Genomic DNA, 288,358 nt, shown 5'->3' on the forward strand with positions numbered 1-288,358 from the left:
GAAGGACAACTGTTGGTAAATGTGTGTGTGATGCTCCAACGTGTCTAATTTTACATTTGTGGTCTTTTGCAAGATATACATCTGAGGAAGTAACATATTGGTTGGTTTATCTAGGAATGAACACACTCAAAATTTTAACAGTAAACCAAACCATGACACAGTGTACCTCTCACGCAGCATCTGCCTTGGGAGACGCTAAACATCTCAGTGATGCTTTCCCACTTGAACCTCTTAATAAAATGTGGTGCTCCTTCTTTGGGTCTTCTCTGTTTCCTCCGTCAGTCTTATCTGTTACAATTTCCAGACAGACGAGCAGTATTCAAATTGGGTGAATGAGGTTTTTCAAAGCTGTCTCCTTTGTGACTGGACTACACTTCCTGAGAATTCTCCAATGAATCTGTCTGGCATCTGCCTTACCTGCACTTAACAACTTTAAATTCCTCTGTACACATTCTCTTAGATATTTTATGGATTGTTATGCAATCATGTAATCATCGTATAGTGGCTCTCTTCATCTATTATAGATAATACATTGCATTTTATTGAGGCTCAACTGCTAGTTCCTACATAAAATGTTAATCCTCTACAACTTCCAGTATTTTTTTATTATAGTTTGCAACTTTTGGAAAATATACAAAATCAATATATTCTACACACACACACACACACACACACACACACACACACACACACACACACACACACAGCTTTCTTTCTCCCATTTTTAAATTTGTTTGCTCATTCAGAAAACTTCTACACATGCCAGCTTAAGGTATATGACAGGGGTACTTTGTGTACCCCACATGATTTCTCATACCACTCCTCTTCCCCCATACCACTCCTCTTCCTTCCTCTTATAGTTGGCTCTAAATGAAACCATGTATGTAAACTGATGGCACAAAATACAATGCAGTAATTGTAAGCCTAACATTACAGTGAATGGGAGAAAAATCTTGTCTAAAGTCTCTCCTTCAGATATTTCACTTTCGGTCATCCAATGTCTATTTCCAGTTTTCTAATGAGTTGCGTATTTTAGCTGTAATAAAATTCTGAAAGTGGGTGGTGCTTCAAAGAATTAAGTTATTCTTACGCTCCCCCCATATGTTGGGTAAGAGGACAATTTTCCTGCAAAGTCCTGACAAGTGCAGAGGGTGGGTATGTGGGTCACTGGGAGCTCCAACATTATGTGGGTGATGGGGCTCCTCATGGAAACAGAAATAGTAGGCAGATCAGGAAAGGAAGTCAGTGGGCACTCAATATGTTTGCCAAGAGGCCTCATCCAAGATGTGGAGGTGGCTCTGCCAGCAACTATTGAACGCACTGGGTGCAACTGGCTGCAAATCAAAGCTCATGTCTACACAAATGATCCTTGCCAATTGGGTTCTGAGGCCATACTCAGTTTCTTTAGGTGTTGGCTGAACTGGTGAAGGGAGTTGGCATTGCACGAGAACAAGGTCAGTTCATTGTCTGCAGCATTGTACTCAGGATTGGTTGTGTCCCTCAAGTTGGGAACAGAGTGGAAAGTCTAAACATAGGCTCAGATGACACTGGATGAAAATTTTGTGACCTTCACTATCAGGTGGAGAACTATAGGCCCCTCTCAATATATCAGATGGGCATTACATGAACAAAGTAGATACTCAGGCAGCAGAATACACTGCACAAATGGGGATTTTTTAGGTTGCAGCAGAGCTTTAACTGTGACAGCACCACACCAGTACACTGTAACAGTACCTATGATGAAGAAAACATATTAAAATAACATTTTAAGATGTCAGAAAAAAGGATATGTTACAGTACTGGAAAAAATCAAACACTGGGTTACAAGAACCTGTCCTTGGGGTCTGTGCCAAAATCAAAGATTGATCAAAGAAGATTCATCCTCACAGATTAGCAATAGAACAAATTAATATGGTATTAGTAAACTGCAGGAAAATCTATGATAAGGTCCCAAGTTAGTAGTGATCGTTAAAGGAACAAAAATTTGGTTGAAAATAGAAGTGAATACCAATGCTATCTTAATTTCAATTTGGTATACACATTGATAGAGGGGGGGGGGGGGGGGGGGGGGGAGAGGAAAGACTACCTGTATTGTGTTCGGCTTATGGCTCTGGTAGATCATACTGCATATGCAGTAGCAGTTGGCACCACAATGACACAATGAACTGTTCAAAATCGCTTACTTCAAGGACAGCTCTGAGCCAGATGCTCTGTAACATACATTCCGCTGACCCCAATCCACTGCCACTTGCGACTTCAGTGGTGTCAAGTGAGAGCTCATTGGAGGGCAGAGCTTAGGTCTGTTGTGCTTTTTGATGAAAGCTGGTTCTGCCTCAGTGGCAGTGATGGCTGTGTGTTGAGGGCTAGCAACCAACCAGTCTGTGTGCTAGACACACTGGACCTACACATGGAGATATGGTCTGTGGTGCAATTTCATATGACGGCAGCTTTCTCATGGTTATCCCATGTATCCTGACTGCACATTTGTGTATCAATGTGACGATTTGACCTCTTATGCTGCCATTCATGAGGAGCATTCCAGGGGGTGTTTTCCAAATGGATAACACTCACCCATATACCACTATTGAAACCCCAATATGCTCTGCAGAGTCCCAGTGTGTTGCCTTGGCCTGTTCAATCACCAGACCTGTCTCCAATCAAGCATATACGGGACATCATTGGACAACAACTTTAGCATCATCCACAAGCAGCATTAGCAGTCCCTATATTGACTGACCAAGTGCAACAGGCACGGAACTCCATCCCACAGCCGGTCGGGGTAGCCGAGCGGTTCTAGGCGCTTCAGTCTGGAACCGCGCGACTGCTACGGTCGCAGGTTCGAATCCTGCCTTGGGCATGGATGTGTGTGATGTCCTTAGGTTAGTTAGGATTAAGTAGTTCTAAGTTCTAGGGGACTGATGACCTCAGCTGTTAAGTCCCATAGTGCTCAGAGCCATTTGAACCATCCCACAAACTGACATCCAGCACCTTTATAACACAATTCATGCACTTGTACATGCTCATGCTTGCATTCAACATTTTGGCAGTTGCACCAGGTTTTCTGAACTACACAAATGGGAGTTATCCTAGCACCACATCCTTCGCTCCCATGCCCTCTACCCAACAGTTTCCCCTTGCTCTGTCCTGTCACCCACAGTATGCCTCAATACCAAATGTTCCATTGGTCATTATATATAGAAACATTCCACGCGGGAAAAATATATTTAAAAACAAAGATGATGTGACTTACCACACGAAAGCGCTGGCAGGTCGTTAGAAACACAAACAAACACATACATACACACAAAATTCTAGCTTTCGCAACCAATGGTTGCTTCATCAGGAAAAAGGGATGGAGAGGGAAAGACGAAAGGATGTGGGTTTTAAGGGAAAGGGTAAGGAGTCATTCCAATTCCGGGAGCGGGAAGACTTACCTTAGGGGGAAAAAAAGGACAGGTATACACTCGCAGACACACACACACACACACATATCCACCCGCACATACACAGACAAAAGCAGACATTTGCTTTACAGACGAATATGTCTGCTTGTGTCTGTATGTGTGTGTGTGTGTGTGTGTGTGTGTGTGTGTGTGTGTGTGTGTGTGTGCGCGCGCGCGAGAGAGTGTATACCTGTCCTTTTTTCCCCCTAAGGTAAGTCTTTCCGCTCCCGGGATTGGAATGACTCCTTACCCTCTCCCTTAAAACCCACTTCCTTTCGTCTTTCCCTCTCCTTCCCTCTTTCCTGATGAGGCAACAGTTTGTTGCGAAAGCTTGAATTTTGTGTGTATGTTTGTGTGTCTATCGACCTGCCAGCGCCTTCGTTCGGTAAGTCACCTCATCTTTGTTTTTTATATATATATATATATATATATATATATATATATATATATATATATAATAGAGGGAAATATTCCACGTGGGAAAAATATATCTAAAAAGAAAGATGATGAAACTTACCAAACAAAAGCGCTGGCAGGTCGATAGACACACAAACAAACACAAACATACACACAAAATTCTAGCTTTCGCAACCAATGGTTGCCTCGTCAGGAAAGAGGGAAGGAGAAGGAAAGACAAAAGGATATGGGTTTTAAGGGAGAGGGTAAGGAGTCATTCCAATCCCGGGAGCGGAAAGACTTACCTTAGGGGGAAAAAAGGACAGGTATACACTCGCACACACACACATATCCATCCACACATACACAGACACAAGCAGACATTTGTAATGTCTGCTTGTGTCTGTGTATGTGTGGATGGATATGTGTGTGTGTGCGAGTGTATACCTGTCCTTTTTTCCCCCTAAGGTAAGTCTTTCCGCTCCCGGGATTGGAATGACTCCTTACCCTCTCCCTTAAAACCCATATCCTTTTGTCTTTCCTTCTCCTTCCCTCTTTCCTGACGAGGCAACCATTGGTTGCGAAAGCTAGAATTTTGTGTGTATGTTTGTGTTTGTTTGTGTGTCTATCGACCTGCCAGCGCTTTTTTATATATATATATATATATATATAGAGAGAGAGAGAGAGAGAGAGAGAGAGAGAGAGAGTTTTACTTATTTTTGTCGCCCTATTCTCAACCCTACCCTGCCAGTAGCGATCCAATGTTATCACTCTGTCATCAGTCAGCTTACAACACCGAAGACTTCTAGCTGTGACACTAATATGATTTTTGATTGTTTTCCAAGTCACCACCTTCCTACCGTCTACCACATGCAGGAAGGCTAGCCAAGTGGTAACACCTACCCCCCCACACCTGACGCCAGTTTTTTTGAGAGATCTGTATCAAGTTTGATTGCAATTATGTTCTACAAGTCACCCCCTTCAAATTGAAATTTGTTGGTGTGAAATGTTATCAGAATTGTCACCAATCAGCCTAAAAACACTGAACACTATAGATTATGGACTTTCTAGACAGTAAGTCATATGTATAACAATTCGGTGAAATTGACAGACATTGCAGTCTATATTTTTTCACCCTTTTTTCTACATGCCAACAAGTGAGATGTGAGAAGATACAAGCATTTTTCAGCTGAAAGTGGATAATATGCACAAAAATAAATATATTTTTCCCCTTTACACAGAAGTCCCCATATACACAATGTTCACTTTGACAAGGTTATCTTAGTAAATATGGTACTATTATAATAAGCATTAGATATGCAATATATCTCCAGTCCACATATAAGTTTGATGTAAAAATCTCAACATCTGGAATGTTGCCACATTAACACTATACAACCATCTTTTGTAATCACTGCAATTCAGTTTCCTGCGCAATGTCTCGAGTAACAAAGAAGTCCTTATTATAACTATCTGTTGCCTTCTACAGCAAGTTCCTTTGTAATATATTTTTCTACTACATTTACGATTGCTTTGGCTGAAGTTATGCAGCCGTCAAATGTTGATTTAGTAAAGCCATCCCCACCAGCTATGAGCAGTGGCTCTTGAATTAATGTGATACAACCAGGACTTCCTTCATACACTGCAGTTGCTTGTGAATATCTCCATTTTTGGCATTTCACGGAAACTGGTTTGGGCCAAGTTGGAAATAAAATGTTTATATGTTTCTCAATGTCTCTCTGCACATCTGCAACATCTCGTTCAATATTTTCTTCTCCGAATTTCACTGTGGTGTGAAAAACAACTGCAGACGTAGCTGAGCTATTGCGTTTTTTGTTGTCTATTGCAATATATCGTAATAATTCATCATCAACGACATATTTGGCAGACCAGGGGACATCAAATTCAAGTGTTTTGTCATAGAAATAAGCTACTGCATACCGGGAACTGTACTTCACAGCAGAGAGTGCTTCTCTCTTTTCCCTGTCATCGGAGAGAACACTCTCTACACAACCAGACAGCTGTAAAATTTGAGGGACTGGCATTGTCAGAACGACAACATCAAATGTATCTTTATAACCATCTTTCGTTTCAACATCAAGCTTGTTGCCGTTTTGTGTAATAGATGTGACTAGTCTGTTAAACTGCACTTCGTCTGCTGTCAAGAATTCTTTCACCAATGAATTCATTCCTCTTGGTGCCACATAATGAACTGTATTTTTTGGAAAAGTGTGCATCCCTTCTATCAAACTCTGCAAAGGGTGCAACAGTCCTTTCGTGAAACACGTACTGTATACAACTTTACTAGCTTCAATATTTTCGGGCACCGTGGTTACATACTGCGCTCCCAGATCCGCTGTGCAGGAGTCCATGGTTGGGCTTCTACTTGTACTCATTCGGCCGCCCATACCTCTCGCTTTATCCCAAACGATCACTCGACAACTGCTCCTACATCTTTCTCGTAAATAATTACAAGTAATTGCACTTGTTATTCCGGAACCGACGATTAGTACCTTTAAAGCCATTTGTTTAACACTGTCGACACACGAACCCACAAAACAGCTTTGTTACACATACGACCTTCGCTTTGTGCTTCACACATTACAAACACAGACTATTTGAACTAAATTCCAGAGTGACAACATTATACATTACGTAAAAGAAAACAAAACAAAGTCAAATTTAAAGCGCAAAAGAGACCAGGTTCTCTAAACATGCAAAATTCGCATTATGCTCCCCGCATAAAATAACAATACAACAAAATTAGTAGTGAAGTACACAAAAACGGAAGAAGAACGTAGATCATGTACTACGATGGCACAATAACTATCATTCTTACTATTATATGGACGTTACTACGCGAGAATCGTCTGACTGACACTGGCATATCCGGCTGAGTTAGTGTTTTGTTCGAGGCGTCTCGCGGAACTGTCAGCAGGTGTACGTAGAAAGAAACAGTAAACATAAATATACACAGTTTTTCAGTCGCTAGGAGCCAAATTGAACCACTAAATAATATGAGTAGCACACTGCAGCAAATGTTCACGACTTTATAAACTTGTAAATAACGTTCTAGCAACTAGTTGTATACTGTCAAATTTCGAAACGTCAAGCATTTTTTGTGACTGCAGCCTGAAGAATATTTAATGACTCTTGGAAATTATTACAGTTTAGATGAATTCCTACCAGGTTATAAAAACAAATAAATCCAAAGCCATCTTGAACTGGGTTTGCATCTTTTAGTATCAAAATTATTCTATGGGCTCATCCACCTTTGGGTAATAAACTGCTAGGTTGTCATAAGATCAGATAAAGTTTTTGGGACGTAAAAAGGATAAAACGGGTTTTATTAATGTACACCTGGCGTTGAATGACAGAATTACGTATATATTTAACAAAATATACAGTTTCTTCGTAGACTGAACTTTCTTCCTTTTTTTCAGTACGTTTTAGTATCAGATGACATTCATCAGCGAAAGTAGCTTTGGATTGATCCCTGATCCAGCAATAAGTTGCGAACGCTGTGGTAGCGCACGTTCATTTAGGCGACTTGTTTACTTGATTGTATTTTAGCACTTTCTTAACTTAAGTCTTGATGAAAATTTTGTACCTAATTTGAAAACTACCCTTAGTAAGATTGTTGGGTTTAACTGGACCAATTTTTTCTTCCCTTGAAATTATACTTAAATATTTTTTAAAAAATCTTACTCACGAAACTGGAGGGAAACAGATATGAAAACTACAGGCACTTTCATTTTTGCAGTATCTGACACAGATTTTAGAGGAATGGAAAATAACTTCAACCTTACTTTTGGACCACGTAATCCTGTTGACTGGGTTATCAGGACCCCTCTGTTAAATAAATGAATTACAGGACTCTATATATAAAAATTCATTGCAACAACTTTAGTAATAACGCTAAGCATACCATTATGATTAAATGATTTAATGAAAAATTCAGGGAAATAACAAGACTACTGCAAAATGAATCCAATGACATCTATCTATAACCAAATCATGTTTTCATAGCAACCCTAGTGCCATTTATTGGACTGGATAATTTGGCAGTTATTGCACTTGAAGCAACAAATGAATTATTTTGTTATGTAGCTTCAAATTTTGTAGTGGAAACAACTGTGTAAAAAAAAATTTACTTCCCAGGCATCATTGTACAACTTAATGACATGAGCAACATAATAGTGAGTACTCGCGGCAGTTTTCCCTTCTTCTTTGACCAGATGAATTCTCCTTCTTCACTATTTCAATTTTTTTTACCCGTGTACAGATCACCATCATAGGAATCAATGTACTGGACATGGTCAGCATCTTCAGAGTTGCTGCTGCTCTCTTCCAATATTTGGCATTTGACTGAAGGCTTCACTTCACTGAATGCATGCTTTTTTGGCAACTGATTTGATCTTCTGCTTTCTGCTGCTGTGTCTTACTGTTGTACTGGTAAGGACAGCTGATTTTCCTTTCTTTCTACCTGTTGTCTTCCTTACACCACTCACAGAATATGACCAAACTTATACAGAATGTGTAATTTCTGTTTGATGATCTTTTCTGATGTCTCCGTATTGTCATCTGCAGGTTTCCTTTTATCTTCTAGCAGTGATTCATCTGCTGTGTGCTGCTGAAATATATCTAAAAACAAAGATGATGTAACTTACCAAACGAAAGCGTTGGTATGTTGTCAACACACACACACACACACACACACACACACGCACACACACACACACACACACACACACACACAAAAAAAAATTCAAGCTTTCGGAACCCACAGTTGCTTCATCAAGAAAGAGGGAAAGACGAAAGGACGTGGGTTTTAAGGGAGAGGGTAAGGAGTCATTCCAATCCCGGGAGCGGTCCGCGCGCGAGTGTATACCTGTCCTTTTTTTCCCCCTAAGGTAAGTCTTTCCACTCCCGGGATTGGAATGACTCCTTACCCTCTCCCTTAAAACCCACATCCTTTCGTCTCTCCCTCTCCTCCCCTCTTTCCTGATGAAGCAACCGTGACTTGCAAAAGCTTGAATTTTGTGTAAATCCTTTCTAATATATGTACAGATTTCTAGTATACAGGGTGGTCCATTGATCATGACTGGGCCAAATATCTCATGAAATAAGTGTCAAATGAAAAAACTACAAAGAATGAAACTTGTCTAGCTTGAAGGGGGAAACCATATGGCGGTATGGGTGGCCCGCTAGATGGCACTGCCATAGGTCAAACGGATATCAACTGCGTTTTTTTTAAAAATAGGAACCCCCATTTTTTATTACCTATTCGTGTAGTAAGTAAAGAAATATGAATGCTTTAGTTGGACCACTTTTTTCGCTTTGTGATAGATTGCACTGTAATAGTCACAAACATATGGCTCACAATTTTAGACGAACAGTTGGTAACAGGTAGGTTTTTTAAATGAAAATACAGAACGTAGGTATGCTTGAACATTTTATCTCGGTTGTTCCAATGTGATACATGTACCTTTGTGAACTTATCATTTCTGAGAACACATGCTGTTACAACATGATTACCTGTAAATACCACATTAATACAATCAATGCTCAAAATAATGTCCGTCAACCAAAATGCATTTGGCAATACGTGTAACGATGTTCCTCTCAACAGCAAGTAGTTCGCCTTCCATAATGTTCGCACATGCATTGACAATGTGCTGACACATGTTGTCAGGCGTTGTCGATGGATCACAATAGCAAATATCCTTCAACTTTCCCCACAGAAAGAAATCTGGGGATGTCAGATCTGGTGAACGTGCAGCCCATGGTATGGTGCTTCAACGACCAATCCGCCTGTTATGAAATATGCTATTCAATACTGTTTCAACCGCACACGAGCTATGTGCCGGACATCCATCATGTTGGAAGTACATCGCCATTCTGTCATGCATTGAAACATCTTGTAGTAACATTGGTGGAACATTACGTAGGAAATCAGCATACATTGCACCATTTAGATTTCCATCGATAAAATGGGGGCCAGTTATCCTTCCTCCCATAATGCTACACCATACATTAACCCGCTGAGGTCGCTGATGTTCCACTTGTCACAGCCATCATGGATTTTCCATTGCCCAATAGTGCGTATTATGCTGGTTTACGTTACCGCTGTTGGTGAATGATGCTTCATCTACATTTAAGTGCTTGGCAGAGGGTTCATCGAACCACAATCAGACTATCTCTCTACCATTCCACTTCCGAACAGCGCGTGGGAAAAATGAACACTTAAACCTTTCTGTTCAAGCTCTGATTCCTCTTATTTTATTTTGATCATCATTCTTACCTATGTAGGTTGGGCTCAACAAAATATTTTCGCATTCAGAAGAGAAAGTTGGTGACTGAAATTTCGTAAATAGATCTTGCCGCAATGAAAAACGTCTTTGCTTTAATGACTTCCATCCCAACTCGCGTATCATATCTGCCACACTCTCTCCCCTATTACGTGATAATACAAAATGAGCAGCCCTTTTTTGCACCCTTTCGATGTCCTTCGTCAATCCCACCTGGTAAAGATCCCACACCGCGCAGCAATATTCTAACAGAGGATGAACGAGTGTAGTGTAAGCTGTCTCTTTAGTGGACTTGTTGCATCTTCTAAGTGTCCTGCCAATGAAATGCAACCTTTGGCTCGCCTTCCCCACAATATTATCTATGTGATCTTTCCAACTGAAGTTGTTTGTAATTTTAACACCCAGGTACTTAGTTGAATTGACAGCCTTGAGAATTGTACTATTTATCAAGTAATCGAATTCCAACGGATTTCTTTTGGAACTCATGTGGATCACCTCACACTTTTCGTTATTTAGCGTCAACTGCCACCTGCCACACCATACAGCAATCTTTTCTAAATCGCTTTGCAACTGATACTGGTCTTCGGATGACCTTACTAGACGGTAAATTACAGCATCATCTGCGAACAACCTAAGATTTAGAATGCGTGCAAAAAATCTGTCATCGTCCCGTAATTTCTCTTGTGGCCAGTGACAGAACTGAACATGACGTTCAAAGTCGTCGCCATGCAATTCCTGGTGCATAGAAATATGGTATGGGTGCAATCGATGCTGATGTAGCATTCTCAACACCGACATTTTTGAGATTCCTGATTCCCGCGCAGTTTGTCTGCTACTGATGTGCAGATTAGCCGCAACAGCTGCTAAAACACCTAATTGGGCATTATCATTTGTTGCAGGCCATGGTTGACGTTTCACATGTGTCTGAACACTTCCTGTTTCCTTAAATAATGTAACTATCCAGCGAACGGTTCGGATACTTGAATGATGTCATCCAGGATACTGAGCAGCGTACATAGCACACACCCATAGGGCATTTTCATCAGAATAGCCATACATCAACACGATATCGACCTTTTCTGCAATTGGTAAATGGTCCATTTTAACACGGGTAATGTATCATGAAGCAAATACCATCCGCACTGGCGGAATGTTACGTGATACCATGTACTTATACATTTGTGACTATTACAGCGCCAACTGTCACAAAGCGAAAAAAGTGGTCCAACTGAAACATTCATATTTCTTTACATACTACACGAAAATAAAAAATGGGCGTTCCTATTTAAAAAAGCACAGTTGATATCCGTTTGACCTATGGCAGCGCCATCTAGCGGACCAACCATAGCGCTATCTGGTTTCCCCCTTCCAACTAGATGAGTTTCGTTCTTTGTAGTTTTTTCGTTTGATGCTTATTTCGTGAGATATTTAGCCCGGTCGCTATTAATGGACCACCCTTGAATACAAGGAAGAGGGAGAACTGATGACTTTTGAAAGAGGGGTTGGCAAGAATCTGTTTGTCGAGCATGTTGCATTGCTGTTATAGTTCTTTCCTGAGTTAAGAAGATGACTGAACTAGCTGGTGTATTACCCAGAATATAATTCTGTACAGTAGGATGCTGTGGAATTGTGCAAAGTAGGCAGTTCGGACAGTGCTTTGACAGAGAGTAAATGCAGACTGTAACATATTTTATTTAGTGTTCCATTAATTTTGATTATATGTGTGTGCCGTTTGAAGTTATTTTGAAGCCATATGCCTAAAAACTTTGTTTCCGGAGAAGATGAAGTTTTGTTGGAGTTTATTGTCACACTGATGCAGGCAGCATGCATCACCTTTTAAACGGAAATTTAGGAATGTTGTTTTCTTGGTGTTTATCATAAGTTTATTCCCCTCAAACCATCTATTTAGCCGTTCTGTAGTCTTATTAACAGCTGATTGAAGCTGACTTGGGGTATTTCCTGTAATTAGGATGCTTGTGTCATCTGCAAAAAAAGTGTTTCTTTGTAACTCAATGTTCAGGTTTAGATCATTTATATACAAGAGAAAGAGGATTGGCCCAAGAATGGATCCCTGACTTCTGCATCTGAGAAGCTTGTACTGGTGTTTTCCTTTAGTTCATGTTTTTTTGTATTTTTTGTTTCCTGTTCGTCAAGTTCGAAGTGAACCATTTTAATGCAGTGCCTCTAATGCCATATACTTGGAGCTTCTTCAACAGTATGTTGGGATCCAGTATGTCAAAGGCTTTATTTAAGTCTAAAAAAAGCCAATGGCTTTTTTTTATCTATTGCTTGCAGGGCATTTTCTATAAAATCATAGATTGCACTGGTTGTTGATTTATTTTTCCTGAATCCATGCTAAGAATCATTGAGAATTTTGTTTTTCTCTCAGAATTTCATTAACCTATTATACATTTTTTTTGTATGATTTTACTAAAGCCTGATAATAATGAAACTGGTCTGTAGTTTTCTATATTTGTTTTGTCTCCTTTCTTATAGATAGGGACCACTTTAGCAATTTTTAAACTGTCTGGAAATGTCCCTCTCGGTAAAGATGAATTTACTATATCTGCAAGAGGAAGTGAAATGGTTTTAATACATTGCTTTATGATAATCAGGAATACCATCAATCCCTGATGACATTTTCCTATGAGCTGATGCGGTGCTGATGATTTCATCTGGGGTTGTTCCGTCAATGTAGATTGAAGAGGAACATGAGTGCACTTTGTTTTTCTGTTTCTTTCTGTTTTGTCACTGACTAGTAAATTATTTGTGATCTCTTGCAAAGTAACATTTAAAAAGATTTGCAATGTGTTGGGCATCAGTTATACTCTTGTTCTCTTGGTTAAGAGTGATATTTCCCATTTTATGGGATACTTTATTTGCTTCCTTCTTTGTGACTTTCCTTACTGCTTGGCTTTTGTTGGCCGATTCTGTTATGAACTTATCATTGCCATTTTCTTCTTCTTCTTCTTCTTCTTCTCTCTCCATTCCCCCCCCCCCCCTTTTTCCGTATCAGTTTTCTGCAGTTTTGAATATATTCATGTATGTAACTGTTTAGAAGAGGGGATATGGTATTGTTTTTACTGTATTTGAGTAATTCTCTTTTCATCGCACTTGATATTTTGATCCCTGTTGTTATCCCTAACTTTGCTCTTTTAGTTGTGCTTCTTAGTTCTTGTGTTTTGAGAGGGAATGCTATTTCAAAATAATCAATGAAGATGCTAGAGAATTTCTCAAACTTTTTGTTGGTTTCATCTATTTGCAAAACTTCCTCCCACCTTTCTCCTGATAACAGAGAGTTAAATGTTTCCATAGTGTATGCATTAAACTGTCTTGCTGTTATAGTTCTTTTATAGTTCTGGTTGGGCAGTAAGTGGCTTTGGATGGTGACAACTTGAGCTTTGTGATCACTAAGGCTTGTACTTATACATTTTGCGGTTCAAATTATATTCACAAATATCTGATCCAAGGTAGTAGCAGTAGTTTTTGTGATTCTTGTTGGGATTGTTATAGTCTGTTTTAAGTTGAAAGTCTGTGAGGTTGAGCAATAGTTCTTTTCTTTTGCTGGTTCCAAGAAAATCAGTGTTGAAGTTCCCACAATGCACTATTGATTTTTTGTCTAGATGAAGCCTGTGTAGTACATATTCAAGTGTATTTAGAAATGTGTATAATTTCCATTTGCGGAGTGATAAATACATTACAACTGTATTTGTCTCACTGACTTCAATGAGTCTGTTACATAAAATGACAAATAAATTTGGTTGGTAAATATGTTAAAGCACCACTTATGCTAGAATCTTTCAAGATGGTGTGAACAGTAAAAGCCAAAGGACATGCTATCCCTACAAGGTTGTAATGTTTTATGTGGTAATTCTGGGGACACTGGCAGGTGTTCCTGCAACGTTATTCATTATATTCACTCGTGAGCAACTTACAGGGGTTAACTGAGCTGCTCCACCTAACCACATACTTTATGGTCCAGTTAACTGCACCTTCATTTTATCAGAAATCTTCAAAATAGGGAGTATCATAAAGCAATAAACACCGAATTTAATTAAAACAAAATTGTGTAATATTAGTAATTAAAATTGTAGGAGAATTTGTTTGATGTGAGAAAACATTGCTCTTACCAGAGGAATTCAAATTTTTATATATATCAGCAAATTTAGCTAATATACAGCCATATACAGTCAAGTAGTACATCCAACTTAATGGAACAACTTTATGGTACTGAAAAATAATTTTACCTCTTGAATTGTTAATTAATGTGATGGTCCAGTTAACCTCGCAGTTCAGTTAGCCCCAAACTCCAGAATAAAATACTGAACATTGAAACTTCAACCTTCTTAATAAGTTATACTGGATTGAAAAGTCTGTGGTGTAATGTTCTATTATTGTTGTTTGTTGTGAAAGAATTATTCTGAAACTTCACTAAGTTCAGTTTGCTTACTGTCTGTGTTAATATTATATGTGTGTCCTGTATAAGAAGTAAGTGCATGATATTTCAGTTTATCCAGTCTTGCAAATTCTGTTGTAACTGTCTTCTTTCTGTTCAGTGTACATTTAACAGGTTTATTTTTAAATGCCACGTCATTTTATCGGTCAATGGCCCATTCATATCCTGTAAGGGATTTTACAGACTACCATAAAACGGTGTGAATTGGATCATAGGGGTGAATAGGATCAATTCTGACGGGAAAACTTTAAAACAATAGAAAGTACACAGGATCGCAATAAAATATGGAAACCTGTGCATCAATCGGCAGTATTGCCCTTGAGGAACACATTCCCGAACATTTTGTGTTTCAATAGTGGCTACCCTGGCTTCTAGAGCACTGTAAACATGTGGGTCAGGATTCCCATGTTTATGTATTTTCTGAAAACTTGGTATACAGTGGTGTGTGGTCAGGAGTTGTGTATCATCAAAATCAGTGCTCCTACCGGGAATTGTGTTCCAAATTCAGGTCCTCCTTTGTTTTTAGTGAGTATTAAATATATTTTTAGATTTAATATTATTTTGCTCGAACAAACACACTTTTTTAAAAAAATGGGGTGAATAGGATCGGTATAAAATAACACTATTAACGGACTTACATTTGGTTATGGAATACTACCTGCTTGTGTTTTGAATGTTCATTCTACTTAATTTCCAGACTGATTAAAATCCCCAGAAATTACATTCCTGATCCTCGTGGGAAATCCTACACAAAGAGAAGCAAGGATGAATTAGCCCAAGCCAGTGCTGCTGTTAAAGGAGGGAGCAGCATTAGGCAAGCTGCCAGAAATTTCAGCATTCCATACACAGTTCTCCATCAACAGTTGAAGAATAATAATGTGCACCCCCAAGGGGGACAAACTGTACTCTCCACAAATGAAGATGCATTGATTGTGGACAGGCTTGCTACTTGTGCCGAGTGGGGCTATCCCTTTGACCAGTTGACTCTGCAGGTGTTTGTCAAAGGACTTCACTGTTAGCTTTTTGAAGAGGCATGAAGAAAAATTGAGTCTAAGTCTGCCAGAACATAAAAAGAGCACGTGCTTCTGTGTCGAGAGTTGTCCTGCGGGAACATTTTGATGATTTAGAGAAAAAAATTAAAGATGTTCCCCCAAGTAACATTGTGAATTTCGATGAAACAAACTTAGCAGATGATCCAGGACGTACGAAAGTGATTATGAAAAGAGGATCAAAATAGCCTGAGAGAGTCATGAATATCTCCAAAGCAGCAACGTCAATTATGTTTGCTGCTGCACCAAATGGAAAACTGCTGCCTTTGTATGTTGTTTCCCACTCAAAGCACTTGTATGCTTCATGGATGGATGGTGCTCCCAAAGACACCAGATTTAATAGAAGTGAAAGTGGGTGGTTTGATGCTCAGTGTTTTGATGACTGCCTTATTATAGGAAGTTAGAAGGCCCCAAAATTTTAGTTGGCGACAACCTTTCCACTCATCTTTCAGTGGCTTCAGTCGAGGCTTGTGAAGAGAATGGTGTAAGAATGATTTTTCTTTCCAAAAACTCTACGCATCTCACTCAGCCTCTTGATGTAGCATTTTTTCGTCCACTGAAGACCAGCTGGTGAAGCATTATCCAAAAATGGAAGTTGGGTTCTGGTTGTAAGGAGACCACCATTCCAAAGGATATGTTCCCCAGATTACTAAACCAGCTTGTGAGGGCTCTGGAAGTAAATGCCGAAAGAAACATCCAGGCTAGTTTCGAGAAATGTGGGATTCTGCTGTTCAATCCCGAGAGAGTAATCAGCAGAGTTCCTGGTGTTGAAGATGATGGTGAAGGACCCGCAAATCCACAGGATGTTGATGGAGCCCTCATTGAATTGCTCCAAGAATTTTGATGGAGCGATGAAAGGCCTGTGAGAATGGCAAGCCAGGGTTCCAGTGCAGGCTGGAAAAAGTGTGTCACTACATGATTTCCCTGATGATGAAAAGAGTGACACCTCGGACAAAAGTGACAATGTTTCTGGAGATAACGGCTCACCAACTCTCTCCGCCAATGAACGTGATAACCCAGGCGAGGGCACAAGTGCAATCAGTGGATCTGAAGTCTTTTCGCCTTAGGAACTTCAGCCTGATGACTTTGTCATTGTTACATTTGATACAAAAAAGGGACACTGGAGGTTCATAGGCACTGTAACTGCGTCAGCAATGACTGTTAAGTGCTTTTGAAAAAGGTTGGGAGAAAGGACACTGTCTTTGTTTTCCCGGACATGGATGATATATGTGAGGTGACCCCAATACAAGTGGAGAGAAAGATAAAAGTCACTAACATTCAAAGGGGTCAACACACCTTTTTTGTGGATCCCATGTTTTTAGAATAAGTTGTAGCATTATTTTAAGTTTTCTACGTAAAATGTATTTCTTTTTTTCAATAAAATAATTGTAATTGTATGTACACTTCTTTTTCTATTTTGCAATCATCTTTTACTTAATGGAATAATTTGGGGAAATATTATGACTGATCCTATTTACCCCGACCTTCAGAACAATAGGATCAAAGCGTTTCAAAAATTATTAACATTCGTCATAAACAATAAGTAGAAAGTCATATATTGGATTCAAAACTACAGATGAAGACACATAAAATGACTTTTGTTTCATCGCTTTATATTATATTTAGTGCTCAAGTCCAAAATTTGATAAATGTTACTACAGCAGTTACACAATTAGTGTGACATGATGCTACTTTTTCAAAGTTGTTGGCAAATCAAGAAACAACAACTCTGTCATGGTCCAATATTTGAGTATTGAGACAATTTATGCTCATGAGTTGAAGTGGGGAATTTAATGTATTTTTACTTGTATCACTAACAACATTGCACTATTATTTTTACAGTTTGAATAGAAACATGTACTAACACTAACGACAAGGAAAATTGACAGAAAACTGGAAGAACTTGAGTTCAGTTCTCCATCCGGTCATCTAGATTCAGTCATGCATTCACTCACCCACCATCAGTTAAAGTTAAAACCAGTTCAATATGAATATGCGTATGAACCAGAAAATATATTCTCAGCCCAAAATATTGTGATAAATTATGTTTCAGGTAACTTCTATAAGTGGTGTAAGGTGAATGCTGAAACAGCCCATTTGAAAACAATGTGGGCAAGTTCTTTTCTATTCTTTTTCCCAGTTTGGTCACGTGCTCAGTGTCTAATGACATTGCTATTGAAATGACATAAAGTCCTAATATTCATTTCTCTGCAATAACACCGACTTTTCTGAAAAAGAAACTGATGAATGATAGGTTGTTATTTTCTATCTTTCTCCATCTCAAGATTGTCGCTGAACAGATGAATTAAGAGATGTATATCAGTATGCTTTTTTCTATTTGATTTATTTATAAATCAGTAGAAGTCAGTAGAAAGGGTAAAGCATACTAAGTTTTTAATGACAGATGAGAATCTTAATCGGAAAACTCATATTTGGGATCTTCTAAAGTGACTAGGTTCAGCAACATTTGCAGTCAGAATAGAAATTAGTAAGCTAACATACTTTGCATACTTTCACTCTCTGATGTCTTATGGAGTAATATTTTGGGGTAACTCAACATTTAGACAAAGAGTATTCACTGCTCAAAAGAAAGTGGTTAGAATAATGTGTGGGATTCATAGTCGCACATCTTGTAGGCATCTTTTTAAAAGATTGGGAATTCTTACAACAGTCTCACAGTACATTTACTCACTAATGAAATTTGTTCTCAACAACATGGACAAGTTTAAAAACAACAGTGACATTCATGATTATAATACTAGAGAAAAGAAAGACTTACACTATCCTTTACTCAACTTAACTTTGGCACAGAAAGGGGTAAAATATGCTGCTACAAAAATCTTCGACAAATTACCAGATGAAATAAAATGTCTGACAGACAGCAGTAATAGCATCAAAAACAAATTGAAACCATATCTCCTTGATAACTCCTTCTATACCGTAGATGAATTCTTGAATAGGAATAAATAAATCTATAAATATAGCATGTACATTTTGTGCCACTTAAAGGGAATGGGGTAAATAATAGAAATATTAATCTTTAACTCTGTATTGTAAAAAAAATCTTGTTTCATATGTGCATTTTTTGTGCACTTGACACGTTCCACATCATAACGGCTACCGTACTGTGCGGTTGAACAATGGAACACGCAACCAACTAACTAACTAGGGCATCTGAGTTACCATCATCAACATCAACAACATTAACAATAGTACCATACACAACATTACACTCCATATGAACCCATCCCAGTCACTTCAGTAAACAATCACACTAACATGCAAATTGGTGAAATACCATTAACTAGTAATAAGAACTGAACGACACCACACATGTAATATGAATTTTAGGTATTTTGTACAATATTAATAACAGTGAAACAATAAGAGAGATTAATGAGACTGTACTTCTAATTTATTCCCATCCTGGATAATATTTTTACTTGCATACCCTTGAAAAATCTGCTTCATTCACTTTCTGGGCTGCTGCCACTTGTGAAATAGCACAGCCTATGTTGTGCACATATTTTTGGAATAGTACAACAAGAAGTCATTTACAAAGATAAGTAATATAGCAAAATAATCTAAAATGATGGATAACAAAGCCTGACTGGCATTATCTTAAGTCGTTGTCTATATTGATATATTCATGTACACTTAAATCTATGGCAGTAAATTTCACGTAGAAGCAGGCAATAGTATGCAAACAACCGCGAGAGAAACTGAAGAATGTTATTGTGGAATATTTAGTACACACTGTGCTTTTTCTCAGTAAGTTAACTATGAAAAGGATAGATTGTTACTCACCATATAGAGAAGATGTTGAATCGGAGATAGGTTCAACAAAAAGACTGGTAAACATGTGAACTTTTGACCAAAAGCCTTTTTCTAAAGTAGACCACACACACACATTCACGCAGACACAACTCACACACACATGACCACTGTCGCTGGCCACTGAGGCTGGAATTTTTATTTATTTACTTTGCATTGTACCCAATGTGTTTTGAAAAATAATTTATGCCTATTGCTAAATGCATTATTATTATATGGTGATATCTCGCTTGAGCTGTTTGTATGTGTGAGCTGCTGGATCATTCTTGCCTCTCCATATCACTTAAGGCAATTACAGAGATAGTTTCATATAGAAAGTCGCAGCTGGCCTGCTGCCACATCTTTTCCAATCCATTTAACCTTTATACCGAAGTTAATCAAAAAGATCTGTCATTCCTTTCTTGCATTCATCACTATGTCTTGTTTGTCCATGTCCTCTCATATTTACAATGTAATACTGATTCTCTGTATGTTCTCTTCAGTCTCTGTTATCACTTTTGTTCTTACTTATTTTTCCCTTCCATATAGCCTTTCTGTCATTTGCTGCAATTCTCTAGTATTCATAAATTATTTGCTTTTTGAATGTCACCTGCAGCTCTCCATTCTGTATTTTGATTAGTTTTGTAACTAGCACAGATAACTGTTTTTGCCTCTTCTATTGTCACTTAATTATTGTATCTTTTTTTGTCATTTGAATCACTCAGTTTACCTTTAATTTGGAGACTATGATCTTCAGTATATTGTTTGTATGTGGTCAGTTTGAAATGAAATCTTTTTAACAAGACTGACTCAAGCAAAAAATTTAAAATGTAGTAGTAAAAGCTTTAGTGCTTCAACGATTAATGACCATTCCAATTTTGGGAATATTTTCCAAGCACTGCTATGTGCTACTGTCATCCACCACTTGGTAAATCAAGCGGCATATCAGTTGTTCCATATGTTCAATTCAGGAAAAGTGACTCAAATGCCAATAACTCTGTTGTGTCTATGTGATTCAAATGTCTGTTTCTGGAAGTACTGTTGGAACTAGGAACTGGTTGTAAGTGGGAGAAGAGAGTAATACAATTTCTTCAGATGGAAAAACAATGAAATGTTGAACTTAATAATTGAACTCCATTTTGGAATGTGTTGTTGTTGTTGTTGTTGTTAGCACACTTGCATTAAATTGTGCGTTTTTTTCTGGTTTATTCATTCAGTCAGGCATTTGTGGTAGACACAAAGCGAGGACTGAAAAGCTGACAGTCATAAAAAGAGAGAAAGGGGACGTCATAGAATGAGGGAAAAATGACTGTCTGTACACCTCCACATGAGCCCTAACTTCTCATGTTTTATCTTTGTGGTTCTTGCGTGCAGTGTTTGTTGGAGGCAACAGAATCGTTCTGCAGTCAGTTTCAAATGCTGATTCTCTAAATTTTATCAATTGTGTTGCTTGAAAAGAATGTTGCCTTCCCTCAAGAGTTTCCCATTTGAGTTCACGCAGCATCTCCATAACACTTGTGAGTTGTTTGAAACTGCCAATGACAAATCAATCACCCCGCCTTTGAATTGCTTCGATATCTTTCTTTAATCCAGCCTGGTATGGATCCCAAACAGTTGATCAGCACTCAAGAATAGGCCCAACTAGCATCCTATATGCAGTCTCCTTTACAGACAAGCCACACTTTCATAGAATTCTCCCAATAAAATGAAGTCGACCATTTGCCTTTCCTACCACAATCCTCACATGCTCGTTTCATTTCATATCTCTTTGCAACATTACACTCAGATATTTAAACAATGTGACTGTGTCAAGCAGGGCACTACTAATTACGGGTTTGCCTTTCCTCCTCATCTGCATTAACTTACATTTTTCTAAATTTATAGGTAGCTGCCTTTCATCACACCAACTAGAAATTTTGTGTAAGTCGTCGTGTATCTTTCTACAGTCCTACAGACATCTTACCGTACACCACAGCACCATCAGCAAACAACTGTAGATTGCTGCCCACCCTGTCTGTCAAATCATTTATGTACATAGAGAATAACAGTGGCGCTATCACTCTTCTCTGGGGCACTCCTGATGATACCCCTGTCTCTGGTGAACACTCACCATCGAGCAAAACATACCGGGTTCTATAACTTCAGTAGTCTTTGAGCCTCTCACATATCTGTGAACCTATTCCATATGTTCGTACCATCTTTAAAAGCCTGCAATGGGGCACCGTGTCCAACACTTTCCAGAAATCTAGAAATATTGAATCCGCCTGTTGCCCATCATCCTTAGTTTGCACTATACCATAAGAAAATAGGGTAAGCTGAATTTCACATGAGCTATGCTTTCTAAAACTGTGCTGATCCATGGACATAAGCCTCTCAGTCTCAAGAAAAATTATTGTATTCAAACTCAGAATATGTTCAAGGATTCTGCAGCAAACTGATGTTAGTGATATTGGTCTGTAATTTTGTGGATCTGTTCTTTTGCTGTTATTATACACAGGAGTCAAGTGCGCTTCTTTCCAGTTGCTTGGGACTTTGCACTGGGTGAGAGATTCATGATAAATGCAAGCCAAGTTAAGGGCCAATGCAGCAGAGTACTCTTTGAAAAACCATACTGGGATTCCATCAGGACCTGGTGATGTATTTGTATCCAACTTCTTCAGTTGTTTCTATATGTCATCGATATGGGAATTTGTTCGATGGTCAAATGACAGTATGTTTCTATAATTCTCCTGTGTCAACAACTTCTTGAACGTGAAATTTGTTTTGCCATCTTCAGCTGCCACCCCATACTGGTCAACAAGCGACTGGATGGAAGCGTTATACCCATTTAGCAATTTTACATAGGACAAGAATTTTCTTGGGTTCTCTGTCAGATCTTTTGCTAAGGTATGACATTGGTAGTTGTTGTATGCTTTGCACACAGATCTTCTCACAGATGCATGGATCACTACTAACCTTTGGTTGCCATCATTTGTGTGTTCTCTTTTGAACTGACAGTGCAACAGCCTCTGCTTCCTCAGCAGTTTCAAAATCTTGTTATTAAACCACGATGGGTATTTTCTGTCCTTAATCCACTTGCTAGGCACATTATCCTTCAGACCACAATTTACAGTCTGCTTAAACTTTGCCCATAATTCCTCTACGTCCATCTTAGTGGAACTGAGAAATGTCACTTCACTCTCTAAGTGAGATACTAACAACTGCTTACCTGCTCTTCTTGCCAGAAACACTCTCCTAGCCTTCTTAATTGATTTATTAACTTTCATAATCATAGTTACTATAATGATATCATGATTGCGAGTCCCCATTTCTATACTGACATTGTCGATAAGGTCTGGCCTATTTTGTAGCTACGAGGTCTAAGATATTTCCATTGTGTGTGGGCTGCCAAACTAGCTGCTCAAGATGATTTTCAGAAAAAGTATTCAAAAATACTTCGCATGACTGTTTGTCTGTACCCCCTGCAATGAATCCATAGAGGAAAATCTGCATAGTTCAGAGGATCTGATTCTGGAAACAAGTGTCCAAATGGTTGGGTTACTGAAGCCACTGTTGTAGTCATTGATATTACAGTGTCCAGCAACTGTATGTTTAGGTAAGCAGTTAGCACATTCGTGTGGTAAACAGCTAGGTAGTTGCCATCACTGAAGTGTCAAGACAACATGTACTTCCACCTTTTATGCAATGACACAAACTCAGCACAATAGGCTGTAGGGTGGTAGGACTGAACCAAAGTAACACATCAGGCAATCACCATCGACAGTTGCACTGAACATTAAATTTGGTACCTGTAAACAAGAGAACTTGACAAATAAAACCATCACACTACCACACATCTTGAAAATTACCATTCAGGTGAAAATAAATTACTTCAGTTTTAAACGTTCATAAAAATGTGGCACTTATGGCCTATTACACATTTACTGAAATGTATTAAATTTTATATACTCTAAATTGTAATCAAGCTGAAGAACAATTTACTAAAATTTAATTAATGTGCTCTTTCATTATGACAGTGATTGTTATTACCAAAATAATTCAGAGTTCAGGCAACAATCAGATACCATGGCACACAACAGGTTACTTAAATGGTAGGTGTCACACAATTTAGCATATAAAATATAAAATTTCGTGTGAGCAAACAAGCTCGTGAGATTCAACAACTACACTAAGAAAACTGACACCCGGCCACTCAGCTGTTTCCAATACAAGCTCGACATGGACCCCCAGACGGGAACAACAACGGTCATGAATGGGCATGAGAAAATCCCAGAACTAGTGGGTATCTACAACAGACTGTCATGTGCCTTAAATAACTAGAAACACAATAACTCATTGCAACACATCATCCATAAAATTAATACATGAAATTAATTACAATATCGATCTTCTGTCATTGAAGGAATTCAGGTACCACCATCAATAGAATCCGTTTCAGGCTATTAAACACACAATAACAACTGGTCTCTCAATAACTGGTATGAATTTAGAAATCTATTGATTTCAAAATTATACACGTGTTTCTCAGACACACTACGAGTTCAAACAGAAATGTAACTGTGTGTATATATATGACATTAAATCTTTGACGAGGGCTGTTATATATATATCAATTGGCCATCTTAACTCCATGGTGTGATATTGTAACGTGTAGTTATTTTGTGTAAAGTGCTGGTGGGTAGAGCTATTTTGTGATCCCACGCAAGTGGATAATGTATCTTAACGTCTTCTCAAGCCCATGGTGGTAAACAGACATTCTACATAGCTATTAATTTTGCCCTGTAATACTGCGAATGTTAGGTGTGGATCATCTCAAATTAATTAGAAATTGTGCTGTGACATAACAAGAATGCACAAATTGATATAAATGAGAGTTTGGGATTTTTTCTAAAATGACAACACAACCTCTCCCTTTTCATTCTACATTTAATTTATCACTGCTTTCAGGGTTCAAGAGATACGTAACAAGCAAGTTCAATTACTTTCAACTCTCAACAAAATAATTAACATTTAGACATTGAATATGTTATTATTAAATCTTTATCTCTATATATGAGAATGTTATAACTAGCAAAGCAATTAAATCTTTATCAGTGACATTTACATCTATGTTGTCGTAGCTGTTCAATGGACTAAGCTGGTGGAGAATGAAATTTGATCTTTTAAACTAATCAAACTTTCATGTACTCAGTGGAGGGTATGTTAGTTTTCAACTCTTGAAATTCTTTATTCAAAGCGTACGCAGGTTGGAGTGATCAGACTCTCGACTCAACATTTAATGTCGCCTAATGCGTGTTGGAACTGTGGTGGAATTGTCTCCATGCTGGATCTGGAACGCTAATTCCCTACTCTGGCCTTGACAGAATCACTCAGTCTCAACTTTCCTGCATTTCATAGAACATTAAATTTTCCCTAGTCAAAATAATGGCTATTGCACACTTGCTAAGGGATCGAGCGACATGCACAGTGCTTTGCCCACAAAAATTCCCACAGTAATATGAACTACGGCTTTGCATCTGTCGCCATGTTATGTGAAGCGTACCACCCTGACTTCACAGACGTAAAGGTCTTAATGTCTTTGCTATTTCTCCACACATAGGTGTCGTCCGCCGCGAGACGAGAGAGCTCTGTTAATTTAGTTCTCAAAAATGCTTTTGTATGATGTGACTCTCCCCGCCATGTCTCTTCTACATCACACAGTATGACTTCAGCCAACCGCTTCCTCGTTATATGTGTATTTTTATTTTTCTTGCCGGGTTGCCGCTAGCCTTGTTAATGCTGTCTAGCCACTTACCCATGGTCTTGGCTGAGTTTATTTAAAAGGTGTTGTATTGTTCTCACCTTATTTCTTTCTGCACTGCAGTTGGGCCTTCTTTTGTTAATGTTAATAGGAATTTCCCAATGCCATTAGCCACGTGCAGAGTCCGCCTCCAAACTGTGTTCACTTTATCTCATTTACACATGCCCCTGTCATTGTAAGGGTAGATATTGTTTTGTTATTCAGTACATGAGATTATTACAATTGCTTCCTGTTAATAATATAGAGTTATTTTCTGGGGATTTTATTCTTATCGTAATTATGAAGCTCGTGTAAGGTCCTAAAACTGCGGACGCCTCACAATATAAATACAATAACCAGGCGGTACCTAAACAAGAACCAGCAAACTGCTTTCAATGGTGGTTAAACCTTGACAGTAAGGACCTACAACAGAATGTTTCAGCACTCCAGCCCCTCATAAATATTAATAATCACACCACATACACCTTAAAACACTACGTATTAAACCAATTAAAATCAACACATTGAAGGCCAGACTCAGTAGAAGTAGCGACGGGCGCCCAAGAAAATACAGCCAACCACACTCAACCCAGTAGTGGATTCCTTCCAGAATTTACAAGACAAGCAAGGCCCTTACCCTCTTGCTCGTTTGACGAAGCCAGCCGCCACAGATCCCGATGCCAGGAGAAATGAAGCAAGCAGAAAAAACACCAATGGCTTTGCAGTAACACCTCATTCCACACCAGCGATATTTGTCACGGCAGCGTCACCCGGGTAAACAGCCCCTTTTAGACATGCCCTGCTTGCTGGCTGTCACCAGACCTTCGCTGTTGGCCATAGTTTCCAAAACTCCGTTACTGCTTGGTGTCCCAAAGCAAAATCACTCCCTCTTCCTCAGCTTTTCCTCTCTCTCCTGATAGGCCTGGTAGGTGGCGCCAACGCACGCTCTGCGCACACCGCCAGAAAGATTACCCCCAACAGCAGCAGGAATATCGCCGATCAAGCCACACGGCTCATCCTCCCCCTCTGAAAACGGAACCATCCCCCCCTCCCCCTCCCTTGACCTGAGAGATGTGGACCCGTGAGGTTTTCCCCATCCAATTCTTCTGAACCAGCAAAGTGACTGGGTTCAAGACACGTAACACCTGACAGGGTCCCACAAAATGTGGTGATAACTTGCTCAAGATTTTGTCTTTGCTTTGTCCCCCTACTGAAAAATTACGAATAAAAACTGTCACCCCTGACTGGACCTTAAATGGGCGGTGCCCGTCATTGTAGTGCTGAGCTAATTTCTGGTGTGCAAGCTCGATGTTTTTCCTGGCATGTTTCCAATTCTGCTGAATGAGCTCACTGGTCACCACCTTGGCGAGTAAATCATTGCTGGACCACTAATTGGCGAGTGGGGAGTTCACAGGATAACTAAGCATCAGAGAGAGAGGGGCAACCTGACTCACTTCATGGCGGGGGGAGCTGAAGGCTCTTCTGTGGGTTGCAGGGGTTACGACCCCTGGGGAGGTGGGTGGGTGTTATACTGTCTTGGTCGTATGCCGCCGTGTAATGCGGGTGACCTTGAGTGGGACTTAGCCTCTGGACGAGGCAGCCGGGCAACACGGGCCTAGTATTACTAGGCCCGTGTTGCTGGAAAATCAAGATTGCGCAACACTGATAAGGCATGCTGGCGCTGGGCGCGCTAGTGGGGGCAGGAAATACATCCTGTTCTGAGGCAGCTGCAGGCTCATTCGACTCGAGGCAGCCGCATGAAGCACACAGCCATGCCGTACCGCCGTAGAAGATAGGGATCGTCTCGTCCCATCTTCTCTGCGACTTCTGGTGGAATGCTGTGAGAGCAGTCTTAAGATTGCGATTCACTTTCTCCGCAAATGAAGGTTGCGGGTACTAGGGAATAGTAGTGACATGATATATAGCACTTTCGAAACAAAATCTCTTAAACTGGCACGACAAAAAGCAGGGGTGTTATCACTAACAGGTGACCTTAGTGGACCAAATATCGAAAAAGTGTTAGTCAGATAGTGGATAGTTCAACCTGCTGTTATTCCACTGCTAGGGATGAGCCATACAAAGTGTGTGACTGCATCCCCCCCTACCAATATTGCCATTCCACATTCTCAGTAATGGTCCAATATAATCAATGAACATCTTGTCCAGTGATGCATACTCCCTGGTAGATTGCAGTAACCCTCTCCTCGCATTAGAGTTGGGCTCGGACTCCTTACAAATGTGGTATTGTTCTACTAATCTACGAATGTCATTATACAATGTCACTCAGGTTAGATGCTCCCGAATCTTAGCAATAGTCTTGGCGACTCCCAAATGGCCTCCCACCACAGAATTATTGAAATAATGAGAAATTCCTGGGGCTAGTTCACTCGGAAGACAAATCTTAACTCTTCCGCATCACTCTTAGTTTGTTAGCATACGATACAGGTACCAGTCAGCTAAACATCTTGTCTTGTAGCTTTCCAAACACAGACATTTCCTGCCCTAGTAAAACATAGATAATTATGTGAAACTAGCTTCTGTGCAGGTACAGGTGAAATTTCTTTGCAGCAAGTTACACAAAAATTTTATAATTTTATTTTTGTGCAGTCCATGAATATATGGAAGTGTCAGCTATCTACCCACATGAATAGGAAATGCCAAACTAAGACCAACAACAAAATTTAATCTACAGTTGTTGAAAATCAATAACGTCAACACAATGGTACTTCAGAACCCATGTCACATCCCCCCCCTCCTGGTACCACAGTACCCATGCCCCCCCCCCCCCCCCCAAATATCGCTGTTGTTGTTGTGGTCTTCAGTCCTGAGACTGGTTTGATGCAGCTTTCCATGCTACTCTATCCTGTGCAAGCTTCTTCATCTCCCAGTCCCTACTGCAACCTACATCCTTCTGAATCTGTTTAGTGTATTCATCTCTTGGTCTCCCTCTATGATTTTTACCCTCCACGCTGCCCTCCAATGCTCAATTTGTGATCCCTTGATGCCTCAGAACATGTCCTATCAACCGATCCCTTCTTCTAGTTAAGTTGTGCCACAAACTCCTCTTCTCCCCAATTCTATTCAGTACCTCCTCATTAGTTATGTGATCTACCCATCTAATCTTCAGCATTCTTCTGTAGCACCTCATTTCGAAAGCTTCTATTCTCTTCCTGTCCAAACTATTTATCATCCATGTTTCACTTCCATACATGGCTACACTCCATTCAAATACTTTCAGAAACAACTTCCTGACACTTAAATCTATACTCGATGTTAACAAATTTCTCTTCTTCAGAAACGATTTCCTTGCCATTGCCAGTCTACATTTTATATCCTCTCTACTTCGACCATCATCAGTTATTTTACTCCCTAAATAGCAAAACTCCTTTACTACTTTAAGTGTCTCATTTCCTAATCTAATTCCATCAGCATCACCCGACTTAATTTTACTACATTCCATTATCCTCATTTTGCTTTTGTTGATGTTCATGTTATATCCTCCTTTCAAGACATTGTCCATTCCATTCAACTGCTCTTCCAAGTCCTTTGCTGTCTCTGACAGCATTACAATGTCTTCGGCGAACCTCAAAGTTCTTATTTCTTCTCCATGGATTTTAATACCTACTCCGAATTTTTCGTTTGTTTCCTTCACTGCTTGCTCAATATACAGATTGATTTGAAAGAGAGTATTCCAGTCAACATTGTTAAAAGCTTTCTCTAAGTCTACAAATGCTAGAAATGTAGGTTTGCCTTCCCTTAATCTAGCTTCTAAGATAAGTCGTAGGGTCAGTATTGCCTCACGTGTTTCGATATTTCTGTGGAATCCAAACTGATCTTCCCCGAGGTCGGCTTCTACTAGTTTTTCCATTCGTCTGTAATGATTTCGCATTAGTGTTTTGCATCTGTGACTTATTAAACTGATAGTTCGGTAATTTTCACATCTGTCAACACCTGCTTTCTGTGGGATTGGAATTACTATGTTCTTCTAGATGTCTGAAGGTATTTCACCTGTCTCATACATCTTGCTCACCGGATGGTAGAGTTTTCTCAGGACTGGCTCTCCTAAGGCTGTCAGTAGTTCTAATGGTGTGTTGTCTACTCCCGGGGCCTTGTTTCGACTCAGGTCTTTCAGTCCTCTGTCAAACTCTTCACGCAGTATCGTATCTCCCATTTCATCTTCATCTACATCCTCTTCCCTTTCCATAATATTGTCCTCTAGTACATCGCCCTTTTATAGACCCTCTAAATACTCCTTCCACCTTTCTGCTTTCCTTTCTTTGCTTAGAACTGGATTTTCATCTGAGCTCTTGACAATCATGCAAGTGATTCTCTTTTCTCCAAAGGTCTCTTCAATTTTCCTATCGGCAGTATCTATCTTATCCCTAGTGAGATAAGTCTCTATATCCTTACATTTGTCCTCTAGCCATCCCTGCTTAACCATTTTGCACTTCCTGTCAATCTCATTTTTGAGACGTTTGTATTCCTTTTTGCCTGCTTCATTTACTGCGTTTTTATATTTTCTCCTTTCAAAATATAAAATCAATATTTCTTCTGTAACCCATGGATTTCTACTAGCCCTTGTCTTTTTACCTACTTGATCCTCTGCTGCCTTCACTACTTCATCCCTCAAAGTTACCCACTCTTCTTGTACTGTATTTCTTTCCCCCATGCCTGTCAATTGTTCCCTTATGTTCTGCCTGAAATTCTGTACAACCTTTGGTTTAGTCAGTTTATCCAGGTCCCTTATTCTTAAATTCCCACCTTTTTGCAGTTTCTCCAGTTTTAATCTACAGTTCATAACCAATAGATTGTGGTCAGAGTCCACATCTGCCCCTGGAAATGTCTTAAATTTAAAACCTGGTTCCAAAATCTCTGTCTTACCATTATATAATCTATCTGATACCTTCTAGTAACTCCAGGATTCTTCCATGTATATAACCTTCTTTTATGATTCTTAAACCACGTGTTAGCTATGATTAACTTGTGCTCTGTGCAAAATTCTACCAGGTGGCTTCCTCTTTCATTTCTTATTCCTAATCCATATTCACCTACTATGTTTCCTTCTCTCCCTTTTCCTAGTCTCGAATTCGAGTCACCCATGACTATTAAGTTTTTGTCTTCCTTCACTATCTGAATAATTTCTTTTATTTCATCATACATTTCTTCAATTTCTTTGTCATCTGCAGAGCTAGTAGGCATATAAATTTGTACTACTGTAGTAGGCATGGGCTTCGTGTCTATCTTGGCCACAATGATGCATTCACTATGCAGTTTGTAGTAGCTTACCCGTACTCCTATTTTTTATTCATTATTAAACCGACTCCTGCATTACCCCTATTTGATTTTGTATTTATAACCCTGTATTCACCTGAGCAAAAGTCTTGTTCCTCCTGCCACCGCACTTCACTAATTCCCACTATAATTAATGTTAAACTATCCATTTCCCTTTTTAAATTTTCTAACCTACCTGCCCGATTAAGGGATCTGACATTCCACACCCCGATCTGTAGAATGCCAGTTTTCTTTCTCCTGATAACGACATCCTCTTGAGTAGTCCCCGCCCGGAGATCTGAATGGGGGACTATGTTACCTCTGGAATATTTTACCCAAGAGGACGCCATCATCATTTAACCATACAGTAAAGCAGCATGCCCACGGGAAGAATTACGGCTGTAGTTTCCTCTTGCATTCAGCCCTTTGAAGTACCAGCACAGCAAGGCTGTTTCGGTTAATGTTACAAGGCCAGATCAATCAGTCATTGCCCCTGCAACAACTGAAAAGGCTGCTGCCCCTCTTCAGGAACCATATGTTTGTCTGGCCTCTCAACAGATACCCCTCTGTTGTGGTTGCACCTACGTTACGGCTATCTGTATTGCTGAGGCACGCGAGCCTCCCCGCCAACAGCAAGGTCCGTAGTTTAAGGGGGGGGTCTTAACATTTATATCTTATATATCTTACTCCCTCCCAGCAGTTGCTTCACTTCTCTGACCTTCTGCCCCCCCCCCCCCCTCCCCCAATTGTGCAGGGTAGCTGAGCAGTCTGAGGCGCCTTGCCACAGTTAGCATGGTTCCCCCCACTTGGAGGTTCGTGTCTTCCCTTGGGCTTGGGTATGTATGTTGTCCTTAGTGTAAGTTAGATTAAGTAGTGTGTAAGCCTAGGGACCAATGACCTCAGCAGTTTGGTCCCATAGAAACTTACCACAAATTTCCAATCCCCCCACCACATTCAATCTGTGTTGCTGCAGCCAGGGACCAATATGTATGGAGGTCTCCCTTTATCCTCACAGCCAGTGGGTCCTTTTCAACCTGAGGTCTGTGTGACCTGTCCTTCCTTTTCAACCATTCTCAACCTCTCTCTCCTTCATCCCTGGGGAACAAACATAAAAATTCCAAAGGCTAGATACAGATTTTTCTACTTTTGTCAAGTACTTGGTATTTCACTTTCTGAAGACCAGTGCTGGTTAACCATTTTGTCTCATAATTAGGGTACATGGAGAACATGAAATACAAGAAACAACCCTCTTGGATGTAGAGAATTTCAGTCTCCTTAAACGCAATATGTGAGTTGTTTTCAAGAGTTAATATCAAATTGATACAAAATTAATAAACATAAGAGAAGATGAAAATTAAAAAACATTGAACTATTTAAGTACATTTAAGGAGATACAATTTTTTTAAAAAATCTAGTGACACAATTAAACAACATCCATCACTATTTCCCATTATGTTCAAGAGATGTATTTTCAGTACAACTTTGCTTTACATTTTTTGGTACAACCCTCTCTTTTCTAATATGATGACCTCTGCTGCCTTCAAAGCATTTTCCATTCTTCCCTGAAATAGACACTGATGGTATAATTTTGTAAGCTGTGACATGGCTCTGTCTCTCAATGCCTGCAGAGTCTCAGCTGGAGCCTTCCCTTCTATAGTGTCAGAATGACTGTAGCTACTTCTTCTTCAGCAAAAGGCATCATTACAGAGGCATCATTGAGTGGCATATTCATTTCTTATCGTAGCTGCATCTGTTATTATGTCTCATTTATGCAATTGTCATCTGGACAAGTCCTATTGTAATTCTGTTGAATCCTCCCAAATCCTTCTCATGGTGGATAAGGCATTCCTTATCTTCTCTGTCAACAGGTTATGCAGTTTTTCCCAGACATTGTTTGTAAGATGTCCTCTCACAAGCTATTCACATCTTTCTTCCTTTATATGCATCAGTAGTTCTTTGCTCATCAGCACATGTTGGTTTCTAGTCAAACTTTTTCTTGTCTTGTTTCACTTACAAGTTTGCATAGCTTGTTATTCCACAATGCCTTGGTGCTATGTCCTGCGACCACACCTACTTGCAATACAGGTTGCTTGGCTATAGTACCACCCCTGGTTACACAACGTGGGCCGGCTTCACAAAAAACATGTTGGCCAACAGGTATTCACTGGTATGTTTACAACTTGGCCAGCAGCGAAATCCACGGGAATGTGCAGCACCCGCATCACCATCCCCAGTACTTGCATTACCGCAGTCAGCACTTTGTTCACAGCACAACTTTAGCTATGCAGATAACGTGTTTGCCAAACACAGAGTTGGTGTCCACCTGCTGGGCTTGTATATAAGTGACTGCCCAGCACCAGAGCAGCCAGTTCCAGCTGCAGCACTCTTCCCAGAGGATCAAAACTGCAGCACCAACAATCAGAAATTCAGCAGTTGCTGGAAGCCATAGCTCTCTGCAGACCATGGCCTCATCAGACTCAGTGATTCAGGAGCGTATACCACTCATTGAACTAAGATTAATGGATAGCTGTTAATGTCAGTGACTAACATCCTACAGGACTTAGAAAAATTCTGTGACACTCATCCTACAAGTTAACTGGGTTACCAGTGACTAACTTCCCTTTGAAAACTATTCAAGTTCTTTTATTTTTGTATCATTCAGCATTGCCTGGACTTTGTCAGGGTTCAGTTAATTTATAAATTACCTCATTGCTGGTCTTGAGCTCCAAAAAGTCTACAGACCTCTGACTTGCTGATAATTCTTCTTATATCTGTAGAAGAATTCAACTTCTACAAAAACCAGGACTCACCACCTCTGTGATGTTGCTACCATCCAGCACAAACAATGGGCATTCTCAAAACCTTGATCCACTGTGCCCATACTATCTCTGACGCCGACAGTCTTCAAGCAGAACTGGAAAACCTGCAAAAAGTATTTTTGAAGAATGGCTTTTCACCTAGGCAAGTGAACAGAGTGATGAAGACTTACAAACAACGGAACAAGGAAGAGGCCTTCAGGTCGACCGTTTATCTACCATTTATTGGGAATATTTCTTCACAGATAGGCAGAATATTGAGAAAGTATCAAGTGAGAGTCATCTTTCGCCCTCCTTCCAAAATTTCATCACTGGTGGGATTAGTTAAAGACGACCTGGGCCTGCATAAACCAGGTGTTTACAAAATTCCATGTGAATGCAGCAAATCATATATAGGGCAAACAACACGAACTGTGCAGGAACGCATTGTGGAACACCAGTGGCATACTCGCCTTCTCCAACCCACCAAGTCCACAATTGCCGAACATTGTATTTCCAGAGACCATTCCATGAATTACAATGACACAAAAATTTTGGCCCATACATCAAACTTTTTGGAGCTCGATTATCAATGAATCTGTGGAAATAAGATTGTCTGACAACAAGACTCTCATCAATCGAGATAACGGTTATCAGCTAAACTCTGCTTGGAATCCTGTTATAGAGAAACTTCGTAGTTGACGTAGTTATCTGCATAAAGATGGAAATCGACCTGATACCGATACGCCAGGCTTTCACAGTGGAGAGCGCGAGGCACAGTGCACAGAGCCGTTATGAATGCGCATGCTGAGCAGTGCATGCGCAATGTCACCTCAGTACGGCTTTAAATAACGGAGCTCAGCGCGTACTCGCCAGTACTACTACAGTGGCACTCACCTGAAGATGGCCAGAAGACTCTGCGCCGAAATATCGTGGCAGGATGTTACTGATATCCGGCAGTTCTCCCATGTTTTTATGGAACTCACCACCTCTGTTTTATAGGGGGGCTTTTTTATGCCTTGAATTACAAAATGTGATTAGAGGTTAACCATCTGGGTACATTTCATTTTTAACAAACTCCAAACTTCTGAATAAAAACAAGAATATTAGTGCACCAGTATTTACATTATTATTATAATCTTCTGGTCGTGGTATGCCTTGACCCCACAGTCGGAGCAGAAGATTCTTTGCTACCTCCGATTACTTTGCATGTCATGATGCAGAGTACAGCTTTAATGTTCTTGGGACATGCTGTGCTCATGCGGAATACCTCAGACAAAAAAATAAACATATGAAACAAGACTTGCTCCTTAATAAATCCTCTTACATAATAATTAATCTTTTCAAGTTCTGGACAATTTTTCTGGATAAAATAACATACAAAACTTCTGCTAATAAAGCTTGTTCATTTATATTCAAAATTAGTATGAGATTTCATCCTCAAGTAATAACATGATCTATTTCCAAAAACTTTAGCTAAAAAAATAATAAAAAAATATTTCTGGGAAATCTTGTACCTTCACAACTTGAGTCATCCAATGGACAATTATTATTGATTTCTTTCTTGTGTTCTGCTAGAATAAAGCGCTTATGGTGCTGTACTGTCTGGGAATCACTAATCACGTGTGTGCAGTTCTGCTTTGATCATCTCACTCAGGGCTTCCAGGAGTTAACTGCCTGAGAGGAATTGACATTCTTTGCACTTTGGATTGTTGTTTTGATTTTTATACCATCTCATACTCTTCTTGTTGATAATCAGTCTATACTGTCTGGGACTGTATCTGTCAGACATCGATAGAAAGTTCTTCTCCAACTGTCTGTGACATTATCGTGCTGCAAGCATCCTGATTGGCTAAGGGTATGCCAATATTTGAGAATGTATCAGCTATATTTTAATTTGTAGGAACATTTTGAGGCCTGTGGTTGACATGTAAGCGTAAACCCTGGATTAAATCTCAATATTTAAAGTTTTCTATTGATCTTTAACAGCTGCTATCCCAAGAAAACAGTAGGGTATTATAAAACTTGTATCGATTATGAATAAGGTAATATAATAATGTATTACACTAATAACACATCATAAGAGCCCTGGATTACAAAAAGAATCTCAATATCTCGTACAAGGAAAAGGAAATTGTTTGAAATGGCTGGGCAAAACGGAGTAGCAGTACTGATTTCATATATCAAGAAATACTGTGCTGTGTTAAAGAAAGTTAGTAAAACAACAAAAGTCTCTGTTTACTGTCTGAAATCAATAAATAATTTAGTAAAATGAAATTAAGGTTGGAAATTGTAAAAATATCATAACTTCAGTTGAGGAATGTGAAGACAATGTCATTAAACAAAACAGACAACGTTATTAAACAAAACAGACAAGTAATAAGTGATAGCAGCCAGTTAGCCAATGTACTTCCTTGAAGTAACTCAGAAGATTGGCAGAAACAGTTCAGGGGATAAAGCAACAGAATATACACAAGACGCATTGCCTCATATATACAAGCAAATTACAATTACTCAATGCTCCACAAAATAAATTAACACTTATTAACTGCCTCAAAACCTGACACTCTCATGATGTTAATAATACCTCAAATAAAGAACTAAAATCCTGCTCTTCACATATTCACTATATTTTCAATCACATATGTAGCACATCACTGTTACGAAGGATATTTCCAGGTAGACTGGAACATGCTCTTGTCAAATCCCTTTACAAAAAAAGGCAGTAAGACACATCTCAATAATACCTGTCTAGTCCCACTGCTTACCTCCTCCTGAAGAGTTACTGAAAAAAATGTGTATGCAGCTATGGTAACCCTCCTCAAACTTGTATCGTATTGTATTATATTAAGCCAAGGACCTAGAAATGATGGAGGGACTTTGTCCCAACGTAGCCCTCAGTGGTTCACAACCCCACAACAGCAGGCTACAGCAGTCCACACATCCCACCCCACCAACACCCCACACCAAACCCAGGATAATTGTGTGGTTCAGTCCCCATAGCTCTCTTTGTTGACAATGCAGTATTATAATTGAGCCTGATAGAGTATTTTCGGTACTTGAAAATGTAAATATTTTCTTGAAAATATCATAGGGAGAGGTTACAATTTCGATCCATGAAAGATGCAACTAACTTCTAGCTAGCAGATCTAATCCTCTGTCATCTGTTTATGTGCTGAAATAAAGCAATGATTCTGCATTCAGATGATGTTGTTATTATGGTAGTGGTGGTGAGGTCTTCAGTCTGAAGGTGTTTGACGCAGCTCCTAATGCCAAACTGTTTTGTGCCCTACATCCGTTCAAATCTGCTTACTGTGTTCATGCAGAGGTCTCCTTCTACAATGTGTGCTTCCCACTATTCCATAATGCCTGAGGATGTGCCCTATCAACTGAACCCTTCTTTTAGTCAAGTTGTATTGTAAATTTCTTTCTTCCCCCAATTATTCTGTTGCACCACATTTCAATAGCTTCTGTTCATTGCCCGTCTGTGCAACATATCATCCATATTTCACATCTATTCGAGTTACACTCCACAAAAATACCATTAACCAACTACCTTCAGAAAAGACCGCCTGACTCTTAAGTTTGTAATGTAAATTGAAGATGGAGGGGGAAGAAAGGAAAGGAAAGGAAAGGGAAGCAACTCATTATTTTAGCTGCATGGAGACTTTATGTGGAGTCAGTGGTGCAAATTAAAAGTCCGTGCTGGACTGGGATTCGAACTTGGGGTCTCCTGCTTATTAGGCCATTAAGTGAACCACTATGCCATCCAGACATAGTGTCTATCACAACTGCACGAGCTATCTCGTTATGCCCCTCATCCGACACACATTCCCACCTAGTGCCTTCTATCTTTAGTCCCCATCCATGTGCTCCGTGCTCACTATTTTGAGATTCCCGCTGGAGGTCGAACATGATTGTGTCTTTGTACTGAAGGTGCTGGATTCATAGCCCATTGACGTGAATCAGTTATATGAATGCAGTGTATTTGTTATTTTGGACATGCATTCATGTAATTGATTTGCCTCAAAGTGCTATAAATCCCCCAACTTCAGTACAAATGCACAATCATACTAGACCTGCAGGAATCTCAGAGTAGGGAGCATGGAGCACATGGAGGGGAACTGTGGATAGATGGTGTTAGGTGAGAATGTGGGTCAGCTGGTAGGGGTACCGGGGTAGCTCATGCAGTTACAATAAACAGTGTGTCTGAGTGGCACAGTGGTTGACGCAACTGCCAAGTAAGCAGGAGATCTCAGGTTCGAATCTCAGTCTGGCATGCATTTTCACTTGTCACCGCTGATTCTGCGTAAAGTCCTGATGCAGCTGATATCATTAGTTCCGTCCTTTTCCTTTCCTTTCTCCCTGCCTGAACCTTCAATTTACATAAAGTGTATCACAACTGCACTTTCCATGTGGCATCTTCTTTAGGAAATGTCTGAAAGAAGAGACGCCACAAGTTTGTATAACTTAAATTTATTTTCGAGGTTAAAAAAGTCCTCTTTTTCTGAAATACTTTTCTTGCTATTACTGTTTTTTCATTTCCTGATTAATTCGCTCAGCATCACTTCATTTAATTTGGCTACATTCCATTAGTCTTGTTTTACTTTGTTAATGTTCATCTTGTAACCACTTTTCAAGACACTATCTATTCCACTCAACTGCTGATTCAAGTCCTTTGGCACCTCCGACAGAATGACAGTGTCATCAGCAAACTTAAATGGTTTTATGCCTTCTCCCTGAATTTTAATTCCGCTTCCGAATTTCTCATTCTTTTCCCTTACCATTTGCTGTATGTACAAAATGTATAACATTAGGCATAGGCTAAAACCCAGTCTTAATCTTGTCTCAACTACAGCTTCCATTTCATGTCCTCTGACTCTTATGACTGCAGTCTGGTTCCTGTACAAGTTGTAAATGTTGTGACAAGTCTGAGCAGACTTCACAACCTGAGACAAGGTGGACAAGTTGCTGCCTGTGTACTCTTGCTGTTGGAACGGAATATCACTGAGGTGGCTCGGTGTAAGGCTTCAGAGGCTTCAGTCTGCTGCAATGGAGAATTTAATTACCACATGCTGTGGCCGATGCTGTGGTGACTCAACCCCTATGTGATGAAAGGCAGGGGTTGGTCTTAACAAAGATGGGCGGATGAAATAGAAATACTTTCCACTCCAAGCTAGCAGCATTCTTGTCTTAGACTACTACCAACACCAGGACATACTCCATGCCACCCAACTGTCAGATGTGGACCAGTCAGCTTTCCCTGTGTGTAGCCACTTCATCTACTAACTCCTAGTCTATGTGTCACTGCTAGATCTGATGGACCCACCAAGAGGGAACCATATACAGTGTAAATTCATCCAGTCTCTTGGTGTCTACAAAGGGTCCTGGGTTCAAAACTTGCACTACTGCACAGTGGGCACCCAAACCACAGCCAGAGTTGCCACCCATGTGGGGCACTCATGCTCTGCTACCACAGAAATGCCGATGCCAGACTTGCATGCATAAGGCCACTGATGCTGCATCCTTTGCCAAGGATGGTTGCCAAGCCAGCTGTCACACACTATTACAGTCAAAGATGCCAAATTATGCCTTAGTGAAAATCCAGGCTGGAGTATGACAATATTATGAAGAGGATAGTAGCTACTCACCATATAGAGGAGACACTGAGTTGCAGATAGGCACAACAAAAGGACTGTCAGAAACTAAGCTTTTGGCCAACAAGGACTTCATCAGAAATAGACAACACACACACACACACACACACACACACACACACACACACACACACACACACGCGGAAATGTAGTTCTCCCGCACATGTCCACATTCTGGGCTAATTGCAAACAACTGAAGAGGGGGACTGTCACAAGTCATAAAGTACCAGTGGTTACAAGTGACAGACCAGCAGTCTTTTTTAGAGTAGGGAGAGCAGAAACAAAAGATGTCCAGAGACAGACTGAAAATGACATTCACATTGATAAAACAGGCAGCCAGAAAGCAAATTTTAATGTACAAAATCCATGCAGATAGCCTCTGATTGAAACTAGAGATACCCATAATTGACAGGAAAATTAGGTTCATCCAGTTTTAATTCAGGCAGTGCACAAAATCAGTTATCCTTATTGCATCAGAATATCTGAGGACTAAGGGGTAAGTTTAATGAGTTTCTTATTTGTGTTGAAGAATTAGAGTTGAACAAATCAGTTGAACCTTGTGTGACCACTGGTATAGATATGTTAATGTTACAGGTTTCAAGTTAGCTTCTTACCTCCGTAGAGAAAATATGGAGAAAGGAGGAGTTGCCACATTTGTCAGAAACTGTTTTGATTTCAAGAATATTGACATTAATAAATTTTTCTCAGAGCAGCACTTAGAAGCTTGTGCAACAGAAGTAGGTACAAACAGATCACCTTCAAGAAATTTTAACCTCCTCATAAAAGAACTGGAAGCTCTGTTGTCCCATCTCATGGTAAAAAAACCATGAAATAGTGGTTGCTGTTGATTTTAATGTGGATTTATTGCAAAGTTCTGTCAGTGATCAATTATTTCAGTCAGTAAGATTATCATCCAATTTAGTTCCTACTGTGAACTTTGCAACTAGGATATGTAAATGCTCTGAGACTGCTATCGGCAATATCTTTGTAGACAGATCTAGGGGAAAAACATAATATCACAAAACCAATAGTAAATGGACTATCTGATCATGCATGACATGCAGCATCTTGTGTTAAATCTTGAAACTAGTCAGGATAAACAAATCTATTAAATCTGAGTGCAGGATGGTAATAAATAAGTCAAAAATTGAGAAATTCAGGAAATTGCTCAAAGATATGAAGTGGATAGATGTTTACAATACCTCTGACTCAAATGGAAAATACAAAGCATTCATTAATAAAGTTACCTCCACTTCTTAAAATTGTTTTCCCTTAAAGGTAACTCAAATCACACAGAAGTCAAAAAATAAATAGTAGATTACACAAGAAATAAAGATATCACATGGGAAAAAAGGAGACTGTATCTACTATCTAGGAGCAGCTCTGATCTTAGCACTGTAATGCATTACAAAAAATACTGCAAAATATTGAAGCAAGTAACCCAGAAATTGAAGCAGCTTTATTATGAGAAAAAGATAATTACATCAGGCAATAAAATAAAGACTGTTTGGTATCTAGTGAAGACAGAGACAAGTGGGGCTAAAAAGGAAGAGGAATAGATAACTCCAAAAATATATGAGACTTTGGTAACAAGTGCATGTAGTGTTGCAAACCTCTTAAACAAGTACTTCATTTCTATTACTGACAGTTTGGGGTTATCAGATTCGATTAGCAGTACAATGGAGTATCTGAGACCAGTCTTTAAAAATAACTTCAGTAAAATGGAAATGACTCTCATGTCTTCCAAAGAAGTAGCATCCATCATAAAATCTTTAAAATCTAAATATTCTAATGGGTATGATAACATATCAACGAAGTTAATCAAAGAGTGCTCATGCGAGTTGAGTTCTGTCTTAAGTTATTTGTGTAATCAACCTCTTATCAGTGGAACATTTCCAGACTGGCTTTCTCAAAAATATCTGAAGAGGTTGTGTTCAAGTGTCTCCTTAAGCATCTGACTGCAAATAATATATTGTCCAAGTCACAGTTTGGATTTCTTAAGGGTTTAAGTAAGCTATTTACATTTACAGTGAGAATTTACTTAATTCATTACATAATAAATTAGAGGCTACTGCATTTTCTGTGACCTGTCAAAAGCCTTTGACTTTGTGAACCACACCATTCTATTAAGTAAATTCGAATATTATGGTGTCACCGGCAATGCTGCAAAATGGTTTGAGTCTTATCTATCTAATGGAAACAAAGGGTGTCATTCCAAAATACCTGTGCAGTAAGCAGTCAGTCTTCATCTGATTGGGAATTAATTAATGTGGTGTTCCTCAAGGTTCCATCTTGGGTCCAGTGCTTTTGCTTTTGTACGTTAATGACTTCTTGTCTGTTACATTGCCAGATGCTAAATTTGTTTTGTTTGCAGATGATACAAACATTGCAATATGTAGCAAGTTAAGAACAGATTTAGAAATGGCTGCTAATCAAATTTTCACTGACATTCTTAAATGGTTTAAAGCTAATTCACTGTCCTTAAACTTTTAAAAGACACACTATATGCTGTTCACAACCTGTAAGAGATTTCCTTTTGGCATGTGTATAACATATGAAGACATGCAGATCAAAGAGGTTGACAGTGTTAAATTTCTGGGATTACAACTCGATAATAAATTCCGTTGGGAAGGGCATACCACAGAATTTCTTAAGCACCTAAACAAGTCTGTATTTGCAGTGAGAATGATGTCTGATGTAGGAGATATAAATATAAAAAAACTTGCATACTTTTCTTACTTTCATTCTATCATAGTCTAGGGTAACTTGTCAAACTGAGCAAAAGTTTTTGGGGTGCAAAAGTATGTGATATGAATCATTTGTGGTGTAAATTGAAGAACATCATGTATAAACCTGTTCAAGGAACTTTGTATTCTAACCACTGCTTCTCAGTATATTTATTCCTTAATGAACTTTGTTGCAAGTAATATATCTCTATTTCCAACCAACAGCATAATACATAGTATCAATACTAGGAATAAGAACAATCTACAAAAAGACCTAAAATCATTTACCTTGGTCCAAAAAGGGGTCCAATATTCATGAACACACATTTTCAATAAATTGCCAGCAACCATTAAAAACTTGGTTTCAGATAAAAAACAGTTTAAACGGAGTTTGAAAGACTTTTTGCTAGACAACACCTTCTACTCTATAGATAAATATCTTAACAGGGACCAGCATAAATAAAAATGAGAATCATCTCATTTTTTGGGTCTGTGGAATGAAAACTGAACCTAACCTAATCTAAAAGTCTCTGGCTGGTGAGGCTGGCCTCAGCAGCCAGAGACTGTGGTCATGTATGTGGGAGTTGCGTTTGCGTGAATGTGTGTGTGTTTGTTGTCTATTTCCAATGAAGACCTTGTTGCCTGAAAGCTTACTGCCTGACAGTCTTTTGTTGTTCCTATCTGCAACTCAGCATCTCCGCTATATGGCAAGTAGCAACTATCCTTCTCATAGTATTGTTATGCTTTACGGAGGCAGACAGTGATGCTGGGATTGACGCATACCTTTTAGTTGTCACCTTCACTACTGCGCAAGCATGTTGTTGTTGTTGTTGTTATTGTTGTTGTGGTCTTCAGTCCTGAGACTGGTTTGATGCAGCTTTCCATGCTACTCTATCCTGTGCAAGCTTCTTAATCTCCCAGTACCTACTGCAACCTACATCCTTCTAAATCTGTTTAGTGTATTCATCTCTTGGTCTCCCTCTACAATTTTTACCCTCCACGCTGCCCTCCAATGCTAAATTTGTGATCCCTTGATGCCTCAGGACATGTCCTACCAACCGATCCCTTCTGCTAGTTAAGTTGTGCCACAAACTTCTCTTCTCCCCAATACTATTCAATACCTCCTCATTAGTTATATGATTTACCCATCTAATCTTCAGCATTCTTCTGTAGAACCACATTTCGAAAGCTTCTATTTTCTTCTTGTCCAAACTAGTTATCGTCCATGTTTCACTTCCATACATGGCTACGCTCCAAACAAATACTTTCAGAAACGACTTCCTGACACTTAAATCTATACTCGATGTTAACAAATTTCTCTTCTTCAGAAACACTTTCCTTGCCATTGCCAGTCTACATTTTATATCCTCTGTACTTCGACCATCATCAGTTATTTTGCTCCCCAAATAACAGAACTCCTTTACTACTTTAAGTGTCTCATTTCCTAATCTAATTCCCTCAGCATCACACGACTTAATTTGACTACATTCCATTATACTCATTTTGCTTTTGTTGATGTTCATCTTATACCCTCCTTTCATGACACTGTCCATTGCGTTAAACTGCTCTTCCAAGTCCTTTGCTGTCTCTGACAGAATTACAATGTCATCGGCAAACCTCAAAGTTTTTATTTCTTCTCCATGGATTTTAATACCTACTCCAAATTTTTCTTTTATTTCCTTCACTGCTTGCTCAATATACAGATTGAATAACATCGGGGAGAGGCTACAACCCTGTCTCACTCCCTTCCCAACCACTGCTCCCCTTTCGTGCCCCTGGACTCTTATAACTGCCATTTGGTTTCTGTACAAATTGTAAATAGCCTTTTGCTCCCTGTATTTTCCCCCTGTCACCTTCAGAATTTGAAAGAGAGTATTCCAGTCAACATTGTCAAAAGCTTTCTCTAAGTCTACAAATGCTAGAAATGTAGGTTAGCCTTTTCTTAATCTAGCTTCTAAGATAAGTCGTAGGGTCAGTATTGCCTCACGTGTTCCAATATTTCTACGGAATCCAAGCTGATCTTCTCCGAGGTTGGCTTCTACCAGTTTTTCCATTCGTCTGTAAAGAATTCACGTTAGTATTTTGCAGCTGTGACTTATTAAACTGATAGTTCTGTAATTTTCACATCTGTCAACACCTGCTTTCTTTGGGATTGGAATTATTATATTCTTCTTGAAGTCTGAGGGTATTTCGCCGATCTCATACATCTTGCTCACCAGATGGTAGAGTTTTGTCAGGACTAGCTCTCCCAAGGCTGTCAGTAGTTCCAATGGAATGTTGTCTACTCATGGTGCCTTGTTTCGACTTAGGTCTTTCAGTGTTCTGTCAAACTCTTCACGCAGTTTCGTATCTCCCATTTCATCCTCATCTACATCCTCTTCCATTTCCATAATGTTGTCCTCAAGTACATTGCCCTTGTATAGACACTCTGTATACACCTTCCACCTTTCTGCTTTCCCTTCTTTGCTTAGAACTGGGTTTCCATCTGAGCTCTTGATATTCATACAAGTGGCTCTCTTTTCTCCCAAGGTCTCTTTAATTTTCCTGTAGGCAGTATCTATCTTACCCCTAGTGAGATATGCCTCTACATCCTTACATTTGCCCTCTAGCCATCCCTGCTTAACCATTTTGCACTTCCTGTCGATCTCATTTTTGAGACATTTGTATTCCTTTTTGCCTGCTTCATTTTCTCCTTTCATCAATTAAATTCAATATTTCTTCTGTTACCCAAGGATTTCTACTAGACCTTGTCTTTTTACCTACTTGATCCTCTGCTGCCTTCACTACTTCATCCCTCAAAGCTACCCATTCTTCTTCTACTGTATTTCTTTCCCCCATTCCTGTCAATTGTTCCCTTATGCTCTCCCTGAAACTCTGTACAACCTCTGGTTTAGTCAGTTTACCCAGACCCCATCTCCTTAATTTCCCACCTTTTTGCAGTTTCTTCAGTTTTATTCTACAGTTCATAACCAATAGATTGTGGTCAGAGTCCACATCTGCCCCTGGAATTGTCTTACAATTTAAAACCTGGTTCCTAAATCTCTGTCTTACCATTATATAATCTATCTGATACCTTCTAGTATCTCCAGGATTCTTCCATGTATACAACCTCCTTTTATGATTCTTGAACCAAGTGTTAGCTATGATTAAGTTATGCTCCATGCAAAATTCTACCAGACGGCTTCCTCTTTCATTTCTTACCCCCAATCCATGTTCACCTACTATGTTTCCTTCTCTCCCTTTTCCTACTCTCGAATTCCAGTCACCCATGATTATTAAATTTTCATCTCCCTTCACTACCTGAATAATGTCTTTTATTTCATCATACATCTCATCAATTTCTTCATCATCTGCAGAGCTAGTTGGCATATAAACTTGTACTACTGAAGTAGGCATGGGCTTCATGTCTATCTTGGCCACAATAATGTGTTGACTATGCTGTTTGTAGTAGCTTACCCGCACTCCTATTTTTTTATTCATTATTAAACCTACTCCTGCATTACCCCTATTTGATTTTGTATTTATAACCCTGTATTCACCTAACCAAAAGTCTTGTTCCTCCTACCACCGAACTTCACTAATTCCCACTATATCTAACTGTAACCTATCCATTTCCCTTTTTAAGTTTTCTAATCTACCTTCCCGATTAAGGGATCTGATATTCCACACTCCGATCCGTAGAACGCCAGTTTTCTTTCTCCTGATAACGACGTCCTCTTGATTAGTCCCCACCTGGAGATCCAAATGGGGGACTATTTTACCTCCGGAATATTTTACCCAAGAGGACGCCATCATCATTTAACCATACAGTAAAGCTGCATTCCCACTATATCTAACTTTAACCTATCCATTTCCCTTTTTAAATTTTCTAACCTACCTGCCCGATTAAGGGATCTGACATTCCACACTCCAATCCTAGAATGCCAGTTTTCTTTCTCCTGTTAACGACATCCTCATGAGTAGTCCCCACCCAGAGATCCGAATGGGGGACTACTTTACCTCCAGAATATTTTACCCAAGAGGACGCCATCATCATTTAACCATACAGTAAAGCTGCATGCCCTCGGGAAAAATTATGGCTGTAGTTTCCCCTTGCTTTCAGCCGTTCGCAGTACCAGCACAGCAAGGCTGTTTTGGTTAGTGTTACAAGGCCAGATCAGTCAATCATCCAGACTGCTGCCCCTGCAACTACTGAAAAGGCTGCTGCCCCTCTTCAGGAACCACACGTTTGTCTGGCCTCTCAACAGATACCCCTGTGTTGTGGTTGCACCTACGGTACAGCCATCTGTATCGCTGAGGCACGCAAGCCTCCCCACCAACGGCAAGGTCCATGGTTCATGGGGGGAGTACAGTTCATAGCACACTTTTTATACAGGATTTGAGTACAGTTCATAGCTGCCTCAAATCCTGTAAACAAAGTTAATGTTCATATAGTTGTGCAAAAACAGTCACCAAAAACACTGTCAAATAATCATCTCAAATAAAAACTTAATGTTTACTCACACTTACAAAATTATTCCAGGTCCAACGATAAGTTACAGTACAAGAGCTCATGCAGCTTCTCAGCCACACAGACACTTGCAGACAAATTTAACAGTGACCAACCAGCACCCAAAGATCACAGACAAAAGACCCCGTTTGCCTACCTTTTAATACTGTACTACCTGTAATTTCACACACTACTGAATCCAAGTTAGACACTTAAATAATGTTGACCATTCCTATCTAAAGCTTGTTACACATACATATAAGATGCTGGAAAACAGAGAAATTATTGTGGTTTTTGTGACCTTTTTTAGATTAGATTAGATTAGATTAATACTAGTTCCATGGATCATGAATACGATATTCTGTAATGATGTGGAACGAGTCAAATTTTCCAATGCATGACATAATTAAGTTAATTTAACAACATAATTAAGTTAATATAACAATTTTTTTTAGTTTTTTTATATTTTTTTTTTCTTTTTTTCTTATTTTATATCTAAAAATTCCTCTATGGAGTAGAAGGAGTTTTCATTCAGAAATTCTTTTAATTTCTCCTTAAATACTTGTTGGTTATCTGTCAGACTTTTGATCTTTATACACGTGCATGATTTGAAAAGCAGCTTTTTATATGTTTATTGACATCATCAGTTTTTATTTTGCACTTCATATGATTGAATAGTTCCAGTGGTTCAGCTGTTAATAATTTAAAACCTACCTTTATTAAAACAATTCTAACTTTCTTAATATTTATCATTGAATTATGCTTGCAGCTGCTATAAGCTGGTTCCATCGCCACAACTTTTGCAGTGTACTTGTTTTTTCTGCTCACATTTTTGTATCATCTTTAATGAATTTTTGTTGAAAATATAATATTCATCATTCATTTCATGCACCATAGCTGCCATTATACTATCTCCATCTTTCAGCCAAATATTCAAACTCAGAAGAAACCTCACATCTACCTCTACATACATACTCTGTAAACCACCCCATATGATGCATGACAGAGAGCACCTTGTACCACTTCTGGTCATTTCCTTTCCTGGTCCACTCACAAATGGAGCAAGGGAAAAGTGATTGTCTATATGCCTACCTCAATCCATAATTTCTCTTGTCCTTTCTTTGTAGTCCTTACACGAATAATGCATGTGTGGTGGTAGAATTGTTTTGCAATCAGCTGCAAATGCCAGTTCTCTAAATTTCCTCAATAATATTTTGTGAAAGTAATGTTGTCTTTCCTCCAGTTATTCCCATCTGAGTTCAAGATGCATCTCCGCAATATTTGTGTGCTGATGAAACATACTGGTAACAAATCTAGTAGCGTGCCTCTGAGTTACTTCAACATATTCCTTTAGTCTGTCTTGGTGGGGATCCCAGCACTGCAGCAGTACTCAGGAATTGGTCACAGTAGTATTTTATACACAGTCTCCTTTATAGATGAACTGTACTTTCTCCCAATAAACTGAAGTAGACCATTTGCCTTCCCTACTACCATGTTTATGTGCTCCTTCCATTTCATATTGTCATGTAGAGGAAGGTGTAATTAGATGAATGACGAATGCTAACTTTACTTAACGAAGGTTTATTCAGCACTTGCACATACAAGAGCACGGAGCGAACTGCCTTCTGCCAGAACACATACAGTATATATGCAGCTACAGAACATTCCAGTACAATGATTCTTGACATTTTTGGGTACTTGTAGAATGTATTTGAACTGAATATAGAAATTAAAACTGTATAGTCCAGGTGACTTTTGAACTCACGACCCTCCATGCAACAGTTCATAACCATGACACCATGGTCCTACTCAGCTTCTTCTGCAACATTGCTCACACCATAAAAGAACAGCGTCTCGGTGTTACGTCCTCCTACTCCGGGAACGAGTCATCGCCCCTGCATACTCCGACTCCCGATGACTGATTCTCGCCCTGGCAGTGACCTTCTTAGAACTTCTTTTGCCACTACACTCTTTGTCACCTTTCCGCTTGTTGCCGGTCACTGGAGCTTCGAATTTACCCTGGGTTGAAGGACCCTTGTAGGGCTTCATTCAAAGGATGTGGATCGTATCTCTGATCTTTCATCATCTTGAGTTGGGTTCGAAATCTTCAACTTCATAAGTAACATCAGACAACTGTCTTACAGCCTTATAAGATCCAAAGTAGTGCCTGAGACGTATCTTCTGAACAGGAGTGAAGGTCCAGATGAGGTCACTAGGCTGGTAGACAACAGGGCAGTGGCTCATGACATACCTTCAGCGACCATTTTCTCGAGCCTATAGCATGCAGAGTCGAGCTAACTGCTGAGCTTCCTCAGCTCTAGTTAACACCTGGCCAATGTAGTCATTGTCCATGTCATCAGGATGTAACGGAAACACAGTGTCCATTGCCGTAGTCGTCTCATGCCCATGCACCAAGAAAAAGGGCATAAATCCTGTGGTGTCTTGTTTGGCTGCTCAACATTGACGAACATTGATAGCATGTAGGCCAAGGTCTTATTAAGGCGTTCAGTAAGCCCTTTAGTTTGTGGATGGTAGGCAGTCGTCATGTGATGAGTAATGTTGCACTGACAGTTATCTCTTTCACAAGATTCAATTGAAAAACTTTCCCTTGATCAGTAATTAATGACCTAGGGGCACTGTGTTTTAATACAAGGTCTTCCCCAATGAATTTGGCTACCTTGGATAGTTTGGCTGTTATCACAACTTTTGTAATGGCATAGCGTGTCAGATAATCAGTGCAAACAATAACCCATCTATTGCCACTAGCAGATGTTGGGAATCGTCCGAGGAGGTCAATCCCAATCTCGCTGGAAAGTCGTTTTGGCTGGTGGAATTGGTATGAGTCAGCCAGGTGGTTTCTGAGGAACTTCCTTTCCTTCTCTGACACTCTCGACAGTGCGACACATAGTGACAGACATTCCCAAATAAACCTGACCAGAAAAATCTCTTGCGGATTCTATCATATGTCTTAATAAATCCTAAATGTCTGGTCTCAGATGTGTCATGGAATTCCTGTAGAACAGCTAAGTGCATGTGTTTAGGAACCACTGGTAGCCACCTCTTTCCCAACAGATCAAAGATATTCTTGCAAAGTCATCCATTAATTACGTTAAATTGTCCTTTCACATCCTCTGACCGATTTAAGCAGGCATAATTTGAGATATCTTGGCGTCCTTCTTCTGCTCAGCAGAGAGACCCTGGAGTGCAGTGAGACAATCACTATCTTCTTCAAAGTCTTTATGGTCTTGCACAGGGTTTCTTGAGAGACAGTCGGCACCTTGGTGTTTTCTTCCACTTTTGTACACTATGGTAATGTCATACTCTTGAAGACGTAGTGCCCACCTGGTGAGTCGTCCTGTTGGATCCTTAAGACCTGTCAGCCAACAAAATGAATGATGGTCTGTAACAACTGTGAATGGCCTTCCATAGAGATACTGTCATAATTTGCGCATGACCCAGATCACAGCAAGACATTCTCTTTCTGTAGTTGAGTAGTTTTTCTCGGTTTTTGTAAGTATCCTAGAAACATCGGAAATTTGCATCAGAACAGCACTGATCCCATACCCACTGGCATCTGTGTGTAGTTCTGTAGGTGCTCTCTCATCATACAGACAAAGCACAGGGTCAGTCATCAGAGCTTTTCACAGCACATCAAAAGATTCTTGTTGAGCACCACCCCAGATAAATTTTGCATCAGCTTTTAACAGCTGTTGGAGTGGTCTGGCTTTGATACAAAAGTCTTTGATAAAATGACGGTAATAATAACATAATCTGAGGAAGCTTCTCACATCTATAATACTTTTAGGAATAGGAAATTCCATTAAGATTTTCTGGGTGTAGCCACACACCTTCATTTGACACAATGTGCCCAAGTATTTTGATTTCTTTTGCTCCAAAGAGACACTTTCTTGGATTAAGTTTCAGTCCGCCTTGTTGGAGACACTTAAGAACGGCCCTCAGTCTTTTTATATGTTCATCAAATGTCTCCGAGAACACTATAATGGCATCTAAATAACAAAGACACATCCTCCACTTCAGGGGACGTAGAAGATTATCCATCATCCATTCAAAAGTTGCTGGTGCATTGCACAAACCAAACGGCATTACCTTAAACTCATACAGGCTCTAGGGGGTGGTGAATGCAGTTTTCTCGTGATCAGCCTCATCTACTTCGATTTGCCAGTATCCCAAGTACATATCCATCATTGAGAAAAACTTTGCCCCCTTCAAACAATCTAGTGTATTGTCAATTTGTGGAAGAGGGTAAATGTCCTTTTAGGTATCTTATTAAGCTTTCTGCAATCAACACAGAAGTGCCAACTGCCATCCTTCTTCCTGACGAGGACCACTGGTGATGACCATGGGCTCTGTGAAGGCTGAATGATGTCATTCATCATTTTCTCTACCTTGTCGCGAATTATTCGGCATTCCATTGCTGACATACAGTATGCTCTCTGGCTTATTGGTTGATGGTCTCTAGTGCTAATCCGGTGCTTCACCATTGATTTGTCTAATTTGCTCTTCTCCTGTGAATTGAAACATTCAGAGTACTCTTGAAGAAAGGCAAGTAGCTTCTTCTGTTGTTCCTTAGTGAGATCTGGTGATAGTCAAGCTAGAAGATCTTGTCTCGTAGTGGTAGCGCTAATTTCGCCCACAGACTCGGCATGGGAGGTTTCTATGATGCTCAGCTGTTCTTCAATTAATGGCTCAGTGTTTGTTATGCACATATGTCTTGGAAGGATCTGTGGTTCTTGGTGACAGTTAACAATCCACAATTCACCAAATCCATTCTTAAACGAGACAACAGAGGCTGTGATGACCAAGTTGTTCTTCAGTGGTATGCTTCTCTTACATTCCACTACAAGATCCATGGGTTGATGCATGGCATGACATGTTACAGTTACCTTTTTAGCACTGACTGCAGGAATGATCACTTCAACCAGCACACATTGTCTCCACAGTCTCCAGATGCGCATCTTCCTGTCCACAGTATCTCATCTCATCTAGCATAATCTTCGAGTGACCACAATCTATAATTGCCTGAGAAGCTTTCAAAAAGTCCCATCCGAGAATGACATCATGAGTACACTCTTGAAAGATGATGAATTCTAAGTGCTGTGTATGGCCACTTATACCCACACGAATGGTACATCCTCCTGTAGGTTTTACATATTTCCCATTAGCCACCTTCAGCAGAGATGTTTTGCTATTGACAAATACAGTTTTCTGCAACTGGTGACGGTACCTCTCAAAATGACTGAATATGATGCTCCAGAGTCCACAAGAGCTTCTTGTCATGACTGTGTCAAGCAGCACACTGTGAACACTGTAAGTGAATATTACAGTACTGCTTTCCCTACTCACATGTATTTACCTAATTTTTTCTACATTTAGAGCAAGTTACCATTCATCAGACCAACTGGAAATTTTGTCTAAGTTATCTTGTATCCTTCTACAGTCACTCAACGATGGTCCCTTCCCATACACCACAGCATCATCCATAGTTCGCAGCATATTACATGAGAAAAGGGCAAGCTGAGTTTTGCACAAGCAGTGCTTTCTAAATCTGTCCTGATTTGAAGACAGAAGCTTTTCTGTCTCAAGGAGATTTCTTATACTCGAACTTAGAGTATGCTGAAGAATTCTGTAGCAAACCAATGGTAAATATATTTTTGTACTTCTTATGTACTGGAGTCACCTACACTTTTTTCCAATCACTTGAGACTTTGCACTGTGCAAGAGTGTCGTGATAAATGCAAGCTATGTAAGGGGCCAATGCCATAGAGTGTTCATTGTAAAACTGAATTGGGATTCCATCTGGACCTGACGACTTATTTGTTTTCAACTCTTTCAGTTCCTTCTCTACACCAGGGATGCCTATTACTACATCCTCCGTATGGGAGTCTGTGTGACAGTAGTTCTGTATGACTGTATTGGGTGAATATTTTCTTAAATGTGAAATTCAAAACTTCAGCTTTCACCAGACTGGTTGACGAGTGACTGGATAGAAACCTTTGACCCACTTAGTGATTTTACGTAGGACCAGAATGTTCTCAAATTCTTACCAAGATCTTTTGGCAAGCTATGGTGGTGAAAGTTGTGTGCTTCACACACTGACCTTTTTATAGGATATGACCAAAAACTGTTCCAGTGGACTATGAACTGTTAACTACCAGTAAAAAGATTATTCAGAAGGGTCTCCTGCTGATATGAATCAAAACAAGAAAGAGTTCATTCACTTGCATTCATTTGCACATAAATTTTGTCTCTAATTAAGTTGCTGCTGTGCAGATTTGCATGAAAATTAAAATAAAGAAAAAGTCGTTAAAGACCACCAAATCACATAAAAATTTTGGGACCCACCCCAGCCACTGATGTACTGAGATACTAGGGAAAGCATAACATGCAACTAACACACATTGAAAAAAATCACACTTTAGAACTGAAGGCTGAAGCTGTGATACACTTCAGTTGTATGAGGTCTGTTCAAAAAATTCTGGAACATTCATAATTTCTCACCAAAGGTGTACTGGAGTAGAATGTGGCTGGCATCCCTACACATGCCTGTGTTTAATTTTTAACTACCAGAAATGTCGTTGTATGTCTGCTACTTATTGTTCAATGCTGTGTTGAGTAGCATGTTGTGTCACACAGTTAGCAAATTTCAAGATGGCAGAGTTAGAGGAGCAATGTGTCTGCATCAAACGCAAGGAAACTTTTACAGAGACACACTAAATGATGCAGGAAGCCTACGGTGATGAGTGTTTAAGCCATACTTGGTGTTACGAATGGTTCGCACAGTTTAAAAATTGCCTGACAGAAGTTAAAAGTGACCCTCATTCAGGATGTTCTTCAATGTATGCTGATGATACTCATGTTAGGAATGTCAACAGAATTGTGCATGCCAATCGAAGACTGACTGTCCGAGAGATTGCAGAAGAATGTTACATTTCAATTGGATCATGTAATTAAATCCTGACACAGTATCTTGAAATGCATCATGTTGGCACCAAGTTCATCATCCTATGGCCCATGAGTCAAGACTAGAAAGACTTTCGCCTCACAATCTGTGAAGATTTTGTGGATTGCACAAATGAGAACAAGATGTTCCTTAAGGGAATCATAACTGGTGATGAGATGTGGGTGCAAGGCTATGATGTTGAGACTGAGGTACCCTCTCTGTGAGAAAATGTGGGAAGGAAATGGGCTGGAATGAGGCAAGACACTTCATGGTTCTTGCATCACAATAATGCACCTGCACATTCATCCCTCTTGGTGCATGACTATTGCACAAAAAATTAAATCACTGTGCTGCCCCATCCTCTATACTCTCCAGACCTGGCCCCCGCAGACTTTTTTTTTTTTTTTTTTATTATTTCCGTAGTTGAAAACTTGATTGAAAGGATGAAGATTTGCAACAACAGATGAGGTAAAAGAAAATTAGCAGAAAATTAGCAGGTGGCACTATGCACGATCTAGAAAGAGGTGTACCAAGACTTCTTCTGGAAGTGAAAACAGCTTTGGGAGCAGTGTATCAATCGTGGAGGAGTGTATTTCAAAGGCGACCATGCACAATAAGTAAAAGGTAAACATAGAAAAATTTTGTGGACAAAGTCCTGGAATTTTTTGAACAGACCTCATATGTAGTTTTCACCTCAGATTAAGGTGCAGCTCTGGACAGCAACAATTTAATAGGGCATCATCGCATGGGTGACCTGTTCACTCAACTTTCACCTTCTGTCTTCTTTCTATGGTTCCATATACAATTTCCTTGAGGCTTTATTCAGTCCACAGTTCCTCTTGTGTAATTTAATACAGCTATTGATGTATTTAGAATATAGTTCTAGTTCAGGCAAATTTTTATTGTTCAAGTAATATTTGGTTTTACAACTAGATCGTACAGCAGTTAATATTGAATGATTTCATCTGATCAAGAAGTTTTATTGTTAAACATATGTAAACAAACAGCCTGTGATTTTCTCTTAATACAAGAGACCTACAGATGTCCAAATGATTGAAGACCAAAAATAAATGGAATGAATCTCATCACTGAAAGACCAAATACAGTGTATGTTAGTGCAGTGATAGCACATCGTGGCCTAAACATCAGGTTACGAAAGATAATGACATAGAGGTCCTGATTATTGATATCCAGTCATGTGTATTGAGATCTGTATATAAAACACCTAAAACTAACTTCAGCTTAAAGAAACAATCTAACTTCCACTCATAGTCAACTGAACGAGTAATTGATGCCTTTAACTGGCACTGTACATCATAGGGCTACAGAGAAACCAATAAAAATGGAGGAAAATTGGAAGACTGGATTGAATAGATGGGATTGGTGTTATTCCATGACCCAAAGATGCCACTATCCTTCAACAGTGCCAGATCTGGGCTATAATCCAGATAAATTTTTTGTCAGTAAACATCTTGCCAGTAAGTAAAGTATAATGTTGGTTAGCCAATCCCATGAACACAGCATCGATCTATTATTTGTTCTGTTGAAGCAGTTGTGAAACCAGAGGTTGTCCATCTCAAAAGATAATTTAACTGTAATAAAACACAATGGGAGCAATTCACACAAGAATGTGACATAGAAGTCATTAACTCAACCCATCTCTGAAGACATATGGCGGATTTGTTAAATCTGTTCGAGTCATCTCTCACAGTTTGAGAGATATGAACAGCTATTTTACAATGACCCATTTTCTGACAAAAAAATCCAAACAGGTCGAGTCCTCCTGCATACCATATCAACTTCCAGAAGTAAAACAAAATTTGGTGATGTAATATCAAATCTAGATATGAAACAGAACAGCTGGAAAGCATGGAAATTATTGAAGACCCTTAACAATGACCCAGCCACTTGTGATATCTTGAAGATAACTCCTGACCAAAAAGCCCATCAGTTGCTTCTGAGTGGTAAGATAAAAGGAAGATCTGAAAACTCCAAACTCCCTGAGATATGCTGATGAGAAAGATTACCTTGGTACTACTTTCACTTTAAACAAACTGGTTATAGTATTCAAGTCTATGAAGAACAATAAAGCTGCAGGACTATTCGAACTAGGAACAGAACAAATTAAAATGTTTGGACCTGTTGTAGAATAGTGGGTGTTAAATTTTATGAACACCTGTGTTTCAAAACTGTGAATTCCCGAGATTTGGTGCAGAGCCAAAGTATTAGCACTTATAAAGCATGGGAGAAAGCCAATAGAACCAAAAACTTTGGTCCAGTTTTACATCTCTAGACTGAAAAGGCTGATTCTAAATGGGATATCAGAGCATGTTGACAAAAGCCTCATAAAAGAGCAGTCAGGCTTTCACTGAGGAAAGTCTTGTTGTGGGCAGATCCTTAATGGTTATGAAAGAGGTCAAGTCACAGAGATGACATTTATTGACCTCACAGCAGCTTATGATACAGTAAACCATAAAAAGTTGTTAGAAAAGTGTATTCAGTCACAAAGGACTATTGCTTAACACAGTTCACCCAATGTTTGCTGCAAAATTGGAGATGCTTTGTCACATTGCAAAATAATAAAAATCTATGGAGGATTCAGAAAAGTGGTCTATCTCTGGGAAGTGTGTTGTCTCTGCTGTTGTAGGATATCTACACTAACGACCAACCAATCAGCCTTGGAACTAGAGCATTTATTTATGCTGACAATACAGCAATTGCTGCCCAGGGCAAAACCTTTGGGCTAGTATTGTGATGCCAACCATCTGAAGCTAAATCATGGAAAGATACAAGTTTGTGCATTCTGTTTATAAAATAGGGAAGCTAAAAGAAAATTGAACATCACTTGGAGAGGAGAACAACTACTGACTTGCGACACTCCCAAATTCCTTGGAGTGAAGATGGACCACTCCCTTATATTCGGAGCATGCTATGAAGAAGTGAAGCTCAAAGTATCTGAATGGAACATCATCCATAACCATACAGGAATCACCTGGGAAGCTCAACCAAAAGTGCTTTCAACAACTGCCCAGGCTCTATGATTCTCCACAGTGGAATATTGCACTCCAGGCTAGCGAAGTCTGTACATGCCAGACAAATTGACACAGATGTGAATGTATGCTTTCCTGACGTATACAGCTGGCGAAGAGTTCTCGGGCTTCCACCTGGCTGGAAGCCCGAGAACTCTTTGCCAAATTGACACAGCTTTACAGGGCTATTACAAATGATTGAAGCGATTTCATAAATTTACTGTAGCTCCATTCATTGACATATGGTCATGACACACTACAGATACGTAGAAAAACTCATAAAGTTTTGTTCGGCTGAAGCTGCACTTCAGGTTTCTGCCGCCAGAGCACTCGAGAGCGCAGTGAGACAAAATGGCGACAGGAGCCGAGAAAGCGTATGTCGTGCTTGAAATGCACTCACATCAGTCAGTCATAACAGTGCAACGACACTTCAGGACGAAGTTCAACAAAGATCCACCAACTGCTAACTCCATTTGGTAATGGTATGCGCAGTTTAAAGCTTCTGGATGCCTCTGTAAGGGGAAATCAATGGGTCGGCCTGCAGTGAGCGAAGAAACGGTTGAACGCGTGCGGGCAAGTTTCACGCATAGCCCGCGGAAGTCGACGAATAAAGCAAGCAGGGAGCTAAACATACCACAGCCGATGGTTTGGAAAATCTTACGGAAAAGGCTAAAGCAGAAGCCTTACCGTTTACAATTGCTACAAGCCCTGACACCCGATGACAAAGTCAAACGCTTTGAATTTTCGGCGCCGTTGCAACAGCTCATGGAAGAGGATGCATTCAGTGCGAAACTTGTTTTCAGTGATGAAGCAACATTTTTTCTTGATGGGGAAGTGAACAGACACAATGTGCGAATCTGGGCGGTAGAGAATCCTCACGCGTTCGCGCAGAAAATTCGCAATTCACCAAAAGTTAACGTGTTTTGTGCAATCTCACGGTTTAAAGTTCACGCCCCCTTTTTCTTCTGCGAAAAAAACGTTACAGGACACATGTATCTGGACATGCTGGAAAATTGGCTCATGCCACAACTGGAGACCGACAACGCCGACTTCATCTTTCAACAGGATGGTGCTCCACCGCACTTCCATCACGATGTTCAGCATTTGTTAAACAGGAGATTGGAAAACCGATGGATCGGTCATGGTGGAGATCATGATCAGCAATTCATGTCATGGCCTCCATGCTCTCCCGACTTAACCCCATGCGATTTCTTTCTGTGGGGTTATGTGAAAGATTCAGTGTTTAAACCTCCTCTACCAAGAAACGTGCCAGAACTGCAAGCTCGCATCAACGATGCTTTCGAACTCATTGATGGGGACATACTGCACTGAGTGTGGGAGGAACTTGATTATCGGCTTGATGTCTGCCGAATCACTAAAGGGGCACATATCAAACATTTGTGAATGCCTAAAAAAACTTTTTGAGTTTTTGTATGTGTGTGCAAAGCATTGTGAAAATATCTCAAATAATAAAGTTATTGTAGAGCTGTGAAATCGCTTCAATCATTTGTAATAACCCTGTACTTGAGACTGAACACATTGTGACAGGCTGTCTATGACAAATTCCTGTCAGTAAACTGTACCAAACTATGGGTATAGCACCACCGGGAGTTCAGAGGAAAGCTACTGCAAAAGTGGAGAAGAAGAAACAGCAGCAAACTGTTCCCAGACATGTCTCAATGATCAACACTCAGATCAAGAAAGAGCTTCATGCAGAAAACTACAGCACTTACCTCATCCCCTGGAACCCACTGAAGGGAACTTTGGTGAGATTGTTTCCCTGAGGCATACCAATCGAATGTCTGATAAGAACCAGCCAGAGGCTCACAGCTGCCTTATGGGACATGAAAGATCCGAACAGGCTCAGAACTGAGGTTCATGGTGCAAAGTCAACTTCAGGAAATGGAGCACCAGTGGTTGTGATGAAATTTGCCGATGTGGTGACATGCAGGACCAACAACATTCGATAGTCTGCAGGAAATGGCCAGATTCATGTTCTATTGGTGATCTTGCTGCAGCTACACTATGTGATCAAAAGTATCCGGACGCCTGGATGAAAATGACTTGCAAGTTCGTTGCGCCCTCCATCGGTAATGCTAGAATTCAATATGGTGTTGGCCCACCATTAGCCTTGATTGCAGCTTCCACTCTCACAGGCATATGTTCAATCAGGTGCTGGAAGGTTTCTTGGGGAATGGCAGCCCATTCTTCACAGAGTGCTGCACTGAGGAGAGGTATCGATGTCGGCCAGTGAAGCCTAGCATGAAGTCAGTGTTCCAAAATATCCCAAAGGTGTTCTATAGGATTCAGGCCAGGAATCTGTGCAGGCCAGTCGATTACAGGGATGTTATTGTCATGTAATCACTCCGACACAGGCCTTGCATTATGAACAGGTGCTAGATCATGTTGAAAGATGCAGTCACCATCCCCAAATTGCTCTCATCACCACCTCCAAATTTTACTGTTGACACTACACACGCTGGCAGATGATGTTCATCGGGCATTCGCCATACCCACACCCTGCCATTGGATCGCCACATTGTGTACCGTGATTCATCACTCCACACAGCATTTTTCCACTGTTCAGTCATCCAACGTTTATGCTTCATACACCAAGTCAGGCGTCATTTGGCATTTACCGGCGTGATGTGTGGCTTATGAGCAGCCGCTCGACCATGAAATCCAAGTTTTCTCACCTCCCGCCTAACTGTCATAGTACTTTCAGTGGATCGTGATGCAGTTTGGAATTCGTGTGTGATGGTCTGTATAGATGTCTGCCTATTAAACATTACGATGCTCTTCAACTGTCGGCTGACTCTGCCATTCAACAGAAGAGGTCGACCTGTACACTACTGTGCTGTGTGTGTCCCTTCACATTTCCACTTCACTATCACATCAGAAACATCGCAACAGAAACATTGCATAAATGTTTAGGAGAGTGGAAATCTCGCGTACAGATGTGACACAAGTGACACCCAATCGCCTGACCACGTTCAAAGTCTGTGAGCTCCGCAGAGTACCCCATTCTGCTCTCTCACTATGTCTAGTGACTACTGAAATTGCTGATATGGAGGACCTGGCAGTAGGTGGCAGCATAATGCACCTAATATGAAAAACATATGGTTTTGGGGATGTCCAGATACTTTTGATCACATAACATAACAAAACAACAGTCAAAACTGCTGACTGGGCTCTCCATGGAATATGAGGAGAATTATCTTGCTGTTAGTTTGTTTTTCTCTATCTTCCTATCTGTATTTTATAAATTCTTGTTTTGCATATAAACTGTTGTATTTTTATTGTTATTGGTTTCTGTCTTTATTTTACTGAATTATCTCTGAAATTGATACTTTTCATATAGTTAATCTCTCTATGTTATGAATGCTCTAACAAAATTGTAATAATTTCAAATCCTGGACACATAAAGTAAATAAATGTGGCAGTTTGACTAAATTGGCAGTACTGTTTTCGAACAGAAGGTGGTCTTGTCCTTCTCCTGGTGAAGAAAGTAAGCAGTAACTTTCCATCCAGCCAATATCTCTCGACCTGTATGTTCTGGAAAAAGGCTCCAGAGTGTTAAATATTTACCTTGGAGTGTGGCCATCATGGCCCTCCTTTCACTCAGCTTACTTTGCTGTACTGCACTATGACACCCAGACTGTTAACACATTGCATAAATGGTGTACACAATACTGTTTCTCATCATGGAAAAAGATTACAAACGTCGTCATACATTTATAATTGTATCAAAAAGAAACTGAGAAAATTGAAGGGGATTTCATCAGTGAGAAAGAATAATACATCTTAATCCATCTGTCAGTTTCCTACTACCTTCTATCCTTCTCTCATTATTTTTGTCTCCCCTTGTTCTTATAACATGAGGGTCTCTCACAACCTAAAGTCTGAGTGACTGCTCTTCCCTTCTAACCACCCCTTTCATTCCTAAGGAAAGTACATGGAAGTTCGAAAAGCTAGGTAAAGTTTTTACTTCTTTGAAGTATTTCTGTTGGGAGTGCTTGAAATTTCACTTCCTGGAGACAATAAGATTTGGCCAGCAAATCATTCTCCTTGTAGTGTTACAGTTTTATGGTAAATAATCTCATTAGAAGTTAAATGAATCCTAAAAATTCAAAAAATCTTCCATAAAAACTCCAGCGTGGATGATAGGGTATGGAGCATAGAGTCATATGTTTCATTTTTACTGTTAGAACAGTATCTGAAGTAAGTGATAGTTTGACCTGAAAAGTAGTTTACTTTCATTATTTTCATTCACTTATGACGTGTGGTATTATATTTTGGTGTGACTCTTCCCATTCTCACAGGGTATTTTTGGCTCAGAAATAGGTAGTTCAAGCAGTAAGTGGTGTAAGTTCATGAACTTCTTGTAGACCCCTGTTCATTAGTCTGGGTATTCTTACACTGGCCTCTCAGTATATATGTTGTTTCTTCTTAACAAAGTCAGCTTATTCCCAAGAATTAGCAGCTTTCACTCAGTTAATCTGAGGCAGAAATCCAATCTGCATTTGGATCGCACTTCCTTGACTCTTGTGCAGAAAGGTCTGCAGTATTCTGCTGCATCCATTTTCAATAAACTACCACAAGAATGCAGAAATTTTAGCAATAATCGATGCACTTTCAAATCCAAACTGAAGAGCTTTCTCAGGGGTCACTCCTCCTATTCTATCGAGGAATTCCTTGAAAAATTAAGCTGATTCAAGGGTTATATTGTTGATTGCATTTACAAAAACTTATAGCTTGATGTCTTTTTAGGATTCATAAACATTTTATGTTATCTGTTATTACTTTTGTGTTGTAGTTTCGTGTACTGACACATTCCATGACCATGAAAATTTGCTTCTCAGTTTGGCCCTGTGGAACTAGACCTGTAAAATAAAAATAAAAAATAGGTTTGGCTCAAGATCTGTGCAACATGTGCAGTTATTAATTTTACATAATATTCATACTCCTCACTTTTTGTGAAGGTAAATACTTTAGCTGTGTGACCCAGATGGTAATTACATGATACTACATGGCAATATAAACTAACACTGTTGTCTTCAGATAAAAAATTGATACATACTAAGCCATTTGATTACCATATTTATGTGTTGACACTATTTTAACATATTATCCTGTTTGACCTCAAGGAATATTCCACACTATGTTTCTCTTATTGTATGACTATTAATGTCTATCTCTCCTACAAGGTTATTTGTGCTTGTTTGAAAATGTGAAATATGAATTGTTAGATTGCCTTTTGGGGTGAACCATTTGTAGGCGTATTCAGCTATCGTCTAATCTGTGTTGGAACCTTGAGCAGTATGCTTCTGCTGTCAGTCAAAATTACAGTTTATGAACAGTCCTTTAAAGTTACTTATGTAAGGCAAGAACAAGAGAGGACCAAGTACTGATTCCTATGGGATCTCATATTTTAAGGTTCCCTATTCTTATGAAGCAGTTTGCCAATGTAACCTTATGTTTTCTATTCCAAAGTTAATACTCCATCTTTGCCAGGGGGGTGTTGTAGTAACAATATAATACAAGAGATTGGTCCAAGTAACGCAAATATGGCTTTATTCATGAAGCACTTAACAATAACAAAAAACAGACTCTCACGGATCCCTATGTAATAAGATTCAGTACACTGATGTGAACGGCACACTGGTAGGACATACAAGAAGACCCAGTTAATGCTGCTCCGCACATATAAATGTGTGACTCACCGGCAGACAGCACTGTGGAGTCCTTGCCATGTGAACACCTCCCACAGGCAGCTGGCCTGCACTAATACCATTGGTGACCAGTTAAAACATGAACTTGGCACACTCACATTCAACACACTAGACACAGGGTATAACACCCCTCTCACTCATGCAAAATGGCCAGCCATATGACGGAGGAGATGCTGGCGACCCAATGAGAGACACATCTATCGGATGCGGAGCAGCGGCAGATGGTGCTGATGTAGAGCGCAGAACGATGTGCCAGATAGATACCTGCGCACAGGGGTGGAAAGCATGGGGACATAAGCAGGCCCAAGGGTGGTAGGCCCACATGGTGCCCGACAACAGCATTGAAAAGGAGGGTGCCATCACCTTCACGTTGTCATCATCAGTAGGCTTGTCCCACTGCAGAGGTGGTGGGACTGGACCCACTGTCAACAATAGCTGATGCAGTTGTGGAAGGGGGCCTGTGGAGGCGACCTGAATGGAACAGCAGGCTGCGGCAATGGACCCAGGACTGGCGGCCAGCTCTGGAAAGCTGGAACCCCAGGCCCCTGCATGTGGAGGAGCCAGCCAATGGGATGGGGGCACCTCCACAGCAAGCGACAACAGGCTTTAGGCAGAGGGTGGTGGGGTGGGCTGCGGCAATGGGGGCTGCACTTGCCAACCGGCATCTTCCAGTGGCAAGCAGGGGCCCAACTGATAAAAGTGGAGCCCATTGGCCATAAGATATCACACAGGCGGTGTCCCCAGAAATGAACAACAGTGGCTGTAATCCACTTTTGCCAGCAATCAAACCATCGCATCCCAAAGGCGATCCCAGCATGAAGCAGGCAGATGCAGCCAACTGTGGCAGTTGCAACACTGGCCACAGAAGTTGGAGGAGCTGCATGGATGCCAGCTGTGGAGCAACTCAGAACCCACAACAAACTTTTTCATTTGAGACTTGAACATACGCACTGGTTATCCACCTCACCATGTGACTGAGAGTGGAATGGCAGAGCCATAATGTGATCAATGCCGTGATTGGAACAAAAGAATTGAAAGACATGAGAAATGAACTGGGGCCTTTATTGGAAACTAGAAAAAAACTTTCAAAAGCTTATGAATTGTAACCTCAGACGATGTTGATGCACACCGGAGAATGTTAGAAAACAGGGAAAATGCAGCCGCAACCAAGAGCCAATAGGAATTCACGGGGCTGGCATGGAGTGGGCCTGGGGTCCAGAGACACCTTGGGAGACGCCTATTGTTGGGCACACTGCTCACAAGATGCAGTAAAAAGGACGATTTCGCCATCCATGGCCAAAAACATTCTCATAGCTAACAGTTTAGTGCACAAAACTCCCTAATGGCCTTGATGGAGAAGATGTAGAACCTTGCACTGTAACACGGCAATAATGACTACACTGGGAGGGAGGTCTTCTGTAGACAACAGCAAAACACTTCAAAAAACAGAGAGGTGATACCATAAGGAAAAATAGTTGTGCAGGACGTCCAAAGCCTGACCTGGCTGTTTATCTTCCCAGCCCTGTTGAACAAACTGAACCACCTGGTGGAGAACTGGGTCATTGGCAACATCATCTGCTACATGTGAGCTCATAAGTGAGAAACCCTCGACCGCAGTCTGCATTTCACTATTAAGGTGGAAGCAAAGCAATTCTTCAAGATCAAAGCTGAGATCAGGACACACAGGAAGGTGGGACAAGGTGTCTGCATTGGCATGTTTAGATGTTAGTCGAAAATGGATTTCGTAATTGTATCAAGAGAAGAACAGTGCCCAACATTGGAAGACCTGTGCTGCCATGTCAGGCAAGGAAGTGTGAGGGATAAACAAAGAAACCAAAGGTTTATCATCAGTAATGAGATGAAACTTGGAGCCATTCAAAAAAACATGAAATTTCGTGAGAACATAGACAATTGCAAGAGCCTCTTTTTGTACCTGAGAGTAATGCTGCTGGGCCAGAGTGAGAGATTTAGAGGTGAAGACAACAGGTCATTCATCAGCATATTGGTGCAGTAGGACTACGCTGAGGCCATACTGTGAGGTGTCAGTTGCCTAAAATGTGTGCTGGTCCAGGGATAACATAACTAAATTAGGGGCCAAGATGAGTTTGGAATTCAACATTTGAAAAGCACGTTCACAATCCATGCTCCAGCAAGAAGGTACATTCTAGTGTAACAGGGCATGCAATGGGTGGGCCAAATTGGCTGCCCTGGCAGGAATTTATGGTAGTAGGCTATCTTTCCGAGGAAGGCCTAAAGTTCCTTTGTGGATGAGAGGCAAGGCACAGACATAACAGCAGAGGTGTGGTCCAGAAGAGGGCGAATCCCATCCCAAAAGACCTTGAACCCCAAATAAACAACAGAAGATTGAAAAAAACTGAGATTTTATGAGGTTACACCATAACCCTGTGGACTGTAGGACAGAAAACAAAGTGCGCAAATTTTGCAAGTGATCTGCTCTGAAGGAGCCTGTGACATCATCATCCAGATCATTAATGCAACCTGCAACAGGCATAGTCAGTTGCTGTAAAAATTGTTGGAAAATAGAAAGGGTGCTAGCCACACGAAAAGGAAGGCGCAAATATTTATAGAGACCAAAAGGAACATTCAAAACCAGAACTCATTGAGGCTTTGTCTACAGGAACCTGCAGATATGCTTCGGACAAATCAATTTTAGAAAAATACTGGCCACCTGATATTTTTGCCAACTGTTCCTCCTAGCTCTGGGAGAGGGTACAATCAACTGTGTGTTGACAGTAGTACTAAAGTCACCACAGAGCGAAGTTTCCTCCCTGGTTTCCGAACTACAATTACCGGAGATGACTATTTGCTGGCATAACAGGTTACACCATTCTTTGAGATTGAAGTCTGTACGATTCTGCTTTCATTTGATCCTTTAGAGCGAGAGGAATAGGACGCGTGTGACGAAAATGAAGCTGAGCCTTGGACTTCAAAGAAATATGAGCAGAAAAATTCATAGCACACCCTACACCTTCCGAAAACAGTCCAGAAACTCCTCATACAGTGTTACCAAGTGAGAATACGATACCTGTTTGGACACAAGGTGAATTGCATCAGTGATAGAAAATCCAAATTCCTGAAATGTGTTCGCCCTGAACAAGTTCTCAACACTGATGTTACCAACCACCAAAAACGTAATGGAGCAAACCACGGACTTGTAAGAGGCAGGTCCCATAAATTGTCCCAACAGTGCAATGATCTGCTTGTTATAACTGACCAGCATCTGTGTGACAGGTGTCAGCAGCAGCAATCCTAAACTCACAAAGATTTGAGATTTCAGTAATTCAATGCAGCGGCTGTGTTTACCTGTAGCCGCATCATTTGTCAAAAAACACTCAACTCATGAAACAACTTGGAAGAAGTCACAAGTATTGCAGTCACACAGTTTAAGCCCAAGCCCATATCCTGAGCGACTTTTGGTGAATGACGCATGGAGGTGATATGACTTTTCTTCTGGCAAACGTTACAAGTAGCTCAGCACTGACAGCATGCTCGACAAAACAGGAAGGATAAGATGGAAACAGAGAACGTTGACACTGACACTGGCACTGTGGCCGTTGCGGCTGCTTGGCCTGGCCTTGGTCAGCTTGGCATGGTCCCTCATGGTTACCGCCACCATTGCCACTTCCTTGTGCAAGCTATCTGTTGTCCCAGTGGGCACATGTGACACTACTGCCAAGTCACCCCATGCTTCAATTTGGTCACCCGCTGCCCGAGAAACTTCAAAATATTGTGCTATTTGCAAAACTCCTGCCAATGAGGGATTCTCACAGAGTAAAGCCTTCTGGCGCACTTCCTTGTCCAGAGCTAAACAGATAATTGTGTTGCAAACCATAGTGCCTGCATCAGAGTCATTATGGGCATCAGTAATGAAGTCACACTTACGGCTAAAGCTGTGAAGTTCAGCTGCCCAGGCCCTGTATGACTGGTTTAGTTCCTTGCGGCATCACTAGAGTTCAACTCGCACTGCTATGACATGCAATTGTTTGCGATAGTAGTGGGACAATAAACTGCATATGTAATCAAAAGTAAGAGCTGCCTGTTCTTGTAAAGGGACAAGCTGACAGTAAATGATATACCTTAGGTGGAATCCATGAGAAGAAGAAGGCTTTGCACAAATTCGAGTCTGTAACACCAAAAGCCAAAAAATGCTGTCTGAGTATTTTTTCATTAGCATCCAAATCCTCAACTGAATCATAAAGTGGAGGGAACATGGTTGCATGGACTGGTGGTACAGCACCCTGTTGGTTAATGGAAGCTGACAGAGTGGTCACAACCAAAGTAAGCTGATCAGTGAGGGCCTTTAGCACAGTGCCTACTTTGAATAGACCTGATGAAACGTTGCACGAAGATTGCACATGCGGAAACCGTTCCAAACTTGTTGACAATTGTGTAGTAACTGTGTAATACATGAGACCAGTCCAAGTAACACAAATATGGCTTTATTCAAGAAGCACTCAACAATAACGGAAAACAGACACTGGTGGATCCCCACATAACAAGGCACACAGTACAGTGATGTGAACAACACACTGGAAAACCATACAAGAAGACCCAGTTAGTGCTGCTCTGCACATATATAATTGTGTCACCAAACTGATTTTATTAGTTTCTTGTTTGGTAAAGATCCTAATTGTTTCTAATCTTCCCTACAGTGTCTAATTTCTTGTATAGAATGCATACAGTTCACTTTAAAAACATATTTATTATTTTTATTTTGTAATTCTCTAAGCTTTCACAGTGAGGTGTTGTCATGTCAATTAATCAGGTTTCTGCCAGTTATTTGTGCCTCTTTCCTGCACAATATTTTATTTATTTTTTTAGAGTAAATTATGGAGTTTTATGATACTTGTGTTAATAGAATTACAGCTCTTAATCACATCATAAAGTGACAGGGTGGGTGCGTGCATGTGAGGGGGGGGGGGGGGGGGGAGACAGTGGCTTGCATTGCTGTTTAGTTTCTAGATGTGTGTAGGTAGCTCATTCCTGCACATCTCAAACATCAATTAAACGTTGTGGTGAATCATCCTAAGAGACAAACAATATACAGGCACAGAAGTATCACAATCTGTTTACAGTAGCTTCATTCTATGCTTTAGGATGCACAAAAAGTCCTGGTTGTGCATGTAAACAATTTTTTAGCAACAAATAAGGAGAAAGAGAGATACTGCCCTGAGACAATCAGCATGATATTACCTTAATACAGTGAATGCCACATGCAGAGACATTTTTATGAACCAGTGCCTATTTTTATTTATATTTATACAGCTAAACATCTAATTTTGCTTTTATTTCTTTCAGATGGGCCATGTACTGTACCATCATGACAAATTGCACGCTAACATAGTGCTCCAGAATGTGGCCCTATTTCAACATTCAAAGGAGTTATGTGACATCACACTCATTGTAGAGAATGAGGAGATAAGAGCTCATAAAATTGTTTTAGCAGCTTCATCTCTATATTTTAGGTAAAATTGATGTCTGTTAACATGGTAAAGCATTAAATTATCAGTAATTATCACTACAATTGCCTTCTTATGTTGGAAGATTCATTGCTCTTGATCCTTACCCCAATCAGCATAATTTCCTATCATAAAAAGTACCAGTTTTCGTTTAAAATAATTTGTTGTTGCCCACCTGATCTTCCTATGTCCTTTGCTTACCATTTGTATGTGGAATATAATTAATCCAGAAAACCTGCTCAATTTAGTTTTTACGATTGTAGATTGCTAGGTAGGTCTATCTCAATGTTCAAGTTTCAAGACACGTATGTTTGGTTTTGAGTTAATTTGAGTTTTAGCAATTTTCTTCTTTTTCCTATATCTCACCTTACAGAATGCCCTGTCCTTCATTATAGACTGCCAGTGGTAATAATAAAATAATGTTGGTTGTAAAGTAAACAAGAAAATATAAAGTAATGTCTCCAGTATACAAAGTAATGAACATAAATATCAGAACACTAATGCATGAGAAATAACTGCCTCTATTTTATGGCACACAGATAACTTATTCCATGATAAATGTCATTATGGGCACTAAGCTAGCAACATCATTTAAATAACAGCTGTTTATTATAATGGAGGAACAAATACAAATTTTTAAAGTATTAGCTTTCCTGAGGTCAGTAACATGTTGGTCCACCTCTTATCCTTATGTAAGCAGTTATTCGGTTTGGCGGTTTGGCACTGAGTGATAGAAATGTTGGATGTCCTGCTGAGGGATACTCTACCAAATTCTGTCCAGCTGGTGCATTTGATAATCAAAATCCGAAGCTGGTGGGAGGGCTCTGCCCATAATGATCCAACCATTCTCAACTGGAGAGATTTTTTTTTAGTCATCAGTCTTCTGACTGCTTGGATGTGGTCCACCCACCATGAATTCCTCTCCTTTGCCAATCGCTTCATCTCTGTGTAGCACTTGCAACCTACATCCTCAATTACAATTATTTGCTGGATGTATTCCAATCTCTGTCTTCCTCTACAGTTTTTTCCCTCTACAGCTACCTCTACTACCATGGAAGTCACTCCCTGATGTCTTAACAGATGTCCTGTCATCCTGTGCCTTCGCCTTGTCAGTGTTTTCCACATACTCCTTTCCTCTCCAATTCTGCACAGAACCTCCTCATGCCTTACCTTATCAGTTCACCTAACTTTCAACATTTGTGTGTAGCACCACATCTGAAATGCTTCAATTCTCTTCTGTTCCGGTTTTTCCACAGTCCATGTTTCACTAAAATACAATTCTGTGCTCCAAACATACATTCTCAGAAATTTCTTCCTCAAATTAAATCCTATGTTTCATACTAGCAGACTTCTCTTGGTCATGAATGCCCTTTTTGCCAGTGCGAGTCTGCTTTTGATGTCCTCCTTGCTCTGTCCATCATTAGTTGCTTTGCTGCCAAGGTAGCAGAATTCTTTAACTTCATCTACTTTGTGACCATCAATCCTGATGTTAAGTTCCTCACTGTTCTCATTTCTGCTGCTTCTCTTTACTTTCATCTTTCTTCGATTTACTTAGTCCATATTCTGTACCCATTAGACTGTCCATTCCATTCAGCAGACCCTGTAATTCTTCTTCACTTTCACTCAGGATAGCAATGTCATCAGCAAATCAAATCATTGATATTCCTTCACCTTGATTTTTAAACCCATTCCTGAACATTTCTTTTATTTCCATCATTGCTTCTTCAGTCAACTTGAACAATAGGGATGAAATGCTGCATCACTGTCTTACCCTGTTTTTAATCTGTGCACTTCATTCTTGGTCGTTCACTCTTATTATTCCCTCTTCGCTCCTGTACATATTGTATATTATCTCTGTCTCCCTATAGCTTACCCATATTTTTCTCAGAATTTTGAACATCTTGCACCATTTTACATTGTCAAACACTTTTTCCATGTCGACAAATCCTACGAATGTGTCTTAATTTTTCTTTAGTCTTGCTTCCATTATCAACTGCAACATCAGAATTACCTTTCCTAAAGCTAAACTGATTGTCATCTAACACATCCACAATTTTCTTTTCCATTCTTCTGTTTATTATTCCTATCAGCAACTTGGATGCATGAACTGTTAAGCTGATAATGCGATAATTCTCACACTGATCAGCTCTTGCATTCTTCGGAATTATGTGGATGGCATTTTTCCAAAAGTCAGATGGTGCATCACCCGTCTCATACATTTTACACACCAACGTGAATAGCCATTTTGTTGACACTTCCCCCAATGATTTTCGAAATTCTGATGGAATGTTATCTATCCCATCTGCCTTATTTGATCTTAAGTCCTCCAAAGCTCTTTTAAATTCTGATTCTAATACTGGATCTCCCATCTCTTCTAAATCAACTCCTGTTCCTTCTTCTATCACATCAGACAAATCTTCCCCCTCATAGAGGCCTTCAGTGTAGTCTTTCCATCTAGCCACTCTCTCCTCTGCATTTAACAGTTGAATTCCCATTGCACTCTTAATGTTACCACCCTTGCTTTTAATTTCACAGAAGGTTGTTTTGATTTTCCGATATGCTGAGTCAGTCTGTCTGACAATCATTTATTTTTTGATTTCTTCACATTTTTCATGCAGCCATTTCATCTTAACTTCCATGCACTTCCTATTTATTTCATTGCTCAGTGACTTGTATTTCTGTATTCCTGAATTTTCCTGAGCATTTTTGTGCTTCCTTCTTTCATCAATCAGCTGAATCTTACCACAAATTTACATTTTCTTACACATGAGTTATTCCTTGTTACCGGCCGGGGTGGCCGGGCAGTTCTAGGCGCTACAGTCTGGAACCGCGCGACTGCTATGGTCGCAGGTTCGAATCCTGCCTTGGACGTGGATGTGTGTGATGTCCTTAGGTTAGTTAGGTACATAATTCCGAAGACTGCAAGAGCTGATCAGTGCGAGAATTATCGCATTATCAGCTTAACAGTTCATGCATCCAAGTTGCTGATAGGAATAATATACAGAAGAATGGAAAAGAAAATTGTGTTCTAAGTTCTAGGGGACTGATGACCTTAGAAGTTAAGTCCCATAGTGCTCAGAGCCATTTGAACCATTTTTATTCCTTGTTGCTATATCTATAGCTTAGAGAACTCGAATTGTATCTTGCCATTCCTTAGTACTTTCATATCCCACTTCTTTGCGTATTGATTCTTCCTGATTAATCTCTTAAATTTCAGCCTACTCTTCATCACTACCACTTTGTGATCTGAGTCTGTATCTGCTCCTGGGTATGCCTTATGCTCCAGTACCTGGATTTTGGAATCTCTGTCTGACCATGATGTAATCTAACTGAAATTTTCCTGTATCACCCAGCCTTTTCCAAGTATACCTCCTCTCATTGTAGTTCTTGAACATAGTATTCGCTATTACTAGCTGAAATTTATTACAGAACTCAATATGTCTTTCTCCTCTCTCATTCCTTGTCTCAAGCCCATATTCTTGTGCAACCTTTTTTTCTGCTCCTTTCCCTACAAATGCATTCCAGATGCCGATGACTTAGATTTTCATCTCCCTTTACATATGGTATTACTCTTTCAGTATCTTCATATAGTAGAATGAGATTTTTACTCTTTAGTGGAGTGTGTGCTGATATGAAACTTCCTTCCAGATTAAAACTGTGTGCCAGACCAAGACTCAAACTCGGGACCTCTGCCTTTTGCGAGCAAGTGCTCTACCATCTGAGCTACCTAAGCATGACTCACGATCTGTCCTCACAGCTTCAATTCCGCCAGTACCTCGTCTCCTACCTTCCAGACTTCACAGAAGTTCTTGTGCGAACCTTGCAGAACTAGCACTCCTGGAAGCACTTCATATACTTCCTCTACTTCTTTATCTTCAGCTTGTGATGTCGACATGTATGCCTGAACTATTGTTGTCAGTTAATAATTTTTTCATAATGCGGGACCACAGACATAATATATTTCTTTAAAGTCAGTACTGCCATAAGAACTTTTTTTTTTACAGTGTTACATTTACACTTACACTATCATGATTTCAGCTTCAAAGTGCCATTATCAAGTGTTTTAAGTGTTATAAATTGCCTGGGATGGCATACTGTCATATTAAAATACACTACTGGACACATTGTGTAAGAGTCAATATTTCTGACAGAGCCTACTGCTTTGTTTCATTACTGTGGACACCATCTTGACTTGAGATGGTGTACACGGTAATGAAACAAAGCAGTAGCTCTGCCAGAATATCGACTCTTAGACAATGTGTCTAATAGTGTATTTTAATACGAGAGTATGCCATCCCAGGCAATTTATAACACTTAAAAACACTTGATAATAGTGGTTTGAAACTGAAGTCATGATTGTGTAAGTGTAAATGTAACACTGTAAATAAACAACAGTCAATGGTGGTACAGACTTTAAAGAAATTGTTGTCAGTGTTGGTTTGCTGTCGTTTCTGATAAGAACAACCCTATCACTGAATTGTTCACACTCTCTGCCCTACCTTCCTATTCATAACAAATCCTACTCCCATTATACCATTTTCTGCTGCTGTTGATATTACCCTATACTCATCTGACGAGAAATCCTTGTCTGCTTTCCATTTCACTTCACTGACCCCTACTACATCTAGATTGAAGCTTTGCATTTCACTTCTCGGATTTTCTAGTTTCCTTACCATGTTCAAGCTTTTGACAATTCATGCCACGACTTGTAAAACATCATCCTTTCATTGCTTATCCAGCCTTTCTCTCATGGTCCCCTCCCAGAGATCCAAATGGAGGACTATTCCGGAATCTTTTACATATGGAGAGATCATCATGACACTTTTCCAAATACAGTCCACATGTCCTGTGGACACAGATTATGTGTCCTAATGCAGTGGTTTCCACTGCCTTCTGCATCCTCATGCCATTGATCATTGCTGATCCTTTCGCCTTTAGGGGCAGTTTCTCTCCCCAAGGACAAGAGTGTGCCCTGGACCTCTGTCCGCTCTTCCACCATTTTTGACAAGACCATTGGCAGGATGAGGGTGACGTCTTATGCCGGAAGCCTTTAGCTGCCAATGCTGATTATTAATCAAAATGTAAGCAGTGGCAGGTTTTGAACTCAGGGCCCAGGATGTTTTGATTACTAATCAAATATACTACCACCCCCCCCCCCCCCTTTTTTTATAGAAAAGGGTAAAGGAAGGGGTACAATACTTTATTATATTTTATCTGTTGAATAAATCATCCAATTTTTCAGAAACTTGAACGATTTGTTTGGCTGTGCATGTACATCATATTTACTGATTTCTGTCTCATTTGGATAATTCCTTCGTGATACATTGTACTTCTTCTTCTTCTTCTTCTTCTTCTCCTCTCTCTCTCTCTCTCTCTCTCTCTCTCTCTCTCTCTCTCTCTCTCTCTCTCTCTCTAATTTTTTTAAATAATACACTCCTGGAAATTGAAATAAGAACACCGTGAATTCATTGTCCCAGGAAGGGGAAACTTTATTGACACATTCCTGGGGTCAGATACATCACATGTTCACACTGACAGAACCACAGGCACATAGACACAGGCAACAGAGCATGCACAATGTCGGCACTAGTACAGTGTATATCCACCTTTCGCAGCAATGCAGGCTGCTATTCTCCCATGGAGACGATCGTAGAGATGCTGGATGTAGTCCTGTGGAACGGCTTGCCATGCCATTTCCACCTGGCGCCTCAGTTGGACCAGCGTTCGTGCTGGACGTGCAGACTGCGTGAGACGACGCTTCATCCAGTCCCAAACATGCTCAATGGGGGACAGATCCGGAGATCCTGCTGGCCAAGGTAGTTGACTTACACCTTCTAGAGCACGTTGGGTGGCACGGGATACATGCGGACGTGCATTGTCCTGTTGGAACAGCAAGTTCCCTTGCCGGTCTAGGAATGGTAGAACGATGGGTTCGATGACGGTTTGGATGTACCGTGCACTATTCAGTGTCCCCTCGACGATCACCAGTGGTGTACGGCCAGTGTAGGAGATCGCTCCCCACACCATGATGCCGGGTGTTGGCCCTGTGTGCCTCGGTCGTATGCAGTCCTGATCGTGGCGCTCACCTGCACGGCGCCAAACACGCATACGACCATCATTGGCACCAAGGCAGAAGCGACTCTCATCGCTGAAGACGACACGTCTCCATTCGTCCCTCCATTCACGCCTGTCGTGACACCACTGGAGGCGGGCTGCACGATGTTGGGGCGTGAGCGAAAGACGGCCTAACGGTGTGCGGGACCGTAGCCCAGCTTCATGGAGACGGTTGCGAATGGTCCTCGCCAATACCCCAGGAGCAACAGTGTCCCTAATTTGCTGGGAAGTGGCGGTGCGGTCCCCTACGGCACTGCGTAGGATCCTACGGTCTTGGCGTGCATCCGTGCGTCGCTGCGGTCCGGTCCCAGGTCGACGGGCACGTGCACCTTCCGCCGACCACTGGCGACAACATCGATGTACTGTGGAGACCTCACGCCCCACATGTTGAGCAATTTGGCGGTACGTCCACCCGGCCTCCCGCATGCCCACTATACGCCCTCGCTCAAAGTCCGTCAACTGCGCATACGGTTCACGTCCACGCTGTCGCGGCATGCTACCAGTGTTAAAGACTGCGATGGAGCTCCGTATGCCACGGCAAACTGGCTGACACTGACGGTGGCGGTGCACAAATGTTGCGCAGCTAGCGCCATTCGACGGCCAACACCGCGTTTCCTGGTGTGTCCGCTGTGCCGTGCGTGTGATCATTGCTTGTACAGCCCTCTCGCAGTGTCCGGAGCAAGTATGGTGGGTCTGACACACCGGTGTCAATGTGTTCTTTTTTCCATTTCCAGGAGTGTAGTTTCAAATTAATGTGTAGCTAGTCTTTTTCCATATTACTGAAGACTGTCCTTCATGATGGTATGAACTGAATAAATGAATAAAATATACTTTATCCACAATTACCTATTAACTGTAAACCAAATCTAGACAGGACATCACATCTGTGGGGAAATGTCAGTGATTGAAAGCAAATTGCAGCACGGTCTGTAGTACAAAAGATGCGTAGGATGAAAATCATGAGTTCATAAAATGGTAGGATTCATTACCATTTGCATGTGAGCCAAACCATCGGCCTTAAGAGTACTACCTGGTGATGGTACTGGGGAAAAGGTGTGAAGCATTCCAAGCACTAACAAGACCCTATGCACAAAAAGGTAACATATTCTTGCCTGAGAGAGCTGCATTTTGCACTCTCCAGAGCAATTCCTGAATGCTGTTTTTCCTTGCAGACAAACATACTGGCACTGTTTTGCTCCTGAGAGACATCTCCATATTGAGGATGCACAGCTTACTTGAGGACACAACATATATTAAGACTGACAAGGACCCCACTACCCTGGTTATAAGAAAACTGCTTCACTTCTGAACTCCAGCTCACTACCCAAGGAGTTTCCAAAAGATTGAAAGCACACAGATTTGTGTGTCCCAGATCATACTGTCTTCCAAATCCCCACACATTGTAAAGCAACAAATAAATGGTTGTGAACATATCCATAATTACCAGATTTTTATTAGTAGGTTAAAATTTTTGTAATTCACAACTCTGATTTACTAGCCACCTTTGATGTCATCTCTCTGTTTACTGAAGTACCTCTTGCTGAGTCTTTGTCATTGATTAGCAGCAAGCTTCAGTAAGACGTAATAGAATTACTTGAGTATGTGGTTACCTTCCTTACTTTTTTTTATAGACAATAGTTGGAGCAGATTGATGTTTTCACCATGGGTAGCCCTCTCTCATTCACAGCCAGTAAATTATTTATGGAGGGTTTTGAAGAAAAAGTACTCAGTCATTACGTTGAATAGATTGATGGTGTTGTCAAGGGTAATGATTTCTCACCCATGTTAGGTAATTTATTTATAGAAGATTTTGAAGAAAAAGTTCCCAATTTGGCAGTTTTAAAACCGAGAGTTTTCTAGTGATACATTGATGACATATTCACAGTTTCGCCTCACAGTGAAGAAGAATTGGATTAGTTTCTTGAGTATTTTAAATCCATTCATGAAAATATCAAGTTTACCACGGAGTGGGAGATGAATGGCTGAGTACTATTTTTGGATGTATTAGTTCGATGTAAGGAGGATTGTTTTTTTGGGTATGCTATGTACTGTAAGCCCATCCATAGGGATTTATACTTGCAGGCATTCATTTGCTACCATATTTTACAAACTGTGAGTGTACTTAAAATGTTAGTTCTTAAGGCCCATGCAGTATCTGGCACGGACAGCCTGCAGGATGAACTTGTACACATGGAAGAGGTTCTCAGTAAAAATGGATGTCAAAACATCGTATTAAGATAATTTTGCAAGTGAAAACACCAGAGCAACAAAAGGAAGGGGAAGATGAAACAGAAGTGAAGTCCATGGCCTTTTTCTGTATGTAGGAAATGTATCTTAAAATATTCCCAGAATAGTGAAGAAGCACAAAGTGTGTGTGATCTTTCACAGACAAACCAAGATGGCATCCCTTCTGGAATTTGTAAAAGATGAACTGCTTTTACAGAAAGCAGGTGTCTATGAAATTTCCTGTCAGTGTCATAAAAGTTACATAGGACAAACAGCATGCACTGTACAACAAGTGCATTAAACACCAGTAACATCCCTATGTAGTAGCAGATCTGCAGTAACTGAATTTGCAGTTCCACTGACCATTCCATGGATTTCAGAAGAATGAGGATATTGGCCAGAGCCTCATCCTACTGGAATTCTGTGGTCAAGGAAGCTGTGGAAATGCAATCTGTTATTCATGCACATTTTACTTCACAGTATATCACCAGCTTATCTTGAAGGTGGTTGTATGGTTAACAGGCAAAATATTGAGAGAAGAGATATTACACTCTCGGATGCACGCCTGAAGGATGATAGAATATGAGACAGGTATACTAACATTGACCAATGGGATACAAAAGGTTACAAAAACATGCAGCAATGTCTATATGGACAAGTTGATGGCCATATCACACCTACAGTAGCGTCTAAAAATATTTAATATTGGAAGGAAATTTGCAGAGAAGCAGTAGTTTTATTTCAGTTCAATACTGTAGCCATCAAGCTTTAGAAACTGTTTTATATCAGTGTAGTATTTAAATAGATAGACCCCATGTTGTTTTCAGTGCAAAGATTTGTTTTTTGCTGCTTTCTATAGTGGTCTACCTGCTTAGTATAGTCAAATCTTGCCCCCACCCCCCTCCAAATTCTGCTCTCTCTCCATTGACAAATTAATGATTGATGCCTCAGGATGAACTCTATCAACTGATCTCTGTTTTTAGTCAATTTGTGCCATAAATTTATTTTTTCCTCAGTTTGACTTAGTAACTCCTCATTACTTATCTGGTTACCTGTTTAAACTTCACCATTCTCTTGTCACACAACATATCAAAAGCTTCTATTCTCTTCTGGTCTGAACTGCTTATCATCCATGTCTCACTTCCATTCAACACTATACTCCAGAAAAATACCTTTAGAAAAGACTTTCTAATATTTCATTGCATATTGGATGTTAACGAATTCCTCTTTTTCAGAAATGCAAATGCTTGCCAGTCTACATTTCATACCTCTCTACTTTGAACTTTTTTTTCTGCCCAGATAGCGTAACTCATGTACTCCTTTAAGTATCTCATTTGCTAATCTAATTCCCTTAACATCACCTGATTTCATGTGTTACATTCCCTTACCCTCATTTTACTTTTGTTGATGTATAACCTCAGTTCAAGATGCCTTCAATTCCTTTGCCATCTTCTATAATTGTTTAGAAATCTTATGGTGTTGGACTTGGAAGGTGAGATCTCATTGTTTCCAAATAATTCTAGGGAGCCTGTTGAGAGACAATTCATAGAACTCTGTAGGTACTGAAAGTGCACTACCGCAACAGACAGGTTTAAAATTCAGTAACTGCGTTTGTTGTTAACAAGTGTCCTTAACAGAAGGGAAAAAATAATATATTGAAAAGATATTTTTCTGCAGTCAGATTTACTATGCAGCATCTTTAGGTCTTACAAATATTATTTCTGTTTCGTTCTGTTTCGAATTCAGTGCACCATGAAGTTCATTTAGGAAGCTGTTTCCAGATTACATTTCATTTTAAACCAATTGGCTTTTACTTCTCCACTTTACATTTTTTTCACATGCACAAAACAGTATTTTGTCCCTGTTCCGGTTATTCCGTTGTTTTGATTAACGTTGGAGTACACTTCAACGCAAATCAACGGTTGGTAGTTTAGAGCAATAAGATGTTATTAGAGCTTTTAAAACACCATTCAGATCCAGTTTCCTGACCCAGAGGTTTTCATTATCTATTTCATTTTAAAATAGCAGAGTAGTTAATACATGGGACTCACATTTAGAAGAAGTTTGATTCACTTTCCCATCTGCTCAACCTGCTGTATGTTTTGTGGTTTTCATAGGTCGTTTAAGGCAAGTAGAGGCACTGATCTGTATACAGAAAGCAGTTGATCCTTCCTCCATTCTCCAAATGAAGTATCTGACCTGATGTTGATGCTGTTAGACTCAACTTTATTTTCATTTTATTTGTATTTTCCCCACTCATGTTATTTTCTACAACTATTTTTACTTTATTTTATTTGGAAGAGAGGGAAAGGTGAGGATGGAGGGAGGAGAGAGAGAGAAAGAAAATTGGAGAGGACTGCAGTCTCAATAAGTGTTTTTGTTTTTATTTTAGGACTATGTTTTGTGGAAGTTTAATGGAAAGCCACCAAGAAAAGATAGTTCTCCATGACATTGAACTACCTACCTTTAAGGAAATCATACATTTTATGTACACAGGTCAAATAAAGGTTTGTATGATTAACATATAATTATTCTTTTGAGGACTCTTATGTTTTACTGGTATTTTGTTCTTAAATCTGATTTGATCAGACTGTAAGACAATTAAATCATATTGCCTTCTTAGTGACATTCTCTCGGCAAAAGAATATGTTTCCTGCAACTTTGATTTATTTATACTTTATATTATGGTAATATGTGAGGCACAGTTTCACATCATCTGATTTGTTTTATCTCACTTACTTAGTCTGGCATATTGTGATAATTCAAAAAATGAAGTAAGAAGAACTTTTGTAGATAATCTTGATTGTTTAGGCATATCCTGTACAGGGCTGTAGGCTATACCTTTCACAAACAGTGCCACAATAATGTCGGTGCAGATTTCCATCTCTCAAGACAATGGATCAGCACTTGAGTAGTAGTAAATTCACAGCTGATACCTGGTTTGAACATGTTGGCATCTCATGTTTGCAAGACTTGTCCCACATTAGTTACATGCTTGCTTGCCTGGCTGCTGAGGATGCGTATGAGGGTGTTACTTATTCTTTTCAGTAGGAGACAACTATTTCACTTCCGCATGTGCCCCCTACTAATCGAAGAATTTCTCCATCACTTTGTCAATTGTGCCTGCAGTCTTCAAATCATGTTTGATATCTGGCTATCTGATATCTTGATTTCTTCTCCTATTGGCCAGAATACCTCCAACATTTTCATCTCAGTTCCATTAACACCTTATCAACATCCTTCATCATATTTGATGTGACATTATTTTCATTTGGTCCACTTTCTTTTAAATTCTTCATTCAACTCTTTAACTTTGTGAGGATCTTTTGATGCAAGCACTCCTATCATTACTCTGAACTTTGCCTTCATAGACTATTTCCTCACAGCCACTCCCTTTGCCCCAGAAAGTTACTAAGACACTTGGACTTGTCAAGCATTTGTCCACCAGTGGCAATATATTCCTCTTTATGGACCTACACTGCTTATAGTCTGTTTTTTCTCTATTAATTCATTCAATCACTAATCCCGTTCTGTAAATCATGTTACGAATGAGAGTCTTTAGAGATGTGGAAAGAATCAAGCCATACATTAGCAGACGAAAGTAACCACTACTGCCTACTTTTGTAAAGTATACTACCAACAATTTATGACAGTGTTGATAACACTTATACCAATAGTTATGGGAATTACTTGTATAAGTTTACTTAAAAAAATATTAGTCATCCATTTAAATGAGCACATTGGTCACTTCTGGAGTGCTGTCGAACTGTTGTCATGCAGTCCTATGACCCCCCACTGCTAATATACAGGTGTTGGACAAAAACGTGAAGACTCCTTGAGAAATGGATGCTTGCACAATAATGCATGTTTCAATGTGTGAATGACCACACCATGAATGAAAAGACCATTACTCAAACTGGCTCTTAAAACTGCATGGCTTTTATGGGCCAAAGAACACAGAAACTGGACAATAACTGACTAGAGGTGTGTAGCGTGGTTTGACATTTTGCCTCTCTTCAGATGGTGCAAGGCATCAAGTACATCAACAGCCCAGTGAGGCATGTAACCCAGCAGCTGTATGGAATGTGTAGTTCAGGATGGAGATGGTTCTGTGACATTATGGATGTTGTGACTCGCCGATCATTCAAAGTGCCGCCGTGCAATTACGCGCATCCTCTACGTGTGGCACTGTCTGCCAGCCATGCAGCAGCTGTGCCACCTAAGCGGCCAGCCAAGCAGCGGCCGCTAGACTGGGACTCAGTGCTCATTCAAATGCTAACGTGTACACATGTCTTGCTTGTCAACTTACTCTGTGACTTATATGTGTTGTGTCGTTCTGAAATATATGTGTTAAACTTGACGTTATAAGAATTGGCGACGAGGTAGTGGATTTTTCCTTTTCACCGTTGACCCACAGGGTTCCATGGCTACTGTCGAGCAACTATTGCAAAATCTCCTTGAACAGCAAACGCTTCTAACAGCGGCGATTCGTGATTTCGTCGCGGCGTCAAATGCGGGGCGTTTCTCGTCGTTGGCTATACCTCCTTACGACGAGACGGCGGAAGACTGGTCTGATTATGAAAAACATCTTCGACAGCACTTCTTGGCATTTCACGTCACGGACGAACAACCATGTAAGTCTCTGTTCCTTTCCTGGATTTCACCTCAAATGTATCGGTTGTTGTCGCAATTGGCTCCTTTGAAGGATCCTGCGTCTTTGTCCTTTGCTGAAATGTGCTCACTTCTGTCTGTCTATTTTCAAAAGCAAATGCATGTGGTAGCCTCTCGTGTTGCCTTTTATCGTTGTCAAAAACAGCCACATCAATCCTATCGCGCTTGGGCTGCTGAAATTCACGGCCTCAGTCGAAAGTGTCAATTTGTTACTGACGTTCACAAAGAATCCTATGCTGATTCCATGGTACGGGATGCTATTATCCAGTCGGCGCCCGACATAGAAGTTCAGCAACGTGCCCTTCAGTTGGTGAATCCGACTCTAGATGAAGTTCTCTCCATTGCACAGTATTTTGAAATTTCTCACGCCACTGTGGCGCAAATAGAGGCGTGGGGTGACGTCGGGGAAATACAACCTCTGTGCGCTGTTGACGACGCGTGCGGCGCATCCCCGCCGGCCGACGTGGCCGCAGTGCGCTCCCACGCGCAGCCTCGGCCTAGCCGTAAACAACCCGCTAAGAAACTGCAGCAAAACCCCCGGCAACTTCCTTCATGTCCGCGGTGTTTTACGAAACATTCATGCAAGGATTGTTCCCAGCGTTGGGCTGTGTGTCACAATTGCAAAAAGAAAGGTCATGTGTCTTCCATTTGCAAATCCAACCACATACATGATGTTCATGAACATGACGCTGATTCGGATTCTGTGTTGTCTGTCAATTGCACTTCTTCCCTTTCAGGGAAGTTATTCCTCACTGTCCAAATCCTTGGTTGAGATGTTCGCATGCAAGTGGATACCGGTTCTGCTGCCACTATAATTAATTCTCAGACGTATCTTCAGTTGGGTTCTCCACTACTGTCACCTGTCACTCGGCAATTATGGACGTACAATAAACAGAAGATTTCTTTCTTGGGACAGTTTAATGCTGAGGTATCTTACAAATCCGGCATTCGCACTGTTCCCATATTTGTGGTCGACCAGAGCAACACAGAAAATCTTTTCGGTTTTGATGCCTTTCGCGTTTTTGGGTTCTCCATAGATGACTCTGTCAATATTGTCTCTGATGCTATTCCTTATGCTCAACTGGATTCCTTGTCGATGACATTTTTGTCCCTTTTTTCTCCTGGGTTAGGCCGTGCAAATGACTTTGAAGCTCAAACCCACTGCTTGACCTAAGTTTTTTCGGGCTCGACCCATTCCTGTGGCCCTTCGTGATCGGGTAAAACGGGAGTTGGATCGTCTCACTACTTCAGGGGTCTTGCTTCCTGTCACTTCCAGTGAGTGGTCCTCTCCTGTCGTTTTCGTTGCTAAGCCAAATGGTGATATTCGTCTTTGTGGCGATTTCAAAGCCACTGTAAATGCTCAATGCCTCATTGACACTTACCCTATGCCCCGTCCTGGAGAATTGTTCACTAAACTTGCTGGAGGCCAGTATTTTTCTAAAATTGACCTGTCAGGAGCTTATCATCAACTTCCTCTCGATGCTGCTTCCTGGCCTTTTCTGGTCCTTAACACGCCTTTTGGCCTCGATCAATACCAACGCTTGCCATTCGGGGTTGCTAGCGCCCCTGCTCTCTTTCAGCGATTCTTGGAACAATTATTGCTCCCTGTCCCTGGGTGTATCAATTACATGGATGACATTGTTGTCACTGGCTCCACCACTGAAGAACATCTTCAAAATCTCTGCACAGTTTTTCATGTCTTACAGACTGCCGGTCTTAAGTGTAATCTTGAGAAATCACAATTTTTTCAGGCATCTGTCACGTACTTGGGGTTTCAACTCTCTCGGGATGGTATTCGTCCGCTTCAGCAAACTGTTGCTGCGATCGATGCCCTTCCTCACCCTACATCTGTTAAGGAACTGCAGGCCTTCTTGGGGAAAATAGCATACTATCACAAGTTTTTACCGTCTGCGGCTTCGGTGGCTCAGCCGTTGCATCGCCTGTTGCATAAAAACGTGCCTTTTCACTGGTCCACGTCATGCGAAGCGGCTTTCCAGAAATTGAAGACTATGCTGAAACAGGCCCTGTGCCTGGCTACTTATCGACCTGGCCAACATCTTGTTCTTGCCACAAACGCCTTTCAATATGGGGTCGGTGCAGTCCTTGCGCACCGTTTTTCTGACGGTTCGGAACAACCCATTGCTTATGCCTCCAAAACGCTCACGGATGCCCAACAAAAGTATTCTCAAATTGAGAAAGAAGCTTTGGCCATTATTTATGCTCTTCATAAGTTTGGTGTTTTTCTCTATGGCTCAAAATTTCATCATGTTACGGATCACAAACCTCTTGTTTCCTTGTTTCATCCATCAACGTCACTTCCCGACGAGGCTGCAACCACCTCCAGCATTGGGCTCTTTACTTGTCTTGTTTCAATTATGAGATTCATTTCCGGCCAACGGCTCAACATGCAAATGCTAATGCTCTGTCTCGCCTTCCCATGGGTCCTGATCAAGCATTTGATAGGGACGAACTTTTGTGTTTCCACCTGGATGTTGCCGAGCAGCGGGTTGTGGACGGGTTCCCCATCACTGGGGACAGGCTGGTGGCTGCTACGGGTTCTGACCCTACCCTCTCCTGGGTTTTACGTTGTCTTCAGAAGGGTTGGCCAGATCGCCCGTCCACTAAGACTTCTGATCCATTGCGCAACTACTACGCTTTGCGCTACCGCCTTACGGCTAGGGATGGTGTTATCCTCCTCTCCACTGACAATGCTTCGCCGCGTGTTGTGGTACCTGCGTTTTTGCGTGCTTCGGTCTTGCGCCTCCTTCACCAAGGGCACTGGGGTGTGTCTCGCACAAAATCTCTGGTGCGCCGTCATGTGTACTGGCCTGGCATCCTGGCATCAACTCTGAAATCGCATACATGGTCGCTGCCTGCGGCCCTTGTGCGTCACAGGCCGCTGCCCCGAAGTTATCTTTGTCACCGTGGCCTTTGCCTGAGAAGCCCTGGGAGCGCATTCATGCTGACTTTGCGGGACCCTTTTTAGGTATTTATTGGCTCCTTGTAATTGACGCCTACTCTAACTTTCCTTTCATTGTTCGTTGCACGTCGCCTACCACCGCAGCAACCACCAGTGCTCTCGCCTGCATTTTTTCTTTGGAAGGCCTTCCCTCTACTCTTGTTACTAATAATGGTCTGCAATTTGCCTCTTCCAAATTTGCGGATTTTTGTGCTCGTCACGGCGTTATGCATGTCACAGCCCCGCCGTTCCATCCACTATCCAACGGTGAGGCTGAATGACTGGTCCGCACATTTAAGGTTCAGATGCGGAAACTTCTGACTTCTGCTGCAGACGACGCCCTTCTCCAGTTTCTGGCGTCTTACTGTTTCACCCCCATGGGCGACCACAGCCCGGCTGACCTCTTACATGGCCGACAGCCCCGCACGCTACTTCATCTTCTGTGGCCTTCCACCTCACGGCCGCGTGTGCCTTCACTTGGCTGGTTCACCGGTGACGACCTCGTCTGGGTACAGGGATATGGCAGGCGGCCAAAATGGAGCCCGGGCCGCATCTTAAGACACTGTGGCAGACGCCTGTATGAAATCCTGATGGACACAGGTGTTGCAGTGCATCATTCGGACCAGCTTTGGCCTCGTGTGCCAGCAACGCCTGTTCCGAATGCCGCTACACCACCTTTGGCTCTATCTGACGCTCGGGATCTTGGCATCTCTCAATACTCACAACACAGCCCTCTCAACGTCATCGCGATGCCAGCACAAGAACGGATGCCACCAGGAGACGTGCCTATGCAGGAACCGGATGACCATCCTCTGTCAGAGCAAATCTACTTGCCTCCTCCTCCAATGGATGTCGACACATCGCCCATGTCTCCTGTCATATCAACTGGACTTGCCGCAACGGGCAGATTGGTGCATGGGCCCCCAGCAGATTCGACCCCTACGTCTCCTGTCATCTCACCCGTTATCATTGGGGACACTTCCATCCGTACGGGAAGCCTCCTCCTCGAGACTTTATGGCAAGTCAAACAACGCCTATGGACGTTAGCCATCTCCAGGACACCTCCATCAAGACCAGTGCAACAATTTCAAAGGGGGGAAAAGTGTTGTGACTCGCCGATCATTCAAAGTGCCGCCGCGCAATTACGCACGTCCTCTACGTGCGGCGCTGTCTGCCAGGCATGCAGCAGCTGCGCCACCTAAGCGGCCAGCCGAGCAGCGGCCGCTAGACTGGGACTCAGTGCTCATTCGAATGCTAACGTGTACACATGTCTTGCTTGTCAACTTAGTCTGTGATTTATATGTGTTGTGTCGTTCTGAAATATATGTGTTAAACTTGACATTATAACAATGGAGGTGTCTTCATACCATAACTTGACCACCCATTCAGGCTACTGTGAACATGAACCAGGATGTTTATTTCAGCATTCTCTGTGACCAGTTGCTCTTTCTTCTACATCGTCATGATGAATATACTGAGAGGATTCTTGTCCTCCAAGATTATAACAGCAATCTTCACAGAACTGCAGACATATATTCCTTGTTTGATGAACACTCAGGCCCCTATTGCATCTTAACTATCCCACTAATTCACAAAACCTTAATTCTGTAGAAAACAAGTGATACTTTTTTGGAGCATAGTAAAACATATCAATAAACATCTGCACAGTTTAGAAGCCCATCTGCATCTGGCATACCAGAAGAAACTTGTGAACTCATGTGCTTGCTTAATTGATGCCATTATCTTCACTAGAGGTGATGTTCAAACAATCCTTCACACATAATTACATTATGATGAACTGTTCTATTCCCCATGATTGTTACTTATTTATATACTTGCCACAGAAGATGTAATTACATTAAACTGGCACATGATATTGAAACAGATACTATCAAGTGCAAGAACCCCTCATGACTTGACCTCAATGTGGCTTTCTCAGATTAACCACAAATCCGTAGAGAGTGACATAGGAGTTATACAGCTAAATTGAGCTTGCCTGTTAACCTACAAAGAAAAGATAACCTGTTCTCGGATAAACTTTGCAAATCGATGTGCAAGGCATCCTCCTACCTGCTCTGTGTAGTCTTCCCGTTCATGTTGACACTCACAGCAGATAAAATAGCACCTCTCAGAAACTTCTGGTATGAAAAAAATTCTACTTGTGTGGCTTTAGTTGTACATACATGTAGCAGATCTGTGTTAAATAATAGTTAGAGGTGCCATTATGGTGTGTTTACTAATAAACACTGTAAAATAATAGACAATTTCTCAGTGTGATACACATAACTCCATAAACTACTGAAAATTGAGAGTATAACTGACATGGAATTCTTACAAGAAATACTTGCTAACACTGACTGACTGACTTGGCACCCAACAAGAATCACTAGCAAACTTTGCATGACTTTGGAATGATTTGTACTGTGTCGGTAGTGTCTCCACCATAATTCATTTCTTATTCCAATTAATTTACTGATAATTTGATAATAGTAAAGAAGCTCTAATGATTCTTAGACTTCCCCTAGCATTTATTACATTAAAAGTGAGTGCATGTAATTAATATTTGATACAAAAAAAGTAGCATTTTCATTCCTGAATATTGGACTGTCCCTGGCTTCTACAAATGCAAATAACCAGGGCCCAAAATATGAGGAAACTCACAAGGGGACATCAGGTATGTCGTTACTCATATTGAAACTGTTCAATAATGAAAGGTCTGTGTAAGTGGTAAGGCTTTCATCAACCTGAAAGTTGGTTTGGAACCTACAGTTCTTTTCTAGGGGATGGTTCTATTGGAGGTGGTATGCCATTGCCTTCATCCAACTTTTGACCTGTCTTACCCAGCCACTACAGTTTGACATGGTCTGCGAACCACAGTGCAACTCAACATTTTTTGCATTAACAAATATGGCAGAGGCAAAAGAAGTGATAAGTGACAGATAAAAATTCTGTAACTGACTGAAGATTGAACTGGGGGCCTCAGTACCCACAGTCTGGTACATAACCACTGAGAAATAGTGTCATCTATGTACTGACCTTTCCTTATTTTTATTTAAAATTGTATATGGTGTACATATTTTGCAGTCAGCATCATATGACAAAAGGGGGAAATCTAATGATTAAAACAAATTTAATTAAGTATTTATAAAACACACAGCAGCAGATAACAATCAAAAATCAGTGGTAATATAATGTTATAGTAACTGATAACAGATTCCTATAAAACAACAGGTACATTTCTTTTAATTATTAAGGGGGAAAAGTAAATAACAGTACATATATATTAACTTTTTCTGAAGTGATGTTGCAGTGTTATCTTTTGGTTTTATGATTGCTTCCAAAAGGTGAATGATGCACATTGTTAGCAGTTATCATCTGACAGACAGTGTGTAATATGTTACAGAAGTTCTACACAGGAATAGAAGTCACTTATATGTGCAAGTTACAGTTTTTCCAAAATTCTGTGATTATTTTAAAAGTTGTTGCACTTTCTGATGCAAGGATTATGGTGTATTAGTAGGAAATTGATGTTTCTGTTTGCTTAGTCTCTTACAATAAGTTACTTGTTGATTATGATACCATGTATATGGAAAGAATACATGATTTAGATCACAGTCAGATGTGAGTCAAGGAAACAAGTTGTCACATGAAAAAGTTGGGGAGCATCTAACACCTATCTAGCAGAGGTGACTGAGCATTATACTACATCGCTATATTCAGTTTCCATTTGAAATCATTTCAATTTTGTAATTTTGGGAGTCTGTGGGTGTACTTAAGAAATATTGTTATATATTTACATATTTTTTGTGAGGAGTGTGTATATCATGTGTAAATAAATACGTTGGTAATTGTGTGTAGAAGGTTACAGTTTTTCATCAGAATTTATGTATTTTTCAGATTTCTGAGGAAAATATTTATTCTGTGATCAGTATGGCAGATTTCCTACAGATTCCAGCTTTAAGCCACCCCTGCTGCCAGTATCTACAGACAAGTCTCTGTGTAGACAACTGCCTATCAGTGTACCAGACTGCTATAGGTAGTGGTTACAATGATCTTGCCCATGAAGCTTTGCGCTGCATACTTCGTAATTTCTCATCGGTCTGTGAACAGCCTGAATTCTTGGATGTAACTATTGAACTGTTGCCAGATATTCTTTATTCAGATTACATAAACATTGATGATGAAAGTAGGCTACTTGAGGTTAGTAATTTAATTCATGGCTTCAGTATTTGTACAATTTTCCTATATGTTTAATACACGGAAATTATAGAAACTCATGTTACTGCATGATGTGAGCAGTAAAAGCTTTCCTGTTTTTGTGATAATGTTTTCTATACAGAATTTTTGTATTTCTATAATTTCTTTAAATTTCATAAAATTGTGTTTTCCAATTATACAAATGTAAAATTGATTTGCATGTTCAAGTAACTGACATTGACAACTAATAACCTTCATTGTTTTAAATTTATGGGAATTCATTTATTTTAAATAGTGGAATTCTTGATAGGAAATCTTTACAATCTGAATCTATCCCCAAAATATCTTGTTCCATATTCACCATTATAAAGGAATTTGAGGCACTTTCCTTTGTTCCCTGTTCAGTTATATATTTGGCTCGTATAAAAAGCATTCTTATATATTATTACTAGAGTGTTAGTTGATTTTATTGTGGTGTTAATTACTTAACCATAAAATATATATTTATAGACACAGGCCTTTTAACACTTTCATACGCTGTGGTAAAAAGTCTTATCTCCTGCACCTGATCTTTTGGATCTGGTACATATCTTTTGATAACAGAATGACACGCTGTGCACGGAGCAGTTATATGGGCCAAGGAGATCAAACAGAAAATGTGTTCAGTCCTCTTATATGCATAGTTTAACAGTAGACTTGTATTTAAAGGAACTAGGATTCAAATATCCTTCCTGTTATACTGATTAAGGTTTTCTGTGTTTTCTCTAAATCAATTAAGGTGCATCTCCACACAATGTCTTTTCCAGTGAGAGCTTGTGACCTATTCCTAATTACATTTATGTTAACAGTGTGTTAAACATTAATCTTTTGTTTTTCCATATAGCCTTAAATCATGTAAATGGAGTGTCAGGACACTTTTGACAACATGAATTTAAAGTGCCTGAAGATTTTAGTCATCCTCACTGTACATCACATGCTCTGTCACTGGCTTGTATCGGACTAACAAGTTGATGACTAGAAACAACATGGGAAATGATGTAAAAGGGTCTTGTAGATGCTATGACTAGTGAATTATGGACTCAAAGACACATTGCAGTTAATGTCTCCTAAATATGTAAAGTGCACTAGAGTTGATATTGTCTAGTAAAGATTTTATTGCCTGTTTTGGGCGGGTTCATAAACAGGGGCAGTATTGTCATTTTATTAATCTGACAAAAGATTTAATTGTTTCTTTGTGTTGGCATTACTCATGTGTGATGTAACTTAGATGAATTTCTGTTGGTTTCTTTGTGGTGTTGTACTTTTCTCTCTCTGTCAAGCAGTATGTTGTTGTTTCAAATATGTCCTTTCCTGGTAGTTTATTCCCAGATTTTCTCTCTGAGAAGACCCTGTTCTAATTTGTCAAAACTTTGAATCTCCCTTATTTCATTTCACTGATAATGTCTGTTTTGTTCAGTGCTGCTGCCTCCTCATTGACATGCAGTCTTTTATAGTGTTCACAAGACTGCTATATATTATCTGTGTCCTTGTCCCATTCCTGTTTATAGCTTAGACTAGGGCGTCTGAACCACAATGTAATGGCTCCTCCACATTTCCTGCTTGTCATCTTTCATAAACTGTTATTTTTCATTCAGTTTTCTGTTGGTATACATTCTCTGAGTTAAGATCTAAGAAATTACTGAGCGAGATGGTACTGTGGTAAGACACTTGGCCCACATTCAAGAGGACAGTGGTTCAGACTGCAACCTGAGCATTTAGATTTATGTTTTCATGGTTTCCCTAAACTGCTTAAGGCAAATGCTGGATAGTTCCAGTGCAGAAATCACAGCTGCTTTTCTTTTCTAAACTTCCTCTAATCAAAGCTTGCATCTGTCTCTAATGACCCTAAATCTTCCTTCCTTCCAAGAAGTTGAGATACAGCTTCCAACAAAAATTCCAATGACAGTGATGATACAATGTTGTAACTTACTACCGTCATGCTATTTTTAGTTTTGTAAGTATATGAATGATTAAAAACTTTGAAAATTATGTTGTTTTGTTAATTATTAAATTTTACATAAACATTGTTATTTCTATGCAGATATTTATTCGTTGGATAAAAGTTGATCTAGAGAAGCGTGCACGACACATTCCTTTGATTCCAAAAATGATTTGTTTGGATGCAGTACCAATGGAAAAGCTTATCTCAGTAAAAATTGATTCAGTTATGTTCAAGACTGAGCTTCGTTCTATAATGGATAAATGTATTGATAAAATTTTGACTGTAAGATATGATGATCCAGAACAAAACGACCTTATACTGAATGAAAAGAGACCCTGCAAATTTTTTCGATACCATGCTGAGCAACAGGTAAGTATCAGATTATTATTGTTTATTAAATTCACAATACAGAAGTGAAAATATAAAAGAGTTCACTTGCGTGAAATTGAAATTATAACAACTGGACAGGGCCAGTATGAAGAGAAAACTAATAGACATTGAGCCAGTAGTTTCTGTGGTCATTATCAGTGACCACAAAACTTCAAACTTGTGAAATTAAAAGACAAATGCTTTAGAGAATGTAAGGAATACTGGAGGCAGAGAGTCATTAAAGAACTGATTAGGGGAGACATGTGAGATAAGCAATAAAAATAACTTTATTCCATAGATTTATTTAGTTTGTTTGCCACATTTGACTATGTTTTGTGTAAATGTCTCCTCCCTCCATCATATGCACTCCTCTTTTGTACTTTTTCTCTCTTCTCACTTTTGTCTTTTTCTTCCCATGAAGGAAGTCTTCATTGCAGTAGCTTAAAATCCATGTTAAATGTGTAGCACTTTCAATGAGTCCTACATGGATTTTTGTCTCTCAGTAATTGGTAAGGATAGATACTTTTCTTCCATCTTAATAGTGCTTTGTATGATTTAAGACTGGGTTGTTGTTATGAAGAATGAATCATAAAGCAAACCAAATACTTTTTGGCACATAGAGACATTTATTGTGACTTGATAGTTCTGCATCTGTACCTGCACTCTGCAAACCAAATTGAAATGCATGGAAATGGGTACTTTCCATTGCACCACATATTAGCATTTTTCCTGTTCCAATGGCTTATGGGATGTGGAAAGAATGATTACTTAAATGCATATTTGTGCAATGTAATTAGTCTAATCCTGTCTTTGTTGTGCCTATGGGAACGAGATACAGGGGCCATTGCATGTTCCTAGTTTCCTTGAAATTTTGTAAGTAGGCTTTTGCAAGATAGTTAGCATATATCTTCCAGTAACTGCAAGCTCATGTTTTTCAACATTTTTGTGGCATGTCCTTGAATAAACCAAACCTGTGATCATTCATTGCTGATGTTCTTTGTATGTGTTGAATATTCACCATTAGTCCTGTTTTATATGTGTTCAGCAGGTTTGAACAATATCTTAGGATGCCTTGCATCAATGTTGACTGAAATTTTACAGTTTCCTCCCAGTAAACTGAAATCTGCTATTTTCCTTATCCACAACTGAGCCTATGTGATCATTCCATTTCATACCATGGTGTTTATATGAGTTGACTGACTCCACTTGTAATGCACTGATATTTTAATCATAGAATACTACATTTTTGCATTTTGTAAAGTATGCAGTTTCACATTTCTGATCATTTAAAGTGATATGTGAATCACAAGCTTGAAATGTAATCAAAACCTGACTGTATATTTGCAAACTTTCTTCATGCAGTACACTGTTATAGAAAACTGCAACATCTGCAAAAAATTTGAAATTACTCTTTATATCGTCTAGCATGTCATTAATAAGCAACATAAACAGTAAGGGTCATAACACACTGTTACAGGAACTCACCTGTAGTTACTTCTGCATCTGCTGATGATTCTCTGTCAGATAAAATATACTGCATCCTCCCTACCAAGAAATTCTCAAATCAGTCACAAATTTTGTTTATGCCCCATAAGCTTATGTTTTTGTTTAATAGGTGTGTTTTTTGGAAGTCGAGGAGTCCTGCATCCCCGTGACTGCCTTGATCCATGGTATTCAGGATGTCATGTGAGAACAGCACAAGTTGTGTTTCACATGACTAGTGTTCTCTGAATCCATGCTGGTTGGCATGGAGAAAATCACTGCTTTTGAGGTATCTCATTATGTTTGCGCTGAGGATGTATGCTAAGATTCTACAACTGATGGATGTCAATGATATTGTGATATTGGAGGGCAGCTTTTTTTTTTTTTTGGGGGGGGGGGGGGGCGGATTATTTCTGCTACATCTGTTCGACATATGTGACCTGTCTTTTCTTCAAACCCACTGGGCATAGTTTTTTGTTCATTGAGCTACAGTAAATTATACTTAACAGAGAGAGGGCCTGTATGGGATATGACAGAGATTCTACAGGGCCCAAGGGCCTTGTTCAATTTTACCATTTTCAGCTGTTTCTCAATATTGTTGACACTAATACATGTATTAATGTATTACATACATTAATTACTCTTAGATCTTTGTTTGTAAAGGAACAATTTGCAACAGTTTTCTTATGGCTGCTGTCAATTGTAATTTCTGTGTCATCCATGAGTGTGTGGACACTACCTTTGGTGTCGCTAGCAGCCTGAACAAATGATCAAAATTTCTTTGGGTTTTGTGCGACATCTATAGCAGTCATTGGTCATTGAATCTCTCTCTCTCTCTCTCTCTCTCTCTCTCTCTCTCTCTCTCTTACATGAAGAATAATGACAAAAGTGTTACAGATGCTTAAAGAAGTAGTATTGAGGAATGTGGAAGCACAGGAGCTTTTAAATAAGCAAAAACAATAATTTTATTCAAACAGAGATCAAATAGCTAAACTTCAAGTATGAAATTGTTTATATATTATCTGTTTTTGTTTACACTGTATGTTGCATTATGTTATTTTGACTTGTTCAGTAGCACTTGGACAACCTGTACGGTAAAGTAAAGATGGACTAATAAATGTTCAATACAATAAGAATAAGGAGTAATGTTAGCGAATAAACTATTTAAAGAGTTAAGGATAAATGTACAGAGAATGAAATAAACAATCACAGTTTTTTTAAGCATATTTATGTTCCAGAATGAGTTTTCACTCTTCAGCAGAGTATGCGCTGATTTGATACTTCCTGGCAGATTAAAACTGTGTGTCAGTCTGGGATTCGAAACTCGGACCTTTGCCTTTCATGGGCAAGTACTTTGACTTAGCTTCATTGCGTGACTCATGACCCACCATCACAGCTTTACCCTCTGTTGTTACCTCACCTCCTACCTTCCAAACTTCAAAGAAGTTGTCCTATGGGTCATGAGTTGTGCAAGGATAGAACATTTGATAGAGCACTTGCCCATGAAAGGCATAAGTCCCAGGTTTGACTTCCAATGTGGCACACAGTTTTAATCTGGCAGGAAGTTTCATATGCAGGTTGCTTCAATAAATAGTTATATCTTAGTGCCTTGCTTGGATTTGTGATGGTTCAGGGTGCACATGTGTTGAATTTGCATGTTGGTGAATACTTATTTACAGTAGTTCTGCCTTCCCTTTTAATTTATGGTTTTTAGTCTTCAGAATATTTAATGTAATGGCTGTGATAAAAAATAATATTGAATTAAACGTTGGTGTAAGACAAGTGGAAAAAAATAATGTTAGATATAAAAAACACACATTTATTGTTGATGATAATGGTTGATTGCAGTAGAGAAATATGGTGAACAACATGATATGACGTTAAGGATTAACTCCTGCAGAGATATAATATTTCTAAGCAACATACAGCTCTCAGGTGTACATGATGCTCCAGTTGTGGAGGGATATGTGATAGGATAATATTACCACTGACTGATGATAGTGCCTAACATAAGAATTTAAAAACAGCAGTCAAAATACCAAACAACGGGAAATCCAGACTGATGTAACAATATTATGAAAAGGATAGTTGCTACTCACCATAAAGTGGAGATGCTGAGGTACAGATAGGCACAACAAAAAGATTGTCGGAAACTGAGCTTACAGTCAACAAGACCTTTGTCAAAAACAGACAAAACACACACACACACACACACACACACACACACACACACACACACACACACACACACAAGATGCAGTTCACACTCACATGACCATAGTTGCTGCTTATTGAAGCTTCAACAGCCGGATACTGTGGTCATGTGTGTGTGAGTTGCATTTGCGTGTGTGTATGTGTATGTGTGTGTGTGTGTTTTGTGTATTTTTGATGAATGCCTTGTTGGCCGAAAGCTCACTTTCTGAAAGTCTTTTCATTGTGCCTATCTGTGACTCAGCAACTCTGTTGTATGGTGAATAGCAACTGTCCTTTTTATAATATTCGGTCAAAATTACTTTACACTGTAATGGGCTGACCCTACTGTGCAAAGTAGGTGGCCATAAATACTGTTTATTGTGAATCAGATGTAGTCATTTTATGTGTAAGATGCTACTAACAATAATATAGGAAGGGTAGATTGCTACTCACCATGCAAAGGTTGTGTTGAGTCACATAAAAGCACAATAAAAAATACATCTTAAGATGAAGTCCTTCTTCCGAAGTAGAAAATACACAAACATTCACAAAGCACAACTCACACACAAATGGCCATTGTCTCTGGGCACTGATGCCTGACTGTGACTGTATATCTGATGTGAGCAGCAATCTTTGGGGAGGGGTGGTGGGTGTAAGCAGGATGTGTGAGGTGAGGTGGAACCAGGGGAAGGGGGGGGGGGGGGAGTAGCAGGGTCGTGGTGAAGAGGGAGGATGCTAGTATTGTCTGTCAGAACTGCATGGAAATGGTGGAGACAGAATAGGATTGCTAGGTGCAGTGTTGGGAGGCTGTGTTAAGACATGGAGGGGGGAGAGGGAGGAAAAGAAGTAGAGAGGGAAAACAGACTTGTAGGTGCATTTATGGAGTGTAAGGTGTGTACAGTACTGGAATGGAAACAGAGAAGGGAATAGGTAGGTGGAAGACAGGGACTAGTAAATGTTTAGGCCAGAGGGTGAACGGCAGTGAAGTATATGCTGTAGGGAGAGTTCTCACTTGCACGTCAGAACAGCTGGTGTTAGTAGGAAGAATCAAGATGGCACGGGCTGTAAAGCAGTCATTAAAGTGAGGTACATAATATTAGGCAGCATGTTCAGCATCTGGGTGTTCCAGTGGTTTCCTGGCCACAGTTCGGCAGTGGCCATTCATATGAACAGACAGCTTGTTAGTTGGGATGCCCACATAGGAAGCAGCATGGGGGTACAGGTTAGTTGGCAGATCACATGGCTGCTTTCACAGGTAACCCTGCCTTAGATGGCGTAGGAGATGCCAATGACAGGACTGGAGCAGATGGTAGTGGGATGAGGTATGGAACGTAGCTTGCATCTAGGTCTGTTGCAGGAATAGGAGCCATGACCCAAGGGGTTGGTGGCAGGGGTGGAGTTGGAATGCCAAGGATATTGCATAGTTATGGTGGACAGCGGAATATCAGTATGGGAGGGGTGTGGAGAATGAGGACAGGATATTCATCATTTCAGGGCACAGTGACAGGTAGTCAAAATCCTGGCAGAGAATTTGATTCAGTTGTTTCAGACCTGGGTGGTACTGAGTCATAAGAGGAATGCTCCTTTGTGGATGGACAGTGGGAATGTGAGAGGTAATAAGTGTCTGAAGAGATGAGGTACAAGAGATCTATTTATGGACAAGTTTTGGAGAGTAATTTTGGTCTGTGAAGGCATCCATGAGACCCTTTGCATATTTGTAGGGGGACTGTTATAACTACAGATCCAATGACTACATGTAGTTAAGCTGTATGGCTTTACTGTACTGAGTATCCGAACTCCCCCCCCCCCCCCTCTTCTTTTCAGTGTTTTAATGTCAGCTTCCAAACTGCATGCATTCCATCTTCCAAGGCACCCTGGATCAATGGTCTTGTCCACATGCAGCAAATGGCTTTGGGACTGAGCAGATTGTAAGTGCAGTGCCTGGTGTCCCACTTTATTCTCACAGATATAATTATTCCTGTACCTTCGAACATATCACACTACCTCCATCCAGCCTTATGTACTTTCATGTGTTTTTGTGTACCTTCCTGTGTCACATGAACTACACCTGTTGCCTTCATTATAGACTTTACTCACTCATTCACCTTTTCTACTATGCTCATTCCATTTTGTCCCTTTTGTGGTTTTCCCCATGTACTGATATGCATTTTATCATTCATATGCATCTTTGCTCCTTCTGTCTGTGCCATTACAGAAAATTTTCCCTATCCCAAGCCAGAACCCAGTCCCACATACTGTTCCTGCATTGTTGCCTAGTTCATGGAGTCCCCCAGAATGGCTTGACCATCAAATTACCCCCAGCTGCAGCCACTCCTTCCACAGTGACCTCTATCTGTCCAAATTCTACCAGACCACAATCCTTTACAATCTTATCTCACAAAATCATATCAGTTAGACAAAACCTTGCTTGCAGTACCTCCTCTCCATCCATGAAATTCTCTTGCTGTGCAATCCAAAACTTCTGCATCCTGTCTTTCGGGCACAAACTCTTACACTCCAGGAAATAGAGCAGCATGCTCAATACCATCTTAAAAAGCTCTTCAACCTGTTCAGCTCATACTCCTGCCTTGGACTACCACTATCCACATCCTTTACAGGAGCCTTCATGAAACCTCCCATGCCTCCCCTCATAGCTGCCAAACCTTGCATTGCAGACCTGCTACATTTACCAAACACTCAGAAACTAAAGAGACATACAATATAGTCATGAAAAGCCTTAGTCCCATAGAAGTATCAGGCTTTTTCCAAAGGCATTACCTTTTGCCCCTCTCCCAAATTCGTTCATTCTGGACTTGTTAAAGTTCTTCTCTCCTTCTCCTTCTCCCAATCCCTGTAGTAGAGTACTTTTTGCCATCAACCTCACCCATCAGACTCAATCCAAAACCAACAATGAATCCTACTTGACTCAGTTTACTCCTCCATCCACCCCCACTGCCCCCAAATCACCCCTGTTAACTTTACATAATTTCCAAACTTTGAACTTTCCGTTATCATCATTCTCCAAATCCCTCAACATGGAAACCAACTGTACATCTGCAGAAAAAACCACAGCCCACCACCTAAAACCTGACCCTGACATTATAATCCTACCTGCTAACAAAGATTCTACTGATACGGTTATGAGCTGCAAGTATTACCTGGTAAAGAGACTCCGCTAGCTGTCAGATACATCTACATACAAACCCTACCACAGCAACAGTATTCCAAATATTCAGGGGGATCTCCAGTCTGTCCTCAGTTCCTTAGGTTCATCCCAGAGCCAAATCCTTAAGTCTATCTCTCTCCTCACCACTGCAACTCCCCACACTCCTACCTTCTACATGCTTTCTAAAGCTCATAAACTCAAGCACCCAGGATGCCTCATTGTCGCTGGTTACTTTGTTCCTTCAGAAAGAATCTGTACTCTCCTGGACTAACACCAACAGATTATTACATGCAACCTACTCTCCCATATAGAAGACAGCAACCGTATTCCCCACCAACTCTCCACAGCTCCTATTCCTTTACCACCCAGCACCCTGCTCATCACTGTCAACTATAGGGTAACATCCCCTATGCCTATGGCCTTACCACTATTGAATACCACATTTCCCATTGCCCAACCAACTCCAAACCTACTGCCTCCTTCCTGGTGACCACGACAAACCATAACTTCACCATCAATTACTTCTCCTTTGAAGGCATCTCCTACAAAGAAATCTGTGGTACAGCAGTGTACCCTTGCATCACACCATCCTATGCTACCCTATTCATGAGCCACCTAGAGGAGTTATTCCTAACCACCCAGACTCCCAAACTGTTATAATCTGGTTCCTATTCATTGATGACATCTTCGTATTCTGATCTGAGGGTGAGAAACTTTATCCACATACATCCAGAACCCTTTTTTAGGGTAGGGAGGACAGAAAGAAAGCAAATTTTAACAGAGGTTAGAACTGAGACAAACCTTCAGTTTGAGAAAAAAAAATCAAAAAACATAATTCCAGCTTATTACATCAGCATAAACAGCTATTGGTTAAGAATTTTCAACAGTCAGCAGATATTTTAACTCTACCCAATTTTAACTGTGTCAATGTGAAATGTCAGCTATCTTTATTGCATCAAAATATTCGAGGACTGAGAAATAAAATTAATGAATTAACTATCTGCATAGATGAATTTGTTGTTGTTGTTGTGGTCTTCAGTCCTGAGACTGGTTTGATGCAGCTCTCCATGCTACTCTATCCTGTGCAAGCTTTTTCATCTCCCAGTACCTACTGCAACCTACATCCTTCTGAATCTGCTTAGTGTATTCATCTCTTGGTCTCCCTCTACGATTTTTACCCTCCACGCTGCCCTCCAATAGTAAATTGGTGATCCCTTGATGCCTCAGAACATGTCCTACCAACCGATCCCTTCTTCTGGTCAAGTTGTGCCACAAACTTCTCTTCTCCCCAATCCTATTCAATACTTCCTCATTAGTTATGTGATCTACCCATCTAATCTTCAGCATTCTTCTGTAGCACCACATTTCGAAAGCTTCTATTCTCTTCTTGTCCAAACTATTTATCGTCCATGTTTCACTTCCATACATGGCTACACTCCATACGAATACTTTCAGAAATGACTTTCTGACACTTAAATCAATACTGGATGTTAACAAATTTCTCTTCTTCAGAAACACTTTCCTTGCCATTGCCAGCCTACATTTTATATCCTCTGTACTTCGACCATCATCAGTTATTTTGCTCCCCAAATAGCAAAACTCCTTTACTACTTTAAGTGCCTCATTTCCTAATCTAATTCCCTCAGCATCACCCGACTTAATTAGACTACATTCCATTATCCTTGTTTTGCTTTTGTTGATGTTCATTTTATATCCTCCTTTCAAGACACTGTCCATTCCATTCAACTGCTCTTCCAAGTCCTTTGCTGTCTCTGACAGAATTACAATGTCATCGGTGAACCTCAAAGTTTTTATTTCTTCTCCATGAATTATAATACCTACTCCGAATTTTTCTTTTGTTTCCTTTACTGCTTGCTCAATATACAGATTGAACAACATCGGGGAGAGGCTACAACCCTGTCTTACTCCCTTCCCAACCACTGCTTCCCTTTCATGTCCCTCGACTCTTATAACTGTCATCTGGTTTCTGTACAAATTGTAAATAGCCTTTCGCTCCCTGTATTTTACCCCTGCCACCTTTAGAATGTGAAAGAGAGTATTCCAGTCAACATTGTCAAAAGCTTTCTCTAAGTCTACAAATGCTAGAAACGTAGGTTTGCCTTTCCTTAATCTTTCTTCTAAGATAAGTCGTAAGGTCAGTATTGCCTCACGTGTTCCAGTGTTTCTACGGAATCCAAACTGATCTTCCCCGAGGTTGGCTTCTACTAGTTTTTCCATTCGTCTGTAAAGAATTCGTGTTAGTATTTTGCAGCTGTGACTTATTAAGCTGATAGTTCGGTAATTTTCACATCTGTCAACACCTGCTTTCTTTGGGATTGGAATTATTGTATTCTTCTTGAAGTCTGAGGGTATTTCGCCTGTTTCATACATCTTGCTCACCAGATGGTAGAGTTTTGTCAGGACTGGCTCTCCCACAGCCGTCAGTAGTTCCAATGGAATATTGTCTACTCCGGGGGCCTTGTTTCGACTCAGGTCTTTTAGCATTAAGAGTAAATGATACATTGGTGACAGATGTGTATAGTGTTGCAGAACTTTTTAACAAACATTTTATAACTGTTACTGATAAGATGGGGTTATCAGGTTCGGTAGATGCTGCTATGGAATACCTCAGACCAGACATTTCAAGTAACTTCCATAATATGAATTTGACCCTCACTACCCCAACAGAAATAATGTCCATCATAAAATCTTTAAAATCAAAAACATCTAGTGGGTATGATGAAATATCAACAAAGTTAATTAAAGAATGTGATTCTGACCTAAGTAACATATTAAGCTATCTGTGTAACCAGTCGTTTATCAGTGGAATATTTCCTGAATGGCTGAAATATGCTGAAGTTAAGCCACTGTTTAAGAAGGGAGATAAAGAAATAGCATCAAATTTCCATCCAATTTAACTGTTGCCAGCACTCTCAAAAATTTTCGAAAAAGTAATGTACAGTCGGCTTTGTAACCATCTTATCTCAAATAACGTACTGTCAAAGTCACAGTTTGGATTTCTAAAAGGTTCTGATATTGAGAAGGCTATCTACAACAGTGAAAATGTGCGTAATTCATTAGACAAAAAATTGCAGGCAACTGGTATATTTTGTGATCTGTCAAATGCATTTGACTGTGTAAATCACAATATCCTTTTAAGTAAATTAGAATATTATAGTGTAACAGGAAATGCTGCAAAATGGTTCAAATCTTATATCTCTGGAAGGAAATAAAGGGTGTTATTAGGAAAGAGACATGTAACAAGCTATCAGGCATCATCCAACTGGGAACTAATTAAATGTGGGGTCCCACAAGGTTCCATTTTCGGGCCCTTACTTTTTCTTGTGTATATCAATGACCTTTCATCAGTAACATTACCAGATGCCAAGTTCGTTTTGTTTGCCGATGATACAAACATTGCAATAAATAGCAATCAAGTGTAAGTCTTAGAAAGATCAGCTAATAAAATATTTGTGGACATTAATCACTGGTTCCCAGCCAATTCTTTGTCACTAAACTTTGAAAAAACACACTACATGCAGTTCAGAACTTGTAAGGGGTGTCCCACGAGTATATGTCTAACATACGATGACAAGAAGATAGAAGAAGTGGACAGTGTTAAATTCTTGGGATTACAGCTTGATAATAAATTCAACTGGGAGGAGCAAACCACAGAACTGCTGAAGTGTCTTAACAAATCTCTGTGTGCAATGCGAATTTTGTCAGACATAGGGGGATATAAAAATGAAAAAGCTGGCATACTATGCTTACTTTCATTCCATAATGTCATATCGGATTATTTTTTGGGGTAATCATCAAGCCAAGCTAAAGTTTTCCAGGCACAAAAACGTGCAGTAAGAGTTATATGTGGTGTGAACTCAAGAACATCCTGCAGAAGCCTGTTTTAGGGAACTAGGGATACTAACTGCTGCTTCCCAATATATGTATTCCTTAATGAAATTTGTCATTAAAATATATCAATTTTTCAAACCAACAGCTCAATTCATGAATCAATACTAGAAATAAGAATAATCTTCACAAGGATTTAAGTCACTTAGTCTTGTACAAAAAGGTGTGCATTATTCAGGAACACACATTTTCAATAACTTGCCAGCAGACATAAAAAGCTTAACAACCAATGAAATCAGTTTAAGAGAAGCCTAAAGGATTTATTGGTGGCCAACTCCTTCTACTCCGTTGATGAATTTCTCAGTAAAACCAACTGATTTGTGTATATATATAAGTACAATATAACTTCTGCACAATTTCAGTGCAGTAATGTGTTCATTGTAAATGTGTTCATTGTAAATGTGTGTGTGTGTGTGTGTGTGTGTGTGTGTGTGTAAGTACAATCTAACTTCTGCACCATTTCAGTGCAGTAATGCGTTCATTGTAAATAAATATTACAGTAGTTGTATTACATTTTATTACCTTATAAATAAATAAAAACTTTTTTATTTAAATTCAGTGCATTAGTATTTGTAAAATGACTCTTTCATACAGTGTTCATTAAAAAATGGTGGTCATTCCACTTGGGACCTGTGGAATGGTACATTAGCTTATTTGTTTTAGTTGTAAATATTTGTCATGTATTGTTATTTTTCTGACATGTTCCACATCCTGGAGGACCTCCTCACTATGGATCAATTGGAATGAAAGTAAATCTAATCTAATCTAATCTAATCAACACTTCCTCCCCCATTCACTTCACCTGATCTTCATCAACTCCACAAGCCACTTTCCTTGATGTTGATCTCCACCTCAGGGATGGCTATGTCAGTACCTGTGTCCACACCAAACCTATTAACCACCATCAATATCTTCAACTCAACTGCTGCCACCTATTCCATTCAAAGAAGTACCTTCCATACAGCATAGCTACCCAGGGTCATCACGCCTGTACTGATTAGTCCCTCTCCAAATATGCCAAGGATCTCATGAATGCCTTTTACAGGCCAAAATTAACCTCCCAACCTTGTCCAGAAAACAGATCTCCTGTGCCTTGTCTCTCCAGTGACCTACCTCCTCCCATATACCCACTGTCCTGCCACAAAGCAGCACTCCTCTCATGAGACAGTGCCACCCAGGACTGGAGCAGCTGCCACATGTTGCTGAGGCTGTTTCGAGTATGCTGCAGAAGTTTTGTTGGAAAGCCCTTACATATCCTCCATACAGTACCAATTTCTCCCTATGTGATTTCCATATTTTTGGAGCCCTGAATAAAGATGTAAGTGGCCGTTGATTTGCTTCGGATGAAGAGGCACATGCCTGGGTACAGTAATGGCTCTCTAGGCAACTGTAAATGTTTTAATGTGAAGGCGTTGACCATCTTGTCTCACAGTGGGATAAATATATTTACAGTTATAGTGATTACTTCTGAAATAATAAACAATTTACTTATTTTTTCCATCAGCCTTGTTTCCATTTGAGTGCCCCTTATATTCTACTGATCCCTAAACATGCGCAATATTTTTGTCGGTCACTACTCCACCACTCTTCCAAATGCTTGCCTCGTGGCTCATATATTCCTGTCACAGGTCTCCCCTGCCACATCAAAGCCAGGGCCACCTGTGAAAGCAGCCATGTGATCCACCAACTAAGCTGCAAGCCCTGTGCTGCTTTTTAAGTGGGCATGACAACTAACAAGCTATCTATCGCCATGAATGGCCACTACCAAACTGTGGCCAAAAGATATCTGGACTACCCAGTTGCTGATCATGCCACCCAACATGATGTGCTTCACAGCCTGCACCATATGCATTTTCCTATCTACACCAGCTTTTATGAATTGCACAGGCTGGAACTCCCTGTACATTATATCCTTTATTCCCGTAACCCCTAGTCCTAAACCCTGTCTTCCACCTACGTATTCCCTTCTCTGTTCCCACTCCAGTACTACACAAGCCTTACATCTCACCAGTGCACCTCCAAGTCCTTTTCCCTTCTCTACTTCTTTCCTTTCCCATTCCCCCTCCTCCTTCCCCCATTTTATTATCACCTCCTGGGTTACTACTCATCAATAGAAAAAAATATCTTGAACTGGATAGATTAAAAAAAATCTACTCACCAGGAAAAAACACATATAAAGATATTGAAATTTGCAAGCTTTTGCCTTTAGTAGCTCCTTCTTCTGGCAGAAGGGTTGAAGGGGAAAGAAGAAAAAGTACTGGTGTGGTTTAGGTTCGGAAAGCTCATCCAAAACCCTGGATCAGGGGACCATACCTCATGGGATTGGGATGAAAGGCTAATTGATTAACACTGCATTAGATGAAATTTGAAAACCTGAGACCCTCAAAGGTCATCATATTCAATCCTGGTACTGCTGATCCCTCCAAAAAACAACTAAGGAGTACACCTCTTGTCACTCAGTATTTTATCCTGGTCTTGAGTGTATTAATCAGTTACTTCAACAAGGCTATGACTTCCTAAAATCATGCCTTACAATGATGTCTATTCTAATTGACATTTTGCTCATCACACCTAGAACAGCTTTTTGTCACTTTACCAACCTCCACATTATCTTTGTCAGACCCTATGGTCCTTTTGCACCCATTTCCCCTACCCTATGGCTCTTGCCCCTGTGACTGTCCCCACTGTCAGAATTGCCCTACTCATCCTTCTGCCACCACTTATACCAGCCCTGTAACTGGAAAAGCATATAGTGTCACCACCAATGAAACAACATGTGTTGTGCACCAGCTGTTATGTAAAAACTGTTTGGCCTTTTACATTGGCATGACTACCACAAAGTCATAAGTTAGATGAATGGGAATAGGTACAGGGTGTATACTGACAACACACAATATCCTGTTGCAGAGTATGCTCTACAACATGACGGTCATGACCTCAGTGTCTGTTTCACCACATGTGCTATCTGGATTTTTCCCCCAGACACCAATTACTCAGAACTCCACAGGTGGGCATTTTGTTACAACATATCCTTGGTTCTTGACACCCATCAGGCCTTAATTTACATTAATTTCTTCTCAGTAACTATTTCTTTCTTCACTTCCTTGCAGTTTTCTGTGTCTTTTATTTTGTGACCTGTCTATTTTTCTGTGCCCCCATCTCTACTACCTACAATGTACTTAGCTTTCTGCTCTTAGTAACTTGTGCACAATGTTTTTGTCAGTAGTCTCTGTCATGTGTGTTACTCTGTCTTTCATGTTTAAGCTCTCAGGTTTTCAAATCTTATCCAGTGCAGTGCCCAACAATCAGTCGTTCCTCCTCATCCTAATTTATAAGCATCACCTGACCCAAAATTCTGGGTGAATTTTCTGAACTCTTCCCATTTCGTAAACATCACCCGTCCTTTTTCTTCACCCCTTCTCCTTCCCCTTCAACCCTTCTGCCAAAAAAAAGCAACCACTGCGTCTGGAAGCTAGCACATTTCAGTGCCTTTATATTTGTGTTCTCCTTCCACTGCTTGGTGAGTAGATTTTTTTATCCATCCAGTTACATTATTTTTTCAAAAATTGATTATTTTTGTTGAAAAAATATTAAATAGCAGATAACTATTTAGAAAATAATTATTTATAGCTGAGGTTCTGGGCAAAATCTTTCTTCGGAGAACTAAGTAACACAAACAAGTGTGTGTTTGCCGCCCCCCCCCCCCCCCTCCCTCTCTCTCTCTCTCTCTCTCTCTCTATCTCTCTCTATCTCTCTCTCTCTCTCTCTCTCTCTCTCTCTCTCTCACACACACACACACACACACACACACACACACACACACACAGAGAGAGAGAGAGAGAGAGAGAGAGAAGAGAGAGAGAGATAGAGAGAGAGAGAGAGGGAGGGAGAGAAAAACTCGGAACCTAGTTGTGGAACAGGGCCTAAGAGATGTGTGTGGTAAGAAAATGGAAGTACTGCAAGGAAGGGGGCTGTTGTTGTTGTGGTCTTCAGTCCTGAGACTGGTTTGATGCAGCTCTCCATGCTACTCTATCCTGTGCAAGCTTTTTCATCTCCCAGTACCTACTGCAACCTACATCCTTCTGAATCTGCTTAGTGTATTCATCTCTTGGTCTCCCTCTACGATTTTTACCCTCCACACTGCCCTCCAATAGTAAATTGGTGATCCCTTGATGCCTCAGAACATGTCCTACCAACCGATCCCTTCTTCTGGTCAAGTTGTGCCACAAACTTCTCTTCTCCCCAATCCTATTCAATACTTCCTCATTAGTTATGTGATCTACCCATCTAATCTTCAGCATTCTTCTGTAGCACCACATTTCGAAAGCTTCTATTCTCTTCTTGTCCAAACTATTTATCGTCCATGTTTCACTTCCATACATGGCTACACTCCATACGAATACTTTCAGAAATGACTTTCTGACACTTAAATCAATACTGGATGTTAACAAATTTCTCTTCTTCAGAAACACTTTCCTTGCCATTGCCAGCCTACATTTTATATCCTCTGTACTTCGACCATCATCAGTTATTTTGCTCCCCAAATAGCAAAACTCCTTTACTACTTTAAGTGCCTCATTTCCTAATCTAATTCCCTCAGCATCACCCGACTTAATTAGACTACATTCCATTATCCTTGTTTTGCTTTTGTTGATGTTCATTTTATATCCTCCTTTCAAGACACTGTCCATTCCATTCAACTGCTCTTCCAAGTCCTTTGCTGTCTCTGACAGAATTACAATGTCATCGGCGAACCTCAAAGTTTTTATTTCTTCTCCATGAATTATAATACCTACTCCGAATTTTTCTTTTGTTTCCTTTACTGCTTGCTCAATATACAGATTGAACAACATCGGGGAGAGGCTACAACCCTGTCTTACTCCCTTCCCAACCACTGCTTCCCTTTCATGTCCCTCGACTCTTATAACTGTCATCTGGTTTCTGTACAAATTGTAAATAGCCTTTCGCTCCCTGTATTTTACCCCTGCCACCTTTAGAATGTGAAAGAGAGTATTCCAGTCAACATTGTCAAAAGCTTTCTCTAAGTCTACAAATGCTAGAAACGTAGGTTTGCCTTTCCTTAATCTTTCTTCTAAGATAAGTCGTAAGGTCAGTATTGCCTCACGTGTTCCAGTGTTTCTACGGAATCCAAACTGATCTTCCCCGAGGTTGGCTTCTACTAGTTTTTCCATTCGTCTGTAAAGAATTCGTGTTAGTATTTTGCAGCTGTGACTTATTAAGCTGATAGTTCGGTAATTTTCACATCTGTCAACACCTGCTTTCTTTGGGATTGGAATTATTATGTTCTTCTAGAAGGCTGAGCGTATTTCACCTGTCTCATACATCTTGCTCACCGGATGGTAGAGTTTTGTCAGGACTGGCTCTCCTAAGGCTGTCAGTAGTTTTAATGGTGTGTTGTCTACTCCCGGGTCCTTGTTTCGACTCAGGTCTTTCAGTGCTCTGTCAAACTCTTCACGCAGTATCGTATCTCCCATTTCATCTTCATCTACATCCTCTTCCCTTTCCATAATATTGTCCTCAAGTACATCGCCCTTGTATAGACCCTCTAAATACTCCTTCCACCTTTCTGCTTTCCCTTCTTTGCTTAGAACTGGGTTTCCATCTGAGCTCTTGATATTCATACAAGTTGTTCTCTTATCTCCAAAGGTCTCTTTAATTTTCCTGTAGGCAGTATCTATCTTACCCCTAGTGAGATAGGCCTCTACATCCTTACATTTGTCCTCTAGCCATCCCTGCTTAGCCATTTTGCACTTCCTGTCGATCTCATTTTTGAGACGTTTGTATTCCTTTTTGCCTGTTTCACTTACTGCATTTTTATATTTCCTCCTTTCATCAATTAAATTCAATATCTCTTCTGTTACCCAAGGATTTCTACTAGCCCTCGTCTTTTTACCTACTTGATCCTCTGCTGCCTTCACTACTTCATCCCTCAAAGCTACCCATTCTTCTTCTACTGTATTTATTTCCCCCATTCCTGTCAATTGCTCCCTTATGCTCTCCCTGAATCTCTGTACAACCTCTGGTTCTTTTAGTTTATCCAGGTCCCATCTCCTTAAATTCCCACCTTTTTGCAGTTTCTTCAGTTTTAATCTACAGGTCATAACCAATAGATTGTGGTCAGAGTCCACATCTGCCCCTGGAAATGTCTTACAATTTAAAACCTGGTTCCTAAATCTCTGTCTTACCATTATATAATCTATCTGAAACCTTTTGGTATCTCCAGGGTTCTTCCATGTATACAACCTTCTTTCATGATTCTTAAACCAAGTGTTAGTTATGATTATGTTGTGCTCTGTGCAAAATTCGACCAGGCGGCTTCCTCTTTCATTTCTGTCCCCCAATCCATATTCACCTACTATGTTTCCTTCTCTCCCTTTTCCTACACTCGAATTCCAGTCACCCATGACTATTAAATTTTCGTCTCCCTTCACAATCTGTATAATTTCTTTTATTTCATCATACATTTCTTCAATTTCTTCGTCATCTGCAGAGCTAGTTGGCATATAAACTTGTACTACTGTAGTAGGCGTGGGCTTCGTATCTATCTTGGCCACAATAATGCGTTCACTATGCTGTTTGTAGTAGCTTACCCGCATTCCTATTTTCCTATTCATTATTAAACCTACTCCTGCATTACCCCTATTTGATTTTGTGTTTATAACCCTGTAGTCACCTGACCAGAAGTCTTGTTCCTCCTGCCACCGAACTTCACTAATTCCCACTATATCTAACTTCAACTTATCCATTTCCCTTTTTAAATTTTCTAACCTACCTGCCAGATTAAGGGATCTGACATTCCACGCTCCGATACGTAGAACGCCAGTTTTCTTTCTCCTGATAACGACATCCTCTTGAGTAGTCCCCGCCCGGAGATCCGAATGGGGGACTATTTTACCTCCGGAATATTTTACCCAAGAGGACGCCATCATCATGTAATCATACAGTAAAGCTGCATGCCCTCGGGAAAAATTACGGCTGTAGTTTCCCCTTGCTTTCAGCCGTTCGCAGAACCAGCACAGCAAGGCCGTTTTGGTTATTGTTACAAGGCCAGATCAGTCAATCATCCAGACTGTTGCCCTTGCAACTACTGAAAAGGCTGCTGCCCCTCTTCAGGAACCACACGTTTGTCTGGCCTCTCAACAGATACCCCTCCGTTGTGGTTGCACCTACGGTACGGCTATCTGTATCGCTGAGGCACGCAAGCCTCCCCACCAACGGCAAGGTCCATGGTTCATGGGGGGGAGGAAGGGGGCTAGACACATTGATTGGAGGTGGTTGGCACCTACACAAGGAGATAGGGTAGGGACTCATTCTTACAAGAGTAATAAACTAATTACAAGAATAATAAACTAATTCAAGGGGGATATGAAAGATATGGATTGAGAAAAAGAGTGCAGAAAAGGAAGACATGGATCAGCTAGAGTGATGTGGAAGAGTGCCACATAGATTGAGAGTCTGGTATGGGAGTAACAGAGCAGAATGTGTGGAAGCAAGAACAATGGGTGAACAATGGGTGAGAAGTCAGATGGTAGTGATAAGGACAATAAGTCGAAGGAGGCTGTGGAAATGCAGGATATGTGTAGGGAGAGTTCTTTCCTGTGAAATTAAGAAAAGCTGGTGTTAGAGAAAGCAAAGACCCAGATTACATAGGCTGTGAAGTAGTCATTAAAGTCAATTACATTACACTGAGAAGCAAGTTTATAGATGACACAGCTTCTTTTATGGAGCCTGCCTCTGTTCGGATAAGAAATGCCAGTGACAGGACAGGAAGAGGAGTTGTATGAGAGACTTGTCTTGAATTTGAATCTTTTATTGTGCACATGAAGAAGTGAGTTATAGTGTGACTATAACCTTTGAACTTCTTGTTGACATACTTTGATGATTTAAAGAACACAAGTATAATCATCAGCTCTTTAGCCATCATCCTTAATGATTGTCCTCTCCTTTGCCTAGTATCACAGTTGTTTGCATACACAAAGCCCTCTTTGCAGTGGCTTTGAAAGTTGTTTCAGTAGTTTTTATCTGGTTCCAAGCTACATTATACAATGAATTATGTCCTTTGTGAATAAAAGAAGGGAAGGTTCCAAAATGAAAATATGACAAAGTAAAACAGAAAAACACACAACAGCAACTGACTGAAATATAGATACTTATGCCAAATCCAGTAATTTTTGATACTGTGGGTCTTTCATCAAGTGAAATAAACTGAACTTTTATGGAGAAAACTAGTTTTTATGAGCATTAGCATAGTCAGTGGGTTTGAGGAATCACAGAAAGACAGGCTCAGACAGAATTCAATTTTTATTTGTTTAATCTTTATTAGCTTATAGTTAATTACTGGTAGTTTATTATAAAACTCTAGGAGCAGAGCGTACTGAAATGTAGCATTTTCATCCTATTATTTCAGGAACTGTGTTCATAATGGTAGGTCTGCAGAGAATACTGTAATTATATTGCAGGTGATGTTAGTCATAGGTGGAAAAATGGATGATACAACCACTCATGCAAGTGTAGAATGCTTTACTCCTGGATTCAGTCAATGGAGTTATCATCTTCCTGGTCACAAAATATGCATAAAGAGTATGCACCATGCACGATCTTCATTTGCTACAGCTGCCAAAGAGTATGATGTGTATGTCATTGGTATGTATAATCTTTACCTTCTGATGAACTCTCATTTTATTTTCATTCTCCTATAATTTACAGTACACTGGTAGAAATTTCAAAATCAATAGCAGCTTTTGGGTAACACTTTCCTCTCAACAAATCACTGGTCTATATGTCAATAACACAATGTTCAGTTACTTTGTGCCAGAATGTTAAAGCTTTATTTTCTGCACAGCAATTTTTGTTTCATCACTTGCTTGCAGTGATTGCACAAACAACTAACATGTCACTGACTAGAATGTCATGTGTAATGATTCAACTTTTGACTAGCAAGTAAATTTCTTAATATTCAGAAAATAACAGAATTGTGAAATGTTTATTGAAATTCGTCTAACTGATAACTTAGTGATAGTCATGCGAATGTAAAAGGCCAAACTGTTTTTACATAACAGCTGGTGCACAACACATGTTGTTTTACTGGTGGCTCTCCCTTTGACAGTGTATGCTTTTTTGAATTTGGAAGCATTAACTCAACCACTACAATCAAGAAGGGACAGAAAAAAAGATTCACTTTCCAAGTAGCAGCAGGAAAAAGTATAAAAATTATTACTTTCAGAACTGGATGTTCCTTCACAAGACAAAAGGGATGCAAAAAAACTGAAAAGAGATTCATTAGAAAAGTTCCCCAGGACCATAGGTGAAGGGAGGTGCAGCAGGAAATAACAAGTGGGAGTAACTAGCAAAGCAAGAAATTTTAAAAAGTGAGAAATTGGAGTGGCAAAGAGGGCCATTGATAAGACAGACATAAGGAAAGGAAAACTGAAAATAAAAGTATGGTTCTTTTATTTTGCATGACACAATAACATGAGCTTTTCACAGTACCATAGCTGATTTTGATTTTGATTGGTCAGATTATGTCTCTGGAACCTAGACAAGGAGATAATGCCCACATATTGATGATTTCTGTGTTCTGTATTGAGCAGATGTAAATCACACTTCATCCAAAACTTTACTACTGGCAACAAATGTTACAAAGGAATAAATACACAGAGAAATGAGTGGAATAATCCCAGTATCATTGAAGAGGCCTCTGTAGGATGTACAAATTTCCACTTTAGACAATATTCTTATCAATTACTGTTTCTGAATGAATACTTTATTTACATTGCCTGTATTATTCCTGAATATAATGTGATCTGTCTTTAAGGAAATGGAAGTACGAAAAATTCAGCTGGCATCCTTAACTTTCTAATCAACATGAGAGAAGATACTTCAGAATGCAAAATATGCTGCAGTGAACTTCTTCATTTGTTTGTCTGTGTAATGACTTCAGCTTAATTTATCTAGCTGGAGCCTAACATGTTTTATGCATAGTGCTTTATTTAATGTGAGATCATTAGTGTCTATTATTACTACCAGCTGCTCCATAGTACTTGTTTGAAATAATAGGAATCTTTGTGAGATTAAAACTGAATATTTTGCTGTGAACTGTGAGGACAAAGGTTACGAGGGAAGTTTCTCAATATGGAACTCTAGGTGGACAAGTCACATCCTTATTCAGAGCACCTTTAGACCTATTGTACAGATGCTGTAGCCTAGATGTCAATTTTGTTTGAGGCCTTTCAGTATAAGCAGACTGTATACATGTAGGGTATCACTCTTATATAATAACCTTCACAAAAAAAATTACATAAGGAAGACAAAGGTTTCAAAACATCAAGTAGATAATGCAAGGTCTAAATAAGCATCATACCATGAATTGAAGATGCATACAGAAGATATGGATAAATCGAGGATGAAACAGCTGTTTATCATCTGTGGAATGAGAAATTAAAAAGATAGTAATATCAGTTGTGAATGGTCTTCTGTTGATTAAGGCTAAAATTTGACACACAGCAAGAAGGATAAATATTTTTGCTTGATACTTGTGCTAGCAGCAGTTATTTTAATTTTTCAGTCTCGTGTTTTGAATGCTCTCATATTATCATCATCTTTGATACGATTTATGTAGCTACTGTTCTGTGTTACATTTTGTGTTTATCCTTGTATTTCTACTTTGATTATGTAAGTGTAACCTGAAATTAGAAGTTGTCAGCCACATTATGTGTAAATGCCAATGCTAAGATTCTCAGAACATTTTCCACAATTTTGAATCCATGCACAAGACATTGACATATGCTCATTGCCTATGAATGCAATGTAAGAAACAAGCATTATTGTTTTAAATTTTATTTTCTTGTGCTTCTTTGATATGACACAATTTTTTTGTGTTTTCAGGAGGAAAAGGTGAGTCTGGTCTACTGGACACATTTGAACATTATCATGTGAAATGCAACACATGGAATTTGTTACAAAATATTCCTAAAGCAGTAGAGGGTGCAGCTGCTGTTATTGCAAATGGAAAACTTATTGTAACAGGAGGTCGATCAACGACTTGTTATGAATCTTCTACTTGGGTTAGTTGAAACAGCCAGCTAACTTCAACATTTTAGATATTTATTTATTTATTTATTTATTGCCTGTCTGTGACTCAACATCTTCTCTATATGGTGAGTAGCAATCTATCCTTTACATAATACTAAACAATAGAAACTTCAGGTAGGAATATCAACAATGTAAGGAAAGACATATTGCTGCTTACTGTAAAGAAGGCACATTGAGTTTGCAGACAGGCACAATTAAAAAACACTTCTATCAAGTTTCCAGCCACAGCCTTCATCAACAACACAGAAATACACACTATTCATACACAGAAGCACGCACACCTCATGCCCACATGACCGCCAACACCGGCAGCTTGGGCCGGAGTCCCACTTTCCGGTCCGTACTGCCAGTGGTGGCAGTCATGTGTACGTGATTTATGCTTGCTTGTATGTATGAATGAATTGTGTATGTTTCTCTTTTGTTGTTGAAGGCTTTGACCAGAAGTTTTATGTAAGTGTCTTTTAATTGTGCCTGTCTGCAACTTAACATGTTTTCTTTATGGTAAGTAACACTCTGTCTTTTCCTTTTAATAATATTGTTGTTATTCCATCCTGTACTTTGAATTTTTAGATATTTATAAAATAGGTGAAACTCAAGAAAGAAATATAAATGTTGATACTTAAGATGTTGCCTTACTTAAAGTAGACAAAGATGATGTACATACTAGCTTTGTTTAAATATACTGTACACCGGTCTTTTTTTTACATTAAATAACAGAATAGTAATACACAATACTGTAGAAAAGTGCACACGTTATTCCTTCTTTCAGGATCAGTAACATGATTAAAAATCAGTTAATTGAATAAAGCTTCAACTGTAAGTCGAAAATAATATTTCCTTCTCTCAGCTTTTAACAGCCCCAAACTAAATGTTCTACTGTCACGAGCCAATTATTTGTATAATTCATATGCAAACAAAAAAAAAAATCACAGTTTTGTGAACAAGCTGGAGTTCATAAACTATAGTGCAGGTAAGATATTCTGGAACATAATCTTAGATGTCATGGAACATACAGAGTTGGTGGTGATGAAATATCATTTTTAGAAGACATTCCAGATCATTTCTTATTGTATACATATAAAAGGTTTCAACCTAATAAATTCATTGTCAGACCTCTTTTGCTGTCTTTATTCTAGTCAATGTATCATCTGCATCAAGTTTTATCATACATAAAGTAGGCCTACTACTCATTTCTCAAATGATACTGGATCAGTTATGGACATGACTAGTACTTCTGGTGTGGTACAACATGACACATGGACCACATCAGCTGGAATAACAACCACAAAATTTGCCTGATAATTGCATGTTTTGAATCTTACACATGTACAAAAGAAATTTCAATTTTTAAGGTTGTCTAATAAAGTAGTCCATTCCTGAATGTATGTATTGATTTTAAGGAAGGTATAATTCTCTTTTTCTTCTTCTTCTTCTTTTTTATTTGTTTTTTCTGCCTATGCCTCACACTGGCACAGAGTCAGCATGTTTATTAATGGGTTTGACATGGTTAGTTTAAGGCCATGGGTCACTTTTCTTTCGGTGGAACACTTTGAGAATTCTGGTATTCTGATGGAACACCTGGTTTATTTTCAAGGATATGAAAATTTTTAAAAAATATTTTAATTAATGAGAAACCACTTTTGTTCAGTGGTTATTTCAATTTTAAATCATAACTGATAACACAGAAATCATAACAAAATTTTCTAAAAATAAGAGAAAATGTTGTAAAAAAGCCATGTTGTTAATGTCTTTGGGGAGCACTTATTCACTCCCACAGAACACAGTTCAGGGATTCCTGGTTTAAGAGGAGGCTGAATGTTCTTTCTGTCACCACTCTACTACCTCCTGAGACAGAATACGTGTACCCCAACTGTTTGTGTGTAGTGTTATTCATGTAAAGTGAGTGAAGTTTTCAAAATGTTTGTGAATTATGTAATTAAGAACAGAGACTTGGATGCCTGCCCAATATTCACCTTGTGAGATGCAGGAACCCACTCAAAAACAACATCCAGGCTGACAGGAACATTGACCCTCGCCGTTAATGTGCTGGGTGGAATCGATCCTGGACTGGCACAGCTCCTCATCCTGGCAGTGGCACTTTTAACACGCACTGCTCTCCCGGCAGGTTAAGAAATATATAATTCACTATTTCCCTGGAAATTGCCACGCTATGAATGAATCTTCAGGTAAACAATGTGAAACTCGTACCACATATTACTGATAGTCATAAAAACGAGTAATTACTGTTACAAACAAGAAATACACATTACTTGCACAGAATCAATATCCCATTAAATTGCTTCAAATAGAACATTTTTATTCTTGTATCAAATGATGTATTGGGTTATAATAAAATGCTGAAGTAGGAAACAACTCCAAAACCATATCCAGGCTGGCAGGTTTGCGCTGTCCACATGATTTGCACAGCTTGTATTTTTTGACAGAATACGTATTTTTCTCGGTACTCTCTGGAGCACAGGAAATTGCTACATACAGCCATCTGGTAACAGAACTAAAGCCATCGGCACATGGACCACGCATTCTAATGTTGAGCGTTGAGTGTACAGAGTTTCTGACATCATAGCATGGAAAAAGCATGTTGGGGAGTCGTTCCGAACTTGCAGAGCAACATCTAGCAAGACATATATTCTAAACATGGGTTTGAACAATGACCAATGAGATGGAAAAATGCCACTTACATCACATGCATGCCATCTCTCTTCAGTACAGAGTCGTGAGATGCCATATTGGCTTTCATTTGCAGCCCATATGTATATATGCCCTTTCTAAGCATCAGAAGTTTGAAGAACTCTCAAAAACCCATCACCAATTGTATGATTTGTTGTAATAAAATGATAGGAAATGTCATATTGGTGATTAAGAATTATTGTAACTTGTGTGTTATAAAACTATACTATTTTAACCCAATGACACACAGGAACCTTAAGAAAGGCAATGTTGTTGATACAATTTGTTATAATTAAATGACAGTTAGTAACATATCTAAGATTAAGGCTTTCAGTAAGATGCAAAGTTCGGTCAGTCATCGCTTGTTGGTGATTTACTTTAATGAGTAGTGTTGCAGAATGGTAAGTTAATGGTTGATAGGTTGGTGGTTCGTGCATCACTAGATCAAAAAATTATTATTATTAGCCTTCATGTTTTCTAATAGGTTCTGATACTTTCTTATTAGTTTCATTAAAATGTATTATATGATATTTGATGTTATGTAAATATAAGTGTGCTCTTTCTGAGGAGTGAGTTTGTTCATTTGGCTTAATCTGCAAAACAGCTTATACTACTTGCAACAAGATATTTTGCATTTTCTTGTTATAAGTGTTGTATTTCACGTGTTGTAAAGATTCTGCTGCTGAACAGAAATAGTGATCGAGTAATAATTTGTATGGCACTATTTGAAATTTTATAAGCTGATGTCGTTATTGATTGGACACAGTACTTTTCCTTTTGCTTTATAAAATGTCCATGGATATTGAAGTTTTTGTTTATGTATACTACAGACAAAACAATGTGATTAGGATATGGACAATGGAGCAAATTTACATTTTAATACAATTAATACTCATTTCCTAAACAGTGCAATTTGTGTGCCAGATACAGCCAACTCTGCTGGAAGGCACTGCCATCACATATACTACATTGAGGCACATGTGCCGTATGCACAAGTTGCTTCATTTCTGAGCCTGTTGAACTCAGCATGCTCAACGCTGATGTTCAACAGCATGGTCCGTGTGCCGACGGCTTACAAGTAGTCCAGCATTGTCAGTGCAGCTCAGTGGAGTGCACTGTGCCTCAAACCATTACCAGGACATTTCTGCCTGTATGAAATGTCTGTCCAGTCTGTCAATGGCCTTGAGAGGCTGATTCAAGCTTAGATTGTGCACGTACTTTTGCTCTATGGCAGTGAGTGCTGTCTGCATGTGGAAGTTCACCACCAAATGAACATACACCACAGCAGCATCATTCAAACAAACAGCTGCTGTCGTGAGACACATAATATTGAAGATCTGCTTCATTGTGGTCATCAGTTGTCAACAACACAAGCTGATAACCACTACCTATAAATTATGGCCTTGTGATACACTGTGGAGTATGCAAAAGGACTGTGCAAGGCCTTTTTGGAAACAGTGTGGTAGACTTTGTCAACCAAGATAGTCACAACCATATCAACACATGATCAGTTTGGCCTCTAGATATTGTGGCTTTTTTATTTGTTACCAGTTCATTTATAAAATACAAGATTATAACTCTAATATAATTGGATGGAAAAAAATTTACCCACCAAGTGGTGGTAGGAGAAAAAAAAACATATAAAAGTTATGGAAATAAGCAAGCTTTCAAAGCCACTGTCTCCTTCTTCTGGTAGAACAAATGAAGGAAAAGGACTGGGCAGATTTAGGAAATGGAGAGAGCTACAGAAAAGTCTCCCTGAACCCTAGGTAATTCTCCCGTGACCCTGGATTCTGGATGACTTTTCTGTAGCTCTCCCAAATTCCTAAATCTTGCCAGTCCTGTTCCTTCATCCCTCTTTCTTTCTGTTCAGCCCTTCTGCCAGAAGAAGGAACCACTGACTATGAAAGCTTGCATATTTCCATAACTTTTATATGTTTTTTCTCCAGTCACTGCTTGGTGAGGAGTATATAGGGAAACATTCCATGTAGGAAATATATATCTAAAAACAAAGATGATGTGACTTACCAAATGAAAGTGCTGGCAGGTCGACAGACACACAAACAAACACAAACATACACACAAAATTCAAGCTTTCGCAACAAACTGTTGCCTCATCAGGAAAGAGGGAAGGAGAGGGAAAGACGAAAGGATGTGGGTTTTAAGGGAGCGGAAAGACTTACCTTAGGGGGAAAATAGGACGGGTATACACTCGCACACGCACACATATCCATCCACACATATACAGACACAAGCAGACATATTTCGTCTTTCCCTCTCCTTCCCTCTTTCCTGATGAGGCAACAGTTTGTTGCGAAAGCTTGAATTTTGTGTGTATGTTTGTGTTTGTTTGTGTGTCTGTCGACCTGCCAGCACTTTCATTTGGTAAGTCACATCATCTTTGTTTTTATACAAATGGGATGAGTGACTTTTCACTGCAGACTAACATTTTCCAAGGTTTATGTTGTGTGAGATATTTTTACAACAAATTAAAAAACACAGTAATTTAACATTTAACTCTATTTTAATAAATATTTAGTAATTTTTCCAAATATAAAACATACAGAGAAAAGCTTTTGATAAAGTTAATAGAGTTTAAGTATGGGAAATTTTGGAAGAGAATTATATACCCCAGTATGTCACTAGTGTAATTCAAAGTACATATATACACAACAAAATCAAAGTATGAAAAGGAAGTCTGTTGATGAGAAACATCTATCAAGGAATGAGACAAGGGTGTCCTTTGTTACCAACTGTATTTAATATGTACATAGATGATGCCACAAAGACATGGCAGAATAAAGCAGTGCACCATTGTAAGCATAATAATAAAGTTATAAGTATACTCTTGTTTGCAGATGATCAAATAATCTAAACGGACTCAGAAAATAAATTACAGAGAGCAATTCGGTTGTTGCACAAGGTGTCAAATGGTTCCAATATGACAATATTTAAAAGTAAAACTAATAATGGCAGCCCATGCTAAGGAGAATTTAAGAGTAAAAATAATAATTGATGGTAAGCTGGTAAAGAAAATAAATACTTTTAAATACTTGGGTTGTGAGGTCTCATACATCACACACAATGATCAAGAATACAAACTGCAAAAATTCCAGCATTTGTTAGGTACCATAAATCACACTCTCCTCAAAAAAGTTAGAAAAGAGACAGTACTAAAATTTTATAATGTGAGGGCAGTGCCAGGTGTAATGTGTGGGTCAGAGACTTGGACTCTAACTGCCAGTCAAAAGAGGAGGAGTGAGTCAGTAGAGATGAGACTCATAGATTGGGTAAAAAATAGTGAACTAGGGAATGAACTGGATGTCAAATATGTACTTCATAAAAATAGAGGGTTACAGAAAGAAATGGCATAAACACATTCAAGGGATGCCAGATGAATGTATACCTAAAATGATATACAGACATATACTTCAAGGGAAAAGGAATGTTGGCTGTCCTGAGAAGAGATAGATAGATCAGCTGCAGTCTACTTGAAACTGGAATAGATAAGGATGCCTAAGCCAAAATTGGATATTATTATTATTATTATTATTATTATTATTATTATTATTATTATGATTATGATGATGATGTATCTGTGAGTGATAGTTTTGTAGATCTTGTGTGAGTGACTTTGTAGAGCATGAGGCCAGCTGTGTTGAAACCTCACTGATGACAATCTGTTTCGACTGTTTACGAGTGAAACTGTTAAATGTGAAAACATTTTCCTGACATGTAAAAGGACTTTTCGGAGTTTGTAGCAATGTTCTTTTGGTAGTCTGCTTTCGCTTCATTAATTAAAAGTAGCAAACCTATAGAGTATATTTCTATAGATAGGTGTGGTGTTCTGTTGCACATGTGTGACAGAACAGATGTCACTCATGATGAAGCAGCTAGTGCACTTGTAGTTCTGCAGAATAAACATAAACAGTCATAACAGTAGAATGCAGAAACAATTGTGTCACATGTGCAGAAGTATTAATAGTCCTATACAATACTTTCATGCATAATACAGTTAAAAGAAAGAAAGAAAGAAATTCAATTATTGGGGTATGAACTCAGGACACCTGGTACAACGATCTAATGCTCTACCAATTTCTCCATGGAAACTATAGACATAAAATACTCACCGTTATGCTTTTCCTGTGCTCTGTAGTTTTGCTGTTACTTTTAATTAATGTTTACACCCATTCTGGTAGACAACAGCTTATAGTATGAACTAAATCAGAGTTTTGGTTGATACTCAATCGACATACAATGTTTGGTACCAATCTGAGTGTCTGACATCTGGAAGTTTGGGTGTCAGCCTCATGACGCCAGTTGAGGAGCTACTTGACCAAATGGATGCGGCACAAGGTATACTAAAACAGCAAAGGATGGGGGAGTGATGTGCTGACTCCCACCCATCTGTTCTGCGTACAGTGATGCCACTGACAGAGGATGGCATGGTCGTCAGTCAGTCCTGATTGGCCCATCTGTGGCTTGAATGACAATGCTTTTTAAACAATCATAAAAGTTAATTGTAATATTATGAATAGGGTAGACTGACAATATTATAAAAAGATAGCTTGCTACTCCCCATATAGTGGAGATACTGAGATAGGTACAACAAAAATACTATCAAACCACAGTCTCTGGCTGCCAAGGCCAGAATGCAAGCAGCAGCACATTATGGCAGAATCAATCTGTGTGATGGGTGTGAGGAGGAGGCTGGGGCAGGGAGGTGGAGGGATAGCAGGGTAGGTGTGGGTGACAATAAAGTACTGCTAAAGTGCTGCTTGTGGGAGCAAAGAGGGACGAAGTGGAGAGAGGGTAGGGCAGGAGGATAGACGGAGGGCAGGGATGGGGGGAGGGGGGGGGGGGTTTAGAAGCGGAAAGGAGAGGAGCAAACAGATTGTGGGTGCACTTGTGGAATAGAAGGCTGTGGAGCAGGAACATGAGGGAAGGGGCTAGGTGGATGAAGGACAATGACTGACAAAGGTTGAGGCCATGAGGGTTACCAGAATGTAGGATATATTGTGTGGAGAGTTCCCACCTACACAGTTCAGAAAATCTGGTGTTGGTAGGAAGGACCCAGATGGCACAGTCTATGAAGCAGTCATTGAAATGAAGGCCAGCCTATGCCAACTGGATCCTTCCTGCCAACACCAGCTTTTTGATGTCATGCAAGTGAGAACTCTCCCTGCAATATATCTTATGTTCCCATAACCCTCCTTGCCTCAAGCTTTGTTGGGCATTGTCCTTTATCCACCTATCCCCTTCCCAGTTCCCATTCCAGCATTACACAATCCTCTATTCCACAAACACACCCACAGTCTTTACTCCTTCACTCCTTCCGCCCCTCCCCCCCCCCCCCCCACCCCCTCCCCATCTGTCTAACCTCCCACCTGCACCTAGCTGTGCCCTACCCTCTCTACACCTCATTCTTGTATGCTTCCACAGGCAGCACTTTCTACCATCTGCCACCCCTACCCTGCTATCTGTCCCCCCCCCCCCTCCCCCCCGCAACATTCTCCTTACCCCCACTACCCAGATTGATTTTCCCACCATGCGCAGTTCCTCACATCTGGCTTCGGCAGCCAGAGATGGTGACCATGTCTTAAAACTATTTACTATATGGGTACCCAGCTTCATAGAAATGATGTGCAGACTGTGTGTTGTAGGATTTGCATTGTTAGTAGGGTTAGTGTCATGACTTGTGTTACGTGCTGGTGCTGGTACAGTTACACAGTGTTGAAACACAAGCAGCAGTATACATTACAGTTGCAGACAGTCAAAATGGGTCTGTACAAGGTGAGCAGAGCATTACTTGTAAAGCTGTTTTATTAAGACAGTGGCAATAGTGCCACTGCTCTTTGCGAGTATTGATGTGTTAAAGCAATACAGAGAGGTCTGCTTTCCATGCCAGGATTGAAGAAAGTGATTTGGAAGTTCAAATTAAATTGGCAGTTTGGGAATTGCTCATGGTAGATGCTGATGGCCAATTGCACCACAGATTTTTGAAGAAGTTACTATGGTGCCATGGCTGAGAATGCTGGACATAGTGTGCAATCCTTAAACTGTGCACAAGGTGTGTCATGACAGCTGAACATTCCATGATCCACCTGACATGTTTCAGGCAGCAGCAGAGCAATCAGTTGACACAGATGGTTGATACATTGAGCTAAGTTTGTAACGTGGAACATGAACATGGTATGCAATTAACAAATGCTACCATCTCATGTGGAAATTGAAATGTGTTTCCTTTGATGCTTTGTTGTTATTATTCTTCTGCATGTTTGTGCAAATGTTTCCTCAAAGCTTCTTTGTCCTATGATCACCTGTTTTTCATATAGGCCCTCTCAAGCAGTGAATGTTTAATTGTAACAACTCTATATTTCCATGTTTACTAACATTTACAACATAGTATATTTTGAGTGTTGTGTTTATATTCATCAAAACTTACATGTGTTCAGTAAATGCTGTAATATTTACATGTGTGATTGATGTTTTACATATCTGACAAAGGAATTGACTTAGATTACAGTCAGAGGTGACAAATTTGTAGTTAATTAATGTAATTGAATAGGCTAATTGAACTTCCACATGTCTGACAAAGGAACTGAATTTGATTACAATCAGTGGTTACAAATTTACACTTAATTAATATAAATGATTAGAAAAATTAATGAGTTTGAATTTTTGCATAATGAATCAGAATGTGGATCAGGTGGTTTACTGAATATGATATCAATTACTTCAATATAGTGTCCCTTGGTCTGCCACATTACAGTGACTCCTCCCTTCACAGCAGTACGGTGCATGAAAAAGGTAGGAGAGGGAACACTTGAAACGGAAAATGGTTCACTGTTAGATTTTCTCCTTCAATGAGAGTGGGACTTGTACAGTGCCTGATGATCCTTGCAGAAGAGCCTGGAGGTAAATGGGTACCAGTGCACTTCACTGTCACATAGTTCTGTGGGCACACTGTGCCAGCTTTGTGAACACTATTCTCTAGGAGGCAGGAATCAAACACAGTAGCCTGTGGTGTCTGCTGACATAAGCCCAATTTAGCACACTTGGAACCAGCTGAAACTTTAAGTGTGTCATAAAAGTGACTTTTGTGTCACACAGGATGACCTCAGGAGAACCACTGTCAAATAGTTGGACAGGCTCAAGCAGCAAAGTCTCGGTGACCTTGTAGACAGCACTCCAAGGAGGATCCCCTCTCGTTACAATGCACAGGGTGGAGCAACACAGTGCTGAACAAACACCCAGCAGCTGAGTTTGATTTTACAGATATATGGTTTCAAATAGACTCTCCTCATTTTGGTAATTGCTTTGTTTTTGCTTCACTGTAAAGTAACTTTTCAGTTTGATAAGGCTTATTTTTACTTTCTCCTACTCCTCTTTAATCAAAGCCCTCATATATTCACAGATATCCAGTGGCACAACATCTTTTCGGGCTGGTTATGTGCAAAATGTCAGCTGAAGTTATTAACAAATATCAGAAATGTACATTGATGACACTAGAGTAGAAATTATGGATATTCTAAAATCGTATGTTTGTGCGCTAATGGTGACTAACTAGTAAGTTTTCAGCTATCACAGGTGCTCTAAGTTGGCTAGTTCTTGTTTTCCCATTAAACGAGCTCCGATTCTAGTTACCTGAAGTTTCCTAAAGCCTAACTTCCAACCTTAAGGACATGAACCAATTTCTCCATCACCTCATCTATGTCTACTTCTGCATATATATCATGTGGTGTATGGCAGAGAGTGATTTGTACCTCTACAAGTCACTTCCTTTCCTGTTCCAACCCCAAATAGAGCAGTGCCTCTGTACAGGTCTACTTACTCTTATCTTATCTTATCTTCATGGTCCTTATGCAAAATGTGCATCGGTGGCAGTAGAATCATTCTGCAGTCAGTTTCAAACACTGCTTCTCTAAATTTTCTCAATACCGTTTAGTGAAAAGAACATTGTCTTCCCACCTGTGATTCCCATATGAGTTCATGAAGCATCTATGTAATACTCTCATGTTGATTGAACTTGCTGGTAAAAATTCCAGTGGCTCACCTGTGAATTGCTTCAATGTCTTCTTTTAATCTGACCTGGTGGGGATCCCAAACACTTGAGCAGTACTCAAGAATCGGTTGCAGTAGTGTTCTGTATGTGGTCTCCTTTATAGATGAGTTACAGTTTCCTAAAATTCTCTCAGTAATCTGAAGTCCACCATTCACCTATCCTATTAGTGCCTTTATATTCTCATTTCCATTTCATACTACTATGCTACGCTATTCCTAGAGATTTAATTGACGTGACTGTTTTGAGTGGCACACTATCTATGCTGTATTCGAACATTATGGGATTATTTCTCCTATTCATCTGCATTAACTTACATTTTTCTACTTTTAAAGCGAGCCACCATTCATCACACCAGCTAGAAATTTTGTCTCTCTGGTTCATCTCAGTACAACCCATAAGAACAGCCATTAATTCTTTCATAGCTATAGTCTGCAGTAAACTCATTAGCAAGCAGGCGAGTCCCCTTTCTGCCTACCCAGCTATGTCACAAGCTGCTTCTACAGGAGGCTCTTCCTTGGCATGTGCTTTAAATATGTGGCAATGCTTTGTACAGATACATCTGAGCAGCATTTATTTTTAAATAAATGAGTTAACACTATACGGATTACAGAAAATGATTGCCTTCTTCCAAAACACAACATTATAGAGTAAATTTCATTAACATAGGAATGGAGTCATTAAGTCAGGATTCATATATCAGCTGCAAATATGGAACAGAATTCTTGTTCATCTGAATGCATGTCCATCTACCATGTCTCCCTAAACCAATCAATATATTGTGATAGAATATTCAACAAAGTATAATGAAATTATTCTGTAGAATTTAAGGCATATTCTTATGTTATGTTTCCACTGAGGGGTAGACGTTTTCTTTGATGGGCTGCATTGAAATGCAACAATTCTTAGTATATGAGAAATGTTCAAAATGTAACAGGGACTTTGTTATTTTGCATGTTTTATTAGTGAGAATTGAGTTAAATTTTTGTCATTGTGTTGGTAAACATGTCTGAAAAGTTTATGTTCAATGTTAACCAAATCAGACATTTAGTGACATCTGTCAAAAAGCTTTTGCACAACCCAGTTTGTAAATAAACTGTGCATTGGGTAAAAACTCAGCATTACATCTAATATTCACCACAATAATCCTGCTGCTTTCACCAACATTGTCCACGATGCCATCAACGTTGAGACCCTGACAACGTTTTGATGCTCTCTTCCATTCCTAATATCTCTTGAGCCCTGCTGATAATTTCTCCTTCCTCTTGTGTGAAAGATGCTTCTGACATTTAGGGACTCTAGATGGTGTGGTCCTAGACTACCATAGCACAAAATTTGGAATAATCTACCTCAAAATCAGAGATCCCAGCTGAATCCAAGTCACTTAGTACTTCATTAAGCCACAGGCTTCTAGTCTTGTAGCTTTTAACCAATGAGAAGCTCTTTTTGGTAAGCCTATTGTTGTTGTCCACCCAAGTATCATCAATATGAAATAAATTTATGCCTCACACTCTTTATATCCATACATGTATCAACCATTTGCACTGCCAGTCAATTACATCAGTTCTTTCTACCAAAAATCTTCCTTTTACTTATAGATCTGTTATATATAAGTCCCAGTTCATATGGTGTCTTTTGCAAAACATTTATCTGCCAAGGAACATGACTGCTTTGTTTTACAGCAATAGGTAATTTGCGTAATGTAAATTCTCAGTCATTTATCAATTATTGATTTTATAAAGCAATCTATAACAGTGGGTTTCCTCCCAAAATTCTTAGCACACTTTCTCCATGTTTCCAATCTTAGAGCTTATTTTAGCTTTTCTTCCTGATACATCCTATTGTGGCAAGGCTGATTGGGACTGGTATTATTATTAACTTAAGCCCACTAACGAGTGCTTATGACTAGTTCTTCTTCAATGCTCTCTTCTGTTCCTAATATCTCTTGAGCCCTGCTGATAATTTCTCCTTCCTCTCGTGTGAAAGGTGCTTCCGATGTTTAGGGACTCTAGGTGGTGGGGTCCAAGACTCTACCATAGCACAATATTTGGAATGATCTTCTACCTCAAGATCAGAGATCCCAGCTGAATCCAAGTCCTTTAGTACTTCATTAAGCCACAGGCTTCCAGTCTTGTAGCTTTTAACCCATGAGAAGATCTTCCTGGTGAGCCTATTGTTGTTCATTCGTTGTAGGTGCCCATAGAACTTGAGCCTCCTACATCGCATACTGATGTTGGCTGACTTCAATTGGTAGGGTCCATCTGAGAGCAATCTCGGGACATGAATTTTTCTGAGAATACGTCTTTCAGCTTTCTCCAGGTCATCCATCGTGGCTTTTCTGCTCATCAAAAGGGTCTCTGCAGCATACAGAAACTGTAGTCTGACAGCAGTTCTGTAATGACAGACCTTAGCATTCTCTGAAATGCACTTCTTGTACAGATTGTGGGACATACGGTATGCTGTGTTGAGTTTGTTATGCCTTTCTAAGATGGAGATGCCATCTCTACCATTCGGGTGGACCCATTCACCAAGGTAACGAAAGTGATTGACCCTCCCAACTATTCCATGTATAGTCGTCAAAGGGGTGTTACTGGAGTGCCAGTTCTCAAAGTATTTGGTCTTGTCATACGATATTTGTAACCCTGACTTCACTACTATCTCATGCAGGGCTTGGACAGCAATGACAGCATCCTGAGAGTTGTTGGTTAAGATTGCAATGTCATCTGTGAAAGCAAGGCACCTTATCTCGATTGTTCAGGTCCTGGCTCCAATTCCTAGATTCCTCAGCATACATTGCCAGATTTTGATGACTTTATCAAGTACCAGATTAAAACAGAATGGGTATTAGACCATCACCCTATCGTACTCCCATTTTGATGTTGAAGCTCCAAGATAGTTCTCCTCTGAACTTCACCTTAGAAGTTGTATCCATGAGAGTCTGTTTGATGAGGGTGTGTGTGTTGTAATCCACACCTTCTTCTTGGAGTACTAAGAAGAGTGTTTGGCAGTTGATGGAATCATAAGCTTTTGTAAAGTTGATGAAAACCATTGTGATGTTCATACTCCTTTTTTGTTTTAGTTGGAGAATGGTTTTCAGATTGAAGATCTGCTTGGTACATGACCTTCCATGTCGAAATCCTCCTTGATATTCACCAGTTGTTTGATCACATTGACTTTCTACATTGTCGAGTAAAATCTTGAAGAGCCCTTTGTATCCTATTGGCAAGAGAGAAATCCCTCGGTAGTTGTTGACATCATTGCGATCACCTTTCTTATGTAAAGGGTGCATGATAGCTGATTTGCATTCATCATGGATCCTGCCAGTCTCCCAACAGTCGACCAAGATCCAGTGCAGGGCCTCTGTGATCATCCACCTGCTTTAGAGCTTCTGCAATTTTGCCATCTTGCCTGGGTGCCTTGCAGTTCTTAACATGGTTGATGGCATTAGCAACTTGCTGTATAGTTGGTGTGTTAGATGGTAGGTGTATCTCTTGAAGATCTTGAAGCTACCTTAAAATAATTCAAATAGAATAATCAATTATGAGAGCAAAGGGCGATGTGTACACAGGCAGTCTTTCTGTGGGCTCTTTACAATTCAGCAATTGCTCAAAATAGTTTGCCAAAAGTTCCACATTCTCATGGTTATTAGTGACCGGCTCCATGGCCATATTCTTAAAGTAAAGGCATTGTGTTTTATACCCTGAGAGTTCCTCTTTGAAGGCCTGGGAAAAGTTTCTGGTGTTGTACATTTTAAATTCTTCATCCAACTTTTCCAGTCTTGATCGATTGTAATCTCTTCACATGCCTGATGATCTTGCTTGTCAGTTTCCACACCATTGTGAAATTCTCCCAGTCTTCTTTTCATCTAATCAAGGTCCACTTTCTCCAGGCTGTGGCACGCCCATCAGCTGCAAGGTCACATTCAGAACTCCACCATCTATGACATCGCTTCCTTCGAGGTTGTTTGAGGTTATTGGTCGCCTTGCTTACAGTGGACCTCAGTTGGTTCCAGTCTTTCATTTCTTTTTGCATGTTGTCAGTTTTAAAGCATTCTTTATTCTCTGTAAACAATTGGAGATCAATCCTTCGTGGAATTGTGGTAGTAGGTACCGTTTGATTAGGTAGTAGTCTGGTCTTTACTTGTGTGAAGAAATGGTCAGAATCAACATTCCAACCTTCACATATGCTGACATTCTTGTTCTCTTTCCTACTCTCTACACAGATTGCAACATGATCAATTTGAAATGATCCAATAGCAGTGTTTGGTGTCTGCCAAGTGGTCTGGTATCTTGCCTTTCTTGGGAATACTGTGGACATGATCTTAAACTGATACAACCTACACAGTTCAGTTAAGCAGTTTCCGTTAGCATTTGCTCATCTTTGTGCTGTGTAAGGTCCCAGTATGTCTTGATACTGTCGTTGTTTCCCTAGTTGAACACTGAAGTCACCTACCAGTAGTTTTATGTGGTGATCAGGGATCTTACTGATCTTGTCTTTTAGCATCTGCCAGAAGCTTTGGATCTTTTCAGGATTCTTCTTGTTGTCATCACTAACTGGAGCATGTGATTTTACAATAGAGTCTCCCTTGTTGCCACATCTTAAGGATAACACAGAGATTTGTTTGCTAGCTGATGTGATTCCGATTACAGAATCCATCATATCACGTCTTATTAAGAAGGCTGTTCCAAAAATGCTGGAGCCATTTGTGTTCTTAGACACTGGCTTCCCTTTAATTACTCTATAACCTTCTGACTCAAAAGCCATATCATCAGTGAATCTGGTTTCTTGGACAGCAGTTATTGAAATTTTCAGTTTATTCAGGAAATCAGTCAATTGCTTGAGTTTTCCTGTCTTACAGAGGGTTTGAATATTGATAGTTCCAAAGTGTGTGATAGTTTTGGGACTCAATCGGTTGGTGGTTTTAGCGAACTCCGACTTGATGAGGTCAGTCTCCCCAGAATCTGAAGGTCTGAACTTGCCACCATTGGTGACAGGAGATTGGATACTCCCTGGGGTAGTGACATCTGCATTGTTGTCTAACATCATATGTGAACTAATAAAGGGATTTACTAGGGGTGAAGGCTGAAAGCCTCCGGGATTGGCTGCTCCGAATCTTATTCAGGAGCTTTGATTACAATGGGGTCACCGCTCCCAAAAGCATTTTAGAGCTACTGCCAGTAATTATTTAGGCCGCCCCTTAGACGGGGAACAGACGCCCTTGCAGCTGGAGAACAGATGCTGCTGATGCCTAGTGCCTTCCCTGAGTATTGGCCTACCTCTTCCATAATCTCCGCCATTTTGATGTCCATCTTCTCCGCTGCAGATTCCGTTGAGGTCTTCATTCATAACCCTGAGCTGGGATCATTTGTCGTCTCCTTGGCTGTTGGGAGCTTCCCACCACTCCTACTCCACCCTTGGAGCTGGAGGACGTCTTTTAGGGGATGCCCTCTTCTTCATTGTGAACTATTCTTAGCTTCCCCTCGCCTCTGACCAACCTGAAAGCTAGTGAACTAGCTTTCCTTATCGGCCTTCTGGCTCATTAGGTACTGAGCCACCCCACCATCATCAAGGTGATAATCCCCGGGGTGGAATATGTTATGTAATTATATTACAGGGAATCAAATGCTTTTTATCCCACAAATATATCTACTATCACATTTTCTCCCTTCATGAACCATGGACCTTGCCGTTGGTGGGGAGGCTTGCGTGCCTCAGCGATACAGATAGCCGTACCGTAGGTGCAACCACAACGGAGGGGTATCTGTTGAGAGGCCAGACAAACGTGTGGTTCCTGAAGAGGGCCAGCAGCCTTTTCAGTAGTTGCAAGGGCAACAGTCTGGATGATTGACTGATCTGGCCTTGTAACAATAACCAAAACGGCCTTGCTGTGCTGGTACTGCGAACGGCTGAAAGCAAGGGGAAACTACAGCCGTAATTTTTCCCGAGGGCATGCAGTTTTACTGTGTGATTACATGATGATGGTGTCCTCTTGGGTAAAATATTCTGGAGGTAAAATAGTCCCCCATTCGGATCTCCGGGCGGGGACTACTCAAGAGGATGTCGTTATCAGGAGAAAGAAAACTGGCGTTCTACGGATCGGAGCGTGGAATGTCAGATCCCTTAATCGGGCAGGTAGGTTAGAAAATTTAAAAAGGGAAATGGATAGGTTGAAGTTAGATATAGTGGGAATTAGTGAAGTTCGGTGGCAGGAGGAACAAGACTTCTGGTCAGGTGACTACAGGGTTATAAACACAAAATCAAATAGGGGTAATGCAGGAGTAGGTTTAATAATGAATAAGAAAATAGGAATGCGGGTAAGCTACTACAAACAGCATAGTGAACGCATTATTGTGGCCAAGATAGACACGAAACCCACACCTAATACAGTAGTACAAGTTTATATGCCAACTAGCTCTGCAGATGACGAAGAAATTGAAGAAATGTATGATGAAATAAAAGAAATTATTCAGATTGTGAAGGGAGACGAAAATTTAATAGTCATGGGTGACTGGAATTCGAGTGTAGGAAAAGGGAGAGAAGGAAACATAGTAGGTGAATATGGATTGGGGGACAGAAATGAAAGAGGAAGCCGCCTGGTAGAATTTTGCACAGAGCACAACATAATCATAACTAACACTTGGTTTAAGAATCATGAAAGAAGGTTGTATACATGGAAGAACCCTGGAGATACTAAAAGGTATCAGATAGATTATATAATGGTAAGACAGAGATTTAGGAACCAGGTTTTAAATTGTAAGACATTTCCAGGGGCAGATGTGGACTCTGACCACAATCTATTGGTTATGACCTGTAGATTAAAACTGAAGAAACTGCAAAAAGGTGGGAATTTAAGGAGATGGGACCTGGATAAACTAAAAGAACCAGAGGTTGTACAGAGATTCAGGGAGAGCATAAGGGAGCAATTGACAGGAATGGGGGAAATAAATACAGTAGAAGAAGAATGGGTAGCTTTGAGGGATGAAGTAGTGAAGGCAGCAGAGGATCAAGTAGGTAAAAAGACGAGGGCTAGTAGAAATCCTTGGGTAACAGAAGAAATATTGAATTTAATTGATGAAAGGAGAAAATATAAAAATGCAGTAAGTGAAACAGGCAAAAAGGAATACAAACGTCTCAAAAATGAGATCGACAGGAAGTGCAAAATGGCTAAGCAGGGATGGCTAGAGGACAAATGTAAGGATGTAGAGGCCTATCTCACTAGGGGTAAGATAGATACCGCCTACAGGAAAATTAAAGAGACCTTTGGAGATAAGAGAACCACTTGTATGAATATCAAGAGCTCAGATGGAAACCCAGTTCTAAGCAAAGAAGGGAAAGCAGAAAGGTGGAAGGAGTATTTAGAGGGTCTATACAAGGGCGATGTACTTGAGGACAATATTATGGAAATGGAGGAGGATGTAGATGAAGATGAAATGGGAGAAGAGTTTGACAGAGCACTGAAAGACCTGAGTCGAAACAAGGCCCCTGGAGTAGACAATATTCCATTGGAACTACTGACGGCCGTGGGAGAGCCAGTCCTGACAAAACTCTACCATCTGGTGAGCAAGATTGTATGAAACAGGCGAAATACCCTCAGACTTCAAGAAGAATATAATAATTCCAATCCCAAAGAAAGCAGGTGTTGACAGATGTGAAAATTACCGAACTATCAGCTTAATAAGTCACAGCTGCAAAATACTAACACGAATTCTTTACAGACGAATGGAAAAACTAGTAGAAGCCAACCTCGGGGAAGATCAGTTTGGATTCCGTAGAAACACTGGAACACGTGAGGCAATACTGACCTTACGACTTATCTTAGAAGAAAGATTAAGGAAAGGCAAACCTACGTTTCTAGCATTTGTAGACTTAGAGAAAGCTTTTGACAATGTTGACTGGAATACTCTCTTTCACATTATAAAGGTGGCAGGGGTAAAATACAGGGAGCGAAAGGCTATTTACAATTTGTACAGAAACCAGATGGCAGTTATAAGAGTCGAGGGACATGAAAGGGAAGCAGTGGTTGGGAAGGGAGTAAGACAGGGTTGTAGCCTCTCCCCGATGTTGTTCAATCTGTATATTGAGCAAGCAGTAAAGGAAACAAATGAAAAATTCGGGATAGGTATTAAAAATCATGGAGAAGAAATAAAAACTTTGAGGTTCGCCGATGACATTGTAATTCTGTCAGAGACAGCAAAGGACTTGGAAGAGCAGTTGAATGGAATGGACAGTGTCTTGAAAGGAGGATATAAGATGAACATCAACAAAAGCAAAACAAGGATAATGGAATGTAGTCTAATTAAGTCCGGTGATGCTGAGGGAATTAGATTAGGAAATGAGGCACTTAAAGTAGTAAAGGAGTTTTGCTATTTGGGGAGCAAAATAACTGATGATGGTCAAAGTAGAGAGGATATAAAATGTAGGCTGGCAATGGCAAGGAAAGCATTTCTGAAGAAGAGAAATTTGTTAACATCCAGTATTGATTTAAGTGTCAGGAAGTCATTTCTGAAAGTATTCGTATGGAGTGTAGCCATGTATGGAAGTGAAACATGGACGATAAATAGTTTGGACAAGAAGAGAATAGAAGCTTTCGAAATGTGGTGCTACAGAAGAATGCTGAAGATTAGATGGGTAGATCACATAACTAATGAGGAGGTATTGAATAGGATTGGGGAGGAGAGAAGTTTGTGGCACAACTTGACCAGAAGAAGGGATCGGTTGGCAGGACATGTTCTGAGGCATCAAGGGATCACCAATTTAGTATTGGAGGGCAGCGTGGAGGGTAAAAATCGTAGAGGGAGACCAAGAGATGAATACACTAAGCAGATTCAGAAGGATGTAGGTTGCAGTAGGTACTGGGAGATGAAAAAGCTTGCACAGGATAGAGTAGCATGGAGAGCTGCATCAAACCAGTCTCAGGACTGAAGACCACAACAACAACAATCACATTTTCTTGCATTGTAGTGCACTTATGCTTCTGAATAGCTAAATATACAACACAAATTGAGTAATGATGGTAACTAATATCACACAAAGAGAACCTGCATGAATCACCATATGCTGCACTATACTGCTAGGCAGGAAATGAGCAGCTGATTGTTGGTGCACCTGTAGGCCAGTCACTCATGAGTTTGCTGAAAACTATGCTCCTGCTTTGCGTGGAAATCTACATACACTTCAGCATTTGCATGTACCATGCATCAGTTTGTTCATGGTCATCCAGAAAATTCCATCCTTCCTTCTACTAAACCTGTCACGAAGGTCAGAGTCACTGATTATAGCTTCGTGATCTGAACTATGGGGTAAGACATTCTGTTCTTTCTCCACACCTTCAACAACTTGTAATCAGTCCAGTTTGGTTGGTCTTCCTTAGCTCAGCAAGCAATTTCCTTAGAAAAAAGACCTAACCTCTCTAATTGCTCAATAAAGCAACTATCCAGATTAACACCACTAACAAAAAAAAAAAAAAAAAAAAAAAAACCATGAATTATTTACAGACGAATGGAAAAACTGGTAGAAGCCGACCTCGGGGAAGATCAGTTTGGATTCCGTAGAAATGTTGGAACACGTGAGGCAATAGTGACCTTACGACTTATCTTAGAAGAAAGATTAAGGAAAGGCAAACCTACGTTTCTAGCATTTGTAGACTTAGAGAAAGATTTTTGACAATGTTGACTGGAATACTCTCTTTCAAATTCTAAAGGTGGCAGGGGTAAAATACAGGAAGCGAAAGGCTATTTACAATTTGTACAGAAACCAGATGGCAGTTACAAGAGTCGAGGGGCTTGAAAGGGAAGCAGTGATTGGGAAGGGAGTGAGACAGGGTTGTAGCCTCTCTCCGATGTTATTCAATCTGTATATTGAGCAAGCAGTAAAGGAAACAAAAGAAAAATTTGGAGTAGGTATTAAAATCCAGGGAGAAGAAATAAAAACTTTGAGGTTCGCCGATGACATTGTAATTCTGTCAGAGACAGCAAAGGACTTGGAAGAGCCGTTGAACGGAATGGACAGTGTCTTTAAAGGAGGATATAAGATGAACATCAACAAAAGTAAAACGAGGATAATGGAATGTAGTCGAATTAAGTCGGGTGATGCTGTGGGAATTAGATTAGAAAATGAGACGCTTAAAGTAGTAAAGGAGTCTTGCTATTTGGGGAGCAAAATAACTGATGATGGTCAAAGTAGAGAGGATATAAAATGTAGACTGGCAATGGCAAGGAAAGCGTTTCTGAAGAAGAGAAATTTGTTAACATCGAGTATAGATTTAAGTGTCAGGAAGTCGTTTCTGAAAGTATTTATATTGAGTGTAGCCATGTATGGAAGTGAAACATGGACAATAAATAGTTTGGACAAGAAGAGAATAGAAGCTTTCGAAATGTGGTGCTACAGAAGAATGTTGAAGATTGGGTGGGTAGATCACGTAACTAATGAGGAGGTGTTGAATAGGGTTGGAGAGAAGAGAAGTTTGTGGTACAACTTGACTAGAAGAAGGGATCGGTTGGTAGGACATGTTCCGAGGCATCAAGGGATCACAAATTTAGCACTGGAGGGCAGCGTGGAGGGTAAAAATCGTAGAGGGAGACCAAGAGATGGATACACTAAACAGATTCAGAAGGATGTAGGTTGCAGTAGGTACTGGGAGATGAAGGAGCTTGCACAGGATAGATTAGCATGGAGAGCTGCATCAAACCAGTCTCAGGACTGAAGACCACAACAACAACAACAACAAAGAAACCTCCACTTCAACAGCTGCCACCTCTCAAACACTAAAATGTCACTCTCATACAGCCTTTCCATCCTCTGATGACAAATGTGCTGTGATGAATTCCCCACCTTTTGTCCTAAAAGCCTTGCAAAACATTATTTCCCAAACCTCATCAACAAATAGCTCTCTCATGCCAGTTCCTCTCATATTCAAACCAGCATACCATGAAACAGTACCCCCATCATTTCAGAATATCATTCTGGACTGTAAAAACTGAACCACATATTGTGCCTTATTAGCAAATAGCCATTAGATTTTGAATATAGTGTCTAGGACTATCAGCAGTCAAGTATACCATTTAATCAGATTCCGTCTCGGACCTCCACAGTCTCAATTACCTAGATCTCCCTTTCCTGTACCTTCATGCACAGAAGGGCTCGAACCCATCCTGTACATTGTTATAGTTTTCTGACCTCTTCCATTTCCTTTCCTAGCCATTGCCACTTTTCTTCCCGTCATCTCTCCTCATGTGTGTGAAATGTTTTGTGTATTTTTCATAGTGTATTATTGTATGTTGTTCACTCATCTAGTATATATTTGTTCATAGTGTATAACTGCATGTTGTGTTCACTCATCTAGTTTTTTATTTAGCTGAATGCACTCCCGAGCAAATAACAGTCATCTAAGGCCCAATTCATACAGAAATGGCACACCACAGATATTTTGCAGGGAAGTCGGACTGTTTCAATCAACCTACATGTTAACACAGAGATGGTCCATTTGTAGCTACCAGTGGCACACCAAAGTGACATGAGACTGAGATGTTCAAGTGGCGCATTGCTGTTTTCATTCATTTGAAGTCATCCAATAAGCCTACACAATTTTTTATATAGGTGAAGCAAAGCTACATCCATCTCTGTGGATAGTGTCTCAGAAAAACTTTTTTTGCATCAGAAAATTATAAACCTTTGTTTTGCTATGCACTGTATTCTCCACTATGCAGTCTTTTTCATTTGATTTTGAGGAAACTATGTCGTAAAAAAAATTAATTTTTCCCCATCTTATAGTCTGAGATTGCAGCTTGATGGTGAACTGGTTTCATTTTTGTTATTGCCCATAGTTGTTGTGATACTTCATGAATATGTAAACCACTGGGTACATTTACAAAAGTTTGCAGCAAAGAATGTACTCACTGACAAGTTTATGTGTGGTGGGTTTTAGGTCATAGACTGCTGAATATGAAATATAGCAAACATGTCTAAATTATTTTTAATCGTGGAAGGAGAGTGATATCTCTTTCCAGTAATGAGCAAATACGTAATACATTTTGATGTTTGGCTGTGACGAGCTATGGCACTCAATACTCAACATTAGGGTTGAGTGCTATGCAGATTAGTGGTTCATGTTTCTCTTCTTTATGTGGTTTATGAAATCAGTTACAATCACATTTTAAGTTAACATTGCATTATGAGGTATTTTTCATTTTAAAACTAGAGATAGCCAATCCCCAAATCCAGCAGCAAGGTTAGCTATATACTCCATAAGTCAATTTTTCTTGTCTACACTAACAGTTTCACCCATGAAACATTTAATAACGGTTCTTTTTCACATATTCTCTGACAAATAGCATGTGTTCCAGTGAGCAATGATTGTGAAATGGGATTTTGTTACAGATGTAACTAAAGTTTATAGTGTTCCAGTTGTTTTATGCTTATTTCTTACCCGTTTGGGCTTTCTTGGTGCCAGCAGTGTAAACAATGTAAAACACAACAATCACTGCACAGCTATTTATGTTAACTTTGAAAATTATCACTATTTTTTTAATTTTCCTGGACAGACAACATTGAATCTCTACAGTTACAACATTGCGCTGCTGAAACACTCTGGTTTTTCTGTGTTACTTGCTGTAGAAATAGAAAGCTTACTGTGGCACTATACATTATGAGCCAAAACACATCATGTTTATTGCAATAGAAACTTGCACAAGCAGCAGCAGTGAAAGATATGGATAAATTTAACACTATTTCTATTGCAGTTCACTAAATATGTACAGTCGGCATTACATTTTCTATTTTCAGTCAATTATTTTGCCAGACAGACATGCATATCCGCTATTCACTTGGTACTTGCTCATAGAAATTCCATTTTTCAGCTGGAATGTACAGTCACATGTCAAGTAAATCTTTCTTCTTGGCACTTTTTACTGGCAGAAGTTTACTATACAAAATAGGAAAAACTGAAATGGTGTGTAGTGGCAAATTTCTTTTCCCAGTACCTCTCAGCTTCTTTTCAATACTTTGACAAATTAACAGTTACTTTATGTTATGAATTTTTCTTCTTCTTAGCGTAGTAGGGCTGTCAGATGAAATGTGTAACCAAATATAATCAGTTATTTGGAATGCGCCTCTGTGCAACTCTTGATCTTGTGCACTAAGACCCCTGAAGTTGTCTGGTTACATCTTGCAGAGCAGAAATTTGTTGTCAGCATTGGCAATGACTGGAATCCAGTTGTCTGCATGAAAGGATATTTTGTCCCTCTCTATAATGGCAAAATCTCTGTCACTTGGTAAGTAGTAATGCCCTGTAACAAGGAATTTCTGGTATACAGAAGTGAAATATTTATGAATGATCATATTTTGGAAAATGTTCTGATATTTTGAACACCTCTCACAAAATCTGTAATGTTTAGGCTTATGTTCAAACGAAAATCACATGAAAAATAGGAATTATAAACGAAACTTTCAAGTTTCATCGCTTTCCTCTGAAAGCTGTCTTTCACTTTGTCTAACACAATACAGAAACATTTTTGGAACATTCTGAAAATGGTCGGGATACATATTGAGTTCTTTCATTAAATCAAATGTGCCACATTTCTCCCCATTTTTCAATGATAACAAGTGTAGCAAATATCTTCTTTGATGCTAAACATTTATGAGTTGTAAAAAATCCTGTGTATCACTATCCTTGTCTGATGAACACAAGAGATTCTGATCAATTCATAGCACGATCATCCTGCATCTCTCTGGCATCACCACTTTAGCTTGCACTGCTCACACCCTGCCTGTGCCACATTCCTGACTCGTCACCAGTTTCTGTGTGAACTGAGCCTAACACTTCCAGTAAATAATACAAATACGAGATCTTTTCTTTTCTCAATTTCTGGTAGTGCCACAATGTCATCAGTACATGGCAAAAATTGGAGACATCCACAGTACAATAAGTGTCTTTTTTTTAAAAAAAAATTGTTCCATGTTGTTTGTCTCTGAGTTTATCCATCATCTTTAATTTTTCAGCAGTCAACAGCCATTTTTAAGAATACTCTGCTATTTGTATCTTGAGTTTCTGCCCATTGCTTCTTCCAATATATTCCTCCTTTCTGGTCCACGGTTTGAGGTGGATTTCCTCTTACTCCAACTCTTGTACAGATACTCCCCCCCCCCTTTTTTTTTTAGCCTGATAGAGAAATTTTAATAGAACGATGCAAAAGCTCAAGATGCAACTCCGTTTTTAAATTTCTGTGTTTATTAACCAGGCCTCTCTTGTCCTGACTTTAGTAGGTGGGCAAGTAAATGCCCATCTGTCTCTCACATCTCTCTCTTTCATTGTGGATGATATCTGAATGAATGACTGTGTATACCCCAAGTTACATCCTGTCAACCTAACCTAACTGGCACTTCTCCAAAACAAGCTAAGACTTTCTTATCTTATAAAGTGTTATCCAAGACTGGAATTGATTAATTATGTTCTATACTAAGAGCACAGTTTTCTTTCCCTCTGTTGTAAAATAGGAGTAATACTGCTATAAATTTTACTAATAGTTTCGAAAATACTATTCTGTTTGATGATATGCACATAATGTTCATTGTTCTCTATTGACACATTCTGTTAATTAGTATATTTCAACATATCCATCTCTCAACACCACTGATTTTAAGATCTAGATGGAAAATGGGTTTCTAAGAATAATTCTGCATTCACCATCCAGATGGAAAATGGGTTTCTAAGAATAATTCTGCATTCACCATCCACATGTTCATAATTTACACTAATTTGTATCATTTCTTTTGACTTAAATGGCTTCCACTGTTCTCCTTCCTTCAGCTGCTTCATTTGCTTTGCCTATCTGTATCTTTCTGTAGACTTTAACTGAATTTTCTTAGATATTTCAAATATGTATTTGTTATTTTTTCTTCTTTCTCTCTCTCTCTCTCTCTCTCTCTCTCTCTCTCTCTCTCTCTCTCTCACACACACACACACACACACACACACACACACATACACACAATCACTTTATTACATTTTTTAAATTTTTTTTCATTTTAATTAATATTATTTTGCTTTTCTGTGTTCTTTCCTATTTTTGATTTTAAGTTTATTGCCGATCTTACTTCTGTTACTCCTCATTTCTTTCGTCTTTCTCCAGTTTACTCTCAGTCTGTAGTGTGCACTTGGTAGACTGTTTATTCCATTCAACAGGGCCACTAATTCTTCCTCACTTTCATTGAGGATGAGAATGTCATTAGCAGATATTTTCATGAGTATTCTTCTGCCTTGAATTTTAATCCCAGTCTTGAACCTTTTATTTATTTCCTGTCATTGCTTCTTCAGTGTATATATTGAACAACACGGATGAAAGGCTGCACTCCTGTCTTACACTCTTTTCAATCCAAGTAATTCATTCTTGCTCTTCCATTCTTATTGGTCCTTCTTGGTTCTTGTACATTTCATATATTACAGTGGAACCTTCTTAATGAGACCTTCCATAACATGCAATTTACTTAAAAAGCAAAACAAAATTGTAAAAAAATGACTTGCTTAACCAGCAATGTTTCGCATAAAGAGTGACAGCAGCTAGTGCAACTTCACCAGCCATTTGCATGTGGCGGGGAAACATTCAACAAATGAACACCTTTCATTGCCGGCAGCAGCATACGAACGATGTCTTTAGTACATACTGCAGTCTGGGTTTAGCACTCTTTCTTTTACCATCTTAGTGCAGCTAGTGATTACACATTTTTCTAAACTTGTGTTCACACAGTATTTTTTGTGCGCAAATTTTAATAATATTCATAGAAATGTCCATGAAGATAAAGCCACAAGAAGATGAAAAAAAAAAAAGAGAATGAAAATGACCTTAGAAATGAAATGTAAAATCATTGAAAAATGTGAACATGGTGTGAGTGTTACTGATTTAGCAAGCACATATGATCAGTGTACATCAACTGTTTGCACTATCCTCAAGAACAAGAATAAGATTTAGGAGATAGGTGCTTTAAAGGGAGTGACGAGGGTGCCTAAACAATGGTTTCATATTCTGGTCGATGTCAAAAGATTGCTCACTACATGGATAAATGAAAAGCAACTCCAAGATGAAACTATTAACAAGAACAATAGCGGCCATAGAAGTTTCTAAGGGAAGCCATGGTTGATTTGAGAAGTTAAAGAGAAGAACCGGCATCGACAGCATTGTGAGAGGCAGCAAAGCAACCAGCTCCAACACAAAGGCAGCAGAGAACTTCATCAGCAACTTCAAGATGCTCATAGATTCTGAGGCTTATCTGTCACAACAGGCTTTTAATTGTGATGAGATGGATCTATTCTGAAAAAAGATGCCAAAGTGTACCTTTATAGCAGCAGAGGAGAATGCATTGCCAGTCACAAGCCAATAAAAGATTATCTCACACTGTTATTCTGTGCCAATGCAAGTGGCAATTTGAAAATTAAACCACTGCTTGTTTACAATTCAGAAACTTCATGAGCCTTCAAGAAGTGTAAAGTCAGGAAGAGCAAGTTCAATGTGATATGAAGGTCCAACAATAAGTCTTGGGTGACACGTGATCTTTTTTGTGACTGGATCAATGAAGTATTTGGTCCTATGGTGAAAAACTATTTGCTTGAGATAAATCTGCCACTCAATGCTCCCGCTCATTCTCCAGCCCTACAAGACCAATTCATCAAGATCCAATTCCTGCCACCCAACACCACTCCATTACTCCAGCCTATGGACCAGCAGATTATTTCTAATTTTAAGAAACTCTACAGTAAAGTGAACCATGGACCTTGCCGTTGGTGGGGAGGCTTGTGTGCCTAAGCGATACAGATAGCCGTACCGTAGGTACAACCACAACTGAGGGGTATCTGTTGAGAGGCCAGACAAACGTGTGGTTCCTGAAGAGGGGCAGCAGCCTTTTCAGTAGTTGCAAGGGCAACAGTCTGGATGATTGACTTATCTGGCCTTGTAACAATAACCAAAACGGCCTTGCTGTGCTGGTACTGCGAACGGCTGAAAGCAAGGGGAAACTATGGCCGTAATTTTTCCCGAGGGCATGCAGCTTTACTGTATGATTAAATGATGTTGGCGTCCTCTTGGGTAAAATATTCCAGAGGTAAAATAGTCCCCCATTCGGATCTCCGGGCGGGGACTACTCAGGAGGATGTCGTTATCAGGAGAAAGAAAACTGGCATTCTACGGATCGGAGCGTGGAATGTCAGATCCCTTAATCGGGCAGGTAGATTAGAAAACTTAAAAAGGGAAATGGATAGGTTAAAGTTAGATATAGTGGGAATTAGTGAAGTTCGGTGGCAGGAGGAACAAGATTTCTGGTCAGGTGACTACAGGGTTATAAACACAAAGTCAAATAGGGGTAATGCAGGAGTAGGTTTAATAATGAATAGGAAAATAGGAATGTGGGTAAGCTACTACAAACAGCATAGTGAATGCATTATTGTGGCCAAGATAGATATGAAGCCCACACCTACTACAGTAGTACAAGTTTATATGCCAACTAGTTCTGCAGATGACGAAGAAATTGAAGAAATGTATGATGAAATAAAAGAAATTATTCAGATAGTGAAGGGAGATGAAAATTTAATAGTCATGGGTGACTGGAATTTGAGTGTAGGAAAAGGGAGAGAAGAAAACGTAGTAGGTGGATATGGATTGGGGCTAAGAAATGAAAGAGGAAGCCGCCTGGTAGAATTTTGCACAGAGCACAACTTAATCATAGCCAACACTTGGTTCAAGAATCATGAAAGAAGGTTGTATACATGGAAGAATCCTGGAGATACTAAAAGGTATCAGATAGATTATATAATGGTAAGACAGAGATTTAGGAACCAGGTTTTAAATTGTAAGACATTTCCAGGGGCAGATGTGGACTCTGACCACAATCTATTGGTTATGACCAGTAGATTAAAACTGAAGAAACTGCAAAAAGGTGGGAATTTAAGGAGATGGGACCTGGATAAACTGAAAGAACCGGAGGTTGTACAGAGTTTCAGGGAGAGCATAAGGGAACAATTGACAGGAATGGGGGAAAGAAATACAGTAGAAGAAGAATGGGTAGCTTTGAGGGATGAAGTAGTGAACGCAGCAGAGGATCAAGTACGTAAAAAGACGAGGGCTAGCAGAAATCCTTGGGTAACAGAAGAAATATTAAATTTAATTGATGAAAGGAGAAAATATAAAAATGCAGTAAATGAAGCAGGCAAAAAGGAATACAAACGTCTCAAAAATGAGATCGTCAGGAAGTGCAAAATGGCTAAGCAGGGATGGCTAGAGGACAAATGTAAGGATGTAGAGGCTTATCTCTTTAGGGGTAAGATGGATACTGCCTACAGGAAAATTAAAGAAACTTTTGGAGAAAAGAGAACCACTTGTATGAACATCAAGAGCTCAGATGGAAACCCAGTTCTAAGCAAAGAAGGGAAAGCAGAAAGGTGGAAGGAGTATATAGAGGGTCTATACAAGGGCAATGTACTTGAGGACAATATTATGGAAATGGAAGAGGATGTAGATGAAGATGAAATGGGAGATACGATACTGCGTGAAGAGTTTGACAGAGCACTGGAAGACCTGAGTGGAAACAAGGCCCCGGGAGTAGACAACATTCCATTGGAACTACTGACGGCCTTGGGAGAGCCAGTCCTGACAAGACTCTACCATCTGGTGAGCAAGATGTATGAAACAGGTGAAATTCCCTCAGACTTCAAGTAGAATATAATAATTCCAATCCCAAAGAAAGCAGGTGTTGACAGATGTGAAAATTACCGAACAATCAGCTTAATAAGCCACAGCTGCAAAATACTAACACGAATTCTTTACAGACGAATGGAAAAACTAGTAGAAGCTGACCTCGGGGAAGATCAGTTTGGATTCCATAGAAATACTGGAACACGTGAGGCAATACTGACCTTACGACTTATCTTAGAAGAAAGATTAAGGAAAGGCAAACCTAAATTTCTAGCATTTGTAGACTTAGAGAAAGCTTTTGACAATGTTGACTGGAATACTCTCTTTCAAATTCTAAAGGTGGCAGGGGTAAAACACAGGGAGCGAAAGGCTATTTACAATTTGTACAGAAACCAGATGGCAGTTATAAGAGTCGAGGGACATGAAAGGGAAGCAGTGATTGGGAAGGGAGTAAGACAGGGTTGTAGCCTCTCCCCAATGTTATGCAATCTGTATATTGAGCAAGCAGTAAAGGAAACAAAAGAAAAATTCGGAGTAGGTATTAAAATCCATGGAGAAGAAATAAAAACTTTGAGGTTCGCCGATGACATTGTAATTCTGTCAGAGACAGCAAAGGACTTGGAAGAGCAGTTGAACGGAATGGATGGTGTCTTGAAGGGAGGATATAAGATGAACATCAAGATAATGGAATGTAGTCGAATTAAGTCGGATGATGTTGAGGCTATTAGATTAGGAAATGAGACACTTAAAGTAGTAAAGGTGTTTTGCTATTTGGGGAGCAAAATAACTGTCGAAGTAGAGAGGATATAAAATGTAGACTGGCAATGGCAAGGAAAGCGTTTCTGAAGAAGAGAAATTTGTTAACATCGAGTATAGATTTAAGTGTCAGGAAGTCGTTTCTGAAGGTATTTGTATGGAGTGTAGCCATGTATGGAAGTGAAACATGGACGGTAAATAATTTCGACAAGAAGTGAATAGAAGCTTTCGAAATGTGGTGCTACAGAAGAATGCTGAAGATTAGATGGGTGGATCACATAACTAATGAGGAAGTATTGAATAGGACTGGGCAGAAGAGAAGTTTGTGGCACAGCTTGACCAGAAGAAGGGATCGGTTGGTAGGACATGTTCTGAGGCATCAAGGGATCACCAATTTAGTATTGGAGGGCAGCGTGGAGGGTAAAAATCGTAGGGGGAGACCAAGAGATGAATACACTAAGCAGATTCAGAAGGATGTAGGTTGCAGTAGGTACTGGGAGATGAAGTAGCTTGCACTGGATAGAGTAGCATGGAGAGCTGCATCAAACCAGTCTCAGGACTGAAGACCACAACAACAACAACACTAAAGTGCTCTTTGAGCATTGTCTTGAGTTGACTGAAGCTACCAGTCTCACTCTCAGATAGTTTTAGAAATATCACTTCAACAACATAGTCTGTATCAAGATGATGGGAAAGGGTTACTAACAGAACTCTCACTTCTGCTTGGAAGAAGATTTGGCTGGAGTACATAATCAGATGTGACTCTGAGGCACTTTGAGTCAGTACCTGTGATGCCTGTAGCCAATGACATTGTGTCTTTGACCATGAGCATGGGACTGGAAGTGGATAATAATGATATCAATGAGCTTATGGAAGATCACAGCCAAGAAATGACCACTGAAGAGCTATGGAGTTTCAGTATGTTTCGCAGTGGGAAGCAGTGAAGAGGAGCTCCTCAGAGGATGAGGAGGAGGAGAAGGAGAAGGAGGAGGCAGTAACAGCAAAGCAGCAATCTTCTGGCACAATACGAGAAATGCTGTAAGCATGGGAATCAGTTGCATCATACATTGAAAGTCATCACCCCAATAAAGCAGTGGCTACGCACGCTACAAATTTATTTGACAATGCTGTGTTGCATTTTCGCTAAGTGTTGAAGCATCGGCAGACACACGTGACTATAGATAGCTTGCTAGTAAAAAAGAATTAGTAATGTATCATGAATGATAAGGTACATAATACTACATGTTTAACTTTCTTTGAATAAATAACATGATTAAGATAAAACTTTTTGTACTTTTTCTGCATGGAATGCATTATCATATTTTACATTAATTTGTATGTGATAAATGGCTTCACTTAACAAGTGTTTCACTCAGTGAGTAACATTCTGGAACGAATTACACTTGCTATGCAAAGTTCCACTGTACCCATCTTCTCCTTTAGCTTGCTACTACATTTCTTAGACTCTCAGGCATTTTGCATCTTTTTACATTGTTGAGTACTTTTCTAGGTTGACAAATCTTATTAAGATGTCTTGATTTTTCTTAACTCTTGCTTCTGTTATCAAGGACAATTTCAGAACTGCCTCTCTGGTGCCTTTAATTTTCCTAAACCCAAGCTGAATGAAATCTAACACATCCTCTATATTCTTTTCCATTCTTCTGTGTAATATTCTTATCACTAACTTGGATACATGAAGCATAAAGCTTATTGTGCAATAGTTCTCAAATTTATTTACCCTTTCTATCATTGGAATTTTGTTGCTGATATATTTCCAAAAGTCTGATGGTATGTCTCCAGTAGATTTTAGAAATTCTGAAGGAATATTATCCCTCTCTTCTGCCTTATTTGCTCACAGGTCTTCTAAAACTTCATTAAACTCTGACTATCGTACTGGATCCCCTATGTCTTTCATGTCAACATCCATTTTTGCTCTCTCTCTCTCTCTCTCTCTCTCTCTCTCTCTCTCTCTCTCTCTCTCTCTCTCTGTCCTTTGTACTCTCATTGTTGCCACCATTGCTTTTAATATCACTGATAGTTTCCTTGACCTTTCTGTATGTTGAACCAGTCCTTCTGATAGTGATTTGTTTTTAGATTTAATCACTTTTTTTGTGCAGCCATTTCACCGTGCCTTCCCTGCACTTCGTATTTATTTCTTTCCTAAGTGGTGTATATTGCTATATTCTTGTCTTCCTCTAAACAGTCTTGTACTGGCTTGTTTCATCAGTCAGTTGAAGTATTTCTTCTGATAGCCAAAGTTCCTTTGCTATTATCTTTCTTGTGCCTATGTTTGTCTGTCCAACTTTTGTGACTGCACTTTTTAGAGATGTCCATTCCTCTTCAACTAAAGTGCCTGCTGTTCATTGAGTACTGCAGTATCTACAAGCTTAGAGAATTTCAAATACATCTCATTGTTCCCCACTAATTCAGTGTCCAAATTCTTTCGACAATGGTTCTTTTGGATGATTCTCTTAAACTTCAATGCACTCTTCATGATCCGAGATCCTGTCTGCTTCTGGGTATGCCTTAAAATCCAATATCTCATTCTGGAAACTCTGTATGACCATGATGTAATCCATCTGCAGTCTTCCTTTGTATTGTGATGGTTTCCCCCATCTTGATGTATGCTTTTACCTTATACCAGACAGAACCTCCACTTCTTCCAGCTGTTCTTCCGAAAAAGGTACTTTTACTATGAAGAAGAACAGGCTATCTACTCCAGACACAATCTGGTTTATTGGCCAGACTACAACTCAAACTCGATTTACAACTCGGATTACAGCTTAGTCATTTCACAAGAACATCTCGTCAGACTCTTCTCTTTTCTTTGTTGTACATTCTTAGGTCTGTGTTGACAAAAACTATGGAACTTTGCCAAGGAGGAGCTCCATGGCTTGAGAGCACAGCACTGCAGACTCTGAGTGACTACTTGCATTGACTAAAAATCATCAAAAGGTTGTCTTTCGCTGCTGCACAACACCCCAGGAGCACCTGAAACATAAAAATCCAACCCCAACACATCCAGGATTGCCTCAATACCTTCACTAACTAAAGCAATGTTGCATAAACTTAGCTAAATGCCAATTGTGAATGATTACTCAAGTATGCTAACTGCTAAGGATACAGATGTTTTGCAAGACCCCTAAATATTAACCACTGTATGTGTGCCCTTATAATATCCAGGTCTTTTCCAAGCATACATCCTTCTTTTATGATTGTTGAATAAGAAAAGCTATATTCTTCTGTTCCTTTCCATACCACTACATCCCAGTCCCCCATTATTATTAGATTATCATCTTGCATTACATTCTGAATTCATTGCGCAATACCATTATCAATTTTCCCTATGTCTTAATCTGCTTGAGGCATTGGCACTTATATCTAAATTATTGTTGTTAGCATTGGTCAGCTATCAGTTCTGATAGAAACAATCCTATCACCGAACAGTCCACTGTAACACTCTATGTCCTACCCTCCTATTCATAACTAGTCCTGCACTCAAGTTTGATTCCTCTGGAACAGCTGTTGGAAAATGAACTGGTTATAAATCTAAAAAAGACTATGTATGCAGTGTTTAAAAACAAGGAAAAGGCTGTAGACATGGATTTAGAGGTTGATGGAACAAGGCTGGAAGAAGTAGAATCTGCTAAATTCTTAGGTATTCTTGTGGATAATGAACTGAAATGGAAAAAACATACACTCCTGGAAATTGAAATAAGAACACCGTGAATTCATTGTCCCAGGAAGGGGAAACTTTATTGACACATTCCTGGGGTCAGATACATCACATGATCGCACTGACAGAACCACAGGCACATAGACACAGGCAACAGAGCATGCACAATGTCGGCACTAGTACAGTGTATATCCACCTTTCGCAGCAATGCAGGCTGCTATTCTCCTATGGAGACGATCGTAGAGATGCTGGATGTAGTCCTGTGGAACGGCTTGCCATGCCATTTCCACCTGGCGCCTCAGTTGGACCAGCGTTCGTGCTGGACGTGCAGACCGCGTGAGACGACGCTTCATCCAGTCCCAAACATGCTCAATGGGGGACAGATCCGGAGATCTTGCTGGCCAGGGTAGTTGACTTACACCTTCTAGAGCACGTTGGGTGGCACGGGATACATGCGGACGTGCATTGTCCTGTTGGAACAGCAAGTTCCCTTGCCGGTCTAGGAATGGTAGAACGATGGGTTCGATGACGGTTTGGATGTACCGTGCACTATTCAGTGTCCCCTCGACGATCACCAGTGGTGTACGGCCAGTGTAGGAGATCGCTCCCCACACCATGATGCCGGGTGTTGGCCCTGTGTGCCACGGTCGTATGCAGTCCTGATTGTGGCGCTCACCTGCACGGCGCCAAACACGCATACGACCATCATTGGCACCAAGGCAGAAGCGACTCTCATCGCTGAAGACGACACGTCTCCATTCGTCCCTCCATTCACGCCTGTCGCGACACCACTGGAGGCGGGCTGCACGATGTTGGGGCATGAGCGGAAGACGGCCTAACGGTGTGCGGGACCGTAGCCCAGCTTCATGGAGACGGTTGCGAATGGTCCTCGCCGATACCCCAGGAGCAACAGTGTCCCTAATTTGCTGGGAAGTGGCGGTGCGGTCCCCTACGGCACTGCGTAGGATCCTACGGTCTTGGCGTGCATCCGTGCGTCGCTGCGGTCCGGTCCCAGGTCGACGGGCACGTGCACCTTCCGCCGACCACTGGCGACAACATCGATGTACTGTGGAGACCTCACGCCCCACGTGTTGAGCAATTCGGCGTTACGTCCACCCGGCCTCCCACAAGCCCACTATACGCCCTCGCTCAAAGTCCGTCAACTGCACATAGGGTTCACGTCAACGCTGTCGCGGCATGCTACCAGTGTTAAAGACTGCGATGGAGCTCCGTATGCCACGGCAAACTGGCTGACACTGACGGCGGCGGTGCACAAATGCTGCGCAGCTAGCGCCATTCGACGGCCGACACCGCTGTTCCTGGTGTGTCCGCTGTGCCGTGCGTGTGATCATTGCTTGTACAGCCCTCTCGCAGTGTCCGGAGCAAGTATGGTGGGTCTGACACACCGGTGTCAATGTGTTCTTTTTTCCATTTCCAGGAGTGTATTAATAATGTCTGTAAGAAACTGAGCTCCGTCATATTCTTAATGATGCAGCTATCTCAGTATTCAGACAAGAACCTTCTGTGTACAGTGTATCATGGACTTTTCGATCCATACTTACAGTATGGAGTGACTGTGTGGGGAAACGCAAACAAACAAGAGACAAAACGAGTGTTCACATTACAAAAAAAAGCAATTAGGACCATTTTAAGAAGAAAGACCTCTGAAATGTGCAGAAACTGTTTAAAGAATTTAGGTATCTTAACTTTTTCATTGTTGTATATATACAAAACAATAATGTACATCACAAAAGGTAGTGAGGACTGGATTACAAATGCTAGTGTACACACCCACAATACAAGAAGGAAGAATGAAGTATGGAGCATACCCCACCAACTGGCAATGCTAGAAAAAAGGACCCCAGTACTCTGGTATCAGACTACTAAGAAGTCTGCCCAAAAACCTGCAAGATAGTGTACTTCACAATGACTTTCCAAAGAAATTTAAAGACTATCTCATTGAAAAAGAGTTTTACAGTGTTGCAGAATACTTATGTCATTAAATTTGTATATATTGTTATTCATTATCAGTGGTGTAAAAATGTAAGCTAAAGGTGTAGAAAAATAAGTGATAAAGAATGTTAATACTTTGACATGTCCTATATTACACGTACATTTACTGTACACAATGTAATCTTACAGGATCAAATAAAATTCAATTCAATTCAATTCAACAGTGACTGCAATATATTTCAAAAAGGAAAAGGAAGTCAGCTATCAGTTGCAAATCCAATCTGTATTTTATTGTAGATCTAGATTTCAGCTATTGAATAGCTATCCTCAGAGCATTTAAACTGAGTCCAGGAGACTTGATAAGTTTGTAACTACACATTACTATATGACTTTAACATGTACATAACCAGATTCTAACTGAGGCTGTTGTTTTCAGAGCAGTACAAGCAGTCATAGCTTGAAACATAATCACTCATCTTACAATCATTTGAAGAGTACAGATGTCAGTGTGCAATCCAAACCAAAACCTAAAGCCTGACTTTTCAAACAATATCTGTCTAGCTTTTATCTGAACCTTTTTTCACAAATATGTAAAAATTATGGGGTGATTAATTATGACTCTGATACATATTTCATAAAATAAAAAATGTAATAAATGTCTTTTCAAGTTACCAACTTACATCCAATGTTAAGCAATACTTTGCCTGTAATTTAAGACTAAATAAGTATTATGTAATCTCATAGGCAGACAGCCACAAAGAGAAGCTTCTCATTTTGTACTGAGGTATTTGTACTTTGCTATTTGCAGGTCTTTGACAATACTGTGAATAAATGGCAGCACCTTGAATCGATGAAAATTCGCCGTGGCTTTCACTCCTGTGTTTGTGTAGGGGGCATGGTATATGCTTTAGGAGGCATTGGTAAGTGTTGGTTTTATCTTTAATGTAACGTAAAAGGATCATGAAATCAGTACTACACAAACATTTGAAAATATTATAACACTGAGAAAAAATAGTCAAACTGAATCCAAACTTTTGAAATGAGATTGTAGAGCAGTGTAACAGCAGTAATTAATTAAAATTGTAGAGAGAGAGTGTATTTTTTGCCAAGCATTGTACTCTTGTGTGAATGGTGAGAGAAGTGCTAAATATAGCTCAGTGGACAAAAGGCCATCAAATGAAGTAGAAATAAGGCAGCAAGTACAAGTATTCCCACTTAATATCAAAAGATGAAACACTTGTATGTTTGTTTGTTCACACAAGGGAAAATGATTAGTTTTGGGGATGTGGTATGGAGATACTATGAAAATTTGGCTCATACATGGAAATTGGAATGTAACTACGGCATTGTGGCAGTGTTGCATGTACAGAACTAATGGTTGGAAGAGAGTATAAACAGCAATGTCCAGCTACTGAAACATGCAAATATGGCAGAATTATGGGCTCTGCCATCTTGTTTACAAGGCTGTAACAGACTAAACAGTTTCATTCGTAAAGTTGCCAATGGCCTTGTCACACTGGATACACTGGTTCTCATCCGATCACTCAAGTTAAGAAACACGAGGCTCAATTAGTACTTGAACGGGTACACTGAGTGCTGTTGACTCAGAGACACACAACTTGCCGAAGTGGTGACCAATTGAAAGACTTGCACCAGGCTGTTGAGCCATACAACATTATTATTATTATTATTATTATTATTATTATTATTATTGTCCATAATGGCAGCTCAGAACTGGAGAAATGTAAGTGTAACAACAGTGTGGCATTATTTATGTAGTCTAAAATAGAGGCATGCATTCCATTGCACTGAGCTCCATTGTTCAAAAACTAAAAGCATTTCAGACTGTAATGGGCTCTTAAACACCGTCACTGGTATGCTGAATGCCAAGATTTGAAGTATTTGCTTGAAACCCCGTATAGCTTCTTTGCTGTGATGGCTACTTACGTGTTGGAAACTATGATGGCAACTGCAGTCCACATCAGTGAATGGAATAATGGACAAACACCAATTGTGATGCCTTAGGGCACCTTCTGATACACCGTGCAATCTCGACTGCTACATACTGAGCAGAGCTTGGGCGGCAACCACATCAAGAAGGTTTTGATCTGAGTTCAGTTCCTTTCGTAGGCAACTCTGTATCCCATTTTTCAAATGATTACACGTGGTCATATATGGTGAGAAATGCACAAATGTTGTGCAAGGAAAAGCAGGTTGCCCTGCTTTGTTTTTTTATGTGTTCACCTGCCATGTTATCAAATATATCTGACATTGTTAGAATAGGAGAAAGTGATTGTAAGCAGATAATCAAATGTAAAATTATAAAAAATTTAAAAACTTTTAAAGCTTTCAAAATTTTCTGTATATTGTCTCAATCACAAATGTGACTGAGACAATATATAGAAAATTTTTGAAAGTTTTAAAAGGTTTTCTAGAAAGTTTTTAAAATTTTTATAATTTTACATTTTATTGTCATGTCATCTATTAAACATGTCAGGGATGTGATTGGTCAGTTGTTTGGTCAATACGAATCTTTGGGAATCATTGATAGCACTTTGTGAACTTAAGTTTCAGTAATCCTAATCATCTGTGTATTTTTATGCACCTAATCAGTTGTAAAAAACCACATAGGTCACATGTATATAATTCTTGGTGTAGCAATATTGATAAATGTTAGATATTACAGTATCTTTTTCTTTCCTCCAATGGAGTTCTTGAATAAAATGCCAATGGTTTTTGTGTCATTCATGTGCAAGTAAAGTAGCTTATTGCTTCAGGTGGAGATTCCCCAACCGCAGAAGGATGTATATCAAAAGTTGAGAGACTTGACATTTCACAAACTGCATGGTACTTTGTGGCTCCCATGGTGCAGGCACGTGCTCACTTTGGTTGTGTGGCAAGTGGTCAGTCCATTTATGTTGCTGGAGGCACTTCTGATGAGATATACCTCAGAAGCATTGAAAGGTATGAAGAATTTGTATTAAGTCCAAAAATAGGTTAGAAAGAAAATTTTTGTGTGTTAATAAACAGCTGGCTCCTAAATTACCAAATTTCTGATAAAAGAAATATGAATGATAGTATTTAATACTTGCTTTTACATTATCAGGAATAGTTTTATTTTTTTATATTTTTATCATCATTGTGATTAAAGGCTGTACAGCCTTCGCTTTATGGTGCTGTTATTTATTGGTAGAAGAGTTTCATATTTAAGAACACAAAACTAAAAATATTCCACTGTTATTTGTTTATTTTGTACGTAAGTTTGGAAAGCTGACATCAGGCAATGATTTTGTTAGCTGATGAGGGTTTTGTAAGATTGCTACAGGTAAAATGAGCATGGGGGTTTTAAGGCTGTGTACTATTTATTACATTCAAATTGCAATTATAAATAATACATCAAATAAAAGAACAACTTAAACAATTTTTTTGTGTACCTGTGCACACGCACATACAATATTTCCTGTATCTTTCATTAAAACATGCTAGTAGCAAAGATGGTGACCAGTGAACAGCTACCTTTTTGTGTTTTACAGTTAGCAAGGCCTGAATATGTTGTTACAGCAGAACATGCATTAGATTTTAAGTTCCATTGTAATCGTCCAAGTGACATTAACACCCGTAGATGATATCATCAATTTGAAGACACTGTCTGCCTTTGTAAAGGGAAGAGTGTATTATTTTTAACAGACAGTCACGGCAGAAAAATGACGAGACTATTCAAAGAAAACACGAAATACGACGCAACAGGTTTTGTGAAGCCAGGAGCAACAGCAAAAAACATTATTGGTGATGATTTACAAGACAAAATGTCGGGAAAAAATGACTATGTCATGTGTATAGTGGGTGCAAATGATGTTGCGAAAAATGAAGCAAATAACTGTCTCACTGAACTAAAGAAATTCCTGGAACGCAGTAAACAAAAAAATACGATAGTTGCAACATTACCACACAGATATGATCTAATGTATCACTCGTGTGTAAATAAAGAAATTCGTAAAACTAACATTAAAATAAAACAGATGTGTTCTTTGTTTGGAAAATGTAGCGTCCTTGATATAGGCAAATTGGACAGATGCCAGCATACCAAACACGGAATGCATCTAAATTATGAAGGAAAAAACTTTGTATGTAAAATGATAAAAGAAATCATTGCAAAAAGAGAGAGAGCGAACAGAAAAATTCCATGTACCGGTATGGGACCAGTCTCAGCAAAAGAAAAAGAAGCATCCTCAAAAGCAGCAGAATTGTCAGTGGCAGAACCAACAGCTAAAACAACATATTCAGCGGTAACTATTGCCCATCCTACATGCAACAGAAAACAAACTCAGCGTTTTTTATGGTGAGTAACATGAGAGATGAGGATTCAAAGTTGCGTGAAGCGTCTCTCTCATGTGTTCAATATGAGTTTTCCACACCCCAAGCAATACTATCAACTAATGTACTGAAAAAAACCACTCCTAGCAAACATCACGCAAATGCAGAGGTGAGAAAAAATCAAACTTTGTCTTTATTCCACCAAAATATATGTAGCCTCAAGAATAAAATAGACCAGTTGCTAATAAATTTAAAAGACGAGTGTGAAAGTGAGCCTGATATACTGTGTTTCTCAGAACATCATGTTATGAATGGGATCCACATGATACAGATTGAGAACTTTAGTTTAGCTACTCATTACTGTAGATCTTTTATGGAAAAAGGTGGTGTTGCAATATTTATAAAAAATAGTATAGTGTATAAATCCCTAGATTTAAGCAAATACTGTGATGAACAACATTTTGAGGTGTGTGGCATTGAGTTAACAGCAGAAAGTGCAACTGTTGTTCTGGCTGTTTACAGGGCACCTGCTGGAAATCTAAATGTATTTCTAAGACAAACTGAATCACTTCTGGCCCACCTATGTAGAAAAACTAAATCTATCATTGTTATGGGTGACTTCAATGTGGACCTTTTAACAGAAAATAGAAACAAGACAGATTTTGAACATTTAATGTACTGTTACAGTTTAGTACCAGTGGTGGACACTCCAACTAGAGTAACTGCCAGCTCTAGCACTTTAATAGATAATGTATTTGTAGATAAGGATATTTGCAATAATTTAACCATGAAAAATATTATAAATGGGCTCTCTGATCATGAAGGGCAATTCCTCACTCTAAACCAAATGAATGTACATAGAAAAGAAAATTTCATTTGGAAAACATTTAGGACTATAAACAGACACACCACTGAAACCTTTAATCAGCAATTACGGCTTGTGGACTGGTCTCCTGTATATGCTACAGTTGATGTTAATTCAAAATTTAATATATTTATCAATGAAGTTACAAGCCTTTTTGAAGAAGCATTTCCTAAAAAATCAGTGAGAGAAAACCTGTTCAAATCTGGAAACAAGCCTTGGATTACTAAAGGCATCAAAATCTCTTGTAAAACAAGAAGAGAACTATATGCTGCAGCCAGGAGTTCAAATGATAACAGTAGGTTTACACACTATAAAATCTACAATAAAGTTCTGAATAAGACAATTCAGGCAGCAAAGAACATGTGCTTGAAGGCAGAAATTGACAATTCGAGCAATAAAGTAAAAACTATCTGGAAATTTGTAAAGAAGGAAACAGGGAAAAATGCAGTTTGTAGTGAAAATATCCAAATCAAAAGTGAGGGTAATCTTGTTAGCGATCCAAAAACAGTTGCAGACACATTCAACTACAATTTTTTAACAGTAACAGAAAAAATAGGTTTACAAGGGTCCATGAAGCAAGCCATCAATCTTTTGAAAGCTAGAGTACCTGGTTTAGTGCAACACATGAAGGTAAAAATAGTCACTGTTCAAGAAATTGAAAGAGTTATTAAATCCCTGAAAAGTAAAAACTCTGCTGGAATTGACAACATTTCTAACAAAGTATTAAAATACTGCTCCAGCCATGTAAGTAAAGTCCTTTGCCACATTTTTGATGCGTCACTTAAGCAAGGAATAGTTCCTGAGAGGCTTAAGTATGCAGTTGTAAAACTGCTGTATAAGAAGGGGGATAAGACGGATACTACTAACTATAGGCCAATATCACTACTGACAAGCTTTTCAAAAGTTTTAGAGAAACTAATGCATGCCAGGATAGTTAAGCATCTCAGTGAACACAATAGCTTCAGCAAAAGCCAGTTTGGATTTCAGAAAGGTTTGTCAACAGAAGATACAATATTTGCATTTACTGGCAAACTCTTGGAATCTATCAACAAAAAACTGAAAGTGATTGGCATATTTTGTGACCTAACAAAAGCATTTGACTGTGTAAATCACCAAATTCTTTTACGAAAAGCTGCACATCTCGGTATAAGTGGCGCAGCAGGGAAATGGCTCGACTCATATCTGTCAAACAGAAAACAAAAAGTTGTAGTAGATAGTCAAGATGGTGTCCCAATACCTTCAGAATGGGGTACCATTACATGTGGAGTACCGCAGGGCTCAGTTCTGGGCCCCCTACTTTTTATTATATTTATAAATGATCTTCCTCTCTCTACGGAATATTGTAGATTCACCATTTTTGCGGATGACACTACACTACTTATTGATAATTCGGAAGATAAGCTTGAGGTAACGGCAAATAAGGTTTTAAATGAAACGGTGAACTGGTTCAACATTAATGGTCTTATTTTAAATTACTGTAAAACAAACTACATTCAGTTCCACAAAACATCCAAAGGTGAGGAAATATTTGTAAAGGTAGGTGAGCAGACAGTAACCAGGGTAGATTCCTCAAAATACCTAGGCTTGCATATTGATAGCAAACTGAATTGGTCCAACCACATCGTGGATCTGTGCAAAAGACTAAGTTCAGCAACATATGCATTGCGCATTGTTTCTTCTTATAGAAATATGGAAACCATGAAGTCAGCGTATTATGGTTACTTTCATGCAATTATGGCATTTGGAATTATATTTTGGGGAAATCAGCCACTGGCTAAAAAAGTACTGTGTGTACAAAAAAGAGCCATAAGGATCATATGTGGAGTCCATCCTAGAGCCACATGCAGGGATCTTTTTAAGAAGCTTGAAATACTTACATCCACTGCGCAATATATATTCTCATTGATGTGCTTCATAAGGAAAGAAAAATCCATCTTTAAGCTGAATAGTGCATATCACAGTCACAATACTAGAAGGAAACATGATATCCACTATGAACAGCCAAATCTAAGTATGGTGCAGAAAGGAGTCCATTTCAGTGGCTGTAAGATTTTTAATGCCCTCCCTTCAAGAATTAAGTGTTTGGTAGATGATGATCTCCTGTTTAAAAAAACCTTAAGGCAGTTCCTATTGCAAGGTTAATTTGATACATTAGAAGAGTTCCTGAACTACAGTGTTTAACATCTCTTGTGTTGTAAATTGCAAATGTATGCCCAAATTTGTATTTGTAATACCGAATATTTTTATTGTAAACATATATTTTGCAATATTTATTTCTCTGTAACACTTATTATTTTGTAATCTTTATCTCTCTCTAAAATGTATTTTTGTAGTGGGACCTAAGTTACTGTTTACTGTTTTTTGTTTTGTAATCTCTGTCTATTTCTAAAATGTATTTTTTTTGTAGTGGGACCTAAGTTACTGTTTACTGATTTTGTTTTGTTTTATGTATTACCATAAATTCTGGCCAAAAGCTTGTAAAATTGACACGTTCCATATCCTGTGATACTGTCACAACATGGATAACCGGAACAAAAGATAAATAAATAAATAAATAAAAAGTGTGAGATGACCTAGAGTGACTGAAGAACATGTTGAATGAGTGAGAGTCTTTATCGCATAGCCCCAAGACATCAGTTCAGAAGGCTAGTTGTGAATTAGAAATTCCAGTGACATCAGTATCGAGATTTTTAAGGAGATGCTTACAACTATGTCCTTACCATTTGTACTTGTTACAAGCTCTAAAGCATACATACTGTGGTTTGCATGCCAACTTTACAAACAAAATATAGCTGCATGACAATGAAGATTTTTTTGGATCTTGTCATCTTCAGTGATGAATCATCATAACCTAAGTGGAAATGTGAACTCACATTTACATTTCTTTCTGGAGGTCAGCAAAATTGCCACAAGTTGGTACAATTGCAATGAGAACTCCTAAATTGGATGTTTTTGTGCTGTATCCTGGCGGGAAGTTTATGAGCCTATCTTTTTTGGTGACGCAACAGTAACTGGTGTTTCTTACCTTGATGTGCTAGGACTACATCTCTTTCCTTGACTTGGAGAATCTGAACCACAGAATTTTATTTTACAGGAAGATGGTGTGCTGTCTCACTGGCATAACTCAGTATGCCACTTGTTAAATGACATTGTACCCGACCACTGGCTTGGCCACAATGGCCCGGAGGACAGAACTCATTTCATGTGGCCCTCATGTTCACCTGATCTGATGCTGTACTATTTTTACCTTTCAGGGTTCATAAAGGATCTTGTGTATGTGCCTCTGCTAACAGCTGATCTATCTGACTTAAGACACGGGATTAAAGCAGTTTTTGCAACAATTATTACAAACACACTGATGAAGGTTTGGAAGAACTTGCTTATTGGCTCAGTGTGTCCCATGTGATGGATGATACTCACATTGAGCACTTTTATGAAAAACTGTTCGACTTACTCTTCCATTTGATGTAATGCTCAGTTTAATTACAAGTTGGATGTAATAAATGGTACAATGCCTCAAAGCCCTGATATTAATTTTGAAAAACCCAATGCTATTAAAATAGTGATTTCTTTGTCTTTTCGTCTGATTTACAATGTAAACAGGGTGTTTAAAATGTGTTCAATATTTTGAGATGGTAATATCCACCAAAACAAGAAAAAAGGTCCAATAATTATGGACTCTAAAATGCATACCTTAAGAGCTATGAACGCTTTTTCATCTTGGAAACTGTGAAACAAATCTCTTCTACTGCAAGCTCTTTCCTTTCAATATTTTGGGAATAAGTAGTATACATGGGCTCTAATGTGCATGCATTAAGAACTATGAACATATGTCGACCTTTGCTCCTGTGAAAAACATCTTTTCTATTGCACAAGTGTTCATAGCTCTCAAGGTATACATTTAGAGCCTATGTTTATTGGATATTTTTTCCTTGTTTTGGTCCATACTACCTCCTCCCAAAATATGGAAAGAAAAATGTTTGCAGTAGAAGAGACATGTTACATGGTGTTGAAGATAAAGAAGTGCTCATAGCTCTTAAGTTATGCATTGTAGAGCCCATGTTTACTAGACTCTTATTTTGAAGGGTACTACCACTTCTCACAATATTCGACACTGAAAGCAAGGAACATGATGAGAGGTGTGTAGTCAAAGAATTGGTGGAGAACAAGGTTCAGGTGTTCCTCTTTTCATTAATGAGAGTGACAAGGGGGTTCCTATTTTGTGGCAGGCTATTGTGTGAGATAAGGCATGGTAGACAGTCTGCACAGGCCTCGGAGAGGTTTTCAGTCCACTGCAAAAAGATAACCACTCTTCAATGCAGATGTGATGTTCATATGTCACCTGAAATGAAGAATATCCTCCCTGCCATCTTTACCACTCCTCTTACAGTTTTGTTCCATTGACCAATAAACCTAAGCCATATTTTTGTTCATCCCTATATCACTTTTGCTCCCAGACATCTGTCCCATGGGTCTTATCTTTGTGAAAGTCCCAATACGAGACTGGATTCGAATTCTGGTTGATCACAAATTTTCAGCTTTCCACATTGATTTCAGTCAATTCCCACTTTCATCCAATGTCAGTAATTCCTTTGCATCATAATGAAGTTGATTTTAATCACAGCTTAACTGTCCATGCTATACTGATCAATTAGTCAAATAAGTGATAACCTAAAAACATAAAACTTTAAACTGCTCTGGATGTGTGTTCTGAATATATTTTATGGTTGTCATTGATTTCAGTGATTGGTCTCAATGGTGTAATCAAACAGTAAAGGGTAAACTTGCAGTCCTTGCACCAAGTGTTGAGTCTCTGCATGTGTTCTTGCATTCCACTAAAACTTTCCTAGATACATCATATCCATCTGCTAATAACATAATGCACTTTTTACCGTTGTTTATTGCTTTGTGGCTCTCATAGATAAGCAAAATAATCTTAGTTTCTAAATGTTTCTGCTTGTGGATTCCATGTCGTGTCCTACAAAGGGGACTTGCTGTCTCCAGAAAGGTTATAATATGTAAGAATAGTGTGTGTTCCATTTTTAAACAACACGTTGGTGTCGCTGATTTAGGCCTATACTGGAACACATTCACATTTGATCAGTGAATCTCCTTGAATATGTGCCATTTCTCCTGTGACCTACGATAAGCTTCTGTTAGTAGAGGAGCAAATTTTGCACCTAATCTCTACATAGTAATTTAAGTGCCCCTTCAAATAAAATAACTTTCCTCTTTATGGTGATTCCAACTGATTTTCTATTCTACCTTCTCTCATATCAATATCTAACAATGGAAAGTACATATTGGAATATCAACAATATTATATAAAGGATACTTTCCAATGCACCATAAAGATGAGTTGCAGACAGGAGTGATAAAAAGAATGTTACATATAAGCTTTCAGCCAAGCCTTCTTCAGAAAAGAGAAATGGACACACATTCACCCAAGCAAGCACATCTCACAACATGTGGTCACTACCTCTGGCCAATCTGACCAGACTGCAATAGAAATGCTTTGAAACTGCAATAGAAAGGCTTTGAATGGGAGCAACAATCCAGAGCGGGGTGAGAAAGAGGGAGGGACAACAGGATATGGGCGAGGGAAGAGAAACCATCACTGTCTAGTACAACATACAGGGACTAGAGGTGACAAGATAGGGCTGACAATACAGCTTCAGGAGGCTGTTGGGGAGAGAGATAGGAGGAGGAAAAACAGTGAGAGGAAAGGAGAAGAGCAAAGAAGGGGAAAAGACCAGTGGCTGTGCTGGCTGGGAGCAGCAGGTAATGAGGGTATGAGAGGTGAATAGTGAGGAGACGACAGGAACATGGGGCAGAAACAACTGGGTAGAGGATGTGAGGACAGTAGGTTACTGTAGGTTGAGGCCAGGATCTTTTTGGGACTGGAGAATGTGTTTTAAGAATAACTCCCATCTGCTAAGTTCAGAGAAGCTGGTGGCAGAGGAGATGCAGATGGCCCGGGTTCTGAAGCAGCCCTTAAAATCAAGTATGTTATTTACAGCTGCATGTTAAGGCACAGGGTGATCCACTTTGCTCTTGGCCATAGTTTGGTGATGACCATTCATCCTGTTGGGCAGCTGATTTGTAGTCATACCAATATAAAAATCTGAACAATGACTGCAGCAGAGCTGGTGTATAACATTGCTGCTTTCATAGGTAGTTCAGCCTCTGATGCAGCAGGATAAGCCAGTAACAGGACTGGAATAGGAAGTCCTGAGTGGACTGGGCAGGTCTTGCACCTCGGTCTTCCACAGGAATATGATTGAGTGGATTGGGCAGGTCTTGCACCTGGGTCTTCCACAGGAATATGATCTTGGGGTAGAATGTCCCTAATTTCAGGGTATGATGATAGTGGGCCACCCTGCGGCACAACATACAGCTGTACATAACATACTTGACTTAAATGGCTGCTTCACAACTCGGGCCATCTGGATCCCCCCCCTCGACCATCAGCTTTTCTAAACTGTGCAGATCCTTACAACACATTCTCCGCTTCTGAAATCACTCCAACCTCAACCTATGGTAACCTACTATCCCCACTTCCTCCACCCAACTGTTTCTGCCCCCTCTGTCCTGTCACCTCCTCATATTTTCCTCTACTCATCCTCATTGAGTGCTGCTCTCTGCCGGCTCATCCACTGGTCTTTTCCCATTCACTGCTACTATTCTCTCCACTCCCTGCTTTTTCCCCCTCCTCGCCCTCCCCCCATAGCCTCCTGATGCTGTGCCTGTCAGCCCTATCCTACCACCCCTTGTTCCTGCATGCTTCGCCAGGCAGTGCTGGTTCCTCTTTCTCCACCCATACCCTGCAATCCTACTCCTTTCCCTGTCCTGCTCTGGACTGGTACTTCGTTCAGTGTGTTTTTGTTGCAGTCTGGCTAAGTGGCTGGAGGTAGTGGCCTTGTGTGTGTGGCATGTGCTTCCTTGCATGAATGTGTGTGCATTTCTCTTTTCTGAAAGATGCGTGGCCAAAAGCTTATATGTAACATCATTTCATTGTGCCTGCCTGCAACTCAATGTGTCGTCTCTATGTTGAGTAGCAATCTATCCATTTCATAATATTGGTAAACTCAGTGTCTGTCATTTCAACATTCATGTGATGATTGAAAGGAGGAACCATAGTATGCTCTTCGACAAGGGAACAATTTCAGGAAAAAAGAATTAGGATTTTCACCATCTGTGTGTCCTACTCCATTTTGGTGCCAGTATGATCAATGAGTGACAGTACAGCTGATTTTGATCAGTTTATTGACTTTAGATAATAACAAAAAAATCATACATTTTTTAAAATCAGTTGATAGTATTTTACTTTAAAGTTCACTGAATGTGTCTCAGATTGTCCTTACATTCATTTTAAGCCTGTCAGATTTTATTTAACAAAAGGTATTTAGATATATTTAATAACCACACATATATATTCACATGAAAAGGCATCAGTAATCATTTTCTGTACCTTTTTAGGATTGTGATGAATTAAATGCTACATAGAAACATATAGCTCCGCAATGCAAAATGCGCTGTTGAACCATGTTTCACTGTAATTTCACTTTCAGCATCACTATTACAAGTTCTTTGACCCAAACATCAAGTGTGGCATCATATACACCTAAAAACCATAAGCTCACTATGTGTCTGAATATAAAACAGATGGTGCTACAACATGGGCATGATCCGTTAACTGCCTTATTATTATCTCCAGTCATCCTATCCTTTCTACTACTCTCTTCGTTTCAGTATTTCAGTCTCTCTACCTCCCCCCCTCTCCCTCCCCCCTCTCTCCCTCCCCCGTCTCTCCCTCCCCCCTGCTCCCCTGCTCCTCTCTCCCCCATACACACACCTGTGTGACTACCCTGGCCCAACAAACTGCAGTGCCAGCAAAATGCAGTTAGCCAGAATAGTGTTGCAATAAGGTGTACAAATATGTGTGCATGTAGCTCTGAAAGAAGATTCATCCAAAAAGCTACCAAAGTTCTCAGTCTCGTTTATAGGTCAATTGGAACTTAACCCCTTGACTCTTTGGTGATTTATTACCTTCATTCCATAAATTTTTTGTAGTCAATAAGATGCATTTACAATATTATTTTGATGTTAAGTATTTTATGATTTCAGGTATGACACATCAACAGACACATGGTGTGTCCTGAAGCCAATGCAAATACCCCGAGCGTATTTTGGAATAACAGTTTTCCACAATCGAATTTATTGTGTGGGTGGCAGTGATAGTGTGCATGAACTCAATACAGTAGAGAAATATAATCCAAGCACTGACATGTGGCACTGTGTTATTTCCATGAATGTCAAACGTGTGTCACCATCTGCTGTAACAGTATATATTCCAACATTTCCTGGTGAGCTGCCGTAAGTACTAATGTATATATGTATGGATCATACTGGCACTACTCTTGATAATGAGATGATGTGAAAGAAAATGTTGTGTGCCATGTTCTTCTTTTTCCTTAAAAAAAAGAGGAGAAGAAGAAGGAAAAGAAATAAATCTAAAAAATTCCCAAGTATTACTACTCAGATGACTTCCATGAATCAGACTAAAGAGAAATGAGGAAACCAGGAATTATATGTGATTATTAATCTGTGAGTGTTAGTGCAGCATTGGATAAGGAAGAAGTAACATGGTACATTGGAAAAAGCTTATACAGAGCCAGAGGAGAGCAAGGACTTCAAAGTGAAGAGAAATGTAAGCATGACTATTAAAGAAGAATGGAAGTTAATTAAGAGAAAGGAAAGTTACAATACTACATTTATGAACTTTTCCTAACAGTTAGATAATTTCTTTGTCAATAATTCACTTAACTGAAACTTGGAGGTGGTTAAATGCTTGTCTGACAATAAGTAGGTCTACTACCCTGTCTTTTTTCTTGTGCCATCACTAAAGTAAGAACTATCTTAAAATGAATGAGACAAAACTATTCCTTCTAAAATTCTGAGATGCAGGATGATGATGGGCAGTGAAAAGAAAGTTTCCATATAATTTTCAGACAGAATGCTTGTAAAGGGGAAATGGTTTTATTTAGTACCAGCGTCCCATGTATTAGCTATCACAATGTGTTCTTCTTGTCAGAATTCTGATATTCTTAGAAACAGCTATTTAAAAATTTAACAGTTTTAGTTGCATCAGCTCATTTACATCTTTATTACATGTATGTGTAATCTATTACTCTTCATTTATTTGTCAGGACTAATAATATGCCTATTGGTATGAACAGCATAGATATTAGCTGTGTGAAAGCTTTAGCTTTGTTAAAATTATGTAAACAGATGTGCTGCAAATAGAAACAAATGATGGGATGCTACTTTATAAATCTAGAAATCAAGCCACAAATGGTACTGAAGAAGACAGAGAAGAAATACATATTTGATGTGGGACTGGGTACAAGATATCCATCTGCCAAATGAGGCCAGTGATAAATCCTGAACCTTTGTAACCAAAGGTTCCTTACAAAGAAAACATGGAAACTGGTGGAAAGTTAAATGTGTAAAAAGGAAATAAGGTGTAGCAGAGCAACTCATTACCTTAGATCAGATAACACTTGTAAAATGTACTACAATTTACCTGACATGTTGTGACTTTGTTTCTAATACACTAATTTTGTTGTTTGCCTTCTCATTGCCTCTTGCAAGCATACGTTTCTCTGGACCCGTGCTACAAAGATGCAGTAACAAGCATCTGGAACCCAAAAATGTAGGAAATCAAATAATTAATATAGATATTTTTTCTGTTGCAGTTCAAAGTGTCTTTCCCACCCACACCTTAAATAAAAAAGAAAAACTATTTAATTTCCAGTGAACAATACATATTATTAGCTGCTTCATTCTACTGTAGTTTGTGTTGCCAATGAGTGTGATTCTTCAGTTATTTTGAGATATTATTTACAAAAACTTAACTGTTACAAGTGATTAGCTTTAAGTTCTATTTTTTTAAAAAAACTCAAGATGACAAAAAATATTGCAGAATTCAAGTAGCTGTATGCCACATGTAACTTTGTCAGTAATCAGTTGTTGCTAATGACTACTTACATTAACTTCTTCAAGCACATTGCTTTCATTCTACTGATTATCATACACATGTTCCATGTAAGTTATTCCAGTGTAAATTTTGGAAAATAAATGAACTACAGTGATCGGTCACAGAGTATTATTTTCTGTTTGCCAACTGAAAGCTGCCTTACTCATTGTGGTCACATATTTGTGTGTTGAGTTCATTCTTACTTATGTAGAACTGGAACGAGGAAAAAAACTGAAAGAATGACAATTTCAATGCATAGATATTTTATTACGGTCAGTTAGCTATGACATATGCAAGATCTAACTTTGCATCATAAATAAATTCTACCTACAAGAAAGTTGGCCAATAATATAATTTAGTTGTGTGTTTATAGATGAGGAGACTTTTTTAGTTGATGGTGATTAATTGTTATCATCACTCACACAGTAAAATGGAAAATTAGGGACTGTTGTTGTTGTTGTTGTTCTTGTTGTTGCTGTCTTGAGACGAAAGATTGGTTTGATGCAGCTATCCATGATAGTCTATCCTGTGCAAGCATCTTCATCTCTGCATAACTACCACAACCTACAACCATCTGAATCTTGGTCTCACACTAAAGTGTTTATTCCCCCCCCCCCCCCCCCCACTTACATACACATACACTCTCTCTCTTTCTCTCTCTCTCTCTGTCTCTCTCTCTCTCTCTCTCTGTCTCTTCCTTCCTTCCTTCCATCACCGTGAAGCCTCAGGATAAGTCCTCTCAACCAATCCTTTTAGTCAAGCAATGCAATGCCACATTTTTTTTTTTTTTTTTTTTTTTTTTTTTTTTTTTTTTTTTTTTTTTTTTTTTTTTTGATTCAGAACTTTCTAATTTGTTATTTGATCTATCCATCTAAACTGCAGCCTTCTTCTATAGTGCCAAATTTCAAAAGCTTCTATTCTTTTTGTTCCAAATTGCCTACTGTCCATGTTTCACTTCCACACAAGGCTATCATCCAGGCAAATATCTTTAGAAATGATTTCGTAACACTTAAATTTGTATTACATGTTAACAGATTCATATTTTTCAGAAAGGCTTTTCTTGGTATTGCCAGACTGCATTTTATATCTTCTCTACTTTTGTCTTCACCGGTTATTTTACTGCCAAAAAAGCAAAACTCATCTATTACATTTACTGTCTCAGTGCCTGAGCTAATACCCTCAGCATTGCCTAATTTAATTCAACTACATTTTATTACCCTTGTTGCTTTGTTATTGATATTCGTTGTATAATCTCTTTTCTAAACACTGTCAGCTACATTTTGCTGCTCTTCGAAGCCCTTAGCCATCTCTGACAGAATTACAAATTCATCATCAAACTGCAAAGCTTTTAGATATTCTCTATGAACTTCAATTCACTTCCCAAATTTCTCCTTGGTTTCCTTCACAATGTGCTCAAAATACAGACTGATTTATGTCAGGGATAGACTACAAACACATCTCACTCTTGCTGTCACTGTGGTTGTGAGCATCTGTGTGTCTGGTTGTGTGTGTATGCAAATGTGTGTAATATTACTACAGAAAGAGCAAGAGCTTGAAAGCTAATGTAAATACTGTGTTTTGTTGAGTGTGAGGAGGATTACCGAGTTGGTTGCACCAGTAATTACACCCCTTTAGCAGTAGTTCATTTATAACCTTAACACATACAAGGATCACAAAGAATTGAACTAAACATGACGGAACAGCCACAGATAAAGCTTAGAGCCCAAAGATGAATGCATATCAATGTTGGTGTCGATTTCATCAGCGCCACATAGCCCCCCCCCCCACCCCCCACCCCCCACCCCCCGCCCCGTAGCCACGCAGTACGGAGTACTCTTGAGAGGCCGGGGAGGGGGGAGGGTGACTATGGTGTCGGTAGGGGTGGTCCGTGGGAGCCAGACCATGGTCAGCTCGACAGCATCGTCGAGGAGCTGTGTGGGTAGATGTCATGAAGGAAGGTTCAGCCACCGAATCTGGGAGTCGTTGAAGCGAGCCGGGTGTCATACTGGACGGCGAGAGTTAGGCCGGCGGTTTGCGAGTGCAATGGAACGACGACAACGATGTCTCCGGAGGGCGTGGCGAACACACGAAGCATGTCTAGGTCGACGTCGGGCGGAAGGGGAACACATTTCACCAGGTGGCAGGGAATGGCGGAGGTTGTATGATGAGAACTGGATGAAGAGAAACACATGATGAACAGTGTATTATTGAGATGTCGTGGATTATGTCCAGGGGGACAGGCACAAACACCTCGAGCGAGGGCACGTTCAAGATGAGGGGGCATGAGAAACCTCGACAGGGTGAGGCAGGCAACAGTGGAGAGGCCGAAGGGACCAGTGAAGGGGCTGGCAGCAAGGGTGTGATTGTAGGTAAGCTCGACGTGGGGAGCATGTGGCCACTCGATGGAGTGCGTGAGACCGGAGTAGATGGCGAGGTCGGAGGAGAGCTCGAAAATTGGAGCTGGAAGCCACTCGACGGAGTGTGTGAGACCGGCATAGAGGGCTAGGTCAGAGGAGAGCTCGATGATTGGAGCTAGAAGTCACTTGATTAAGTGTGTAAGTCCAACGTGGAGGGAGTGGTCGGAGTGTCGTGAGCCACAACAGTGAGTGGTGTGGTCGTGGCCTGAAGGGGGGGTAGAAGAAGGCTCAACATGAGCAGGCTTAAGTCCGTTGAGAGAGACTGTAACAGCTGAATCTTTCATCTGGATGTCATAGGTGTTGGCTGAGCGGCGGAGGACTCGGTACAGGCCGGTATATGGAGGTTGGAGGGGAGCACGGACAGTGTCATCTCGGAGCATGACGTACTCACAATTGTCCAGAGATTTCAGGACGTGAACATTAGGGCAGGAATGGCTGGTGGGCGGAGGGATATGGAGGTTGATGAAGTGGCGTCTGACGTGGTCCACAAAGGAAGGTAAGTCAGACTGAGGGAGAGAAGTGGAAGGGCTCACAAGTTCGCCAGGGAGAACAATGTTCTGGCCATATACGAACTCGGCTATTGTGCCTTTGAGGTCTTCCTTATAGATTGCACGAATACTGAGTAGCACAAGGGGAAGGGCTTCCGCCCATAGAGAGTTGTGGCATCAAAGCCTGGAAAGTGCAGTGCCAGCGCTCGACTAGCCCGTTACTTTGTGGGTGATATGCTGTGGTATGGATGCGCCAGATGCCGCAATTGTTACAAATCCCGTTGAACAGGGCCGACTCAAATTGTCTGCCCTGGTCAGTCGTGATGATAGCTGGACATCCGAAACACGATACCCGTGACTCGACGAAAGCTCAAGCAACAGTTTCTGCCATAATATTGGAGATGGGGACAGCCTCGACCCAGCGAGTTATTTGGTCGATAGACAAGAGAATATAACCAAAGCCATTAGAGTGGGAGAGAGGGCCGACAATGTCAATATGAATATGCTGGAAACGCCCAGGAGGGATCGAAAAGGCGCCGAGGGGGGGTGAAGTGTGCTTGTGTACTTTGCAGCTTTAGCAGTGAAAGAGTCAGTCATAGCAGGGGTCCATGGAATGGGTCGAGATCCAGAAGTGTTGGTGCCTGCCAAGGCGTCCATCAGTGGAGCTTGAATCTCCTCAGCCCGAGGTAGAATTTGGCGATAATAATTAACGGTCCCCAGAAAGCGCTGGAGCTCTTTGAATGACGAAGGTCTGGGTAGGTTTAGTATTGTTTGTACTTCCTCAGGGGGCGGTGAAATGCCGTCAGCAGAGACCCGAAAACCAAGAAAAGTTACAGTGGGTTGATGTAGCTGCAATTTGTCCTGGTTGGTCTTGCTGCCTGCTGCCGCGAGAGTGTTCATAACAGTTTGCACGTGTCGAATGTTGTCCTCATTGGAGGAGCTGAACACAAGAATGTCATCAAGATATGCAATGCAGAATTTTAGGTCGAATAGCACTTCGTTGATGAAGCGTTGCCAGGTCTGGGTTGCGTTTTTCAGACCGAAGGGCATGAATCAAAACTGAAATAACCCAACCGGGATGGTGATTGCTGTCTTCTCGATGTTTTCAGGTGCCATGGGGATCTGGTGGTAGGCCCGTTTGCAATCAGTGACAGAGAATGTGGTCGCACCTGCGAGGGAATACGTTAAGTCGGCAATGTTGGGTATGGGGTAGGTGTCCTTAATTCTTCGTGCGTTCAGTCGCTGGTAGTCTCCGCACATGCGCCAGGACCTGTCTTTCTTGGGTGTCATATGTATGGGTGTAGACCAGCTACTGGCAGAGGGTTCAATGATGCCGAAGCTTAGTAGTTCAGAAATCTTATTTTTAAGGTTGGAGAGGTACTCGGGACAAAGTCAACATGGTTTACTGGAGATCGGGGCACCTGGCGTGAGGCAAAGATTGTGAACCGTGCCATTGGTGACGACGGAAATGTTGCCGGCGGCACGGGAGGCGGTTTGTTTACAATGTGTGGTGGGAGGGGCAGGCGAGGCGTGGTTGTGGTGTTCGGAGCCACTCGGCGGATCCGAAGGGAACCGAGGCGGCAAGGTGTCCCAGGAGTCAACGCGACAAGATGGCCGCCGGCCCAAAGCAGTGGCACCGTGTTTGGGTGAGCCCGGTAGAGCTCGTGAGTCCATTGTCCGAGGGCACGGCCTGTGGCAGCACGGTCGCGGGCAAAATGCTTGGCGTGAGTGCAGTGTTTGTGTTGTCAGTGGCGGTCGCACGGCGGCATGCAGGAGCTGAAGTTGCAAAGTTTGAGGTGCTGTCCACGAGGGGCCGGGTAGTTGCCATCAGTTCGGGAACATGTAACCGATGCGCACTTGTGTCCGGTCGAGTGTCAAACACTGCCATGTTAGGAGGGTGTGGCCCTGTGGAACTGTCAGTACATGTTATGGCAGTCTTTATAGCACAATTGCGAGGGGTAGTGGGAGGTAAACACACGGAGGCTCAATTGCTGGTACTGCAAGCAGATTCGGCGCACTTACTGACCTTGCTTTGTCCTTGCTGTAGTGTCTGTAATTCACATCGGAGAGCTGGAGCTGTGTTTCGTGCCGGAGGGAGAGCTCGAAGTTTTCCTTGTGTAGGCGAATGACGTGTTCGAGCTCGACAAGGCACTTGTGCATGGTTTCTTGTAACATCATCAACAGAGATGAGCATGTACAGATGAGATGAGCGTAGACCAGTGTGTCACGGGGGGGTTTGCTCGACGGAGCACAGGGGAAGTGAGTCTTGGACAGATGATGAAACACAGTGTCTTGCACTAGGTCTGGTGAAAGTTTGTGGTATCGCAAGAAGTCAATGCCTTGTATAAGTTCGGCAATTTCGCACACTAAAAAGTCCACTCAAGTTTGCAGTTTGCGGAGAGTGAGACGACATGGGAAGTTGAACCCGAGCATTGTAGTTTAGTTGAATTCACGGCTTGCAGTGAAGTATGATGAGGGCGGATGTTCAACGACACTAAGGATGTAGGCAGCAGCGGAACATCGGCGCCTGTGTCCACTAGGAAAAGGTATCCCGACGAAATGTCTTTAATGTAAAGTCATCCACAATTATCCGGTCATTCCCAAACAGAATGGAGTGCTGAGAGGTGCCTGGCATGTTGCAGGAGGCCATACCGGGACCTACCTGCGATTGACGTTTGGGAAGTAGCAGGGTGGTCTGCAGTTCCGTGCCGCCTCACCAAACTGTGTGTGGAAGTATCAGTACGGGTAGTGCGGTTGCATTTCCTGTGGAACGTTTGTTGCCAGTGGTGGTGGCCGAGGTTTGGTAGCTGCAGCAGGTTCGGTTGCAGGAGGGGGCATGACCGTGGGTGGAGCCGGTAACGTCCCAGTTGCTTGTTTACTGCTTCCCGGAGCGAGCGGACTGGTTGGCACAGTATGGCCCCAGCCGCGTCTAGGTGCAGGATGATGAGCCTGAACCTGAGACTTGTCAGGTAGGCAGTGGTTGGCAAAATAGGGCAGTGATGCATCATGTAGCTTGTCAGCAATTGTCATTCTTTGCTCAACAGGTTCGGGAGACCTTTGAGCCAGTGCAAAGTGGATGTGAGGAGATGGCGAGGAGAGCTGTGTCAGAGAATAGATCGGCACTGACCAGGGCATGTAGCCATCTCCAGAGCTGGGAAGGTTTGTCGTTGCCTAGTTGCTTGATGTAGAGCACTTGCCATATTGCTGCCTCAGTTGAGTGTGCAAGCTGACATAGAACAGTCTTTTTGGCTAGAGTGTACCGGGTAGATGAGTCCGGGGCATCGACTAGATCAGCAATCAAGTTCTCCTGGTTGTGCAGGTGGGTGATGAGGCACAGAAACCTGGTTGACTTGTCGAGTTTGTAATGGTCAAACACTTCGCCCACAGTTTTGAACCAGGTTGTTGCTCTGTCGGGATTAAACAGCAGCAGCGTCGGTAAGCATTGTAGAATGTTCAGAAGAACAGGTTGAGTTGAGTTCATCGGGGCGCTGCCTGAATCGAGCTGTTGTTGCTGTAGTATTCCAGGAAAGTGTGCCTCCAGGGGATGTGGCAATGATGGCTGTTCACGTGGCAGCGTGAAGGTGACACGTTTTGGTTGAGCACGATCCGTCGCAACGCGGAAGGCCGACATGGGTGAGACACCATAATGTGTCGATTGCGATTGTGGAAGCTCAACACATTACGGGTGTGTTCGAATTGATGCGTTGCGGAAGACCGACGCGGATGAGGCACCGAGATGTGCTGAGAACGGTAGCGGAATCTCGACTGGAGCCGGCGCAGGGGCAACAGGTGAGAAAAAGTTCAAAGTTTGAGAACACGTGTTAGTCCACAGAAAGCTTGACATATGATCAGAGTCAGGGCCACCTGTGTTGCAGGGAGGCTGCGGAGGTGCGAGCTGTCCAGAAGCACAGTGAGGAAAATGATGTCAAACGTTGGGCGGAATGTGTGAATGTTCACTGTTCATAGTCACTCCACTCAAAATGGTGTGCGGATAAGGTGAATGTCGTGGCACAAAACACTGAGGCGTAGCAGTGGGACGGAGGTGGAGGTCAGGCACAGATAACAAGTTATTGTACCTGTTGCAGGCCGAGGTATCGAAGTAGAAAGGCATGTGCTGATGCTTAACCGAGGCAGGCACGGGCGTGGTCAGATGCTGAGGAGGTAGACCTGTGAATGAAGCAGTTTTGGCTATGTGGCAGGTATCCGTGTGGTACTGCACGGATTGCCGTGTGGCAAATCGTTGTCCTGGCGGTAGTAGGTTGTTCAACGAAGCATTTGCAGAAATCGGCATTGGTCCCACACTGCACGGGGATCCGTAAGAGGTAACTGCACAGTCGATGAGGGAGGTCACATGTGGTGGGAACAAAGGCGTTTGATAGCCGGAGTCATGCACACTCCTAACCTCACTTATTGTTGCAGGCTCGGAAATGTCCAGCGAATCGGCGTAATCATTGAGTGAGAGGCATCGTGTTGCAGTCCTGGTGGGTGTACATCGCCCACAACACGATGCATGTCGATCACAAAATCCGGCATTAGGTGCTGGGCTGAAGTCATTGTTCGAATGCTGCGTCGATGTAATACATGCGAAAATAACTGATGTGGAGGTCGCAGACACAGTAAAACAGCGAAAATGGAAGACGTTACAACTCGGGGTCACCAGTGAGGAGGATTACCGGGTTGGTTGCACCAGTAATTACACCCTTTTAGCAGTAGTTCATTTATTAACCTTAACACATACAAGGATCACAAATAACCGAACTAAACATGGCAGAACAGCCAAAGATAAAGCTTAGAGTCCAAAGATGAATGCATATTGATGTTGGTGTCAATTTCATCAGCGCCACAAGTGTTTCTATGCAACACATATAAATTAGCTACAGGGGAGTGGTTGCCTTTTTTTATTTTGTGTAATTTTTTATGGCTGTGGTTTTACATTTCTGTAAGAGGGTGAATATTTTGTGGAAATAAATGTTGATTAACACTCAGAGGTGTAAGTCTTTTGAATTGGCATCCTTTCTGCAACCTCTAGGTGAAAGCTTCTTTTATTCAAAGAGTCTGAGTCTGATCAAACAGTATCATACAAAAAAGATATTCCCAAACAATGGAAACTCCAGGTTGGAATATCAACAAAGGAGATGGCAGGCAGTGTGCTTTTTTTTATATATATATATATATATATATATATATATATATATATATATATATATATGTGTGTGTGTGTGTGTGTGTGTGTGTGTGTGTGTTTTTCTTTCCTGAAGAAGCCTTTGGTCAAAAGATGTGTAACAGTCTTTTTGTTGTGCCTCTCTACAACTCAACATGTAGTCTTTATGTTGAGTAGCAATCTATCTTTCTCCTAATATAGTTAAAAAAGACATTCTGCAACAGTTGCCAGGTAATGAATTTTGGCTATTTGTACTGCAGCAAGCTCTGCTAATTGCTGTCACAGAATCAGTTAAAACTACCTACAGCCTTTTTAGGTGTTCAAAATACTATAGTTGTACAATACAAAGACTGATTTCCTATATTTTGAAACTGCTATAAAATAGAAGATTGATTTCTTTGCTGCAAGGTAAAAGAAAAGTTTGAGTTTAGTGCACTGTTGATGTTAGGCCTTTGAAGATGGAGCAGTAGCCCAACAGGATGACTGTGAATGAACGAAAGTAGGTTTTGTTTTGTTTTGTTTGAGGAACCATCCTCACAGTTCCATGGGCACAAACTTGTCCCATTCACTCATAGTACCCACTATCAACAACAGTAGTGCCAACTTCACTCTTGACTCTCAATCTTGCATTCAGTAGTGCTCTGTTCTGCCTTGGGTTTGTTTCTCTGGTAGTGTCAATGGTATGTTAACAGTGACACACAGCAGTATGGACAGGTTTATTCTTGAAGAACTGGCCTTGTGTATGTAACAATACCAGAGAAGGAAAGCTGCTACTCAGCATATAGTGGAGATGCTGAGTCACGATAGGCACAGTAAAAAGATTCACACAATCAAAGCTTTTGGCCGTTAAGGCCTTTGTCAGCAGTAGACACACATACACACACGCACACACACACTCAAAAACGCAACTTGCCCACACGTCTGCAGTCGCAGAGAGCTGTGTCTACTGCTGACAAAGGCCTTAATGGCCGAAAGCTTTGATTGTGTGAATCTTTTTACTGTGCCTATTGTGACTCAGTATCTCTGCTATATAGTGAGTAGCAGCTTTCCTTCTCTGGATTTTCCATTGTTTGATTTTGGTCTTGTATATGGGTTCACTAAATGCAACAGAAGAGCATCACACTGATGCTATGCTCAGCTGATCCCGCAGTGACAACAACCACATCACAGTACTTTTGTATCTGTACATAGACACCTATGAGAAACCCAGTCCTTTCATGTTAGTGGCCATGCAAGGCATCCCAAAACACCTGATCTGGAAGAGAATGTGTTGTACACAATTGGTGACAATCCTGACACCAGTAATCAGTGCATTACATGAACTGTGAACATATGTTAAATGACTGTTTTGAGATTTTTCCATGAATTACAGTTGCATACATATCATCCACAGAATGTACTATCACTCCAGCCAATGTACTTCCCATGTCAATTGGAGACTGCAACTTGTTTCATACAGCAGCATGAAGGAAACCACAATTTTCCTGTTTTCGTATTGTTTACAGATGAGACCATGTTTACAAGAGAGATCACATTCAACAGCAAGAATGTGATGATGAATAACTAAAAGCAGTGATATGTTAGTCTTTTCAACATAAGTTTTCTACAATTCTATGGGATAGTACAGTCAATAAATATGTGATTGGACTTCATGTACTTCACTGCGTTGCATTCACAAATTTTTTATTTCATTTTGGACTTAATCCAATTACTCGAAAAATTCTCTTGTCTTGTTATACTTGGTTGCTATGGCAACACATCATATCTTCTGCTTCAATTTCATCTCAAAATTCACATTTTTTTTTAGTCCTGTCACACTCGCCCCGTTCTAACGATGTGTGATGATAAAAAGCAGTGTGACGCTGGATTGCAAGCAAAATTCACACCTCTGTCACATCGGTTGACTTACTTGATCTGCACAGCTGATCTTCTTCCCTGGATTGCTGGCTCTGATGATCTCCAAAACCTTCTTCTCTGAAGAATAATGCTGGTTACGAGGAAGTTATAAGACTCACTCTCTACTTTTGAAATAATTTAGTACTCGAAGAATACTTTTAGTTCAGTCTTGGTATATTTCAACTTCCATATTCACCATTTCTCACGTCAATATTCGAATGTTTACAAGTCAACCGATTTGTCTTGCATTAGGCTTGATAAAATACATCTGCAATAAAGTTGGCTTAACAACCACATAATTTACAAACCCGTCTTGCCTCTAGCGAGTCCAATATGTGAAGTACTTAAAAGTCTATAACAAATTGTTCATTTTTCCTTAACAATAATCACAGTCACTAAAACAGTAAGGAATACTACATGATTACTTCTTGTTCTTTCATCACGGCTTCTGTGGCGCTAGCAGCAAACACTTGTCGGGATCATTCGACTGCCATGCTTACAGTCTTCTTGTAACAAATTTCCAACCTGCACACAGAAACAGGTGGTGCAGTAGATATGTTTCCACTCTCCCACTTATATTTAAAATATCATGTGTTTGAGATGGTAGAAGGACGAGTGGTCCTAGAATTTACGCGGAAATTCTCAAAGCACTACAAAGTGTCACCACCTGTGTTGATGGTGGAGATTGTAGATAAGGAGTCTAGGAGATTCATGCTTTATTTTAAAAATGGTTTAATTTATAGATATATACAAAGTCTAACACACAGTTCTGGAAGAATGTTTTAGTATCCTAAGTTGGTGTAATGCAGTTGTCTTGTTACATAAGGCTCCATGTATATCAGGCTATACACTCCTTTGTCACTGCTTATGGTCACTTAACAACACACACAATGCATTTGCTTTGTGTGTATATCCACTTGAGAAGGATGTTCCATTGATTTGAGTTTGTTAGAGATGAAGCATTACAGAAGAGTGGTGGAAGATAGTATTCGTGGCCTGTTTGGGGAAATATTCACCATTGTTTGAAGTTATTTCAGGAAGTTAATTTGAAACTGATTTATTTAAAATCATTGCCATAAAATATTGTCACAGCTTTGTGTCATAGTGATAAAATTACATTAACTCAGATGGAATTCAAAACAATGTAAATGATTTGTTGACGAGTGGTCAGCTAGGATTCATGAATAATCAGCATGGAATCTGAAAATATTGCCCTTCTGATACACAACTAGCTCTTTATTCTCATGAAGTAGTGAGTGCTATTGACAGGTTATGTCAAACTAATTCCATATCATTAGATTTCCAGAAGGCTTTCAACACCATTCCTCACAAGTGTCTTCTAATCTAATTGCTTGCCTGTGGAGTATTGCCTCAGTTGTGTTTCTGGATTCATGATTTTCCTATGAGAAAAGTCACAGTTTGTAGTAACTGATGCAAAGTCATCTAGTAAAACAGAAGTAATATCTGGCATTCCCCAAGGAAGTGTTATAGGTCTTCTCCTGTTCCTGATCTACAACTAACGACGTAGGAGACAATCTGAACAGCCCACTTAGATTGTTTGCAGATGATGCAGTCATTTACCATTTTGTAAAGTCATCAGATGATGAAAACTAATTGCAAAATTACTTAGACAAGATATCTGTATGATGCGAAAAATGGCAATTGGCTCTACATAATGAAAAGTGTGAAGTCATCCAAATGAGTACCAAAATAATCCTCTAAATTTCAGTTACATGATAAACCAGACAAATATAAAAGCTGTAAATTCAACTAAATACTTAGGGATTACAATTATGAATAACTTAAATTGGAACAATCACATAGATAATGTGGCTAAAGCAAACCAAAGACTGCAATTTACTGGTAGAACACTTAGAAAGTGCAACATGTCTACTAAAGAGACTGCCCACACCACACTTGTCTGCCCTCTTCTGGAGTATTGCTGTGTGGTGTGGGATCAGTATCAGATGGGATTGATGGAAGACATGAAAAAAGTTCAAAGAAGGGCAGCTTGTTTTGTATTATTGCAAAATATGGGAGAGAGTGCCACAGATATGACACTTGAATTGGGGTGGCAATCATTAAAACTATAGGTGTTTTTCATTGCAGCAGTATCTTCTTATGAAATTTCAGTTACAAACTTTCTCATCTTATTGTGAAAATATTCTGTTGGCACCCACCTATCTAGGGAGAAATGATCATCATGATAAAATGAGAAAAATCAGAGTTCGTGCAGAAAGATTTCAGGTCTCATTTCACCTGTGCATCATTTGAGACTGGAACGGCAGAGAAATAGCTTGAAGGTGTTTTGATGATCCCTTTGGCAGCCACTTAATTGCGAATTGCAGAGTAATCATGTAGATATAGACATAGAGTAATGTAGACAGTATTGTAAATAAGGAAATTAAAGTAAAAACATAAATAAAATGACTGTCATTCAAACATCTTGCTATTCTGTTGCTAACATTTCTGTGGAACATTAGTTAGTTTTGTTTTCCTGCTGCACATCATATAAGCCAAATTTACTGCTAAGTTTCATAATTATCAGTCACATATGTTCTCCTTGAGCTGTTAAAGTCTAATGATCTCTTTTCTCACAGGAGATATGTATGGCAGAATAAAACATGTTGCAACTCGTAAATGTCATTTTATTACACATATTTTGATGCAATTTTTTGTACATCGTTAACTGAAAAAATAAGTCCTTATAGGCAAATATTGTGCAATGATGGATGCAGTGCTGCTGTTGAAGATACAGATGTCTCGTGGAATTAAACAGGGTCCTGAGCTCACATTAACTTGAGTTGAGTGCTTCCATACACTTTGATGATTGATGCAATGATGCTGTTGAAGATATAGTTGTCTCCAGGACGTGGGCAGGATGCAGAGTCTATGACGTAAGCTCCTCATCTACCATTTCTGGAAAAATAAATGAAACATAAATAGCAAAAGTGAATTATTTTTTAAAGTACACAAAAAAGAAAGTAATGTATGTGTGTGGAATATGGACTGATACTTATGCGTGTATTATTCGGCAATTAGTGATGAAAGCTCTAAGCTACTATCCACCCAACCCGATGTTAAGGGATGCGATAGATCCTGAACATAATCTAAAAAACAGCACAATGGTATAAATATGCAATCTTTTATATCTTGACACACACACACACACACACACACACACACACACAAGATGATAATCACTTTCTACTGCATGTGATTGATGATGACATTATAATTGTGTTTGATATAGCATTATGCATATGTAGGCAAGTTATTAGGCCACCTAGAATTGGTAGGAAATGAATTTGCTTGTGCAGCCGAACACTAGCTGTCCCAGGGACAGGAGCAGTATGGCTGGCACTGCCAAAGTGCTGCAACTGGGCCAGGTGCTGAGACCGTTGTTGGTCCAGCCAGGCAAATACAAAGGTGAGGAGCACTTCTCCAGAAATGGGTAAACCCCAGAGTATGTGGACAACAGTTGCTTGCTTAGCTATTGTGCAGAAAATTCGTCAGAAATTATAGAGATGAAAGCAGTCTGAAATATGGTTACTTACAGCTCTTAGAAATTCTGTAATAAATCACAGTTACATAATGAAGCAAATCTGAATACATTAGCTATCTCAAATTAGGTGCATCCAATGAAACAATAATATTTTTAGTATCAAATAAAAAAACCACATAAGTCAATATTTACAGTGAGCAAATGTTTTCACAATGAACCTTAGAATTAAAATCTTTTAAATGCTTCATGGTATTTTAACAAATGGTATCTCAGATGATAGCATTGCACTATAGCTATCATTCCCAAAGGTCTCATATCTGTACCTGTTTTATTTATTGATGTATTACTTCATTAGGTAATTATCCTTCAGAACATTGTGTATTCCACAATTTCACAGCAAATGAATGCAGCATGAATACCTCACATGTTGTTATACTTGCATAGTTAATTAAGGAATAGGTTACTGTTATTGCCAACAACTTTATTTAAATATAATTATACCCAGTTTGAAAAAAATCAACATAATTTAAAAGTGGTCAGTCACATGTGTTAGCTGACACCACTATTGAAAAGAATGCCAAAGGATGCTTCTGTCAAGCAGACATAAATAATTGTTTAAAAAATATGTATCAACAGTCTGTTGCCATTTAACATGAATGCACTTGCACAAGAATACTACCGTATTTATGTGCGAACAAACTGTTATTGTAGATGCTCTGCATGTGACCAAATGTTTATAATATTTCTTTATGTAAATATTGTTATAATAGATTATTTTAGTGTGGAAAGTGGTCTATTTAGCAAGATATTTAACGAGTCATGGAACGTATCGGAAAGAGATTAGAGGCCATAGGACACAGAGCTTTCAATGCAGTTGACAAAATATTGTCTCTATGGAGGTCGAAGTTGAGTGTAACTGTGAAGTTGTCTGCTCGCATATAACAGGTATACGTAAAACTTAACTTAATTGTTGGATGTTTTTACCAGCCACCCGATTCTGCTGTGGCAGTTCTAGAGTCACTCGAAGAAAGTCTACAATCAATAGCATGTAAATACTCAGATCATGCGATACAAGTTGGAGGTGACTTTAACCTTCCAAGTATAGACTGGGATGTCCTTGGATTCTTTGCAGCGGGTACAGACATAAAGTCATGCGAAATATTTTTGAACACATTTTCTGAAAATTGTCTCGAGCACTAGCTCGGCAGCCCACACACAATGGAAATACATTGAAGAGCCAAAAAAACTGGTGCACCTACCTAATATCATATAGGGCCCCCCATGATCACACAGAAGTGGTACAATGACGTGGCATGGACTTGACTAACGTATGAAGTTGTGCTGGAGGGAACTGACACCATGAATCCTGCAGGACTGTCTATAAATTCATGAGAGTATGAGGAGGTGGAGGTCCCTTCTGGACAGTGCTTTGCAAGGCATCTCAGATATACTCAAGAATGTTCATGTCTAAGGAGTTTGGTGGCCAGCAGAAGTGTTTAAACTCAGAAGAGTGTTTCTGGAGCCATTCTGTAGCAATTCTGGATGCGTGGGGTGTTGTATTGTCCTGCTGGAATTGCCCAAGTCCATTGGAATGCACAATGGAAATGAATGGATGCAGGTGATCAGACACGATTCTTACGTACAGACTCGTATCTAGACATATCAGGGGTCCCATATAACTCCAACTGCAAGCGCTCCACACCATTACAGAGCCTCCACCAGCTTGAACAGTCCCCTGCTGACATGCAGGGTTCATGGATTCATGAGGTTGTCTCCATACCTGTACAAGTCCATCCTCTCAATAAAATTTGAAACGAGACTCATCTGACCAGGCAACATGTTCCTAGTCATCAACAATCCAATATCAGTACTGACAGGCCAAGGGGAGGCATAAATATTTGTGTCATGCAGTCATCAAGGGTACAAGAGTGGTCCTTCAGCTCCAAAAGCCCATATCGATGATGTTCCATGGAATGGTTCACATGCTGACACTTGTTGATGGCCAACATTGAAATCTGCAGCAATTTGTGGAAGGCTTGCACTTCTGTCGCATTGAGTGATTCTCTTCAGTCATCGTTAGTCCCATTCTTGCAGGATTTTTTTCCGGCCGCAGCGATGTCGGAGATATGACGTCTTACTGGATTCCTGATATTCACGATACTCTCGTGAAATAGTCGAACAGAAAAATACCCATTTCATCTGTAACTTGGAGAGATGCTGCGTCCCATCATTCGTGCACCAACTATAACACCACATTCAAATTCACTTAAATCATAATAACCTGCCATTGTAACTCCAGTGAACGATCTAACAACTGAGCCAGAAACTTGTTGTCTTATAGACATTGCCGACTGCAGTGCAGTATACTGCCTGTTTACAGATCTCTGTATTTGAACAGGCATGTCTACACCACTTTCTGTGGTGCTTCAATGTATTTTAGATCTTATAGCTACAAATAGGCTGGACCTTATCGACAATGTCAGTATAGAAATGGGGATTAGTGATCATGATATCATTACAGCAACTATGATTGTCAAAGTTAATAAATCAATCAAGAAGGCTAGGAGAGTGTTTCTGCTAAATAGACCGGATAAGCAGTTATTAACATCTTATGTAAAGAGTGACCTGGCATTACTTAGTACCATTAAGATGGATGTAGAGGAATTACGGGCAAAGTTTAAGCAGATTGTAAATAATGGTCTGGACAGCTATATGCCTAGTAAGTGGATAAAGGATGGAAAAGACCGACCATGGTTTAATAATGAAATTCATAAGATGCTGAGGAAGAAGAGGCTGTTGCACTCTAGGTTCGAAAGGGGATGCACAAATGACGAAAAGCGAAAGTTAGAAGAGATTCATGTGTCTGTGTAAAGATCTATGCGTGAAGCATACAACAACTCCCACTGTCACATCTTCGCAAAAGATCTGGCAGAGAACCTGAGAAAATTCTTGCTGTCCAGTCTGGTGTGGCAGTTGAAGATAACAAAATGAAGACAGAAGTTTTAAATTTCCCATTCAAGACATTGGTCATGCAGGAAGACCATACAAACATACCGTCATTTGACCATCAGACAGACTCCCACATGAACGACATGGAAATAAGCTTACCTCTCATAGAGAAGCAACTTAAAGATTTGAAGACAAATAGATCATCAGGTCCAGATTGAATCCCTGTTCAATTTTACAAAGATTACTCTAGGGCATTGACTCCTTACCTAACTTGCATTTATCGTGTATCTCTTGCTCAGCACAAAGTTCCAAATGACTGGAAAAAACACAGGTGACTCCAGTATGTAAGAAAGCTAAAATAATGGACGCACAAAATTACAGATAAATATCCCCAACTTCTGTTTGCTGCAGAATCCTTGAACACTTTCCCAATTCAAATATAATAAACTTCCTTGAGGCTAAGAAGCTTATGTCCATGAATGAGCATGGGTTTAGAAAGCATCGCTTGTGCAAAACTCAGCTTGCCCTATTCTCAAGTGATATACTGAGAACTATGGAGGTAGGGCAACAAGCAGATTCCATATTTTTATATTTCTGGAAAACTTTTGACACGATGTCCCATTGCAGGCTGTTAATGAAGCTATGAGCATATGGAATATGTTCACAGGTATGTGTGTGGCTCAAAGACTTCTTAAATAATAGAACCCAGAATGTTGTCCTTGTTGGCGAGTGTTCATCGGAGACAAGGTTATCATCAAGAGTGCCCCAGGGAATTGTGATAGGACTATATACATAAATGATTTGATGGACAGAGTGGGCAGTAGTCTGCTGTTGTTTGCTGATGATGCCATGATGTATGTTAAGGTGCGGAATTTTAACGACTGTAGGAAGATACGAGACGACTTAGACAAAATTTCCAGTTGGTGTGATAAATGGCAGCTAGCGCTGAATGTGGAAAAAGTAATTTAATGCAAAGTGTGTCTTGAATACAGTTAGTAGTAAAGAGGTAATAAAAACATCATGCCTGATGTGATAGTAGTACTGCATGAAAAGCAAAAATGTATGAAGCGATAAACTTTTTTTTCCTTTCATTATTTTGTAGGTATTTTCAGCGAGAAAAAGTTGTGTAAAGATTTGAAATTAAGTGCAAAGTTTGTTGAGAGTCACTAGCTGCTCTCATTCTCAAATAGTGAATGAGTCAAGTCTGGGTATGCACACATCATGGATTACACTTCTTTTTCATCCGCAACCTTCTAACAGGTAGATGGTTCTTACTTCCACAGCGATTCTTAACAGACAATAAGTGATATGTGTACCAAGTTTCATTAAGGTCAATCCAGTGGTTTAGAAGGAGATGTGGAACATACATACTTATGTACAAACATACACACATTTTTGTAATGTGTGTGCATATCTACACTTAACAACTACGACATTCATAATGTTGTAGTGCAGTAAGGGCATTCCATGGTGCTGAGTTATTCACAATGAGAGTAATGTTCTTGATAGAAACAGTCTTGATTGCTCATACGATCCTGTAAGAGACTGTCTTATAGAAATGCTCAGTGGCATTGTTTTATGTTGATGTAGTTTTCCCACTAAGGTTGATATGGAGTCTGGGTGAAGCTCAGTGTGCCACTGCTTAAAAAGATGTGAAGACCCATCAGAATCACATGCAGTGAGGGTGTGTGAATTTCACATCCTATGGTGGTGTATACGTCTGGCGTCAGTGATGGAAGAGTGAGCTCACGCAGCAGCATACTGGAGGGATATTTAAACTTGCAGTCTCCCACATAGCTGTGAGCAGCACAGGGCATGTCAGTAGTGGCCAACAAAGATGCCTTGATACCATAGCTAGCATCGTGTAAGGTATGCCTAAAACAATTTAATATTTGTTTTACAAACTAGTATTCTATGCCTAATTTTCAACATAACATAAGGTACTGCTGAGTGGTGGTAGGCCAAAGCTCCGTCAAATGATGCAGGGAAATAATGAAGATGTCATAGTCTTAGATGACATTGACGACAACATCATCATTATAGAGGATGACGTCATGCAGCAAGTGGTCACTGCAACACTACCCAATGGATATTCAGCTGAGAACTTTCTCACTAACCTGCTCATACCTTCAGTAACTGGGCTATGCACGGCTCTTTTTAAAAAGAATAGTTCAATAATGTTACAGGGTTGAGTTGCCTACATCTGCTTTCAGGCCCAGCGATTAACTTGCTGCAAATAACAACTTGTAGCTGTGATCCTGCCGTCAAATATTCTCAGCTTTGGCTAGATTTGCGAAATAATAAAATAAATGGACTTATTAGATAAAGATAAATTAATAAAAAATGGTTGTATTCTAACATCTGCAACTAATGTAGCTAACAAAGAATTATGGTGAATAATGTTTATTAAAGACTGTAAAACTGAAATAATTGGGAAGTGGTTCTACTATGACAAAGCATAATACAGACAGGGATAATCTTATCAAATGCAGTAAAGTTGCATTGAGAGCATTACGAGAATGTTAGCAGAATCTCCAAGCTAAATAGTCATCAAAGACTCACAAGGACTAAGACAATCTCATACTCACAATATACGAAATATTCTCCAGCTCAGATAACTGAGAGTTTAGCATTACAATTTACAAAACACATGAAATACAAAGATCAGGAACTCACACTTTGTCTATTGTCAATCCTGTAATACAAACAAAAAAAGTCAGAGTTCTACACTAAAGCACATTCAGACCCCTCAAAAAACTTCTGCACTTTAATTTCAAAAGTTAAAGTACAGTACAGACCATTTACTGCCCAGAATCTATCACTCATATGACCGAATAACCCTCACTACCACTGAAACGTCTACCTTCTTCAAGCACAAACTTCAAAGTGCCCTGAATTGTTCCCTTGAGCACACCATCCAAAAAGGGTCTGTCTCCACTTGATTCCAGCAGTGTTTCACCACTGACTGCTTCTCCATTAGCTGAAGGCCATCCCCACCAAAAATACATCATTCTTAAGTTCTATAGAAATGGCTTGGACTCAACTTCATCTACTTGCACATATTCATAGATACTCCACAAGCCACCATAATGTGCAAGGTGAAGGGTACCCTGTACCACTACTTGTCGTTTCCCCTCCTCTTCCACTCGCAAACAGAGTGAGGGAAAAACAACTCTGTCTGTTCACTTCCGTATAAACCCCAATTTCTCATATCTTATCTTCATGGTCCTTACACTCGATGTATGTTGGTAGCAGCAGAATGGTTAGGCAGTTAGCTTCAAATGCCAGTTCTCTAAATTTACTCAATAATTTTTCCCCAAAAAGAACACCACCTCCCCTCGAGGGATTCCCATTTGAGTTCCTAAAGCATCTTCATAACACTTATGTTTTGTTCAAAGCTACTGGTAACAAATCTAGCAGCCCTCCTCTGAATTGCTTCGATGTCTTCCTTCAATCCGACCTGGTACAGATCCCAAACACTCGAGCAGTACTCAAAATACTGGTACTCGCATCAGTGTTTCTCCTTTACAGTGAACGACTCTTTCCTAAAATTCTCCCATTGTACTGAAGTCGACCATTTGCCTTCCCTACAACATTACATCCAAACATTTAAATGACTTGACTGTGTCAAGCTGGACACTAGTAATACTGTATCCAAACATTAATGCAGTATTCTCATATACCACTGAAGGTACCTGCAAAATTATATCATTATACAACATGCAGTTCAGGTGATATGATGTCATAAACACTGAGATGTGTGCAAAATTGCTGTGTTATGCACGACGTTTACGTTATTACTTCTTTGCTACTAACTCTATTCACAACACATTTCACAGACAGTATCCATGCTCTGTTGCTGAATGTACTCACAAAATTATAATATTGTACGACACATACACTGATCAGCCAGAACATTAAGACCACCTACCTATTAGCTGGTTTGTCCACCTTTGGCATGGATAACAGTGGTGACGCATTGTGTCATGGAAGCAATGATGCCTTGATAGGCCACTGAAGTGATTTAGCACCACATCAGCACACACAAGTCACCTAATCCCTGTAAATTCTGGGGTGGGAGGCAATGAGCTCTGTCGCCACGTTCAATCACGTTTAAGATGTGTTCGGTTGGGTTCAGATCTGATGAGTTGGGGAGTCAGCACATCAGTTGGAACCCGCCACTGTGTTCCTCGAACTACTCCATCATACTCCTTGCCTTGTGACATAGCACATTATCTTGCTGAAAAATGCCATTGCTGCTGGGAAACATGATTCCTCCAGTGAGTCTACAATACTGCTTGGCTGTCATGGCGCCTTGCATGGGCTCCACTGGACCCATGTATGCCCTTGTGAATGTTCCCCCGAGCTTAATGGAGCCGCTGCCAGCTTGTTTCCATCCCACAGTACAGGTGTCAAGGAGCTGCTCTCCTGGAAGACAACTGATTCGCGCCTTCCCATCGTCATGATGAAGAAGTATCGGGATTCATTAGGCCATGAAATGCCCTGTCACTGTGACAACATCCAGTGCTGATAGTCACTTGCCCATTTGTCATTGTTGCTGATGTCATGGTGGTAACATTGGCACATGCATTGGTCGTCGGTTGCAGAGGCCCATTGTTTGGAGTGTTCAGTGTACTGTGTGTGCAGACACACGTATTCTGCCCAGCATTAATACCTAATATTAGTTCTGCCACGATTCACTGCCTGTCAGGTTTTACCAGTCTGCCCAGCCTACAATGTCCAACATCTGCAGTGATGGGTTGCCATCCAACCCCACAACATCTGGATGTGGTTTCACCTTGCTTTCACCACATGTTGAAGTCACTCGCCGCAGCACTCCTGACAAGTCATGTAGTTTCTGAAATGCTCGTGCCGTACCTCTGAGCCATCACAATCTGCCCTTGGTCAAACTAAGATAGATCACGCACCTTCCCCATTCTACACACGGACAGCATGCTCACTGATACTACATGTACCATGCATGTGTCTGTGACTGGCAGTCATTCCTTGCCAGGTGAATATCGATAGTATGTCAATGGTCATAATTTTCTGCTGCTCAGTGTAGTTTAGGAGATATTACATCATAAACATTGAGCTGTGTACAAACAAAACTGCAGGCGAAATTCGCTAGAGATACGGGTGAGCTATGCATAGAAATATGTGTCAATTATTTTAAATATATGTGATATTTGCAGTACGTAAGGGCAAAATAGCTCCTCCTAAATCGCTACATCAATTTCTACCAAACTTGGCACATATATTACTTACTACCTGAGAAGAAATACTATGGGGATAAGAACCAGCAATCTCCTATTGGGGTAAGGATGATAAAATGGTGAGGGAAGGGGGGTAGAAGGAGATGGACAGACAGAGAGAGGGAAGGAGGGGATGGACATAGGAGGAGAAGGAGATGGACACACAAAGGGGGAGGGGGAAATAGACACAAGGGAGGGAAGAGGGGATGCACAGAGAGGAGAGTGGGAGATGAACAGAGAAGGGAAAGAAGAGGAGATTAACAGAGAGAGGAAGGAGAAAGAGATAGACAGAGGGGGATAAACCAGATTAACAGAATGGAAAGGAACAGGTGGGCAGTGGGGGGGGGGGGGGGGGGGGGGGGGAGGGGGGCAGAGGGGGGGGCCGAAAAAGAAGGATAGAGAGGAATGCGAGTGGAATAGGAAAGGAAATGACTAGTAATTGTACAACACACCACATGATGGCTTGTGGAGTATGTATGTAGATGTAGATGTAGGATGTGGACAGAGAGAGGGGGAAGGAGGAGATGGACTAATAGAAAATTGGAATAACTTCATAACTGGACAACACCAGGCACTCAGGTATTTGTGGATGAACTTATGAATGTGTTATCTTTTTCTAAATACCTGATTGTCTTTACTGGCTACCTCAAACTACCGACCCATTAGACATCCAATGGTGATGAGTCTGGTGCTTATGTGTAGCAGCTGTCCTAAATTCGGAAAACTTTATAATTTTTATGTGGAATATATTTTACCATTTCTAATTTGTGTATGCAGTGGTAACTTCCAGTAAACTACAATGACTGGATCACAAACTGCCAGGGGTCACATGCTGCCTCCTCTCTTCTTTCGCTTTTGATGCAAAACAAGAGGAAAGTGGAGAATAGCACAAGCTTAGTGGCCTTCCACAGCATACAACATACCAGGCGAATCACAACACTCTTTCTTATCTTCATGGATAGCAGTGTATATTTTTAAATTGTGAAGGAAGTTGTTCTGTCAGAGCCACAAACTCTGTCCTATGAAGACATTGTTAGCAAGCTGGATGACTTCTTTGATGCTGAGATTCATATAGCTGCTGCTCATTTCAAATCTTTTCATATACATCTCATAATAAGCAATCTTCCAAGAAACGTATTGCTTAACTCAAGAACATGAAAAGGAACTGTAAATTTATCTGTTCTCCTGGAGCCTCATTCCAAGAGAAAATGGTTCATGTGCCACCATTGAAAACCTTGCTGATAACGGAATATGGGTGGAGATTCTAAAAAATCGAAGCCTTTGTCTCAAGTATGTGCTTAAAGTAACTGAAGCTCAGGAAATTCAAGACTTTGCTAAACTTGACCTTAATGTGCCTATTGTTGCAACACTGACCTCAGAGAGCTTGCAGTAGCACCAGTTTTGCATGGTGCGGAACAACTTCCGCCACGGGCAACAGCATACAGTAATGTGAAAAAAGTCATGGGACAGCGAGATGCGCATATTTGTACTCAGGTGATTCATTTGAAAAGGTTTCCGACGTGATTGTGGCCATAGGACAGGAATTAACAGACTTTGAACGTGGAATGGTATTTGGAGGTAGGCACATGGGGCATTCCATTTTGGAATGGTTAGGGAATTCAATATTCCGTGATTCACAGTGTTAAGAGTGTGCTGAGAATACCATATTTCAGGTATTATCTCTCACAACAGACAACATAATGGTCGACAGGCTTCACTTAGTGACTGTGAGCAGCAGTGTTTGCATAGAGCTGTCAGTCCTCATAATGATAAAACAATTAGGTGCTCTTCCAACAAATGTAACACCATCTGGGGTATAGTAAATGAACAAAGTGGTAGAAAGTTAAGGATAGAGTCAAAAAGATTTATCCAGGATATGATCTGATACCCTGCTTCTTACTTCATAAGTGTTCACATTACATCAGTGGACCCCTGTCAAATATCATAAATACCTCATTTCTAGAGGGAACATTTCCAAACCAACTAAAACTTGATTAAATTATACCTCTCTACAAGAAGGGAGAGAAAACGGACATGACAAACTATAGGCCAAAAGCTATACTATCTGCCTTCTCAAAAATATTTGAATACTTTATGCTAACTAGATTAGAAAAATGTTTAAATTCTAACAACATAATCACATCTTCCCAATATGGATTTTGGAAAAATAGGTCCACCACACATGCTCTGTATGCATTTCTAGAAAAGTGCTCAAGTTTCGTTGACCATAAACAACCTGCTGTCGGTATATTTCTTGATCAGTCCAAGGCCTTTGACATGGTCGACCACAACCTACTGCTTATGAAACTCCATAAGTATGGGATTAGAGGTGTAGCCCACACTTGGTTCCATAGCTACCTTAGTCAAAGAAAGCAATATGTAGAAATAAGAAAATCAGAGACATTCAGGCACTGCAGGTCAGATATACTACATACAACAAATGGCGTCCCTCAGGGATCTGTCCTTGGCCCTGTTCTTTTCACATTGTTCATAAATGATCTCCCAGAACACATACCAAATGCCAGCTGCTTTCTGTATGCAGATGACACAAATATCCTGATAACCAGTAGAGGTGACACATTGCAAGATGCAGTCAATGAAACAACTTGTCATTTACAATCGTGGTTTGAAGCAAATAGACTACTCATAAATACTCAAAAAACTGTAAGTATGAACTTCCATACTAGACAAAATCTAACCCCCTTCAATGCAGTTATAGTTATTAGCAAAGATGACATTACGAACAGGCAGGACACCAAATTTCTTGGACGCACCATCAGTAACACACTAAATTGAAACCACATATTGAAGCATTGTCACAAATGCTTAGCAAAACCTGCTATCTATTACGATCATTAAAAGACACAGCCAGTGTAGATACCTTGAAGCTGGTGTACCATGCCCTGTTTGAGTCTGTCTTGAGCTATGGCCTAATCTTCTGGGGAAAGAGCTCCGATTCTCTCACAATGTTTTTGTGTAATAAGTTCTTGTATACTACTAATGTACTATGTGTATGTAATTTGTTTTGCTGTTTGTATATGTTCATCCAGTTATTATGTGTATGTATTGTTGTGTGTTACGTGTAATCAAATGACAAATACTATATCACATGTGTGATCTATTGGATGCTAAATAAATAAATAAAAGTAGTAAGAATAATGAAATGTAAAAAAAGAACTGAACACTGTAAACCACTATTTCAACAACTAAAAATCCTGCCACTTCCATGCCTGTATATATTGGAACTAGCTTGTTTTACAGTACAGAACTTGGATGCCCTCGACAAAAATTCAGACCATCACACACATGACACCAGAAACAAAACACAGTTACAAATTGAAGCCCACAACACAAAATTACATGCGAATGGGGTTAAATGTACGGGCATTAAAATATACAACCACCTCCCAACAGACATAAAAACAAGCAAAAACCCAAAAATAATGAGAATTAAATTAAAGGAATTGCTACTAAATCACTGTTTCTATTCCGTACATGAATTTCTTCAAACAAAATTTTAATTACTTGCAATAAGCTGTTGATTCAGTTGTAGATGTTTCTACTTAGTAAGATAATTTAATTATTGTATCTTATCTATATTCTGCCTGTATCTCATATATGTATTCTGCTATGTGAACTATGTACCACAATATTTTAATTACTTGTAATAAGCTGTATATTCACTTGTTGATATTTCTACTTAGTCAGGTAATTTAATTATTGTTTGTTACTCATATTCTTTCTGTATCTCTTATATGTATTCTGCTATATACAGTATGCACCACCGTCATCTCTCACCACACACCACCTTTTTTTATATTTTGTCTATATATCCTATATGTATTCTGCTGTGTGAGTTATGTGCCACTACTGTCATCTCTTGTCATATACCATCTTAACATAATTTCTCAAATTGACTTGTCCTGTATCATGATGTGCTTTGCTGTACAAATTGTATGATCAACAGGACCAATAATAAATCAAATCAAATCCTAAAAGACAAGCAACATTGCGTGAAATAACTGCAGAAATCAGTGTGGGACATACGACAAACGTATCCATTAGGACAATGTGGTGAAATTTGGTGCTTATGGCACGTGACAGCAGACGACCAACGCAAGTGTCTTTGCTAACAGCATGACATCTCCTGCAGCACCTCTCCTAGACTAGTAACCATGCTGGTTGGACCTTAGATGACTGGAAAGCCTCAGCCTGGTCAGAAGAGTCCTGATTTCAGTTGGTAAGAGATGAGTTACGCGGACCCCATGAAGCCATGGATTCAAGACTCAAATTATCACCAAGGCACTGTGCAAGCTGGAAGTGGCTCCATAATGGTGCGGGCTGTGTTTACATAGAATGGACTGGGTCCTCTGGTCAAACTGAACTGATCATTGATCACAAATGGTCATGTTCAGCTAATTGGAGACCATTTGCTTCCATTCATGGACTTCATGTTCCCAAACAACAATTAAATTTTTATGTATTGCCATTCCACTAGGCCAAAGTTGTTCACGATTTGTCTGAAGAATGTTACGGACAATTGAAGCAAATGGTTTGGTCACCAAGATCACCCGGCATGAATCCCATTGAACACTTATGAGACTTAATCGAGAAGTCAGTTCGTGCACAAAATACTGCACTGGCAACACTTTCGCGATTGTAGACAGCTATAGAGGCAACATGGCTCAGCAATTCTGCAGGGAACTTCCAGCGACTGGTTGAGTTAATGCCACACCGAGTTGTTGCATTGCTCTAGGCAAACGGGGTCCCACGTGATATTAGGATCTATCCCATAATTTCTGTTACCTCAGTGTAATTACAGCGCTAGGTGCCCAACCGCTTCCTCGGCGAATTTAAATCTTCCGAAGTCTTGTATTAAATGTTTTGTTATGCATGACCGCAAAAAACTGCGTTCTTCGCCACGCGGAATGCCGGCATTGCCATAAATCAGGACAGACACAGCAAATGTGCGTGCAGAGGAAATGTTAGGTAAATTATGTTCCACATAAATCTCTACTCGAGAAAATGGAAATAAATATCGCCTCTCATTCTGAGTCTGTACCCATGCCTCCTGGAAATCCACGCAGGAATTGTAGACGAAAGTGACAAATTCGTACAATTGAAATGCACAGTGCATAACTTGCCTCTAAGGAGCTCTCTGCTAATAGATATAAAGACTGCGTCAGTCACAATACAATTTTCCTTAAAGCAAAACAGACGGTCACATTCAGACGGCCTACCGCAATCTGTTCATCTCTCTCCAGATTTTCCGTCTATCTGTACGATTTCAGTTAGATACTGATGCTTCAGTCACACAGTGTGACTCACATATTAATTAAAATACTCATGAGCAACTCGGACATCCTCTACTACAAAAATTATGCTTGCACCTCAAGAACTACAACTACGAAAGCATCTATGTTCTTGTAACGTTACCTTTGCAAGCAAACTGTAGACATATAACTTTCACGGTTCTAGTCCCAATATTTTTGGCACCGATTATTTTTATCTGTTTTGTATAGATATTCAGGACAATGTGCATGCTACTGACACGCAGTTGTTCCATGTTAGTATTCATCAGCTGTATGAAAAATGAAGACATTTGTTCGACGGTACACTGACACATGCGCAAGATTTTTACTCGCACATTAGTTGCTTCTGAACTCAGCAGGTTAGAACAAATCGGAATTCTGAAACTTGTTTCTGTAAATCAAAGGGCATCTTCCCTTGTGATCACAAGAAAAGCGAACGGGAAGATGAGACTTTGTGCCGACTTTAATCTTACACTTAACTCTCAAACTGGTTATCTCCCGCTTCCACATACTGACGAGCTTATGGATCGCCTAGCACAGGGCCGCCCAGAAATTCTGCACGCGTGCGGTGCTCCTGCATATGTGCAACTTCCGGGTCACAGCGTGCACGCCGCAGCCGTCAGCGTTCATGTAGTGCATGTTTCTACGCACAGATGTCGCTTTATCCACTTGCTGGGATACTCTGTACCGGCGCATTCTAGTGCTCTTTCCACAGCTTGCAAGCCAGCCATGGGAAGGTATTTCACGTATTAAACATTTAAAATACTGTCACAGTCTACTCATTGCGACGTCTACTTTTATGTTAACAATTTAAACCAGCAAGACAAGTAATACAGTTAACAACCGTGGGTTTTTATTAAGGCAGCTTGACTGACGGCACGTAAATACGAGTAATGTTTTTGATCAAGTATTTAAGAAGAGAGCACTTAGCGATTTCAAATAACATTAAACTAATGCAAGGTTTCCTATAACTAATTCTCGGTGCCCTCAGTTACACCCACATAATTTCTGACTCACTGACCTCTGAACAGAATGATAACCGCAGACCTCTCGACAATCACCTGTTATTTCAATACCATTATTGCTATGTCTCTCATCAGTTACGTCTGAAATCTGCATAATAACCGACAGTTAGATGAATGTTACGTTTTATCGACTTCAGCTGAGCGTAGCCCTTCACACATTAAAAAAAACCTAAATGTAAGTATACATTGGAACAATCGGTTTAATGACCAACTTATTTCCTGATAATAATGTAACATGGAGCAGAATGCGGCAATAATGCACAGTTAGTAAACAACAATTTTTAATTATGAAAGGAATAAATCCAGACACGTTTATCACTGGTCATGAGAAATGATAATTGAGGCGATGTGTCTCATCCATTTTCTTAAGGACATTTAATTTTGCTTCCCGTTCTTCACTGTTGAGTACACTACACTCGTCTTTGTGATATGTATTGTAGTGTGTTTCAATTGAAAACTTACGCTGGCCGCCTATTATTCGGCGGCATAGCAAACACTGTGAGTTTTCACTAACGGCTACAAAAAAGAATTGCGGTTCCCAGTCATTTTTAAACGACTGAGAACATAGATCTCCTGCCCTTTTCTTTTTCACAGTACCTGCCATTTCTCAGTACTTCTCTGTTGAGGTTACGGTCACCAGGGGCAAACGAGACTGGGTATGTTGCGCTCTTGCTTGTACCACATAAACAGGGAAGCGGAGCCGCCGCCGTTCACTTAGAACACATGTCTAATAACAGATGTCGCTGTCGCACACGTGCGCACATGTGCAGCACTTCCGCACGTATGCACACTGTGCAGCGTTTGGCCGGCCCTGGCCTAGCAGGTGGACGCTTCTTTTCAAAAATTAATTTAGCCGATGCTTATCTGCCTGCAATTTCTCTTGAATGAGGAAACAAAAATTTATGGTGGCTAACACACGTCAGCTTGAACAAATACCTACGCCTTCCCTTCGGAAGCGCCTCTGCTCCTGTGTTATTTTAACGCTTTCTTGAACAAGTGACGCCGAAAGCTTCGTCCTCTTCAAATTATTTAGATGATGTCATTGTGTCCAAACATCGAAACAGCGTTTCAAAAATTTGGAGCTTCTTTTTTCAACTTTTAACTGATACAGGGCTCAATGTAATTTACATAAATGTTCGTTTTTCAATAATGAAACTGAATTTTTGAAAGATTTCTTGAAGCCTTCAGCTGCCATTCTCTTTATTTCATGTACGATTGTACAATTTCGGTCTTAGGCTATTTTCAAGTATTTAATGGATGATTTTGTAGTAGTAGTTACGTCAAACAAGTAAATAAACATGTGCGTCGTTGCTCCTATGACATCACGTTATGCTCATAAAATAAATCCGAGATGTTCACGCTATTTTAGGAACACGTTGCTTTCGAGCAGTTGTTGCAAAGCTCTTATATTTGGGACGTGTCATTGATGCCCTGGACCATACGAAGGTTACCCTCTCCTACGAATCTTTGCAAAATGACATATTACATCAAACTCGTTATGAAGAAAGAGCAAATAGCCCCTCCTCTGTCGTTTAATTGGACTGGAGAATGCGAACAATCTTTTCAGAAACTAAAACGTCCGTTGCTTATTCATCTATCTCTTGTACATTTCAATCTGCAGAAACCTGAAATGCTTGTAGTTGACGCATCATCACGTAGAAGTCCGCGGCTCGTGGTCTTGCGGTAGCGTTCTCGCTTCCCGCGCGCAGGGTCGATTCCCGGTGGGGTCGAGGATTTTCTCTGCCTCGAGATGACTGGGTGTTGTGTGTCTTTCATCATCATTTCATCCTCATTCACTCGCAAGTCGCCGTAGTGGCGTTAAAGAACTTGTGGAGCGGCGGCCGAATCGCCCCGCGAGGGGTCTCCCGGTCACCAATGCCATACGCTCATTATTATTATCACGTAGAATATGGGCAGTTTTATCTCGCAAGCTTGTAAACATTGAACGTCCTGTAGCATTTGCACCTAAGATGTCGAACAAGTCCCAAGTCAGTCACATACTGGTGGGAAAGGAAGCTTTAGGCATAATAGACGATATCATAAAATTTCATCATTATCTGCTTAGTATAAAATGTTTTCTTGTGACTGATCATAAACTGCTAAATGCTATCTTTCATCCAGCGATAGATGCACCTGATCCTAAAGCACATAAGCTGCAACGTTGGTCTCTACTTTTTTCCAATCATCAATAAGAAATTATTTATCGCCCTTCGGCACAGCATGCAATTGAAGACACTCTGTCTCCCTTACGTATGGGAAATGATCCAGATTTTCATGCATCCAAAGCTTCTTGTTTTCAAATTGATCATTCTTATACCCAAGCACTTCAAGCTTTTCACATTGATTCTCAGGGGATCGCACAGGCTACCGAACTGGATCAGTCACTACGATTGCTCAAGTAGTACATTCGGATAGGTTGAGTTCATAATCAAACAATACCAGATGCAGTTGTTCAGAAATACTGACCGCAACGCAACAGCCTTTCTATTCAGTATGGTGTAATTTTATTGCATTCTCCTAATGTGCAAACGCAAGTCCTGATTCTCACATCTTTGGAGCAACATTCGTTGGAACTATCACATAGAGGGCGCTGGAAAATCAATGAGAAATAAGCAGCTAGCGAGCCAGCATTTTTCGTGGCTCAGGCTTGATAAATGAATAGAAGATATGGCTGCCTGTTGCTGACCATGAGCGGATAACCAGGCCCTACTGCGTCAGGAATTTTTCAGCTGACCTCAACCTAATGATCCTTCGCAACGTATTGATTTTACAGATCCTATCTGGAGTACAGGATGGTTCTTTAGTGTCGCTGTGTGCAGCAAATTTTCTGTTGTCATTCCAGTAGTAGCGCTATCACTATCAAAGGAGTCGCTTTCTTCTCTTGCTTAGAATGTTTGCCACAAGCATTTGTTTTGGTAAATTGTCTTCGTGGAAATGCAACAATTTTGCCAACAAAATGAAATTCAGTATATCCAAACAGCACCATTCTCTTCTCAGTCGAACGGTGAAGCCAAACGTTCCGTTCATTCTTTCAAGGCTCAGATGTTCGCACTTCATGTTCGCACTCGAGGGAAAATGCTTTATTGTAGTTTCTGAGCACCGGTAGCATTAAGCCTATGCTAACAACACTTCGCCGGCAGATCTGTAACACGGTCGTTGCCACCGCACTCTGCTACATCTCCTTCACCTTCGTCCTTTTGTTTCTGATGCTATGTTCACAACCAAGTTCTGACGAAACACAAAGTTTTCTATTGAGTCTATAGCAAATCTCACTGTCAATGTTATCACTGCTTTAACCAACAAACAGTGCTAAAATCTGAACCATGCAGGTTTCCTCACACAAAATCATATCTTCGGACGACAACAATGGTCGCCATCGACTGACCTGTTACTGGACCTGGTGCAAGATTCAGATCCCTGTACCTCACTCCAGTGTCCCAGTTCTCAGCTAATATCTACTTCTAAAGATTCTGTGGCAACCGCAACAACTGCGCCAGATGCATCGCGACCACTGTTCGACAATTTGACAGCTATGCACGACACAACACACCAGCCTCTGTACTTACTGGATGCCATTACGAGTTCGACAACTGCATTCCATTTGATTTAGGATACTGCCTCCATCGTACTGTTTGCCATTGCTCCTGTACCACCACCACGCATGACCAGTATATCACTTAGCAGACTCACCCCCAATCCAAAGTAACACTGTTTCATCCGGAACAATCAGCCCTGTGATTTGCATCAGCAGGATGTGTGTTTGCATGGCTTGCAATTTTGGATGACAAAATCAAGTTTGTGATGTCGATCTGCCACCTTGCTGAGCATGCCAACATCATCAGTGATATCACACTCACGCCAACGGCACACAAATAATATAGAACAGCCAGATCTGCACTGCTTCAATGCCTGAGTTGCAGCCCAGAACAATACCTCCAACAAGCCATCTATGATAAACAGCTATCAAATAAAACGCCATGTCAGTTATGGTGCCAGCTTTGAACTTTATTGCACATGAATCTGATGTCGGATACCACACTATGGATGGTTTGAATTGTCAGACTGCTGCCTTGGCTACAGCTTGCTATGACTGCACATGAAGCAGAACCACTCGACAAGAAGCTCAGCCTCACAGATAGGATGTTCACTATCCTGCAACATAGGCAGTGCACAAATTATGAGGACGCTGCCCCCTTGATGAATGTTGGATCTCCTCCACCTGTCTCACATGCTGGAACAGGCTGAGCACAGCTGACAACAACCGACGATGATGTCACCACTTCCAGTCCAGGCACTGACCAGCACCACTCCCACTGTTGACGACACTTGCCACTGCCTCAAGGTTACAGCCCTGCTGGTGCTGTGCCGAGTCTGGCTATGCTGTGCACTATCATTCTCCCTGTGCATCCCCAAACTTCAAACGTGGGCCAATGCAGGCACATTGGCCCATGCTGAGATGTCAAGTCACCTTCACACATACCACACACGATCCACATCTTTTGTGTTGGACAAGCAGTTGGATGTCCTCAAACTCAACTTGTGTGCATATTTCCTCAAAGATACAGGACCAGGTGCAAGCACAGTTCTGAAAGACATGTCCACACTTCTCACCAACACAGAGGGGGTACAACTCGGTGATGCGAACAATTCTCCAATCTCCTAGAATGGGACATTACATGATGTTGCACAGCTCTGCGTCACCAACATCTGTAAACCAGTGGTGTGGACTAACTTCATCTGACACTTCCACCTCTCGCCGGATCTGGAATATACCATGCTTCTATGCCACACAACTCGTCACCACATCTTGGGACTTTTTACTCTTAAAAAAAGCCACCTCTCCCGGCGCACAGCTCTCCATGTTCCACTAGGCTGAATGCCTGCAGTGTGCTCTGTCGTAATAATGTATCATTCAGCATCATGTCTACATTCATGGTACTTTTCCCGGTGCTAATTAGTATTCACTACCACATTGGTGACACGCAAGAATCGTACCAGCAGAACTTTCCGTTCTGTTCCGAGTTATTACACACTAACACTTCAGCCATCTTACACTACACCTATTACAGCAACTGCTCCATGCGACTGCACTTCATGGATTCCATCGAGTTTTGTGCAAGCCTCACAACTGTGAATCCTCTGTCTTCGCTAATACATCTGGCTGTGCTCATTATACACTCCAAGACAAAAAACGACGCAGCCTCTCTACTTCGACCATCATCAGTTATTTTGCCCCCAAATAGCAAAACTCCTTTACTACTTTAAGTGTCTCATTTCCTAATCTAATTCCCTCAGCATCACCCGACTTAATTTGACTACATTCCATTACCCTTGTTTTGCTTTTGTTGATGTTCATCTTATACCCTCCTTTCAAGACACTGTCCATTCCATTCAACTGCTCTTCCAAGTCCTTTGCTGTCTCCGACAGAATTACAATGTCATCGGCGAACCTCAAAGTTTTTATTTCTTCTCCATGGATTTTAATACCTACTCCGAACTTTTCTTTTTTTTCCTTTACTGCTTGCTCAATATACAGACTGAATGGCATTGGGGAGAGGCTACAACCCTGTCTCACTCCCTTCCCAATCACTGCTTCCCTTTCATGTCCCTCGACTCTTATGACTGTCATCTGGTTTCTGTACAAATTGTAAATAGCCTTTCGCTCCCTGTATTTTACCCCTGCCACCTTTAGAATTTGAAAGAGAATATTCCAGTCAACATTGTCAAAAATCTTTCTCTAAGTCTACAAATGCTAGAAACGTAGGTTTGCCTTTCCTTAATCTTTCTTCTAAGATAAGTCGTAAGGTCAGTATTGCCTCACGTGTTCCAACATTTCTACGGAATCCAAACTGATCTTCCCTGAGGTCAGCTTCTACCAGTTTTTCCATTCGCCTGTAAAGAATTCGCGATAGATAAGCAGTATACATAACTATTTTAGTTTATGTTTTGAATCATATTTTTATTGTAATATTCTGTTTTATAGCATTTTCATTTGTACTCAGTTACTAATTATAATCATGTAAATAAAAAAATTATAGACATGTGTAGCCTATCACCTTGGGAGAATTTCTTGGAAAAGGTAGAAGCAGTGCCTAAAGAGAGATAGTTCATTTCGTTTTCTTTTCTTTTTTTGAGGTACGGTTGAAGTGGTGTCACCAGGTAGTAGCAGATTTGATTTTCGTTTCTTTTTATTGGGATTTCAGCTTAGTTAGTTAAAGAGATAGCTCCATAATTTTGGGATTTCAGCTTAGTTAGATAAAGAGATAGCTCCATAAACCCCTAAAAATGGGTAGTATCTTTGTTTAGTAATAAAAACGTCCTCGGTCCCGGGTTCGAACCCGCCACCACTTAAATTTTCAATAATAATCAGCATTGGCGGCCGAAGACTTCTGGTAGAAGAAATCGCCTTCATTTGTCAACAGCCTTGTCAAAAAGGACAGAAGAGCAGACAGAGGTTTAGGGCACTCGCTTGCTCTTGCTGCGGCAAACTGTCTCTAAAGGTAGAAGAATCAGTAATGATCAACGGCATGAGAATGCAGAAGGCAATGGAAACCACTACATTAAAAACACATAATGTGTATTCAGAGAACATGTGACCTGTAATTGAAAAAAGTGTCATGATAATCTCTCCATTGGCAAAAGATTCCAGAATAGCCAGAATGAGATTTTCACTCTGCAGCGGAGTGTGCGCTGATATGAAACTTCCTGGCAGATTAAAACTGTGTGCCCGACCGAGACTCGAACTCGGGACCTTTGCCTTTCGCGGGCAAGTGCTCTACCATCTGAGCTACCAAAGCACGACTCACGCTCGGTACTCACAGCTTTACTTCTGCCAGTATCTCGTCTCCTACCTTCCAAACTTTACAGAAGCTCTCCTGCGAACCTTGCAGAACTAGCACTCCTGAAAGAAAGGATACTGCGGAGACATGGCTTAGCCACAGCCTGGGGGATGTTTCCAGAATGAGATTTTCACTCTGCAGCGGAGTGTGTGCTGATATGAAACTTCCTGGCAGATTAAAACTGTGTGCCCGACCGAGACTCGAACTCGGGACCTTTGCCTTTTGATTCCAGAATAGTCACCCATTTGGATCTCTGGAAGGAGACTGCCTAGGGGGAGGTCACCACGAGAAAAAGATTGAACAACCAATGAAAGGATAACATTCTACCAATGGGGACGTCGGATATCAAAGGCTTGAATGTGGCAGCGAAAATTTAATAGTCATGGGTGACTGGAATTCGGCAGTAGGAAAAGGGAGAGAAGGAAATGTAGTAGGTGAATATGGATTAGGAAAAAGAAATGAAAGAGGAAGCCGCCTGGTAGAATTTTGCACAGAGCATACCTTAATCATAGTTAACACTTGGTTCAAGAATCGTAAAAGGAGTTTATATACATGGAAGAATCCTGGAGTTACTAGAAGGTATCACATAGATTATATAATGGTAAGACAGAGATTTTCGAACCAGTTTTTAAATTTAAGACATTTCCAGGGGCAGATGTGGACTCTGACCACAATCTATTGGTTATGAACTGTAGATTAAAACTGAAGAAACTGCAAAAAGGTGGGAATTTAAGGATAAGGGACCTGGATAAACTGACTAAACCGAAGGTTGTACAGAGTTTCAGGGAGAGCATAACGGAACAATTGACAGGAATGGGGGAAAGAAATACAGTACAAGAAGAATGGGTAACTTTGAGAGATGAAGGAGTGAAGGCAGCAGAGGATCAAGTAGGTAAAAAGACAAGGGCTAGTAGAAATCCTTGGGTAACAGAAGAAATATTGAATTTAATTGATGAAAGGAGAAAATATAAAAACACAGTAAATGAAGCAGGCAAAAATGAATACAAACGTCTCAAAAATGAGATTGACAGGAAGTGCAAAATGGCTAAGCAGGGATGGCTAGAGGACAAATGTAAGGATATAGAGGCTTATCTCACTAGGGGTAAGATAGATACTGCCTACAGGAAAATTTAAGAGACCTTTGGAGAAAAGAAAACCACTTGTATGAATATCAAGAGCTCAGATGGAAACCCAGTTCTAAGCAAAGAAGGGAAAGCAGAAAGGTGGAAGGAGTATTTAGAGGGTCTATACAAGGGCGATGTACTTGAGGACAATATTATGGAAAGGGAAGAGGATGTAGATGAAGACGAAATGGGAGATACGATACTGCGTGAAGAGTTTGACAGAGCACTGAAAGACCTGAGTCGAAACAAGGCCCCGGGAGTAGACAACACACCATTAAAACTACTGACAGCCTTAGGAGAGCCAGTCCTGACAAAACTCTACCATCCGGTGAGCAAGATGTATGAGACAGGTGAAATACCCTCAGCCTTCTAGAAGAACATAATAATTCCAATCCCACAGAAAGCAGGTGTTGACAGATGTGAAAATTACCGAACTATCAGTTTAATAAGTCACGGCTGCAAAACACTAATGCGAAATCTTTACAGACGAATGGAAAAACTAGTAGAAGCCGACCTCGGGGAAGATCAGTTTGGATTCCACAGAAATATCGAAACATGTGAGGCAATACTGACCCTATGACTTATCTTAGAAGCTAGATTAAGGAAAGGCAAATCTAAATTTCTAGCATTTGTAGACTTAGAGAAAGCTTTTGACAATGTTGACTGGAATACTCTCTTTCAAATTCTGAAGGTGGCAGGGGTAAAATACAGGGAGCGAAAGGCTATTTACAATTTGTACAGAAACCAGATGACAGTCATAAGACTCGAGGGACATGAAAGGGAAGCAGTGATTGGGAAGGGAGTGAGACAGGGTTGTAGCCTCTCCCCAATGCTATTCAATCTGTATATTGAGCAAGCAGTAAAGGAAACAAAAGAAAAGTTCGGAGTAGGTATTAAAATCCATGGATAAGAAATAAAAACTTTGAGGTTCGCCGATGACATTGTAATTCTGTCACAAACAGCAAAGGACTTGGAAGAGCAGTTGAAAGGAATGGACAATGTCTTGAAAGGAGGGTATAAGATGAACATCAACAAAAGCAAAACAAGGGTAATGGAATGTAGTCAAATTAAGTCGGGTGATGCTGAGGGAATTAGATTAGGAAATGAGACACTTAAAGTAGTAAAGGAGTTTTGCTATTTGGGGAGCAAAATAACTGATGATGGTCGAAGTAGCGAGGATATAAAATGTAGACTGGCAATCGCAAGGAAAGCGTTTCTGAAGAAGAGAAATTTGTTAACATCGAGTATTGATTTAAGTGTTAGGAAGTCGTTTCTGTAAGTATTTGTATGGAGTGTAGCCATGTATGGAAGTGAAACGTGGACGATAAATAATTTAGACAAAAAGAGAATAGAAGCTTTCGAAATGTGGTGCTACAGAAGAATGCTGAAGATTAGATGGGTAGATCACGTAACTAATGAGGAGGTACTGAATAGAATTGGGGAGAAGAGGAGTTTGTGGCACAACTTGACTAGAAGAAGGGATCGGTTGGTAGGACATGTTCTGAGGCATCAAGGGATCACCAGTTTAGTACTGGAAGCAGCGTGGAGGGTAAAAATCGTAGATGGAGACCAAGAGATGAGTACACTACGCAGATTCAGAATGATGTAGGCTGCAGTATGTAGTGGGAGATGAAGAAGCTTGCACAGGATAGAGTAGCATGGAGAGCTGCATCAATTCAGTCTCAGGACTGAAGACCACAACAACACATGTCTCCAAATATTAATATTCTATATTTGCTTAACGTTTCAAAGTGTAAGATCATTTTTTCTGAGACCTTTGTAAATAATTCACTGTCACTATCTGGAGTATGGTATACTGACACTATTATGAGTTTTAGTGTTGGAAGTAGCATTGCAGCAGCTTGAAGCACATTCTCTATACAGTATTCAGCAATGTTAAAGACACTATATTGCAAATCTAGATCACTAATAATATAAATTGAAGCTCCACCACGCTGTTGTGTTTCTCTACAGAATCCTGTAACTAAATCAAAGCCCGGTGGTACATACAAGTCCAACTGTCCTTCACTTAGCCTATGTTCATTAAGACATAGTATGGTGGTTTTGTTCTTTCCTAAGAGAATACTCAAGTCATCAATTTTATTTCTTAAAGACAAGATATTTATATGCATGAATAAAAGGGATTAATTGTTACATGATGGTAGGTCTAAATTATTCTGCAATTGTACATCAATTTGTGGACTTGCCTTGTGAAGTCTTCTGTTACTTGGAGTTGGCTTACTCACACATGCTGCTAACATGTACATTTGGTGCACATCTTGTACGCTCGTGAAACATGCACTGTGGGAAAACCAGACCAGAAGAGATTCGAAGTATTTGAGATGTGGTGCTACACACTAATGTTGACAAGGTAAGGAACGAGGAGGTTCTACGCAGAAATGGTGAAGAAAGGCATATGTGGAAAACACTGACAGGTACAGGGCGACAGGTCATCTGTTAAGACATCAGGGAATGACTTCCTTAGTACTAGAGGCAGCTGTAGAGGGTAAAAATTGTAGAGGTAAACAGAGACTGGAGTACTTTCATCAAATAATTGAGAACATATGTTGCAAGTAATACTCTGAGATGAGGAGAGGAATTCGTGGTGCGTTGCACCAAACCATTCAGAATACTGATGACTCAAAAACAAAAAAAGGCAACCAAAAAACTTGGAAGATTTAGAAGATTTGTGTGTTCAGTACATGATTTACTTTGTAGTAACGGCGTATCTCAAGAAGGAATTCGGTACATGTATCTCTGGGTAGGAGCATATAGTGGGCCTGTGACTCACGTTTAACTGACGTGAGTAGTTTACGAAACACTAGATAGATACGTACCTAGCGGAACAGTTCATGGTGAGAGTTGCCCACCATAGTATGCCGTCTCTGTAAAGAAACTTCTGAAGAAACAGCGACTACAACACCAAGGTGTAACGCATTTAGCCTTCAGAAAGGCAATTGCGTGAAACCTTAAATGATTACCGTGGGAATAACATCGCTCATGGCATCCAGTATTGATTGTGAAAACATGAGAAAAGAAACTTGCATTTTTTTTCTTACGTGACATCCTTAATGCTATGGATGGATCAAGTGAATCAGGCGGATGAGGCAGTTCTTGACTTTCGTAAACGATCTGACTCACTAACGCTTTTTAGCAGAATAACAATCATACGACGTGGCATACGAAATTTGTGGCTCACCTGAGGATTTCTTACAAGGGAACCTCCCCATCGCACCCCCCTCAGATTTAGTTATAAGTTGGCACAGTGGATAGGCCTTGAAAAACTGAACACAGATCAATCGAGAAAACAGGAAGAAGTTGTGTGGAACTATGAAAAAAATAAGCAAAATATACAAACTGAGTAGTCCATGTGGAACATACGCACATTAAGGATAATGTGAGCCCAAGAGTGCCGTGGTCTCGTGGTTAGCGTGAGCAGCTGCGGAAGGAGAGGTCCTTGCTTCAAGTCCTCTCTCTAGAGAAAAGTTTAATTTATTATTTTCAGACAATTATCAAAGTTCAGGCACTCACACATAATCAACTTCGCTCTCCAAAATTCCAGGACATGTTCAGATTTGCTTGGACATATGCTGGATTTGACGGTCTACACACGGAAAAATTTGAAAACGTTAAAAACATATGTTTTAACAGAGCACAGGGAAAACTGTGCGACTGTGAAACTGTTGCATTCATTTGTTGCAGTTTATGTGACAAACTCTTATGTTTTCATCACTTTTTTGGGAGTGATTATCACGTCCACAAGAAAACCTAAGTCGGGCAAGGCAGAAGAATCGTTTTACCCATTCGCCAAGTGTACAAGTTAGGTGGGCCGACAACATATTCCTGTCACGTGACGCACAAGCCGTCACCAGTGTCGTATTTCCTGTGGAGGAATCGGTTGACCTATGACCTTTCGACCAAAGGTTTCTGTTCCCATTGGAGAGGCACGTGCTTTCATCTACTAATCGCACGGTTTTGCGATGCGGTCGCAAAACACAGACACTAAACTTATTACAGTGAACAGAGACGTCAATGAACGAACGGACAGATCATAACTTTGCGAAAATATAGAACGCAAACTTTTCACTCGAGGGAAGACTTGAAGCAAGGACCTCTCGTTCCACAGCTGCTCACTCTAACCACGGGACCACGGCGCTCCTGAGCTCACACTATCCTTTTTGTTGCCTATGTTGCGCATGGACTACTCAGTTTGTATATTTTGCTTATTTTTTCATAGTTCCACACAACTTCTTCCTGTTTTCTCGATTGATCTGTGTTCAGTTTTTCAAGGCCTATCCACTGTGCCAACTTATAAGTAAATCTGAGGGGGGTGCGATGGGGAGGTTCCCTTGTTAGTAGCGAGGATATAGTATGTTATACTGGAGAGCCATCAACAGACGTAGAAACAACTTCAGGTGTGCCTCAGAGAAATGTGTTGAGACCCTTACTGTTCTTGTTTTGTATTAATGACCTGACAGACAACGTTTCAGACTTCTTGCAGAGTTGCTGACAGTGAAATACTACCTGAAAAAAGCTGCACAAATATCCAGTCAGGTCTTGATAAGAATTTAAAGTGGTGCTAGGACTTACAAATTGTTTTTAAAGTTCATAAATAAGATTGTGCGCTTCGCGCAACGAAAAACTGTAGTCCGGTAACCTTGTGGCTACAATGTCAGTGGGTCACAGCTGAAGTCGGTCTGCTCATACAAATTCCCTGGTGTAACAGTTTGTGAGTATAGAAGTGGAATGATCACACGGCATCAACGCAGTCTACACAGAAGAATGCTTTCAAAACACTAGTGATCCCATCCTAGAACATTCATTGTTCGAGTGCGCGAGAACCCTACCACATATGACTAACATACTGAACGTATACAAAGGAGAGAAGCGTGACTGGTCTGGTTGACTTACTACAGAGCATCGTGGGATTGCTGAATAACCTAAACTGATAGATAGTCGCTATTCGTGAGAGCCGACTTGCAATGTTTTAAGAAACAGTGGTAAGTGACGAATCCAGTGTTAAGCGATTGCAAAGGCAAGATTAGACTAACGTGCGTCCACATATCTTTCTAAGTGCATGAGCGTAAATTTCCAACAGCGCAACTACGCATGCGCGTTGTGGATGCGTGCTTTCCTGGAAACGCAGGTCATGCGTTAAGCGCATTGCTTTCCACATTCGGCATGAATCTTTTGCGATTTTTAGCAGGACAGATAGTTGGGGCGCCTGTGTGTTTCATTGTGTAGTATTTTGAGGTTATACTCTGAAGCGATTTATGTGCAATAATGCGCGCTTAAATTTATAGATAATTTCAAAGACAAGACGATTGGAATGCCACTTCTAAAGATTATTTGAACAAAAATTTGAGGCGTGATGCCCTGAGCGTCAAGTAATAGATGAAATGCCTCCGAACATATTAGGCCTGCTGCAAAGAATAAGATACCTTGAGTTTCGAAGTAGGGAAACAGAGAAGAATAAGCCAGAAATTTATGAAAAGTGTAGGATGATTGTTACACAAGGGAATTTGTATGAGCAGACTGACTTCAGTTGTGACCCATTTACACTGTAGTCACAGGTTACTACAGTTTTTCGTTACACGAAGTGTACAGGATGAAGAATTTGACAAACACGAAGCCCACACCCACCACAGTATTACGAGTTTGTAAGCCAGCTAGCTCTGTAGCTGATGAAGAAATTGAAGAAATGTATGATGAGATAAAAGAAATTATTCAGATAGTTAAGGGAGACGAAAATTGAATAGTCATGGAGGACTGGAATTCGATAGTAGGAAAATGAAGAGAAAGAAAAATAGTAGGTGAGTAATTGAGTATGGACTGGGGGAAAGGAATGAAAGAGGAAGCGGCCTGGTAGAATTCTCACAGAGCATAATTTAAACATAACTAACACTTGGTTTAAGAATCATGAAAGAAGATAGTGTACGTGGAAGAGACCTGGAGACACCAGAAGGTTTTAGATTGATTATATAATGGTTAGATAGAGATTTAGGGACCAGATTTTAAATTGTAAGACTTTACCAGGGGCAGATGTAGACTCTGGCCACAATTTATTGCTTATGAACTGTAGATTAAAACTGATGAAACTTCAAAAAGGTAGGAATTTAAGAAGTTGGTACCTGGATAAACTGAAGGAACCAGAGGTTGAAAAGAGTTTCAGAGGGTGCATTAGGGAACAATTGACAAGAGCAGCGGAAAGGAACACAGTTGAAGAAGAATGGGTAGCTTTGAGAGATGAAATACTGAAGGCAACAGAAGATAAAGTAGATAAAAAGACGAGGTGTAGTAGAAATCCTTCGGTAACACAAAAGTTATTGAATTTAATTTATGAAAAGAGAACGTATAAAATTGCAGTAAATGAAGCAGTCAAAAGGGAATACAAATGTCTACAAAATGAGATCGACAGAAAGTGGAAAATGGCTAAGCAGGAATACCTAGAGAACAAATGTACGGATGTAGAAGCATATATCATACATACCGCCTTCAGGAAAATTAAAGACTCCTTTGGAGAAAAGGGAACCACCTGTATGAGCTCAGATGGAAAATCAGTCCTATTCAAAAATGGAAAGCAGAAAGGTGGAAGGAGTATATACATAGGTTGGAACTTAAATAGTGGCAACACTACTGTGGAGGCACTATGCAATGGAATCTGCTATTGTCGCTGATAGCACACGTAGTTGACATACCTACCTTACCTCCGAGCAAATGGACTCGCCCGTCCGGCGTCACCGGCGTGCGCACAATTGAAGGAAACAGTCACTTGTGAGCGAGCGGTCTAACGTAACGGTGTCACTATGTTTTCGAAACAGGAACAACGGAGTTCGATAAAGATTGAATGTGCCAGAGGTCGTACAGCACGACAGTGTCATCAAGGTCTTCAAGAGACATGCAGGGAATCGGCTTTGTCTTGCAAAACAGTGGCACGTTGGGTAAAAACCTTCAACGTAGGTCGTCCTAGCGTCTCTGAAGAAGAAGTGCATGCTGTTGCCGCATTAGTGGACAGTGATTTACGCCATACGATTCGTGAGCTCACCCACGAAATCGGATTAGCGCATACAACTGTGCTTCGCATCCTGAAGGAACGCCTGGGCATGCGAAAAATTGCTGCACGATGGGTTCCGCATGACTTGACGGAAATACAGAAATGGATCCGCTACGACGCTGCTCAGATGCACTTGGAGCGCTATGAGCGCGAAGGAGAGGCTTTCTTACGGCGTATCGTAACACTAGATGAGACATGGGCCACATCGTATGAGTCAAAACTGAAACGCCAATCCAACGAATGGCGTCATTGTGGGTCGCCGCGAAAGTCGAAAGTGCGTCAGAGCCCCAGTATGGTGAAAGTTATGCTGATTCTCGTGTGTGACTGTGATGGTGTTATACTAACGCATTACGTTCCTCCACGGCAGACCGTCAATGCACAGCATTAATGTTCGTTTTTGGAGCATCACCTGCGACCAACTTCGCGAAAGAAGTGGCAACACTTTCTGCGCAACCCACCCATCATTTTGCTCAACAATGCGCGGGCGCATACAGCGCAAGCCGTGGCTGCGCTGTTCGGTCAATGGGACTGGGAAGTACTGTACCATCCATCATACTCCCCATACTTAAGTCATTGTGACTTTGATTTGATTCCGAAGATGAAGGAACCACTTCGTGGCATTCGCTTCAGAACTGTTCCAGACATTCGACAGGCAGTAGATCGCTCCATTCGCATCATCAACACAACAGGCTCTGCTAACAGTATACTACGCCTTTCACATCGCTGGCAATAGGTTCTACACAACGCTGGTGACTACTTTGAAGGGGAGTAATAGGTGCAAACAAGTAACTCTTTTGTATCAGTTGTGAATAAATAGTAGCCACTATGTAAGTTCCAATCCTCGTAGAAGGTCTATACAAGGAAGATGTTCTAGAGGAGAATGTTATGGAAATGGAAGATGACGTAGATGAAAATGAGATGGGAGATATGATACTGAGTGACGAATTTGACAGAGCACTAAAAGACCTAACTCAAAACAAGGCTCCGGGAATACACTACATTCCGTTAGAACCACTGATAGCCTTAGGAGAGACAGCCATGACAAAACTATTCCATCTGGTGAGCAAGATGTATGAGGCAGGTGGAATAACCTCGGACTTCAAGAAGAAAATAATAACACCAATTCCAAAGGTAGCAAGTGTTGACAGGTGTGCAAATTACCGAACTATTAGTTTAAGAAGTTATGATTGCAAACTACTAACACAACTTCTTTACAGACGAATGGAAAAACTGGTAGAATCCGATCTCGGGGAAGATCGGTTTGAATTCCAGAGAAATGTAGGAACATGAGAGGCAATACTAACCCTACGACTTCTAATAGAAGATAGGTTCAGCAAAGGCAAATCAACGTTTACAGCATTTGTAGACTAAGAGAAAGCTTTTGACAGTGTTGACTGGAGTACTCTCTTTCAAATTCTAAAGTTGGCAGGGGTCAAAAAAAGGGTGCGAAAGGCTAGTTACAATTTGTACGGAAACCAGATGACAGTTATAAGACTCGAAGGGCAGGAAATGGAAGTATAGGTTGAGAAGGGAGAGAGACAGAGTTGTAGCCTATCCCCGATTGTTATTGTATCTTTATGTCGAGCAAGCAGTAAAGGAAACAAAGAAAAATTTGGAGTAGGAATTAAAGTCCAGGGAGAAGAAATAAAAACTTTGAGGTTTGCCAGTGACACTGTAATTCTGTCAGAGACAGAGAAGGACAGGGAAGAGCAGGTGAACGGAATGGACAGTGTCTTGAAACGAGGATATAAGATGAACATCAACAAAAGCAAGACTAGGATAATGGAATGTAGTCGAATTAAATCAGGTGATGCAGTGGGAATTAGAATGAGACACTTAAAGTTGTAGATGAGTTTTGCTACTTGGGCAGCAAAATAACTGATGATGGTCGAGCTAAAGAGGATATAAAATGAAGACTGGCGATGGCAAGAAAAGTGTTTCTGAAGAAGAGAAATTTGTTAACACTGCGTATAGATTCAAGTGTCAGGAAGTCGTTTCTGAAAGTATTTGTATGGAGTGTAGCCATGTATGGAAGTGAAACGTGGACGACAAATAGTTTGGACAAGAAGAGAATAGAAGCTTTCGAAATGTGGTGCTGCAGAAGAATGATGAAGATTAGATGGGTAGATCACATAACCAATGAGGAGGTACTGAATAGAATTGGGGAGAAGAGGAATTTGTGGCACAACTTGACTAGAAGAAGGGATCCGTTCGTAGGACACGTTCTGAGGGGGATCAGCAGTAGGTACTGGAGTGTGGTGGGTTAAAGTCGTAGAGGGAGACCGAAAGATGAATACAGTAATCAGTAGGTAATTCCCCACATTTTTTTCTCCTAACATATTTATTGTTAAGAGTCAGAATTTGGTGACATCATATATCAACATGTCTTGTCCATGTCCTATTTTTCTACATAGTCTCCATCACATTCTATGACCATACGCCAGCGTTGTGGAAGAGCTTGTATTTCCTGCTGGTAAAAGCTCTTGTCCTGTAGGCGTAGACATGTTTTCACTGCATGACTGGCACTCTCACTATCTTCAAAGTGTGTTCTCCGTAGAGAATCTTTAAGCTCCAACAATTCGGATGAAATGGCCTTTCTTTGAATCTTGTGGTCCGCTGTGAGCATTCGCGGAACCGATCGTGAACACCTCTTTGAATATCCGAGAGTCTCGAACACTGCAGACACACTTCCAATGCTGACTGACAACTGTAGAGCCAATCATTATTCTCGAGCTGTGATGCACCAGTCGGCACGAATAATGGCATCCGCACGATTCAGCATGTCTGGAGCAGTGGCTGTGACAGGACGTCCCGAGCGTGGTGACCATGGAGCTCTGTTTCTGCTTTTCCTGAGGCCGTAACTTTCCTTACCCATCCCCCAACTGTACTCCTATCAATTGCAGCATCGCCATACACTGCACACAAACGTTTATGGATGTTCACCACGGTACTTTTTCTGCACACAAGGATTCAATAACAGCACACTGCTTGCAACGTGAGCCGTTGGTAGACGCCATTTTGACGCTATATTACGGTTCTGCCATCTGCTAGAACGGTTCGAAACTTCACCGGGGCCCAGAACAAACATCAAATGTGAAGCACCAACAAGGACGTTTGTCTATGTATATTAATGGCTTTTTTTTTTAATGTGGGGCATTATTTTTTTGAACGATCATCGTAGGTTGCAGTTGCAACTCGGAGATGAACAGGCTCGCACAGATAGAATAGCATGGAAAGCCGTATCAAACTTGGACTGAAGACCATAGCGACAACAATAACAACAGGATGAAAACTGTGGACGAATATTCATGCTATGGCGAATGAAGGACATTGGTTCCATTCTTGTGGATTTTGGCGTCTATGAGATTCACACCTTTGTCGAATCCGAAGAGTTTAGGCCTAATCTACATATATCCTTCATGATTAAAGTTTTGTAAACAACTTTCGCATAAAATACAAATGATGCATTGGAAGTTAATTAAACTGCACATAATTACTAGGAACCTCCCTTAAGTATTTCTCATTTTCAGGAATAATCACTGAAATGGTTTGTTCTGAAATGCCAAATAAATAGTTCAAAATGGCATAGAAGTCGCCGGTTCGTAGCTAACGAAATGTTATTGTCAGACTTATCGCTGCAGTTTCCCATGTAGAAAGTCTAAATCTAAAATCTCGCTATGACCTCTTCCTGAAATTTGCAGACAAAACGTTTCGCCTTATATTTCTCTTACCTTCTTTATTTAGGTACTTTGTACCTACTGTTGTTTATATGTTTTCTTTCTCTGTCGCCATTTCGCCACAATAAACGGAGCACAAATTTCCAAACAAATAAGGGGATCGATAGCAGACTGCTTGCGGAGGGAGGCAACGTGTGGACACGAGAACGCCCGTGCGTACATGCGTTTTTTCCACAAATTTTTGTGCGTGGCCCGTTATCCTGTGCGTCTGCGATTGCTCACGACGAAAGAGGCATCATGTGGACATACCTTAATTACGATGCACATAAATGTGTTTAAGCAGTCACCGTTCCTGCGCTCCACCAAAGCGTGAAACTAAAAGAAATTCTTAACATGTGGGTCAATGGAAAATTATATTTGCCATGCACTTCACAGTAATTTGTGACGATGTAGAAAAATGCCCTGCAGTTCTTATCCTTCGTTATCACGACGTGAACTGTGAAGCTGGCTTATCATAAAATCCAAGTCCTGTATAAGTTTGGTGCTCTCAAGTTTAATAATATATTTCCATTAATGTAATTTTTGTGCAGATAGATCTCCAATCAATGGATTACAGACAAATCAATCCGGCTTTACTGTTCTCACCCAGTTCTAGTCAACATGTGACCAACATCAAACATGAAACAAATTAGACACTTACTACTTCTTTTGCGTGCCCATGACTGTGTCGGAGATGTCGTCTTCTTAGACACACCGCCATCGCGCAATTTTAATTGACGATTGCATTTCAAACCGCTCGTCAGCCTCACAGACCATTTAGCGTCATAGGCAAAGAAAAATTAAATATATTCCAGACTAATAATTCCAACTACACCAACATTACCTGTTATTGGTCAGGGCATCCGCTACTTTCGAATAAAATGAGGTCTGTTGCTTTGCACTCTTCACAAATTCTTTTACGTTATGAGTGGCGTTTGGCCAGCCCTGCTGTAGCCCGTAGAAGGTAGTACGCAGTTCCTTTCGGGGAGAATCGGATGACTTCAACTGACGTAAGCTGTCCTCCCCTATGGACGACTCCCTCAGTCCCAGCTCAAAATGCACTGTTTACTCGCGCATCCCAACAAAGACAAACTCGTCCAACATTCAACATTCTAAATTTACATCCCTCACAGCCTCCGCATCCCCCACTTTACGACTCACCCAGTTTTTGCCCTAAGCGAACTGGCGGTTCACTCTCTGAACACATAAAGGACTGAATGAAAAAAAGCTACAACATCTGGATACTAAAAAAAATTTTGCTGAGTATGTAGACAAGGAAGACTGTGAAAGAAGTGCTTCAGGAAATTCTTACAATTCATTTATCACAATGAACGTCAGTTTATAATTTACATTGTGTACGAGGGTAAGTCAATTACTATGCGCAATTTAGTTATATTTTTGTTTATTGTGATAGTACTGTCGTTTTACGTTGATGACGCATGCTTTGTTTATTTGTTGTTATATCTTTGCAATTTTCAAGCTGCTAGGTTAGTTTCGCCGTGCTGTTAATCATGGCTGCTCCACTGTCTATTTGCACCAAAGAAGAGCAACGTTCAGTGATCCATTTTTTTGTGGTCGGGAGGCGTATCAGGGGCCGAAATTCATCGAAGACGTACGGTACAGTACGGGGACAGTGTTTTGCCACAACGGAGTCTCTAGGAATGGATTGAAAAATTCCGAGCGTTGACGTGAAATGATTCTCTTGGACATACGATTAACTGTTGACGAAGTGACACATCGTCTGCAAATTACTTCTGCCTATAAATCATCCACAACAGACTTGGGTTTCATAAAGTTTGTGCAGGATGGGTCCCAAAACAACTCACACAGTTGCATAAACAAACGCGCTTGGACATCTGCAAAAAACATTTGATTCGCTATGGTAACGAAGGGGACAACTTCTTAGACAGGATCATTACTGGTGACGAAACATGGATCCATCATTACGAGCCGGAGAGTAAACGGCAGAGTATGGAATGGAAACATCCAAATTCGCCGTGCAAGAAAAAGTTCAAGACCGAACCGTCCACAGGAAAACTGATGCTTACGGTTTTTTGGGACGCTCAAGGTCCAGTACTGGAACATTATGGGGAAAGGGGCACAACAATAAACAGTGTACGTTACAGTGAAATGCTTACTGCCAGGCTAAAGCCTGCAATTCGAAGCAAACACCGACGATAGCTGTCAAAAGGTGTTGCACGACAATGCCCGTCCGCATTCTGCTGCCCACATTGCTGAAACGCTCCATAAACTCAAATTTGAAGTACTGAATCATCATCCATGTAGTTCTGATATTACCCCTTCTGACAATCACTTGTTTGGTGCACTCAAACAGGCATTAAGGGGCCGTCGATTTGCCTCAGACAAAGCAGTGAAAGAAGCGGTGCATTCCTGGTTCGCAGCTCAACCGAGAACCTTCTTTTACGAGGGCATTAGGAAGCTTGTACAACGATGGACCAAGTGGCGCGCAGAGCGAGCGGAGCAGCCGGGCAGAGCGGTAGTCTGCAGCAGCGTCAGCGGCAGCCATCGAGAGCTTCAGACCGCGCCAAAGCAGCCGCGCAGGCCAGCCAGCGGTGAAGGAAGACCTCACGGCGTCGAGATCATCGCCTGCAGAGTCACGGCTCCGAGATCATCGCCTGCAGAGTCTCACCACCAGCATTCCGCTGCTGGGAAAGAAAACAAGCGGAAGTATTGTCCTGACAGTGTCGCCTACGGCACTGCTCAAAAGAGCAAAAATTGTTGTCAACTACCGTAACTGGTAGTCAGCAAAGTGTCGTGCCTTACACACTCAGTGTCGTACGACAGATCAGATCTGTCCCCCCCATTAAATAGGGACTTATCCGTGCCAGGGCCCGCGGCAACGCCCGGATACCCGCGCACGTGTATATAGGGCTGTGGGAACGCGGATACCTTCAGGCGAAGTGGAAGCCAATACGGCGGAAGCAAGCAAGGTGCCAACCAAGCGCGAAAACAGCACTCCTCTGTACGACCACACTACTGACCAAACAACTATGGACAACCGGAAGAACCAGGGCCAACCCCCCCTCCCACCAGCACCGCCCCGTGACAATGGCGACTCGCCAGAATCGCCTGACGAAAGCTACAGACCACACTCCCCTTCCAGTACGACCTCGTCGGGACGAAGCAGCCCCAACAATTACTCTGAACCCCTCTGCAACTTCCATGTCACCACGTATGTCATTACGCGGCTTCCGGCGGAATGCACGCAACCAGATCTAGCCTCCCTCTTTCGCAGGTTTCTCAGGCAGGAGATCAAAGACAATATTAAACAGCTTACCGTAACCAGGGACCACAGAACGAAGGGCAACAAGGCCTTCCTAGACATTAAAATGAAAAATATAGAGACCTAAATACGCAGAAAGATACGCGAGTCAGGCTACCCAGAGGCAGAAGTGCGACCACAAAAACCCCGCGACGGAAGGGGTACAGTAAGACGCAAACCAGAACCATCCCTAAGTGTCGTCCTCAAAAAAATCCCCGTAAACACCAAAGATGACTCAGTCATCCAACAACTCCGCGATCAGGGCCTGAAAGTAAAGACTGCGTGGAGAATCACCTCAAAGGCAAATAACGCCCCAACTGAAAAATACAGGGTCATCACGCACGATCCGCAAACGGTGGACAAAATGCTGGCGGAAGGCGCGGTGATAGACTACAAAAGAAGAGCCGCAGAACCCCCGCACGACCCCCCTCCACAACTGGCACAGTGCGGGAAGTGCCTCACATTCAGCCACACAACAGCCAAATGCACTGAACAAGTGAAATGCGCGCGATGTGCAGGCGCCCACAGCCTCTCCCAGTGCAAACAAATGGAGAGGCAACAGTGCTCCAACTGCGGCGGAGAACACTCGGCACTGTCCTACAAGTGCCCCCAGCGCCCAAAAAAGGCCTCCAGCAGTGAAACCACGGCCCCCATCAAAACAATTGATGGCCCAGCGCCCCTCCCAGAAGAAGAAATTTTTCCAGAAGAGGTAGTACTGAAGGACGACCTCATCAGACTCCTCACAACGGTCTTGCTGGATTTATTTCAAGACCGCCGTGAAGAAGCTAAAAGATCCATTGACAGAGCCTCCAAGCAAATCCTCCAGAAGGGCATGTTCGCCACACAAGCAAGAAACTCACTCCACATAACAATAACAGACCGCTGGGACCCAGAACTGCAAACACAGTGGCACCCACAACACGACCACACACCACGACCCCACTCACCCTCCCCCACCCCACCGCAAGACCCACGACACCACAACCAGCGCGAAACACAAACACGCACAAGGAAGTAGGAAAGTACACCGCACCCACCCGCCCATCTTATCCCCCTCCCTTAACATGGACGAAGCCAGTGAAGTAAATCACCTGAACCTCCTTTTCGCAAACACGAAAGGAATTAAATCCAAACGCCCCATACTAATGCACATGCTCCACCAAGAAAACATACACGTCGCTGCGTTCGCCGAAACATGGCTCAAAGACGGGACCAAATGCGATGTCCCAAAATATAATACATTCAGGAAAGACAGGCAGGACGGCAGAGGAGGGGTGGCTATCTACGTCAGCAACACTATTGCGGCGAAAGAGGTCACCCTCCCTGCTGCTTTTGACAACACGGAAGCCATCGCGGTTGAGATAAAAGACAACAACAGGCGAACACTCAAAATAGCGTGCATGTATAACCCCCCAGGGACTGCGCTACAGGTCCAGTTCATCCAGTACTTTACTTCACTTCCTCGATCTATCTTAGTAGGAGACTTTAATGCCAGACACCACAGACTTGGCGACAGAGTAGACAATGGAAATGGACGCAGACTATTTGACCTCCTGACCACAGACCCGACCCTTCGACTTCCACTAAATGAACCTACTTTCATAGGACACCAAGGTATCTCAGCCCCAGACCACATCCTACACAGCCCCAACTTACACAACTCACTCCACCTACCCCGAATCGGAGACTCCATTACCAGCGACCACCTACCCATCCTCTTTTCCACATCCGCCAACCTCCCCCCTCCACCCCATCCCCACAGAAGAACAATAAGCCAGTATAATAGAGCAGACTGGGAAAAATACCAGGACACTATCAACCGTGAGCTATCCATTCCCATAACAATCACTGACGAAGACGACTTACATCTGGTCACCAACAAATTTGAAACGGCTATCACCAAAGCGGTCCAGGAAGCAATCCCCACCAAAGTAGTAGAAAACTGGAAACCCACCATCCCAGAAGCAGCACTACAATTAATACGACAGAAAAAACGACTACAGAGACAGATGAGACGAGACGACAATCCAGACCTAAAAAGACAATGGAACAGAATAAACGCCAGAATTAAAAGACTAATATCTCAACACAGACAACGACAATGGGACGACACATGCAGCAAACTGGACTACAGGAGTGGGGGCAAGTTCTGGAAGAGTTTCAAAACACTCACAGGGCAACGCCAGACACACGCCAACACCCTGACAGTAAACAATGAACCTTCAACAGACCCCCTCGAGCAAGCAACAGCCTTTAAACAAACACTACAAGACGTATACTCACTCCCGAACGACAACAGATTTGATGACATATTCAGACGACATGTTGACATACAACTAGGAACCCTGATAAACGCCCCAACAACCGAAAGCGAAGAACAGCAGGCCCTCACCAAAGACATCACAGACATAGAAATAGAAAACGCAATCTTCTCAGGACGCAACTCCGCCCCCGGACAGAATGAAATTAGACGTATTCACCTACAAAAAGCCCCCCTCCACGTCATAATTCCCATCCTATCCCTTATCTTTAATTACTGCCTACACAATGAGACAATACCAACAAACTGGAAGACAAGCAAGACTATCATGATACCTAAACCTGACAAACCTAGGACAGACCCAAAATCATACAGACCAATATCCCTACTGGACGTGATAGGGAAAACATACGAACGGATAATAACGGACTGCATAAGGACTTATGTCGAGACGAAAAACCTACTCCCCCTCACACAAGCAGGATTCAGACACAACCACTCGACCAATGACCCCCTCCTTAAACTGACAGACAGCATCACCAAAGGGTTCAACCAGGGACACTGCACACTCGCAGTGTTCCTGGACATAGAACGAGCCTTCGACAAACTATGGCACCAGGGCCTGCTGTTCAAACTAATCAGCATCGGCATCCCAACCAAAGTAGTCAGGATTATCCAATCCTATATCACCAACCGGACCTGCAGGGTTCACGTCGCAAATCAGGTATCAGAAGCCTTTACCCCACAAGCTGGCGTCCCCCAAGGTGGCATCTTGTCCCCACTACTGTACACACTTTACACTGCTGACATACCTACCGTAACGACTCCCTACGAAGAAATGGGACTATATGCAGACGACACGGCTTACTGGTGTACGGAACTACGCACAACGACACTGCAACGAAAAACGACCACATACTCCACCGCCTAGAAACCTGGATGGCAAAATGGAGGATACGACCTAATCCAACCAAGACACAGACAGTCCTCTTCAGACACAGACACTTAACAAAAAAGAAACAACAGAACGAACAGGACATCCGACTAACCCTCTGGAACAGCCCCCTACAACTAAACGACACAGCTAGATACCTCGGAGTATACCTAGACAAACATCTCAGCTGGAAAACCCACCTGACGTACCTCCTTAACAAAACCCGACTCAGACAAAACCTAATACGACAAGTGCAAGGACGCTTCCATGGCTGCAACACTCAGACGGCACTACATACCTACAAAACCTTCATTCGTCCAGTTCTAGAGTATGCGGCAGCCCCCCTGGGAGGCATACATGCACCGATTGCAAAAAGACTGTACAGCACAGAACGCAGACTAATACGAAGTATCGCATGGCTGCCATATCTGACACCAAGCAATGAAGTGTATGAGACAACCAGAATGGAACCACTACAAACCAGATTAGCCAAAATGAGAGCCAGATACGGAAATCATATCCTAAACAAAAGACCGGACATGGAGGACCTAATCACAGTCAACCACAGAACAAAAAGGAAACCCAAATACAAATACACAACACCCACCCACACAATCGCCCACAACACAGCTAAGATGTACCCCGATCTCGCCCCAATCCTAGCACCACTAACAGCAAATACCACCATCCCCCCACACCTAGACGAAAGGACTCAAGCATAAAACACAAACACACACGAACATGGCCCACAAAGAACCACCAAAATACACCTAACCCAACTCCCTCTACTCCCCCTCCCTCGCTCTGTACACTAAATAAGAAATACAAAACAAATGCATATGTATAGTAGAATAAGCAGTTGCCCATACTATAAGATATCTGTAATTATAAACTATTAACGAATAAGAACAAATGAATTGTAAAATAAACTGATGAAAAACGAAACTGTAATATAATATTAACCTAATTGTTAAAATACCACTGAAATTGCTAAAACACTATTGTAGTTTTCCAAATCTCATTGTATTCGTTAAAATATTACTAAAACTGCTAAAATTTCATTGAAATTGTTAAAATCCCAAAGTAAATGTTAAAATATCTAAAGATCATTGTAATTGTTAAAGTTCATTGTAATTGTTAAAGACCAAAAGGAAACTTGCACTATGTAGCAAGACAAATGTAAAAATTGTATAAAAATAAAATGTACAAACCCATGGCTGAAAAGGGCAAATAGCAAGCCCTAAAACAGCCCGCTGTGTCCCCTCTGGGCAGAGAATGAAAAGTGCAAGAAAGATGGACCAAGTGCGTTGAAACGCAAGGAGACTAAGTCGAAAAATGATGTTCTTGTAAGTTTCCTATTTGATTACAATAAAATTTTATAACTACTTTGCGAATAATAATTGACTTATCCTCGTACATAAAGATACAGTAATATTGGTATTTTCTGTTTTTGCAGAACTGTATCAATAAACACTGTTACGAATGAAATGTATTCGCAAGCTGCGAATACGATATACCATCAGCTGAATAGTTTATTATAGTCTCATAAAAATTTGAACTGGACTGGGACTCGAACCCGGATTTACCGCTTTCTTCAATTTGTTCGATATAGTTTGTTGCGTTTGGTCTGGACGGACGTCACAAGACATCCGTTCAAGTTGAACGTTGACGCCTTGACTCAGTTTTTCTATTACAGAGAGCACGCAGCCCTCTGACCTAACACGCTGAGCTACCGTGCCGGCAGTTCAGCTATCCGTACACATCTCCCGGACCCATCCAGACTTCCGTATGTCTACGTCCAATAGTGCTCTCGTATCATTCGTGTGATTCCCGCCTTTGGGGGAGAATGCTTGTCTCGTCAGTTTGGCTTACTTTGACATGAAATACAATTAGTGCAGTGTCTTTATTTGACAGTGTCTCTATAGTTGGATGCAAATGTGCTTCAGATATGCACGTCTGAAGCACATTTGCATCCAACTATACAGATGCACGTCTGAAGCACATTGCATTGCATCCAACTATACAGACACTGTCAAATACAGACTCTGCACTAACTGTAAATACATTTACCTTTAAAACTAGTCTGAAAATATTGTCGTGTTTATCTCAGCGTTAGTGCCAGCATTTCTACAGGCTGAATAATATCCCTCATTTTGCTATTTTCATGCTGAATGGTATGTTCCAACCGCCCATGGAGTCTCTCAAAGGAAATCGCCAACAGTCTGAAGTAATTGAAGAATTTCGCGTCATCCTGTCCCAACCCATCAAACAGAGTGTAGAATGCTCTTGCCTCTCCTCTTATTTATTAATTGGTTGAACAGAAACTAGTCGATTTTTTTTCTTTTCCTTTTCATTCGCCGACGTAATAACAATAAACCTTGAATTTGCTCTTTGTTCATTTCAAACAACACTGGGCGCTGAAAAGCAATAAATAATTTAAATAATAAAGTTAAATTATGAGAACTGGTTTGATGGTGAAAGTACACTGTCAATAATTGGCTGACTTGTACAAAGGCGACAGAGATTTTACCGCTACGTGTGTAAACGCTAGATTTCCGTGAGCAGTGACAGTCAATTCTCCGCGGCAGAAGAAAATCCGCTGCATATGCATCCGGCCTAACTGTCCTCACACTTCCAACATTAAGTGTTAAGAGTGACAGCAGATCATGCTTCGTTGCGTAGAGAGCTGAGGCGTAGCTGTAAAATATGTTAATGTCGAAAGGAGATAAACGAGAATTTAAGTGATGGAGGGGCCAAGGAGGGCCACTCGTAAGCATCGGGCGGCTTCCGGAATGAAGCCTTGTCCACTCTCTCTTCGGCCTTGACCTTCCAGGCTGGAGGTGGTTGAACTCGCTGCGGCCGTCGGGTGTATATAAGTGCACGGAGGTCGGCGACCTACGCATAAGTCCAGCGGTCCCGGACAAATTCAACAGCAAGCATGGACGTCACAGTGAGTAACAAGCACACTTACACATCAGTTATCTGTCAAACGTAACGGCTTCCTACTGTGTGATACGAAATGTAAGCTCCTTTTCGAATATTTGCAGACGCCAGAGCGAAATTTTGTCGTGTGGTACACAGTCCGGTGACATACAAGGTAGAGAAAAAATTTCTGTGAGTGCAGTTCGGGTCAACAGCGTAGATTTTTCGTGAAAACCTCGGGATGAAATCATCTAATTAAATCGTCCACTTCATTAATAGAATGATTACACAGTCTACTATAATGGTTACAGAAAAGATAAATTACAAGTTTAGACAGTCGCTAGTCGTCGTATGTCCAGCTACGTAATTGCTTTGCGACGTTTTTTGCATTCCATTTTCGACACTAACATAGCTCTCGCGTTCCCTCGTCGCTGGACTTCTTAGCCTTTTGGATTCCTTTCGAAGCGCGCTTTCCTGTAACTTGCGTTTTTTTAAAAAAAATTTTCAATAATTCTTAAGATATTACGAGCTACGAGAGAAGACATTTTACATTATTTTGTAATTTTCAATTTAATATCGATATTCACTTATATTTGGGCGTATCGCTTTGGGTCCTAGTACGCCTCCGTAAACGCTTCACAACGGGACTTGAATCAATGTCTTGGGTGAAAATGTTTTCACACTCCATCAGTTTACAACTTTACAAGATGCTAATTAGTAAGAATCGCGCCTGCATTGGTGCGATGACGGAACGGGCAAAACAAGTAGTGCGTGACAAATACGTACAGAATGATTTATTCGTTGAGGGCAGGGGGAGTGTGAAACACTGTTTAGGCATTGTTAGTTTAGTAGCGATTCAAACCTAGCGGTATTTTGGCACACAACAATGTTTGATCGATGAGTAAATAGACGTTTTCGCATCAAAACCACCTCATAATAAAGTAATGGCAGTACATGAACGTCGAATCAAGCATAATTTTCCAGATACCCGGTAACCACAGCTCGAAAATGCATTGCTGCTGACCCACGGCAGTAAAACAGCAGCAAGAAAACGACGAGCGCCCAAAAGTTTGTCTGGTAAATGAATGTGTTTGAGGCCGCGAAAATCATCTACACTCTCGAACCACTGTGAGGGACATGGCAGAGGGTACGTTACATTATCCCAGTTATTAGTGCTTTTTGCCGTTCCATTCACAAAAGGAGAGCAGGAAGGATGGTTGTATAAATGCCTCTTGGCGTGCTGTAATTAGTCTGATAATCTAATTTTGTCCTCACACCCATATGCGAGCTATACCTAGATGGTTATAGTATATTCCTAGACTCAGCATTTAAAGCGGGTTCTCGAAACTTTCTTAGTGAACTTTCTCAGGACTTGATTGTGGAGACGACATCATAGTTACATGTTGTCAGCGTTAACCGGTTATGTTGGCCACTGATGCATCTTAGATATGGGACGTGATAACCCCTTTAGCATCAACTAAGGCCTGAAGATGGTGCATTGAAGCACCGAAACTGGCAGCAACACAATAAATAGCATCTTAAGGACGACTGTAGGCGTTTCATTTTCTTTCAGTAGTGTACAGTCGCAGTCCCCCAGACCTCCAGCCACAAGGATGGACATAACAAAAACTTTCTCAGAACAGTTTACATCCTCTGTTCTTTCTTCACTCCCCTGTGAATCATACAAATCTGTGACCATTCGTGCTGCCCTTCTCAGTATATGTTCAACATCCCCCGTTAGTTCTATTTGGTACGATCTCACAAACGTGGGCGACATTCTATGACAGTGATCTATAAGCAATCGCCTTTGTAAATTGACCGCATTTCCCTAGTATTCTGCCAATAAACGGAAGTCTACAACCTGCTTTACTCACAACTGAGCCTATGTGATCGTTCCATTTCGTATCCCTACCATTTGATACACCATGGTTTTTGTATGGGGTTACCTATTCCAACTGTGGCTCACTGATATTGTGTTCATAGGATCTTAGGTTTTTTCATATTGTGAAGTGCACAATTTGTTGCCAATCTTTAAAATCTTATCAAGGTCTGAATATTTGTGGAGCATCGTTCGGACTGAACTTCAGGGTAGGCAACTGTGTCGTCTGCAAAAAGTCTGAGGTTTCTATTAATGTTGTTCGCAAGGTCATTGGTATACAAGGTGAACAGCAAGGGACCCACTACACTTTACTGTGGCACACCCGCAGTTCCTAGTACACCTTTTGACGACTTTCCATCCAAGATGAGATGCTGCGTCCGCCCCACCAAGAGATACTCAGCCCAAATTCCGTCTGATCGTACTTTTGATAATAAGCGTAGGTGTGGTACAGCGTCGAACGCTTTTCAGAAACTGAGAAATACTGCCTCTATCTGACCAACATGATCCATGGCTTTCGGTATGTCATGAAAGTAAAATGCGAGTGGGCTTCACATGATCTATATTTTCGAAATCCTTGCTTGTTGGCATGAGGAGGTCTTTTTGCTCGAGATACCTCATTATGTTTGATCTCATACTATGTTCTAAGATTCTACGACAACTGGTAGTGGGATATTGGATGGTAGTTCTATGGATCGCTTCTGCTATCCTTCTTGTAGACATGAGTGACACGCGCTTTCTTCTAGCTACTGGGCACGTGTTTTTGTTCGGAGGGCTACCTCACCTACAAATTGGGTATACAGTCCAATAGGATTAAATCGGGCCCTGGGCTTTGTTCGGTTTTAAGGATTTCAACTGTTTCTCAATACCACTGCATTTCTGTCATCTATCCAGTGGTACGACGACTAAATTGGAGAAATTCCCCTGGGTTTTCCTTTGTAACTGAACAGTTGCAAACATATTTAATCATTTCTGCTTTTGCTTTGCCACTCTCAGTTTCAGTTCCTGTCTCGTCCATGAGTGACACTAACTTTGGTGCCGCATACGACCGGAATTTCTTTGGGTTTTGTGAAAATTTTTTCGACAATATTCGGCTATGTAGTGGTTGAAGGCTTCATGCATTGCTCTCTTGATTACCAAACGTGTTTAATTCAGCATCTCTCTCTGATACTTGTTCGCAGTATTCTTGTTTCGATAGTTTCTCTTGACAGTCACTGCATACCACGGAGGATCTCTCCCGTCATGAACTGTTCTACTGGGTACATACCTGTCATGAATTTTTCTACAGGGTGCACCAGTCATTTCTTGGACGATTTCAACTTTGTAGCGATGGCGGAGACAAGAATTTTGAGCATTTGCTGTTAAAAATCTGACTTGAGAAAATAGAGTGTTTAAAATTGAATTTCCGTTTTCTTTTTCACCATTGTAACAGTTGAAAGTTATGGATTTGCTGTACTTATTAAAATAAAAGTTCATTCGTTGCCTTTAGATTTCATTATTGAAAACATTACACCTTTCATTACCGTATGTCGGCTATCTTACTCCAGGCTGTTCCTGTCGTACAACTTAATAACTTAACACATTAGCAGCATTACGATACTTTTAGCTAATTGATTTAACATCACAGAAAATTCTTGTCAAACGTAACCAGCCAAAAATAGGAATTCAAAGTTCGCCTAGGTTTGACTGTTCAGCTGAAACCATTATCTTCGCTAATTTAACTAGTAACTGCGCTCATCAGCATAACAGGTATCAGCCGGGTCAAGTCAGTTTAAACGCACGCATGTACATGTGCTCGTAGCTGATTGATTGTCGCTTTATGGCCATAGTTCCCCAATGGTAGATTTCCGACCTACCGGTTACCTGAAAAGGTTTGCTCTATCCAGCATCCCTTAGCCGGCTCAGATGATATGAGCAGGTTGTTTTCCTTCGCCCTTGTATACAAAATATACAGTAACAAAAATAGCCTTTGCAGCTAGTATAGTTTTCATCCCATTTCTCAACTTAATACATTAAGAAGGAGCCCCACAGCTTGTAAAAATCTGAAAAAAAAAGAGTCGCTGATAAAATTTCTTTATTATACAGTTATGTTCACAGACTACCAATAGGCAGCATGCAGTGTTTACAACAGCTTACAAGGCGATATAAATCAACAGTGTCTAATAATTCGTGTTAGGCGTACTGTTGTTCCTGGTACATAGAAATGATTTCCCAAACCATCTGAGGGGCGCACACACAGTGATGTTTGCCGCCGACAAACGCATTTTTTTATAAAAGAATGCACTTAAGATGATCTACAGCAGAAAGTCTGTAAGACAATAAATGAGGCACGAAAATTTTAGGAATAACGCTTTGGTCATGAATAAGGAAAAAACGGTACGGATGAATTTCCATAATAATAGAAGTAAAGCTTCAAGCAGCATAAATGCTGAGTTACTGAACTATGTTGTTGCACAAGCTTCATCCACAAAATTTCTGGGCATTGGGTCACTGAACAGTTGAGCTGGGAGAAGTTTGAATAAAAAAACTATGTAAATGCAATGTGCTAAGAATGCTTCAGAGCTGTTGCAGTACTAAATCATTGTTGTGTGCCTATTTTGCTTGTATGAACAACTCGCTCAGATATGGTGTGATATTCCGAGGAAATATAGGTATGGCAAAACAAACTTTCAAACTTCAAAGGAGGGATGACAGAAAAATGAAAGGAATTCTGCATAGAGCCACGCGGGGAAATATTTAAAGAATTTAAAATAATGACATTTCCTAGCTTGTACATTAATGAATGTGTGTGCCTTCTGAAAACCCATAGGAATTTTTAACATTGAACAATCAGATTCATAACTGCCTGGCCAGGAGCGAGTAGGATTCGCGCACCGAGAGTTCCATACAAATTGAACTACGTATACAGACAGTTCATCCATCCTGGGAATCGAGAATCTCGATGATTTTTGCCTGCTATCGACATTGATACTAACAAGATATCGGTCATGGATCCAAGACATTCGAGAATTTTTAATTTTTCCAAGTTTGAAGTCGTGTAACAAATGACAGAAGAAATCCTTTTTTTTTCAGATTAACAATTTCAGATTTTCCCTTTACTCGTACTGTGAAACCTTTTTTCTTGGCAAATTTCATGATTCTACGGCAAGGGGAAATACCCTAAAAGTTTTGATGAGTGTGTTTGGGAGTCTCAAAAATATGCCACATAAAAGTCTTATCTTTTGACTGCATTGATTTAGAAACTTATGTTTGTTAGAACCATAGACCTCAGTATGTGACAAACTTCAACTTGATTTTTAACTTTATGTTACATAAAATTAAATATTGTTGTTTTTTACGTTTCTTACCCACAGTCGACTACTCCCTAAAAAATTCCGAATCAGACCTACGATCATACAAGATGAAGGTACGAAGTAAATTATCACTAAGAAATCATTTTATAGTGCAATAAAACGTGGTTAAATGCACTTTGAGTTGGATTATGAAGGACGTGATTCTGCTTAGTTTTCCGATTCTAAATGTCAGCTCTCAAAAGCAAAGCAGTTACAGATAACAGACTATCCATCCAATCCAGATAACAATAGCTACAGAAAGCCTCGAATTATCAGTGTAATATCCAAAGAAACGCCGCCCACAGATGAGACTGTTAATATGCTAATGGCAACTGCCGAAGCATTCGCAACAAAGTGCCAGAACTGAAGCGCTCCTAAAAAGCAATGAGGCTCAAAAATACTAATAGTAAATACAAAAAGCTGGTGAATGAATGAATAAATGTCTGACTAGGGGCTCCCGTCGGGTAGACCGTTCGCTGGGTGCAAGTCTTTCGATTTGACGCCACTTAGGCGACCTGCACGTCGATGGGGATGAAATGATGATGATTAGGACAACACAACACCCAGTCCCTGAGCGGAGAAAATCTCCGACCCAGCCGGGAATCCAACACGGGCCTTTAGGATTGACATTCTGTCGCCCTGACCACTCAGCTACCGGAGACCGACAGAAAGCTCGTTAAAATCGAAATTGATAGTGGCGAGATTTTTGGTGAAGATTTAAGTGTATACCGAAAGGACTGGTTAATGGGAAACGGAGGTGATGTATTTATTACAGTAGACAAGGAACTCAGAGATAGGAACTGAAGCTGCTTGCGAGTTTGTTTGGGCAAGACTCAGTATCAAGGGTGGGAATAAAATTATAACTGGATCTTTCTATCGACCACCGGACTCACCTCCTGATGTAACCGAAAAATTTAGAAAAAATTTCAGTTCGCTTGTACGTACATTCCTTAATTATATTCTAATTATCAGAGGAGACTTCTGGGACGATTACAGTTTTGTTGGTGGTGAGCATGACGAGACATGCTGTGGAACATTACTAAATGCCTTCTCTGAAAACTACCTAGCTCAGATAGTTCGGAACCCCACTCATGATGGAAATATATTACATCTAATCTCAAACAAATTTAGCGCACATCGCTATGCTGTCGAAAGCTGACATTTTGAGAACTGTGGCTGTAGTACTATAAGGTTTAAAATGATATATTTCACATTTTTCACAATTTATAAACCTTACTGACCTGACCCCTTTGAGGATGTCCACATCGAAACCCCTTTGAGGATGTCCACAACGAAACTGGTCTCAGTGGCCACGAGGCAGTTACAGCAACAATGGATACCAAAGTAATGTACAATGTGGCAGCCACTCAAGGAATATTTTAAAGTATTGGTGTAAAAATTTTATTTCAAAGGCCACAGTAAAATCTTTACAAGTTTTCTCCCAGAGTAACTTCGGCTGTGCCTATGTGACACAAGTTGCCTGCCTTTCAGAACTGAGGCAGTTCCGTCCAGTTGCTGCTGGTTAGAGATGCCCTGAGCCTTCTGCTGAAGTCTGCTAGCAAATTCACGCCATCGGTGTTTGGCAATAGCATGTGTGGGAGGCAGATTATGCGTGTGGCTCTGCGTCCCATGATCGGCCACCAACAGAACTTAACATGAACCGCCTCCCCTCCTGTGGCCCACTTCATTTAGTTTGTTCGACATACTAGACTGGCCGACACCTGGTAACTTCCACCTTAGGCGCGCCCTTGCGTCCTGTACACTGAAATGTATTATCTTTATTTGATGCAGTCTCCTGCTCTCTCATGCAACATCAGCCCTGGACGCCCACCTGATAATTCCTTGCTGCTGGGCCACCTTAACAGAGACGTCAGAAGCGTGACGCTACAACCTCTCCCTCCCGCGGTTGTACAGTACGAAGGGCAGCTAAAATAAGAAGAAAGATCTATATGTTCAGCAAACCAGACAAAAAAGCAGCAGTGTCATATGCCGACGAGGAATTTGAAACCTTTAAATCAGAACAGGAGCATGCAGACGAACTCAAGTTTGAAAGAACAGTTGTCCATGCCCTGGATAGATATTTACACAGTAGAACAGATCATGATGGAAGGGATCCTCCATGGTATACGCCCTGTAAAGAAAGTTTTAAAGAAAGAGAGACTGCTGCATAGTGGTCATAAAACAAAGCATAGGGCTACAGATAGCGATATGACGAATAAAATGCGTTTGGCTGTCAAGAGAGCAATGTGTGCTACCTTCAACGACTACCGCAGAGGAGTACTGTCGAAAGATCTATCGCAAAACACGAAGACATTCTGATTGTATGTAAAGGCTGGCACCAAAGTTAGTGACCAGCCACTCAAGGACGAAACAGGAACTGAAACTGAGAGTAGCAAAACAGAAGCAGAAATGCTTAACTGTCTTTTCAAACGTTCTTTAAAAAGCAAAACCCAAGAATACTGCTCCAACTTAATTCTCCTACCATTGAAAATGTGAACGAAACATATATTAGCGTCAATGGTGCTGAGGAACAACTTTATTCTCCAGAGTGGGTGGCAGAGAGAGGTGGGTTCGCGTGTCATGGGGCAGAAGGCGAAAGAGGGAGCAGCCCGTGCGGCTGGCTCCCTACGTCTTAGCAACATGTACGAGGTTCTCCTCTGTGTTGATGATAACTCTGAGCCAGCACGGGATGCCTCTCCTGTTGGGCCAGTGGTCGATTTTCCTGTCCAGTCCGGAGAGGTAGAGAGGGTGGGTATGCTTGTCATTTGGAGCTCCAATGTTAGGCGGGTGAAGGAGCCCCTCAGGGAGATAGCAGCAAGGTGGGAAAGAATTCCAGTGTGCATTCGGTATGTTTGCCGGGAGGTCTCATCCATGATGTGGAGGAGGCCCTGCCGGCGGCTATCGAGTACACTGGGTGCAACTGTCTGCATGTAGTGGCACATGTCAGCACGAATGACGCCTGCCACTTGGGCTCTGAGGCCATCCTCGGCTCCTTTCAGTGGTTGGCTGATTTGTTGAAGGCAAGTAGCAACGTACTGGGGTACAGGCTAAGCTGTCTATTTGTAGCATCATACCCAGAGTTGATCGCGTTGCTCTGGTTTGGAGCAGAGTGGAAGGTCTAAACCAGAGGCTCAGACGAATCTGCGACGGTATCGGATGCGAATTTTTCGACATCCGCTATAGGGTGCAGAATTGCAGGGTTCCCCTTAATAGGTCTGGCGTGCACTACACGCAAGAAGCGGCTAATAGGGGAGCGGAGTACGTGTGGCGTGCACATTGGGCTTTTTTAGGTTAGAGAACACATCTCTCGGGATCAAAGAAGATTTGTCTGTTAAATCAGCCACAGCGACCTCAGAGAATGTTGGTCCTCGCAGATCAGAGACACAAAATATTAATATGATTTTAGTAAACTACAAGAACATCCAAGGACAGGTCCCAAAATTAGTATCGTTTACTGAAGGTTATAATGCACAGATAGTATTGCGAACAGAAAGCTGCTTGAAACCAAACGTCAATGACAACGAAATACTAAGTTCTGATTCGAATATTTATCGTAAGGATAGGTTGGTTGCCAATGGTGTAGGCGTGTTTATTGCAGTAAAAAAATCGATAAAATCTAGCGAGGTTATCACGGAGTCTGAATGTGAATTAATCTGGGTGAAATTGAGTATCAAAGAACGGTCAAAAGTGGTGATCGGATGCTTTTATAGACCACCTGGGTCAGAATCTGCAGTTGTAGGGCGCCTCAGACAGAACTTGCAGAATATCATTAGTAATTCTCCTGATCATGCCTTTGTAATTGGAGGTGACTTGCCAGGTATAGACTGGGAGTATTATACCATCAAAAATGGTGCCAGAGACGGGGATTTGTGTGGCATTGTTCTGGATGTCTTATCCGAAAATTACCTTGAACAGATAGAGGGTGACGTCTTAGACCTTCTGGCAACAAACAGACCTGAACTTATCGAATCAGTTAACGAAAAGGAATGTATCAGTGATCATAAGGCTGTGACAGCATATATGACGACGGATCTTGCAAGGAATTTTAAGAAAGGTAGGGAGATATATTTGCTCAGCAAGGGTAACAGGATCCAAATTTCATAATATCTAAGCAGTCAGCGTCAAATCAAATATTCGGTGATGAGGACGAAGATGTGGAGAAGAAATGGAAAAAATTCAAAGGCATTGTTCAATATACCCTACACAAATATGTTGCCAGTAAGGTTTTAATGGATGGGAAAGATCCACCATTGTTTAACAGCCGTGTTAGAAAAGCGCTACGAAAACAAAGAACACTTCATCTCAGATTCAAGAGAAGTACAAACCTAGCTGACAAACAAAAGCTGAACGAAGCGAAAATGAGCGTAAGGAGAGCAATGAGAGAAGCGTTCAGTGATTTCGAAAGTAAGACGTTGTCAACCGACCTGAGTAAAAACTGTAAGAGATTTTGGTCGTACGTAAAATCAGCAAGTGGGTCAAAATCATCTATTCATCCTCAGCGACCACACTGGCACCGAAACGGAATATAACAGAGAGAAAGCCGAAATACAGAGTTCGGTCTTCCGAAGTTGTTTCACCGTGGAAGATCGTAACACTGTCCCTCATTTCAATCGTCGTGCGAACGTCGAATTGGCAGACATTGAGATAACAGATCGCGGAACTGAGAGGCAGCTACAATCGCTTAGTAGTCGAAAGGCGCCAGGATCAGGTGATATACCTATAAGATTCTATAAAGATTATGCGAAAGAAATTGCTCCACTTCTAGCATAATTTCGCCATCCACGATTTGCTATGTGCTCAGTGTTGGCTTGGCAGCCCTCAGAGATGGAAGTATTGATCGCTGCTCCCGCCAAGTGTGAGGTTCGAACAGTACTCCAGTTTCTCCAGGCAAGGAAGTTACTGTCCATGGAGATTCATCAGCAACTGACTGAGGTTTATGGTGAAGAGTGCATGTCCATTCAGCATGTCCGCAAATGGTGCAGGGCTTTTGGTGAGGGTAGCATGGAAGTTCACAATGAAGAGCAGAGTGGAAGACCGCCAGTTTCAGATGCAATTGTCCAGAAGGTCAACAGCGAGCTGCTCAAAGATTGGAGGGTCACTGTCCGTGAACTTGTTGAATGCATTCCTGAAGCTTCCCATGGCACAATGGAAAAAAACTTTTAACAGAAACGTTGGATTATCACAAGGTATGTGCTCGCTGGGTCCCCAGGATGCCGACTCACAGACACAAGGAGCAACGCCTTCATTGTGCTCACAAGTTTCTTCAACAACGTGAGGGGGGAGGCAACAAGGAGAAGTTGTTGGACTCTGTCATCATGGGAGATGAAACATGGGTGTTTCTTTACACCCCCGAAAACAAACAACTCGTTAGTGGCGTCACTCTGGTTTCATTACACACCCGGAAACAAACAACTCGTCAGTGACATCACTCCAGTTCACTGCCACTAAAGAAATTAAAATAAAAGCAGTTGGCAGGAAAGGTTATGGCAAGTGTGTTTTGGGATCAGAAGGGGGTACTCCTCATTGATTTCATGCAACCTAGGATGACAATAAACTCAACATTGAACAAACTTCGGTGAGCAACCGAGAATCGCTGGAGACGACAACTGACACAGGGAGTAGTGCTTCTTCACGACAATGCTCGACCCCACGTCGCTCATTAAACACAGGAGCTTTTGAAGAAATTTGGATGGACTGTTATGCCCCATCCCCTATACAGCCTGGACTTAGCCCCCTGCAGTTATCATCTCTTCCCCAAGCTAAAGGAACACTTAGGTGGCAAACACTTCAAGAGTGATGGTGAAGTCCAATCAGAGGTCACACGCTTCCTCATCAGGTTGGTGGGAGACTTCCTTGACTTAGGAATACAAAATCTGGAGCACCGTCTTCAAACGCGTGTCGAAACAAATGGAGACTAGTTGGAAAATAGATAAAAGTGTAAGCTTTTCAACTATGTATAAATTAATAACAACAACCAATGTCTTCTATTTGTGAAAAATATGGGAACTTACTTTTGGTACAACGCTCATATTTAATGCCTGATTTTTTTAAAAAAATGTCTGATTTTTCAGCCAGTTTACCTTCCCCTAGTTTTCAGGAGCCAAGCGAGAAAAAATACAAGTCACTGCGCCATTGTGTATGCCACATTTCTGTATATCTGAACTTCATAGTAATTAGAGAAAAAACAGGTTTGTCACTCAGACATCATCACTGATTACAAAAACTTGTATTGCAATATGAAATGAAGCCACTCTATCATTGATGTCGCTCATTACATTTTAAGAATGGGAATTGTTTCCCTGTCAGACAGTATTTTAAGTGCATCTGTTTTAGCTTTTAAAATGTTGTTTTTTTATTTGTGTTCTGTTCATTTCATTTTTACCGTCACAGAGCATAGCATGAAGAACACCTGTGTACCTACTAATCTTAATTTTTATGTTCCCAATTATATAGATTTTACTATTGTTCTCCTTTTCTATTTATAATAAAATCACTGACAAAAACTATTAAATTTGGAAATTTTTTTCACCTTTGTTGTTATTTTGTGCAACAGGTGTATACACTGACATTTAAAAAAACTTGTTTTATGTGTTTCAGCTGTTTGTGTTCTGTACCATGATCTTAAAAGCTGCACTTTCGGCCCCTGTTCCCACTGCAACAACTGTAGTGGTCCCTGGCATGCATGACAAAGGAAAGGAGCTCACTCCAGCAGAAACACATTATATTAGCTTCAGGGGCTGGAATGGTTACATCCACCCATCCCTCATCTCCAGACGAGGCTATGGTTGGAGTAGTAGCGGCCTCGGGAATTGGGGTTCCTATGGAGGAGGATGGGGTTCCAATAGTGGAACCGGAGGTTTAGACGGCTATGGTGGACTCGGAGGCTGGGGAGGTTTTGGTGGCTATAATGGTTATGGAACATATGGAGGATGGCCTGGCTATATTAATTATGGCAGTTACAATGGTTGGTTAGGATGAACAATGAAACAAATGCTGTAAAGTTTCATGATTTTTTTCAATAAAGATGACAAAAGCAATAAATATGCGATAATCTCTTATAACTGACCTGTACACCATTCACAGTGTTGTATCTCTAACATTGTGCATGGGTGCCCATACACACACAATTGCATTCCATCTCAAGTATTTAAAAGTATTTTATGACAGTAATAAACTGGAAACTCACACCTTTCCACTCAGATGTACTACAACTTGCTTCCCACCACTGTTTTTTGTCAAATGTACTGAGCACGTCAACTGTGGTTGGGGGGAGGAGGGCACAATTTAAACGGTATATTTGAATAACATAAAAACCAATCACTGCACAATATTTCATTTTCCAGGCAATAAACATTTTAGCACAACTTTCTCAAATTCAGTGGCTACAACAGAAAAATTTGTCTGTAAATCTGTTTTGCAAAATAGGGGAATTAGAGTGCTCAATAAAAAGATTTTTTATGTTATTATTATGTTATGCTATTTTTATGTTATTTGCTTCAGTTGTTTGGGTTATATGAAAATGTGCAGTTATATTTTCATTTGTGTGGACAGACTCTGAACTTCAAAATGAAATTAACATCAAATATGTTTGTAAAGGATGCTTAGTACTTCATTCTATAAATTATTTTTCTGACATAATGATGTCCTTTTTTAAAGATGTGAGGATAGTATGTGTTCCACAAAAACTATGCAACCATGGATACCCATTATTTTTATGTACAGTCACTCAAGTTGGAGAGGAATTACTCAAAATCAGTTTATCTCAAGCAAATGAAAGCTATTTCTGCAATTTTCACCAATCTTGTCAGTTTTCCAGGAATCCAAAATACTGAAAACTTTACTCATAAAAACAGAGCATAAGAGGAAGATAAACAGTACATCAGGCTGGTGCCTATGTTTTAGGGGATGTGGCAGAAAAGTCAGTTGAGAGAAGGAAGTGTGTGAAGTAACAGGTATGAAGCAGCCCCCCACCCTCCCCACGCACACACACTCACAAATGTATTATTTTACATTCAGAAATTCTTTTGTGGAGTATGATGAGTTATCAAAGAGATATGACTTGAGTTTGTGTCTCAAGCTAATTTCAATATCTATTAAATTTGTTATTCAAAGGGTAAGTGTTCAAACAATATCATGAAAACGAAAGTTGCCACTCACCATATAGAGGAGATGCTGAGTCACAGATAGGCACAACAAAAAGACTGTCACAAATAAAGCTTTCGGCCAATAAGGCCTTCATAAAAAATAGGCGACAGACACACACATACACACACTAACATAAACACAACTCACACACAGATGACTGCAGTCTTAGGCAATTGTAGCCACACTGTGAGCAGCAGCACCAGTGCGTGATGGGAGTGGTGACTGGCTGGGGGTAAGGAGGAAGCTGAGGTGGGGAGGGAAAGGGGTAGCAGGGTAGGGGTGGAGAGAGTGTAGGGAAGTTATTTTCTGTCGGGAGGTTAGACAGAAAGCAAGGCAGAGATGGGGAAAGGGGGGGGGGGGAGTAGTGGAAAAGGAGAGAAGTAAAAAGACTGGGTGTGATGGTGGAATGAGGTCTATATAGTGCTGGAATGGGAACAGGAAAGCTGGATGGATGAGGATAAAGACTAATGAAGGCTGAGGCCAGGAGGGTTATGCAAACGTAAGATATATTGTAGGGAAAGATCCCACTTGCGCAGTGCAGAAAAGTTGGTGTTGGGGGTAAGGATCCATATAGCACAGGCTATGAAGCAGTCACTGAAATGAGGATGTCATATTTGGCAGCGCGCTCAGCAACAGGGTGGTCCAGTTATTTCTTGGCCACAGTTTTTCGAAGGCCATCATACAGACAGACAGGTTGTTGGTTGTCATGCTCACATAGAATGCAGCACACTGGTTGGAGCTTAGCTTGTAGATCATGTGACTCGTTTCACAGGTAGCCCTGCCTTTGATGGGATAGTTGATGTTTGTGACCGGACTGGAGTAGTCGGTGATGGGAGAATGTATGGGACAGTTCTTGCATCTAGGTTTATTACAGTGGTATGAGCCATGAGATAAGGGTTTGGGTGCAGGTGTTGTGTAGGGATGGATGAGTATATTGTGTATGTTTGGTGGATGGTGAAATACCACTGTGGGAGGGGTGGGAAGAATAGTGAGCAAGACATTTCTCATTTCAGGGCATGAAGAGGTAGTCAAAATCCTGGTGGAGAACGTAATTCAGTTGCTCCAGTCCTGGGTGGGACTGAGTTATGAGGGGAATGCTCCTCTGTGGCCAGACAGTGGGATTCTGGGAGGTGGTGGGAGACTGAAAAGATAAGGCACAGGAGATTTGTTTTTGTACAAGCTTGGAAGGATAATTATGGTCTGTAAAGGCTCCAGTGAGACCCTCGATATATTTCCAGTCTCCCACCATCTCCCAGAGTCCCACTGTCCGGCCACAGAGGTCACTGCAGATGCGACGACCATGGGTGGCTAGGCTGTATGGAAGGCACTTCTTGGTATGGAATGGGTGACAGCTATCGAAGTGGAGATATTGTTGGTGGTTAGTAGGTTTAATTTGGATGAAGGCACTGATGTAGTCATCTTTGAGGTGGAAGTCAACATCTAGGAAGGTGGCTTGTTGAGTAGGGCCAGGTGAAGCAAATGGGGGAGATGTTATTGAGGTTCTGTAGGAATGTGGATAGGGTGTCCACACCCTCGATCCAGATCATAAAGATGTCATCAGTGGGTCTGAATCAGTTGAGGAGTTTAGGATTCTGAGTGTATAGGAAGGATTCCTCTAGATGGCCAATGAATAGGTTGGCAAAGGATGGTACCATGTGGGTGCCCACAGCTGTACCTCAGATTTGTTTGTAGGTAATGCCTTCAAAGGAGGAGTAATTGTGGGTGAGGATACAGTTGGTCATGGTGACTAGGAAGGAGGTTGTTGGTTTCAAATCCATTGGGTGTTGGGAATGGTAGTGTTCAATAGCAGGAAGGCCATGGGCATTAAGGATGTTAGTGTAAAGCGAGGTGGCATCAATAGTGATGAGCAGGACACCGAGTGGTAAACAGACAGGAACTGTGGAGAGTCAGTGGAGGAAACGGTTGGTATCATTTATGTAGGACGGTAAGCTGCAGGTAATAGATTGAAGGTGTTGCTCTACAAGAGCAGACATTCTCTCAGTGGGTGCACAGAAACTGGCCACAATGGGGCAAACTGGGTGGTTGGGTTTATGGAATTTAGGAAGCATGTAGAAGGTAGCAGTGTGGGTAGTGGGAGGGGTGAGCAGAGAGATGGACTCTGAGGAGAGGTTCTGGGATGGACCTAAGGATTTGAGGAGTGATTGGACATCCTGCTGGATTTCTGGAATGGGGTCACTGTGGCAAGGTTGGCAGGTGAATGTATCTGATGGCTGGTGGAGTCCTTTTGCCAGGTAACCCTTGTGGTTCAAAACAATACTGGTTGAGCAGGTAGGATTGTAAGGTTGGAATCAGTTTTTAAATTGTGGACTGCAGTTTTTTCTGTGAATGTAAGGTTAGTTTGCATGTTGAGGGCTTTGGGGAATGATGGTGAGGCAAGGTATGAGGTTAAGAAATTCTGTAAAGTTAACAGGGGGTGATTTGGGGGCAGTGGGGGTGGATCACAGTTGGTTGGAGGAGGGAACTGAGTTAGGCAGGGTTCAACATTGCTCTTTTGTTAAGTCTGATTGGTATGTTTGGTGGAAAAAAAGTGTTTCCACTGTAGGAACCAGCAGAAGGAGAGAAGGTCTTTAAAAAGTCCTGCATGATTGAATTTGGGAGTGGTGCAAAAGGTGAGGCTTCTGGAAAGGACCGATATTTCTGTGGGGCTAAGGGTTCTGGAGGAAAGGTTCATGACAGTGTTTTGGGACTGTTTAGGTTCTGGATTTTGTATAGTGGTGGGAGGGAGTTTTGGAGGGTAGTGTAAATGTAGTAGGTCTGCGAGACAGGGTTTGTCAGCTATGAGGGGCCTTGAAGGAGGCTTGGATGTTGTTGTAAAGGTGGCAGACAGTGGTACTCCAAGGCTAGAGTAGGAAGTGAGCAGGATGGAGAGCTTTTTGAGGTGGTGGTGTGCATGATGCTCTAGTTCCTGGAGAGCAAGAGTTTCAATGTTTGTTATTGGTTCGAGGAATGTGGGACTGCATAGGGGGAGAACTTTGTGGAGGTACTGCAAGGAGGTTTTGGCTTGGTTGATATAGTTTTGCAGGAGTGTATTGTTGAGGGCTAAGGATTGGCAGTGTCTGAACAGGTGGAGGACGTTGTGGAAGGAATGGTGGCAGCCAGAAATGGGTAATCTGATGTTAAGGGCACTGGGGGGGATTCCATGAGCCAAGCAACAATGAAGGGACAGTATGTGGAACTGGGTGCTGGCTAGGGATAAGGAAACTTCCCTGTATTGATGCAGATGGAAGGAGCAACAGTTCATAGTGGTGGAAAAACTGCGAAAAATTACGTAAATAACATAGACTTATGTCCAAAAAAATTTGCAAAAATAAATGCAAATACATGGGAAAAATCATGAGAAGGATCAAACAGATTCAAAAGGGGGGAAAAAGACAAAATCTGACAGAGTCTACAATAGCGAAAGGTGAAAACTTACTAAAATTGGCATGAAGTCACAGGAGATCAAAGAAAAGACATAAATAATAATAATAATAATAATAATAATAATAATAATAATAATTAGCTGGTTCAGGACAGAACTAAAGAAGCCTCGAACAAGTGCCGTCATGGCCGGGGATGATGTTTGAACCCTATGCCCGCCCACAATGGTAACGACACTGCTAGCCAACTGGAAAATGATTTAAATCCAAATAGAGGTGTTTTGCAGGATATGCTTCCTGCAACCACCCTAGAAGGAAAACAAAGACAGAGGATGAGATGGTCAGATGAAGTTAACCGACACCTCATGTTCTGTTATTACCAAGCAACAAATCTAGGAACCAACACAACTGGATACAGATCACAAGTATACACAACATTTATTATTAGATACCCAGAATTAAAATTTTTAACAGATCCGTGTAATAATAAAAAATAACAGGATACCCCAGTCAGAATTAGAAAACATCAAACAACAAGTACAACAAATACTGGAACAAAATAATGTGCAATCAGAAGAAGAAGAAGAAGAAGAAGAAGAAAATACAGTAATGGACTCAAACATCCCAGAGCAAACAAACAAAGAACAACACGCACCAATTAAACAATCAGAGGAAAATGAAATCTTAAGACAGCCACCAGAACAAGCACAAATAGAACTCGAAGTAACACACATGTTAGATATAGAAGAGAAATTTCAGCTGACATATATAGAATACAAAGACACAAATACAGACATTAGACCATTCTTGCATAGACTGCCAAATAACCCACAAGTCGAAACAACAATAAAAACTATCAACACAATCATACACAACAAAATAAATGAAAACACAACTATGGAAGAGTTACAACTACTGGTTTATATAGGAGCACTCACTACACTACATATACACACTAGGCAGAGATCAGAACCAACCAACACACAGAAGAAACCCACAAAACCAACATGGCAACACAGGCTACAGATCAGAATAGAAAAACTGAGAAAAGACATCGAACAGCTAACACAATTTATAAGAAATGAAATGTCAGAAAAAAAACGAAAAAGGTTAGGTAAAATCTCACAACAAGAAGCGATAGAGCAATTAGATGAAAAGAAGCAGAAATTACAAGCATTGGCCAAACGACTTAGAAGATACAAAAAAAGTGAAAACAAAAGGAAACAAAACCAAACATTCAACACAAACCACAAGAAATTTTAGCAGACAATAGATAACACACACATTAAAATAGACAATCCACCAAACATAACAGACATGGAACACTTCTGGAGCAACATATGGTCAAACCCGGTACAACATAACAGGCATGCACGGTGGATACAAGCAGAAACAGATACATACAAGATGATACCACAAATGCCTGAAGTGATAATTTTGCAACATGAAGTCACCCAAGCAATTAATTCTACTCACAATTGGAAAGCCCCTGGAAAAGATAAAATAGCAAATTTCTGGCTAAAGAAGTTCACCTCAACACATTCACATCTAACTAAATTATTTAACATATCTAAAAACAAAGATGATGTGACTTACCAAATGAAAGTGCTGGCAGGTCGACAGACACACAAGCAAACACAAACATACACACAAAATTCAAGCTTTCGCAACAAACTGTTGCCTCATCAGGAAAGAGGGAAGGAGAGGGAAAGACAAAAGGATGTGGGTTATAAGGGAGAGGGTAAGGAGTCATTCCAATCCCAGGAGCGGAAAGACTTACCTCAGGGGGAAAAAAGGATGAGTATACACTCGCACACACACACACACACACATATCCATCCACACATATACAGACACAAGCAGACATATTTAAAGACAAAGAGTTTGTCTTTAAATATGTCTGCTTGTGTCTGTATATGTGTGGATGGATATGTGTGTGTGTGTGTGTGCGCGAGTGTATACCCGTCCTTTTTTCCCCTTAAGGTAAGTCTTTCCGCTCCCGGGATTGGAATGACTCCTTACCCTCTCCCTTAAAACCCACATCCTTTCGTCTTTCCCTCTCCTTCCCTCTTTCCTGATGAGGCAACAGTTTGTTGCGAAAGCTTGAATTTTGTGTGTATGTTTGTGTTTGTTTGTGTGTCTGTCGACCTGCCAGCACTTTCATTTGGTAAGTCACATCATCTTTGTTTTTAGATATATTTTTCCTACGTGGAATGTTTCCCTCTATTATAACCAAATTATTTAACAGTTACACTGCAGACCCATACACATTCCCTGATACACTTACACATGGAATAACTTATCTGAAACCTAAAGATCAAGCAGACACAGCAAACCCAGCTAAATATCGCCCCATAACATGCCCACCAACAATATACAAAATATTAACTTCAGTCATTACACAGAAATTAATGACACATACAACACAGAACAAAATTATAAATGAAGAACAAAAAGGCTGTTGCAAAGGAGCACAAGGATGTAAAGAGCAACTGATAATAGATGCAGAGGTGATATATAAAGCTAAAACTAAACAAAGGTCACTACACTACGCATACATTGATTACCAAAAAGCTTTTGATAGTGTGCCCCACTCATGGTTGCTACAAATAATGGAAATATACAAAGTAGATTCTAAATTGATACAGTTCCTAAACATAGTAATGAAAAATTGGAAAACTACACTTAATATCCAAACAAATTCAAATAATATCACATCACAGCCAATACAGATTAAGTGTGGAATATGCCAAGGAGACTCATTAAGACCTTTCTGGTTCTGCCTTGCTCTGAACCCACTATCCAACAGGCTAAATAATACAAATTATGGATACAATATTACTGGAAAATACCCACACAAAATCACACATTTGCTATACATGGATGATCTAAAACTACTGGCAGCAACAAATCAACAACTCAACCAATTACTAAAGATAACAGAAGTATTCAGCAATGATATAAATATGGCTTTTGGAACAGACAAATGTAAGAAAAATAGCATAGTCAAGGGAAAACACACTAAACAGGAAGATTACATATTGGATAACCACAGCGACTGCATAGAAGCGATGGAAAAAACAGATGCCTATAAATATCTAGGATACAGACAAAAAATAGGAATAGATAATACTAATATTAAAGAAGAACTAAAAGAAAAATATAGACAAAGATTAACAAAAATACTGAAAACAGAATTGACAGCAAGAAACAAGACAAAAGCTATAAATACTTATGCTATACCAATATTGACCTACTCATTTGGAGTAGTGAAATGGAGTAACACAGACCTAGAAGCACTCAATACACTTACACGATCACAATGCCACAAATATAGAATACATCACATACATTCAGCAACTGAAAGATTCACATTAAGCAGAAAGGAAGGAGGAAGGGGATTTATCGACATAAAAAACCTGCATTATGGACCAGAAGACAATTTATGAAAATTCTTTCTAGAACGAGCAGAAACTAGCAAAATACACAAAGCAATCACTCATATAAATACATCGGCTACACCACTGCAATTTCATAACCACTTCCACAACCCTTTAGATCACATAACATCAACAGATACGAAGAAAGTAAATTGGAAAAAGAAAACACTACATGGCAAGCACCCGTACCATCTAACACAGCCACATATCGATCAAGACGCATCCAACACATGGCTTACACAGTGAGACGGAAGGATTCATGATTGCAATACAGGATAAAACAATAAACACCAGATATTACAGTAACCATATTATTAAAGATCCCAATACCACAACAGATAAATGCAGACTTTGCAAACAACAAACAGAAACAGTAGATCACATCACAAGCGGGTGTACAATACTAGCAAATACAGAATACCCCAGAAAACATGACAATGTAGCAAAAATAATACATCAACAGCTTGCCTTACAACATAAACTTATAAAACAACACGTTCCCACATACAAGTATGCACCACAAAATCTACTGGAGAATGATGAATACAAATTATACTGGAACAGAACCATTATAACAGATGAAACAACACCACATAACAAACCTGACATCATACTCACCAATAAAAAGAAGAAATTAACACAACTAATCGAAATATCCATACCCAATACAACAAATATACAAAAGAAAACAGGAGAAAAAATTGAAAAATACATCCAACTGGCTGAGGAAGTTAAGGACATGTGACATCAGGATAAAGTTGACATTATACCAATTATACTATCAACTACAGGAGTCATAGCACACAATATCTACCAGTACATCAATGCAATACAGCTACATCCAAACTTATATATACAACTACAGAAATCCGTAATTATTGATACATGTTCAATTACCCGAAAGTTCCTAAATGCAATATAACATATACCGTACAGTTAAAAGGAAGTCACGCTTGATCAAGGTCCGCATCACTTTCCATTTTTGACCAGACATAACATCTGAGAAAAGAAAGAAATAATAATAAGTACTCAAAGATTTTTAGGGCTGAATTTCTTGTTTATTTCTGTGCCACACTATGGCTGAGTGATGCACAATTTAAGTTATTTCTGCTTTTAGTACTATATTTAAGAACGTCACTGCTGTTTTCGCACTGTGTTTGATTGTTGATAATTTACTTCATAAGAGTAAGGTTGTTGCAACTACACCCAGTTGTTTAGAGGACTACGTACAAAAGGTTCTGCAGTGATAAATACATAATATCCTTATCACATGCTACTGTGCAACAAAGACTTACTTCCTTGGCAACTAAGTATCCTCAGAATGTGATACCCTAAGAGATTAATGAATGAAAGTACTTATCAACTTATATACCTGTTGTTGTTGTTGTTGTGGTCTTCAGTCCTGAGACTGGTTTGAGGCAGCTCTCCATGCTACTCTATGCTGTGTAAGCTCCTTCACCTCCCAGTACCTACTGCAACCTACATCCTGCTGAATCTGCTTAGTGTATTCATCTCTTGGTCTCCCTTTACGATTTTTACCCTCCACACTGCCCTCCAATGCTAAATTGGTGATCCCTCGATGCCTCAACACATGTCCTACCAACCGATCCCTTCTTCTAGTCAAGTTGTGCCACAAACTTCTCTTCTCCCCAATCCTATTCAATACCTCCTCATTAGTTACGTGATCTACCCACCTAATCTTCAACATTCTTCTGTAGCACCACATTTCGAAAGCTTCTATTCTCTTCTTGTCCAAACTAGTTATCGTCCATGTTTCACTTCTATACATGGCTACGCTCCATACAAATACTTTCAGAAACGACTTCCTGACACTTAAATCTATACTCAATGTTAACAAATTTCTCTTCTTCAGAAACGCTTTCCTTGCCATTGCCAGTCTACATTTTATATCCTCCCTACTTCGACCATCATCAGTTATTTTGCTCCCCAAATAGCAAAACTCCTTTACTACTTTAACTGTCTCATTTCCCAATCTAACTCCCTCAGCATCACCTGACTTAATTCGACTACACTCCATTATCCTCGTTTTGCTTTTGTTGATGTTCATCTTATATCCTCCTTTCAACACACTGTCCATTCCATTCAACTGCTCTTCCAAGTCCTTTGCTGTCTCTGACAGAATTACAATGTCATCGGCGAACCTCAAAATTTTTATTTCTTCTCCATGGACTTTAATACCCGCTCCAAATTTTTCTTTTGTTACCTTTACTGCTTGCTCAATATACAGATTGAATAACATCGGGGACAGGCTACAACCCTGTCTCACTCCCTTCCCAACCGCTGCTTCCCTTTCATGCCCCTCGACTCTCATAACTGCCATCTGGTTTCTGTACAAATTGTAAATAGCCTTTCGCTCCCTGTATTTTACCCCTGCCACCTTTAGAATTTGAAAGAGAGTATTCCAGTTTACATTGTCAAAAGCTTTCTCTAAGTCTACAAATGCTAGAAATTTAGGTTTGCCTTTCCTTAATCTTTCTTCTAAGATAAGTCGTAAGGTCAGTATTGCCTCACGTGTTCCAACATTTCTACGGAATCCAAACTGATCTTCCCCCAGGTCGGCTTCTATCTGTTTGTCCATTCGTCTGTAAAGAATTTGCGTTAGTATTTTGCAGCTGTGACTTATTAAACTGATAGTTTGGTAATTTTCGCATCTGTAGACACCTGCTTTCTTTGGGATTGGAATTATTATATTCTTCTTGAAGTCTGAGGGTATTTCACCTGTCTCATACATCTTGCTCACCAGATGGTAGAGTTTTGTCAGGACTGGCTCTCCCAAGGCAGTCAGTAGTTCTAATGGAATGTTGTCTACTCCCGGGGCCTTCTTCGACTCAGGTCTCTCAGTGCTCTATCAAACTCTTCACGCAGTATCGTATCTCCCATTTCATCTTCATCTACACCCTCCTCCATTTCTATAATATTGTCCTCAAGTACATCGCCCTTGTATAGACCCTCTAAATACTCCTTCCACCTTTCTGCTTTCCCTTCTTTGCTTAGAACTGGGTTTCCATCTGAGCTCTTGATATTCATACAAGTGGTTTTCTTTTCTCCAAAGGTCTCTTAAATTTTCCTGTAGGCAGTATCTATCTTACCCCTAGTGAGATAAGCCTCTACATTCTTACATTTGTCCTCTAGCCATGCCTGCTTAGCCATTTTGCACTTCCTGTCGATCTCATTTTTGAGACGTTTGTATTCCTTTTTGCCTGCTTCATTTACTGCATTTTTATATTTTCTCCTTTCATCAATTAAATTCAATATTTGTTCTGTTACTCAAGGATTTCTACTAGTCCTCGTATTTTTACCTACTTGATCCTCTGCTGCCTTCACTACTTCATCCCTCAGAGCTACCCATTCTTCTTCTACTGTATTTCTTTCCCCCATTCCTGTCAATTGTTACCCTATGCTGTCCCTGAAACTCTGTACAACCTCTGGTTTAGTCAGTTTATCCAGGTCCCATCTCCTTAAATTCCCACCTCAATTTCTTCAGTTTTAATCTACAGTTCATAAACAATAGATTGTGGTCAGAGTCCACATCTGCCCCTGGAAATGTCTTGCAATTTAAAACCTGGTTCCTATATCTCTGTCTTACCATTATATAATCTATCTGATACCTTCTAGTAGCTCCAGGATTCTTCCATGTATATAATGTTCTTTTATGATTCTTGAACCAAGTGTTAGCTATGATGTAAGTTATACACTGTGCAAAATTCTACCAGACTGCTTCCTCTTTCATTTCTTACCCCCAATCCATATTCACCTACTATGCTTCCTTCTCTCCCTTTTCTTACTCTCGAATTCCAGTCACCCATGACTATTAAATTTTCGTCTCCCTTCACTACCTGAATAATTTCTTTTATCTCATCATACATTTCTTCAATTTCTTCGTCATCTGCAGAGCTAGTTGGCATATAAACTTGTACTACTGTAGTAGGCGTGGGCTTCGTGTCTATCTTGGTCACAATAATACGTTCACTGTGCTGTTTGTAGTAGCTTACCTGCACTCCTATTTTTTTATTCATTATTGAACCTACTCCTGCATTACCCCTATTTGATTTTGTATTTATAACCGTGTATTCACCTGAGCAGAAGTCTTGTTCCTCCTGCCACCGAACTTCGCTAATTCCCACTGTATCTAACTTTAACCTATCCATTTCCCTTTTTAAATTTTCTAACCTACCTGCCCGATTAAGGGATCTGACATTCCACGCTCCGATCCATAGAACGCCAGTTTTCTTTCTCCCGATAATGACGTCCTCTTGAGTAGTCCCCACCCGGAGATCCGAATGGGGGACTATTTTACCCAAGAGGAAGCCATCATCATTTAACCATAAAGTAAAGCTGCATGCCCTCGGGAAAAATTACAGCTGTAGTTTCCCCTTGCTTTCAGCCGTTCGCAGTACCAGCACAGCAAGGCCGTTTTGGTTATTGTTACAAGGCCAGATCAGTCAATCATCCAGACTGTTGCCCCTACAACTACCGAAAAGGCTGTTTCCCCTCTTCAGGAACCACACATTTGTCTGGCCTCTCAACAGATACCGCTCCGTTGTGGTTGCACCTATGGTACGGCTATCTGTATCGCTGAGGCACGCAAGCCTCCCCACCAACGGCCAGGTCCATGGTTCATGGGGGGACTTATATACCTAAGACTTAAGAATATCCTAGTTTCACTTATGGCTTTACCCTCATGGATTATTTATGATGGTGCCATCAGGCTTCATGCAGTACTGTATCGCAATGTACTGTGTTTTATATAAATTCAGCGACAGTTCATTTACAAAGAAACAGTTATTAATATTAAGGAAAATATTACTTACCTTTTCAAGTGCTGAAATTTCTTCATTAGTCTTGATAACAGTACAAGCATTGTTGGAGAAGAGCTGTAAGGGAATAAAACTGAGAAAGTATTTGGAGCAGAGGACAGAGCCCAGAATTATAATCGGCCTCGACCATGGCCACGGCCAGCTGATGCTGATGCTGGTCGCTGAACTGTATGATGATCAGAAGCAACTGCCTCCATCTCATCAGACTTCCACCTGCTGATGACTGGGCCAGTCTTCAGGAAATTACTACAGTTCAACTTACTGCTGGTAGCGACATCCCCACTAGTCATCACCCTGTTCCAAATTGTTTGATACGACATAAAAATGCAGCCACTACCACAATGTCAGGTGTATTTAAACCTACCCGAACCAGCTTGTCATCATTTGATCAGCTGTGCAATGTAGCTGTGTCCAGTCTGTGTCAACGGTGGCCTTGAAGTCTGCACTATAAATATGTCACCACTGCCTCTGGCACTGATGGGCCGTGATCCATGGACCTTTGCCTGACTGACCTGGTATTCAAAACTCTGCTGCCGCCTCTACGGGACTACTTGGCATCACCGCTGACCTCTAGCTATCAGTTCAGATTTAGACTCTGAGCAGTACTGCAGCCTAGTACAATGCCTGCTGACACTGGCAACTGCTCATGCCACAAAGAGCCACACGTAATGTGTTGTCACTGCTCTTGACCCCGGCATCCCAAGTAGAGTGAGCCACATTTCCAGCACCTGGTGTTAACCACACACCACATCTATCTTGCCTCCAGCTACAATGCCAGAATATTATGCCAAACTGTGCCAGAGATGAAAGTGTATCTGAATGACTATCCAAGCCGAATAAAATAATAAAGAACTGTTTTATATTCATCAATGATTTGTCTGCAGCTTCCCCATGTCACACATCTCTCAAACCATCTACAAACCCCCAATATGCACTGTTAAGTTTCACCCTTGTTTCTCCACAGCTATACCGGAGCCGTTGCAGAACTATTTGTGATTTCTTTGATACAGGACATGCAAGTCATTTACATACAGCCCTAGTGAACCTCACAATGCTTTGCAATTGCTAAATACGTATGCGAATTGGATATAAGTCCTGATCTCCTCCTCCTCCTCCCTGCTCTCTCTGACGCTTTCCTTCTGCCCCCTCTCTATGTTCATTCCTCACTCCCCCCCCCCACCCCGCCCCTTTTGAAAACTTGAATCTTGTTTATTGTTATAGCCAATGAAACCTTGACTGGGAGTGAAGTTTCTTGTATCATTTGGTATATAGGGTATGAGAGACCTCTCCTGCAGCTGAATCTGTGACGATAGTAGCTTCAGTGACAGCATTTTGCATAGTTCCAGTCTGCAAAAGATTTCTGTTTATTGTGTACAGGCCAAGTCCCCACTCTGTATCCTTTTAGTTAGACATCTGGTACCACAATATTTGAGCTTCTCTAGCAGAAAACTGTGAACCGCACAAGTAAATGTTTTTAACAAGCCTCGGAAAACACCAATTGGCAATATTTGCTCATTTAAATTTGATATAATCTGATTTGTGATGTGAAAAATAGCATATTCTCTGGAGAGAACCTTTTGAAATCCAGATTGAGTAAGTGTCTTAACTTGAGAGTGATGTGTCTTTCATGTACATGTAATTCTTTCCACTAGCTTTCAGAATCTACTAATTAGTGACACTGGCCTGTAATTGTTAATATCAGTCTTACTTCCTTTCTTGGAAAGCGGTTTGATGATAGCATATTTTAGTCTGTATGAAAATGTCCCTTGTGGTAGTGATGAATTGCATATTTGACTGAATCTGATATGTAACTTGAGATTTTATCAATTGCATGAGTCTTTCTTTGTTTTGGGAAATTACATTCTTAATTTATTAAACAGAGCATGGGGTAATTGCAGTGTGCCTGTATGTACGTGGTATTGCTTCAGTAATAAAGTACTCACATTACTTACCTGACTTCCCCATTTCTCTTTTACACATTATGCATTGTAATCTTACCCTCCTGCACATCACTATTAAAATTCTCTGTCTTAGTCTCTTCACTATTTTCAAAAGCATCTTCATTATCTCGCTGTTGTTTGTGTTATTGGCTCCAATTTTTGTGTCTAGTGGTACATTCTTGTGGCTGTAATTTTGATTTAACATTGTAGGTTCCTGATGACTGAATAACTAATGAAGATTTGACTGTATATTACTTTTATTTTATCCCATTCTTCTATATCACACTGACTTCACATGCTCCACTTTCAGAACATAAATTCACATTGTTGTTGACAGGATTAGAAATTCATCTATTGCCATCAGAGGCATGCCCAATACTCCCTAACGTTCTACGGTATACACAATATTCCAAAGAGTTTACAAAGCAAAAGAGTTTGCAAACTTTCTTGACCAAAGAAGAATTTTCACTAAAATATATCCAGAAATAAATTTAATAATTAGCGTTAAATTGTGGAATTAATAATATGAATTTTAAATATGCCAGAATTTCTAATTTCAAATATTTCTAAAAGAAGAGTAATTTTAACTGTACGTACAGAGTATTAAGAAACTGATTTCTTTTTATATATTTTAGCCTGAAACAGAACACATCGTATACAAAATCATATGAAGTTCATTCAGTTAAACAGCTGAGATAATGAAACTTCCTGGCAGATTAAAACTGTGTGCCGGACCGAGAATCGAACTCGGGACCTTTGCCTTTCGCGGGCAAGTGCTCTACCGACTGAGCTACCCAAGCACGACTCCCGCCCCGTCCTCACAGCTTTAATTCCGTCAGTACCTTTTCTCCTACCTTCCAAACTTTACAGAAGCTCTCCTGTGAACCTTGCAGAACTAGCACTCCTGAAAGAAAGGATATTGCAGATCTCTTGCCACTAACGTGAATCATTGTACACTGATCAGCCAGAACACTATATAACCACCTACCTAACAGCCAATATGTCCAACATTTGGCAAGGATAACAGCCACGGTGCATCATGGCATTGAAGCAATGAGGCCTTGGTAGGTTGCTGCAAAGAGATGGCACCACTTCTGCGGACACAAGTCACCTAATTCTGGGGCGCGGGCAAATTTGCTCTGACACCACATTCTGTCAAATCCAAGATGTGTTCGATCGGGTTCAGATGTAGTGAGTTGTGGGGCCAGCACATCAATTGGAACTCACCACTGTATTTATCTAACCACTCCTGGCCTTGTGACATGGTGCATTATCTTGTTAAAAAATGCCACAGCTGTCTGGAAACATGGGAGTCATGAAGGGGTGTACATGGTCTGCTACCTGTGTGCAAGGCACCTTGGCCATCATAGTTCCTTGCATGAGCTCCACTGGCCCCATGGATGCACAATGGAGCCGCCACCAGCTTTTCTGTCCTGCGGTACAGGTGACAAGGAGCTGTTCCCCTGGAAGATGACAGATTTGTGTCCTCCCCATCGCCATGATAAAGAATGTATTGGTATTCATCAGACTATGCAACACTCTAACACTGTGCCAATGTCCAGTGCCGATGGTCACATGCCCAGTTCAGTTGTAGTTGCCAATTCATGGTGTTAACATTGACACTTGCATAGGCCGGCTGCAGAGGCTACTATTTGGTGTGTTTGGTACACTGTGTGTTCAGACACACTTGTATTCTGCCCAGCATTAAAGTCTGATGTCAGTTCCACCGTAGTTCACCACCTGTCCTGTTTTACCAGTTTGCCCAGCCGATGAGTGATGGCCACCCAACCCCATGACGTCTGGACATACTTTCACCTTGGTTTTGCCATATGTTGAAAACACTCACCACAGCACTACTCGGACACTCACAAGTCATGAAAATTTCTGAAATGCTTGTCCCAAGCCTCAGGCCCATCACAATCTACGTTCCAATTGATATGCTAGCCCCACAACTTGCCCGATCTAAACCCAATCATCGTACAATGATCAGCCAGAACATTATATGACCATCTACCTAACAGTCTTTATGTCCACCTTTGGCACGAATAATAGCCACAGTGTGCCTTGGCATGGAAGCAATGAGGCCTTGGTAGGTGAAACTCAGATCACGTACCTTCACCATTCTCCACATGGATAATGCACTATGGGTGTGTCTGACTGGCAGTCATTCCTCGCCATGTGATACTGTTATCACCTGCATGGGTTTATATTGATAGTAGGTTGGTTGTCATGATGTTCTGGCTGATCAGCATCATGTGTACAACTGCTAAATATTACAGTACTAAATTTCAATCATGTAATATTTTACTGGTGTGATTTCTTTGCTTTTATAATTGTAAAATATGAACTTTATTTAAAATTAAGTAAGCAAGAAAAATAAAGTACACACACGTCTTGAATACTTTGAAATCTTATGTATGACAGACCTCTCGTCATTATCCAGTCATCAGTTCTGTAGCTGACTTGACTAAATAGCACAATTGCATCATATAACTGAAAAAAATAATCAATTTTTGTAAATATAACTGGATAGATAAACAAAATCTATTCACCAAATGGCAGCACGAAAATACCAATGTGCAAGTTTTTGGAGCCAGTAGCTCCTTCTTCTGGCAGAAAGGTTGAAGGGTTAGGAATGGGGGATGAAGGAAAAGGACTGGTGTGGTTGTGGAAATGGGGAGTTATGGAAAAGTCATCCAGAACCCCCAAGTCAAGGGAGACTGACTGGATGGGATGAGAAGGAAACACTGATGTTAGGGACTGCACCAGATGAGATTTGAAAACCAGAGAGCTTAAAGGTGAAAAATAATAAGAAAGAGAGAGAGATTAATGACATAACGTCATGTAAGCTAATTGCATTATACAGGGTGCTCAAAAAGTCTCTCCGCAGTGCCGTATGATTGTCAGCCGCACATGCCGTATGCTGCAGTGAATATATAAAAATTAAACTCAGTGAAATACAAGTTATTAACTTACTGAATATTCATTTTTACTGAGATAAATGAAATAGTGGAATGTGGGGAGAGTCCACTTGAAGGGAAGTAACCCAGGCAGGCGAACAATCATACAGCACGTGCGGCTAACAATCATACAGCACTGCGGAGAGACTTCTTGAACACCCCGTATGTGACAGGTGTGTGAGGTTGAGGGTGGGGAAAAATAAATAGATCAGAATATTAAAAAAAAAATTATAAAAAACTAAAAGGAACCAAAGAAGGGGATAGTTATTAAAAGTAAAGTTTGAGAAGAAAGAAATTAAAATGAATTAAGGCCTGATCGGTGGTGAGAACGACAGTTTCCACTTGCATAGTACTGAGAAATCGGTGTCCGAGAGGAGAATCCACATGGCACGTGTGGTGAAATGGGCACAGAGGTTATGACTGTCACATTTTAGAGAATACTCTGTGACAAGATATTGGGTGTAGCCAGTAAACAACCTCTGTCTACACCCACTCATCCTCACTGATAACTAGGTGGTAGTCATACCAATGCAAAAGGCTGGTAGAAGACATTTGCCATTTCACAGGTGGCTCTGCCTCTGGTAGTATATGTTATGCCAGTGATTGTACTATGATACATAGAGCAAGTCTTTAAGTGGGGAATGGTCACAGGGGTAGGAGCCATAGGGTAGGGAAATGGATGCACAAGGAGCACAGGGTCTGACAAGGATACTGCAGAGACTGGGGTAGGGGATGTGGTGCCATTCCGTCAGACAGAATAAACCTCATTTCACAGCATGATTTTAGGAAGTCTTTCCTTCTCATTCTGTCTGGTAAGTCTCCCCTGACTTAGGGGTTGGGATGACTTCCTGTAACTCTCATTTCCTCACAAGTCCTTTTGTTTCATCCCTCTTCCTTCCACTACAACCCTTCTGCCAGAAAAAAGTACCAACGGCTCCAATACTTGCACATTTCCTTCACCTCACTGTGTGTTTTCTCCTGCCGTCTCTTGGTAAGCAGATTTTTTCCCCTTCTATCCAATTATACAGGGTGATTATAATTAAAGTTAATCTTTCAGAATGCTGTTGAAATATCACAACTGGTCAGAATGATGTCAAATTGCAACGGAATATTATCGGAGAAGGGGGAAAACGTATGGAAGAAGATAAAAAATAGGGTGAAAATTGATCAATAGATGGCGCTGTATGTGTCAGAATACGTAAACAAAAACACCTGTCATGCGCACGACCCATTGAAGTAGGTATAAACATGCCGAGTACATGGTTTTTCCTCCTTCCATGTGTGTGACATTCGCCATGACTGTCTCAATGCAGGATTGCGCTCTGCTTGTAAATGTGTAATACAAGAATGATGACTGTGCACACATCGCTCTGCAGAAGTTCTGGACACTGAAAGGTTTGAAAAAAGGTGTTGGTCTGATGACTGCCATGAGTCTGAAGAAAATGATTCGGAAATTCGAAAAGACAGGTTCCTTTGGTGTGCAACCTGATAGAGGGAGGAAACAAATTGATTCGACATCAGTGGAAGCAGTGGTCACAGCAATGCAGGAGGAGACAAGTGGTGGCGTGCAAATGTGTAGTGAATGGGAAATTGCCCGAACATTGGACCTACCTGTGAGAACGGTGTGTAAAATCCTACAAAACATCCTTCTTTGCTATCCATTCATAATTACCCATGTACACCAGTTGCTTCCTGTTGACCTGCCAGCACCTTTGCTTCAGAATTTCTTGCTTGCATGAAAGTGGACAATGATTGGCCATGGAAGATTTTGTGGACAGATGAAGCCCACTTCCATCTGACAGGATATTTCAATATGCAGATCTGTCAAATATGGGCTATGAAAAATTCACACGCAAATCACCCAGTACCACTTCATCCTGAAAAGGTCACTGTGTGGTGCGGGTTTACAGGATCATTTATCATAGGGCCATATTTTTACAAAGAGACAGGTGCTTCCAGTCCTGTTACCTGTACCGTCACTGGTTAGTGCTACGAGTGTGTTTTTCACAACCACGTCATTCCAGCTCTCCAACAGCGTGGATGGGATCATTTTTATGCAAGATGGCTCACCACTGCACATTGCAAATCCACTTAAGCAGCTGCTGAAGCGCCATTTTGGAAATGCTAGAATTATCACCTGCCAGTTCCCCACAGCCTGGCCATCCTGATCACCTGATCTTAATCTGTCTGACTTCTGGCTGTGGGGCTATCTGAAAGATGTGTTCAGTGTTCTGATTGCAAACTTAGCTACACTGAAGGCAAGCATTGCCGAACTCATTCTGAATGTGACCCTGGAAACACATCGATCAGTTGTGGAACATGCTGTTTCTCAATTTCAACTTGTTGCAAAAAATGGTGGACAGCATATTGAACATGTGTTGTGCCAGTCACATGGAAATTAATAACAAGATTTGATTTTGATTGATGCTTTTTATGCAGTTTTTTTGCCTCAGGACAGTTAAAAACTGATGCGAGTGATGCTTTATACGCAGTTTTTGGCCTTAGGACAATTAAAAATCAACTTTTCCGATCCAATGTGATATGACCTTGCTGTGGTAGATGGGCTCATGTAACTAACAGTACCACACCTGTACACCCATGCACACTGAATAGTATGGTTTGTTTAATGTCAAACATACACCTTAGACATTGTTTTATGGTTCATTTGTCATTTGTAGTTGACCACTATTAAATCATGATGCTTGCAGCACTATCTATTGCTACAGTTTGTAACTATTTATTTTTCTTCTGTCATATGTTTCCTCCCTTCTCCAATAATATTCTGCTACAATTTGACGTCATTCTGACCAGTGGTGTTATTTCTACAGCAGTTTGAAAGTTTAACTTCAATTATTATCACTCTGTATTTCTCCTGTTACTACTTGGTGCGTAAGTATTTTTACATATCCAATTATATAATTGAATATAATTATATTTCTCTGCAACCGTTTGGCGAGTACTTTTGTTTTATCTCTCCAGTTATATTATATATATGTGGCAGTAGGAGAAAACAAATATAAATGTTATGGAAATGTGCAAGCTTTTGGAGCCAGTAGCTCCTCCTCCTGGCTGAAAGGTTGATGGGGAAGGATGAAGGGAAAGGACTGTCTATGTTTAGGAAATGGGGAGAGTTACACTAAAGTCACCATGAACCCCAGGTCAGGGGGCACTTTACCAAACAGGATGACAAGGAAAGAATTACTTCAAAATAGCCTCTAAGGCCAACTGGCCAACTCTGACATGTCCACAAATTTTAATTTTTGACAAACTTTTCAGCAATGAGGCAACCAGGGTTTAACCTTTAAAAGGAATTATTTTGTTTTTAGCAATGAAACTCTGCAAGAAGAAAAGTCTGTAATATGTATTAATCACAGATGGATTCAGCATTGCATTTCAACTAGTAATAAGACCAGACATGATTCAGATGATGAATTTCTAATCTAACAGAACACAATAATATAAGACAAATAACTAAAAAGTGTGACAATAAGTTTATTTACATAACAATGTTAGGATAAAACATCCAATCACACAACCTGTCAACAACAAAAAAATCACAGATAAAACATCCTCTGCAGTCAAAATATTGCAGTCACATTTCTCATATATTTGCTTTGCACTCACTAAGATGGGACTGATGTATGAATTCTCAATCCATGCATTTCCTTAATTTGTTCCTTGAGGGCCTAGAAAACATAAAAGTACATTAATACCAATCCTGTATTCAGATGCTATCATGTAGAGAGTCTATGTAATTGTAAACTTACATTGTTTACTAAGCGATGCTGTTTGACTGTATTAAGACCTTTAAACTCTGGAGCCTCCACAGAAATTTCAAACATTGCTCCACAACCACCTAAAACATAGATAACACAAAAGCTATACATTGCTATTTTTTTTATTTCTTTTTTTTCTTAGGGTTCTCACTCATTAAAAATTTACTTTGTACCATAAACCAACTATCTGATCATTGTATTAACCTTCTCTGATCTTTGGTTACCTGTTTCATGAACTGAACATCTACACAAGAATACAATTTCATTCATTCATTATATTCTGTACAGTCAAGTGTCTGCATAAGAAGACGTCTCAGATTGCACTGGGCTGGGCATGGCAGCTTCATGTGCCAACCTCAACCAATCATGTAATGCAGTTTTGTAAATTTCTGTATGGCAAAACTATAGTTCTGACATCGCCAGACAGAAAATAATTGTTCTTGTTTGGCAGTACAGAGCTAAAAGCTGGTAACAGCACTGCTAGCTGTCAGGGATCATCTTATGCCAACTCGTACTGTAGATCCGATCATAAAAAAGCACTGATGTGGAATGAGCCAAGGCACACATTAATACTGAGAACCATGTGTTAGAAATGAATTCTGCACACTAAACTGCTACACGCTACTTTGTGGAAACTCTGGCTACAGCAAAACAGCTGCTTCTTTGACGAATGAGCTATTGTTTCCTCAGTTGTACTATGTAGTTGCTGTTTATATCATATTATTTGCATAGTGAAAGCAGTGAGGCCTATTTACAATAAATATATGCTGTTAACATGAATTTTCAGTCTTCTGAATCTAGCCATGTAACACATACAGTGTGTCATACATTTTCACATGGAGTAGGGAAACTGAACATGAATGTGCACCTGCAGGATCCTGGCACATCTTGATCTTCCAAATATTCTGTCTGATATATTAGGAGTTATGATTAACTGTCTTCATAGTACGATGAAGAAAGACCATTACGTACCATGTAAAATAAGCAACGAGCACCAGATGCACGCATGAACAAAGTGTTGGAGATTGTAGTTCAGCTTCAAAACAGAAAACCACTTTAGGGGTATGGGAATGAGACTAGACAGGATGGAAGGCCTGTGTAGACTGGGAGTCCAAGGTAGAAAGAGATGTTAGCTTGAAGTATGTGTTGGAAGGGCTCTGCAAATGGAGGATCAAGCTTGCTCTAGGACAAAAATTGTAAATGAAGGTATTTATCTTGAATGTTCAAAAATATCAGTAGTTAAACAGACACGTAAGAAAGGAGATATAGCATCCCCGCAAATAGGCCTAAACTTTCTAAGAAATTTAATATATTTAATATATTAACCACACTGGTGGTTTCAGCTCTCTGAGACTGCAGACGTGTGTGCAAGTTACGTTTGTGTGAGTGCGTGTGTGGTGTGTGTGTGTGTGTACTGCTGACAAAGGCCTTAATGGCCAAAAGCTATAATTGTGTGAATATTTTTGTTGTGCCTATTGCAACACAGCATCTCCGCTATATGGTGAGTAGCAACTTTCCTTCTCTGGTATTGTTACATTCCATCCTGGATTTTCCATTGTTTGTTTTTTGCTAAACGTATATCACTTAGACCCATAATATAAAAAGTAATAAAATATTTCATGCATAAACAGACGAGTCAATGTTTGACTCTAACGATGTACTTAGCACCTCATAGTATGATTTCAGGTCCAGGCTTTCTACAGTCAAAGCACTATAGAGCATAGTAGCAAAAATATACAATTGTTTTGAGCATAGTATATTATCAGTGCAACACTGTTGCACCTCAGAAAACCTTTCGACATGGTCTCCCACAATATTCTCATAAAAAACTCTACCACTATGGACTGAGAGGGAATGCTCTATACTTAATGCAGTCTTGCTTAGACAATAGAAAATGGTTAGTTAAACCAAATAATCAAAAGTCAGAATGTCTTCCAATTGTAAAGGCTATACCTGGGGGATCTGCTCTGCTACATGCAGATGACAAAAAACTCATCCTGTGTGATACCAACTTTGAAAGTCCAAAACACAGCATGGCAGTAGCAATCCAGAGATGCACTACTTGGTGTGAGGCAAACATACTGCAGAAGAATGACATTAAAACCGAAAACATTTTATTCAGTCTGAATGCTCTCCGTCATAACAACAAAACAGTCAAATTATAACGATTTCATGTGGACCAGAAGCTCAGCTGAGTACCCACACAGGAAAATTATGTGGCAGACTAGCATGTATCATCTATCTGCTGCACAAACTGAGAGGCAGTGTCAGTAAAGAACTATTATATGCATATCTTGCATTCTTCCATTCCCACCAGAGTTATGGGATACTATTATGGGGATATTCTGTGTTGAAATGGCATAACTGTAAGGTACATAGCAGGAGTTAGCCCATGTAAATCATGTCAACATTATTTTAACAAAAAAATACGAGGAGGCAAATGCAAAATGTTAGGCAAATGATGGTACCCCTTAGGGAAATGGCAGCAAGGGATAGGAATGGACACTAGATCCACTCAGTGTGTATGCCTGGGGGTCTAATGTAACATGCTAAAGAGGCTATGCCAGCAGCCACTGAGGGAACATGGTGCACCCAATTTCAAATTGTGGCACACGTTGGAACAGATGATACCTGTTGTCTGGGCTCTAAGGTCATTCCAGTGACTGGCAGATCAGACTGAGAAGACCAGCCATGCGCATTGAGTTTCAACGAAGCTCACAGTTTGCAGCCTTGTCTCCAGAACTGATCGTGGCCCCTTGGTTCTGAGTTGAGTGGAAGGACTGAACCAGAAGCTTCAAAGGTTCTGTAACAAGCCAGGCTGTGACTTCCTGGACTTGTGCCATAGGTGTCAGAACTGTGGGGTTCCCCTAAATGAGTCAGGTGTGCACTACACATCTGAGCCTTACTAAGTGTGGGATGCACACAAGGGTTTGTTAGATTACGTGACTCTCCATCCAATCCAGGTAACGATACCTGCAGGAACCCTAAAAGTGTATGATCGGCAGAAATGGCTACCGGAGGTGAGAGTATTAAAATCCTAATGGTTAACTGCCAAAGCAGTCACAATAAAGTGCCACAGTCTAAAGTGCTCCTGAAAAGCAGTGAAGCTCACATAATACTAGGTACAGAAAGCTTGCTGAAACTTGAAATTGATATCAGTGAGATTTATGGGGAAAATTTACATGTATTTTGAATGGCTACACAAATGGGAAATGTAGGTGGTGTATTTGCTGCAGTGGACAAAAACACTCAAATCCACTGAGAGACAAACTGAACCACACCTGAGATCGTTTGTACAAGACTTAAGTATCAGGGATGGGAATAAAATGATAATTGGATCCTTCTATTGTGCACTAGACTCACCTGTTGTAGCCAAAACCTTTAGAGAAAATCTCAGTTCATATGTATGCAAGTTTCCAATTATACTGTAATGATCAGTGGAGACTTATCATCCAACAAGAAATGAGAAATTACAATTTTGTTAATAGTGAGTGTAATGAGACATACTGTGAAACATTACTAAATGCCTCCTCTAAAAACTACCTGGAACAAACAATGGAAAATCCAGGATGGAATGTAACTATATATGAGAAGAAAAGTTGCTACTCACCATATAGTGGAGATGCTGAGTCACAGATAGGCACAACAAAAAGACTCACAATTAAAGCTTTCAGCCATTAAGGCCTTCTTCAGCAATAGACACTCACACGCTATCTCTCTCTCTCTCTCTCTCTCTCTCTCTCTCTCTCTCTCTCTCTCACACACACACACACACACACACACACACACACAGACAGACAGACAGACAGACAGAGAGAGAGAGAGAGAGAGAGAGAGAGAGAGAGACACGTGCGATTGCAGTCTCAGGCAACTGAAACAACAACTACCTAGAACAGAGATAGGAACCCCACTCATGATGGAAATATATTGGATCTAATGGCACAAATAGACCTGACCTCTTTGAGGATGTTCACATTCAAACTGGTGTCAGTAACTCATTACCAAAGTTCAAAGGGTAACTTAAACAAGCAGAAATATACACATGTGTAATAAACTAGATACAAAATCAGCAGTGTCATATATCAAGGAGGAAACAAACTTTCAGCACAGGACAGGAGCATGCAGAGGAACTATGGCTCAAGTGTAAAGGAATAGTTTACCATATATCTTATAGATATGTACCCAACAGAGTGTTCATAACAGGAGGGAACCTTCATGGTATACAGTCACTGTAAAGAAACTTTTAAAAGAAACAGAGACTGCTGCATAATAGATGTAAAACCATTGGGCTATAGATAGAGATGCTGAATGAAACAATTTTGGATGTCAAGTGTGCAGAATATTGTCAAATGATCTTTCACACAACCCAAAGAAATTCTGATTGTATGTACAGGCTGCACTTCACAGTGGTTTGCAGAGTATAGATGTGGATAATGACAGTGTCTAGCCTATATGTCTACAACTGCCTTGTCTATGATGAAGAGAATCTAAGTAAGTTTGACCTAAGGGGGACAATTCATGGCTATAACACAAGAAGGGAACATATTATTAATATGCCATATACTAGACTGTCAAAGACCCATAAGAATTACAAATATCTTGGTCTTGTCTGCTTCAACAAATTATCTGAAAATGCCTACATAGCAGCAGTAAATAAATTTAAAACTAGTGTTTTGAGAATGATGAAAAGTGAAGTAATTTGCTCTGCTCAAGCGTTCCTCAAGTATGTGACAAATGACCCATATTTCATATGAGAATGTATAATAAATTAACAACAGACTACATACAGGGCAAATTTTTACCAACGTGTAAAAACTTTCAGAATTGATTAATGAGAGTTTAGAGAATAAAAAACGTCTAATGAACTTGTGTCTGGAAATGCATGGTTTCTGTGGTAGGGACCATTCATTCAGTCATACTTTGCTATAGAGACTGCAGTCTAATATATGCTGCACCATGCAGCCACAGTTACAGTATGAGTGATTTCCTCCTAGAGGGTAGTACTGTTCTTCATATGTCATGCCCTAGCACCCTCTCCTGCCATAGTAATTGGTAATGTTGTGTCCGATTCACTACTCTTGCTGACTCACCTTGTAGTGGATTTGATACAGAATTGTACACAATGGTTTCGTATTCTAATCGAGTGCTTGCCGACATGATGTTTACTTACAGAAAAGCAAATGGCAATGAGCAGCAAGGTTGTATCAGGAGGCCTATCCCTGGCGTCAATGACCACAGCATTAATGTTTGCAATAGTGTTTTGCCATTTGTCTGAGACAGGGTCGTTTCAGAAAGCAGGAAATCATGAAGGACATACCCGAAATGTTCGGACACGAATCTTGGAGGAAAATGTGATTAACATTGTGGAAAGTGACTGCCATGTCAGTAACAGACTGTTCGCCTGCCAGTACAGGGTAAGCCAGACGACTGCGGGGAATATTCTCCATGGCAATTGTTACTACCCTTATCACTTTCGTGTGCAGGACTTGTTAGCAACAGACTTTCCACATCAGGAGCAGTTTTGTCGCTGGTTTCTTCATTGGGCAACCAAGATTCTGGGATTTGTGTCATCTGTTCTATTCACAGGTGAGGCCACAGTGGTATCTTCGACTTTTGTAACAGTCATTTGTGGGATAGTATGCAGAATCCCCACAGTATGGTGACAGAATCATCAGCATCAGTGCTGCCAGAATGTGTGTGCTCTACGTAACATGTGTGCAAATGAATGTACTGAACAAATGTTTAGTGGATTTTGGTGTTAGTTAAAAATTACCATTGTGCAGTCTTTCAAGAACAATGACACACAAGTTACTGTTTTTTTTTTTTTTTTTTTTTTTTTTTTTTTTTTTTTTTTTTTTTTATACATATGCAAAAGATACATACTACGTAGCCTACACAGTGAGAGACATCTTCAAACATATGATGTTCGACGCGGATTTGACTTTAAATATATGATGCAGAAATCTTCTTCTACAGGGACTGAGTCACATCAATAATGGAAACCATGTCGGGTCCTTACGTAACAGAAATATTTTACAGATTATTCTAACTAAACACTGTCAGATCTAAATGTAACATTAATTGTAAAACTGTTGAATCAGGCTTGATTTCTAGAGATAAATAAACGCGTGGTACTGCAGCAATATTGAGGTTTGTATAAAAAATGTGCACATGCTTAGACAAAAGTACCAATATTTACTCCACAAGTACATTAATACTTAATAGTGAAGGCTGTGGAAGCTGGTAGTTACCATACCCGAAATATCAACTACATCAATACTTTTCGCCTTTGGAAACTGCTGTCGTAAAATCTCTTTTAATCTGTTTTCCAAGTCTGTACTTTTACCGGGGTTGTTTCCATTTTGAACACGGCTAAATAGCTAGAAATGAAGAATTCAGAAATTAATCTTGATGTATCGTATCACGTTTTGAATCAGCAGGTTCATGTTCCAAAACAGAAAAAAGAACCAAAAACTAAATCTACTGACCGCAAAAGAACGAGTCCCGCGCACAGTCAAACACAGGTTCCGAAACATATTTCACATGAGAGTGAGGGAATTAGACACTTGTTCCGAATTATGTTGCAACATAGGATGTAAGAATGTGTATTTTCGGAGGTCTACACCTGTAGCGCATATCACTACACAAACCGAAACAGTGTGCCCTTGTCGTAAGTTTCTCATGTACATGATATTTAAACTTCTCAGAGATATGACAAGAATAACACTAAAACAACTGCGCAATGAAGAGCACCCCATTTGAAAACGATGTGACCACATTTCACCCAAGAAATACGCAGAGTGCATTAAATTACAAAGAAAAGTTCTCGTGAGTAATGTTCAAGAAACCCTTTTCGCCTTATTAAGCTTATACGTTGTTCATGAATCCATAATTTTTAATTATGTTATTGCAAGGGCTCCCGCATGTTTTCATGTCATAGGTGCAAAACATTTTCCCCAAACGTGATTTAGAAGTTTTGGGGTCATTGTTATCTGCTCGCCATTTTCTCCTACTGGTCTCTAAAGTGCACTTTTATCCCTTAACTGTGCTGATAGTGTCTATAAACGTAATCCATGCCCGCCTTTCCCCCGACCCCCGCTCCACACTGCGCTTATGTTTTGTAATACTTCTTGAGTTAAATGCCAGTTGTCGTTGGACCTTTTCGTAATCTTCGTAGACATTGTCGTGTAATCGTTGCAGGTAGCGGTGTGCATTGTTGATGCCCAAAGGTGAAATATCGCAACTATTAATCGTTTGGACCCCATCAGCATGTAGACGCTGCTAGCAGCAAACCAAAGAAAAACAGATGCAGAGAAAAATCTTCATGAACTAAAACTACAGTTCTTAACAGATGCACAATTCCAGTATGCTGTTCTGTACTCAATATAAGGGATTTTAACAGCACTATTAGTAATGTAAAAATATTCAGTGCAATAGACAGCACCAAGACACATTCACAAATTCCCATGGCGCCAGCTGAAATCAAGAAAGCAGTAGTAACAACACCATTCGGCTTGTGTGAGTACCATTTGATGACATTTGGTCTCAGGAAGGCCACACAAACCTGGCAGTGGTTCATGGACGAAGCTGTCAGAGAATATATTCTGTTATTTGCTACATGGATGAAATCCTCGTATTTTCAGATACAGTAGAACAACATACAATACACCTGTGACAGCTTTTCAGCCACCTACAAGAATGTGGAATAATTATTAATGTAGCAAGGTGCGTATTGGGAAAATGCAAGGTTAAATTCATGGGGTATTTGGTCTCCCCAGCAGGATTGTCAGTATTGCCAGAGCATGTCAAAGCAGTATGACAGATGCCTCTTCCCAAAGTTTTCAATGGTCTCTGCTGACTCTTAGACATGCTGAACTAATATTGATGACACCTGCCTCACTTAGCCTCCATCCAGAAACTGCTCACAACATTATTCACTAGCAAGAACACTACAGGGAATCGTAAGGTGCCGTTGACTATGGGCACCAAAGTAGCTTTCTAGAACCTCAAGAGATGTCTAGCACAGACAAGATGCTGGGAACCCAAGATTGAATGCATCCTTGGCACTTACAGTAGATGCAAGCCAAACAGCTGTGGGAGCAACATTATAACAGAAAGGGCGTCATATGAAACACCTTGCAGCCGCCTCGTTTCCAAACTTACGAGGGCTATTCGGAAATTAAGGAACGATATGTCACTAAATGCAAACCACAATGAAAATCAAAACTGTTTAATTTGCAACTGTTAGCTACACTTTCCAGCTTCTTCTCTACACAGTCGCAGCCCAGACTTAGACATCTGTTGCAGCGTTGTACCAACTTTTCAATTCCCTCGTTATAGAAGACAGCCGCCAATGTTTTTTGACAATTTTCTACTCTGGATTGCAGCTCGTTGTCTGTGTCAAAATATTGTCCTCATAGCCAGCGGTTCATTTGAGCAGAGATGAACCTCAGGGGTAGCCAATTATAGGCTGTATTGTGGGTGATCAAACACTTCCTATCGAAAACGCTGCAGGAACATCTTCATTGCCCCTGCAGAGTGCAGCAGATAATTGTCGTGTAAAACGAACCGCATGACAGTTATGTTATGTGGATTGCATAGCTTCAGGAGAAACCTTTATCCAGGCTCTCATATTTGGCAGGAGACGCTAATTTCTAGCCATCTTTACATTCTCACTGTGAGCTCAGAACTGAAAAGAGCGACATGATGCGATCGATAGGCGTACTAGAGAAAGTGCCCAACGCATCTGTGCAAAGCTTCATCAGATTTTCATGGTATTTTCCATTTCGCGACCGATCGTTCCTTACTTTCCACGTGGACCAGGTAGATCCCCAGATCTCGTGGGACTACGATTGACACGACTAAAGAAAATAAATTAAAACAAACTAAGTGGCAAACTGAGATCTCCGACACCGAAACGTTGGGGTCAGGAGCAGTGGAAGTCATTCCCATTACTGAATCAGGGTCTAGACTTGAGCCAGAAGTGGGAACTGTAACAGAGAAGCTGGACCAGATCAAGATTGAAGCCTTGACTGTGGCCCAGAGAAGGAAGCTACTCAGGGAAGGGAAAGAATGGTTTCCTAAAGACAAGTGGAGGAAATTAAAAGGGCTTGAACCTAAGACCCCCAAGAAAAAACTGTCTCAGGTTGAAGGGGATATGCAGACCCCCACGTCGAAGACACGCAGCCAGAGGATAAGTGAGCCCAGAAAAAACCGAGGCAAGAAATAGGGAAACAGACCTATAGTACTGCAGTCTCGGTTTTTAAGATGGCAGTTATCCAGGAAAGCTATCCACTGGTAGCCATTACCTCACAGCAGGAGGAACTTGTACAGATGGCCATCTTTGAAAAGATTGGTTGGTGGGGGACGCTGGTGCAGGACCCAACTTCAGGAGGGTCTATCTAGATCGTGATGGGCTCATTTTTGTCTGTGAGGGGGTGCAAATGGTGGAATGGCTTAAGGACAAGGTGCCCATGATATCCCTATGGGAAGACGTGAAGCTGCTGGTCAAGATGGCAGCAGAGCTTCTTAAAACAGCAAAGGTATCAATATCGGTACTAAAGATGCTTACAGGTGTCTCCCCTAAGACATTATTCGTGAAAATAGGGGTCCAGAACCCAAAAGTCTCGACAGAAGACTGGAGAGTGATCAACCAGAAGGTTGTATCAGAAGGACGAATCCTGGTGGTGGAGGTCGGAGGGAAGTCCCTGAAGACTATATGAGAGCAAGGCCTGACTTTGTTTTTAGGGTTCTTGCATGTTATCAAAGACCTCAAAGACAATGATGGTAGCCAGATGGAGACTGGAGGTGCTGCAGATTAATCTGCAGTACAGTAAAGGGGCCTCTGCTGCCCTGAGTCACTGCCTGGGGAGGCAGGAAGTGGACGTGGCTGTGATACAAGACTCCTACTTATATAAAGGGAGTGTATCAGGTCTCGGTGGCACTGGAGGTAGGCTAAGAAACTCTAGAACATGTAATAAATGGAATTTATTTCATGCCAATGATGGATTCATGCTCTAGGGACCTAGTGACCATCAGAATGTAGCAATGTGAGGAAGGTATCATGAGGGAAATTGTTTTAGCCTCAGCATACCTTCCTTACGAAGATAGTTCTCCTCCTCCTTTGGAGGTGAGAAGACTGGTAGAAGCTTGCCAATGGCAAGGTGACCAACTGTTGGGGGGATGTGACGCCAATGCCCACAACCTAGTGTGGGGCATCGAGGTCACCAACAGTAGAGATCAGTACCTTCTTGAATTTCTTCTACTGTAGCTAATAACTTGGAGGTCCTGAATAGGGACAATGAACCTACATTCAGGAATGGCATAAAGAAAGAAGTACTTGATATAACTTTTGGTTCCATGATGATGGGGAGCTATGTCAAACAATGGCATGTGGCGTTAGAGCCATCGTCATTGGGCCACTTGTGAATTAAATTCAAGGTTGAAGTGGGAATCAGACAAACTGTGACCTATAGGAATCCCAGGAAAACAGACTGGGCGACATATAGGAAGGACTTTAACTTAAGCTTATCAGAAATTAAAACCTCGATAAGGAACCCAGCACTCCTGCAACAGGCAGGAGAGAATCTCATAAGACTTCTATGCAGGTTACTCAGGGTTAGCCTAGCAGCAGGAATCATTCCCAATGCTTGGAGGGCAGTGGAGGTTGTCTTCATTCCAAAGACAGGGAGAATTGATCATACCAAGGCCAAGGATATGAGTCCAATCAGTCTGCCTTCCTTCATTCTCAAAACATTGGAAAAACAGGTTAATGCATACGTTGGGGAGAGGAGACTAATTAGGGCCCCTTTACAGTCAATCCAACACGCATATCGACCAGGTAAATCATGTGAGACAGCTCTCCATCAACAAGTTGGGAGGGTGGAGAAAGCATTTCACTTCCAAGAAATAGCCCTCTGCATCTTCCTGGATAACGAAAGCGCTTCCAGTAATGCGACCTTCGATTTCAAGGTAAGGGCAGGCCACTATATGTAAGTGGACCAGGGCCATGCTTAGTGGAAGGAAGGTAGAGGCTACAATGATGAATGAAAAGATGGTAATTAACACCACCCACAAGGAGTTCTGTCCCCTTTACTGTGGAATCTAGTGGTGAATGAACTCATTGAGGAACTAAATTCCAAGCAACGCTTTGGCCAAGGATGCACAGATGACCTTGTCATAGTAATTCTCGGCAAAGTTACTAACACAGTTAGAAATATGGCACAAGGAGGATTGGACATTGTGCAAGACTGGTGCATTAAACAAGATCTAAGGGTTAATCCTAGAAAGACTGTCGTGGTGCCATTCACAAAGAGGCATTACAACACTCATGTTGGAATCGAAAGCTCTTCGATGAAGCTCTACCTGTGAAGGGGATAGTGAAATATCTAGGGGTAACCTTGGATGAAAAACTAACATGGACCCCTCGCCTTAAGAGCATCTGCTCCAAGGCGAAAAGTAGTGAGTACCAGAAGGGCTTGTGGTAAAAACTGGGGTCTGGATATGCACTATGGTGGTTAGACCTAGGATTTCCTATGGGGCCGTAGTGTGATGGAAGAAGGTAGAACAGTGGGTTACAGCTAAGGAGCTTGTTAAGGTGCATAGAATGGCCTGCTTAGCCATAACAGGTGGAATTAGCAGCACACCAACCACTGAGATGGAAGCCGTGCCGGACATGCTTCCACTACACCTTTGGGTTAAGATCGAGGCAGCAGCTGGGGCATACAGACTTAAAACTGGAAAAACTGGATCTCATCGGGACATCCAGAATCACACACTAAGAAAGTGACTGAGGTAAATATAGGAGTGGGTGGGGAAATGCCGGCCAACTATATAATAACTCCCTACTGCTTCAACGAGCCTTACAATATAATAATTGGAAGCAGGGAGCAGTGGGAAAAAACAGTTCGGCACCATACAGTGGACATTGTTTGGTTCAGCAATGGGTCGAAATCAGACCAAGGCGTTGGGGCAGGGGTGTACAGGGTTCATCCAAGACTGGAGGGCATCATCTCTCTAGGAAAACTGGCCTCAGTATTCCAAGCTGAAATTACTACAATCAGGGCATGTGTGCTACAAGAACCATAGCATCTACATCTACTCAGACAGCCAGGCAGCCATGAAATCACTGGCAGCTCCTGCAATGAGATCTAAGATTGTTGCAGAATGCCACTGGGCTCTGGCGGAGCTTGAGGGAAGCAATAGGGTAAACCTAGTGTGGGTCCCTGGCCACTCAGGGATCTGTGGTAATGAACAAGCCGACAGATTGGCCAGAATGGGGGCAACGACTCCATTTATTGGACTGGAACCTGTACTGACAATCACCAAGGCTATGACCAAACTAGAACTACAGAACTGGCTTAAGAAATAGCATGTAGAATATTGGACCGAGGTCCATAAACAAAAACGTGGTACGGTAATTCCCAAGCCATGTTTTAAAAGAAGCTCTGTAATCCTGGGACTGAACAGAAAAGAGATCAAACTCATGATTGGACTGATGACTGGCCATGGGAATTTCAAAAAACACCTACACACAATGAATATAACGGATGAAGACCCTAAATGTAGGATCTGTGATGAGGTGAAGAAACTGTATCACACCTAATCTTCGAATACATGGCATTGTAGTGCAAAAGATACAGAATCTTCGAGACAACTAGATCTGAAGAAATTGTGTCTAACAAAACACTGGTAAAGGGACTCCTTGCGCTATTTAAGGCCATTGGTTGGCTTTGTATATATACAGGGAGCGATACCGCACAATAAACTCGGTTTTGGTGTGGGAAGTGGTGGGTTACACCTAAGCTGTTTTAGCTTCCCTGTCAAAATCAAATCAAGACCATGGCCCTGCTGATTTCACGTACAGTTTGGCGACACAGTGCCAAACTGTAGGCCAGGTTGCAGCCATGAACATGGGAAGCACAGTCCACAATAGGCGCACCAGACTATAACAGCAGTTCAAGGCGCTTAGCTCCAAGACCTGTCAGCAAAACATCCTGCATGCCTCATATCCTTGGAGTGGCAGACCCTACTTCCCTGACGATATTCGAAACCAATATGTCCTCACTTATACGGATTCAGAAGTGAGTACCTCACCTCCCGAACACTTACCATCGATTATAAACATACTTGCCATTCATATCCAGGTGCCAAATGAGTCCAATATTCCTGTCTAGGAATATTTAATATTACTGTTATTAAAAAAAATGTAATATTAAATTTATTGCTTTTACTGGCGACAAGCTTCTAAAATGAAATAATGGTGCATAGAAAATTTTTACTTGTGGATGATGAAATTATATATTCCGCCAACCAGCATCAAATTCCCATCAGACCGACGAGAACGTTGACCGATGGCATTGTTTAGAGGCCAGTGACCGATCTAAAAATTACGCAGTTTGCATAATTACTTTGCCCGGATGCTGATAGAAAAGATTGGTAAAAGATATCTCAGGGACGCTGAAATAAAAGTTTGATAACGTTATTGAGGTTTGAACACTAGTAACTTTCGCCTGTGGCCACCAAACAACTCATCGGCAACTCCCCTTCGCTGCAGCCTGAAAAATTTCTAAAATGTAGCATAATAATTTGATATGTGGAATTAATGAAAAAGGAAAGAACGGTGTTAAATAAACCATGGCTTTTGAAATTAAATTAGCGTAATTATTTGCCAAACGTTAAGGGGCGACACTTAAATTTGCGAAACAGCCACCGAAAACAAACGAGAGAGAGAGCTCACAGCTCCTGCTTTTATATAATACAAAAACAAATTACGGCGACTGCCTTCAACTTACTTCACAGTTTCGATAGATAAACATTTCTCTGGAACATTCGTTAGCAGAACAGCAATAAAAAATACATTCTTTACATTAAATCCTGACTTTTTATTTGCTTTACAGATTTATTTACACAGAAAAAAATAAGTTCTTAATTATTTCAGCCTTAATTAAAAATTAGGCCATATTCTATTAATTATTCAAATAAGTAACATATCAAATATTCAGCTACACCTTAGATTTTGTGGAAATTCTTCATCATAGACTTCAAAACACTGGTGCTTGGGGTTGATTTTCTCCACTACTTATACCTCTCCTAGGATTTATCAGCTGGTACGCTCCAGCATCAGGACAGTGAGTGCTCTGTTCCCAGCGTCATTAGCTTTGTGCCTCCGTCATGGTAGTCTTCTAGAAACTCGGGGGGGGGGGGGGTTAGATAGTCCTGAGATATTCCTGCCTGTCGTAAGAGGCGACTAAAAAGAGTCTCTCGCTTTTCGGCCCTATAAGTTCAAGTCCCATTTTATGGTTTGACATGCCACTTTCAAAATTCTACAGAAGTGCAGTCCATATGGGGAAGGACGTGGTGCACGAGTTATACATAGTGTCCTCAGATTCGATCTCCTGAACCTCTTGTCATGGCTTTGCATCGCCACCTGCGATTCAACTATTTGGGCGAGGACACTTTCTGGGGTATGGCATCTTCTTTCGTTGTCTCCTGTCCTCTTTCGCCGCACGACAGTATTTCTCTGCTCCCAATATACCGCTTGGTAGCCAGTCCGTTGTGGTGGGGCCGTCATGCAACCATTTTGTGGTAGCCCTCTGACCACACAGGGATCACACTGCTGTTGTCTGAGCTGCCAACTCCTCACGTATGCCAAGGGGTAGATGCCTGTCTTCCTGGGGCATCAGAGCTCCCGGCAATGCCAATTGGCCTTTGCTGTGGCTGGGTGGCACCCGTGGGAAGAGCCCCTGATCGGAGTGGGTGGCATCAGGGCGGATGACCCACAATCAAGTGCACTAAGTCATCTCTTGCTGGTGACCGTACGGCACCAGCAGTCTCTAAGAATGGCAAGATCGAATATAATGTCGAGAGATATGACCCTAAATCGTTTCCCTCCCTCGCTTCACCATGGGAGGAATGTAGGGCTACAGAATGGAGAGAGCCATATTCGCCTCAGTTTTTAAACTGTAGCAGAACTGATAGGGACTCCTTTCTACCTACTAAGCCTCAGATTTTCGTTGAACACGTTGAGGATAAGTTTGGAGAAGTGACAGCACTGTCCAAGATGCGAAACGGCGCAGTCTTGATTCAGACAATCCCGAGCGTTACTCGCCTGTGACAAGCTGGGTGAAATCTCTGTTTCCATCATACCCCATTAAAGCCTCAACATGGTCCAGGAGATTATTTTCAATTGCGATCACCTCTTGCAGTCTGATGACGAGATACGCGCCAGTTTGGAATGGCGGGGTATTCATTTCATCCAGCGCGTTTACCGGGGACCTAAAGACACCAGGGTTGCTACTGGTGCCTTTATCTTGGCCTTTGAGGGTGATTCACTGCCTGAAAAGGTCAAGGTGATGGTTTACTGCTGTGACGTTAAACCATACGTCCCTCCTCCTCTGCGGTGCTTTAAGTGCTGGAAGTTCGAGCTCATATCTTCCTGCTGCACTTCCAGCGCCACATGTCGAGACTGCAGACGTCCACTGCACCCAGATACTCCATGTGCGCCACCTCCCACTTGTATCAACTGTGGAGGACACCACTCCCCCTCCTCGCCAGACAGCCCAGTACTCGGGGACTGATGACCATAGCTGTTAAGTCCCATAGTGCTCAGAACCATTGAAGTATTTTAGTCCAGTACTCCAAAAGGAGTGGAAAATCATGGAGTACAAGACCCTCGACCAGTTGACTTATACAGAGGCTAAACGTAAATTTCAAAGATTGCCCCCCATTCAGTTGACCTTGACATATGCTGCAGCTACCTCACCATTGCAGTCCCAAGTACCAGTGGTTTCTCACTCTGTGCCATGAACAGTGGGCCTTCCAGGCTACCAGAATACATCCGCCCCCTTGGTGGTAGGGGGCAAATTTTCCTCTGTTGCTCCCAAAGCACCTACTTCAGGAGCAAGGCCCCCCCCCCCCCCCCAAGCACAGGGTACATCGGTCCCCTCCCCCATTCCAGAGAAGCAATGGCCTCCTCCAGCTCCTCTGATGTGGAAGGGGTCCCTTTGGAGCCCTCTCGCCCTCTCTCCCAGGCCTCCACTAATGCCATGGCAGACACTTGTCAGTGGCTCAAGGAGCCAAAAACTGCGGGACAAAGAGCTTCACGGTCTTCCTCCGTGCCCAAAGCTGCTTTGGAGAAATCTTCGTAGCAAACACTTAAAGAGAAGCGAGAGAGCAAGCAAACTAAGAAGTAGTCTGCCAAGAAATAGGACCCTCTGATAGCCACAACACCACCACTCCCTATCAGTTCTGCATCTGAGGATGCGGTGGAGATCTTAGCGTCCCCTGCAGACCTGGCTCTCACTGATGCCTCATCCACCATAGATATGGCTACAAATACTCAGTCGGTGGCAGCAGGTGACCCTGAGGCATAACCTGTCTCCTTGAGCGCTTGATGTCTTCCCAACCGCACGATAACGTCATCCTCCAGTGGAATTGTGGCGGTTTTTTCCACCACCTGGCTGAGCTATGGCAACTATTAAGCTTTACACCTGCTTTCGGCACTGCCCTTCAGCAAACGTGGTTCCTGGAACTGGGGACTCCTGCCCTCCACAGCTATAGGGGATATTACATGAACCATAGTGACTATAATAGAGTGTCAGGTGGAGTTTGTGTCTATGTCCCGAACTCAGTATGCAGTGAACTTGTGCCCCTTCAAACCCATGTTGAAGCTGTGGCTGTCAGGATAAGGACGACACAGTAAATAACTGTCTGCAACATATATCTTCCTCCAGATGGTGCAGTACCCCTGAACGCCTTGGCTGCACTGATTGATGAACTCCCTAAATCTTTCCTACTTTTGGGAGATTTTAACACTCATAACCCCTTGTGGGGTGGCACCATGCTTACTGGCCGAGGCAGAGATTTCGAAAATTTACCGTAACAACTCTACAACTCGACCTCCGCCTCTTAAATACAGGTGCCCCCAAGCATTTCGGTGTGGCACAATGCACATATTCGGCCATTGATCTCTCGGTTTGCGGTCCTGACCTTCTCCCATCTATCCACTGGAGAGCTCATGATGACCTGTGTGGTAGTGACTACTTCCACATGTTCCTGTCACTGCCCCAGCGTCAGGCCCACAGACGCCTGACCATATGGGCTTTAAAAAAGGCAGACTGGGAAGCCTTCACCTCTGCTGTCACGGTTGAATCTCCCCCCATGGTAACATCGAAGTAGTGGTTGAGAAGGTAACTAAAACGATCATTTCTGCGGTGGAAAACGCGATCCCTCGTTCTTTGGGGTGTCCGCGGGAAAAGACTGCCCTTGGTGGCCGCTGGAAGCGGCCGAGGCAATCAAGGAGCGTCAGCGAGCGCTACGGCGGCTTAAGTGGCACCCTTCCCTGGAGCACCTCATAGCCTTTAAACAGCTCTGTGCTCACATTTGCCAGCTTATCAAACGACGGAAACAGGAGTGTTGGGAGAGATATGTCTCGACCATTGGGTGCCAAATGTCACCTTCCCAAGTCTGGGTAAAGATCAAACGAGTCTTCGGGTTCCACACCCCAACTGGTGTTCCCGGTGTTAACATAAATGGCGTGTTATCTGCCGACGCAAATGCGATTGCCGAGCGCTTTGCTGAGCACTATGCTCGCGCTTCTGTGTCAGAGAATTACCTCCCAACCTTTAGCACTCTCAAACGGCGGATGGAAGGGAAAGTCCTCTCGTTCATTACACGCCACAGTGAACCCTATAACGCCCCATTTATAGAGTGAGAGCTCCTCAGTGCCCTTGAACATTGCCCCGACACAGCTCCTGGGCCAGATCGGATCCACAGTCAGATGATTAAACATCTCTCTTCTGTCTACAAGCGACATCTCCTTGTGATCTTCAACTGCATGTGGTACGATGGCGTCTTTCCGTCGCAATGGCGGGAGAGCACCATCATACAAGTGCTCAAACCTGGCAAAAACACGCTTTATGTGGATAGCTATCGGCCCATAACCTCACCAACGTTCTTTGTAAGCTGTTGGAACATACGGTGTATCGGCAGTTCGGCTGGGTCCCGGAATCACGTGGCATACTGGCTCTGTGCCAGGGCGATTTCCGCCTGGGTCGCTCTATCACTGATAATCTTGTGTCCCTCGGGTCTGCCATCCCAACAGCCTTTTCGAGACGCCAACACCTTGTTGCTGTCTTTTTTGATTTACGAAAAGCGTATGACACCACGTGGCGACATCATATCCTTGACACATTATACTAGTGGGGTCTCCGAAGCCCGATCCCGACTTTTATCCAGGATTTCCTGTCACTTCGTTCTTTCCGTGTCCAAGTTGATGCCTGCAATAGTCCCCCCCCCCCCCCCCCCTCTGTATTGAGTATATCTCTATTTTTAGCGGCCATTAACGGTCTAGCAGCAGCTGTGGAGCCGTGCGTCTCACCCTCTCTATATGCAGGCGACTTCTACATTTCGTACTGCACCACCATTACTGATGTTGCTGAGCGGCGCATAAAGGGAGCCATCCACAAGGCGTAGTCATGGGCTCTAGCCCATGGCTTACAGTTTTCGGCCACAAAGTCGTGTGTTATGCACTTTTGTCGGCGTCGTACCATACATCCGGAACCAGAACTTTACCTTAATGACGATCCCCTCCCTGTAGTGGAGACATATCGATTTTTAGGAGTGCTATTCCGCTGAATTACAGGCCTATATCACTAACGTCGATTTGCAGTAGGCTTTTGGAACATATACTGTATTCGAACATTATGAAGTATCTCGAAGAAAACGATTTATTGACACATAGTCAGCACAGTTTCAGAAAATATCGTTCTTGTGAAACACAACTAGCTCTTTATACTCATGAAGTAGTAAGTGCTATCGACAGGGGATGTCAAATTGATACTATATTTTTAGATTTCCGGAAGGCTTTCGACACCGTTCATCACAAGCGTCTTCTAACCAAATTGCGTGCCTACGGAGTATCGCCTCAGTTGTGCGACTGGATTCGTGATTTCCTGTCAGAAAGGTCACAGTTCGTAGTAATAGACGGAAAGTCATCCAATAAAGTAGAAGTAATATCCGGCGTTCCCCAAGGACGTGTTATAGGCCCTCTATTGTTCCTATCTATATTAACGACATAGGAGACAATCTGAGTAGGCGTCTTAGATTGTTTGCAGATGATGCTATCATTTACCGTCTTGTAAAGTCATCAGATGATCAGAACGACTTGCGAAATGATTTAGATAAGATATCTGTATGATGTGAAAAGTGGCAATTGATCTTGAACAAGGAAAAGTGTGAAGTTATTCACGTGAGTACTAAAAGAAATCAGCTAAATTTCGATTACGCGGTAAGTCACACAAATCTGAAGGCTGTAAGTTCAACTAAATACTTAGGGACTACAATTAGAAGTAACCTAAATTGGAACGATCACATAGATAATATTGTGGGTAGAGCAAACCAAAGACTGCTATTCATTGGCAGAACACTTAGAAGGTGCAACAGGTTTACTAAAGAGATTGCTTACACCACGCTTGTCTGCCCTATTCTGGAGTATTGCTGTGCGGTGTGGGATCCGCGTCAGGTGGGACTGACGGATAACATCGAAAAACTACAAAGAAGGGCAGCTCGTTTTGCATTATCGCGAAATAGGGGAGATAGTGTCATAGACATGATACGAGAATTGTAGAGGCAATCATTAAAACAAAAGCGTTTTTCGTTGCGACGGGATCTTCTCACGAAATTTCAATCACCAGTTTTCTCCTCTGATTGAGAAAGCATTCTGTTGGCACCCACCTGCATAGGGAGAAATGATCATCACGATAAAATAAGAGAAATCAGGGCTCGCACAGAAAAATTTAAGTGCTCGTTTTTCCCGCGTGCCGTTCGAGAGTGGAACGGCAGAGAGACAGCTTGAAGATGGTTCATTGAACCCTCTCCCAGGCACTTTATTGTGAATAGCAGAGTAATCACGTAGATGTAGATGTAGACGCCCGATTGATTTTGCTTCATCACCTTCGTCAGGAAGCACCTCAATGCCTTCCATTGCTGAGCAACACCATCTGGGGTACAGATCGCTCTACGCTGCTGCAGCTCTACAGAGTCCTTGTTCAATCCTACCTTGACTATGGGAGTCTGGTTTATGGTTTGGTGGCGCCCTCAGCGTTGCGTTTACTCGACCCAGTGCACCACTGTGGCGTTCGACTAGTGATGGGAGCTTTAGGACGAGTCCAGTGATCAGCGTCCTGATGGAGGCTGGAGTCCCTCCATTGCAGATCAGGCGTGCACAACTGCTCGCCAGTTACGTTGCACACGTTCGTAGTTCTCCTGCACATCTCAATTACCGTCTCCTTTTCCCACCCACGGCGGTTCATATCCCGCATCGGCGTCCCAGGTCAGGGCTTACAATTGCAGTTCATGTCCGATCCCTTATATCTAAACTAGAGTCCTTACCTGTGCCACCTATACTCGAGGTCCCTTCGCATAATCCTCCATGGTGTACACCTAGGCTGCAGCTTCTCCTGGACGTTTCACATGGTCCAAAGGACTCAGTTCACCCTGCGGCTCTCCGCTGTCACTTCCTCTCGTTTCTTGACATGTACCAAGGCCATGGAGTGGTTTACACCGACGGCTCGATGGCTGATGATCAGGTCGGCTTCGCGTATGTCCATGGAGGACATATTTAACAGCATTCCTTGCCTGATGGCTGCAGTGTTTTCACTGCAGAGCTGGTGGCTATATCTCGTGCTCTTGAGCACATCCGTTCATGCTCTGGGGAGTCGTTTCTTCTGTGTACTGACTCCTTGAGCAGCCTACAAGCTATCGAGCAGTTCTACCCTCGTCATCCTTTGGTAGCGACCATCCAGGAATCCATCTATGCCCTGGAACGGTCCAGTGGTTTAGTGGTGTTTGTGTGGACCCCAGAAATCTCTGAATCCCAGGCAACGAACTTACTGACAGGCTGGCCAGATAGACTACACGAAAATTGCTTATGGAGATCGGCATTCCAATAACTTATCTTCGTTCGTTTTTACGCTACCAGATTTTTCGGCTTTGGGAGACGAAATGGCATGGTCTCAGTAACCACAACAAACTGTATGCCATTAAGGAGACTATGAATGTGTGGCAGCCCTTCATGCGGGCCTCTCGCAGGGACTCTGTGGTTCTCTGCTGGCTCTGCATTGGCCACACTTGGGTGACCCACGGCTACCTCCTGTGCTGTGAAGACCCGCCTCAGTGTCGATAAGGCGCCCAGTTGACAGTGGTCCATATTCTGGTGCACTGTCCTACGTTGACCGCCCTGTGACAAAATCTTCGGTTACCGGACTTGTTGCCGCTAATTTTTTCTGACAATGCCTCATCGGCTGATTTAGTTTTACGTTTTATTCTCGAGGGTGGGTTTTATCATTTGATCTAAGTTTTAGTGTATGTCCTTTGTCCCTCTGTGTCCTCCGCCCTAGTGCTTTTATGGTGGACGTTTTAATGTGTTGCATAGTGGCTGGGTTCTCCTTTTATTGTCATGGTCAGCCAGCCATGGTAATTTGTTTTGTCGTTTTAATCTCTTCTACGTGTTTCTTGCATTTCTGTGCTTTTCTTCTCTCGTTTTTTTCCATTTATGTGTTTGTTGCCCTTCCGTCGTTGTTCTTGTGGTTTTTCCTTTCTCTCCGTTTTTTGTTGTCAGTCTCGCTTGTTTTATTCTCATCCTTGTGACATTGTTTTATTCGGAACAAGGGATCGATGACCTATCAGTTTGGTCCCTCCCCCCCCCCCCTCCCTCTTTTAAAACCACCAACCAACCAACCAAACACCTTCTCAAAAACCAATTAACATAACGACTCACATTAACAGTGCCAGTGATATCTGAAAGACTTGGTGTCAGAACAATAAAAGCTCAATCAGCACTACCTTGACATAAGATTAGAGATTTTACGCCTATGTGAGGAAAACGGCATTAAAAGACAAAAAAAATCGTGTGGTGATGGACAAACTTGGATAACATTATGACAGAAGAACACCAACTTCCTGATTCGACGACTGCAGTGAGGCAATGCTTTCAGAGTGTCGTCCTGTGGGGCACCTATGATGACAGTATGCATGGAAACACCAGTACCACATGCAACCCAGGTTAGTATGGTGCACCTTGTCCATGTTCCATCTGCATTAACTGAGTGTGTTGTCCCTCCTGCCATGCATCCACAAATGGAACTTCCTCAGAGTGTTATACGAAACAGTACTGTCTAGACGACAACCACCACCCCAAGCCACCCACTCAATACAGGACGTGGAAACTAGTCCTGGATGAATTTCACACGGCCAAAACAGACATTGACAAACTATTAAAAACTGGCATTGTGAGACCTTTTTGATAGTCTACGGAATTCGCCTGTCAAAACTAGCACTCATGAAAGACGGTATAGTTAGGTTATGTGATGACTACTGGCCCTTAAACTCCCGCACGATCCTTGATAGTTAATCGATTCCTAACATGTAAGATTTCACGCGCAATTTAACAGGTGCTCCAGTGTTCAGCGTGTTGTACCTCAAAATAGCATATCTGCAGATTCCAATGAATCTGGAGGACATTCAAAAGACAATCATTGTGACACCCTCTGGGCTATACGAAATTCTGTACATGCCTTATGGCCTCACAAACGTGACTCAGACATGGCAACGATTCATAGATGGTACTCTATTTAAATTTCTCTTCTGCTATGCGTGTTTGAATGACATTGTAATTTTCTCTGCTTCACTGGAAGAGCACGAAGAACATCTAAAACAAGTTCTTGATACTCTTAAGGACTCCATTGTCATCAACTATGAAGGTAAGTGCCAGCTTCGCCAACCTGAAATAGTGTACTTCAGCTACTTAGTTAATACCGCAGGCATTAGACCTATGACACAACGATCAGACCTGTGAGTTTCTGACAACGGTATTAAAAAAGCTACATGGATCATGTGCAATGGCCACTCATACCAATGACTTGGAGGTCGTGCAGATCGACACCAACAAGAACATCATTGCAGAAACTGATGGCGCATCGCCCACTCTGAACACCAACGGAACATTCGTGGTAAAAGTCGACGTACAGCAGTTCCTGTGGGATAACATCCCAGTCAAGCCTGTTGACAATTTCCCTATGGCTGAAGGGAAGCGTGTGGAATGTGAAGTCAACAATGGCTTTATCACCAGACATTTCACTCAAAGTTACGAACTTCCTACTGATTCAGCAGTGATTATGACCGGTTTTCTGACTGAGGATTTTCTGACCATTAAGGCCCCCAAGAACATCATGATCGCCAACTACCATTTCCCCACATGCTGATGTCAACACTCCCTCCACCTCACTGCATGCACAAAGTAGCAGCGCACTCATGTGCTCTGAGCTTTAAGCCTGAACATATGGGTATCTGGTTATACCGCTGTAATAATTAAGCGTATTTTCTCTGCAACCATACCATTATTAGTCGTTCACTTTATCCTTTCCCCATGGTAAAATTCATATGTTTTTTTTTCACTGTTGTGTCACTGTTAACTTGTCTCAGGCATAGCCACTGATACAAAAGTATCTATATATTGTACCAAACATAATGTCCGTTTATGAGATATCTGTAATTATGTGCTGATTTTTTAGACTGGTATTTGAAACTAAAGGAAAATAACTACTAACACATGTTGCCCAACAACAGATGTTCCCTCACTTTTGATAACCCCTATATGCTAACTGTCATGCAGTGTAACAGCTCTAAGATGGTTTCAGAACAATTTTCGTACGTCTTCAAAGTATGAGCTTTCTTGGAGAATAACGTAATGATTTTAAAGTAATTATCCTTTCTCTAATTTAAGTTTTTCATGACTTTAAAATCATTTTATAACTCATTTTACATACTTTTATTTCACTTTTAACATTATTTTCAGGTCATTTTAGTGGTAATTTTGCAGGCGATGAATGTCACAAAAATCCAGGCCCTGAAGTTTCATGTCCTTTGTCTTGTTAGTAAACTAACCCTCTCCTGTAGGCGTACTTGTGTTGCTGCATTGTTGACCTAAATATTGGAATGGGGAACTTTAAGCTGTATTCAAGCTATTGTCATAACCATTAACTGTGCCATAGTCAATTTCAAACTTATTATATTTGCAGTTTGTAGCATAATTGTTTGGTAGTCACCACTTTATATGTACAACATATTTGTGATGCGTGCATTGTTTTGCAATTGAGAAAGCATGAACTCCAAAATTAGAGAAACCTGTGAAATTTATGTAGATTTTGTGATGGAACGTACAACGTTACTATCTAACCAAACTTTCAATATATGTTTAACCTACATCACTCAAAAACTGCACATGTGATACGTAAGACGCTGCCAATTTACTTTTTATCACTTACAATGCAGCTTGTGCAGTCTCAGTGACTTTCGAACAAGAAAGTGATGAGTTTGATACGGGCATCGATATATCTGTTCTTGGATCAGGATGATCTAAACAACTTAAGGTGGATCCCGAAGTAGTCTATTTGAAAGGGTAGGGGAGAGTGGGGGAAATACACGCACCTAAGGAAAAATCGATGTGAACCATTCGTTACGTCATTAAAACCTGCGAAAATAAGCACATACCATACAATGGACATTTCTCCACATATTCCAATCGTCTATAAATAGTTATAAACAGTACCTTAATTTTGAACATTAAAATTTAAAAAAAGTGCAAATGCGTGGTATTCCCCACCCCTGAGGGTAATGACACGCAAAAGTATTGGGTAATAACATGTAAAACAAACAAACCTTAAAAATGTACAATACTTGCTATTTTTATTTGTTTATTAGTTACTACAAATAGTAAACAGTATATTTAAGAACGAAATAATGTAATTCTACAAACATCTCTTATAATTTTCGTTTTTTACATTTTTTTTGAAGTGAAAAGAGTTCATTTTCTCATACCGTACAGCAAAGATCGCACTTGGAACCTTTTGGAGTGTTCCAGTCACTACATTCTTCATGACTCCATCTGCTATAAGAAATACATTGGTGCCATAGTTCTCCATCCTTCCCAATATCTCTACGAACTAAACAGACATCTTCTGAAATCGCCACGTTTTTGCCCCTTTCCCAAGACGTGGCCCCACCTATTTGTTTAACACCTTTAGGAGCCAAAATTCTCTCAGGATTTTGTACAGTATTTGTGCCCATTTCATCGACGTTGAACACTCACCCATCTTTAAATTTATATTTATCAAAGACATGTTCTAAGTTTTTAAAATATGCATTAACCTCTTCTTCATTAAATGCCTGTATTCTGTTAATGCTAGTTACTTCAGGTTTTCTCATGCTAATACTTGGGCTTCTTTTTAAAAATAGAGCTAGCCAATCCTTTCCAGCTAACCTACATGACTTATCAAAATTGTTTGCAATGTTGTTAGCCTCTGCACACTCTAATGCAATCTTTCGCACCTAGATGCATGTAATGTCATTGTAATAACATCATCCCTAATCTCATTTTCCTGTTCTGTCGAAAATGTTGGGTTTCTTCCAAATTTTGGACCCTCGGTATTTTTAAAGTTCATTCTCGTTTGCAAAGTAGCTTCATCAATCCCGAAAGCTCTTGATACTTCTCTTATTTTTCTTCCAGATTTGATGGCATCAAGAGCCTTACAAAGTTCCTCTTGCATACATTTTGCTTTCTGGGTTTTTCTTTTATAATATCTACCCATCTGAAATTAAAAAAAAATGTCGTTAGAATTGAAAATATAATCTGCAAGGGGGAATACCACGCACTTCAATAGCTGCGTGGCATTTCCCACTGTAAGTTCGATGACTACCCTAAGCATAACTAGGCACCTAATTCAAATAGCGGGGCAAATCTACAATTAAATTAAAGGTTTTATCTAGGGTTAGTAGTTGATATGCAAGAAATTCATTAAAGCAACTTATAGTAGCACTTACCTTGCAAAATACAGCTGACCAAAATTACATGAGACACGCCGAAAATAAACTATACTTCACTGCTCCAACAATGCCACTGGAAAATGGCTGGCATAAACTGCGTAGTAGTTGTTACTCCTGCCAGCAGGGTGTAGCACCAACTGGGAACAGCCTGCGCCATTCAAACTGCGTAAATCAGCCTGCGTGGGATTACCCACATGCGTGTAATTCCCCCACCTTCCCCTACAGCTGATTTCCTTTCCCAACTTGTCCCAATAACAGCTTGTGCTTCATCATTCTTATCTTCAGAATGAACCAACTAATTGTGAAATGAGGGCAATATTGTGTTGTGCAACGGTACAGAATATGTTTTTACTCATATTCGTGAACGGCAGGATAGTTTCTTTCCTAACGATCTCAAACAGGAAACAGGCAGGTGCTATTTGAAATCAAACCTCTTTTTCGTCTCCATACGAAATGAGTACTTGCAAAATGATTGTAGGTAGTATATTTCATTTGCACATATTACAAAGATATGCCGGCCGAGGTGGCCGAGCGGTTCTAGGCGCTACAGTCTGAAACCGTGTGACCGCCGGTTCGAATCCTGCCTCGGGCATGGATGTGTGTGATGTCCTTAGGTTAGTTAGGTTTAAGTAGTTCTAAGTTCTAGGGGACTGATGACCTCAGAAGGTAAGTCCCAAAGTGCTCAGAGCCATTTGAACCATTTTTTGCATAGGTATGTTCTTATCAATGGCAACATGCTTCATGCGTTTTAAACAAACTCTGTTTCAGAGTAGAATACCAGTAGGTTCTTTCAACGGTATAATCATTGACATTATTATTACTTTCGTGCAGTGCTGAGTTTTTGTTTTATAACAAATCATTGTTAGAGAAATTGTCTATTTATGGTGTGAAACTGTGGTAGAAATGTCTCATACAAAAGAGGTATGGTATCTGTGGGATGATTGTCAGTCAGCACCACATATTATACTTAAGGAACATTTTGAGCAGCTGAATACTCTGAATTTTACTATATATTATAATTACAAAAATAACAGAAAATTGCTTCAGAAGGCACTGTGATAATGAATCATATGACAAGCAGTAACAACGAAGCAGTTGACTGAGGAGCAGTAGCATGGTACGTTCCTCAGCAGTGGAGATTTATGTATGATAAGCGTTGACGCAGAAACAATAGGCTTATATTAATAGCGCGAAGCAAAATACTCAGTACTAAGCCTGAGATTTTCCTAACTGGTTCTTACTGGTTTGAAAATTTTCGTTGTAATAAAGCCCTCCACACGTAACGAACTATCTGCGCAGATACCTGCGCAAATGCCTATGCATCCAAAAAAAATCGCTGCCAATGTGGTGTGTGTATTGCTCTCCCTCCATCTGCCGGTCTAGAAAATAAATGTCAGTGGCAGGCAACTATGTTCTCGTTACCTAAAGAGCTTAACTGTTTTATTTATTCAGAAATGGAAGAAATTCTATTATGGGTTTTGTTCGCAACTTTTTTAAAAGGAAAGTAAAGTAAAGTAAAGAAAACCAGAAAGACTGATCAAAAGTGGCTACTCAAGCGATGGCAGTTTTCGCGCATGAGTTTACTTTGCGAATTGTAGGGAGAACCTGACAACAGGCAGGATTCATCTGGAAACATATAATTATCAAATGAATTCACAGCTTCTCTTATATTACCGGTACTGAAAAATACTTGCATGATGAGAGCAGTCTATACGAGCGGCTGACGGTGACGTTATGATTCTTGGCAACAGGAAGGAACTACAAGGACCTAGAATTTTCTGCTGCAGTTTGAAAACAAACATTAAGTGAAATCTTACGCAACATATGCGAAGCTATTTACGCTGTTCTGTGTGAGGATTTCATGAAGACAAATATAATGTTTCAATTCTATACTATATTAATCCTGACATGTCACAATAATATTTTCACAGTTTTAGACATATCAGAAACACCACAATATATTCTGAGCAATTAAAGTCGTGGCCTGTGAGCTATATTTTTCTTTGTTTCTGAGTCCGGATTTTCAATTTCCTTCCTGAGCTCTACCACCAATATGTTATAGACTTTTCGAACAAAAGGGGTTCATATTCTATATGGAAACTATTACATGTAGTATTGAGGTAGTGAATTTTACCATTCACATCTGATTCATTCTTGTTGTAACCACAAAAAAAGGACTCATCTCGAAAGCATTATACGAATGGGACGGAAATCGGTAGATGCTCTGTACATGTACAGACTAACAAATGATAACAATTTGGGCAAAATTGGCTGATTTATTCAAGAGAAAGAGCTTCATGAATTTAGTAAGTCAATAACGCGAGATGTAGGATGTCCTTCTTAGGGAAATCGTGTAAAATCTGTCCTATTGGAGAGTTAGATTGTCAAAAGCTCGGACTGGTTGGAGAGCCCTGCCCATAGTGCTCCAAACGTTCTCAGTAGTGGAGAGATACGGTGACGTTGCTGTCCAAGTTGGTAACCCCGAAGGCAAGCAGCAGAAACTCTCGCCATTTGTGGGCGGGCATTATCTTGCTGAAATGTAACCTCAGGATAGCTTACCATGAAGGGCAACGAAATGGGGCATAGAATATCGTCGACATACGCTGTGCTGTAAAGATGCCACGGATGACGACCAAAGGAGTCCTGCTAAGAAATCTAATACCACCCCAGACCATCATTCTTGATTGTCAGGCCAAATGGCAGGAGACAATCAAGTTGGTATTCCACCACTTCCAGAATGTCTCCAGACGCGTCTTCAGCCTGGAAAATAATTGACTGGAGTAAAACTATCTTCAGTGATGAGTCCTACTTCGAACTGCGCCCCAATGACCAGCAAAGATGTGCCTGGAGACGCCCGAGGCAGTGGTGAGATACGAACCTAACTGCCGCCCGCCACATGGCCGGACAACCTGGAGTGATGGCCTTGGGTGTCATTTTATTTTCTAGCGGGACCCCTTTGGTTGTCGTCCTTGGCACAGCGGTACGTCGAAGATATTCTTCCCCCTATTCTGATGCCCTAAATGTTAAGCCACTCTGGGTTTACATGTCAGCAAGATAATGCCCACCTGCATACGGCCAAAGTTGCTATTGCTTGTCTTGTGCTTGCTAAACTCTTCCTTGGCCAACAAGGTCATTAGATCTCTCCCCAATTGAGAGTGTTTGGCAGGGCTCCCAACTAACTCTGGATTTTGACAATCTAACTCTGCAGTTCGACAGAATTTGGTACGATATGCCTCAGAAGGACATCCAACAATTATATCAAGCCGAATAACTGCTTGCATAAGGGCCAGAGGTGGATCAAACACGTTACTGACTTGCTCAGTTTGTGAAGCTCTTTCTCTTTAATAAATCATTCAATTTTTCTGAAATTGTAATGATATATTTGTCTGTACATTACATCTACCGATTTCCATCAAATGTACATAATTCCTTCGTGGGCATCTTTCTTTGTCTTAGAGTGTATTAGGAAGTAAAACAAGTGTAAAACAAACTGTTCCTGAAGCCACTGTTGCAAGATCTGCCACGTTCAAATTCCACCCCCCCCCCCCCACAGTATCAGGAGGAGATTTTAAAAGTATTGTAATGTAGTCAATAATTTTATATTTGAAAACTTGGAAAAAAATGTTTATTGTTTTTAATTAATTTTTCTGTTAGATTTCATGTAAACGAAACCCAAAACTTTTCAGTCTTGAGAGCAGATGTCACTTTCAACTGAATGTCATATTCAATATTTTGTGTTCAGGACGTTACTCACACATCACTATCCCTATGAAAGTATGTTGTGAGTAAAAGTCAGTAACAGTTAACGAAATTAACGTTAGTGAAACTGTACTGATATTGTTAAGAGTGTGCTAAAAGATATTCTTAGGTTTTAGACCTTACTCGCTCATCATTACATTTAAAAAATATGTTGTTAATGTTAAGTCAACAACAAATATCGAATTTTGTTCGATTCCCCCCGCACTTGGTAATGAGCGTTGTGGATAATCCGCTGGTATCGTTAGAGTTAAAACAATATTCTGACTGTATTCTTCTTTAGAATAAATAGCATCTACTTGTTTTTGCTATATTTTCAAATAAGATTAGAGCATAGGAAAAGCATACTAGCAGTCTGGTTTGCAGGTCAACATAATGAGCGAGATTTCCAAGAGTAAAGCAAGCAGAACTCAGAATTTCGGTTACTTTATCCACATGCTAGTGTCACTTTTGATGGAATGAACGTATGGATTTCGCTATGTTTCTTAGCTCTTTACAGTATAGAGTTCGCAGCGATTTAATTTATTTACTATCATTTCCCGGTTTTCTATACGGCCAACGGGTCGTTACTTCTCTGTTAAGGAATTACAAGCAGCTCCTGCTTATCTCGGTCCATGTATTCCTTGCTCTTAATTTTAAGCAAATGGATGTGACGCCTATACGTTTCGATAAATTCAGCAACGGAACGTTCTATACTTCATTCACCGAAGCAAGAGACGTACTGTAAACACGGCAAGGCGCGTGACCACAGCACTGCCGTCGCGTGGTGTACAAGGCAGGGGCGTGTTTTTTTATAATTTGGCACCTGAACATGATAAAGTGATCCGAGAACTACCTTCCGACACCTTTTTTTTACATTGCATTAAAATTTATTGTCACTGAAAAAGCGAAATATTCTAGAAATATTTAAGCTTTCAGGAAAAGTTGTTTTTTCGAGTTACTGTAGATTTATCACGCCATATCTCCTAAACTGTGTGTCGCACAGCAAAATAATTTTATAATTGCCTTCAGTACTATATGTTGATTGCGTCTGCAAATTTTCTGCCCAACAGAGTCAGTAATAGTGAAGTAATAAATTAAAATCTCACGTCTGATGCAGAACTTTTACCAAATCATCATCCGAAATATGTTAAGCGACAAACATTTCCCCTTTAAATTTTTTTGGGAGTCTAAGCGAGAAAAGTTTCAGAAATGTTTGAATTTAATTTTGTAGTTTGTTCGAATGCGATGGTTGCAACCGTTTGTCCTTCATGAGCGATGCATTGTGCGGTTCGCAGGCGCGGCGCTCAGTCAGTGTGGCCGTCTCAGTTGCAGGCGTGATCTCGTTAGTGGGTGTTGTACAACGGCGATTTCAAGATATCTTAAGTTCATCTGTACAGACGCTTGAAAGACTAGTTGTCGATTATTAGAGTAAGTATATCTGTTTGTAGTCACGCTGAGCATTCACTGTTTATGTGCGCATCCAATAGCATCGCATGGTTTCTTATTTTATATATTCACATATTTCATTAGCATCACATACGGCTGTCCTCATTATGTCATCCACGGATTCAGCGAGCGAGGTCGACTTGTCAGTTCTGAGTCCACCAAAGAAGCGAGCAAAGAAGAAATCATTAAGTTCTTCTGAGAATAACATGGTGCTTAATGTGTATAAAACGGAACTGTTACATCCAGAGCAGTCAATGAGTGACATTGTTTCGAAGACAGCTGCAGCTACAGGTTTTGGACGTTCTTCACTGTATCGTGTGATAAGTGAGTACAAGACCACACACTCTTTGAAGTCTCCCAAGAAAGGTGTGTGTTGGGGCTTATGGGCGCTCAACGGCGTCCCAAGAAAGGAAAATTACGACAGAAACTGACTTCGATAGAAATGCGATACGAAGGAAAGTACACGAATTTTTTTTATTTCGTAACGAATTGCCAACAATTGACAAAGTGCTTACAGTCGTGAACGAAGATGCAGATCTGGGCAATTTTCCGAGAACTGAATTTTATAAGTTATTGAGAGACATGAATTTCAAATATGTCCGGCGTGGGCGCGATAGCATGCTAATAGACAGGGATGACATCATTTTATGGAGGCGGCGTTATCTTCGAACCATTAAACGGTTGAGAGATGAAGGCATACCAATTTACTATTTGGACGAGACGTGGATGAACGCAGGACATACCCGAAGTTACGTCTGGGTAGATGAACTTATAAATTCCTCAACAGAAGCGTTTCTGTCCGGATTATCCACCGAAAGCAAGGGCCCATCAGGTAAAGGGAAACGTCTGATTATCGCACACATTGGCAGCAAAGCAGGGTTCGTTGAAGGATGTTTGTGGACTTTCGTATCCAAGAAAAGTGGAGATTATCATGAGGAGATGTGCACCAAAACCTTCGAGAAGTGATTTCAAGATGTTCTTCCTCGGCTTCAGGAAAATGCAGTTATTATTCTCGGAGAAAAGAAAAAGTTCCCAATGCGAATTCCAATTAGCACGAAATATCAAAGTGACTAAAATCTAAAAACATCGATTTCGAAGACGGTATGTTGAAGAAAGAACTTTTAAATATAGTTAAAAATCACAGAACAGCGCACAACGAATACACAATAGATGTAATGGCGAAGAATGTAGGGAAAACTGTTCTCAGAATTCCTCCGTACCACTGTGAATTAAACACCATCGAGTTAGTGTGGGCCAGAATCAAGGGCTATGTTGCAGCGAAAAACAAAACATACAAAATGCCGGAAGTACTGCTAGAAGAAGCAGTAAGGGTAGGCGCAAATTGAGACGCGTATAGCCCGTGTGACGTGACACGACACTACAGCGCGACACGCACGTGCCGCACGAGTCGTGAGGGTCCAGCGCATATTGCGACGCGTACACCATACTTCGCACGCGCCAACTGGCGACGCTCTGCGCTGACAGAACCGAAGCGCGCGCAACCTGTTATTTTTCTCAAACAATTTTACAGAAACTATTCACTGAAAATATTTGGTTTTTGCGTTACTTGTAGCGTTATATGTCAACTTCGTGGCGAAGTGCCCATCATCTCGCTAATGACCATTCTTATTGTGATGTTCACATTTTAGTAAGACACTACGCAAAACTCAAAAAGTTTGCAACGAAAATTAGGGGTCGCTGTGATATTGCGTTTGGTCTGTATTACACCATATGTTGCTGCGTATGAAATTTAGCTAACATGTTGAATTTTTGTTTGGACTTGGGAAGAGGTCTCTATCTGCCTCCGATCTCGAGAAAATGGATCCTATGTAGCGCGCTCACTTCCGATCTCACGCTCTCAACATCTCTCATATCTCCTAAACCGCTCGAGACATCGAAACGGAAGTTTGGCGAATGATAGCACACAAGGAGGAGACTGTTTTGTCAAATCTTAAACACACGGAACTTTCTTATCTATGGTGATATATCAGTACTTCCCTTTTTATTTATTTCACACCTGTGACTGTAATTTTTTAAGAGTTATCGACATCTAGCGAAACAAGAGCTTCCTAGTATGAAAATAAACATGAAATTTCTTCTTTTATGTTACTGCAAGCCGACACTATGAGGTTTTTGGTAAGCTATTGAGCTCTGTGATTGCAAATTACTTGTTTAATGAGGCTCTCGGTGTTTCAGAATTCTGCCGCAAAGCTGCTGAGAGATGAGTTTGGCAAATTACACTGTGACGAAGGAAGTACAATTAAACCAGTCACCAAGAGAAATGTGGCCATTACTCCCAAACCGTGATGCTTCTTCGAATGAGAGAAGGTTAACAAATCACACAAGAATAGATTTCCAATTCTGTTGGAATTTTGGTGGAATCCCCGTAACCCATCGTATTTTTAACACTAAGGGCCCGGAATGGAAACTTACCAAAAGTATTTTAGTCATTCTCTTGATCTGAGCAGTATTAAAATGACGAGCGTTCCTTCAGACGGAATGATAGGCACTTGCCAGATACTGGTTACTCACCTACGGCTTGCCAAATTGACAATGTGTGATCGCGAATAAAATAGTTGTTACTGAGAAAAATAAACAATTGATCTGTCGCTCAACACAATGGTCAGGGAATTGTCAGCAGCGGAGGATAATGAGCGCGACAGGAATGCACAAGCTAACCATGTGTGCCTTGTGAGTTGGAGTTCGAAAAACATTCTCATGAAAGTAGATCTGCCTTTGTCAGCAGTATTAAATATTTCTAATCATGACACTCTTTTAGGATATTCCTACTTTCGTAATAATACCTACCATTTTCTTAATTTGTGTAACCTGTTGTTTAATTAGTTTATTAATGCTGATAATGTGCTAGCAACAATTGAAATGCTTTTTCACATCATGGCGAACAAATTAAATCATTGTTATTTGTGACTGCTTTTCGACTGTTTCTGGCTTGCAGTGGAAATGCAATGTTCACATGCATGTAGTACAGTGTGTCGTATTACATTATTACATCCATATCAGAGTAATCACAGTGAGACTTCTATACTTCAGATCTTGGACGCTTTTTACCAGGAGTACAAAGGGATCACACCTGTGGAGATTATCTCTTTCCAAATTTTTGTAACAGATTGTACAGATACGCCAGCATACTAGGCAGCGAGGAGATAGCCTTGTTTTACATTCCTATCTTGCTTCTTAATCACATGAGTTTATAATATTCCTTGCTTCCTTAGTCACTATCCTCTGTCCCTTCTTGCGATCTGAAAGCATCGCGGAGGCATATGATACAATTCCAGCGGCCAGTGGCTCATCAGTTACTGAAGTACGCATTTTTCTTGACAGAAGAAAAACAAAACAAAACAAAACTATACAGATATAAATAACAGGAAAGTATAATGACTAACGAAGAAAGATGGAGCGTTTAAATGGCGAAATACGAAATTTAGTACACAGTGAGGCAAAATTTATCGTATGGTCAATACTACCACTGCTGATATGAGCCGTTCCGATATGAGCATATGGCCGGGATACTTTTCCGTTCCCCGCCTCAAATTTCCCACGGTGCTAGCGAGGCAAGCGCGACGCGCGGCGCGAGAAACTGTGCACCAACCACAACGCCGCGCGACCTGGTGCAGGCGTGTGTCGCGTCCCAGTCGCGTCGCGTCGCAATTTGCGCGGTCCCATTTGAACCTGCGATGTTACAAAAACGCGCGCTGCGCTGCGTCGCGCCACACGCGCTATACTCGTCTCAGTTTGCGCCTAGTGTAAGAACAGTGACTGCAGAGTATTGCAACAAGTGCGTCCTCCATGTCGCAGAAAAAGTGCGTCCTCCATGTCGAAGAAAAAGTGGAAACTCAAATGTGGAAATCAGACTGCATTATAGAGGAGAGAGAGGAGCGGTTTGTTACAAACCTCAATGAAAACAGTTCAAGTTCAACAGAGTGAACCTTGTTTCGTCCTTTGTCATTATTATTACTGGTATTGTTATTAAAATTAACAATTAATTGTGTTTGAATGGAGCGTTTTGTTAGTAACCTGAATGAAAATAAATCTGCTTCGACAGAATGAACTTAGTTTAACATTATTTTAACATTATTGTTAAATTTATTTCGTGCATTGTTGCCCAGGTTTCTCACGGTCCGCTGTGACAGCTCGGCAGCCAGCCGAACGCCGCCAGCTGCAAAGCGTGCGCCAAGGATTTTCCACCCCCCTACGTATCACGTGAACGCTGAATGATTTCTATGGAAACGAGCGTAGTCGCTCACGTGACACTGTTTATGTTTCGTCCCAGCTCTCGGCGAATAGACTTTAGAGAGCTGACGTCTATCTACTATTTTGAAATTCACTTTGCACACACATACAAGAAACAGTAGATTGAATAAAAAGCTGACTCCAGCACGTTTCGCACACCAGATCTGCGGCGATCCCCTGTCCACACAATACGATTTGTCTGCCCAAAAGTGGTTGGTGCTCAATGATTTGAGCTTCTTTGCTCAAACCTCCAACCCAAATTTCTAGATTTGATTACATCTGGTATCTACGCAAATTTCTTGTCTGCACCAACTATCTGTCTGTCCAGACGTGATGTGCATAGAGATTTGCAGAGACAGAGCGTTGCGTTCGGATGGACTTTTAGAACAGAGAGATAGAAGACCATAGAGAGGCAACACCGC

The 288,358-nt window shown here is 40.8% G+C and overlaps 4 protein-coding genes across 7 annotated transcripts; 2 read left to right on the forward strand and 2 right to left on the reverse strand.

Moving 5' to 3' along the window:
- Nucleotides 1-5,019: 5,019 nt before the first annotated feature.
- Nucleotides 5,020-6,567, reverse strand: LOC124787999 (renalase-like). Its single transcript, XM_047255041.1, has one exon. It carries the CDS (start codon nucleotides 6,362-6,364, stop codon nucleotides 5,309-5,311), a length of 1,056 nt encoding a protein of 351 aa, XP_047110997.1. The 5' UTR covers nucleotides 6,365-6,567; the 3' UTR covers nucleotides 5,020-5,308.
- Nucleotides 6,568-6,713: 146 nt separating this feature from the next.
- LOC124787998 (kelch-like protein 28) lies at nucleotides 6,714-230,775 on the forward strand. 4 transcript variants are annotated; one of them, XM_047255040.1, is made up of 11 exons: nucleotides 6,714-6,779; nucleotides 67,227-67,393; nucleotides 78,120-78,234; nucleotides 87,255-87,557; nucleotides 89,635-89,904; nucleotides 109,135-109,318; nucleotides 111,560-111,738; nucleotides 148,384-148,495; nucleotides 150,353-150,539; nucleotides 160,882-161,130; nucleotides 230,739-230,775. In XM_047255040.1, the coding sequence occupies exons 2-11, from the start codon at nucleotides 67,227-67,229 to the stop codon at nucleotides 230,758-230,760; spliced, it is 1,788 nt and encodes a 595-aa protein (XP_047110996.1). In that variant the 5' UTR covers nucleotides 6,714-6,779; the 3' UTR covers nucleotides 230,761-230,775. The 4 variants fall into 4 exon arrangements, with proteins under 4 accessions (XP_047110996.1, XP_047110994.1, XP_047110993.1 ...); XM_047255038.1 differs by lacking the exon at nucleotides 230,739-230,775 and adding an exon at nucleotides 170,118-170,172; XM_047255037.1 differs by lacking the exon at nucleotides 230,739-230,775 and adding an exon at nucleotides 161,240-162,906.
- Nucleotides 230,776-252,312: 21,537 nt separating this feature from the next.
- On the reverse strand, nucleotides 252,313-259,325 carry LOC124789585 (bolA-like protein 3). Its single transcript, XM_047256993.1, has 4 exons — nucleotides 259,109-259,325; nucleotides 258,877-259,000; nucleotides 252,612-252,700; nucleotides 252,313-252,530 (listed from the first exon to the last, which is right to left on the reverse strand). The coding sequence occupies exons 1-4, from the start codon at nucleotides 259,154-259,156 to the stop codon at nucleotides 252,468-252,470; spliced, it is 324 nt and encodes a 107-aa protein (XP_047112949.1). The 5' UTR covers nucleotides 259,157-259,325; the 3' UTR covers nucleotides 252,313-252,467.
- A 16,193-nt stretch (nucleotides 259,326-275,518) lies between these two features.
- LOC124789093 (protein lethal(2)essential for life-like) lies at nucleotides 275,519-275,881 on the forward strand. The gene has a single exon (XM_047256383.1). It carries the CDS (start codon nucleotides 275,519-275,521, stop codon nucleotides 275,879-275,881), a length of 363 nt encoding a protein of 120 aa, XP_047112339.1.
- Nucleotides 275,882-288,358: the final 12,477 nt, after the last annotated feature.

This window comes from Schistocerca piceifrons, chromosome 3 (genome assembly GCF_021461385.2).
Source record: "Schistocerca piceifrons isolate TAMUIC-IGC-003096 chromosome 3, iqSchPice1.1, whole genome shotgun sequence".
Taxonomy (NCBI): Eukaryota; Metazoa; Arthropoda; class Insecta; order Orthoptera; family Acrididae; genus Schistocerca; species Schistocerca piceifrons.

Bases quoted from the DNA above. Each gene is read 5' to 3' on its own strand.
- LOC124787999 (XM_047255041.1), bottom strand. From the start codon at position 6,364: ATGGCTTTAAAGGTACTAATCGTCGGTTCCGGAATAACAAGTGCAATT.
- LOC124787998 (XM_047255037.1), top strand. From the start codon at position 67,227: ATGGGCCATGTACTGTACCATCATGACAAATTGCACGCTAACATAGTG. The intron at 78,235-87,254 runs GTTTGTATGATT...TGTATTTTTCAG, and splicing joins TGTACACAGGTCAAATAAAG to ATTTCTGAGGAAAATATTTA. The intron at 89,905-109,134 runs GTAAGTATCAGA...ATTATATTGCAG, and splicing joins GATACCATGCTGAGCAACAG to GTGATGTTAGTCATAGGTGG.
- LOC124789585 (XM_047256993.1), bottom strand. From the start codon at position 259,156: ATGTTTCGGAACCTGTGTTTGACTGTGCGCGGGACTCGTTCTTTTGCG. The intron at 259,001-259,108 runs GTCAGTAGATTT...CTTCATTTCTAG, and splicing joins GCGGGACTCGTTCTTTTGCG to CTATTTAGCCGTGTTCAAAA. The intron at 252,701-258,876 runs GTATGGTAACTA...TCTATGTTTTAG, and splicing joins TGATGTAGTTGATATTTCGG to GTGGTTGTGGAGCAATGTTT.
- LOC124789093 (XM_047256383.1), top strand. From the start codon at position 275,519: ATGGCCACTCATACCAATGACTTGGAGGTCGTGCAGATCGACACCAAC.